We start from the raw sequence: 267,325 nt of genomic DNA, 5'->3' as shown, positions 1-267,325 counted from the left end.
TTTCACTGGAGAAATATTTCAAAATGTACTGAAAATGTTGGGTGTTGAAAGTCAGTTACACACTCCGTATCATCCACAAAGTTCTGGTAAGGTGGAACGCATGAATGGAACTTTAAAATTAAAAATACAGAAAGCCATGGCTGAAACAGGAAAGCCTTGGACAGAATGCCTTCCACTGGCCCTTTACTCAATACGCAATACCCCAAGGGGTAAGACTAAACTGTCTCCATATGAAATTTTGTTTGGCAGGACTGCCAATTTAGGATGTTATTTTCCACAACAACTTGTGTTAAATGTAGAATCATTGACTTCTTATGTGCAAAATCTTCAGAAACAATTAACTAAGGTGCATGCACAAGTTTTTGCTTCCCTTCCAGATCCTGACAACACTGTAGGAAGTCACAAGTTGGAACCAGGTGATCAAGTCTATGTAAAAAGACACACCAGAAAGGCTCTTGAACCAAGATTTGACGGACCCTTCCAAGTCCTGTTGACAACACCTACATCAGTCAAGCTTGAAGGAAAGGCATCATGGATACATGCAAGCCATTGCAAAAAAGCAGTACAAAACTCATGATATTGATGTTAATAATGTTAACACAGATGTGGGATAAATTAGTTAGAGCCACGGATTATCTAGATGATCAGATATGGGATATATTGGATATACTAAACACTAGTATAGCTGTACATAACCAGCTTATAATAGTCATCAACCAACATACTCTGGTATTGGATTACCTAACTGCCTCACAAGGGGGTATGTGTCAAATCATTGGACCCACCTGTTGTCATTATATAGACCCGAATAGTATTATGAGTATGACATTTAAATTAAAGGACGTACAACGGCTCAGAGATCAGTATGACAAAGACAATGACCAGAATAAGGATAGCTGGTGGTCAGATACCTTTTCTTTTCTCAACCCAGCCAACTGGTTCAGAGGGATCGGTGGGTGGGTTGCTGGGATCATGCAGAGCATAATACATATAGTTATAATTATTGTAATTATATATGTATTATTCAAGATTGTGCTCAAGGGTATCTCAGTATGCACAGATAAATTTTGTGTAATAGATGCAAGAGTATAAATTTTTTTTTTCTTTATTCTTATGTTATCCTCTAGTGATTCTAATTAATATTACCGTACTAATTTTTGTTTTTATATTTTAGTATACTGCTAAAGAAGAAAATAATTTGCGATAGAAGAATTAATACTAGATTTGATTCTCTTATTAATAATATAAGTGTGTGCATGTGTAATACCAAAAAATAAAGGCTTTGTCTTTGGCCCTGTGGTAATAAAAAAAGAATATGTCAAAGGGGGGAATTGTGGAGATCAGACTGAACCGGGGAATCCATTTTGTCTTCTTCCTGAGAAATCTGGTATACAACAAGAAATATTTCTGCAAACTTGACATTTTCTTTGTTTTGTTAGTAATCATGCGCACATTCCTCCTTGATATTGTAGCTTTTTATCTACATGCCAAATAATTGTAACTTTTTCACTAGAATAAGATTTGCTTTGTAAGTGATTGTGAAATATGAGCGCTTGTGCGCATGTCTGTAAAATGTCTAAACTTTTTATCTATATAAAGAAGGGGGAGCGCCCAGTGAGGAGAGGCGCGGGCTCCAGGGCTATCCATGTCTATGAACACACAACCTTTGTGCTGCGTGTTATTTATTTGGATCCCATCCAGGAAGCCAGGGACGGAGAAGGACTCAACACTACCAACCTGAGGAACTGTCGGACTTCATCGATGTTACTGGGTTTTGGCCAGACTCTGCTCACAGTGACCTTGTCAGGGTCTGGTGCCACTCCCTCAGAGCTTACCACATGGCCCAGGTACTGCACTTTGGATTTCAACAGGTGACACTTAGATGGTTTTACCTTCAGGCCAAAGTTGGACAGAGCTTCAAACACCTCGGCCAGGTGTTTCAGGTGGTCCTCATAAGTCTTGGAGAAGACAATGACATCGTCCAGGTACAACAAGATTGGTTTTGAAATTCTTGTGCCCGAGACAGCACTCCATCATCCTCCGGAATGTTCCTGGTGCATTGCACAGTCCGAACGGCATGCAATTGAATTCAGAGACGCCCATCGGTGTTGTGAAGGCAGTCTTTTCCTTATCCGCCTTTGCCACGGGAACCTGCCAGTACCCACTGGTGAGATCCAAGGTGGAAAAGTAGTTAGCAGATTTTAAAGCAGCTAATGACTCTTTGATTCTGGACAACGGTTATGCATCCTTATGTGTAATGCGGTTTATCTGCCTATAATCAACACACATTCTCATTGTGCCATCCTTTTTCCTGACGAGGACTAATGGAGCTACCCAGGGGCTACAACTATCTCAGATTACCCCAGCCTCCTTCATCTCTCGCAACATGCTTTTGGCACACTGGTAATGAGGTGGAGGTACAGGCTGGTACCACTCCTTAATGGGTGGATGACTTCCCGTAGGGATATGATGTTGAGCCCCTTTTGCCTGCCCAAAATCTAGTGTTTGCTGAATACCCGCTCATACTCATGGACCACCCGGTAGGCCCCTTGTTTTTGACATGATGAAGTAGAGTCAGTGCCCACGTGTTATTTCTGACACCAATCCTCCATTTGTCCTGCAGAGCCATTGTCCTCCGTCCGGAAGGATGGGACCAAGGGTTCTGTTGCCTGCATTGCATTATTATTAACAGTAAACAGTTTGGCAAGTGTGACATATCTGGTTAGGTGGACCTCTTTGTCTCCACATTTGAGGACACGTACTAGTACCCTCCCCTTGCGGACTTCAACCACCCCTCTGGCTGTCAGGATTGTGGGCCTACTATCTGAATACACAGGTTCTACCAAGGCCTGTTAGTCTTTACTTTTGAGGCCTATTGCTGCCCGACACCATATTAACATTTCACTCCTGGGGGTATTGCAATGGGGATTGGATCACTCACTGTGACACGTCCAATTTCTCCATCAGACAGTTCTACCTGTTGTCTCTGTACCAGTGCTCTGATTTCCTTTTGCAGGACTCTCTGCTCACTGGAATCAGCAGTTTGTGCCACTTGTTGTAACAAGACAATAACCCCGGCAAGACAATTTTCAATAACATTAGTACCAATGGTCATCATAGGGTTACATACACATCGGTCTATATCAACAATCACCATTCCTTGGGCCTTCAATTCTACCCGCCCCACCTTAATGGTGACCTCCTTGTACTCCACCTGTGGCAAAGGCTGACCATTACTGGCTACTATTGTTAAATCACTATCTGGGCCACGGGTAATGTCTGTGTCAGGCCAATAACGTTTATAGAGAATGTAAGGCATAGTTGTAACCTGAGAGCCGGTGTCCAACAAAGCGTTCATCGGGATGCTGTTGATCACAATGGGGAGGACAGGTCGTCCTCCAACGTACTTGGCTCGCCAGTTTTGTGGGCCTGGTCGTGCTACTCCTGGGGGTTGGCCGTCTGCCCCAGGGGTCGCTCGTTTAAATGACAGTACCTTGCAATGTGTCCTACCTGGTTGCAGCGGCGGCAGATGGGTTGTCCATCCGGATGATAGCGGTCTGTTATGATCTGGTGGCCTAGGAGTAGCATTGGACGTACTCTGGAGAAGGTGGTACCTGTACTGACCGCAGACCCTGAACTTTACACCGCAACTAGTAGCCGTGGAATGTACCTAGCGCTCCCTAGACATCTCGACACAGCCGGAGATCTAAATACCCCTAGAGATAGAAAAGGGAAAACTATCTCGCCTCAGAGAAAATTCCCAAAGGATAGGTAGCCCCCCACAAATATTGACTGTGAGAGGAGAGGGAAAAAACATACACAGGCTGAAAACAGGATTTAGCAAAGGAGACCAATCTAGCTAAATAGGAAAGATAGGACAGAGAACTATGCGGTCAGTATTAAAATAATAGGAAATATCCACCACAGAAAATACAAAAAACTCCACATCTAACTAAAGACATGGAGGGTATATCTGCCTCTCCAGAGATTCCAGCTTGACTGCATAAATCCTTGCACAGATTAAGCTGGACAAGAAAAAACATGAAATGCACTGAACAATGAGGCCCACAAAATGTGGGCTGCAAAACAAGCAGAACTTATCTTGGTGAAAAGACCAGGAAGCAGGAGAAACCATGAAGGGATGTGAATCCTCCAGAAACAATGGACAACTGGCACTGACTAAAGGGTGAAGCCAGACTAAATAGCCCAGTCCAGAGTGGACACACCTGATAACTGCTGTGAAGGACAGACAGCAGTGCTACCACTTATAACCACCGGAGGGAGCCCAAGAACAGAATTCACAACAGCGGTCCTTGTCTTTCCCTCTGGTCGGCGGGATCCTCTTCTGTCGTCGCCAGGGGACGTCCTCCGGTCTGGAAGCCAGCTTGATCTTCTCCTTTGGGATTTCCTGTAGGGACTGCATGGTCCTGGCGAGTGCAGCTACGCTTTTTGTCAGTTCCTGGACATGGAGGTGCAGTCCTGTGGAGGGGTCATCATCCAGGATCTGTGCGTCAGCCTCAACGGGGACCTGAGGATATGATGCCACCGCCTGGTGATACGTGAGGGCTGGACGCCTAGAGGGCACTGTGCGGCTGGGATGAGGTTCATGCAGCACCCAGATGGCCCTGTCTTTAAATTTTGCAAAGTCCAGGTCAGGGTTTTGCAGGGCCAGGATGCGTAGCTGGGTCCTGTGGGTGCTGGACAGGAGTCCCTCAATGAACTGCTCCTTTAGGAGCTTGTCTCCATCCTGCACGCTGTTAGGATCAACCTGTTTTATGGCCTGTAGTGCCTCTTACAGATTTAGGGCATAGTCCCGTATGCTATCCTGTGTTCTTTGCTTACACCCGAAGAACTTCATTTTTATTTCTGCAGCGGTGAGGTCCTCCGTCCAGCACTTTGCGGCGTCCTCACTTCTGACTCTGCTGCATGGTGACTTCATTCCTCTCACAGAGCGGCACTCGTTTCTCCTTCGCGCTCTTTTCGGCTGGCTCCGCCCACGAAGGTACGTCTCCTCCCCCTTGCGCTCCACGCGATGTGGCAATGGCGGTTTTCAAACAAACTGTCACAGTCTCTGGCACACAGTACCTGGTGATGCCAGGGCACGAAATCCTGTTCGTGACGCCATAAAGATGAGTCACCCACCAGGGCAATGGGGTACTCGGCACTGGGTCCGGTTGCTATTAAAGGGGATGTCACGGTGGCTGCGACTCGGTCCGTGGCCGTGGGACTCACTGTAAAAGGGAACGGTCTTTAAATTGTGATAAAGTCTGTCGTGATGCCACCTGTGGAGTTCGGTCAATAGGGGGACCGACGCTGCACGCCGATACCGTTACACTAGCCTAGCTTAGGGTGGGCGCCATCACAGCTCAGGGCCCAGGGTGACCGCCCCCTCTAGCCCCCAGTATCTATACTACTGTGAATGGTGTCAGTGAGAGTGCCAACTTGAACGGTGCCAGTCAGAGAGTGCCTCCATGAACTTTGTCAGTCTGAGTGGCCACATGAACAGTGCGAGACTATGATAGTGCCCCCATTAACTGTGCTACTCAGAGAGTGCCAACATGAATGGTGACAGACCGATAGTGCCCCCATGAATGGTGCCAGATTGAGTTTGCCCCCATGAACAGTGTTAGACCAAGAGTGCCTCCAATAATGGTGTCAGTCTGAGAGTGACCCCATGAACGGTGTGAATCAGAGAGTGCCTCTATGAACGATGTAAGTGAAGAAGTGCCCCCATGAACGATGCCAGACTGAGAGTTCCCCCATGAATGGTGCCAGACCAAGTGCCCCCATGAATGGCACAAGTGAGAAGTGCCCCCATGAACGGTGCCAGACCGAGAGTGCCCCAATGAATGGAGCAAGTGAGAAAGTGCCCCAATGAATGGTGGCAGGCCGAGAGTACCCCAATGAATGGTGCCAGACGGAGAGTACCCCCATGACCAAGAGTGCCACCATGAAAGGTGTCAGACCAACAGTCCCCTGTGATCGGTGTCAGACCCAATATTACTTAGCAGGGTATGAAGTGAATTGCAGTATTAGTAGAGGATAACTTAGGCTACGTTCACATTTGCGGTCAGCGCCGCAGCGTCGGGCGCCGCAGCGGCGCCGCATGCGTCATGCGCCCCTATATTTAACATGGGGGCGCATGGACATGCGTTGTGCTGCGTTTTGCGCCGCATGGCCGCAAGCGTTGGACGCAAGAAACGCTTCAAGTTGCATTTTTTTTGCGTCCAACTTTCGGCCAAAAAGGACGCATGCGGCGCAAAACGCAGCGTTTTAGCGTGCGTTTTGCCGCGTTTTCGTTTGCGTTGTGCGCTGCGGCGCCGACGCTGCGGCGCACAACGCAAATGTGAACGTAGCCTTAAGCTGTTAGAAGGGGTGTTATGTGGATAATGTAATAATATTGGGACTGTATGGTGGTATAATGGGGGCTGTAAATTGCAGCATTCTTAACTTGGCACCCACCTAATGTCAGCAGCGAAATCGTGTCCTGGACTTAACACAAGCGATACATCCACTGGCATTTGCTCATTAAGGCCACAAGATGGCAGCACTTATATAAATGACGCTAAATCTGCTCCGAGCAGGGCACAGCCTGGCACAGTTTGCAGCACAAAGCCTGGCACACTTGTCAGCCAGGTAGTGACAGATGGCAAATATAAATAAATACAAGTCTTAAGATCTGGATTTTATGTTAATTTGTTTTTTATCCATTTAGTTTATGAAATAGAGTGAAAACAACAGTGTCCAGGAAGAACACGTTGACACCGGGTCCATTCTGCGCCTGCTGTACGGTTTCAAAACCCAACTAGGGAGAATGAAAAATTATCGTTCAATGGGGTTAATTCTTGAAGAATATGGAAATAAGTAGTCATAACTCAGTTTTCGTGACTGTTTTTTTTTCTTCTCATGCTGGAATTTTCTGCGTGGTGTGAACAGGGTTGCAGAACCTCCATTGGCATGCATTAGATGTGGATTTAATGCAAAATATGCACAGTGTCCAACCTGACCCTAAAGATTAGGACAACTTTTGTGTGGATGGATAGGGGTTAGGGGGCCCCAGTTCTCCTGGAAATAGAGGTAGGACCTAGATGAGACATCTAGGTATTGTATAGATGATATACAGTGGGGGAAATAAGTATTTGATCCCTTGCCTATTTTGTAAGTTGTTTTTTTTTCCTCCACCACAAATTGTTCTTGCCCATCAATCAAAACAGGCTGCAGAGGTGGCACAACATGTCCCTGGAAGGTATTAGGAGATACAGGCTTTAGTCAACAAATTCAAGTTATGCACAAGGGTATTTAAGTAATCATAAATCATATAATGCCCCGTAAAAACTATTTTATTGTAAAAATATTTAAAATACCACCAACCTGTGGTACTCCCAAAAAAAGACACAAAAAACACACCGTGAACAAACTGGTATGGGGACCTCTTAATACTACACTGGTACCTAAGCTGGTACCTGCCTACCTGCGGGGGTTGGCACCCTAGGGGGAAACGTTGTGGCGCCCCCACTCCACGGCGGCTGGCCCTGCGGTCCCTGTTGAACCCTGCTGTCCACCCAGGGTCCCACTGCCCGATAGCACCACTAAAGGAACCCCTCACTGCTAGACATAGATAATTCCTGCACTTAAGGATTACTAAGCCCCACACCGTGCCATAAAAACAATAAGGAACATGTAGGAGAGGTATATATATAGGGACGGTTAGCAATAAGCAGCCTTGGAGCCCCAGGCTTAAATAAATAATCAAATGCTATCAACAATCCGCTGCATACATGCTGACAATGATATACAAAAATATGCTGGTGAGTATGCCTCCAGATAACATATGGCTAATTAATACTCATCCAGCCTCAGCATGCCGTCCACCTCTCCCCAGTACCGCCTCAACGCGTTTCGCCTCTTCGGCTCATCAGGAGGCCCTGATCAAACAACATGTGTCCCGATGGTATCCGATGCATATGAACCACCGATTCCATTACCTCTGATTTTAAAAGGTCCGCCCGGATTGCATCTCCGTCCCATTTCCGGTCTGCCTACGTCACCTCCGTATTTTTTAGGAGGCACACTGCGCAGAATCACAATGGCAGGCATGCCTAGGAGATGTGCTGCGCAAAATCCCCGTGACACGCAAAATCGCCGTGGCACGCATGAAAGATCGCGCGATGTCAGAAACAGTTCTCGCGCATGTCTACTGCCGGCCCTACTTACATGCAGGATCGCCCGATATCATTGGCGGCTCTCGCGCATGCCTAATATCACACATACTCCCTCATATATATCACGTGAGTAACCCGGCTCATCGCGCCTGCGTCCAGGTGGCATGCATCATGCGCTCCAGCTATCCATTACCGGCTGGATAGGCATCACTCAGCCCGTTGAGCTTACATCCTACTGGACCACATCTTACACTCCAGCTGGCCCAATGGCTAGACTATATCAACGTAAGCCATCCCTTGCAAAAAAAAAATTTATACCGGGTCACCACCTTTGCATCTATTTTTAGCCCAGGGGACACATATATCAGAGGATTTCTATTCACAGATAACCATAGCATACTAATCTATGCAGCACCCTATTCCAGGGTTGTCTTTTGAGGTGCAGACATGGCCCACAGTTTTTATTTCATGGAAAATGCAAAACCCCATTCCTTTCAAACAGAAAAGATGGGTAATTAAAAGTGACTAGAGAAAAAATCATATCCCACACACCAATTTAAAGGAAGCAGGCAAAGGAGAACTGTTCATTCAGCCCTTTAGGGGCCATAGCATCCATCCGGAATGTCCACTCACATTCTCTCTGTAGAATTTTTCTATCAAAGTTGCCCCCTCTTGGGCTGGGTTTCACCACCTCTATGACCACAAATCTAATGTTAAACCTATCTTCAGGATGTTGATCTCTCATATGCCTTGCCAGGGTAGTATCCGTGTTATTTCTCAGATCTCCCATGTGCTCACCTACCCTTATACGCAGCTCCCTCTTCGTTTTACCAATATAATCTTTTGAACAAGGACATGTGGCCATATATACCACCCCCGTCGATTTACAATTTGAGAAATCCCTCTGATAAAAAACCTTCCCTGTAGAAGAGCTAGCAAAGGTCTTGCCAGGTTTCATCCACTTACACATCTGACAATCTCCACAGTGGAAAAAACCACATGGTCTCCTATCAAGCCACGTACCCCCTACTCTAGGTCTCGTGTAGTGGCTATGAACCAAAGTATCTTTTAGTGACTTCCCCCATCTAAACGTGATATCTGGATGTACACCTAGCAGATCCCTGAGATCTGGATCCATTTTGAGGATGTCCCAATGTCTGTTTATCGCTTCTCTTACTTTTTGATGCTGATGATCATACGTCCCTATAATTCTAATGACATCTTTTGTTTTTTCTCCAGACGTGTCTTGCTTATGCAATAACTGTTGTCTATCCAAGTTGGCTGCCCCCCGATATGCCGTTTCCAAGACATGTCTGGGATAACCCTTTTCTTTAAATCTGTTCAGCATGTCAACTGATTGACTATGAAACATCCCATCATCAGAGCAGTTTCTCCTCAACCTCATAAACTGCCCTTTAGGGATCCCCCTTTTTAACGGTACTGGGTGGTGGCTGTTCCAATTCAAAAGGTTATTTGTACTTGATGGTTTCCGATAAATACTTGTTGTTAATCCCCCATTTTTTTCTTTTTTAATTTTTACATCAAGGAACGCCAGTTCTTCCCTGTGAATTTCAGACGTGAATCTCAGGCCTATCTCATTGATGTTCAGATCTTTAATGAATATTTCAAACTGATGTTTAGTCCCTGTCCATACAATAAAAACATCATCTATAAACCTGAGCCACATGGCCACAAATTCATGCCACCATTTGTCAGTATCACCAAACAAATGGATCTCCTCCCACCAGCCCAGGAACAAGTTTGCGTACGACGGGGCACAGGAACGCCCCATCGCCGTGCCCCTGAGCTGGTGGTAGTGTTTTCCATCAAATTTTAAAGTGTTATGGGTAAGTATAAATCTCAAAAGTGCCTCCAAGAACCGATTATGTTCTCCACAGGTCACTGACCTTTGTTGCAAAAAGTGGTGCACACTATCAATTCCTGCCTCATGTGGAATGCTGCTGTAGAGAGCTTCCACGTCAATGGATGCTAACCACAAATTTTCATCAAGATACAATCCTTCAAGTTTTCTTAACAAGTCCGTCGTATCTCTAAGATACAACGGAATTGATACAACAAAGGGCCGAAGGATTTCATCCAGATACAAATCACAATTTTGCGTCAGGGACCCCACCCCAGACACGATGGGCCGCCCTTTAAGGGGCGTTAGCCCCTTATGAACTTTCGGCAAAGTATAGAAAGTTGCCTGTTGGGGAAACTTAGGTAGCAGAAATTCAAACTCACTTTTGGAGGTAAGCCCATATTCCAGGGCTCCCCCCAGAAGCTCTCCCAAATGTTCTCTAAAGCTATCAGTGGGATCACCTTTCAACACTTCATAGGTGTTGCTATCTTGGAGGATTAAATAGCACATATCTCAATACTTTTGATGTTCCATTATGACCAGATTCCCCCCTTTATCTGATGACTTAATTATTAACTAGTCATTATTTTTCAATACCTCCAGTGCTTGTTTTTCTCCTTCAGTGAGATTATGATCAAAATCCTGACTCCTGCTCCCAATCTTTCTGAGATCCCTTTCGACCATATGCAAAAAAATGTCAATGTTGTTTGTATCCATCTGTGGTGGCATCCTGATGCTTTTATTTTTTAACGCTGTAAACGGGCCTTTGCCTGTAGCTATCCCTCGTTCATTTTCGGCAAGGAGCCCAACTAAATCCTGGTAGCTATCCCAGTCATCTTCCTGGAGTCCCTGTTATTTTGTAAGTTTGCCCACTAACAAAGACATGAACAGTCTATACTTTTAAGGGTAGGTTAATTTTAACATTGAGAGATAGAATATCAAAATTAAATCCAGAAAATTATATTGTACAAATTATATAAATTGAGTTGCATTTTGCAGTGAGAAATAAGTATTTGATCCCTCTGGCAAACAAGACTTAATATTTGGTGGAAAAACCCTTCTTGGCAAGCACAGCAGTCAGACTTTTTTTGTAGTTGATGATGAGGTTTGCACACATGTCAAGAGGAATTTTGGTCCACTCCTCTTTGCAGATCATCTGTAAATCATTAAGATTTTGAGGCTGACGCTTTGCAACTCGGAGCTTCAACTCCCTCCATAAGTTTTCTATGGGATTAAGGTCTGGGGACTGGCTAGGCCACTCCATGACCTTAATGTTTCTTTTTTAGCCACTCCTTTGTTGCCTTGACTCTATGTTTTGGGTCATTGTCTTGCTGGAAGACCCAGCCACAACCCATTTTTAATATCCTGGCGGAGGGAAGGAGGTTGTCACTGAGGATTTTATGGTACATGACTCCATCCTTTCTCCCACTGATGCTGTGACGTAATCCTGTGCCCTTAGCAGAGAAACACCCCCAAAATATAATGTTTCTACCTCTATGCTTGACAGTGGGAACGGTGTTCTTTGGGTTATATGTAACACTCCAGGAAGCCGGTTGTTACAGTGGTGTTGCCTTCCTTTCGGGGAGAGTGATGCCATGCCTGGAAGCAAGGAGGTTCCCTTTAACAGGTAGCACAATACATGCAACATTTTCTGATTCCAGGCCAGAAGGGGGGAGCTCTGAACCCAGTTTCAGGGGAGCTTCCCTAGATACATGTTCTGGCTTGGAGGAGGAGTTAGGGTAGTCGGTAGCAGATAGTGGAGAGAGCAGGAGAGCTGGAGCCGTGCAGGCACGTGGTGCTGCAGCTCCTGACCAGAGTGGAGGAGTCAGACAGAGTTGTGTCTGTAGGACGTCCGAGAGGAGAAGCATAGCAGTAAAGAGCTGGAGGGGAACTGCGACTGAGCTCCCTCCACGCTGAAGCGCAGGAAGCGGACATCGGGAGTATGCCCCACAGCAGAAACCGGAGGGCAGAAAATTTCAGGTTGTCTGTCCACACCAACATCCGAAGGCACAGCAACATACAGAGCCCGGAGTCATAATTAGAGACACCTGTAAAAAGGCTCGCGTTGCCTGCCATGCGGGTACTGACTTAGGACAGAGAGAGATAGAGAGGACCTTGTGTGGAGCCATAGGCAGCAAGGGACTCACCTTACAGTGCAGGAAGGAAGGCTTCCAACCTCACCTAAAAGGGGGATCCATAACCGCTTCCAGGCTGACCGGACCTCACCATCACCTGTTACTGATACCCTGGACTGTGGCTGAAAACCACCAGTAAAAGGTAAAGAGACTGCAACCTTGTGTCCTCTGATTCTTTCTGGCACCACACCATCTCTGCTTATTACACCGGGAGCCCTGGGGATTCAGCTTCACATGTGGGAAGTCATACCATCCCTGCTGCAGTACCATCATTCCCAGTGGACCCCTTTAAGCAGCGTCAGTCGTCCCTGATCGAATACCACAAGTGGCGTCATGAACATTCTTTATTCCAAATAATCCCTTTACAGACCTTCCCTTTTACTTGGACGCCTAGGGCCATGGACCGGGTCGCTGCCGCCATGACCACCCCTTTAACAACAACCTGACCGAGTACCCCAGGGTCCTAGTGGGGCGCTCCAAACTGGCAGCATTTCTCTTCCTCCAAACATGGCGAGTTGAGTTAATGCCAAAGAGCTAAATTTTTGTCTCATCTGACCACAGCATCTTCTCTCAATCACATAATCATCCAGGTGATCATTGGCAAACTTCAGTCAGACCTGCACATGTGCCTTCTTGAGCAGTGGGACATTGCGGGACTTGCAGGATTTTAAATCTGGAAGGGGCTTGACTAAGCAGCTACCTTAGTGTGCACTGGAGCCTCTGATGGTGAGGTCAAGCTTGTGCGGCAGGTAGCTGCCAGGTACCACTCCAGGGCGGTGTCTGGCTGTAGCATCTGATCCCACTGAGGGACGAAACACTAGTGACAGGTGCGAGCAAGTACGGACGACCATGACTGGTACTCTGGCGGGCACAGCTGGCACTCAGGCAGGCATTGCTGGCACTCTTGGCAGGCACGAGTAGGGAACAGATAGGAACCAGTTCAGACTGGAGGGACATGAACTGTTAGGAACCAGTTCAGACTGGAGGGACAGGAACTGCGTCAGGAGACACGGGAACACAGGAAGGAATGAGTAGGATAAGGGAGCAGGTAGGTGGAGCGCCCCCAAGGGCTAGGGGAACTCGGTACCGGGCCATTCGGTTCTCAAGGGGGATGTCACAGTGGCTGACCCGGTCCGTGGCCCTAGGGACGTCCGTGTAAAAAGGAAAGGTCTTTAAAGGGGGAAATGTTCGTGACGCCACCTGTGGTATTCGGTCAGGGTGACCAATGCTGCTTTAAGGGGTCCGCTGGGGTGATATTATGGCAGCTAGATGGTATACCTTCCCACAGGTGAAGTATATCCCCAGGGTTTCCCAGTGTGTAGATGGTGGATGGTGAGAGGCGCAGTGAAGAACGAGGACACAAGGTTGCAGTCTCTTTACCTTTTACTGAAGGCTTCAGCATCCACAGTCCAGAGCACCAGATCACAGAGTAGGCAGAGTCCGGCCAGTCTGAAGGCAAATCCAGAGTCCCCTTATCCAGGTGGAAATCAGTAGCCTTCCTCTAGCGCCTTGGTGCTGTAGTACCTTATTGCTAAGCCTCTCTCTCTGTCCCCCAGATGGATAGGACAACCCGTATGACCGGTGGCTTGAGGCTTTTTACAGGGACTCTATCATGCCCCGGCCTCTCAAGGGGGCCACCTTGCCTTCTGGGTATGGGGCGGATCAGTAACGTGAAATCAGCTGTTCTGCCGGTCTCTGGAGCAAGGCATAAAGGACTGTTGCTCCCTCAGTGTGCCGGCTACCGGGATCCTGCGCCTCAGAAGGAGGCAGCCTGTGCAGGGCAGAACTCCTTCTGGTATCCACTCCTTTGCTATGACTTCTTCACCCTCTCTACAATACAGTTCTCCTTGATGTCCGTTCTTAGGAACTGACGCACTTAGGGCAGGCGCAGCTCCGTGACCTTCTGTCTAGGCCTCTGACAGGCTCCCACCCCTGTCAGGGACCAACTACCTGAGCAGAGCTCAGCCAGCAACTGCCTAACTTCCTCTCCAGGCCACCAGTTTTACCTAAGTTTGAAGAGTACCCTAATAAATAGGAGCATAGCTCCCCCTGGTGGACTGGAGTATGAAATGTGTTATATGTTTGTGATACCTGGTAAAGACAACTCCTTCATTGCCTCCAAACGTAACATCACTCTCCCCTAGAGGAGAATTATATAATTGCAACGACCAGGACCCTGGGGCGCTGCATAGGAACCAGTACAGACTGGAGGGACCTGAACTGTAAGGAACCAGTTCAGACTAGGACAAGGACACACGGGATGTGGAGTGAGAGCAGAGCAAAGCCACAGGATTCGAAGAGCAGGGCAGAACCGCAAGAAGCGAGACTGGAGTAGAGCAGAGCCACATAATTCGGCGAGCAAAGCAGAACCGCAGGTTGCGGTGAGCAGAGCAGAAACGCAAGGTGCGCAACAGAACAGCAAGGTGTGCAGCAGAGCAGAACGCAAGGTGCGCAGCAGAGCAGAACCCCAAGGTGCGGAGCAAAGAACAAAGCCACAGGATGCAGAGCAAAGCCGCAGGTTGCGGAGCAAAGAGCAGAGCCGCAGGTTGCAGAGCAAAGAGCATAGCCGCAAGTTGCAGAGCAAAGAGTAGAAGGAGTGAACACAAGGAAACTCACAGCAGGATAGAAAAGGCTACAGACAGGGATACAAACGGACACAGGTATAGGACTTAGTTCAGACAGGGTCAGGTACGGGATAAGGTACAGAAATAAGGATTCAGACCAGGGTATGCAGCCCCCTGGGAGGCAGAAACGAGAGACACAAGATACAGGTAGCGGGCCAAGGTACGAAGCCCCCTGGGTGACAGAAACGAGAGATACAGCAAGATAGGACCTGGCAACTCAGCAGCAAGACAATGAGAAAGTACATTGCTCAGGCATCCCCATGGGGTGGAGATGCTTTATGTACCTGATGCCTCTTGGCAATTGGCTGAGGACACCTTAGGAAGGTGCACACAGTCTCTATAAGAAACATGAAGTGCTGGGGCCACCACCCTAAGCATGCTGCCAGGATGTATGCAGCAAGCAAGGACATGAGGCCCAGAGCAAGGAGCCGGCAGAAGACAGAACTCACAGCATGGCCCGGAGTGGTGAGTAAGATGGGAGATGAGAAGCCATGCAGTGATGCTGGCAGGGATATTACACGGCTTAATGTATTACCAATGGTTTTCTTGGTGACTGTGGTCCCCGCTGCCTTGAGGTCATTAATCCCCCCCCCCTCGCCTGTGAGTTTTAGGCTGATCTCTCACCTTCCTCATGTACAAGGATACCCCACGAGGTGAGATTTTGCATGGTGCCCCAGATTGATGTCAATTGACAGGCATTCTGTATTTCTTCCATTTTCTTAGTATTGCGCCAACAGTTGTCTTCTTCTCACCCAGCGTCTTACTTATGGTTTTGTAGCTCATTCCAGCTTTGTGCAGGTCTGTGATCTTGTCCCTGACATCCTTATAAAGCTCTTTGGTCTTGCCCATGTTGTAGAGGTTAGTGTCTGACTGATTAATTGAGTCTGTGGACAGGAGTCTTTTATAAAGGTGACTATGTAAGACAGCTGTCTTTAATGCAGTTGATTAGGAGCATCTAACTGGTCTGTAGGAGCCAAAACTCTTCATGGTTGGTAGGGGATCAAATACTTATTTCTCACTGCAAAATGCAAATAAATATACTGTATATAATTTACGCAATGTGATTTTCTGGAATTTATTTTTGATGTTTTATCTCTCAATGTTAAAATTAACCTACCCTTAAAATTATAGACTGTTCATTTGTTTGTCAGTCGGCAAACTTACAAAATCAGCAAGGGATCAAATACTTATTTCCCCCACTGTATCAGACTTAGAAAAACCCCTTAAAGGGAACATGACTGAGGATCCACGGGCAGAAGGAATCCGAGAGCAGGTCTATTATTGCAGCCAGGTATGTGCTTTCTTCTCCACACCTGGAATTGTACAGTGTCTTTAGAGGCACCCCACGTGAGGCTAATGGGGTCAACCTGCCCTATAAGACCCCCCACTTTTCTTTCCATAGGTTTCATGGCAGGTGTATCCCATACATGTTTCCTTAGGGAGTTTGACCATAACCACCAATGTGAGCCCCACGCCCAGAGTCGTGATGCCAGTGCCGTGGATCAGACCATGCACAGGACCCATCTTTGACATCGCTGGTTATGTGCAGTCCAAAGCCACAAAAAACAATTCTAAATTTACCAGGTAAAATACATTGATCCAAATAATAATCTGGGACACCTCTCCCCCACCCCGGCACCATTTGCCAATATACGCCGTGCGCCTTGTTTTTTTGGGTTGTAAACATTCCAGGCAGACCATTTTTAATGTGACCGCATCCTCTCCCCGTGATCCGGCGAGTTTGGGAAGGGCTTGGTTCCCTCTGCCGTTTAATCTTCCTCACAGCTGGATGGGAGCTGTGCAGACATGCAGTCTGCCCCAGCGTCAGCAGTCAGCTCATCTGGAGGACAGGAGTGCCAAGAGGCAAGCTACAGGACTTGATAATCACAGCTCTCATCTACCGGGAGCTCATTACTGGGAACCGTGAATAGTTTCACTTCATTTTTTTTTCCAACCTTGTCTACGTGTTGGATTCGGTTTTTCTCCTGTCTGTTCAATTCGGAGCCCAGCTGCGAGTATAATTATACCTACGACAGCAAAGGTGCATTTAGACAAAGCTGATAATATGGAACGAGATTCTGCATCTACTGTACAACTAACGATATATGATGACTGCCGGTCGGCAATGTAAAATTATTCAAAGTGACCAGAATGTTATATGCACTGAACAATTGTTCGGGTGTCATGTCCCACGACTTGGGAAATCATTCAATGTTTGCATTGCTTGTGTTCTATCCTTCTTTCTAGGCAGAAGTTTGCTTTTCCCTGTATTTTGTCCCAACTCTCTCACTGTAGTCCTGTGATGTATGTTTGTTCACGCCCTTATTCTCCATTTTGTCATCATTCCTCCATCTGTATGCATCCTACTACATGTCCTCTGTTGAATATTCCTTTTTACCTGCTGCTTTCATCATAATACAAGAATTTCGGTTAAAGCAATCCTCTTTTCCTGGAGTCTTCTTACATGAGAACGTGGCTGAGTTAAGCTATCTGATAAATCGGTATGAACGTGAGTACAGGTCAATACGGAAGCGCCCAAAAGAATTGGCCTATCCAGGCACCACTGCGTTATACATACCCATGAGTCAGAATAGTAAAAAGGAATAGCCTGCCTTCAGAGACAGTAACTCAAGGTCTGTGCTGAACCTCAGTGGAAAAGGACATTTCCCAGATACACAGTATCCCAGTTCCCAGCCAGACCCCAGCGTGCATAGAAGCACACACTGCAGATAAACAGTGAGAAGTATAACCCTCATCATCCACTCTTCCTGCCTGCAAGCAAATCATGTCTGAAGCAAGGAATACAATGTCCCTACCAGACTTACAAACACAGGACAGAGACCCAGATCCCCATCCACCAGCTAGTGAAAGAGGAAAACGTACAGTTAAACCTACATGGAAAGTCATGGAGAATTTAGAGACTGAAAAATGTGTTGTATATAGTGATGTGTCTTCACTGTGGGAGAAAGTGCTGAGTCACATAGACACTGTATCAAGGCCTGCTTCTCATGAGTTACCACTTGAGGGAGCCCTAGAACAATTATGCACAGCATACCAAAGGTATATGGAGAAGACTGACCAATACATTATTCTCCTGAAGAAACTGAATTTGCCAGAGACTTTAAAAGAATTGCAAAGTTTCCAGCAGCTTAATTCTGAAAGGGACTGCACCGTACGCGACATTAAGACAAAGATAGAGGCTAAAATTGCACGGACACCAGATGCATCATCTCGCTCATCCAAATCGTCTAAGCACTCAAAACGCTCATCTAGGTCAAGTTCATCAAAATATTCCACTCTCAGCCAGCAGCTTATAAGGGCACGTGCTAAGGCAGAAACGTCTAAGATACAAGCAGCCTTTGCGCAAAGGAGAGCAGATATGGATGCAGCCACAGCACAAAAGAGAGCAGAAATGGATGCGGATGCAGCACGCAAGGAAGCTCTGGAGAAGGAATGTGAGCACGCAACAGCCATGGCGGAGTTAAGGATCCTGGAGCAAGCTATCAGTGGGAGTCAAAGAGACAGCATCAGTTTGTGTGAAGTGGAGGCGGAGGACCCTATTGAACGCACAAGAGACTACGTGCTAAGCCAAAATGGCGAACCGCAGATCATCACTAACACTTCTGATGGCGTTCATGCTTCTCCAGGGCACCAGGATGCCGATCCACTTACAGAACCCTACACTCAAGGTCAGTACAATGCTCCCAAACTTGAATTTCCTTCGTATTCCGGTATGTGCCAAGACCCTGCATCTCATCAAACTCCACAGGCTATTATCTACACGCAATCTAATATACCGGCAGGTCATTATACTTTCAACAACCGCATAGTGCCAGCTCCGCATGTAGCAGAGACTATACCCACCAAACCGGTTGCTGGACTAAATGCATATGCCACTCCATACTTACCCACGTTTCAAGGCCAAGACATCTCCACCCCTATGTACAGCACTGCTCAACCTACATTCGTGCATCCTAAGTCAGAAAGAACAGACATGTCCGACTTCGCAAGGTACATGATTCGCCGCGAACTTACTAAAACCGGTCTCACAAGGTTTGACGACCAACCTGAAAATTACAGAGGTTGGAAAAATGCCTTTAGAACCGTAACTAGTGACCTCGGCATCACTGCTGCCGAAGAGCTGGACCTGCTAATCAGATGGCTAGGACCACAATCCACCGAGCGTGTCAAGAGACTCAGGTCTGTACATATCAGTAATCCAACGGTTGGTCTCATGGCTGCATGGGAAAGACTAGAGAAAAACTTTGGCAGTCCAGAAGCCATAGAGGACGCACTGTTCAAGCGATTACAGAGTTTTCCAAAGATATCAAGCAAAGACAGTTCAAAGTTCCTGGAGCTCAGTGACTTGCTGTTAGAGCTCCATCTGGCCAAGGCAGACACCCACCTACCTGGCCTCAGCTATCTGGACACTGCTCGTGGAGTAAATCCCATTATCTCCAAGCTACCGTACAACGTGCAAGAAAGGTGGACTACACTAGGGTCAAAATACAAGAAAGACCATCAAGTGTCATTTCCTCCATTCTCCTACTTCTGTGAGTTTATAAAAGACGTGGCAGAGCGCAAGAACGACCCAAGCTTTTCTTACCAAGAATCCAGTGGCCCAGCTTCACCTCCTTCTAAATACGTGAGCGCACACTCGAATGATAGAAACCGCAGGGGTCCAGTGTCAGTGAAGAAGACGGATATTCTTCCCTTACCAACATCACCTCCAGACAAGAGTAACAAAGGTGAAAAGATAGAGAACCCAAATCGTGAGTGTCCCATCCACAAGAAGCCACATCCCTTAAAAAAGTGCATCGGCTTCAGGAAGAAACCGCTCCAAGAACGCAAGGAGCTTCTAAAGAAGTTCGGGGTATGCTACAGATGCTGTGCTTCTACCGAACACCTTGCTAAAGACTGTAAAGCTACAATTAAGTGCATGGAGTGTGACAGTGAGGACCACGTACAAGCGCTCCACCCATTCCATCCTGACTCTACACTTACTCCTTCCCCCACCACGAGTCATGGCGGGGAGGACGCAGCTCAAACTGCAAGCCATACCACAATATCTTCTTCATGCACAGAAGTCTGCGGAGAAGACCTCTGGGACAAGTCCTGTGCGAAGATTTGCCTGGTGAACGTATATCCCAACGGTCACCCAGAGAAAGCCGTGAAGGTGTACGTCCTTCTGGACGATCAGAGCAACCGATCACTTGCAAGGTCAGAACTCTTTGATATGTTTAACTTAAAGGGAAATGCTTACCCTTACACCTTAGGTACCTGCAGTGGTGTTACAGAGGTTTATGGGAGAAGGGCCAGTGGTCTTACAGCGACATCTCTTGAGAACACCGTCGAGATACCGTTACCTACACTGGTCGAGTGCAACCAGATTCCATCCAATCGAGAAGAGATCCCAACGCCAGAGGCTGCTCTTCATCACCAACATCTCAAGGGGATAGCAAACAAGATACCAGCCCTCAACAACAGTGCAGATATCCTGATTCTGCTAGGCAGAGACATCCTCCGGCTGCACAAGGTGCGTCAGCAAATTAATGGACCACACGATGCACCATTTGCCCAACGCTTAGATCTAGGCTGGGTAATCATAGGCAATGTTTGCATACACAAGATGAAGAGACCTAACAACATCTCCTCTTACAAGACACACATTTTGTCAAATGGTCGCAGCACCCATTTCCAACCATGCCCACATCACTACTGGGTGAAAGAGAAAGTGAGCAACACCAAGTGGCAACAGGAATCCTTCAACAACATGAACACACTCCAGTCCTGGGAAGAAAACCTCGGGTCATCAGTGTTCGATTCCACAAGTAATGACAACAAGTTGGCACCCACAAGGGAAGATAAAGAATTTATAAAGGTTATGGATAAAGAATTTGTTCAAGACGACTCCAACAGTTGGGTAGCTCCTTTACCCTTTCGTTTCCCAAGAGTGAGGTTGCCGAACAACCTGCAGCAAGCAACTGCAAGGTTCTCATCCTTAAAGCGTACCCTAAAGAGGAAACCAGAGATGGAGAAGCATTTCATTGACTTTATGCAGAACATCTTTGACAGAAATCATGCTGAACCTGCGCCACCACTGAGGGAGGGAGAAGAATGTTGGTATCTTCCATCCTTTGGTGTCTATCACCCTCGCAAGCCTAATCAGATCAGAGTGGTGTTTGACTCCAGTGCTCAGTTTGAAGGCCTCTCTCTCAATAACCTGCTCCTAACTGGGCCCAACCTGAACAACAGCCTCCTTGGAGTATTGATCCGCTTCAGACAAGAACCTGTTGCCATAATGGCCGACATTCAGCAGATGTTTCATTGCTTCATTGTGAAAGAAGACAACAGAAACTATCTTAGGTTCCTATGGCACAAGGACAACAACGTCAACAATCAGGTCATAGACTACCGGATGAAGGTCCATGTCTTCGGCAACAGTCCCTCACCTGCTGTGGCGATCTATGGACTGAGACGGACAGCCCAGGAAGGTGAGAGAGAGTACGGTTCCGATGCTCGGCAATTTGTAGAGAAGAACTTCTACGTGGACGATGGGCTCAAGTCCTTGCCCACAAGCGAAGATGCAATTGACCTACTCTCCAGAACACAGGAAATGCTATCCACATCAAACCTCAGACTCCACAAGATTATCTCTAACAGTCAAGAGGTAATGAACGCGTTTCCATCTGAGGACCATGCCACAAACCTAAAGGACCTCAACTTGGGTTCCGATGTTCCTCCAACACAGCACAGCCTTGGTCTACTGTGGGATATCAAACGGGACACCTTCACTTTCCAAGTGTCACCCTATGACAAACCCTTTACCAAACGAGGAGTCCTATCTGTCATAAATAGCATCTATGATCCTCTCGGGTTTGTAGCACCCATCACTATTCAAGGCAAGATACTGTTAAGACAGCTTACGGCCGAGAACACGGATTGGGACACCCCGCTCCCAACTCAGAAACAGCAAAGGTGGGAGGCGTGGAAGAAGTCTCTGAAGTTCTTAGAGCAACTCCAAGTCCCACGTTGTTATTCTCCAAGATCACCTTTGACTGCAATCAGAAGAGAAGTTCATATTTTCTCTGACGCATCTACAGAAGCCATAGCCGCAGTAGCTTATCTGATGACCTTAGGAGCTAACAAGGTACACTGTGGTTTCATCCTGGGTAAAGCCAAGTTAACTCCAAAGCCTGCACACTCTGTACCCAGACTCGAGCTTTGCGCTGCGGTATTGGCAGTAGAAATTGCTGAAGTTGTACAAGAAGTAATGAACGCGTTTCCATCTGAGGACCACGCCACAAACCTAAAGGACCTCAACTTGGGTTCTGATGTTTCTCCAGCCACACTTCTCACACAGAAGATTGGAGCTGCTACAGTTCCGCCTGGGAACTTCGATAATAAGGACATTTACAGACGTCAGTGGAGGCAAGTACAACACCTGGCTAACGTGTTTTGGCATCGATGGAAGACCAAATATTTACACTTGCTTCAAAACCGTCACAAATGGCAGACGCCCAGTCCCAATCTCCAAGAAGGAGACCTTGTTCTCTTAAAGGATACAGAGGCTCATCGTAATGACTGGCCAATGGGACTTATCACCAAGGTCCTACCCAGTGAGGACGGAAAGACTCGTAAGGTAGAAGTTAAGGTGACAAAAGGGGGCTCTACCCGAACCTTCTTCCGCCCGGTCACTGAACTCGTGTTGCTTCTACGAAAGGAGGACATCACATGAACTGAACATGCTCCTGGACGTTGTTCACGGCGGGGAGCATTCCTCCTCATCCCCCAGTTTATTGAATGTTGACATTTTCCATTGGATTGAACCCTTAACATTCCCATTGGATTCTGGGTTGGTGGAAGAGTTTGCATGTTTGCGGCTTCCCCAATCTGAAGATGGGTTTTATATACTTGAACTTATCTTTCGGTGTGATCTACGGGTCAACAACAACGAGTTGGACTTAAAAATCTTTTATGTTTATTATTGCATGCATGTTTTCTTCCTCTTGTTTTTTCAGGTTCGAACGACTTCGAAGAATTACGGACATCGTGAAATCCAAGGATTTCAGACGGGGAGTGTCATGTCCCACGACTTGGGAAATCATTCAATGTTTGCATTGCTTGTGTTCTATCCTTCTTTCTAGGCAGAAGTTTGCTTTTCCCTGTATTTTGTCCCAACTCTCTCACTGTAGTCCTGTGATGTATGTTTGTTCACGCCCTTATTCTCCATTTTGTCATCATTCCTCCATCTGTATGCATCCTACTACATGTCCTCTGTTGAATATTCCTTTTTACCTGCTACTTTCATCATAATACAAGAATTTCGGTTAAAGCAATCCTCTTTTCCTGGAGTCTTCTTACATGAGAAGGTGGCTGAGTTAAGCTATCTGATAAATCGGTATGAACGTGAGTACAGGTCAATACGGAAGTGCCCAAAAGAATAGGTCTATCCAGGCACCACTGCGTTCTACATACCCATGAGTCAGAATATCGGGTATGTGTCCACGTTCAGGATTGCATCAGGATTTTGTCAGTATTTTCCATCAGTATTTGTATGCCAAAACCAGGAGTGGAACAATTAGAGGAAAAGTATAATAGAAACATATGCTCCACTTTTGCATTTATCACCCACTCCTGGTTTTGGCTTACAAATACTGATGAAAAATCCTGACCAATCCTGATGCAATCCTGAACGTGGACACATACCCTAAGGCCATGTTCACACTTTGCGGCGTCCCTCTGCGGGTTCTCCCGCAGCGGAATTGATAAATCTGCAGGGCAAAACCGCTGCGGTTATCCCTGCAGATTTATCGCGGTTTGTTCCGCGGTTTCCGCTGCGGGATTACTCCTATACTATTGATGCTGCATATGCAGCAATATGCAGCATCAATAGTAATGGTAAAAATAATAAAAATTGGCTATACTCACCCTCTGATGTCCGGATCTCCTCGGCGCTGCTCGCGGCGCTCCGGTTCCAAAAATGCTGTGCCGAGAAGGACCTTCGTGACGTCACGGTCATGTGACCGCGGCGTCATCCCGGTCATGTGACCGCGACATCACCGCAGGTCCTGCTCGCACAGCAACTCTGACCGGCCGGCCGCGTGCAGCGCTGAGAGGTGAGTATAGCATCATTTTTTATTTTAATTCTTTTTTTTTTACACTATTTATGCTTCCCAGGGCCTGGAGGAGAGTCTCCTCTCCTCCACCCCGGGTAGCAACCGCATATTATCCGCTTACTTCCCGCATCGTGGGCACAGCCCCATGCGGCAAGTTAGCGGATCAATGCATTCCTATGGGTGCAGAATCGCTGCGATTCTGCACAAAGAAGTGACATGCTGCGGGTTGTAAACCGCTGCGTTTCTGCGCCGTTTTTCCCGCAGCATGTGCACTGCGGTTTGCGGTTTCCATAGGGTTTACATGTTAATGTAAACGCTATGGAAACTGCTGCGGACTCGCAGCATCAAAATCGCCGCGGATCCGCAGTAAAAAACGCGAAGTGTAAACATGGCCTAAGTGTGATCGTTCTGTGCACAGCGAATATCATGTTCTCAAAAGCACATCTTTTGTTTACACTGGACAATGGCGCTGCAGAGAACAACGATTTCAATGCCAGCATGAATGATCCAATCATCTGACGAACTAGCGTTTTGCTCATTTGTCGGGCGATACAGGCTGTTTACGCAAAGCCGATAATCAGTCAATCGGTCATCAGTCAATGTAAATGGGCAACAAAATCATCGTTATCGGCAGCACACTGTATCTTGTAAACAGGACATGTGCTGCCAATACCATAATATTCTAGGGGAATATGTATGTATGTACCAAGACTAGAAGTTATATCCCAATCCCAAGAGGTCCGACTGAGAGGATTCCCACCGATCCCAGGAAAAGGGTTTTGAAAAGCCCTATCATTCTTATTGTAGCACAAAGCACCTCTACACCTTGGGGAAGATGAGTGGTGTACTAAACGGGCACCATGATAGGCGTAGTGCATTTATATTACTAGATCTTGGTGTACAATTAAGAATACAGTACCGTCTTGAGCAGTTACTACAGCCGCCACAGTAGGAATGGAGGAGAGGTTCACACTATAGCACGTCTTCGGCTTTGTGTGTGACAAGGGGGCTGGCTGACTAAATAGCAAAGCCAGACCCCTTCTCTGTCACAGTGATATGTCAATAGAGAAAAGGACTGTCTTAGCTATAGCAATGATGCGCAACACCTATCTGCTACCTGACGTACATATCCGTATGGAGTGGGTGCCGGTTTATGAAGTTGGGTCCACCCCACACAGGGCAGGGGCTGGCTGTGCTAGTGCTTTAAGAGGACTAAAGAATAAAGTGAAAACATTAAAAAAAAAAAAATTTAGCATAAAATACTTTAAACATGAAAAGCATAAAAGTTTTTTTTATGACTCAAAAAATGTGCATATGTATGTCTATATCTATCTAGCTATCTATATATACACTGCTCAAAAAATAAAGGGAAAAATAAAATCCAACATCCTATATATCACTGAATGAAATATTCCAGTTGTAAATCTTTATTCATTACATAGTGGAGTGCATTGAGAAGAATAAAACATAAAAATTATCAATGTAAATCAAAATTAATATCCCATGGAGGTCTGAATTTGGAGTGATGCTCAAAATCAAAGTGGAAAATCAAATTACAGGCTGATACAACTTCAGTGGAAATGCCTCAAGACAAGGACATGATGCTCAGTAGTGTGTATGACCTCCCTACAACGCCTGGGCATGCTCCTGATGAGACGGCAGATGTTCTCCTGAAGGATTTCCTCCCAGACTTGGATTAAAGCATCAGTCAACTCCTGGACAGTCTGTGATGCAACGTGGCGTTGGTGGATGAAACAAGACATGATGTCACAGATGTGCTCGATTCCCCAGATTCAGGTCTGGGGAACGGGCGGGCCAGTCCATAGCATCAATGGCTTCATCATGCAGGAACTGCTGACACACATCAGCCACAGGAGGCCTAGCATTGTCATGCATCAGAAGGAACCCAGGGCCCACTACACCTGTGTATCGCCTCACAATGAGTCTGAGGATCTCATCCCAGTACATAATGGCAGTCAGGCTACCTCTGGCGAACACATGGAGGGTTGTGCGGCCCTCCAAAGAAATGCCTCCTCACAAGATTACTGACCCACTGCCAAACCGGTCATGCTGAAGGATGTTGCAGGCCGCAGAATGCTCTCCACAACGTCTCCAGACTCTGTCACGTCTGTGACATGTGGTCAGTGTGAACCTACTCTCATCCATTAAGAGCACAGGGCGCCAATGTCGAATCTGCCAATCTTGGTGTTCTCTGGCAAATGCTAATCACCCTGCACAAGCACAACACCCACTTGTGGATGTTGGGCCCTCATACCACCCTCATGGAGTCTGTTTCTGACAGTTTGAGCAGACACATGGATGTTAGTGGCCTGCTGTGGTCATTTTGCAGTGCTCTGGCACTGCTCCTCCGGTTCCTCCTTGCACAAAGAAGGAGGTAGTGGTCTTCCTGCTGGGTTGTTGCCCTCCTACAGCCCCCTCCACATCTACTGACTTGTCTCCTGGTGTCAGCTCTATGCTCTTGACACTATGCTGACAGACTCTCTACCCTTCTTGCCACAGCACGCACTGATGTGCCATCCATGAGCTGCACTACCTAAGCAACTTCTGTGGGTTCTAGACACCGCCTCATATTACTGTACAGTACCTCTAGGGGTGAGAGCAATGACAAAATGCAAAAGTGACCAAAACAACAGCCAAAAGGATAAGAACAGATAAATGGTCTGTGGTCACCCCCTGCAGAATCACTCCTTTATAGGGGTTGTCTTGCTAATTGCCTATCATTTCTACCTATTGTCTGTTCCATTTGCACAATAGCAGAATAAATTGATTCACGATCGGTGCTGCTTCATAACTGGACAGGTTGATTTCACAGAGGTGTAATTGACTTGGAGTTACATTGTGTTGTTTAAGTGTTCCCTTTATCTTTTTGAGCAGTGTGTGTATATAACTGGCCGCATCGTTAAAGTAGGATTTCCAGATTGAAACTTTTTTTTCACATTTCCTTTTAAGTTTCATCTGAGATTAGTCACTCCCTCTTGGTCTGTTAGGGAGTTATTGGAAGTCTGAAATCCACCTCTTATCAGGTTGTGTTCTGCCCCCCTTGCTTTACACTGCAATTCAGATTGGCTGCTGTGTATGCTGTAAGCCCACCAGAAAGTGAAGGAATGGGGTACTCTTAAGTCGTAAGTAAGAAACAGATCGGAAACTTCCGTACATATACGAAGCCAAAAGAGCCTAAAGAAGTCTCTTAAAGAATTCTGAATTATCCACATTCACTGGCATCAAGCAGAGGTTAAAAAAAGGTGAGGATTGGGTTGCATAGAAATGTGTACTTTGTGGGTAATGACTAGTATCATGGCTAATAAGAAAGAAAGAAGATCGACGCTTCTATCAATGGGATTCCACACGAGTTCTGGAATTCTGATTATTTCCTGTGAAATTGTAGATTTTGTAAAAACTGATTGGCGAGAATGGTAGCAGCTTTTCCATCGGGTGAAAGAGTCAGAGGTGCGGCTGGCAGAGCCAAGGCTGTAATTTGTACCAGCGCGGCCTTTTCTGAACCAACCCTTCCGTACAGGCTCCACGCTGGGAGAAAATTATTATGTTAAGTAAAATAAATGGCAGGGAAAAGAAAGCGACAAAGAGGGGAATGAAATGTAGAAGGGGTGGAGGGTGCCGGATGGGGGATTAGAAGCCGCCACAGACATCAGCAACACATTTTGTACTAATTTATCAACCATTGGGCAATTTTCTGGACAAGTATATTCCAGGTTATGCTATTATCCAAACACACTGAATAACTCATATCCCATTTAGGACCCCTTAGGGTGAATAGTGTCATCATAGCTGCCCATAGGCCCAATTTTAATGGATTATATCCAAGAACCGGGGCAGGGTCTATGCTAATTTGTTGGAAAAAGGGTCCATTTTAAGAGCATTTCCATAGAATTCGGTCAAGTATGTGTTTCAAAGGTTTAGTTTTTGACCCCACACGCAAAAACCGCATCAAAATCTGCCACAAATTGCTGTGATTTTTCGGACACAACACGTGTACAGATGACACCCTATGTGTTTGGCTTCCAAAAATTTATATGTTCGAACTGTGATCATCCGTGGTAAAACCGTGTGCATCTTTTATACATTTTTTTAACTCTGTGTTTAAGTCAGAAAATGCACCAAAGAGTGGCTTTCTGTACAGAGGGCTCCACTTGTCCATCTAGGCAGATTACTATTTGGGAATCCGGGAAAGCTGTACAGAAAATGCCGTGGTGGCCATATTAGATCCTAGAGAAGTCATAAAGGGGTGTCCTACTCTTGAGACCCCCTACAAGTATTATAATTAAGAGGCTCTCTATGTAATTCTACATTTGTCATGGTCAGGGCTTTCCCAGCTGATCCTTAAGGGTACTGCCAGCTTCTGGTTAAAAAGAGCTTGTCTTCACAAGACCCACCGCTTCCATTTTTGCCTCCATCAATATCTGGTAGGTCCTTGATAATCTTCATTCTCAGACAGGTGGCTCATTCACCTTTTCCAGTAGCCACATACGGACGAAACCACAAAATGGGCCATTAATATGATTGCAGTAAAATCTGCAGGAATCGTCCAGCCAAGTAACAAGCGATTTATGTATTGACGAGTTTTCATCCACATGTGGCCACCAAACAGCTTTTTTGAGAGCAGATCATTTCCAAAAATCCTTGTCCAAAACTGCTTAAAAACGCTTGGAAAACTGTTCATACTTTTGGTGTTTTTCAGTGTTTTGTTTCTTCCTGAAAGGGTTCTGAAAAACACCTGGAGGAAAAAAATATGTGCATATCATTTCTTTGAAGCGGCTCCTGATTATATTCTAAACTAAGCACTGTCCAATCAAACGGGTGCAAAAAAAAAAAAAAAAAAAACACTCGATGAAAAAACTTTTCCAAAACGCTTTAAGCTTTAATCAAACGTCATTGACTGTTTTTATCATTTGTAAAAAATGACCTGAGTCTCATCAGTGTTTTTTTCTTTTTTTAATCCGACTTTCATCAGAGTTTGGGTTGTGTGTCAATTTTTGTCATCACTTTTTCTAGAATGAAAAAAAAAAGAAAAGTTTTCAATCTTCTCATATCAAACAGTCTGTTAAAAATGGACGGCACACGGATGGCATTTGAGTGCTGTCCAATTTTTTTTTCACGGATCCATCAGAGCAAAATCGGACATATCTCCATGATCTTGGATGGACCACTTGGTCCGTAAAAATATATGGACGTGTGAATAAAAAATAGGTACAAGTTCTGTCTGCAAAAAAACAATGATAGAACTCATAAGAGAAAAACTGATGTCTGCATGAGGCCTTAGGAAAAATCCCCAACAATGGAGCGTTTTCAAGCGGTTTCCAATTCAACAACGCACAGTTTTTGAAAGCCTCGTGTACATAGCCTAAAGCACTTGATGAGTATTTGATATCTTGGAGATGAAGCAAAGCTGCAATGTAAAGTATAGCGGAGGGAGCCTTGGCTCATAAAGGAACTGAATTGAACAAAATCAGCAGTGATAACTTTTGAAAGTGAAACTGAAAAGAGCAAAACACAACATGGAGACGAGACCTCGGCTAGACCTTCAGGACCGGCTAGACCTTCAGGACATGCTGGGCGTTGTAGTTTTGCAATAGTTTGGAGACCACCTACTGCAATTTTTTTTAATGTCTTGTTTTGGGCACAGATTTTAGCAACTCTGTGTCTGATGCCAGGTCTACATATTGTGCAAGCGGCAAATAAGTGTAAGCTTGTGGAATTCACAGGTCAAAACAAGCGATGTCACAACACGGAGCCATACCTCCCAACCGTCCCGATTTCAGCGGGACAGTCCCGCTTTGGCAGCGGGGTCCCGCTGTCCCGCTTCGGGCATTTAAAATCCCGAATTTGCGGCCGCCGGTGAAGCCCCGCCCACTTCCGGGACGTAGAGAGAGCCCGATTAGTAAAAGTCAGAGTCCGGGACAGCGCGTTCGTGTGTGACAGCGAAGACAGCCAATCAGGCTCTGGGAACATGACTGACCACGCCCCATCTGCCAGGCGCTCTCCAGCTTTACCTTCTGAGTGACGGATTCATCGCATCAATGACCACACGACTTGGGAAAGCCCGCCCCCTGGGCGTTACCACGGCAACAAGACTGAAGGGAGCGGCGGAGCCGGGAAGAGGTGAGAGAGGGCCTGGGGATGTAGGAATGGGTTAAATCCGGGTCACTTATTACTGGGGTGCCGTGCGGTCCTGGGCAGAGATGTCCGGCGGGTGGTGCACAGGGCCCCGCCTGGTTGCCGGGAGGATGGAGCGTGGCCAGGACGAGGCGTGTGAACGCGGCTCTGTGTGGTGTCCGGGGATCGCACCCGGCTCTGTAATTGGCGCAGTCTGTGGTGAAGGGGTCTGTGTCTGCGGAGGGGGCATGGGAAGGGTTAACGGATTAACACGTCCGCCGCCGGAGGCCACACATGGGAAGTCCGGGAAAGTCTGGGCAGAGGACCATTCCCCAATAACCCAGGGGGCAGGGCGACCCCTGGCCATCCGGGCACCTGTGTGGTAGCTGTCACCTGCCCAGTGACATGGGGGAGCTCCTGGCACTCCAGGACTTAGAGGGGCTGCCCGCCATATGGAGACCCCTTCTCAGAAGCTGTAGACCCATGTAAGATACAGACCCCCCTTGTAGCCTCATTGGCGCCGCTCCAGTATTGGGGTGTTCATGCGACATAATCGGGGGCTGCAGTGGTCACGCCGTGAGTTTCATCCCAGGGACGTGTGAGCGCTGCAGCCAATCGGGACCACATTTTTTTTTAGTAGAGATCTGAGAAACCCAGTGTAGGAACCATATGTAAATCACGCTGGCAGTGCACTGGGGTGTGTCAGTGGCCTGCTTCATCCACACCCCCAGTGCACATCCAGCCTGATTTACATACGGCTCCTACACTGGATCTCTACATGAAAGGTACCATTTCTATTGGCCACAAGACCCCAGTAAGGCCAGGAGGCCAAGGTATCTGACCTCTGGACTCAAATAGCAAAACCTCTGGATCTGAAGACCCTCTTACTTATATCTGTGCTGTACCCTTCCTCTGACTAAATCGACAACTGGGCGTTATCAGAAAGATGTGTCCCTACACAGTCAGCTCTGATTGGACGTCGGACTGTGTGGTCACGCCCCTAACTGACCACTAGCTGTACTGCTGTGTGCTCTGTTGTCCTGCAGCGCCTCCACAGGGGAAGTGAAGCATTACACAGTGCCTATTGATACCAGTGGATTACTGACTACCATTTATTAGCTCAAAATTCCGTATTAGGTTGCGGCCAATGGCCATTGTACAGTATGGAGCGTCGTGTGTGGCCATATTTTTTTGTTCATAATTATTGTTAACGAAACATTGTGATCAGAAGTGCTAAATGGGTGTGGTTGGGGCGTGGCTAGTTGTGAAATGGGTGTGGCCTAAAATTTGCCGCGACGCGCTACGCGCGCCGCTGACTTTGTCCCTCTTTCCCTTCCCCTAAAGTTGGGAGGTATGCACGGAGCGGTCACGGGGTCCGAGGACTCGTGCCTGGAAGACGAGTTTTATTTAGAGATTCCAGGGATTCTCATCTTGTTCCACTAAAAAGGGGGGAACGTGTTTCGGGAGAAAACAGGAAACGCTGATTATCCTATTTATGTCTTGTGGGAAAGCTGTAATAGGGTTATAATTCTCGGCATTTCCTAGAATTAGCAGTCTCCGTGTCTTTAATATGATAACAAGCAGCATGATGAAGATCCGTTCTGTTATAGGATGTAGCAGAGTTGAGTTTGTAATTTTCCTGTAAGCCCTTCCCCCCTACACCATCTATGAACCATAGCACCAGGGCCAGTATGGCAGACCAACCATAATAGTCCTCCATGCATTTGTCATTCAATTTGGGACTGTTGATAAAACCCTGCAAAAGTTCTAAATAAGTTGTAAAAACTTTTCTAGATGTGCCCGGTTGTCACTTGTCTTCTTGTCAATATTCAACAACTATGTAAGGGAAATTCTTCAGTGCCATTCGTGAGTGTAGAAAAGTTGGCCGGTAAGGTTTTGGCCTTTTGGCCTATGATCACGATGGGGTTCTTAGTGTTCTCTCATTCCTATAAAGACCTTCATAGTACTTACTGTAAATATGACTGAGCCGCCTTAATATCTGTCCTGGGAGGACATTGCCCAGTAATAGCTTTTACTATAGGACGTGGCCAGAGTACAATCATAGTCCCCATGATGACGCCATCCTGATGGTAATCGGCCAATGGATGATGTGACGAGGAGACAGAACAGGACGCGTTAAAGTCACACCGTGTCCGTAGTGCTGTAATAATGCAGCCTTGTTTTGACATTTCCTGATCTCAGGGAGCACAATCCCATCTCTTATGATCCACTTTTTTATATTTATGTCACCCCGCCATAAGGAAGCATCGATCGCCTGCCGCATGCAAGTGTTAAAAGACTATGAACAAAAGAATTTTGGTAATTCTGTGTGAGATGGGGGGAATTGAGGCTAAAGAAGGGGAACCCTCCTGATGGAGATTGGTGTGATCATCGCATGGCTGCTGGCACCTAATAGTTGGAAGTGGGGGGTTAGAGTTAGTGAGTAAATTGGAAAATCAGGCCTGCTGGTTTATAGGATTCGCACCCTGGTTGTCCGCACTTTGGATGGTTGTCACGCTGGATCGTGGCTCTCCTCATATACAAAGATGGTGCTTTATAGAATAGGGGCTGTGGTAACCTGCAATGCATATTCTGGTAACCAATCAAATTTGGCAAACATCACTTAGTCATCTGGATGGTGGAACTTTCCCAGGGTAATTAAAGGTACACAAGTGATGTAGTGACCCAGACAGGCCATATGGAGGCGCTGGGGCTTTAGTTTGGGCTGACAGGGCTGATCATCAACTCCCCAGTTCTACTTCACTTCCACATAATGAGGCACAGAGAGGTTAATGGGAGACCTGGAAAGGCTGGGAGCAGTACAGTTATGGGGTATGGGTATGGCACAGTTATGGGGTGCATTCCTCCATAAATCTATCTTTATAAGTGGCCTGATTGAGCCACTCCAATGTGAGATCAATGGGATAAATGACTCATCTGGCAGAGAATGGCTACACATCAGGGACTATCAGGAGCTGTCCGGCACTTTCCAGCCCATTTACCATCATCTCTGTTACAAGAGAGAAGGGTTGTGTTAACCCCATAAATGCTGCATTAGTAGTAGATAATCTGATCTTAGATTAAAGGCAGACCAGACGATCATATGATCTACAAAGCCTGATCCTATAGTTTTCCTCGGAGATATGCTGGGCCAAGCATGCACAATTGGGAGAAATGGGGAAATCGGGAGAGATAGCAGCCTTCTAAATGGGCTTTCAAATGGTCGAATGGGCGTTCTGATGGCCTGCTATCTAAGGTGTATTGACACCTAATCTGTGTTATGCACCCACCTACAGTATCTGGCCCTGGTGGAGTACATAGAAGAGAGGTTGGTCTTCAACGGGGGAACTTAAAGCTCATGGGCCACAATGTAAAATCTCTACTAAGTCTTTAATAGGGTTGGTCTCCTCATATGGGTCATAAAGAACCTCTTGGGCTACCTAGTCTTCTACCACAACCCCATCACTTACTTGCAAGGATAAAACTGTCCCCATATAAAGGTCTAGGTATTTCCACCCAGAACAAAAGGGCCTTGACCCCAGGGCCAGTAGCCATATGACTTGCTTCCTAGCAGTGGAGACCCCCCAATAGAGAGAAGTGCACAGATACTCGGCACTCAATTGCAAAGTTAGTGGAAAAGTCAGGTCTGGGCCCCTCTCTCCAAGGGACCCCCGCAGACCACCTCTAGGATATGCACTCCATTGATGCACTCCATTGATTCGGTGAAATTGTGGCAAACACACAATCACCCTGGTAAGCACCATGCAGATATTATTCAGTGCTGCTCTTAAAGGGAGAGGTATCCATAAGGGAGAGGATCTGCTGTTTGATACAACTTTTTTGTGCTATGTAATAATTTATTTGTTCTCTTATTTCCAGATCTACGTGATGAATAATGTGACTTGAAAGGTGCTCACATAGATGTGGGAGTTGGGCCATTTCCATGGTGATGCGCCTGTCAAACCCACATATTGGGCTCCGATGTTCTGCAGCTGTTATATATTTGGGTCCTGCTGGTAAGCAGTGTCTCATCTCTCTTTTAGTCACGCTTCCCACTTCTTGTCTAGAAAAACCAAACCAGAGCTGCTTCTTCATCATCATCGTCATCATCATCATCTCTGGACTGCAGGGTAGGGGTAAACTGCCAATATTGTCTTTTGATTTTTAGGGGTGCACTTCTTTATTTTTCCTACGGAGGCACTGCAGGCAAAATAAGCATTTTGAATAATTCCTTTCAATTATTGTGTGGAGACCTTTAGGGCCAAGTCCAGGGGTCTGTAGCTATCTAAAAAATACAATGCCCCACGGTGGCACCATACGACTGCACATTCAGTAGTACAGAACCGTAGGGGTGTGATCCAGTTGGGTCTCCACAGTTTGGTGATGAAATTACTGCCTGTTTTCCCCGATCTGGTCTCATTGTACCAGGTGAGCCAGGCACCATCTACCCACCTTTCAGTCTCATTGCACTAAGTGAGCCAGGCACCATTTACCCTGCATGGCTGACGACAGGTTGAACAGTTTTTGTGCCCCCTTCCCATCCCATTTAGTAAGTCCTCTGTAGTTAGGATTTCCTTTACCAAGAGCAAAAGGTTACAGCTCTCACCCTGGCCCTGGCAAAGTGGCTTATTGGGAGCCACCTGACACCTAGCACCTGGGGCAAACCTAGCCCCGGTTTCCTTCCTTGTCCAGTTACGCCCCTTGCACTGTGAATGGAGCGTCGTTCACATGTCATTCACACTACTGCTCAGGATCGGTGGGGCGCCCAGCAATCAGACCCCCACAGATCATACAGTTGTTACTTAGATAAAGATGGCAAATTGCTAGGACCAGAGGTCAGACCTCCACTGATCCTTTTCAAGCGAACACAATAGAATAGTCTGCAATGGAATTGTCTCTGGCTAAAAAAGTCAGACACTGGAAAAATATGGAAAAAAAGTCAAACTAATTCATATGTTAGACTCCAATTTGCGTTGTTAAAGTCAACAGATTTGTCTAAGTAACGTCCGAATGCATGGTGTGGGGAGAGGAGGAGAAAGTGGTGAGAACATAGCCATGCGCCGGTATCACATATTCGTGTTCCATGGATTGGTCTTGTGTCTCCAGACCCAAACTCAACACCCTCATATATGCTTATGAGTTCAAGTCAGGAGACCCGTGGCCAGTCTGTTGGATGTGTGAACGTGACCTTACTATTTGGCCAAAACAGGTGTGAATAGAGAGGGAGAACCAGCTTGGTAAAATACCCATCATAACTAAAGCCACCAAACCCTCATACACAATAGATAGCTATCGGTTGAAAAACATCTCCCCCGACTCCTCCAAGCGCTCCTGTGTTCTCCATGAGAGAGTCGTTGTCAGTCTCCTCTGGTGGCAGCTTATCTCATCGAGAATAAAAGGATTGGCGGCATGAAATAAGACATGCTGGATCCTTATCTACCCCAACATCAACTTTTTGGGGGCCCCTATGTACATTAGATTGTCGTCCGAGCCCACCAATATTGCCAAGTTAAGTCCAATGTCTATAGTGGGCTCAAAACATCTATGAATTTGGTTGAATTACTGTCTTCTACAAAGATCCATTCCCGACCATAAGCGATAGGGATTTGTAAGGATTTGTTATTTTTTTTAAACCCCCAATAAGTTTATTATTTAAATTTTGACAGGTCATCATCCCAGTTTGGCCCCAAGGTGTCACCTGCTTCAATATGGGATGTTTTAGGAATGACAGCCGGGTGCCGGTAGGTCAGTATTGTGCGCCAGTGACAGGTGGAGTGCAGCTGGCCGTAGGGAACAGAATATAAATTAACCTCATGCCCGTAAGCTGCTGTGTCCCCAATCAATACATTGTAGATCCATCAAGTGGAGCAGCGGGCAAGTGTTAACCCTTTATGTTATCACTCCGTGGATGATGTGCCCATAGGTCGAGCCTTTTTTTTTTATTTCACCCGATCTGAATTGACCTGGGGCAAGACAGGCTACCTGCGATTTCACATGCCAGGAGCATAGCCACCAACGGGTTAAGACGACAGGATGCAGCATAATTCATGAAAAAAAAAAGCAAAGGACAGTATTCCAGGGAGATGGGGGGTGGGTAACGCATGTGTGAGGGGAAAATCCAGACCAGATTTTAAATGCATCTGACGTGAAATCCAACGGCAAGGAAAGAGAGTCAGATTTCACATACACACAGAGAAGGGGAAAAAAAGGGAAGAGAAAGGAAGAAAAAACTGAAGGCAGGAAGGTTTGTGGAAGCCAAAAAGCATCACTAGCCAAGGCAGGGAGAACAAAAGAAATGACACAGCGAGGTGGATAGGTAACACAAGGCATGATTGTGTGCCCAGGGGTGCTGCCACAACCGGCGGGTACCGGAGACAGACATCATCAGGTTTTATTGCTGCTGTTTTTGGGAAGCAGTGCCGCATAGGATTTAAGGACAGCTCAGGACAAGGAATTAATGCAAACAGGATCCGACCTTCCTTAAGGAGCAAGCTGCTCCTTGCTGAAGAACAGCAGGGGAATGATGGATTAGCAATCAAACTGGGAAGCAGCAGGAGAATGGTGAACCATGGACAGAGCAAAGCCCCTCCAGGATCCTATAATATGGGATTAGTGAAGATCCCATAGACAACATAGCCATAGCCAGGCTGTTCAGTCATACTGCAGTGTCTGCTCCATCCCACAGTGGCGGCTGCTGCTGATACAGCACCTCGGATTACAAAAATACTGCAAGTGGGGGGGGGGAGAGAGGTGGAAAAATCAAACATATGGAGATTTAAATCAAGATTTCGTCACGGCTCATCCGGAATAAGGAAAGGGGTTCAAAGCCCGAGATATCATTGTGCAATAAGAGCACTGCTACTTCAAGTCCATGTTCTTCCACCAATGCCTGGAGCCTCTTTATGTCTGTGCTGCCAGACACCTCTCCTGGCTTCCCATATGGTCAGAGGGGAGAAGGTGAGCTGGTACTTAAAGGGACGCAGGCCTGTCCCCTTTACCCTGCAAACATGCAGGTGAACAGACCCAGGAGCACTGCCTACACCTATCCACCATCCAGCACCCGAGAGGAACCTGGGTCCTATGCCAAGCAGTTCCAAGCCAGACGCTTCTCATATCATATTGGGGGAGCTGCTCCTGGTCCCAGCACCCCTGTACTCCAAAATGATGGTGAGTGAACCAAATCTTAAAAATTCAATAGAATGCATCTTCTAATATTGCTTTTCGTGAATATTTTAACAGCCAGATAGCAGTACGTTCTAGCTGGGTGTATAAAATGCAGGTAAACACAGGTAATTACCAATCTAAGTGTCAAATATTTGCATTTTTTTTATTCCTGTGGATTGCACACAACACCACATAATGGTCATTGGTGGTAGTGCATGCACATTAAAATTCACAAAACTGGTACTTTTTTTTAGAATGGCATTATGATAGTTAGTGGATTGATACTGGAGCAAGGTTGTTTTTTAATGTATTGTGTTGTATTAAAAATTATAAATTATAAGTAAACCGGTTCAGATGATAAGGTTGTCAGAATCATTACTATGTGAAGGATATAATTATAGGTCCAGTATTGGTGGCATCGCCCCTCTCTCTTATAAGTGATTGCACAAATATACCAAATAGGATTGATTCATACTGGAGCTGCTGCCTGAATTCCTCTTGCAAGTCACATATTTCAAAAGAAGTGAGTCAGTCCACCTGCCTTGTTTTTACCAAATTCCCCTGACATAGGTTGTGTGCAGTTGTTGCGGTCATAGGTTCATTTCATCCATTGGGCTGGCAGATGGATGGCGAATTGGGCAAATCAATACTTTGATTACCCTAGTATAGGCATTTTTATTAGAAACCTGGAAGAATTTGGGAAGGTTTCAACCTCACTTGATACCATAGTAAGATATATACCCTTGATGCCAGTAATGTATGATTGGCACAATTTCAGGGTGGTCTTCTACTGCTATCTGTGCCTAAGGGTATTCTTACCTCAAATATGCCATTGCAAGAACTGGATACACTAGGCAAAAATTGTTGGCTGAGATTTCCGGACACAGTCACATTCCAGATTGCATCATGCTATTCGACAAATTATATCACATCCACCCCCGATACGGGATCATATACCCAAACTAAAAAGGAAATCCTAATAATAAATAATGGCGGCCACACACGATTTGCCGTACGTGGCCACTCGCAGGTTATATGACCGCATTATATATCAGGCCAGTCTTATAAGCCATTAGATCACGCAATGATTTTGGGTGAGAAAGGAACATTTCTTCCCCCCGTAATGCATGACAGAACACCTGCATTTCCCACATGGGCCAAATACCTTCTCCGTGTTCCAATGTAAATAATAGCGACCATCTGCAGAGGAAACGTTTCCAGCAAATCCCTGACATTTTCTAACACCAGAGACCCCAGATTTCCTCAGGTCGGAAAATATTGTTTTTCTAGGGGATTATCCAAATGACATGAGCTTGCCTGGAGATGCAAGATAAAAATGTGACACTTTAATATTGAGTTGTCAGAAATACATGCCCGTTTCTGGGAAGACTGGGTCATATCCAATATGACCACTGCAGCAGTTCCTCCATGGGTTGTCACCAATCTTTCCTAGACCCGTCTAGTGATGTAACCTCATCAAATAAGGTTGGTGAAAAGATTTCCCAAAGATGTGTACACATATTGGTTGTCTCTGGGGTCTCTAGGGTTTTACATGCCCACCAGAGAATACTATAGTACTCAGGTGGGCTTGTCTAAACCTAGAGATGCTTGACATAACGAATATGTATACATGTCTTTGGGTACCATAGTATTCTGTAATGGGGTCAAGGAACATCTTTTTCCCCCAAAGGTAGAGATAAAGATAGCTGCATTTGGCCACCGATCCCATCCCCTTTGTTTCTCGTTTGATTGGAGAGACTTTCACAAATGTGCACCACCACTTCATCCATTAGGTATGAGACTGATGGAGATAACAGCTACAATTATCACTCATCCTGTGGGAGGAGGATGAATTGTAATTGTCAGAGGCCCGCACACACATTAGACCAACGTCGACTGAACCCGTCGATATCGACAGGTTCAACCGACAGTCTAATGTATCTGATAGATGCAGTTCCTACTTCTGGGACCCAAAATGCACAATATTTATTCATCCCGTGGATATGCCCAGGATGAATGATGATCTACTGATGGCACATGAGTGATATGGATTTGTTCAGGGAGACGGTGACTTAGCCCATACAATCTGGGCCACTCTAAAGGCAGACTTGAAGCTCCTATTGCCTTCTATTTAATATCTTATCCGGGCCCTCAACCATTACATGACATTTATAGTATTGCTTCCTCATATATGAAAGAAGGGTCTGTGATCTCCTGCCCTTCAGTGCCAGTAGAGGAGCTAACATTGTGCCCATTGTTGTTCCCATAAAGTCCTACTCTGTGGCAGCTGTCAAAAACTGGATCTTCATGATAACCTGGCGTTTTGGAGAGGATGTTGACTTTTTCAAAGTCACTGAGACTTTGGATACATTTTGGGAAGGGGGAAGTTCACTTTGCACTACTGGAATTTCCTCCTAAATGTTTTCACATAAGAACCATCCAGCGACAATCAATACTATGCCATCAGCTGCTATTTTCATTCCATCTCATCAGCTATCATCTTTTCCGGCTACATCTGTCTCCTTCCTTCCACTATAATTCCCTTCTTCCCTGCACCCCGGGGTATTCACCTTGCCCTCATGTCAGTCTGTATGTTTGCGACTGGTGATATCTACGATGCAATCTACGGTGAGTTGCAGTATAAATACGTGACAAGTCTTCTGTGTCAGGGAGACGGTCCTCACTCAGAGTTGCATTGTTCAGTCCGCGCCGTGTTTATACAGCGTGGGCTGGAAACATCTGGACAAGGAGTCAGCAAACCCGCTGGAGTAAGGATTTCTGGTCTCTTGTGGTCTACGCCAAGCCCAGACACTGCAGGAAGATGTGGCAGCTCTCCACCGAGCAGGCCTGTGGGTGAGACGTCTCTTTCAGTAACTTTTAGGACCAGGATTTGACTTCAAGATACAAGGCCATTTCTGTATGTGTCAGTCTCGTGTAGATATTGAATACAGACGTTTACTGATTTCCGAGTCTGTTTTTTTTAACACCTAGTGATCACGGAAAGTTGCATGTGGCCAAATGAGTGGTCAACCATGTAATAACTGTTCAGAGCAGCTCTCCACTTTGGTTAATAGAACGGACTCTCAAGTGAAAGATTCCCCTCAATGATGCCCCAAAGTCTTAATAGGTCCTAATGCAAGACATATCTTTCCCGACTTCCACATACACATGAGGGCTCAACTTGGCAGAGCGTCAACATGTTTTCAACAGGTAATGGTTTATCTCCCCTTCCATCTGCCTGATCCTTCTCTCTCCCAGCATCATCTGTAAAGGAAGAGCCGGGATGCCCCATACATATCAATTGGTCAGCTGGTTCTGATGCATATGGAATTTCAGTAGACTTTCATCCCATTCCAATGCTAACCTGTTTCCCACTGGTCTCTACTGATCACTAATTGACACACCACAAATGCTGGCATATACGCTCATGGGGTATACACCGATCAATAACCACAGTTTGGATGGATGCTATGGCATCCGTCCAACATAGAGAACCATTAAAAAAAAACCTATCTTGCACAGAGCTTTACTTGGCGTATACATTCAACTAAGTACACAGCCCTAAAAAAAATATTGTCATCCTCTGGACAACTCTTTAACTGTTTTAGGGGGCTTCTCCACTTTTGACAATCCTTCTACTATTAGTAGAGTCACCCTGCTTTAGGACCCTGCTATCAGCTGTAATCTGAGGGGAAAACCTGGCAGTGGATGTTATGTTTTTCTGTTTCGCCGCCACAGGTGAAATTAATCATTGCACGGTGTCCATTCAATTCACCGGATTGTCTGCTTGAGATGATCGAACTTGACTATCGAGAGGAAGTAACAAGATTTTGCAGGTGAACATGCAGAAGGATCATTAATGAACCTCCAGGACAAGAGGTGTGCTTCAGGTTGACTAAGGCAATGGTCCAAAATACGGTTTATGAAAATGTGTTTTCCAAATTGGACAAGCCCTTTCAGATTTCAGGTGCTTCTTAGCAGTAATATATCCTTTAGCTCTGTTCAGACACTGCATCAACATCATTCTGGATACAGTTTTTAAAGGTGTTTTCCAGGGAAAAAAATGGAGCAGCCAAGGATGACGCTGATTACTGTACATATTTTTTTTACCTAGAGCAAGTCAATGGAGATTTAAAAAAAAAATCACAAAATAAGTTAATGGAAAACTCCTTTAAGTACAGTATATTTTTGGATTGTAGTAGGAATTAGGAGTACCCAGAGGAAACCAATGCAAAAACGGAGAGAGTACTCCCTGCAGTCCTGACTACGAAGAACACAACCGCCCACATAAGAGCAAGAGCACTCGTGCAGGGAAGCAGCCGCAGCCTGACCGGTCAACAGCATCCTGCTGATCCAACTACAAGCGGATACTAAGCAAAAATGCTGCAGACTAGCCCCATTGAATTTCCGTGGGGTTCATCCTGGTGTGTATCTGCTTTCACATCCACCTGTGCTCGACAGTAGACATGTCATCAGTGCTGCTTATCAGGGGTACTGGTTGACTGCTCATTTCTACAGCTAAGCCAGACCCCTTCTCCATCAAAGTGTCGGCTATGACAGAGTAGGGGGCTGGCTTAGCCATTGTAATGAGATAAACCCCTTCGCTCTGTGCCTCACTGACAAATGAACTCACACCAGAAGTGGCCAGTACCAGGGATAGGTGCTGATATCTAGAGATCAGGGCACTGTTGTAAATGCCAGTATATTGGTAAGTTGTGTGTATTTATATTTCTAATATAAATAAAGATATTTTTTATGTGGACAACCCCTTTAACTCTTTGGATATTGCTGCAATACCTATGTAGGAACAGCTTTAGCATCTTCCATTTCAGTATATCTGTAGAATACCTGACACGCGGACTTGCCATGAAGCCAGATAGTCAAAAGGTCCGGGGTCAGTACTAAGAGGGCTCATAATAGAGAAAGGGAAAAGAAAAAAATGTAGTCAGGTCAGAGTTCGAGGTCACAGTATCAGAAAGGTAGTGGATCAAGACAAAGGAGTAAGTCAGAGGATGGTAAAAGATAAATCCAAGGTCAGGCAACCAAAATCAGAATACAATGCAGAGCACAGAGCAAACACACAACATTTGAGCAAAGCTACAATTGGCAATAGTCTTACCATTATCCGAATGCTAAATAGCCCTTTCATCACCCAGAATGGATTACACCTGGCGGAGATCCTACCGACCCAGTCAGATAGGACAGCTGAGCTGCCATTCACAACACTCCCACCTCTGCCTCAGATTGGGCGGTTGAGCTGTCACTCACAATCCTGACAGTTCAGCAAGCCCTTGATCCTACAGGGTGACAGAGCTGTCATTTGCAGCGTCCATAGGACACCGTGACTGGTAGAATTGTGACAACAATGTATAAATCCCAATTTTAGGCCCCACACTACCAGAAACAAAGAGAAAAAATTACCAAAAATGACAGTTTTGTTATTGTTCCATAGGCCCTGTCCAGCAAAAGTGGGACAGTTTGGAAATACACTGTAATAATATGATTGTTTGATGATCCTATACTAAAATTCCCTGATCGATCAATGGTCTGATATTATAATCATCTGATCATTCAATGATTGGATACCATAATGTCTTGATTGATGATCTGATGTTATAATGGACTGAACGATGATCTAATGCAATAATGATGTGATCGATCAATTATCTAATATTTTACTGATCTGACTGATCGATGATCTGATTGATGAACTGATAATGCAATGACCTAGTCAGTGATCTTAAATTAGAATTATCTGATCGATTAATGATCCAATAATATAATGACCGATGATCTAATATAACAATGATCTGACCCACAAGCCGAGGTTATAATGATCTGACTGATGATCTGATAATACAGTGACCTGATCAATCATCTGATATTAGAATGATCTAATCAATTGATGATCTGATAATATAATGACTTGATGATCTCGAATTATAGTGCTCTGATTGATCAATGATGTGATATTATAATGACCTGATCTATTGATGATCCGATAACATAATTATTTGATCGATTATCTATGCTATTACAATGATCTGATTGATCAATGATCTGATATTATAACGATACGATCAATGTTTTTAAAATATTGTTTGATTTAGTGGCTGTTATTGAAAGTGGGAAAATTAAAGCTTAGTGTCAGTGAAGGGGTCAGGCAAAAGAGGCATCGCTATGGTGAACCAGAAAATGTAGCACCCTGCCCCTGAGGGGGCCTAGTGGCTCCTCAGTCTGAGTACAGTAAATGACATGTAGGTGGGGGAGGGATCACTTCTCAGATACAGTTGAAATCCCAAAGCTGAAATGCCAGCCCCCATATGAGGGACAGCAGGACTCCATATTACAGCCGGAGGTTGCACAGAGCTGCACTGCAGTTGTGCGCTGAGTCCTTGCCCCTGTTCACACCTGGTTACAGTCATGTCTCTTATTCCCGTTATGCAGTATCCATTGCCAGGCGCTGTAGTAAAGCTTCCATTCATATGAGTTCAGATGATTAAAGGAGCACGTGCTGGCACGGGCACAGCCGTGCAGGCGGCTGTGTGTAGTGTGCTCGCTGACGCTCACATCTCCACAAGCTGCCCTGTAATTTTCGCCTTCTATTTTGGGAACTTATGCTTCCCCCCATCAGGGGGACGATTTGGCTTTCATTTACTTGCTTTGATTTTAAAGTCTCAGCAGCCAAGGCTGAAATCGAGAGGACGCGAGTATATGAAGAATCGCCACGCTGTGTGCCCGTAAATAACAGCGATTTTCTGTCTGTTTGGTGGAAGGACATTCTCAGTGTCTCCTGCCATGGGGTACAGCTTTATCTGTGAAGTGATGAAACAGAAGCCCCCCGCTTTGGATAAATTCCGCCTTAAATTGAATATCATGCTGTATGGCTAACATGACTGATCGGCGCTGATACTGTGCTGAATGCCATCTTTTGTGCAGTTTTATCTCGATCCTGTTGAATTTTAGTATTTGGTATAATATCTTATAAAACCTGACATAATGGCACCCACAAGGACGTACAGGAGTATAACTGGTACAGAGGCACATGCCCCAGATGATGGGTGCCAAGAGCTGTGCCAACAAGGGTACAGTGGGTACAGAAAGTATTCAGACCCCTTTCCATTTTTCACTCTTTGTTTCATTGCAGCCATTTGGTAAATTCAAAAAAGTTCATTTTTGTTCTCATTAATGTACACTCTGCGCCCCATCTTGACTGAAAAAAAAACAGAAATGTAATTTTTGCAAATTTATTAAAAAAGAAAAACTGAAATATCACATGGTCATAAGTATTCAGACCCTTTGCTCAGTATTGAGGAGAAGCACCTTTTGAGTTGGTACAGCCATGAGTCTTCTTGGGAATGATGCAACAAGTTTGTCACACCTGGATTTGGGGATCCTCTGCCATTCTTCCTTGCAGATCCTCTCCAGTTCCCTCAGGTTGGATGGTAAACGTTGGTGGACAGCCATTTTCAGTTCTCTCCAGAGATGGTCAATTGGGTTTAGGTCAGGGCTCTGGCTGGGCCAGTCAAGAATGGTCACAGTCTTGTTGGAAGGTGAACCTTCGGCCATGTCTGAGGTCCAGAGCACTCTGGAAGAGGTTTTCATCCAGCATATCTCTGTACTGGGCCGCATTCATGTTTTCTTCAATGACAACCAGTAATCCTGTCCCTGCAGCTGAAAAACACCCCCATAGCATGATGCTGTCACCACCATGTTTCACTGTTGGGTTTGTATCGGGCAGGTGATGAGCAGTGCCTGGTTTTCTCCACACATACCGCTTAGAATTATCACCAAAAAGGTCTATCTTCATCTCATCAGACCAGAGAATCTTATTTCTCATAGTCTGGGAGTCCTTCATGTGTTTTTTAGCAAGCTCTATGTGGGCTTTCATATGTCTTGTACTGAAGAGAGGCTTCCGTCTGGCCACTCTGCCATAAAGGCCCGACTGGTGGAGGGCTGCAGTGATAGTTGACTTTCAGGAACTTTCTCCCATCTCTCCCTACTTTATCTCTGGAGCTCAGCCACAATGATCTTGGGGTTCTTCTTTACCTCTCTCACCAAGGCTCTTCTCCCACGATTGCTCAGTTTGGCTGGACAACTAGGTCTAGGAAGACTTCTGGTGGTCCCAAACTTCTTCCATTTAAGGATTATGGAAGCCACTGTGCTCTTAGGACCTTGAGTTCTGCAGGAATTCTGTTGTAACCTTGGCCAGATTTGTGCCTTGCCACAATTCTGTCTCTGAGCTTCTTGGCCAGTTCCTTTGACCTCATGATTTTCATTTGGTCTGACATGCACTGTGAGCTGTGATGTCTTATACAGACAGGTGTGTGCCTTTCCAAATCAAGTCCTATCGGTTTAATTAAACACAGCTGGTCTCCAATAAAGGAGTAGAACCATCTCAAGGATGATCACAAGGAAATGGACAGCATGTGACTTAAATGTGAGTGTCTGAGCAAAGGGTCTGAATACTTATGACCATGTGATATTTCAGTTTTTCTTTTTTATTAAATTTGCAAAAAATTCTACATTTCTGTTTTTTTCAGTCAAGATGGGGTACAGAGTGTACATTAATGAGAAAAACTTAACTTTTTTGAATTTACCAAATGGCTGCAATGAAACAAAGAGTGAAAATTTTAAAGGGGTCTGAATACTTTCCGTTCCCACTGTATTTATGAAGAGGCACGGAGACAGCAAACTGTCACTTTCCTGCAAGTTAAAAGGGTATTCATATTTTACACATTTATGCCATTTCCGTATGATTATTATTATTATTTATTGTTATAGCGCCATTTATTCCATGGCACTTTACATGTAAGGAGGGGTATACATAATAAAAACAAGTACAATAATCTTGAACAATACAAGTCATAACTGGTACAGGAGGAGAGAGGACCCTGCCCGCGAAGGCTCACAATCTCCAACGGATGGGTGAGAATCTAGTAGGCGAGGGTAGAGCTGGTCATGCAGCGGTTTGGTCGATCGGTGGTTACTGAAGGTTATAGGCTTGTCGGAAGAGGTGGGTCTTCAGGCTCTTTTTGAAGGTTTCGATGGTAGGCGAGAGTCTGATGTGTTGTGGTAGAGGGTTCCAGAGAAGGGGTGATACGCGAGAGAAATCTTGTATACGATTGTGGGAAGAGGAGATAAGAGGGGAGTAGAGAAGGAGGTCTTGTGAGGATCGGAGGTTGCGTGTAGGTAAGTACCAGGAGACGAGGTCACAGATGTATGGAGGAGACAGGTTGTGGATGGCTTTGTACGTCATGGTTAGGGTTTTGTACTGGAGTCTCTGGGCAATGGGGAGCCAGTGAAGGGATTGACAGAGGGGAGAAGCCGGGGAATAGCAGGGGGACAGGTGGATTAGTCGGGCAGCAGAGTTTAGAATAGATTGGAGGGGTGCGAGTGTGTTAGAGGGGAGGCCACAGAGCAGGAGGTTACAGTAGTCGAGGCGGGAGATGATGAGGGCATGGACTAGGGTTTTTGCAGATTCTTGGTTGAGGAATGAACGGATTTGTGAAATATTTTTGAGTTGAAGTCGGCAGGAAGTGGGAAGGGCATGGATATGTGGTTTGAAGGAGAGATCAGCGTCAAGGATTACCCCGAGACAGCGAGCTTGTGGGACTGGGGAGAGTGGGCAGCCATTTACTGTAATGGATAGGTTCGTTGGGGGGTCACGTGAGATGGGGGAAAGCTGATGAATTCTGTTTTGTCCATGTTAAGTTTCAGAAATCTAGTGGAGAAGAAGGATGAAATAGTGGACAGACATTGAGGGATTCTGGTTAGTAGGGAGGTGATATCTGGTCCAGAGATGTAGATCTGTGTGTCATCAGCATAGAGATGATACTGAAAGCCATGAGATTCTATGAGCTGTCCCAGGCCAAAGGCGTAAATGGAGAAGAGCAGGGGCCCTAGGACTGAACCCTGTGGGACACCGACAGATAGGGGGTGAGGTGAGGAGGTGGTGTGTGAGTGGGAGACGCTGAATGTCCGGTCTGTTAGGTATGATGAGATCCAGGATAGGGCCAAGTCTGTGATGCCAAGGGATGAGAGGGTCTGTAATAATAGGGAATGGTCCACTGTGTCAAAGGCAGCTGACAGGTCCAGGAGGAGGAGGACAGAGTAGTGTTGCTTGCTCTTGGCGGTTAAGAGGTCATTGGTGACCTTAGTTAGGGCAGTTTCAGTGGAGTGGTGTGACCAGAAGCCAGATTGTAAGCGGTCAAAGAGGGAGCAAGAAGAGAGATGGGAGGACAGTTCAAGGTAGACGTGTTGTTCCAGTAGTTTTGAGGCATAGGGGAGAAGTGATATAGGGCGATAGCTAGATACAGAGGATGGGTCAAGAGAGGGCTTTTTGAGAATAGGTGTGATGGAGGCATGTTTAAAGCTTGAGGGGAAAACACCAGTTGTTAGTGATATGTTGAAGAGATGGGCTAGGGTTGGGATGAAGACTGTGGTGAGGTTTGGGATGAAGTGGGATGGGATTGGGTCAAGTGCACAGGTGGTGAGATGTGATCTTGAGAGTAGTAGAGTGGAGAGTCGATCTTCTGTAATGGTGGAGAAGTTGGTTTTGGAGGTGGAGGGCTGGGAAGTCGGGAGGAAGGGCACTTGGGGTTGTTGACCAAAACTGTCTCTGATGTTATCGATCTTCTGCTTGAAAAATGAGGCAAAGACTTGAGCTGAGATGAGTGGGGAGGGAGGAGGTGCTGGGGGACGGAGGAGAGAGTTGAAGGTGTTGAATAACTGTTTAGGGTTGTGAGACAGGGAGGATATGAGATGAGAAGTAGGTTTGTTTAGCTGTGGCGAGTGTGGTCTTGAAAGTAGTGAGGGACTGTTTGAATGCGATGAAGTGCTCGTTGGAGTGAGATTTTTTCCATCTGCGCTCAGCAGCCTTGGAAGCTCGCCTCAGTTCTTTGGTCAGGCTGGTGTGCCAGGGCTGTCTGTTGATTTTGCGAGCTTTGGTATGTGTAAGTGGGGCAGCAGATTCCAAAGCTACAGATATTGTGGTCTTATATAGAGCGGCAGCGTCATCCGCATTGTGTAAGGAACTTATATCTGTGAGAGGGAGGAGGGATTCAGAGAATGAGTGTAGGTCAAGGTGTTTAAGATTTCTGCGATGGTGTGAAAGTTTGTGGGGTGGGGATTGTAGACATGGAGTGGAGAGGAACGAGAATGTGAGAAGGTTGTGGTCAGAGAGAGGAAGAGGTGAGTTAGAGAGGTTAGATAGGGAGCAGAGGCGGGTGAAGATGAGGTCCAGTGTGTGGCCATCTTTGTGGGTGGCTGTAGAAGACCATTGAGTGAGGCCGAAGGAGGAAGTGAGAGATTGAAGTTTAGTGGCAGCTGAGGGTGAAGTGTCAATGGGGATGTTGAAGTCACCCATGATGATAGTAGGGATGTCCGCAGAAAGGAAATGAAGTAGCCAGGTGGTGAAGTGGTCAAAGAAGGTGGTGGCTGGCCCTGGGGGGCGGTAGATGACAGCCAGTTGGAGGTTGGAGGGGGAGTAGATGCGCACAGAGTGCACCTCAAAGGAAGGGAGGGTAACAGAGGGTGGCAGTGGGATTGGGGTGAAGGAGCAGGTATCTGACAGGAGAAGACCAACTCCTCCGCCATGTTTGCTGCTGGGGCGGGGGTGTGTGAGAAAGGTGGAAGCCACCATACGAAAGTGCAGCAGGAGAGGCTGTGTCAGAAGGGGTGAGCCAGGTTTCAGTGATGGCGAGGAAGGAAATTTGGTAGTAACAAAAAGATCATGGATGTAGGAAAGCTTGTTGCAGACAGAGCGAGCGTTCCACAGAGCTCCTGTTAGTGGGACTGGGGAAGCGGGGGCTGGGTGAATGGGTATAAGGTTAGAGAGGTTACGGAAGGTTGTGATAGAGCGTGGATGGGAGGTAGAAATGGCTGTGGTAATGTGGTGAGGAGGACCAGGATTTGGAGAGATATCACCAGCAGTGAGAAGGAGCAGAGAAAGTGTTAGCAGGTGGGAGTAGGAGAAGGCATGAGGGGGCTGTCTGTGTTTGGAGACAGAGGATTGTAGGTTAAGGAACAGTTCTGAGGAGGAGGTGAGATGGATGGGGAGGATTGAAGAAGAGATGAACAGTTCCTTACTTGGTGTAGGGATCAGGGGAGTTAGCAGAAAGTGAAGGATTATAGGGGTGAAAGTGAAAACAAACAGAAACATTGGTTACAGTGACTGGCCAGTTACCTTCAGTTCCCTTCTGGTTCTATTCTGGTTTTAATTCTAAATTAATCCACACTTATAGGATCACACTGCAGACTGAAGTCATTGCAGACTTGAGCTATGCAATATATGTATAACTAAGTGCATTCAGGTGTGAAGCAGAGAGGAGTGGTCTCTGTTCAACTTGGTCAGAGAATTAAGAGTGAAACAGATGCATACAATCAAGCCAGAGTAAGCAAGGTCATAAATAACACGGGTGGGGGTAAAGCTGGGCTTAGTTGAAAGACATACCAAGTGGGTGATGTACTATGTGCACTTCATAGACAGACAGCAGGAGAGCAGGAGAGCTGGGTGGATGAACATACCTGTCGGAAGAATAGAGATGCTTGTTAGAGTGCGATGGTGGCAGGTAGCAGGGCACAGTCTGTATACATCTATCTGGTTTTAATTCTAAATTAATCCACACTTCTAGGACACACTTATAGGATCACACTGCAGACTGAAGTCATTGCAGACTTGAGCTATGCAATATATGTATAACTAAGTGCATTCAGGTGTGAAGCAGAGAGGAGTGATAGAGTGATAGTGTATGATAGATACATGACTGGGAAGTGGTAATTGAAAAGGTGGGCACGCATGCGCGGCTCTCTCCATTGACTACTATAGGCATTTTGAAAATAGCAGCACAACCAGAACTACTATAAAAATTAATGGAGTGAGCCGCCCATACATAGCCCCCTCTTCCAGACTGGGCCGATTCTCGAGAGCTGAATGGGGTCATCCATGTGTGGCTCTCTCCATTCGCTTCAATGGGAGTTCTGCTTGCTTTCCTTTTCTCAGAATTCCCATAGAAGTTAAAGGGGTTGCCATGTAAAAAATAAGTTATCCCAACCCTGGGACCCGCATCAATTGGCTGATCGGGAAATTTTTATCCACATTAAAAAATGGTGCAACAGGTTGAATTACCGACCACCGATCCATTAATTTTCTATGGAACTGCTGGAATCAGGCAAAGGCATGTCCAGTTGCAACATAGGGATTGAATGGAGCAGAGGTTGAACGTGCACACTACTGATCCACCCTAACAAGGAACAAAGTGCATTGTTCTGCCGATTGCTGCAGGCCCAGTGGTCGGACCCCACCAGTTATCTCCAGCCAACACCTTTAAATGGAGGCAGATACACATGCACACCCACATGTTCATTGAGATGGGAATACCCCTTTACGGAAAGCCTGGTCATGACTTTGTGGCAATGACAGGTGCGGGCCTGGAGCAGTTTTGGTCTCATTCCCTTTGGTGTTAGATGGCCATATCGATGCAGAACTGATGTGCAGGACTCGAAAATCTTCCAAACAAGATGGTGGAGAATGGGGCTCGAGGGTCATGGAAAGGGGTAAATGAAAGCCAAGCTTTTTTGGCAAAACCCTCCATCAAAATGGGGAACCAATTTAATCTTGGCTATGGGGCGCTTGGCTATGGGAACACTCTGTTCAAGTTCTAGTAAATGGGACATATGATCATCCCACCTCTACTGAATTCGGAGGACACAAAGACCATAGGGTCATATGTGGAAAGCCATTATCCAGAACCATGACTGGAATTTCATTGAGTGCTCCTATAGTTTAAAGACCCCGATACACACTAGACTAACATCATCCAAACCTACTGATATGTATGGTATCCCCCGATTCAGCCCCAACCAATGATACAGAATCCGACATGTCAGATTTCCGATTATCCATCCTTTTGTTGGTGGGGACAGAAGCTGCCGCCCGAGTGTCGAGTGTTCCCTGAATGTGGGAGCCGGGCAGACTGCTATCTGTTGTGTACGGGGAGCTCTAGGGGCCTGGTCTGCTGGTTTGGAGACCATCGTTCTTGACAACCATTTGTGCCACCTTTACTGTAGTGACGTGTTGGTCCAGACTGGCACATACTTTATCTACCACATATCTTACTAACAGATAAGCACGCAGCCTCCCTCATTAGTTTTCTAGGAGATGTGTGTAAACCCGCCAGCACTTGCACTGTCATTTACTTACCATGGTTTCCATGGGAACTGAGGAGAAAGCTCCAGGATTTCTATCGACCCAAGGCCGCGATCCCAAATATCTGCAACTCAGATATATTAGATGTCATGGAGAATGTCACAGGCGAGTGGGAATACGGTCTAAATTAGACAGACATGGCTATGTATAATAATGTCCATATACCGAGGATTGCAGACATATACAGCGCTGGCCATACTGACTGCACTACTGCAGCAAGCAGATTCCCAGTATTTGGGTGTTATAATTGCAGTATTATGTAGAAATATGACAATATTTTGTGGATGCTTCAAGGGAGTATTGTCTGGTTAATGTATATTATTCACATGCTGTGTAGGTGATATTATGTTGTCACTATATGGAAATATTATGTGGGTTGTATATGCAATAATATGTGAACACTATACGAAGATTGCTTATTATCATTGTATAGCAGTATTATTAGTATTGCTACTTTTTGTCATTGTATAGCGGTACTATTATTACTTTTTGTCATTGTATAGTAGTATTATTACTACTTTTTGTTACTGTATAGTAGTATTTCCCATCAGTATTATTATTACTTTTTGCCATTGTATAGCATTATTACTATTATTGTTACTTTTTTATTATTATTACTGTTTTGTCCCATAGCAGTGTTATTTTTTGTCATTGTACAATAGTATTATTATAACTTTTGTCATTGTATAGCACTATTGCTATTATTATTACTTTTTGTCATTGTAAAGCATTATTATTATTATTCATCATTGTATAGCGGTATTGTTATTAATTTTTATCATTGTACAACGGTATTACTATTCATATGATAGGTTGTGTATGGCGGTATTATTTGGACACTGAATGGTTGTAATGTTTAAGCAATCTAGCATCTCTTTATGGACACTATAGTAGTCATATTTGGATATTGTATGAAGGTACTAATTAGGCACATTTTGATGTACTGTGTGCAGTGGTATTATTTGGACACTGAATGTCCGCTTCATTTGGATAGCGAATGGCAGTATTGTGAGCATGATATGACAGTTCTCTATTGGCATTATAAAGTGGAAATATTTGGATACTGTATGCAGGGAATTAGGCATATTTTGAGGTGATGTCTATGGCGGTATTATTTGTACGCTGAATGCCTGTTTTATTTATATGTTGAATAGCAGTATTGTGTGAGTGATATGGCATTTCTATAAGGACACTCTATGGTATTAATTTTTGTATACTATATGGAAGTATTAATTAGAGATTATTTGACAGTATTAATTTATTTTCCATAAAGACTTATTTTCCATAAAACCAGCACTACCAGTGATACTTAGGACCCCCGTTTTATTATGTTATTGTCTAACTGGAATTCAGATTTTTAAAGGGAGCTGGCCAGTCCATGACCATGAATTACACCATTATATACTCGGTTACCTCTACGCTGCTTTTTGGCAGTGGAACACATTATATTATTAGACAACGGCACATAACCGCTGCAAATTTCACTTTCCCACAGTTTAACAAAAGAGTAAAATCTTTCTGTGTTTGTGATAATCAGATAAACTGTGCGCTGTGCTTGTAGAGCCATGTATGGTGAATATAAATCTGATCCTGCCAGATATGGCTCACTACATTATTTTACAGTTTGTTTTATCTCCAGATAAAAGACAATAGCGCAGTTGCCTCTGTCAGATTAAAGGAAGTTGGGCTCCAGGCTTGCAGAGCAGATGAACAGGGATTTAACTATTTCTGTGCAGGATAAAAGTTCTGCAACTATTGGATGGGAGCAAACAAGCTCTGCACAAAATAACAACTTTGCTAAAAGCACCAATTTATGGCAAGTCTACCCAATAATGCATAATCGGAGATATGAGGGATTCAACTAGGGATGAGCTCTTAGGCCATGTGCACACGTATTCTGGTCCACTGCGGATTTTTACGCAGCGGATTTGATAAATCTGCAGTGCAAAACCGCTGCGGATTTATTGCGGATTTACCGCGTTTTTTTCTGCAGTTTTCACTGCGGTTTTCCAACTGCGGATTTCTATTGGAGCAGCTGTAAAACTGCTGCGGAATCCGCAGAAAGAATTGACATGCTGCTTAATGTAAACCGCTGCGTTTCCGCGTGTTTTTTTCCGCAGCATGGGCACAGCGTTTTTTGTTTCCCATAGGTTTACATTGTACTGTAAACTCATGGGAAACTGCTGCGGACCTGCAGCTGCGGAAACGGTGCGGATCCGCAGCAAAATCCGCATCGTGTGCACATACCCTTACAACTTCTCCATCCACTGAGGTGACCCCTGTAGTGTCCCCATGTTGAAATTATCACTCTGTGTGATTCCTAAGTGCCTAAGGGTACCGTCTCACAGTGGCACTTTTGTCGCTACGACGGTACGATACGTGACGTTCCAGCGATATCCATACGATATCGCTGTGTCTGACACGCAGCAGCGATCAGGGACCCTGCTGAGAATCGTACGTCGTAGCAGATCGTTTGGAACTTTCTTTCGTCGCTGGATCTCCCGCTGTCATCGTTGGATCGGTGTGTGTGACACCGATCCAACGATGCGTTCGCTTGTAACCAGGGTAAACATCGGGTTACTAAGCGCAGGGCCGCGCTTAGTAACCCGATGTTTACCCTGGTTACCATCGTAAAAGTAAAAAAAAAAAAACGTACATACTCACATTCCGGTGTCCGTCAGGTCCCTTGCAGTCTGCTTCCCGCTCTGACTGACTGCCGGCCGGAATGTAAGAGCAGAGCACAGCGGTGACGTCACCGCTGTGATCTGCTTTCACTTTACGGCGGCACTCAGTCAGAGCGGGAAGCAGACTGCAAGGGACCTGACGGACACCGGAATGTGAGTATGTACGGTTTGTTTGTTTTTACTTTTACGATGGTAACCAGGGTAAACATCGGGTTACTAAGCGCGGCCCTGCCCTTAGTAACCCGATGTTTACCCTGGTTACCCGGGGCCTTCGGCATCGTTGGTCGCTGGAGAGCGGTCTGTGTGACAGCTCTCCAGCGACCACACAACGACTTTCCAACGATCACGGCCAGGTCGTATCGCTGGTCGTGATCGTTGGAAAGTTGCAGAGTGTGACAGTACCCTTAGCCACAGATAATCCATAGATCATGTGACTTAACATACAGATGAGCCCCCGTAAGTGACTCAGCCACAGGTATGACCTTAATAGTGTCTCAGATGTACCCCCATAAGAAACTTATCTACAGATGATCCACTAAAATGCCCATCCACAAGTGTGCCTCTATAAGTGCCTTATTCACAGGTGAGGCCCAAAAAACGCCCATCTGCATTTGTGCCTTAACCAAAGATGAGTGTGAGCCCACATAACCTCTTCATCCATATGGGTGACCCATTTAGTACCTCAGTCTCACCGGTCTGACCACATAAGTGCCAAAGCCACAATCGAGCCCCCTGTAACTGTCTCGTCCATGGGTCTGACCACATTAGCGCCAAAGCCAAATTTGAGCCCCACAAATGTCTCACGTATAGGTCTGGTCTGCCAACATAAGTCCTAAAGCCACATTCGAGCCCCGCAACTGTCTCATCCATAGGTCTGACCACATAAGTGCCAAAGCCACATTCGAGCCCCCATAACTGTCTCATTTATAAGTCTGACCACATAAGTGCCAAAATCACATACAAGCCCCTATAACTTTCTTATCCGTATGTCTGACCCCCATTAGTGCCAAAGCCACATAGGAGCCCTTATAACTATCTTCTCCATAGGTATGACACCTTAAGTGTCAACACTACAAATGAGCCCACTTAACTGCAACTTCCATTGGTGTGACCCAATTATTGCCTCGGTCACAGATGAGCCCCCATAAATGTCTCATCCACAGGTGTGCCCTTCTAAGTGCCTCAGATGTGCCTGCATAAGTGCCTTATCCATAGGTGAACTTCAAAAGTGCCCAAACGCAGGTGTGTCCTCTCAAGTCCTTCATCTGTAACTTTTTTGCCCCCTTCAGTGCTTCATCTATAACTGTGGATAAGTGCTTCAATCACATATGTGGCCCACTCAAGAGCCTCAGCTTGAATTGTTCTACCTTAAAGGGGTGGGGCCATAAATAACATATGTCATAGGATAGGTGATAAAGTTATGATCATTGGAAATTTGATCGCTTGATCCCTCACTGATCACAAAAACAAGGTTCACAAAGATCAGTGGGAATAAGAATGTAGTGGGCATGTGCGACCTCTGTTCTATTCTCTACATATTGATGTGCATGTCGTACATGCCCACTACCATTCCACTGACACACGGGACCTTGGCACTCTTATTCTTGGGATTGTGGGGGTCTCCGCAGCCAACCCCCAGCAATCATACATTTATCATTTATACTATGGTTTCTCTCAAAAGCATCTGTATCAGCTATATTCGCAATAGTCCCATCCGAGCCTCTTCTTTAGCTTCGTGCTCAGAGTATGTCCCAATATGCTATGTGGCTTCCAGCAATCACACATATCAGAGTATACTGGTGGAGGAGTACTAGGGCTCGCACTCATCTGTGTAAAAACATCGTTCCAATATTGTTCCTGAAAAGTACGACGAGTGTCATGTGAGTACAATGCAATTTTTCTTACCTAGCGTCCGTATGAAATCCGTGTGCAATACTTTTTTAACATCATCTGTTACATACAGTAATTCTGTGTCATATTAATCTAGTTTTCAAACTAATAAAACAATGTTATATACAGAGATCGATAGATAGATAGATAGATAGATAGATAGATAGATAGATAGATAGATAGATAGATAGATAGATAGATAATCATCCCACAGCTGTCTGCTTAGCCTTTGCTGGTTATTAAAAATAGGGAGGGCCCCATGTAATTTTTTATGGGGCATCCCTTTTTAATGACTAGAAATGCTACGCAGACAGCTGTGAGCTGTTATTAATAAGCTTCATTCATGGTTATTGGCCTCTTCCCAGAATAATAACACCAGCCCCAGCTGTCTGCTTTTCCTCAGCTGGGTATTAAAGGGTGACCCCACACCATTTTTTTATGTAATTTTATATTTATTAGCTAAATGCATGTACAGTACGCTACACACACACTGCACTAATTATATATCTCACTAATTAATTTCTATCTATCTATTCTAATGGTTGACGCTATGAATTTACTGTGCTCGTTTGATGAAATGTTGGATTTCCTGTACGGCACACACATGGCTCGTGTGCTGTGCAATTTTTTTCTCGCACCCATTAACTTGCATTGGCGAGTCTCGTTCGATATACAGCGCCACTTGCAAGCATTCTGCAATTTTTTTCTCAGTCCGATCCGAGCTGACAAAAAAATCGCAGATGAGCAGGGACTCATAGATTAAGATTGGTCGGAGTGCAGTCCACTTTTTTATCCGATTGCAATTGTCTGATTTATACGCAGATGAGTATGAGCTCTTACAGTGTATATGGTGTGCTTTACATTTAATGGTGCATTTAGCTGTTAGGTGCTATAGTATAACAATAAATAAATAATAATAATAATAATAGTAGACTAAAGCCATCTGACTTCAAAAGAGTTAAATGGGTTTCAGGTTACAGGGATTGTGTAGTTTTCCCATGATCTCTCTAAAAGACCCTCATCCAAATTTCCACATCACTGACATTGTCCTGGTGACCCACCACAGTCAGAGATAACTAGTAGGGGCATGTGTCAAGGTGCATTGACCCCTGTAAGAAGCGCTCCAGTGAGAACTGCAAGAAAGAACTTGTGCACAAAGAACTATGAAGTTCCTCAGATCCTAGGAAGGAAATCTGTCTTCATCTCTTACACCAAAACACAGCCAAAAGCTATCTGGTTGCTCCCTGGTTAGGAATGGAGACATTTTTGCATCAGCATCAAAACTACTTTTAGAGCCCAAAGTAAGCTGCCTCCTCCTGGCAAGAACCAGTAGATTAAGGCAGATGAGGACCTTTTCGGGGCACTCTTTTGGCATATTTTTGTCCCATGAATACCTACAGGTATGCCTTACTATACGTTGTCAGGTCTCAATACCATGTAATTACAGGTAGGTAAACCCAAACTTTTGACGTTGGTGTGTTGACTTCTCACCAATTTCTAGACTCTAGGGAATTGCAGCATTTATTACTCAAGTTGATACAGGAAAGAAATATATCTTGGTACCGTGTTAGCCAGTAGATAGAAAAATGTTTAGAATTGAGAGTCCTCAGTGGTTGATACCTTTAATGGCTAACTGAAAAGATGGTAACAAATTGCAAGCTTTCGAGACTACACAGGCCTCTTCATCAGGCATAGACTAATACAAATTCTGAAGAATCACATATTTATGCACAACATAGCACAGAAAGAAAAAAAAAACCATGGATAAGACAGGTGGCATGAAGCAGAATTACCATGAGTGATAAACAGTTATGTCCATAAATGTTGGGCCAGTTCTTAGATAAGGAATTTTTTATTGTCCTCTGATTGGGGTCTCTGTTGTGATGACCCCTCATAGTCTGAGGGGCAAGTTCCTTAGTTGATGTAAAAAGACATAAATCCATGCGACACATTCATTCCACCACTAAGACAGTCAGGAGACTGCGCCTGAGGGAATATTTCAATGATACAGAAGATTCAGAACCCACCTGGATTGAAGAAAAAGGGATCCTAACAACAAAGAAGAGGTCAGACTGGACACCTCCACCTGGACGCAACCCTCATTTGGATAAATATATAGACTCCTTCAGACATGTGATAAAATCCACCATCATAGATACTAACAGGAGACAAGCATCCAACATCAATGCCCAGGAGAGAAAGGCCATACAGTCTCTGAAAACCAACAAAGAAATCATCATCAAACCTGCTGACAAGGGAGGTGCAATAGTCATGATGAACACATCAGACTATATGAAGGAAGCAAATAGACAACTTATGGACACACGCTACTACAAAAAATTGGAGTCGGATCCTACACAGGACTACTACAAGGAACTAAACAAGTTGGTATATTGTCTGCCTGATGAATCCATAAGAGCCAATGACCTGATACCAGAAAGTCCAAGAACAGGGACATTCTACATGCTTCCCAAAATCCACAAATCTGGAAACTCCAGGAAGACCAATTATTTCATGTGTGGGCACCCTTACTGAACAGGTATCTGGATGGGTAGAGGGTGTTCTTAACCCCTTCATGACCCAGCCTATTTTGGCCTTAATGACCTTGCCGTTTTTTGCAATTCTGACCAGTGTCCCTTTATGAGGTAATAACTCAGGAACGCTTCAACGGATCCTAGCGATTCTGAGATTGTTTTTTCGTGACATATTGGGCTTCATGTTAGTGGTAAATTTAGGTCGATAATTTCTGAGTTTATTTGTGAAAAAAATGGAAATTTGGCGAAAATGTTGAAAATTTTGCAATTTTCACATTTTGAATTTTTATTCTGTTAAACCAGAGAGTTATGTGACACAAAATAGTTAATAAATAACGTTTCCCACATGTCTACTTTACATCAGCACAATTTTGGAAACAATTTTTTTCTTTGCTAGGAAGTTATAAGGGTTAAAATTTGACCAGTGATTTCTCACTTTTACAACAAAATTTACAAAACCATTTTTTTTAGGGACCACCTCACATTTTAAGTCATTTTGAGGGTTCTATATGGCTGAAAATACCCAAAAGTGACACCATTCTAAAAACTGCACCCCTCAAGGTGCTCAAAACCACATTCAAGAAGTTTATTAACCCTTCAGGTGTTTCACAGCAGCAGAAGCAACATGGAAGTAAAAAATGAACATTTAACTTTTTAGTCACAAAAATGATCTTTTAGCAACAATTTTTTTATTTTCCCAAGGGTAAAATGAGAAACTGGACCACGGACGTTGTTGTCCAATTTGTCCTGAGTACGCTGATACCTCATATGTGGGGGTAAACCACTGTTTGGGCGCACGGCAGGGCTTGGAAGGGAAGGAGCGCCATTTGACTTTTTGAATGAAAAATTGGCTCCAATCTTTAGCGGACACCATGTCGCGTTTGGAGAGCCCCCGTGTGCCTAAACATTGGAGCTCCCCCACAAGTGACCACATTTTGGAAACTAGACCCCCCAAGGAACTTATCTAGAAGCATAGTGAGCACTTTAAACCCCCAGGTGCTTCACAAATTGATCCGTAAAAATGAAAAAGTACTTTTTTTCACAAAAAAATTATTTTAGCCTCAATTTTTTCATTTTCACATGGGCAACAGGATAAAATGGATCCTAAATTTTGTTGGGCCATTTCTCCTGAGTACACAAATACCTCACATGTGGGGGTAAACCACTGTTTGGGCACATGGTAAGGCTCGGAAGGGAAGGAGCGCCATTTGACTTTTTGAATGAAAAATTATCTCCATCGTTAGCGGACACCATGTCGCGTTTGGAAAGCCCCTGTGTGCCTAAACATTGGAGCTCCTCCACAAGTGACCCCATTTTGGAAACTAGACCCCCCAAGGAACTCATCTAGAGGCATAGTGAGCACTTTAAACCCCCAGGTGCTTCACAAATTGATCCGCAAAAATGAAAAAGTACTTTTTTTTCACACAAAATTTCTTTTAGCCTCAATTCTTTCATTTTCACATGGGCAACAGGATAAAATGGATCCTAAAATTTGTTGGGCAATTTTTCCTGAGTATGCCGATACCTCATATGTGGGGGTAAACCACTGTTTGGGTGCACGGCAAGGCTCGGAAGGGGAGGCGTGCCATTTGACTTTTTGAATGGAAAATTAGCTCCAATCGTTAGCGGACACCATGTCGCGTTTGGAGAGCCCCTGTGTGCCTAAACATTGGAGCTCCCCTACAGGTGACCCCATTTTGGAAACTAGACCCCCCAAGGAACTTATCTAGATGCATAGTGAGCACGTATAACCCCCAGGTGCTTCACAGAAGTTTATAACGCAGAGCCGTGAAAATAAAAAAATAATTTTTCTTTCCTCAAAAATGATTTTTAGCCCAGAATTTTTTATTTTCCCAAGGGTAATAGGAGAAATTGGACCCCAAATGTTGTTGTCCAGTTTGTCCTGAGTACGATGATACCCCATATGTGGGGGTAAACCACTGTTTGGGCGCACGGCAGGGCTCAGAAGGGAAGGCACGCCATTTGGCTTTTTGAATGAAAAATTATCTCCATCGTTAGCGGACACCATGTCGCATTTGGAGAGCCCCTGTGTGCCTAAACATTGGAGCTCCCGCACAAGTGACCCCATTTTGGAAACTAGACCTCCCAAGGAACTAATCTAGATGTGTGGTGAGCACTTTGAACCCCCAAGTGCTTCACAGAAGTTTATAACGCAGAGCCATGAAAATAAAAAATAATTTTTCTTTTCTCAAAAATGATTTTTTTAGCCCACAATTTTTTATTTTCCCAAGGGTATCAGGGGAAATTGGACCCCAAAAGTTGTTGTCCAGTTTCTCCTGAGTACGCTGATACCCCATATGTGGGGGTAAACCACTGTTTGGGCACATGCCGGGGCTCGGAAGGGAAGTAGTGATGTTTTGGAATGCAGACTTTGATGGAATGGTCTGCGGGCATCATGTTACGTTTGCAGAGCCCCTGATATGCCTAAACAGTAGAAACCCCGCACAAGTGACCCCATTTTGGAAACTAGACCCCCAAGGAACTTATCTAGATGTGTGGTGAGCACGTTCAACCCCCAAGTGCTTCACAGAAGTTTACAACGCAGAGCCGTGAAAATAAAAAATCATTTTTCTTTCCTCAAAAAAGATGTTTTAGCAAGCAATTTATTTTCACAAGGGTAACAGGAGAATTTGGACCCCAGTATTTGTTGCCCAGTTTGTTGTGAGTACGCTGATACCCCATATGTGGGGGTAAACCACTGTTTGGGCACACGTCAGGGCTCGGAAGGGAAGTAGTGACATTTGAAATGCAGACTTTGATGGAATGGTCTGCGGGCGTCACATTGCATTTGCAGAGCCCCTGATGTGCCTAAACAGTAGAAACACCCCACAAGTGACCCCATTTTGGAAACTAGACCCCCGAAGGAACTTATCTAGATGTGTGGTGAGCACTTTCAACCCCCAAGTGCTTCACAGAAGTTTATAACGCAGAGCCGTGAAAATAAAAAATAATTGTTCTTTCCTCAAAAATTATGTTTTAGCAAGTAATTTTTTCTTTTTGCAAGGGTAACAGGAGAAATTGGACCCCAACAGTTGTTGCCCAGTTTGTCCTGAGTACGCTGGTACCCCAAATGTGGGGGTAAACCACTGTTTGGGCGCACGTCGGGGCTTGGAAGGGCGGGAGCACCATTTGACTTTTTGAACGCAAGATTGGCTGGAATCAATGGTGGCGCCATGTTGCGTTTGGAGACCCCTGATGTGCCTAAACAGTGGAAACCCCTCAATTCTAACTTCAACACTAACCCCAACACACCCCTAATCCTAATCCCAACTGTAGCCATAACCCTAATCACAACCCTAACCCCAACACACCCCTAACCACAACCCTAACCGCAACACACCCGTAACCCTAATTCCAACCCTAACCCTAATCCTAACCCTAATCCCAACCGTAACCCTAATCCCAACCCTAACCACAACTGTAACCCCAACACACCCCTAACCCTATCCGTAACCCTAACCACAAGCCTAATCTTAACCCTATTTCAAACCCTAGCCCTAATTCAAACCCTAACTCTAATTCCAACCCTAACCCTAAGGCTATGTGCCCACGTTGCGGATTCGTGTGAGATTTTTCCGCATGATTTTTGAAAAATCTGCAGGTAAAAGGCACTGCATTTTACCTGCGGATTTACAGCAGATTTCCAGTGTTTTTTTGTGCGGATTTCACCTGCGGATTCCTATTGAGGAACAGGTGTAAAACGCTGCGGAATCCGCACAAAGAATTGACATGCTGCGGAAAATACAACGCAGCGTTTCTGCACGGAATTTTCCGCACCATGGGCACAGTGGATTTGGTTTTCCTTAGGTGTACATGGTACTGTAAACCTGATGGAAAACTGCTTCGAATTCGCAGCGGCCAATCCGCTGCGGATCCGTGGCCGATCCGCTGCGGATCTGCGACCGATCCGCTGCGGATTCGCGGCCGATCCGCTGCGGATCCGCTGCCGATCCGCTGCGGATCCGCGGCCGATCCGCTGCGGATCCGCGACCGATCCGCTGCGGATCCGCTGCCGATCCGCTGCGGATCCGCAGCCGATCCGCTGCGGATCCGCGGCCGATCCGCTCCGGATCCGCGGCCGATCCGCTGCGGATCCGCGGCCGATCCGCTGCGGATCCGCGGCCGATCCGCTCTGTGTGCACATGCCATAACCCTACCCCTAACCCTAACCCTACCGGCTGGCAGATTGTCACGGGTTTTCATGACGCCTACGTGGCGTCAAAGGTCGGGAAGGGGTTAAACCCCTAGTAAATGATACACCCAGCTTCATTCAGGACACAACTGACCTATTGAATAAACTATCAGCAATAGCTCCTCTACCAGAAGGAACCATCCTGGCCACCATGGATGTGGAATCTTTGTACTCCAATATCCCACACCAGGATGGATTAAATACCTGCAAATTCTTCCTGGAAAACACAGGGACTGATGCAAATTCTGTGGTGAAACTTATAAAATTCATCCTCACCCACAAGTACTTTGAACTTGACAAGAAGATCTATCTACAGGAGACTGGCACAGCAATGGGAAGTAAAATGGCCCCACAGTATACAAATCTTTTCATGGCCAAGCTTGAAAGCGACTTTTTGTCCTCATGTCCCATCAGGCCTCTGGCGTACTACCGCTACATTGATGACATTTTAATCATCTGGACGGAGTCTGAACCACAGATAAAGACGTTCCATGAACAGTTTAATCAATTTCACCCTACCATCAACTTGACACTCAACTACTCCTGTACTGAAATTAACTTTTTGGACACCATCATTAAGCTGCAGAACAATAAAATAGAGACATCCCTGTATCAGAAGCCAATCGACCGTCCAACATACCTTAAATGGGACAGTTTCCATCCAAAACACATAAAAAACTCCATTGTCTACAGCCAAGCCATCAGATACAGTCGTATATGTTCCAATCCAATGGATAGAGATGAACACCTTGGTCGCCTCAGAAAGACCTTTTTGAATCAGGGCTACCATCCAAGAACAATTGAAAACCAGACCACAAGAGCCACCAAAATATCAAGGAATCACCTGCTACATTACAAAGCTAAAGAAGAAAATAACCGGGTGCCTCTAGTAGTCACCTACAATCCAAATCTGGAGGTGCTAAGGGGAGCTGCACGGAAATTACAACCTTTACTACAAAAAGATGCCCGATTACAATGCAATTTTCCAGACCCCCCCACTACTGTGTTTTAGACAGCCCCCAAATCTAAGAAGCATCATTGTCAAGAGCTCCCTGTCCTCTCCAACAGCTGCAGGTACCTATCCCTGCAATCAGAAAAAATGTAAAACCTGTCCATTTATAATGACCACGGACAAGATAAAGATCCCCAATTCACATCAGGACTACAAGATACCAGGTACTTTCAGCTGCATCACATCTAATGTGGTGTACCTAATTATTTGTACTAAATGTCTAACTGGGGGTCTGTATGTGGGGGAGACAGGGCAAAAGCTTAGCACAAGAATGAATTCTCACCGCCATACAATAAGAGAAAAAAGAATGGATCTACCTTTGGCAATACATTTTTGTCTCCCAAATCATAACATTATGGACATGAAATTACTTGTGTTAAAAGGAAACTTCAAAACTCAGAGAGACAGAAGAGTCTGGGAATATAAACTGATGACGACCTTTGACTGTCTTAGTGGTGGAATGAATGTGTCGCATGGATTTATGTCTTTTTACATCAACTAAGGAACTTGCCCCTCAGACTATGAGGGGTCATCACAACAGAGACCCCAATCAGAGGACAATAAAACATTCCTTATCTAAGAACTGGCCCAACATTTATGGACATAACTGTTTATCACTCATGGTAATTCGGCTTCATGCTACCTGTCTTATCCATGTTTTTTTTTTTTTCTCTTTCTGTGCTATGTTGTGCATAAATATGTGATTCTTCAGAATTTGTATTAGTCTATGCCTGATGAAGAGACCTGTGTAGTCTCGAAAGCTTGCAACTTGTTACCATCTTTTCAGTTAGCCATTAAAAGGTATCAACCACTGAGGACTCTCAATTCTAAACATTTTACTCAAGTTGGTCATACACATGAGATAAATATTGACCGACAATGGCTGGATCTGCCAATTATCAAATGTTTGAGGATATCCCCTGAAAGCTGATTATCAGGACATATGAGTAGGGGTTCCGGGTGATAGGGTATAGCTTGATTTAATTGGATAACCCCTTTAAGGGATAGTCCATATTGAGCAGCCCCCAAGGAAATGCAATGATATCTACAGGTCCTAATGCTCCATGATCACCTGTGATAAACATGAGATCACGTGGGGGGGGGGGGGGTACAGTCCAATGTTGACTATTTGTATTCAAGCACTACTCGATCATAATTGAACTTTTGTCCAAAGTAATTTTTCCAATTTACCATTGTGCACCCCTTACTGTGCCTTCTAGATGGTCGCAGTATTGATTACTCCTTATAATTACAGGAGTAAAATAAGGTAAAAAAATCTGTCAATTGATATGATTTCCGTTGCTTTCATGGAAGCCAAGAGATACAATAAGGTTTGGGGTTTGGTGGGCCGCCAGTTGGACAGCCCTTGAAGCAGAAGAATCTCTGCAGTGTAGTCTGCCCATTTTTTACTTTTTCACATTTATTCTTAGTACAAACTGGTATTTATCACAAGTTTGGTAACTTACATCTGCCTGGAGTTTGTTCCAACCTCGTTTACGACTAAGTCATATTTTCTGACCGTGACCTTACTTACCCCCTTGAGCATAACCTCAGTTCACACGTATGTACTGCAACAACTTCTTGAAGTAGTTGGTCTCTTTGTAAATATTAGCATAAAATCTTCCATGTAAGCTGTGAAACTGCACAATATGAGGTCTACAAGTTACAGCAATCACAAGACCCATAGGCAAATAATTGTAATAGAGCTGGAACGAGACTTTCCATGGTCGAATATACCCCATATATTATTTAGGACCATGCTTCAGCAATCTGTGGTGGTCAATCTAGGGTGATTTGGAGTTTTTTGTGATGGAGTCTTCTCCAAAGTTGAAGTCCAGCCTGAAGGTCTACTTACATGGGACGAATCCGTAAATCCGTCATTTGAGAGCTAACTGTACCATGTGAATGGTTTTATAGAGATAAAGCTGACTTTCTGTTGGGCTGTGAGATCGAGTCTTTAAACGAGAGCCGTTCAACTTGTACATTGTCGCTCCACACTGAGATCATCCTATGCATATCGGTCTTTTCAGCTTCTCTATCAGTCATTTTCTTGACATCTTGTGACATCTTGTACCTGCATAACACAAAAAAGGAGAAGAATTGTTGAAGCTCTGCTGCAGATTTGCATTGCAAAGGGTCCAAACCATGGTGACAATTTGCGGCATTTATCAACATGTTGCAAATTTTAATATCACCGTGGAGCTACATTTCTGCTGCAAATTTATTAAAGTCTCTTCCACTTTGCTACTACTTTAATGCAGCGGATTTCCCACCAGAAAATCCATACTGGAAAATGCGCTAGGAATCAGTCCTATTAATAGTTTCCATACACATTAGAGCCAAACCTGACGATAAAACTCAGATAAATCAATAAGCAAAAGTCTGAATTCGAGATGCTTGGGTCCCGATTCATGATTGCATTTGTGCCTATTTTTTGCTTTGTTATTCCTGATTTAATACCTTTTTTTACTTGTTTTGCGACAAATTCTTCTTTTACGTTGCACCTATTTCAAAGTCTATTTTCTTCTTGTTTTCTGTTTTTTTTTTTCCCTTTGCTTACTATTGCAGGCAGGTTTTTAGAATTCGGATGTTTTTAAAAAGTCAAACCACTTTTGCACAAATCTATTCCATTATGGATTTTTTTTGTAAGCCATAAATTGATGAATTAGTCTCTTAATTTAGTATTTAATAGGCTCATTTAAGTGCTTTTACATTTTCATTAACTCTCTAGATCTATTTCACTTATTCACCTTTTTTAGAAAAGTAAAATATGCTGCCACATGGAGAAATTGTTAATAAAATGGTGCATGTCTAAGGAAGGTGCCTCATTAGGAACATTGTAGTAAGGTTAAATTAAAAAAGATAAAAGGTATATGCTACTGTTATCTTTATTATGCAAATAGCAGTCATATTTGCTACCTGCTTTATTTGCAGGTACTGGGACTTTAAAATGAATGATGCACTGTGTACAGGTGGATGCTGTAGGCAGAGCAATGGTCTCTGGCCATGTGTGCGAACTCAGCAGGTAACTTGCAGAAACTATTCTATGGTTTTGGAATAAGTCAATGTCATCCGTGAGACGATTAGCGGACCAGACTGTTGCATCAGTGATCCACAATCAGTCTACATAGAGGACTTGGGTCTGCCACTGATCATTGCTGTAAGTGGTTGCACATTCTTGCACTGATGGTCTGTATAAGCCTTATCATCTCTGCCAGTCTAATGTAACCAGAGCTAGAGCATGATCTGACCTTATAGAAAGCCCAGGATAGTCCTAAGTACTGATAGCTGCTCTGTAACCACCAAGCTGTGTACCCATTTGACAATGCAACCACCAAGTTGAGCGCAATTGTTTCGTAACCAGTTGACATAACTTTTCATACGTTTCAACTGTACCGAGTTTACCTAAACAGATGCTCTGTCCTCAATTAGGGCATCGTAATAGGATTGAAACGAGTCCCTTACACATGCATTAGACAATTAGTTCTGTTGAGATATAATGCCCGGTTTCCTTTGATTATATCCTCTTTCCCCATAGGCAGTATGATACCTTGCCAGGCTCCACTACTATTAAAGACAAGAATTGAACATAGTGAAAACAAGTGATCACTGATCCAAAGGATAGGTGATAACTTGATGATCAGTGGGGCTCTGACCACTGGAACCCACATCAATTGGCAGAACGAGGACTTTTTATCCCTGTTACAAAATGGTGCAACAGATTAGAAGCCCAAACATCTCTCCTTTCATCCTTGATGGCGCTGTTAGAAAAAGCTGAACGCAGCTCTCGCCAGCCCTAGGTAGAATAAATATAGCTGTGGTCGAGCATGCGCACTGTCACTCAGTTCTAAAAGTGATAAAATTGCCAATTGGAGGAAGTCCCAGTGATGGACAATAAATTATTACCTATCCTGTTGATAGGTGCTAACTTATTTTCACAGGACAATCTCTTTAAGGTCACGAAACGAAAGCAATGCACATGAGTTGTTCTTGTCCTAATATTGTTGGTTTTAGGGTACTGTCTCACAGTGGCACTTTTGTCGCTACGACGGTACGATCCGTGACGTTCCAGCGATATCCATACGATATCGCTGTGTCTGACACGCAGCAGCGATCAGGGACCCTGCTGAGAATCGTACGTCGTAGCAGATCGTTTGGAACTTTCTTTCGTCGCTGGATCTCCCGCTGTCATCGTTGGATCGGTGTGTGTGACACCGATCCAACGATGCGTTCGCTTGTAACCAGGGTAAACATCGGGTTACTAAGCGCAGGGCCGCGCTTAGTAACCCGATGTTTACCCTGGTTACCGTCGTAAATGTAAAAAAAAAAAAACAGTACATACTCACATTCCGGTGTCCGTCAGGGTCCCTCGCAGTCTGCTTCCCGCTCTGACTGCCGGCCGGCCGGAAAGTAAGCAGAGCACAGCGGTGATCTGCTTTCACTTTACAGCAGCATTCAGTCAGAGCGGGAAGCAGGCTGCAAGGGACCCTGACGGACACCGGAATGTGAGTATGTACTGTTTGTTTTTTTTTTACATTTACGACGGTAACCAGGGTAAACATCGGGTTACTAAGCGCGGCCCTGCGCTTAGTAACCCGATGTTTACCCTGGTTACCCGGGGACTTCGGCATCATTGGTCGCTGGAGAGCTGTCTGTGTGACAGCTCCCCAGCGACCACACAACGACTTTCCAACGATCACGGCCAGGTCGTATCGCTGGTCGTGATCGTTGGTAAATCGTTTTGTGAGACGGTACCCTTAGTCGTATGAACTGGCAGGAGGTGGGTGACTCATTAGAGGCTTTTAATATGGGGACTCTTACAAATCGAGGTCAGTCTAAAGAGAGTTTTATATTGTCTGCAGGAGCGATAATTTGTATTTGTCTGACAGCTGGATTTTCACAAAGAGAACCGGTACCCCACCAAGGACTACTGGGTGACAAAACTCTACGTTAGACTAAGTTCTCCAGAGGAGTTGCCATGTACGCAGGCAAGAGTAGCATTGTTCACCATCTTGGGTGTCAGGTCCAAGCATTCCTACATGAACAGTTTCCTGGAAAGTTGATTGGTTGTCGTGGGCCTGTTGAATGGCCACCAAGGTCTCCCGATCTGACCCCCTTTGACTTTTATTTTTGGGGTCATCTGAAGGCAATTGTCTATGCTGTGAAGATGCGAGATGTGCAGCATCTGAAAGAACGGACTCTGGAAGCCTGTGCTAGCATTTCTTCTGCAGTGTTGCTATCAGTGTGTCAAGTGTGGGAGAAGAGGGTTGCATTGACAATCCAACACAATGGGCAGCGCTTTGAACACATTTTATAAGTGGTCATAAACTTGTAAATGACTCATGAAAGAATAAAGTTACATTAAAACCAAGCACACCATTGTTTTTCTTGTGAAATTCTCAATAAGCTTCATGTGTCACATGACTCTCTTCCCATTTAAATAAAGTTGGATCCAAAATGGCCACCTTCAAAATGGCTGCCATGGTCACCACCCAGTTTGAAAAGTTTTCCCCCTCCCATATACTAATGTGCCCCAAACAGGAAGTTGATATTACCAACCATTCCCATTTTATTTAGGTGTATTCATATAAATGGCCCACCCTGTACATACTGTACACCACTGATAGAAAGACACATGTGGGTGAAGAACAGAGATTGAAAATTATTCCGATTGAGTGTACGAAAAGGTAGCCTGCTCACAAGGTGCACAATGCTGAGCTACTGCGGTGACTTTACACATATGTTAGTAATCTCCTACCTTGTGCATTTAGGTGACTGCTGCATCCAACCTCTACGTAGCATGCTGGACACCAAATCATGGAAACAGTCAAAACTCCTTTGGTCATCCCAAAAGTTATCTTGCAATCGATCATTCGTATCAATGTTCATTCACACGATTGATCGTTCCCCAACATTCAACGATAATTTGCTAGGTATTTTCAATATATAGATTCCTGTATCATGGATCTTATAACTTCTGATCCCTTCCCAAACAAAAGCAACTGAATGAGGACCGTGAAGGTATTTTCCTGCCCGTAACCCCATCCCTGCTGCAGAACTGCTTCCCTCAGCTTTTTAACACAAGAATCCAAATGTGCTCACAAGTAGCTCTTCTTTCTTCTTGCGGCTGCTCCGGTAATACTTTCCATATGTCACATTGGGAAATTAAGGGAAATAAAAAATTATTGGATAAAGCAAAGCAGAGCTGGCAGCAAAGGTCGCTTTCCTTGTCCTGGTTCTGAGGCCACAGATACCTATATGAGTGTGTAATGGCATTTGCAGACACATTAAGTATTGAGGCACAGCACATTTATGTCTTACAGACTCCTATTAAATTCTTTATACTTATTACCTAGTTTTATTACTACTTTTTATGACCATTGACAAATTATAATTTCACTTAGAGATCTGCAAAGGAGGCACCAGTACTTTGGTCAGGTTGGCCAACAATTCTGCTGGATTGCAACTATTTTTTACATCATTACAAACACGTCAGGGGTTGTCACCCAGGTTTTTGAGCTTTGTGTGGTCAAACCATATCAAGGAGACAGGCCCCAAAAAGAAAACGAGGCCAATCCTCAACGCCATGATTGCCAAGACTCCCGGGAATGCCCTAGATCCTCCCAACAGAAAATTGAGAGACCTCCCAGACCTTTAGAAGAGTTGGCAAATTTCTAAGCTGGTGTAGAAGCCTCTTAGCTTCTTGGCATGGAGATGCTGTGTTATTCGGCTCCACCCCAGCATCCAGATGCACTTTCAGTGGAAAGGCATAGGGCGTGGAAACAGGCATGATCTGCTAAAAAGGGAAAAGGAGGTGTTTATCTCTAAAAAAAACAATTGTCAGCACGGAAAGAGCAATCTTCAAACCACCTCCAATCCCCAACCGTCTATACAGGCATGTACTTGTACACCAAAATCAACCCATCACCTATCAGGTACACCACATCGCTGACCCCATCCAAAGCCAGGACACATGCTACTGGTCCTGCAATTTTGGAACAGAATATGAAATTTCGGCAAAGGTTATTAGCGTAGCTAAAAGGGATGCTATGGTGGCAGTCAAACCTACTTGACCAATGTGGCCAATCAATGGTCTCATTCCATGCATCATCGATGCAGAGAAGTAGACGAAGACCAACGGAGACCACCAAAGTGTCAATGTTCGAGTTGCATCAAATTAATCCAGTGTCCTGTTTTGTTTTTTTTTTAATTGAGTTAATCCCCAAACTATTGCTTAAAGGTGGGCTGTCCTCCAGGGTCTCTAGCGGCAGTCAAAGTGTCTACAAAATGAGTGGACAGAATTTTTAACAACGTGACAATAGGGAAAATGCTCTTTAATGGGAAGAGACTGGATGCCATCTTTTTTTTTTGGCCATTGATTACTTACAACTTCTTCATTCGATGTTAAGAATTATAGATCAGAGCAATGGTGCGGAAGAAATATCTTTTTGTCGTGTCCTTCTGCTTCTCCATGACGGGAAGTCCCATCACAGCAAATCCATATTCCAGCCTTTTATCAGGGCCTATGTATACTGGGATATGGCTACTTGTTCTTCTGCCATGATCAGAGGATATCCTAGCAACAGCTGAGATAAGGCAGCGCTGTAAGCAGATAGAGGAGTGCAGCCGGGCACATAGCACCGCTGACCTGCAGCACGCCAAGGTCGCCATTAGTTTTCTTTCAGCAAGGTAACCTCCACAAGCGAGACTTGATCACGTAAGCAATTTTTTCTAGGTCACTAAAAACGCTACAGTCAGTACTGTGTATTCATCAGGGATGTCGGAGTAGATTTGCAATATACACACATGTATTATCTAGGCTTGGACTGGTCCACAGAAGAACAGGAGAATTCTCCGGTCGGCCTCAGTGCAAAAGTGGACCACCGGCCTCTTATATGAGCAGTACGTGGCGCTATATACTTGAATTTATATGTACAGACATAGGCGGCATCTTTTTCATTTAACAATCTACGCAGTTCATTGAATATACATTTTTGATTGAGGATAATGTCACATTTGCATATAGCTGAAAAGTGGAGCGCTGAGGTTGGTTACTGGTAGGCCATTGGCACCCCAATCCGAAGCTGGTACTATCATACCCATGGCCTAGCTGGAACCAGTGCAAAATCTGCAACGGTGCTCCCACCCACCGTGCGCTGGTGGCTTTTATGTGGCAGAAAGGCCTTTGACACCAGGGCTGGGTCTGACTGCTACCTCTACAGCCCCCAAATTCACACCCCTGATTATACCTTAGGTATCGCATATAAGGCCGGTTTCACACGTCAGTGGCTCCGGTACGTGAGGTGACAGTTTCCTCACGTACCGGAGCCACTGACACACGTAGACCCATAAAAATCAGTGCATCTGTGCAGATGTCATTGATTTTTTGCGGACCGTGTCTCCGTGTGCCAAACACGGAGACATGTCAGTGTTCGTGGGAGCGCACGTATTACACGGACCCATTAAAGTCAATGGGTCCGTGTAAAACACAGACCACACACGGACCTTCTCCGTGTGCAGTCCGTGTGGCGTGCAGGAGACAGCACTACAGTAAGCGCTGTCCCCCCACATGGTGCTGAAGCCGCGATTCTTATCTTCCCTGCAGCAGCGTTTGCTGCATAGAAGATATGAATAATAGTGTTTAAAATAAAGATCTATCTGTCCGCCGCCCTCCCACCCCCTGTGCGCCCCCCCGCTGTTCTGAAAATACTCATCTGCGTCCCTCGCAGTGTCCTGTGCTGGCCGCCCCTTCTACTGTATGCGGTCATGTGGGGCCGCAGATTAGAGTCATGAATATGTGGCTCCACCTCCCATAGGGGTGGAGCCGCCTATTCATGACTATAAATGAGCGGCCCCACGTGACCGCATACAGGAGAAGATGGGGCCAGACCAGGAAGCAGCGACAGCCAACGAGGGAGCGGGTGAGTATTTTCAGAACAGCGGGGGGCGCACAGGGGGTGGGAGGGCGTCGGACAGATAGATCTTTATTTTAAACACTATTATTCATATCTTCTATGCAGCAAACGCTGCTGCACAGAAGATATGAATCGCGGCTTCAGCACGATGCAGTGTACCACACGCGTGGGTACCACACGCTCCGTGTGGTACCCACTCGGCACACGGGCGGCACACGTGTGCCGCACGTATGGCCTACGTGAGCTCACGGGCACACGGACACGGATAACTCCGGTACCGATTTTTTCCGGTACCGGAATTATCTGGACGTGTGGGACAGCCCTAAGAAACCCTCCAGTAGAGCTGCTTATTGGCAAATTTGGGCAGCACATAGATTTGCCAACTCTGCCTTTTTCCGGGTGAGTTGGTGGGAATAAATTAGTAAAAATTGTGATAAATCACCAGACCACCACCAATACTTTTTTAATAATAGCAAAATCACTCTAGACCACCAGGGACATTACAGGAAAAAATGTCCCTGACTCTAAATGGACAGAAATTAAAAATATGTGACAGTTTTCATTTAAAAGGTACCAGAGTAAGTAAAATCAGGGGTAGTACAGGGAAAACAGAAAATTTGCGATCTCTCCCATAGGCACCAGTGCACTAACCCCTTAGGTCATTTTGATGGATATATAGCAACTATTTGGCTATAAACGACCTTATCACTCAGGTGTAAATCAGCATATGGAGCCAGCTGTATTCTCCAGCTGCTATTTGTACTGGAGTCAAAGACACCAGGGACTGAGTATGAAAACAAATAAGCGATAATCAAGATAATAAAGTATAAAAATGACTGTAATCCTCCTTTTAGTAAAGGACATCTACATATTTTACTAAAGCAGCGCAACTTAGATATCCATATGGTGTGCGATAGGTGCAGAAATTTTTTTGGGGGAATACCTGGTGTCTAATACAGTAGATAATCCCAAACTTCTCTCTATTCAGTATTGCTCAGATCAGCCAAAAGTATCAGAACTAGGTAACCGTTTAAGATTCTATAAAGACAACCCCTGTCTATATACCCCGTTAGGGCTTATAGGGAGGTCCACCATTCAGAACTTCCTTTTAAGAGAGTTAAATTAAAGTGGCTAGTGTTTTTCCTTCAGGGTCTCATGGACCCTTGGTGTACAGTCAAATGTTCAATGTAAGACAGAGGCTATCACTTCTGCAGAAGGGATGGAAAGTTGACCTCAGCCGCAAGACATTGAGCTAAGTCAATACATCTTGCCAGGGACATAGTACTCAACTTCACACCAACGTTCTTCGTAATAGTTTAGGAATTATTACCTTAAATCAGAAGCATTAACTAAGGCTCTAGTTGGGTCCCAATCCAAACCAGGCTTCCATGTACCGTCCACTACTTATCTCGGTGGCCTTTCATCAAGAACCAGGTCATGGGTGCAACAGCTACACCTTCCTGTACACCCTGGCCTATCTCACTAACCCTTTCACTACATAAAGGACCTGTGTATGGTTTGACATTACAATTCATGCCCTAAGATCAGGGTCATACTTGCCCCAAATCTCTGGCTGACCTTCCGATAGGACATTGATCGTGGCTCGTTTTGTGCACCACTGAAAATGTTTCCACCATAGCCATGCTGCCTATTTCAGCCTATTCCTATTCAACCCCACCTCTGTATGTGAATTTGGATATTGGGTCTCTATCATATCACTGCCATCCCAGTGTTACACACAAGAGCCCTTTGTAAAGCTGATTTTCAAGAGGTATCAGTGGTGTCCGGAAGATTTGCTTGATCTTCCAAGAGCCCTGGAGGACTAACCCTTTTCTGCTGGGTTCCAAAACATTGCAGTATCAGGAGTGGACGTAGATAATTTTTTTTTTTATTACATCGGTCTTTTTTTTTTAGCAACAATGGTTAGCACTGTGGCTTTGCAGTATAGGGGTTTTGGGTAGAAATCCCACCAGCAAAGAGTTTATATGCTCTCCCTGTGGGTTTTCTCCCACACTCCAAAGAAATACTAATAGGGACTTTAGATTGTGAGCCCCAATGGGGAATGTGACAATGATGTCTGTACATAATTATGGAATATGATGGCGCTGTACAAGTGATAATAAAAAATAAATGAATAAATAACACAAGTGTTAATTCTGTGACCCCAAAATCCGGTCCTAGGGGACTGATATAGACACTGGTGATTGTAGCAGCAGCAAGCAGAGTTAAATATAGTAAGCGGCGGCGGCCAAGGAGGTCCCAGTATAAGAATGTGAGGAGGGACCTTACAGGAAATGGGGTAGGGGGAGCAGACACATGTAGTGCATGTCTGCTCGCTCCACCTTTATTTTGCTCATGAGAAGACGTTTGCAATCCTTCGCCATGAACCAGTGTGACCCGTCAGGCCCTCTGGCAGGATTTAGCGCAGGCCTCGCTGTTGATGATGGAACTTGGCGTATCCATGTAGTCGTCCGGAGCTTTATCCATCAAGCTGACAATTTCTCATTTGTTTTCATTTACATGCAAAAAAATGTTTTCCCTGCACATTTGCAATGATAGATGTGAACGTCAGCTGCACTTTAGGCCTACAACCCCGTTCTCCCACCGAATAATGAAGCTCCCATGTGCCCATGGAGATAAGCGCCTATCAGACACTAATGGCTCCACTTATCCTGGGGAGAGGAAACCGGCCTCCTACCAGTCACCATATATGTGTGATAGAAATCATAGAATGACAATAGGGCTACTTTCCGTGCAGATTTTCTGCTCATTTTTGATAATTGCAACCATTGTCGGCCATTTTTAACCCCATGGAGAATTGTCTTTGGTCACCTGGTCGCTTTGCATACTTACGCGTATAAAAAAAACGCTCCGTGCTCTCTTTCCTTTAGGCTGGGGCTACACAGACGCAGCACTGGCAAAGATTGCTATGTGTAGTTGCTACATCACAACGCTCTACAAGTGGTTGCATTGCGCCCCCTAGGGCACCGTGACCACTGCACACAAGTTATGAAGAATGCCACCCGGTTGGTAGCCTCACCCCTTACCCTCTCTACATATTGCTGCACCCTCTAGACTGAAGTCAATATGTCCACATGGGAATCCTACCGACCTCCCCATAAACATGTACTTTCAATTTGGGCAATCATGCATGTGTTTTCAATCTGAAGACACTTATGGTGCTGACAAAGGGGTCAGGCATGTTGAAATTCAACATGCCCATTCATCCTTTTTCTCAACATTTCCAAGGGGAGTCGAGACGCCCCCATGTCTGTATTTTCCTCCAGAAATCATCCGGATTAAATGGAAGGAGAATTCAGGTAGACGCTTAGTTTTTATAGCCATCTACCTAGTTATGGATTTTTGTTCCAGAGCACTGAACGCCCTTGTTTCGCTGCCAATCTTTTGTCAGATTATATGAAGGCTTAATGGACCTTGAAGAGGACATCTCGTCTTTTTCCTGCACTTGATTTGTAACGTAATTTTGGATGATCTGATGGAAGACAAGAGGATCTTTATTATGATAAGTCATCGTCTCGCTTCCGCCAGGCTCCATGATGGGTCACTTTATCAACCGTTTCCTATGAACTGGAACGTCTGGTAATTGTGGTGTGGGAAGACAAAACTTTACATTTGGTCACTGCAAATTAGGAGCGCATGACGAGGCAGGTAGGAAAGTATGGTGGACCTTAAAAGATTGAACAGAAATGCTGAAAAATGTACTAATCCAGCACTTGAGTTCTTTGGCAATGGCTGCCCAGTTTCCACACCCACAGTGACGCAGTAAGTAAATGATACATACAAGAGCATAAAACTGGTCAGAACAATCTGCAAAAACTGAAAACGTTGTGAATGGGATTTCTCCTGATGATACATCGCTAGGATATGATTCACTTCCTGATCAGTGGTGTCCGACCTTTCAGACCCCCATTAATTTTGAGAATGAAATGGCTTAGCTTTGTGGACTCATCAGTTTTCTGTTTCACAGGAAACATCAGTGCAGTGGGCCCTTAAAGGGATTGTTTCATAAAGTCCTATGAACATCATAGACGGGGGGTCCTAAATTCAGGGTTCCCTACATGAGCGTCTCCCATTATGGAAGACTCAAGCAGTTATTTTATTAAAAAGACGTCCAGTTCCTTGTAAGACTACATTTTACCTGAAGAGCGGGGAAAACGTAGGCTCGTTATGGGGACCAGGAGCAGAGCTCAGAAGCCATTTACTAGAAGGGCTTGACAACTCCTTTAATTCTTAGAAACAGGGGTGGCCTAGAGGTTCGGACCCCAACTTATCCTAAAATAATGGATGGAAGATCTAAAACCTTTCTGCAAAATGAATGACTGACCTGAAAGCCTTTGGTCAGGAGTTTCCCTGCCAGCCTTTCCTGTACCCTCTGCTGAGAATTAAGGGTTGCCTTGGGGGTCTTGGTCTGAGTATTCATGCCCCTTAGTTTTCACAACAAGCTGGCATCTGGATCACAATGACTTACGACATTCTTCATATGGCCACTCTTCTATATAGTGCAGGTAGGCATGTGGCGGTGGCGGTCTTGGCTGTTGTTTTGGAACATCAGGACTTCAGTAAAAGTTTAACAAAAACAAAGTTACCGGTATGTTTCCTTCAACTACAAAAATAAGAAAACTGCTCCTTTGTCACCCCAATCAATACCCTGTGCGGGCCACCATCCAGGCCTTGATGATCAGGCTGATAAGGAACAATGACAGGCCTGGGGGTGGGGGGGAAGGAACAAGGCTTTGTTATTAGGGAAGGAAGTCTTATAGGGGGCAGTAGGAACACCTTTTCCCAGACTTTTATCCGCACAATCTACGGGACTGGGACTTGAACTTTTGTATAGTCCCCTAAGCAAATTAACACTAGAGTTGTGAGCCCCAGGACGGCGGCGTTTACTTTCGTGGGCTGATTCAATTAAATGTAATGGCGCATTAAACATCCGATCGTTGTATTGTTCTAACCGCAGATCCGCACCGGGAGCTGGCGGTGGAGACGATGAAACAGAATACCCGTCTGGAGGATAATGTCGGGTGTTAGTGCATTTAGTCGGATGCATTAACAAGTCCGCTCGATAAAGGAGAACGAGCCGGGAGACGTGGAAAGGAGCTGATCGCTGCACTTACTGGATTAGGCTCAATGGTGACGGAGGGCGAACACTGCCCTCGCTGCTCGTTCATACAGCGGGGATATGAAGGGTTAAGGTGGAATCACACAACACAATTATAGCGAGCGAACAATAATCGTACAGGCTGAGGATCACCCGACCTTTGAAAACTTGTTCGTCAGATGAAATGATCTTTTTGGTTTGCACATAAAATCATCGTTCTCGGCAGCACATCACACCTGTGCTGCCGAGAACAATGGCATCCTAAGCGCACATATTACAGATCGCTCAGTGCACATTTAAAGCCGCTGTCGACCTGTGTAAACAGGCTATTAATCGGCAGCCAGAAAGCAAGCATGCGGGTAGGTCACCCATAGCTAATCTGCAGGGCTCCTACATCCAGCATCCACACCGATAAGCTGTTCTCGGTACCTGCAGCGGACGGATGTCACCAATTGCAGAGCTGAACAGTGCCTTTCAATCTTGCTTTGTGTAAAGTTACATGCACTTTTTTTTTCACCAGGAGTAGTTCAAAAATGTTTTTAGGGGGAAAAAATGCTTAAAAAAATCATCAAGCAAAGTGAATTATCCATAGAAATGAATAGTAAGGGTTTGCAAGAGTTTTTTGGAGCAGATCTGTCTTAGGATATGGACACAATATCTTTGAGTAAGGTTTCTGTAGCAGAAATGCACCAAATCCACTAAAAAATGCAAGACTCCTTAAAAACTGGGAGTTTCTGCTCAGTTTTTGTACCAAAAACTCAGGAGTCACATACCCTACGCTAAGGCTATGTGCACATGGCATCCTTTAGTCACCGGTACAGCCGCTGAGCTGATAAAACTTCAGGAAATGCCGAGGATCGTTTTCCCATAGCGGTTTTCAGCGCTGTTTTTGTGACTTCGCTGATGTCTTTCTCTCTGTATTGTGAAAAGTTGCAGAAGTTAATATGTCACTTCTTTTACACTTTTTTTCACCACTTCAGCATTTCCCAAGAAGTGACAAAAGACTTGCTGAGCACTATGTTCATTTTATGGGGCGCTTTTGCGGTGCTTTTTCAGGTGGATTCCGCCTAGAAAAAGACGACGTGTGCACATAGCCTTATTCTGTGTGCACACAAGTCTTTTTAGAAGGTTTTGGAGCAGAAATACTCCTTCAAATCTCAAAACTCCTCAAAAGCTTGAAATTTCTGCTCCAAAAACTCCATAGAAAACTGTACTATTATACACAGTACTTGCTGTAAATGGTCCACAGGTAACATGTATAATAAAACCCCCCTAAATCTGGTTCTACATCAGATCCGACTGCTCAGATTTCCGCCAGCACGGTGGCATATGGCCATCTGAATGCATTAACTATAGGTGAACAGCTTGCTAATCTGAATATTGACCTCATTATTATGGTTCCCAGGGGGATCACATAGAAAATAACCAGAGACTCCTTTATTTAAAATGTATTTTATTTTACCTACTTTATATTTTGCTTCTGGATCTGTCCTTCCATTCTCTGCCTCAGTTCATGAATAGAACCACAGCTGCAGTAAAGACTGACACCTATGTATATAGAGTAGTGTTAGAAAGTGCAAAAAGAAGCATAATTGCAAAAAAAAAAGTAATGCAGCTTTATATGCCATTCAGGGTCTGTGCAAAGCTGAATGATGTTGCCCCTTATAGCCAGTGTCAGTGCTGACATTAGTCATTGCCTCCTGCACAGCTGCCAGGGAGCAGATGGCCACTGTCTCACTGTGGACCATTATCTGATCATACTAAACAGTCTGAAGTTTCCAATCTGGTCACACTGCTGTTTTGTTTTGTTTTTTACGCTCAGCGGCAAAATTGGTTCATGGCTGATAACAGAAGACAGTAGCTTACAGTCCCAAGTGGAGAAACGCTGGCTTATATAGGTGCTGGGAGAGTGCGTTATTGCTGAAATTTTAGTTTTGAAATTTGAGAGTGTAGAGAAGTTGGTGACAACTGCTGCAGCGCTGAAATGGCTGCCATATTGGTTGTCAGGAATGGCTTTAATAGTGGACGGGATTTTTTTCCCCTTTTATGGGGATCGTTTTGATCTTGGAAAGCTGCGGGGTGGAGAGCTGACGGATCAAAGTTAGAATGCCGACGTCACGTGCCGACAGATAAGACAAAGCCACGTTACAGGCGAGTATATAGTCAAACACGCGGTTGTCAGCCCCGCAGCATCATGGGACTCCAGGCGACCATAGTAATTAGTAGGAACAATGGAAATTCTGTGTGCGGATTCCTTGTAGCGTGCATCGGTCACTTTAAGGGGTTTTGCTAATTTGCAAAGTGCTACGGTATATGCTGGCGATATATGAATAAGGATTATTATTGCTAGTCCTCGGCTTGTACCTTATACAAAAATCTGATTAATAATGCAGAATGAGATAAGGAATGGCATGAGTCTTCCAGCAGAGTCATGGAGGCCGCCATGCTGCCGGGTAAACTCAGCGTCATGGTAGTTTCTTGGATCGTGAATATAATGCCAGGCCTACAGTGAAGACTGACACTTACACGCAGGTAAAGGCGATGGTGGGGTGTTTGTTCTGATTTTCAAAGCATTGGGAAATACGTCAAAATTGGAGGACCCCTTTAAGGCTGTCCGTGATTTCCTGACCATCAGTAGCTGTTGTATTGGTGTCAGGGTCAGACACAGACATGTGAATACAGACTTAAAGGGGTTCTCTACTTTTGGACTATGAAACCAGTCTCAGGGCCTGTTCACACAGAGTTTTTTGACGTCTTCCTCCCCCATCCCCAGATTTTTTTGCCGTATTTTACAGTAACAGCAAAGCTACATGCATTTTTGGTGCTTATATATAATATATATATATATATATATATATATTTATTTATTTATTGGGGTAATATACCGTTTTTGCTCTCAAAGTGGAGACATTGCTGAAAAAATACAGGCTGCATTTAAAATAAATAAAGGTTAAAAAATAAAAACAAAAAAATGGATCACATGAATGAGATTTTACTGTTACAGTAAAATGCACCATTTTTTTCCAGATGGGAAAAAGCCATCAAGAACTCAACGTGTGAACAAGTCCTTAGAATATGTTTTGTTTTTTTTTGTTTTTTTTTGGGGGGGGGTGTTTCCACATGCACAACTGGCCTCACACAGACCAATTGTAGCAGTTTCCCCATGCTCCAGACTTTCAACAATCTCTTTTTTTTTTACTTTTCTGAGTTGTCCCAACCTCTGGGCCCACCACCATTGCTAAGATAGAGGGGCCCCATGTCCTCACACATGGGGACATAAACTGAGAAGGGAAAAAAATTAGCAACAAAACCACAGCGAATTTCAGCCTGATTTTCACGTAAATTTGCATCAGATTTTACCCGATGTATTGACGCAAAAGTGAAATGCATTGTAAAAATCTGCAGGGTTTTTGTAACTATTTTTTTTTTACATATAGTCATGAAATCTCCTGCCCACTGTTGCGTTTTTATAGTGCATTTTTTTTCCTATAAGCTTCTATGGGGAGCGTGAAATAAAAAAAAATGTATGAAAACAAAATTGTGATTTTAAGTGCCGAATCCCAGAGGTTTAGCACTAAAAAAAAAGCATTAAAACGCATAAAAAAATATGCAATAATCAGAGCAGATTACTAATGCAAACCTGGCTGCAGATACCTGCAGAGAAAAACGTACTAAATAAGCAACAATTTTGTTCACTTGGGAACATAACTGTAGCGTACGTCCACACGGGGTGCAAATTAAGGAATAAAATTTACAACGAGTTACGCACAGATTAGTTGTGGATTTGGCTGCTGATTTGTCGCAAGTTGGAATTTAATGATCTGCAAAATCCAAAATATTAAAAAATGCAATTTGATGGTGGAATTTCTGCTGCGGAAAATCGGTCAGTCTCGTGATCCACGCAACAGGTCTGTCTTGGTGTTGACTTTTTACACCAGAGAGTGCGATGTGCTAAAATCTCATCCACTTTGCTGGCGGTAACATGCACAGTATCTGCACTTTGTGAAGGTACCCTTAAAGAGTTAAACTGGCCAGTGCCCGTCTCTTCTATTTTCATGTGTGTTTTCCACTCCACTCCCCTCTCTCCTCCTCCATCCCTCCTCTTTGCCTGTGTCTTTCCTCTCTCTCCCCCTCCCCATAAAGATGTGATTCCGCCTTTCAGACTGGCAGCTCCCTCATTTGTTAAACCCATCCTATAGGCCTCAATTAGTAGCCATGGAAATGCTTTTTGAATGGGGAGGGGTGGTGTCGGGGAGTGTTAAAGACAGCTAAAATTACAGTGGGTTAAAAAAAAAAAATGAGTGAAAAATCTTTCAGAGGGGCTGAGCTCCGCCAGGAGAGGAGGAGAAGGAAGCTCTCTGACTGAGTTCCTGGATTCCCAGCACTACCGAGGATTCCTGGGAAGATTTTTGGGATACAAGCCAATGTCCCCGTATTCTGTCTATGTCAGATTCCAAAAGTCCAACCGGCTAGTGGAAACGCTTACAAAGCTGTCAAGAGACCTGTAGAACGGTAAATGACTTTTTGGATTTCTCCAATGCTTGGGAAAATGACCAGGATCACATGTGTGAATCCTACTGGGATCCTTTCTGAGGACTTCTCAAACTCCTTACCAACCAAGGCTAAATTATAGAGAACTAGAAGGATTTACGCCAGAAGACGCGGAAATCTAAAGGGAGGACATCATGTTTGGAGATCTCGGAGATCTGTGATGGAACCATGGATCTGTCATGAACTTCCGAGCACTTGAGGTGATGGTTTGGGAAACCTGAAGATGATCTAAAATGCTTTCCTGGAAGATTATGGTTTGCTTTTTATCGTGCTAGTTTTGATATTTGCAGTCAATATTGGATGTTTTTGATCCCTAAGAAAGGTGCATCCTCAACAAGGAAGAACAATGTAAGCTTTTGGCTGTTCGATGGCCAAATCTATATGTGCCTTCAAGCATCGACCTGCTACCAGGATAGTTGAAAACCTCTAGAACTGCCTTGGACCAAGGAGATTTAGATCATCATACTAGTCGCCGTTGACTTGTGTGGCACATAAGTGGTCATGTATATGGACAAGAGCAACCTGAGAGGTAAGATAATTCTAGGAAAGTTGGGTTCATAGATCTTTACCAGTCATGGTCCTAGAAAAAAAAAAAAAACAGCATGCACCACATGTCCTGTATCCTTGCCAGATTTCCTGCATTATTTTTTACATGTGTTTGAAACTTAGGCCTGGATCACACATGCGAGAAACACAGCCGTGTCGCGCATGTTAATACCCAGCACTCAGGAGCGGCGCATGCGGCCGCATAGCAATACATGCAGCCGCACGCGCCGCTCCTGAGTGCCAGGTGCAGTGCCGGGTATTAACATGCAAGACTCGGCCATGTTTCTCGCATGTGTGATCCCGGCCTTAGTCTAAAAGTTTGTTGGGATGCTTAAAAGTCAAGGAAAATCCTAAGTACATATTTAGAACTGGATTTCCCCAAATGCCGCTAGTAGAGGAAATCTCTTAAATGAATTGTCCATTTTGACATGCTACAGAATCTGTGGGAATTTCTCATATGGGAATGTGTAAATATTCAGTTTTACTGGAATTGGCTCTGATAAAGTTCTGGTAAAGTATGTGGTTAAATTTTGTGTCCATAACTTTAAAGACGGTTCCAGTCGACATGTTAAAAGGTCTTATTGCCAGACCCCATTGATGTAATTTGCCACTGCAACCGGGTCTTCACTAAACAGCTGACCTCCTTAGCCCTGATCTACGTGGGACTCATAAATTTCCACCAGTTATTCAACACCACCATTCACTTCATTGGCGTAACCGGAGGTTGTAGTTGGAACCTTTGAAAGATTGTGGGGGGAGCTGTCAGTTGTAGACTTAACCTTCAGAAGATCATGGGGGGAGCTGTCGGTTGTAGTCAGAACCTTTGGAAGATCATAAGGGGAGCTGCAAGTTGAAGACTGAACCTTTGGAAAATCATGGGGGGAGCCGTAGGTTGTAGACTGAACCTTCACTGAAGATCTTTGGGGGAGCTGATCTTTGTAGTCAGAGCCTTCGCAAAATCATGGGGGAGCTGTCGGTTGTAGACTGTACCTTCCCTAAAGATCTTGAGGGGAGCTGTCGGTTGTAGACTGAATCTTCCCTGAAGATCTTGAGGGAAGCTGTCAGTTGCCGTTGGACCTTCGGAAGATCACGAGAGAACTGTTGGCGGCAGACGGAACCTTCAGAAGATCCTAGGGAAAGCTTTCGGTTTAGGCGGTAACTTTGGAAGATAATGGGGTAGCTGTCGGTTGTAGACAGAAGCTTTGAAAGATCATAGGGGCAGACGTCAATTGTAGTCGGAACATTTGGAAGATCATGGGAGGAGCTGTTGCTTGTAGATGGAACATTCGGAAGATGATGGAGGAGTTTGCCGAAACCTTTAGAAGATCATGGGGGAAGGTGTCAGTTGTGGACTAAATAATTGTCAGTTTGAGACTGGTACACTGTGCCCACCATGGTTCAGAGAGTGTACAAGTCTATCATCACTTCTATAGGAGCCTCATCTGGCATCATTGGACATTCAGTTTCTAAATATGACCAATCCTTTTGTTCTCAGCGAGAATAAACATCTGCTTTAGGTGCAACCCCCCAAAAACATGCAAACTCTTCTGAATTGAATGTGCATGTGTATAAGGGGCGGGAAAGAATAGCTGATGGCCCAATGGGTGTTCAGTCAACAGCTACTGAAGGTGTCATCTTTAGTGATCAGCTCCAATAACAGATGCATTGTTATGGCATAGTCTAGGATGACGCTATGGTGGGCCAGTGCGACCTTGACAGCTGTCATGCTACCCAGAAGCCCTCAGACCTGACATTATCACCTCTGTCATTATTATGGTCTGTTTCCACAGTAAGCTCTTTGGTTCAATTACAGACAAGTAATCCGACTAATTCTCCCCATATTACCCACAATCCCTTCCTAGACAGCAATTACCGTGCAGCACATGCCGCTGAGGTGAAGCAGTTTTAAATAAGCCGTAGACGACGCGCTTCGCTGCCTAATCTCCTAAAATTACTCATCACTTGATTAATAATTAAGATAAGAGCTAATAATTAATTCACTGCACAGCTGCTGACTTCAGAGCTGACCAACAGCCATTACTGATGCGCTACCAAAAATATTAAATTGCCACTCCTCCTCGCCTCCTGTGATTGTTCGCTGGTCCTCCCTGATCGGTCCTTGGAGTGGCTCTATTAGTTATGTCTGTAGGGTGTTGTGGATTCTGTTTGTGGGCTCCCTCTGGTGGTTGCTGCTGGTACTGGGTGACTTTGGTGGGTTGCGGCCTTTGGTTTCCACCTGTCCATCAGAGGCTGGGTGTTTCCTATTTTACCTGGCCTTTCTGTCATTCCCTTGCCGGCTATCAATGTATTCAGATGTGCTCTGTTTGGTTCCTGCCTACCTGCTCCCAGATCTTTCAGGATAAGCTAAGTGCTGATTTTCAGTTGTTTGTTTTTTTTGTCCAGCTTGCTTATTATGTCTCTATGCTAGCTGGTAGCTCTAGTGGACTGAGGTTCTCCCCATGTGCCATGAGTTGGCACATGGGTTCTTGTAATCTCAGGATGGTTTTTTTGATTAGGGTTTTTTGCTGACCGCTCAGTCCCCTTTTGTATCTTTCTGCTTTCTAGTTTACAGCGGGCCTCAATTTGCTAAAGCTATATATATCATCTCTATGTGTGTGCCTTCCTCTCATTTCACCGTCAATACATGTGAGGGGGCAACTATATCTTTTGGGGTTCATTCCTCTGGAGGCAAGTGAGGTCTTATTTTCTCTGCAGTACTAGTTAGCTCTTAGGCTGGTGCGTGGCGTCTAGAACCAACGTAGGCACGCTCCCTGGCTATCTCTAGTTGCGTTTGTCAGGCGTAGGGCAGCGGTCAGCCCAGTTTCCATCACCCTAGAGCTCGTCCGTTATTTATTTGTACTTTGCTTGTCCTGTGCTATCCCTAGCCATTGGGGATTCATGACAGTATAGCCGGCCCACAAAGTGTTAATATTTTGGGCTGAAGCAGGAGAAATAGAAGTGTTTAAGGGAAATTTTTTTTTTTTTTCCCTTCAGAGTTTTGCTGCCTAGCCCTTAATTGCTGTCTAGCTGCTTCTTACCTCCTCTTAACCCTTGAATGGCTCTGATCTTAGCTGTTTAACATGGATGTCCAGAGTTTGGCTTCCAGCCTGAGTAATCTCGCGGCAAAAGTTCAAAACATACAGGATTTTGTTGTTCACACTCCCATGTCTGAACCTAGAATTCCTATTCCAGAGTTCTTTTCTGGAGATAGATCTACCTTCCTGAATTTCAGGAACAATTGTAAATTGTTTCTTTCTTTAAAATCTCGCTCCTCTGGAGACCCTGCTCAACAGGTCAAGATTGTAATATCTTTCCTGCGGGGCGACCCTCAGAATTGGGCATTTGCATTGGCACCAGGGGATCCTGCATTGCTCAGTGTGGATGCGTTTTTTCTGGCATTGGGATTGCTCTATGAGGAACCTAACCTGGAGATTCAGGCTGAAAAGGCTTTATTAGCCCTCTCTCAGGGGCATGATGAAGCGGAAATATATTGTCAAAAATTTCGGAAATGGTCGGTGCTTACTCAGTGGAATGAGTGCGCCCTGGCTGCAAACTTCAGAAATGGTCTTTCTGAGGCCATTAAGGATATTATGGTGGGGTTCCCTACGCCTACAGGTCTGAATGAGTCTATGGCTATGGCCATTCAGATTGATCGGCGTTTACGGGAGCGCAAACCCGTGCACCAGTTGGCGGTGTCTTCTGAACAGGCACCTGAGACTATGCAATGTGATAGAATTCAGTCCAGAAGTGAACGGCAAGATTATAGGCGGAAAAATGGATTGTGTTTTTATTGTGGTGATTCAGCTCATGTTATATCAGCATGCTCTAAACGCACAAAAAGGGTTGATAAATCTTTTGCCATTGGTACTCTGCAGCCTAAGTTCATTTTGTCTGTGACTCTGATTTTTTCACTGTCTTCCATTTCCGTCGATGCCTATGTGGATTCGGGCGCTGCCCTGAGTCTTATGGATTGGTCATTTGCTAAACGCTGCGGTTTTAGTCTGGAGCCTCTGGAAGTTCCTATTCCTCTGAAGGGAATTGACTCTACACCATTGGCTATGAATAAACCGCAGTACTGGACACAAGTGACCATGCGCATGACTCCCGTTCATCAGGAGGTGATTCGCTTCCTTGTACTGTATAATTTACATGATGTACTAGTGCTTGGTCTGCCATGGTTACAAACTCATAATCCTGTCCTGGACTGGAAAACAATGTCTGTGTTAAGCTGGGGATGTCAGGGGGTTCATGGTGATGCACCTCCGATTTCAATCGCTTCATCTACTCCTTCTGAGATCCCTGCGTTTTTGTCTGACTATAGGGATGTTTTTGAGGAGCCTAAGCTCAATTCGCTCCCTCCTCATAGAGAGTGTGACTGTGCTATAGAATTGATTCCTGGCAGTAAGTTCCCTAAGGGTCGTTTATTTAATCTGTCACTGCCAGAGCATACTGCTATGCGGAATTATATTAAGGAGTCCTTGGAAAAGGGACATATTCGTCCATCTTCGTCCCCTCTGGGAGCAGGTTTTTTTTTCGTGGCAAAAAAAGATGGTTCCCTGAGGCCTTGTATAGATTATCGCCTTCTGAATAAGATTACAGTCAAATATCAGTATCCATTGCCATTATTAACTGATTTGTTTGCTCGCATTAAGGGTAGGTGGTTCACTAAGATAGATCTTCGCGGTGCGTATAATCTGGTGCGGATAAAACAGGGTGATGAGTGGAAAACCGCATTTAATACGCCTGAGGGCCATTTTGAGTATTTGGTAATGCCTTTTGGACTCTCCAATGCTCCGTCAGTCTTTCAGTCCTTTATGCACAATATTTTCCGTGAATATCTGGATAAGTTTATGATTGTGTATTTGGATGATATTTTGGTGTTTTCTGATGACTGGGAGTCTCATGTTCTACAGGTCAGGAAGGTGTTTCAGGTTCTGCGGGCCAATTCTCTGTTTGTGAAGGGCTCAAAGTGTCTCTTCGGAGTCCAGAAGATTTATTTTTTGGGGTACATTTTTTCTCCTTCTACTATTGAGATGGATCCCGTCAAGGTTCAGGCTATTTGTGACTGGACACAACCTACATCTGTTAAGAGCCTTCAGAAGTTCTTGGGGTTTGCTAATTTTTATCGTCGGTTCATTGCTAATTTTTCCAGTATTGTTAAACCTTTGACTGATTTGACTAAAAAGGGTGCTGATGTTGCTGATTGGTCTCCTGCGGCTGTGGAGGCCTTTCAGGAACTTAAGCGCCGGTTTTCTTCTGCTCCTGTGTTGTGTCAACCAGATGTTTCACTTCCTTTTCAGGTTGAGGTTGATGCTTCCGAGATTGGAGCGGGGGCGGTTTTGTCACAGAGAAGTTCTAATGGCTCGGTGATGAAGCCATGTGCATTCTTCTCTAGAAAATTCTCGCCCGCCGAGCGCAATTATGATGTGGGTAATCGGGAGCTTTTGGCCATGAAGTGGGCATTTGAGGAGTGGCGTCATTGGCTTGAGGGTGCTAAACATCGTGTGGTGGTCTTGACTGATCACAAGAATCTCATTTACCTTGAGTCTGCCAGGCGTTTGAATCCTAGACAGGCTCGTTGGTCGTTGTTTTTTTCTCGTTTCAATTTCGTGGTTTCATACCTGCCAGGTTCAAAGAATGTGAAGGCAGATGCTCTTTCCAGGAGTTTTGTGCCTGACTCTCCTGGAGACTCTGGGCCTACTGGTATCCTTAGGGATGGGGTAATATTGTCCGCCGTATCCCCAGACTTGCGACGTGCATTGCAGGAGTTTCAGGTGGATAAACCGGATCGTTGTCCACCAGAAAGACTGTTTGTCCCGGATGATTGGACCAGTAGAGTAATCTCCGAGGTCCATTCTTCTGTGTTGGCTGGTCATCCTGGAATATTTGGTACTAGAGACTTGGTGGCCAGGTCTTTTTGGTGGCCTTCCTTGTCTAGGGATGTGCGTACCTTTGTGCAGTCTTGTGAAGTGTGTGCTCGAGCTAAGCCTTGCTGTTCTCGGGCCAGTGGGTTGTTGTTATCCTTGCCCATCCCGAAGAGGCCTTGGACGCACATTTCCATGGATTTTATTTCTGATCTCCCGGTTTCACAGAAAATGTCCGTTATCTGGGTTGTGTGTGACCGCTTTTCTAAGATGGTTCATTTGGTGCCCTTGCCTAAGTTGCCCTCCTCCTCTGAGTTGGTCCCTTTATTTTTTCAGAACGTGGTTCGTTTGCATGGGATTCCGGAGAATATCGTTTCTGACAGGGGATCCCAGTTTGTGTCTAGATTTTGGCGGACGTTTTGTGCCAAGATGGGCATTGATTTGTCTTTTTCGTCTGCATTCCATCCTCAGACGAATGGCCAGACGGAGCGAACTAATCAGACCTTGGAAACTTATTTGAGGTGTTTTGTTTCTGCTGATCAAGATGACTGGGTTGCTTTTTTGCCACTGGCCGAATTTGCTCTTAATAATCGGGCTAGTTCTGCCACGTTGGTCTCTCCTTTTTTTTGTAATTCGGGGTTTCATCCTCGTTTTTCCTCTGGTCAGGTGGAGTCTTCGGATTGTCCTGGAGTGGACGTGGTGGTGGACAGGCTACATCGGATTTGGAATCAGGTGGTGGACAATTTGAAGTTATCTCAGGAGAAGACTCAGCAGTTTGCTAATCGCCGTCGCTGCGTGGGTCCCCGACTTCTTGTTGGGGATTTGGTGTGGTTGTCTTCTCGTTTTGTCCCTATGAAGGTCTCTTCTCCTAAGTTCAAGCCTCGGTTCATCGGTCCTTATAGGATCTCGGAGATTCTTAACCCTGTATCTTTTCGTTTGGATCTCCCAGCATCGTTTGCTATTCATAATGTGTTCCATCGGTCGTTGTTGCGGAGGTATGAGGTGCCCGTTGTTCCTTCGGTTGAGCCTCCTGCTCCGGTGCTGGTGGAGGGAGAATTGGAGTATGTTGTTGAGAAGATCTTGGATTCTCGTGTTTCCAGACGCAAACTCCAGTATTTGGTTAAGTGGAAGGGTTATGGTCAGGAGGATAATTCCTGGGTGGTCGCCTCCGATGTTCATGCGACTGATTTGGTCCGCGCCTTCCATAGAGCTCACCCTGATCGCCCTGGGGGTTCTCGTGAGGGTTCGGTGACCCCTCCTCAAGGGGGGGGGTACTGTTGTGGATTCTGTTTGTGGGCTCCCTCTGGTGGTTGCTGCTGGTACTGGGTGACTTTGGTGGGTTGCGGCCTTTGGTTTCCACCTGTCCATCAGAGGCTGGGTGTTTCCTATTTTACCTGGCCTTTCTGTCATTCCCTTGCCGGCTATCAATGTATTCAGATGTGCTCTGTTTGGTTCCTGCCTACCTGCTCCCAGATCTTTCAGGATAAGCTAAGTGCTGATTTTCAGTTGTTTGGTTTTTTGTCCAACTTGCTTATTATGTCTCTATGCTAGCTGGTAGCTCTAGTGGACTGAGGTTCTCCCCATGTGCCATGAGTTGGCACATGGGTTCTTGTAATCTCAGGATGGTTTTTTTGATTAGGGTTTTTTGCTGACCGCTCAGTCCCCTTTTGTATCTTTCTGCTTTCTAGTTTACAGCGGGCCTCAATTTGCTAAAGCTATATATATCATCTCTATGTGTGTGCCTTCCTCTCATTTCACCGTCAATACATGTGAGGGGGCAACTATATCTTTTGGGGTTCATTCCTCTGGAGGCAAGTGAGGTCTTATTTTCTCTGCAGTACTAGTTAGCTCTTAGGCTGGTGCGTGGCGTCTAGAACCAACGTAGGCACGCTCCCTGGCTATCTCTAGTTGCGTTTGTCAGGCGTAGGGCAGCGGTCAGCCCAGGTTCCATCACCCTAGAGCTCGTCCGTTATTTATTTGTACTTTGCTTGTCCTGTGCTATCCCTAGCCATTGGGGATTCATGACAGTAGGGTCCCATTAGTCATTCCCTTGAGGTGTTGGATGTTCAGTAGTATGGATTAGGTCATTGCAAATTTATGTGTCTACCGGACCACACAGTTCATGCACATGTCAACACGCATCTGTAACACATCACCTATTGAAGTTAGTGGGTTCCTACTGTACCCCTAACTGCTAGGTCCTGTATGGAGGTAGAGTAGGCAGCACATGGCTCTGTAATATGGCACCCCATAGACCTGCAGGTGCCACATGCCTTGAGGCTCATGCGCATAGTCGTATTATGGATCCATGTATAAGCCGCATATATAGAAGCCTATTACAGCTTTATCTGTATGGGACTGAATCCCATCCTGGGAGGTGAGGAATTCCCTATTTTCACAGACCGGAATCTGATCTCATCTGTGGAACGAAACAGGTCCCTAATACGACTGCAACGTCATGGATCTGTAATGTGACCATGTGCATGAACCATTACTGCGGAAGCTACAGTATTTAGCATCTCGCATCAATAAAGAGCACTGAGTATAGTAACGCATCACAGTGTGACCTATGTTAAATCCAATGTATATCTGCAATAGCAGAAATCCAAGTCTGGCGCTCAAAATTCTGCCATGGATGTGCCAGTGGATCTGCACAAGAATTAAATGGGTGTTCTGAGACTTTTAAATTGGTGACCCGTTTATTAGGATAGGTAATCAGTATCTGATCTGTGCAGGTGCAATACCCGGCATCCCCGCCGATCAACTGATCCGGCCGGAAGCGCTCAGTTGTAGATCTGCGAGATCTGCAGGAAAACAGCGCCATCAACTGTATAGTGGCCATGACAGGGTACTGCACATCCGCCTCCTGTCTTTATTGATAGGAACAACTTTGTAATATAACTTATCACAGACAGATCTTTCATTTTGAATTCAGGGGTAAAATCTGTAAACCCTGTATTCAGTGAAGACATTGTCATTACTGAGACAGGAGATGACAGTTGTTTTTTTTAAAACTCAATGGAGTTGGTGATGATTTATCTGTGCCGAGTAGAAGCCTGAGCTCACTGATTGAGTGCTGTCTGCTCCTTTTCATCTGCTCGGCCTATAGAGTACACATGACATGTTGCGTTTCTGCAGTTGTAGAGGAAGCAGACATAAGGGCAAAGTGCAGGTGATAAAGGACGTGGCGTGTCAGGGAACAGACACAGCAGGCTTCCTTACACGGCGGGATGGGCATGGGTGTTGGTATACCACAGGGAAACAAAGGATGACATTTAACAAAAAAAATATATTGTGGTTTCACAGCCCAAAGTGGAAATGTGTTATTTTTACTTCCTTTCACCTGCGTAGCATTTTACTTTATGTCCTTTGCTTCCTTCTCGGGTTTTCCTTTTATTGTATACCCCAGATGTACCATTTCTCAAGTGATCCATCCCATAGTCCCCGATGATGGCCTACGCTTGGTACAAGACGTTGCTTGACGCCTGTGATGTCGGCAGTCAACCACAAATGCAGCTGCCCTGTGCTGCTGTGGCTGTCCTACCCAACCAATTTGGTGTGCGACAACGTTTCCACAGGTCCCCTTCACCAGCCAGACGGCCAAAGTAGTGTCCTTTTATCCTCCATCTTGCCATTTTACTTTTTTTATGCTCCTTTTCTCCTAACGTTTGTATGGTTGTTGTATGGCACTATGAACCTATACATGGCGTACGTGAGAGGCATCTAATGGAGGAATACGTCAAGGAACCATCCGACATACACTGCAAATGCACGCTAATGATTATGGGGCAATCTGAATGAGTTTGCACATGCCCGATTCACACGTGCCTATAGTTTGGGATTTGCCAGTGCAGTTGAAAACACTCCAGGCAAATTTAGCGATGTCTTGGGTAAAAAGAACAAATGTGATTAGGGGATAAATCGTTCCAAAAATTGCCAACAGCAATTTTGCTTACGATTCCTTTTCCCACTGGGAGAGACACACTGGCATCACACATCCAATATTCACGGTCCAAGTAGGGGCCGGCCAGGGGTCTCATTGCCCCAACTTAACAGCCTCATGCATGTCTATAAGCAGTAGTGTACTTTGAAGCTCATGGGCCCCAATGCAAAAGCTCTAATGGGGCTCAAAATTATGGCAGATCTTTATTAGTAATGGCCTTTTCATATGGACCAAAAGATTAAGGATCCATGAGTTTACGCGTTTCAGATTAGCAACCTGAAATGCGTAAACTCATGGAGCCTTAATTTTTTTTTTTTTACCTTTTTTGCTTTATTTTCACCATGTTTTTAATTGCACGTGAAAAGTTATGTATTAACATTTTGTATTGGTGCTGGAGCTCAGTCCTCATGGACCCTACTTCCATTTTTGACCTGGATACCAGCCTGGTGTGTTCCTACACCTTGTTCACCACATCATGATCAATCAAGGTTTACAAGAGTGAGTAAAAGTGGTTTTCAAACTCTAATTGTCCTCCATGGAAGGTGAGCTGATTACCAGTTTTTTCTCCTTCCTGTCAAACGTGCATGCTCAGTGAATCTGAGCATGCATGTTAACGGAGTTGAAGGGAGTCTGTGGAGATAGCAGGACCATTTTGGCTAACGATCGTTGTGACACGATGTGGAATTGTGCAAATGACAAACACATGGACAAGGTGGTGACGGATTTGTGAGTGTCATAAGGCGCTCATCAGCCGCTGCTTCTAATTACTCTCTATTGAGTTACACTTATACAATCCAAGGAGGATGGAAGACACGGAGCTCATTGTGTATGTGGAAAGTGGCACTAACGGCACTGCTCAGCTGATCTACGGGGGGTCCATTCACAATATGGTGCCACCTGCAAATACCCACTTTCAAGTGATCACTTATCCCTGTCGCAGCTGCACCACCCAATCCACAGTGACCACAAAGGCCAAAAATAGAGACAGCATTGTGGCGACTGACGGGGGTTGTTGACATCAGGGGCAATAGTACAAGAAGCTTAACACGTGAGGTGCTTTACTTTTTTATGTAATGTCTGTTTTACGATTCGGACCAACAAACTCTTTCTGGAAACAGCGCCACATCTGTCTGTGGGTATTATTGTGTAGTGCAGCTTTTCTTCATTTAAGGGAATTGGACCCAGCTTCAATACCAGACGCAACCTGTGGACGGGTTTGGCACTGTTTATGAAAAGAAAATCATACCCCTTCTAACAGTGGCATACCACCAATGACGGCAGACCACTTGGCCACTATGGGGCTCCTAAGTTGGGGGGGCTCGGTTCCAGAGTGGCACCACCCCCATGCATTGTACTTTCCACTGTTTCGGCACTCTGGATGCAGATACAGTAGAAAACAATGATGGGAGAGGCATCAGCTGACGCTCCCTCTCCCATCATTCCCCTTCTGCATCTGAGTTCTGTGACATCTCAGCGAAGAGGGTGCGATGGCGTCACTACAGTACACCTTCTGTGCTGAGCAGTGCAGAGAGTCAGAAGACCGGAGACTGCATAGACTGGAGCAGCGGGGATTTTTCCTGTATGGAACATTATATGAGGCCCATCATACCGTATGAGGCAATATAGGGAGCCCATTATACTGTATCAAACAATACATGAAGGCCATTATAGTGTATGGAGCAATATATGGGGCCCATTATAATGTATGGAGCAATATTTGGGGCCCATTATACTTTATGAAGCAATATAGGGGGCCCATTATTCTGTATGAAGCAATATATGGGCCCATTATACTGAATGGAGCACTATGTGGGGTCCATTATACTGAATGGAGAAATATATGATGTCCATTATACTGTATGGAGCACTATGTGGGGCCTATAATACTGAATGGAGCAATATATGATGTCCATTATACTGCATGGAGCACTATATGGGACCCATTATACTGTATGGGCCACTATGTGGTGCCCATAATACTGTGTTGAGGACTATGTGGTGCCCAAAATACTGTATGGAGGACTAAATGGTTCTCATAATATTGTATGGAGAACTAAATGGTACCTATAATACTGTATAGAGGACTATGTGGGACCTATAATACTCTATGGAGGACTATGTGGTGCCCATAATATTGTTTGGAGAACTATGTGTTGCCCATAATATTGTATGGAAAACTATTTTGTACCTATAATACAGTATGGAGGACTATGTGGTGTCCATAATACTGTATGAAGGACTGTGTGTTACCCATAATACAGAATAGAGAACTGTGTGGTGCCCATAATACTTGGGAAAAAAACGTGGACTTATTCTGTGCTGCTGAATAACTGAACATCCGAGTATATTAAATAAAATGTGGTTTTATTCAACGCGTTTCAAAGTATAGAGACTTCTTCATCAGGAATTTGTGGTATTTCCTGATGAAGAAGTCTCAGTACTTTGAAACGCGTTGAATAAAACCACATTTTATTTAATATACTCAGATCTTCAGTTATTAAGCAGCGCAGAATAAGTCCACGTTTTTTTCCCCAATTTGTATTTATCTCGTGGCCGTTACTGGACCTGTGGATCTGCTGCTGCGAATATCTCCTATAAGCCTAATTTATAGCTCCATCTGGTGAGTGCAATTTGATTGTTTTAAACCAACTGTATTTTGGATAAGACCCTATTTGTGCTATTTTCTCAAGCAGCACCTACTTGTGCCCATAATACTGTATGAAGGACTATGTGGTCCCCATAATACTGTATGGAAGACTGTGTGGTACCCATAATACTGTATGGTGGACTATGTGGTGCCAATAATACTGTATGGAGGACTGTGTGGTACCTATAATACTGTATAGAGGACCTTGTGGTGCCCATAGTACTGTATGAAGGACTGTGTGATGCCCATAATACTGTTTGGGGGACTATGTGGTGCTCATGAAATTGTATGGAGGACTACGTGGTACCTATAATACTGTATAGATGGCTATGTGGTGCCCATAATACTGTATGAGGGACTATGTGGTGCCCATAATATTGTATGAAGCATTGTGGTGCCCATATACTGTATAGAGGACTTTGTGGTGCTCAAAATACTGTAGAGATGAATATATAGGAGGAAAATGACTTTGTAAGGGCTGCAAAGTTGTGGGATATGCTATACTGTGCCGAATATTAAGTTTTTTTTGGGGGGAGAGGGGGGGCCCAAATAGAACTTCTGCTATGGGGTCCCATGTTGTCTATGAATGCATCTGCCTTGTAAGCTGGCCATGCAATGCCTCTTAGCTCTTCCTGGGCCAGTCACTGATTGACATGTAGTGGACCCTCTACCTTTAAGACGAGGTTCTTCAGCAGCTGCAATCTACGAGGCCTGGGTTGTGCAGCAACTTGGGTCACGGAACTATATTATTAGTTCTATTTGCTGTGGAAACCAAAACAATCAAACTGCAGACAGGTCACAATTGCATGTGACTTACAATATGTGACCACAAGGTTGAAGCTCATGGGCCCCCAATGCAAAATCCCCCTCCTCAACTATCAAGCATCTTTAGTAGTACAAGTCCAAAGCGACTTTTTCGCCTCCCCTAGGCTCCAACACCTGCACCCAGTGTAGTTTTGTCATTTCAGAGACACGCTTAAGTAGGGCCAGTGTCAGCACCCTGTGAACCCAGGCAAACTGGTGGCCCACTGCTCATGGGGGCCCATTTGGAACAAAATGCCATTAGCAACATCTGCCGTGCAGGAGTTGAGCCCGCTCAATAGAGTACAAGTGTCGGCTCTATTATATAGCCGGCACCCAAGTCGAAGGGCCCATTTACACTGGTCGAACATCGGCTCTGGTACAAAAATCAAGCCTCACACACCCAAATATCTGAAAAACTGAAAATGTCATGGCTCTTGGAAATTGGCAACACAAGCAAAAATGTTTCATTTGACAAATTTCAGAATTTTTTTACACTACTTAAATAAAACAAAAATTATTCATGTTCGATATCTGCGCACATGTACTGACTTGGAGAACTGAATTACCAGGTTAGTTTTACAATAAATCCAACTCTGTAAATAAAAAATTAAAACTATTGCAAAATTACACTTTTTTTCTATTTCACAACACTTTGAATTTCTTCCCCACTTTCCAGTACATCATATGATAAAAATACAACTTGTCCTGCAAAAAAAACAAGCCCTCACATGGCTACATCGACAGAAAAATAAAAATGTTATGGCTTTTGGAATAAGGGAAAGAAAAAACAAAAAAAATTAAATTCAACCAGTATTTAAAGGGTTAAGGCATAAAGGTCAGTAAATCCAGCAAATTGCTAGAACTTTGAAGGTGTCCTCAAGTGAAGATGTGAAAACCATCAATCGTTATGATGAAACTGGCTTTCATGAGAACTGAAAATACCAAGAATTACCTATGCTGCAGAGGATAAGTTCAACAAGCTTCATACTCTGAAACCACAAATTGACAGCACCTCAGTTAACAGTCCTCTTAATTGATGCAAATACATCAAGTAGCAGACACTTCTCAACAAAATTTGTCCGAGAAGAGACTGCAAGCAGCCGGCCTTTATGGTGGAATTGCTGCAAACAAGAAGAGACTTGTTTGGTCTAAGTAACACAAGGACTTTGACATTAGATCAGTGGAAATCTGTACTATTGAGTCAAAATGTGAGAATTCTGGTGCCAATGCAAAAAAAAAAAAGTGATTGGATGGTTTCTACTTGTGTGAAGCCCATTGTGAAGCATGGAGGAGGAGGTGTGATGGGGTGGGGGTGTTTTGCTGCTGATTTATTCCAAATTCAATACAAAGTACCCAGCATAGCGACCACAGTGATCTGCGCCGGCGACCAATATTTGAGTTGCAACAGGATAATGACCTCAGACACCTCCAGGTTATGTAAGGGCAAGTGGGAGCGGCATGGAAACTGCGGCAGATGAAATGGCCTCTGCAGTCACCAATCTGAACCCAATGGAGATGATTTTGAATGAGTTGGACAGAGAGCGGAGGCAAAGCAGCTGACAAGAGCTCAGCACCTCTGGGAACTCACTCAGGACTGTTGGAAGCCATTCCAGATGACAACCTAATGAAGATGCCACAGAGAGTACCAGGGGGGTATAAATCTGTAAACATGGTAAAAGTGAGCACTGTGAGGAATCTAAGGTTTAACTCATATTCTTTGTTTTTGTTTTTGTTTTGTTTTTTTTACACATTTTTCTTCACTCCTTTCTGTTTGTGTCCTTTTGGTGTTTTGCATACTCCAATAAAAACAAGGAAAACCATTGCATGAACAGTTGTGTCCAAACTTTTGACCAGTCCTGTATATATACTGTGTATACAAGTGGTGTGAAAAAGTATTTTCCCCCTTCCTGATTTCTTGTTCTGTTGATGTTTCTCACACTTATATGTTTCAGATCACCAAATTTAAATTTTAATATTAGACAAGGATAACACGAGTAATCTCAAAATGCAGTTTATCAATGAAGGTCTTTATTATTATGGGAAAAAGAAATCCAAACCTGCAGGGCCCTGTGTGAAAAAGTGATTGCCCCTGTAAGATAGCGCTTATCGCATGTGTTGGGGGACACTCGCTTGGCACGGGATTCAAGCACACAGGAACGTTTTTTCACACAAAACAGTCCATGCGGTTTATTAAAGTGTCATAAACCGGGTCACGCACAGTTAATTGTATACATTTTGTATGGCTTCAATTCACAGTTCACTAAACATGCTGGACCTCTCACTTCGTCCAGTTACCATGGGTGACCATACGCCTAACAGTTCATATGGCAGATATACTATATGATACGGCATAGAAGTGTATGATAATCTCCTTGTCTGGGGTTACCTTTCTGGAGCGCCTGCTCCACATGCTGACATGCTCTCTCAGGGAAGCTGCCTCACGGGGTTCACCAACTTACCTAGCAGGCACACATCAGTTAGTCCAGAGCCACCGAAGGACGGTAGCTTTCCAACACAGACCGTCCAGGTCCACGGTCTCTCAGGTGCTCCAGGAAGACTCCACACACGGGGGCTTCCAACACAGACCGTCTAGGACCACAGTTTCACTGTGTGCTATTCAGTATGTCCATCCCTCCTGGGACCGTCCAACACACAGGCATGTGGCTTGTCCAGGTGCTATTCAGAACATTTGTCCAACACCCCAGGCCACCAGGTACAAAGCCCCACCATGTGTTCTTCAGGGAGACGGCACTCCCAACACATAGGCTTCCAGGACCTTACTCAGAGACCATGTGACCCACACCCTGGTCACATTATGAAGCTGTAACCACTCCCACAGGTGGGAGTGTGTGTGTGTGTGTGTGTGTGTGTGTGTGTGGCTAGTTCGACCCGCCCATCTCTCATAACTAGCCCAGTAAGTCTCGCTTCACAACTATACACACACTTGTGGGACTACAGGTCCCAGAACAACAACATTACTTCAGAGTTACCATGCAGACTCCCTCTGCGACACATATCTGCGACTTACAATTTTGCCAGTCACTGTTTCACCACCATTATAACCACAGTTACGCCTCCATGCATATCCCGAGGAGCACACACAGCACCCCCTAGCTGCCACAGGGGTCACTGCATCACATACCCCCGTCTGTTCAAACTTGTTGGGTTGAACACCTGTCATAACCTGGGGTCTCGAGACAGGTCACGCACGTTGCCTTGCCCTACCAGTCGAGAGAACCATCTCAGTCGGTTTTGAGCATCACACATTATCACACCCTTGTTAGGTTTACCCCGCCCCCAGCTGTCAACAAGTAGGCCTTGAGCTTTGGCTCTTAAGTCACAGTCTGTCTGTGTCACCAGACCTTTAGTCACCTGTTGTGAATTCCGTCTGGGTTCCCTCTGGTGGCCTTTAGCGATACTGCGGGTCTGGAGCTGGGCTCAGCTGCCTCATTTCCTGCTATGCTGGTTCCTATTTAACTCCACCTGGACCTTTACTTGTTGCCTGCTGTCGTTGTATTCAGTACTGGTTCTGACCTCTCCTGGATTTTCCTGGTGACCTGTCTATTTCTGAGAAGCTAAGTCTTGCTAGTTCTTTTTGCTCATTGTTTCCTTGAATATGTTTCTCAGTATATGATGTGTTCAGTCCAGCTTGCTTATATGTGATTTTTCGCTTGCTGGTAGCTCTGGGGAGCAGAAGTGCTCCCCTCACATCGTGAGTCGGTGTGGGGGTTCTTGTACTTTCTGCGTGGATAGTTTTTGATAGTTTTTGTACCGACCGCACAGATCCCTGCTATCTTCTGTCTATTTAGTGTTAGCGGGCCTCATTTGCTTAAACCTGTTTTTCATCCCTACGTTTGTATTTTCCCCTTAACTCACCGTTATTATTTGTGGGGGGCTGTCTAAACTTTGGGGTTATTTCTCTGAGGCAAGTGAGGCTTTGCTTTCTCTCTAGGGGTAGCTAGTTTTTCAGGCTGTGAAGAGGCGTCTAGGTTTTTAGGTATCGCTCCACGGCTGCCTTTAGTGTGTGTGGATAGGATCAGGATTGCGGTCGGTATAGTTCCACATTCCCGGAGCTTGTCCTACTATTCAGGTTTACCTATCAGGTCAGTTTGGTGATCCTACCACCGGATCATAACAGTACAGCAGGCCAATAAAGAGTTAATGCATCGCAAAAGAGGGATAAGAGAAATCCTGAGTTCATTTTTTTTTTTCCTCTGCAGTATGTCTAGCCTCTCTCCTCCCCTTAATCTCTGGGTGGTTCAGAATTCAGCTGCAGCTATGGACCTTCAGAGTCTGTCTTCTAGTGTGGATCATCTCACTGCTAGGGTACAAGGCATTCAGGATTATGTAGTCCGCAGTCCTATGTCAGAGCCTAAGATACCTATTCCTGAGATGTTCTCAGGAGACAGATCTAGGTTTTTGAACTTTAAAAATAATTGCAAATTATTCCTTTCTCTGAGACCTCGTTCCTCTGGTGATCCGGTTCAGCAAGTTAAAATTATTATTTCTTTGTTGTGTGGTGACCCTCAAGATTGGGCATTCTCTCTGGCGCCGGGAGATCCTGCATTGCAAAATGTGGATGCGTTTTTTCTGGCGCTTGGAGTGCTTTATGAGGAACCTAATCTGGTAGACCAAGCAGAAAAGGTTTTGCTGGCTCTCTCCCAGGGTCAGGATGAAGCAGAGGTTTTCTGTCAGAAGTTTAGGAAATGGTCTGTGCTCACTCAATGGAATGAGTGTGCCCTGGCAGCAATTTTCAGAAAGGGTCTTTCTGAAGCCATTAAGGATGTTATGGTGGGGTTCCCCACGCCTACGGATCTGAATGAGTCAATGTCTTTGGCCATTCAGATTGATCGGCGCTTACGGGAGCGCAAACCAGTGCACCATCTGGCGGTATTTTCTGAGCAGAAGCCTGAGTCTATGCAATGTGACAGGATTCTGACCAGAATTGAACGACAAAATCACCGACATCAGAATGGGTTGTGCTTTTACTGTGGTGATTCTGCTCATGTTATCTCAGATTGTTCTAAGCGCATAAAAAACTTCACTAAGTCTGTCACCATTGGTACTGTACAGCCTAAATTCATTTTGTCTGTTACTTTGATTTGCTCTCTGTCATCCTACTCAGTTATGGCTTTTGTGGATTCAGGTGCTGCCCTGAATTTGATGGATTTGTCTTTTGCCAGGCGCTGTGGTTTTATCTTGGAGCCTTTGCAATTCCCTATTCCACTAAAGGGAATTGATGCCACGCCATTGGCCAAGAATAAACCTCAGTACTGGGCTCAACTGACCATGTGCATGACTCCTGCACATCAGGAGGTGATTCGCTTTCTTGTGTTACATAATTTGCATGATGTTGTCGTGTTAGGTCTGCCATGGCTAAAGGCTCATAATCCAGTCCTGGATTGGAAAGCAATGTCTGTGTCAAGTTGGGGTTGCCAGGGGATTCATGGCGATGCTCCTTTGGTGTCTATTGCTTCTTCTACTCCTTCTGAAGTCCCTGAATTTTTGTCGGACTACCAGGATGTATTTGATGAGCCCAAGTCCAGTGCCCTACCTCCTCATAGGGATTGGGATTGCGCCATAAATTTGATTCCTGGTAGTAAGTTCCCTAAGGGACGACTTTTTAATTTGTCTGTACCAGAACATGCCGCTATGCGGAGTTATATCAAGGAGTCTTTGGAGAAGGGGCATATTCGCCCGTCCTCGTCCCCTTTAGGTGCGGGGTTCTTTTTTGTGGCCAAGAAGGATGGTTCTCTGAGACCCTGTATAGATTATCGCCTTCTAAATAACATCATGGTCAAATTTCAGTATCCTTTGCCACTGTTGTCTGATCTGTTTGCTCGGATTAGGGGGGCCAGTTGGTTCACCAAGATAGATCTTCGTGGAGCGTATAATCTTGTGCGTATAAAGCAGGGCGATGAATGGAAAACAGCATTCAATACGCCCGAAGGCCATTTTGAGTACTTGGTGATGCCTTTTGGGCTTTCTAATGCCCCTTCTGTGTTCCCGTCCTTCATGCACGACATCTTCCGAGAATATCTGGATAGGTTTATGATTGTGTACCTGGATGATATTTTGGTCTTTTCTGATGATTGGGAGTCTCATGTGAAGCAGGTCAGGATGGTATTTCAGGTCCTGCGAGCCAATGCCTTGTTTGTGAAGGGCTCTAAATGTCTCTTCGGAGTCCAGAAGGTTTCCTTTTTGGGCTTTATTTTTTCTCCTTCTACCATTGAGATGGATCCAGTCAAGGTCCAGGCTATTTATGACTGGACTCAACCTACATCGGTAAAGAGTCTTCAGAAGTTCTTGGGTTTTGCTAATTTTTACCGTCGCTTCATCACTAATTTTTCCAGTGTGGTTAAGCCTTTGACGGATTTGACCAAGAAGGGTTCTGATGTGACGAATTGGTCTCCTGCGGCCGTGGAGGCCTTTCAGGAGCTCAAACGTCGGTTCTCTTCGGCTCCTGTCTTGCGTCAGCCGGATGTCTCTCTGCCCTTCCAGGTCGAGGTTGATGCTTCTGAGATTGGAGCTGGGGCTGTCTTGTCACAGAGAAGCTCTGATGGCTCTGTGATGAGGCCATGTGCTTTCTTTTCAAGAAAGTTTTCGCCTGCCGAGCGGAATTATGATGTTGGTAATCGGGAGTTGTTGGCAATGAAATGGGCATTTGAGGAGTGGCGACATTGGCTAGAGGGAGCCAAACATCGTGTGGTGGTCTTGACGGATCACAAGAATTTGACTTATCTCGAGTCTGCTAAATGGCTAAATCCTAGACAGGCTCGATGGTCGCTGTTTTTCTCCCGTTTTGATTTTGTGGTTTCATACCTTCCGGGTTCGAAGAACGTGAAGGCTGATGCTCTTTCTAGGAGCTTTGTGCCTGACTCTCCGGGAGTTTCTGAACCGGCTGGTGTCCTCAGAGAGGGGGTGATTTTGTCTGCCATCTCCCCTGATTTACGACAGGTACTGCAGGAATTTCGGGCCAATAGACCTGACCGTTGTCCACCGGAGAGACTGTTTGTCCCGGATAGATGGACCAGTAGAGTCATTTCCGAGGTTCATTCTTCGGTGTTGGCGGGTCATCCTGGGATTTTTGGTACCAGGGATTTGGTGGCTAGGTCCTTTTGGTGGCCTTCCTTGTCGCGGGATGTGCATTCCTTTGTGCAGTCCTGTGGGATTTGTGCTCGGTCCAAACCTTGCTGTTCTCGTGCCAGTGGACTGCTTTTGCCTTTACCTGTCCCGAAGAGGCCCTGGACGCATATTTCCATGGATTTTATTTCGGATCTTCCAGTCTCTCAGAAGATGTCTGTTATCTGGGTGGTTTGTGATCGTTTTTCTAAAATGGTCCATTTGGTGCCCTTGCCTAAGCTGCCTTCCTCCTCCGATTTGGTTCCACTGTTTTTTTCAGAATGTGGTTCGTTTGCATGGTATTCCTGAGAATATTGTGTCTGACAGAGGATCCCAGTTTGTGTCCAGATTTTGGCGGTCCTTTTGTGCTAAGATGGGCATTGAATTATCTTTTTCATCGGCCTTCCATCCTCAGACGAATGGCCAAACCGAACGAACTAATCAGACCTTGGAGACTTATCTGAGATGTTTTGTTTCTGCGGATCAGGATGATTGGGTGACTTTTTTGCCATTGGCTGAGTTCGCCCTCAATAATCGGGCTAGTTCTGCTACTTTGGTTTCGCCTTTTTATTGCAATTCTGGTTTTCATCCTCGTTTTTCCTCAGGTCAGGTTGAGCCTTCTGACTGTCCTGGGGTGGATTCTGTGGTGGATAGGTTGCAGCAGATTTGGAACCTTGTGGTGGACAATTTGACGTTGTCACAAGAGAAGGCTCAGCGCTTTGCTAACCGCCGTCGCTGTGTGGGTCCCCGACTTCGTGTGGGGGATTTGGTATGGTTGTCTTCTCGTTATGTTCCGATGAAGGTTTCCTCTCCTAAGTTCAAGCCTCGTTTCATCGGTCCTTATAAGATTTTGGAAATCCTCAACCCTGTGTCATTTCGTTTGGACCTCCCAGCATCATTTGCCATTCACAATGTGTTCCATAGGTCATTGTTGCGGAGATATGTGGTGCCTGTGGTTCCTTCTGTTGACCCTCCTGCTCCGATCTTGGTCGGGGGAGAATTAGAGTATGTGGTGGAGAAGATCTTGGATTCTCGTGTTTCGAGACGGAAGCTTCAGTACTTAGTTAAATGGAAGGGCTATGGTCAGGAGGATAATTCCTGGGTTGTCGCCTCTGATGTCCATGCGGCCGATTTGGTTCATGCCTTTCATTCGGCTCGTCCTGATCGGCCTGGGGGCTCTGGTGAGGGTTCGGTGACCCCTCCTCAAGGGGGGGGTACTGTTGTGAATTCCGTCTGGGTTCCCTCTGGTGGCCTTTAGCGATACTGCGGGTCTGGAGCTGGGCTCAGCTGCCTCATTTCCTGCTATGCTGGTTCCTATTTAACTCCACCTGGACCTTTACTTGTTGCCTGCTGTCGTTGTATTCAGTACTGGTTCTGACCTCTCCTGGATTTTCCTGGTGACCTGTCTATTTCTGAGAAGCTAAGTCTTGCTAGTTCTTTTTGCTCATTGTTTCCTTGAATATGTTTCTCAGTATATGATGTGTTCAGCCCAGCTTGCTTATATGTGATTTTTCGCTTGCTGGTAGCTCTGGGGAGCAGAAGTGCTCCCCTCACATCGTGAGTCGGTGTGGGGGTTCTTGTACTTTCTGCGTGGATAGTTTTTGTACTGACCACACAGATCCCTGCTATCTTCTGTCTATTTAGTGTTAGCGGGCCTCATTTGCTTAAACCTGTTTTTCATCCCTACGTTTGTATTTTCCCCTTAACTCACCGTTATTATTTGTGGGGGGCTGTCTAAACTTTGGGGTTATTTCTCTGAGGCAAGTGAGGCTTTGCTTTCTCTCTAGGGGTAGCTAGTTTCTCAGGCTGTGAAGAGGCGTCTAGGTTTTTAGGTATCGCTCCACGGCTGCCTTTAGTGTGTGTGGATAGGATCAGGATTGCGGTCGGTATAGTTCCACATTCTCAGAGCTTGTCCTACTATTCAGGTTTACCTATCAGGTCAGTTTGGTGATCCTACCACCGGATCATAACAGTCACCACACTTTCTGAGTGCGCCCCTTCATGTGATCTTTCTTTCCATGGCCACCACCCACGGTTATTGCAGTCATGCGTCCACCGTCCAGTCGAGCCTAGTGACTTATCTGAGTCTGACCCTTCATTACTACGTCTACTACTATCCATGTCCCTTAGCTTTGTACTGGGGTAGAACTGCCACTTTCAGATATTCGACCTCCTTGTCTCTCTGAACATCCTTGGCGGTCAGCCATTCCATTATTTGGAGGGTCCCTTTTGTTCCATTTTCCTTGGGATGAAGGCGGACGCCACCTTATGTTCTGCAGCTTTTTATTGACCTGCCGTCGGTACAGTCTTAGCTGCTCTATTTCTTTCAGGTACGCCACACGATACCCCAGGAGCATCCGGATATTCCCTAGACTCTTCATGGATCCGACAACAAGGAATGGAACATCCCATCTTCACCAAAGACCTGGGCCTCATCATCAGCCGTAATCCTCATTCTCTTCACACGGGATATATTCACCATCTCCTGCATCACTCTTCCATGTCTCCCAATGACTTTCGCCACCAGAACTTTGGGTACTTGGACTGTGTCTTCCACCAAGCCCAGCCGACTCTGAGTTTTCCTTTCATGCTCCAAACGTCGAGCGGCCTCATTATTCCTCAACAGGATCATCTGTTTCGTGCGGAGGCACCGTAGGTGCATATCCCTCAGGATAGCCACCCACTTCACTGTGACTTCCTTAGTCGACAGTATCACCAACTGTTTTGTCTCTAGTGCCCAGTGCACACTACACGCTTCTACTGCCTTTTTAAAGGCCTCATTCACACCCTCACTGGTACATGCATCTTGCACCTCTTCGGGGACATCTATCACACAGTTGAAGAGCGGAGTCGCACTCTTCAGGGACGGATGGCTCCTGCTTTGCCATGGACCTTTCCATCAAGAAACCTGTCACGACCGGGTGACTATCTTGTTATGCTTTTAGTACCCACTCTTCTGCACGAGCCCTCGCCAAAATGGGCATTGGCAGCTCCGCCTCTTTACCACTCTGGTACTGGCACGATACGTCTGCGACCTCCACCTCTTTCTCTTGTAGAGGGCCTCTTAATGCATCTCTGAGCACTTCCATATCTTCCCTTAGGGCCTTATACACACTTTGCCACATGAACAGGTGACCTCTGAGCTCAGAGATTTCCTTCTCCAGCTCATCCACCCTGTGCTCAGCCGCTTGTCTTGGGACCCTTTCTTGTTCGACATGTTCTTTCACTGTCTCTTTAAGGGTATGTGTCCACGTTCAGGATTGCATCAGGATTTGGTCAGGATTTTATGCAGGTAAAATCCTGACCAAATCTGCACCTGAGGTCACTGGCAGGTCACCTGCGTTGTCCTTGCGTTGTTTCAGCAATGCAAGGACATGCCGCGTTCTTAAAAGACGCACTGCATGTCCGTTTCCGCGGGTCTGCCGCATGCGTCTTTTACTGCATAGTGGAGACAGGATTTCACGAAATCCCCTCCACTATGCTGTAAAATCTGGACGCAGCGTTTCCTGAACGTGGAAACATACCCTAAGGGTTGTAACAACTCTGCTGGCATCACGTCATGGCCTCGCATCTCTCACACTATCTTACCCACTGCTCCAGGTCATGATGTGGTTTCTGTTTCTTGCCAGCTCCATGTTCTGTGTCTCTGCTCTCTGCATGCTTCATGGTTCTGTGTATAGAGGGGCGGCGCCTGAACTCTCTGGTTCTTATAGCAATCAGGTGCATCTGTCCAATCTGTTCCTGACCAATTACCAAGAGGCCTCCAGTATATAGTGCAGCTTCACCCAGTGTTCTGGGCCTGTGCAATGTGTTAGCTCAGTTAGTGTCTTGCTTCTGAGTTTGCCTGGCCTTGCTCTGAGTTACTCCCTCTCTGGAGGATTCTCTGTGTTATTTCCTTTGTCTTGTTGTCCGCCCACCAGGAGGCAGTATATCCTGGTCCCAGTGTCTTTGTCCTTGTGTCTTGTTCCATTGCCTTGTCTGTACTTAGTCTTATCTCTGTCTCCTAGTCTTTGGCTTCCTTCCCTGTTGTCTTTCCTTGTATTCTCAGTCTGCTTTCACTCCGCACTCTTGCAGCTCTGCCTGCTCTGAACCTTTGTTACTTTACCACTGCTCCTCACTTCTGCGTTTCTGCTCCTTTGTACTCTGCTTATCTTCTGCTGTTGCAGTTATCCCTTGCTGCAGCTTCTCTCCACATTCTTTGTGGCTCTGCTCAGCTTTGCTGCAGAGACCCCTCCCGCAGCACCTCTCCGCTCCTTGCGGTTCTACCTAGCTCCGCTCCTTGCGGTTCTACCTGGCTCCGCTCCTTGCGGTTCTACCTGGCTCCGCTCCTTGCGGTTCTACCTGGCTCCGCTCCTTGCGGTTCTACCTGGCTCCGCTCCTTGCGGTTCTACCTGGCTCCGCTCCTTGCGGTTCTACCTGGCTCCGCTCCTTGCGGTTCTACCTGGCTCCGCCTCCAGCGCCTCCGCTCTTGGCTCCGCCTCCAGCGCCTCCGCTCTTGGCTCCGCCTCCAGCGCCTCCGCTCTTGGCTCCGCCTCCAGCGCCTCCGCTCTTGGCTCCGCCTCCAGCGCCTCCGCTCTTGGCTCCGCCTCCAGCGCCTCCGCTCTTGGCTCCGCCTCCAGCGCCTCCGCTTTTGGCTCCGCCTCCAGCGCCTCCGCTCTTGCCTCCGCTCTTGGCTCCGCTTCCAGCGCCTCCGCTCTTGGCTCCGCCTCCAGCGCCTCCGCTCTTGGCTCCGCCTCCTGCCTGTCTGCACTTGGCTCCGCCGCCAGCTCTTGGCTCCGCCTCCTGCCTGTCTGCACTTGGCTCCGCCGTCAGCTCTTGGCTCCGCCTCCTGCCTGTCTGCACTTGGCTCCGCCTCCAGCTCTTGGCTCCGCCTCCTGCCTGTCTGCACTTGGCTCCGCCTCCTGCATTTCTGTTCTTGGCTCTAGCTCCTGTGCTTTCGCTCTGCATCCGCTCTTGCGGTCTTTATCTACTTATTCCTAGGTCCTCGTGTCTGAACAGGTTCTTACCCGTTCTACATACCTGCCTGCAGACCGGTCCCTACCGGTTCTTCCAGTGTACCAGTCTTGTCCACCAGTCCTGCCAGAGAGCCAGCCGTGCCCGCCTGCCTACCAGAGAGCCAGCCGTGCCCGCCTGCCTGTGTTCCTGTTGTACCCGTCTGCCTGCCTATGTGCCATCCGTGCCCGCTTGCTTGTCTATGTTCCGTTCCCCGGTGGGATCAGCAGCCACAACCAGACTCCACCCTGGAGTGGTACCTGGTAGCTTCCTATTGCACAAGTCTGACCTCACCATCAGAGGCTCCAGCGAACACCTAGGAAGCTACTTAGTTACGCCCCTTCCAGGGAGGTTTGGTCTGTGGCACAGTGGGGCCACACATACCCCCGCGTGCTCACGCCTTCCAGTCAGGGCGCGAGCGTGACAGTTTGCACAGGCCATGGCCTCCGCTGTATCCCATGTCCTACCGCTCGCAGAGCATGATGAACTTTTTTCCTGCCCGTATGAGCAACCTGAAAAATTTGTTCCACCAAGGGTGGTTCAGATTGAAGAGACCTCTGACCCAATTATTGTCTCTAATGCTCTCTTCAAGCAACTTCAGGCCTATGAGGAGGAGCACTACCCAGCTGACCCACCTAGGTTCTATGGGAATCCTGAAGAATGCCAGGGGTTCCTGAAGAAGTGCTTACGCTACATCCTGCAGAATGCAGCTTGTTTCCCCTCTGACTGGGTCAAGGTGGGTTACATCATGTCCTACCTGGCCGAAGATGCTCTAATATGGATAACTCCCCTCTGGGAAGCAGGGGATCCTATTGTCATGAACCTAGGGGCCTTCCTAGTGGCCTTCCGTAAAGTCTTTGACAAGCCTTGTCCTGCTGCTCCTGTTAAGTCTTCCCCATCTAGATCCGAGAGGCGCTCCAGACGGGCGAAACCCGTGAAGAAACCCCCACGTCAAGCCATGACTGTCTGTGACCCTCCTGTTCCTCTACCCGTTAAAGCAGCAACCTGTGTGAAGCCTAAGAAGGTTGATGAGAGTGGGCTGGCAAAGCAGCAGCCTGAAATCAGCCATAAGAAGGGCATACAATGTCGCTGCTGTTGTGAGGAACACCTGGATGGCTTCTGTCCAGGGGATCTTAAGCTCCAAAACCTCGGGCCAGTTGGAGAGGCTGTCCCTGGCGAGAGTACTTCCCCTCCATCTAAGTTAATGACTGTTTCTCTGCCTTCTGGGAGCTTTGGTGTGTCTAAGCCGCCTGTCATACGGAGTCGGTGTATGGTCTCCGTTCTTCAGCTCCAGAACCCAGTGTGGGCGTTACCTGATAATGGCCGAACCCTGCTAAAGAGCAGTCTAGTCCTGCAAGGACAACTACAGCTCCAAGTTGGAGCCTTATACACGAAGAAGTTTGTTTTCCATATGCTGTCTGTTATGCCCATGGGTCATTCTAAGCCAAGGACTCTACCACCCGCTCTGGTCAAGAGTTGCAGTAAGGTGCTTCGTTTGAACTTACCCAGTCTTGAGAAGTGTCTGGTTCCCATGCGTCAAAGACACTCAGCAGTGACATCTTCTGCTGGTCTGCTAGTCGTCGAGTCAAGCTGTGCTGACGTCACCGAAGATGGGGAAACGGTGACTATGTCTCCACACATCTCCAGCGACTATACCAGTAAACACTTAGTCGTCGAGTCAAGATGTGCTAATGTCACCGAAGATGGGGAAGCGGTGACTATCTCTCCACACATCTCCAACGACTTTACCTGTATTCCATTCCTAGGAACATCCCCGCCGCTTGGACGATTTCTTCTGGATAACGGGCAGAAGATGGTTCCTATGTTTATACCTTCTGCGTCCTTGTGGCCGGCTGGTGAAGATTTCAAAACAGAAGTTTGTTCACCTCAATTCTTCTCTGACCCGGTGGAGCTGATGCTCTCCACATTCATCTCTAGTGACTTTTCCTGTGTTCAGTACTCTAGAACATCTCTGCTATCTGAAAGTTTGTCTCTGGATATCGGGCAGAAGGTGTATCCTGTCAGTATTCCTTCAGCTTCCATGTGGCCGGCTGGTGAAGATAACAAATCGGTATCTTCCAAGTCCCTGCTTCTTGTCTACCCTGAGGAAATGGTCCAGTCCTTTGAGAAAGCTAACCCTATTGGGTACAATGAGACTTTCCTATCCGAGATTTCTGATGAAGCTAACCCTGCAGAGCACAAAGAGACTTTGTTTTCTGAGATACCTGGTGACTCTCCTGCCGCCTTCTACCCTGAAGATGTCATGTTGGCCTGGACTATGTGTGCTCCCATCCTTCTTCTACAAGTTATTCTGGCGGGCTTGAAGAAGAGGGGCCGTAAAGGGGGGGGTACTGTAACAACTCTGCTGGCATCACGTCATGGCCTCGCATCTCTCACACTATCTTACCCACTGCTCCAGGTCATGATGTGGTTTCTGTTTCTTGCCAGCTCCATGTTCTGTGTCTCTGCTCTCTGCATGCTTCATGGTTCTGTGTATAGAGGGGCGGCGCCTGAACTCTCTGGTTCTTATAGGAATCAGGTGCATCTGTCCAATCTGTTCCTGACCAATTACCAAGAGGCCTCCAGTATATAGTGCAGCTTCACCCAGTGTTCTGGGCCTGTGCAATGTGTTAGCTCAGTTAGTGTCTTGCTTCTGAGTTTGCCTGGCCTTGCTCTGAGTTACTCCCTCTCTGGAGGATTCTCTGTGTTATTTCCTTTGTCTTGTTGTCCGCCCACCAGGAGGCAGTATATCCTGGTCCCAGTGTCTTTGTCCTTGTGTCTTGTTCCATTGCCTTGTCTGTACTTAGTCTTATCTCTGTCTCCTAGTCTTTGGCTTCCTTCCCTGTTGTCTTTCCTTGTATTCTCAGTCTGCTTTCACTCCGCACTCTTGCAGCTCTGCCTGCTCTGAACCTTTGTTACTTTACCACTGCTCCTCACTTCTGCGTTTCTGCTCCTTTGTACTCTGCTTATCTTCTGCTGTTGCAGTTATCCCTTGCTGCAGCTTCTCTCCACATTCTTTGTGGCTCTGCTCAGCTTTGCTGCAGAGACCCCTCCCGCAGCACCTCTCCGCTCCTTGCGGTTCTACCTAGCTCCGCTCCTTGCGGTTCTACCTGGCTCCGCTCCTTGCGGTTCTACCTGGCTCCGCTCCTTGCGGTTCTACCTGGCTCCGCTCCTTGCGGTTCTACCTGGCTCCGCTCCTTGCGGTTCTACCTGGCTCCGCTCCTTGCGGTTCTACCTGGCTCCGCTCCTTGCGGTTCTACCTGGCTCCGCTCCTTGCGGTTCTACCTGGCTCCGCTCCTTGCGGTTCTACCTGGCTCCGCTCCTTGCGGTTCTACCTGGCTCCGCCTCCAGCGCCTCCGCTCTTGGCTCCGCCTCCAGCGCCTCCGCTCTTGGCTCCGCCTCCAGCGCCTCCGCTCTTGGCTCCGCCTCCAGCGCCTCCGCTCTTGGCTCCGCCTCCAGCGCCTCCGCTCTTGGCTCCGCCTCCAGCGCCTCCGCTCTTGGCTCCGCCTCCAGCGCCTCCGCTCTTGGCTCCGCTCTTGGCTCCGCTTCCAGCGCCTCCGCTCTTGGCTCCGCCTCCAGCGCCTCCGCTCTTGGCTCCGCCTCCTGCCTGTCTGCACTTGGCTCCGCCGCCAGCTCTTGGCTCCGCCTCCTGCCTGTCTGCACTTGGCTCCGCCGTCAGCTCTTGGCTCCGCCTCCTGCCTGTCTGCACTTGGCTCCGCCTCCAGCTCTTGGCTCCGCCTCCTGCCTGTCTGCACTTGGCTCCGCCTCCTGCATTTCTGTTCTTGGCTCTAGCTCCTGTGCTTTCGCTCTGCATCCGCTCTTGCGGTCTTTATCTACTTATTCCTAGGTCCTCGTGTCTGAACAGGTTCTTACCCGTTCTACATACCTGCCTGCAGACCGGTCCCTACCGGTTCTTCCAGTGTACCAGTCTTGTCCACCAGTCCTGCCAGAGAGCCAGCCGTGCCCGCCTGCCTACCAGAGAGCCAGCCGTGCCCGCCTGCCTGTGTTCCTGTTGTACCCGTCTGCCTGCCTATGTGCCATCCGTGCCCGCTTGCTTGTCTATGTTCCGTTCCCCGGTGGGATCAGCAGCCACAACCAGACTCCACCCTGGAGTGGTACCTGGTAGCTTCCTATTGCACAAGTCTGACCTCACCATCAGAGGCTCCAGCGAACACCTAGGAAGCTACTTAGTTACGCCCCTTCCAGGGAGGTTTGGTCTGTGGCACAGTGGGGCCACACATACCCCCGCGTGCTCACGCCTTCCAGTCAGGGCGCGAGCGTGACAAGGGTATGTTTCCACTTTCAGGATGGCCGGCGGTTTGGACGGAGAGGCAAACCCGCTCCGCCCTAAGCCCGCCCCCTTCTGTGACGCGATGATGCCGGATGTGTTCATTGCACACATCCCGCATCATCGCACCCCACACATAGGGCCCTGTGATATACCTTGCGGCGGTGCAGCGTCGCCGCAAGGTACACGGACATGCTGCGATCTTAAAAGACGCGCATGTCCGGAATACCACGCATAGTGGAGACGGGATTTGATAAAATCCCCTCCACTATGCTGTAACATCTGCACACTGCGTGTTTGACGCTGCGGCTCTGCGCAGCGTCAAACACGCAGCGTTTCGTGCACGTGGACACATACCCTAATAGTCTGTATTTCGTGATCCTGTTTCCTTTTGGCTAGCACATGTCGCATCATAACTTCTTTAAATATACTTTCAGATGAACCAGCTCACCCACACTCTGCCGCTTCAGAGTTTTACCTATTTCTTCATCAACAGGTTCAGCTTTCTTTTGGGTATCTAAGTACCCCAGGTCTTCCGCATCAGGTACTACGGAGCCTTCACCACTCTCCGCTACTTTATCCCTCTCTGTCACCGCAGACTTGGGTTTACAACAGGTCAGTTCCTCCGTGGATTCTCACTCCACCAGCGCTCTCCAGGTTTTCTTCCCCTCCAGCGCTATCATTTGGTCGGTCATCCGACTCCAACCTAGTGGTTGCTAGGGGCAACATGAATGCATCCATCTTCCTGGTATAGTCTGGAAGATAATCCACATCCTGAACAAAAACACAAGATAATGTTTTTCCTTCATTCACTTCTTCACAAGGTGCAACTGGTACCACTTCTTTGCCCCTTTTACGTCTCTGGCGACGGGAGGACTTGCCCTTCTTGTGGGGCTCTTCTTTACTGTACTCCCTTACTTCCTCAGTCACAGTCACCCCCGGAGTCTGTGTCACACCCCACAGTATGATGACCCCGCAAGTCACTTTCTATCTGGGTGTCAGCTCCACTCTGTTTAACCACCACATCCTTATCTACCAGACCACTACCAGTCATATTGTGGCACAGTTCAGGTGATGTCAGGTCAGTAAGTTGGGAGACGCATCTTTTCCTCTTGTCATCCGTGTGTTTGACCCATCAGTTTTGGCAGGTGCTAACACTTTTAAGTATGCAATCCCATCAACCGAGAGCCCTCCATTCTTCTGCTGTAGAGAAGCTCCTCTCTTCCCGCAATATTGCAGGGAAGCAGCATACTGTACCTATAGGCCATAGATCTGCTCTGTAAAGCAGTGCCACCTGGTGGAAACTCAGCATTGTGTCTGCTTTTATGTCCTCGCTCCCTAACTATAAGAAAAGTGTTAGCCTCCCACTCACCTAGTGTAAAGTGCTGGGATACATGCTAAATTTCTGCCTTAAGGGTTTGCTTAACTAGCAAGAGTTTTTTTGCTGAGATCCTTTATATACAATTGTCCTGGAGCGATTCCCCCTTGGAGATTGTTTCTACGGAGTCATAATGAGAACCCCGTCATTAGGACACAATGTAATGACCCAGCATTGTACTGAAAGCTATAATGAGATGACGCAGGAGGCGGCTTAATTTACTCATTGTGTATTTGTTGCGGATTTTCCATCACGGATTTCTAAACTAAAATCCGCCATAGTTTCAGCATCAAAAATCCATGCATATTTTCCCGCAGTTATTAATGTATGTGTGTTTTTTGCTGCAGAAAATCATCTCCACATCAGACATTCACATGCTGTGAATTAAATAAAAATGCAAAAAAATAAAAAGTCCACACCAAAATAAAAAAAACGGGATATGTGAATGAGATTGGGTTAAAACTCATCCACTTTGCTGGTTTTATAAAATGATATGGTTTTGTAGGTTGAAAATCTGCACCAGATTAGGGGTACAGAAATGTATTAAAAAAGACCCCCACTGGTAAAGAGAGGATGCTTAAAACGTATGATTATTAAAGGGGTGTCTGGGTTTGGAAAATTTATCTCCCAACTGCAGTTTGTTTAACCCCTTCATGACCGCAGCTTTTTTCGTTTTTGCGTTTCCGTTTTTCGCTCCCCTCCTTCCCAGAGCCATAACTTTTTTTTAATTTTCCTTCAGTATGGCCATGTGAGGGCTTATTTTTTGCGGGACGAGTTTTACTTTTGAATGACACCATTGATTTTACCATGTTGTGTACTCAAAAACAAGAAAAAAATTCCAAGTGCGGTGAAATTGCAAAAATAGTGCAATCCCACACTTGTTTTTTGTTTGGCTGTTTTGCTATGTTCACTAAATGTTACAACTGACCTGATATATTATGATTCTCCAGGTCATTATGAGTTCATAGATACCAAACATGTCTAGGTTCTTTTTTATCTAAATGGTGAAAAAAATTTCCAAAGTTTGCTAAAATAAAAAATTGCGCCATTTTCCAAGACCCGTAGCGTCTCCATTTTTTGTGATCTCTGGTTGGGTGAGAGCTTATTTTTTGCGTGCCAAGCTGACGTTTTTAATGATACCATTATTGTGCAGATACGTTCTTTTGATCGCCCGTTATTGCATTTGTTATTTCTCACCGCCGGAGCCCACCTCAAAGCAGGGCTTCTGACGTTGGACGTACTATCCCGTCCGACGTCAGAAAGGGGTTAAAGAAAAACAAAACAAAAAAAAAAATAGCTTTATTCGCCCTCCCCAGGTCCAGTGCTGAGAGTCTCCTCCAATGCTCCTGGTGTCTGTTTTAGGGTATGTGTCCACGATCAGGATGGCCGGCGGTTTAGTCGGAGCAGCAAACCCGCTCGGCGCTAAGCCCCGCCCCCTTCTGGGACGCGATGATGCCGGATGTGTTCATTGCACACATCCGGGATCATCGCACCCCACGCATAGGGCCCTGTGTTATTCCTTGCAGCGGCGCAGCGTCGCCGCCAGGAACACGGACATGCTGCGATCTTAAAAGACGCGCAGGATGTCCGGAGTCGCAGGGCCGACGGATGCGTGTTACCACGCATAGTGGAGTCGGGATTTCATAAAATCCCCTCCACTATGCTGGAACATCTGGACGCTGCGTGTTTGCGCTGCGGCAAGGCATAACACAGGGCCCTATGGCGAGGGGTGCGATGATCCCGGATGTGCACAGTTAACACATCCGGCATCATCGCGTCCCAAAAGGGGGCAGGGCTTACCGCCGAGCGGCTCCGCCGCTCCGACGATACCGCCGGCCATTCTGATCGTGGACACGTACCCTAAAGGGTTTTTTCCTATGTGCACAACATCTTACCTATCAAGCCTCTGAACAAATAATTGTCCCTCACTATGTTCTCTGCACAAAATATGACCCCCACACTGTCCCTCTAAGGCTATGTGCACCACGTTGCGGATTTTGCTGCGGATCCGCAGCTGTGTGTCAGTGGTTGTCACCAGTACTGCACTATTTTGCACTTTGCATTTTGTGGATTTTTTTGCATATAATTACCGTCTTCAGGGATGTACCCTACCTTGGGCTTGGCTTGATGCTGATGATGTCCTTGTCATCTTTTTTTTAGCCCCATTGTATCTGTCTGATATAGTCTGTTCTATTTTTTATTATTGATTGTGTCTTTAATAAAGTGTTGTTGGATTTCATGACTGCTTTGTGGTGTTCTGAGGTTTTTCAACGTGTGCACATAGCCTAATGGTACATGCCCGCCACACTGCCCTCTCCTTTCTATATTGGGGTTCCTCTTCACTGTGTCAGCCTATAGGGCCCAGTGTCTATACTATGGCCCCTCACCACATTCCCCCTCCATGGCTGTGACCTTACACTTTTCCCCCATGTTACCCCGCCACACTACTCAGTCTTTATTCTGTGCCCACTCACACTCTCTCCCATACTGTCTCCTCACATTATTCCCCTCAATAGTCTCCTCATACATTTCCCCTTGCCTCCGCATGCTGTTTTCTCTCACATCCCCCTGCTAACCATACTGTCACCTCATAAATCCCTCTAACTCCCCATACTGTCTGCAACCATCACCCCTTCTGTGTCTGGACCAATCCTCCACTCCCCATACTGTGTCTGCACCTATCTCTCCCAATCACCATACTGTGAATGCACCCATCCACCCAAACTGTTTCCCCATACATGCCCCCCATCTCCCCACTTGCCCCTCATACTGTGGTTTCAAATCTTTCATGCTTTCCATATTGTGTCTGCACCTGTCTCTCCCTCCCTTGCTCCCCAAACTTGTCCTCAAAATCTCCCCCCCCCCGTTATGCTAAATCTTCCTCCCACAGAATAAATCTTCCTCCCTCAAAATAAATCCCCTCACAGAATATATCCTTCTCACAGAATCCCCCCCACAGAATATATCCTCCTCACAGAATAAATCCCCCCCCCACAGAATAAATTCTCACAGAATGAATCCCCCACCCCTACAAAATAAATCCCCCCAAAGAGTATATCTTCCCCCACAGAATCCTGCTCACGCAATAAATCTCCCCCACAGAATCCTGCTCACGCAATAAATCTCCCCCACAGAATAAATCCCCCACCCCACAGAATAAATCCCCCCAACAGAATAAATCCCCTCACAGAATAAATCCCTCACCCCCACAAAATAAATTTCCCCAAAGAGTAAATCTTCGCCCACAGAATCCTCCTCACACAATAAATCTCCCCCCACATTTAATCTTCAGTGTCTTCAGCTCCAGAGTGGAGCACTTAGCACCGATGCGCTTCTGGGCACCGGTGGGTGAAGCCAGCAGCGTGATCACATGACCTGATCACATGACCTGATCACGCTGCTGGCATCGCTCTGACCTGGCGGTCAGAGAGTACAATTGAACACTGGGAGCCGGCACAGAGAACGGCCGATTCTCAGTCCGGGGGGCGGCATAATGCAGCTGCCAGGGAACACACTTCGGACCGCCACTTTAGGCGCCCAACTGCACTCCCCCTGCCGGCTGCGCCCGGGGCACATGCCCTGGCTGCCCCCCCTCTAGCTATGCCTCTGTGTGCATGACCACCACTCCATTCCCTCTCTAGGGGTCCTAGAAAACGGGAGTGTGGTAAGGCAAGGAGCCCATGAATCCCTGCTGTACAACAGGGTTTACCTGTATGGGCCCCCTATGCACACCAATACATAGAGTGGCTATTGCTCCTTGTGGCCCCCCACCTTGTGTGTCTATGGTGACAGACCCCAGATTATCTAGCCACAATATACTAGAAGGATCATTGTGGGAAACCAGAAAACAGTTTCCTCCTCACAAGGTCCCCTAGGAATGAACAGGGCTAAGGGGAGGGAGTCGAAAGCGTATAATGGATAATGGAATCGTTCCATAAGTGTGCCCATAATCTATCAATGGCTGAATGTGTGACAAGAGAGCCTTTATGGCACCCATTTTTCCTACTGTTCTATAAATCTGGGGAATCCATTCTTCTGTATATATTGTCTGTGTCACTTTAGGCCTCAGTCAGACGACCGTGTTTTCACATTATATCCTATGAGGCTGTTCACACACCCGCGTTTTTCTGTGGACAACGGATGCCTCACTGATGGTAAAAATGTGCATACGGACCCAGATAAAAAATTATCCATTTTTTTCTTATATGCACCAAGAAATCATACATCTGAATGAAGCCTTACAGTGTGAAAATAAAAAAAAAATGGAAATAAAACGTAACAAATTGTTTTGAGTGTAAAGTTTATTGAAATGTAAATTTTTAATTTTATTTTTTTACAAATTGTCAAGCATCGGAGGGAACACAACTATAATCCAAACCCGCTAGAAAACCAGAATTCAATAGAAAAATCAGTGCAAAATCCAAAAGAAATTCAAACTAAGAAGTTTATAAAATATGACCTATAAAATCTGTAGTGAATACACAAAAAGCATAGCTGTTGCCCATAGCAACCAATCAGATCACTGCTTTCACTTTTCAACCTAATTGGTTGCCATGGGTGATGACTTTTCTGCACTATGGGTCTGTAATGAACGACTAAATCTTGTAGAAATGGGTGAGTATCCGTTTTAGAGGAAAAATGACACAACCTTTCTAGTCAGTTCTTTCATCTGCTGCACACGCTGGAGCGGCGGCCATTTTGTCTAATATAGGTGAAAAGGAAGATGCCTAGGGGAGGGCTGGAGGCTAACCTCCAACATAGTCCCATTGGGTAGCACAATTACATTATTCCTTATTGGGTAGCACAATTACATTATACCTTGATAGATCCCTGTTCTACGCTCCTTCTCAGGCTCTGTGTATCTGCAATTTACCCTCCTCACCCAAAAGTAATGGCTCAGCTCTTAAAACGGCCACTTTCTAGTCTTGTACCATTATTAAAAAATTGCTACACAGCACTTCATAGAAATGATTAATTGTCATATAATAAGGTTTTAGGACAATTGTTTCTGGCACAAACTGAATTCTCTTCTTGGACCACTCCATTTTGTTAGAAGGGCCTCCAACAATAAGCCTATTATTATAGATTATATGTAAACTGGAACCCCCAGAGATCATCTGTGATTGACGGTGGAACCCAGAAGCTGTTGTTTGGTTTCCTCACAGTTGTGTTGTTTGGACACCTCAGGCGAAATTAAGAATTACACATTTCCCAATCAATGAGCTGTCCGTGTAATGTTTGGGTCCTCCAGAGCGAGGGGCGCTCTTTGTAACTGTTGTCTGCTTTACCTACGATATGAGAGTCCCATGTGAGGGATACCTGCGTTAACACATTTCTGTATAGTATAAGCCCTCAATTTATTTACCTAAAAAGGCCCATGTATTGAGTTATCCCCCAAAAATAGTACCATAGAGGACCCATTTTACCCCAATACCTCACTTGTACCTATGAAAACTATTGTGGCCCTAAGGAAACTGGGTTTTCTCGTAATACTGTACATAGGAAGTGTAGGAACATCACTGGGAGCTGAGTTGGTGCAAATTGATTTGCAAGACCAGTTCAAGTGGCCATGTCAATAATCTGTATCTACTGCACAGCTGCAGCTCTTTTTTATTAACCAGCCTGGCATAGTGATGACATTGTGCCAGGCCGGCTACTCAAAAATGCAAGAGGTGGTTCACAGTGCTCAATCGCGTCATGGCCAACGGACAGGGTCAAGTGAATAGATTTGCAACAAATGGGAACTGTGATAATAAAGAATTCCTTCGAATACTGCTATGTTCTTCAATCATAATGACTGTATGGGGACGACCATATAAAAATCCTATTAATTAGACCATACATCTTGGGCTTGTTACCTCAGGATTCACTTCCCAAATTTTCCCAGCCTTTATAGTGTTAACTATTAATTTAGCGGCCTAAGCGAAAAATCCAAAAACAACTGCTGAAGGAGCGATTGTCTTCTGGTACTGTCTTCTGGTAAGCGGACACCCTGTCACTAGTCACTTGGGTCTCGGCTTTAAGATAATATTAGCTTAGTACCGCTTTTAGAATCGACCATTGTTAAATATCGCCTAAGGTATCTGGAAAGAATAAACTGTGCAATCTCGTAAAAAAAACAGAAGCAGAAAATACTTCTTTGTTTCTAAAGTTTACACTCCCATAAAGTGGTCACCCATGTTCTCATAAGTGGGGGTTCACAACATTTTTGTTGGCAGATGCCACCAATTTCATTGGCATATGCCACCAAATCGGTATATGGAGCCTAAAGTGCAAGAGGCACGGTCAGAGGAATCGCGGATTAGATGGGAACAAAAATTCCTGTCAGACTTTTCAGTTCAACATCACAATCAGCCATGATAGATTAGAATTTTTTCTTCATGGAAACAAAAAGTACCGTAATGTAAAAATTAGAAAAAAAACAACCATGAATTTCTGATGGAAGATACGTCTAGGTAGCATAGTCCTTTATGGTTTACCTCAGAAGGACTAAGCATTGTACAACCAAGTCAGTTTGTTTCCGACTTTTGCAAGAAAAATATGTTACTTCATGGCTGGGGCTTTGGCCGTGACACAGGTCTCTTGTCCAAAGACCACTATGTCAGGTCGCCGCTACATCAAAGCATAATACAAGTGAAGCACTACATCTTAGGGTACTGCCACGAGAAAGTCGGACCTCAATGGAAAGTCTGCAACTTGCTTGTTGCCATCATGGTACCCATCACTTGTGCTGAGCTACAATATAGCAGCAACAAATAGCAATCAGAGGCCTAAATGTAGCCCTAACGACCAGCCTAAATGGTTTCAAACAGAAAACTGGATTTAAGACGACCATGATGAACCAAACTTAGACCACCACATTTGGTGGTGACCTCAGTCTACACAGTGGGTCCTAGTATTGGTGCAACTGTATCACAGACACTAAGGAAAGGCAGGATTACTTCATTCTAAAACCTGTCCTAATGGAGCCCAAAAATCGAAGTTGCCCATAGCCACCAGACCCCTTATTTTATCTGGTTGCTACGGACAACCCCATAACTTTAGACATGAGGCCTACTCCAAGTGAAAAGGTAGCAGTCGCTTATAGCAACAGTTTAGTTTGGAGATTTAAGAGTTGCGATCCATCCACCAGATTAAAGAAATGTACCAAATAAATCACCATAAAGTCTTAAAGGGGTTGTCCAGTGAAAACAAGTTATCATTTATCTACAGGATAGGTGAAAACTTACTGATTAGTGGTGGTACGGCTGCTGGAGTGGAATTTTTATTCCCGACGGGACACTTTTATCCCATAATGCCTGAGCGCGACTCCACTCATTCCCTTTTGGTGCTGCTGGAAAAAGCTGATTAGAGCACTTAGGGAATGAATGCAGTGGCGGCTGAGCATGCGCAGCGGCAGTTGAGCATGCGCAGTGGCAGTTGAGCATGCGCACCGCTGCTCCATTGTAACGAAATAAAAGTGCCCCCTTCTGCCGATTTGTGCAGGTCCAACGGTCAGACCTCCACCAATCATTAATTATCACATCCTGTGGATACATGAAAACTTTTTTCACTAGAAAACCCCTTTAAACAGCAACTCCATCTGTAATCAAAATAGTTTTAGGTACATTTATGTAAAGTTTAATTTTCCTAAAGTATGAAATGGTATATACATGACATATTGGGAGTTTTACAGATTGTCACAGGGTTGTATAAGACTAGAAAAAGAGCGCCACCCTTGTCCCATAGGCTGTGTCTAGTAGTGCAGGCAGCTCAGCCCCACTAATGAAATCAGGCTAAGAAGCGATATCAAAGACAGGATATAGACATAAATGGTTGGGTTTAACAAAACTTAGCCATGTTGTTTTTTTTAATCTCATAAACCCCTTTACGATATTGCGTTGCATAAAAAAGAAAAAAAAGAAAACACAGACTCCCAATAAGGCAGATTTTTTTACAAGTTGTTCAGTAGCCAAACATTTTAGAAACAAAAGTAATGTGATTTAAAACAACTAACACTATAAAAAGTTCATTTTTATTTGCGGATGACTTTCCTCATTTTTGGCAGTGAGAAGTCAGTGACACAAATACTCAAGAAATCCATCAGCAATATCTCCATTAGTTAAAAAAAAAAATAAGAAAAATTTCTACAAAGTGCACTTACATGTTAATTGTTTCAAGAGGTGTTCTCCCAATACTTTTTTTTTTTTTAGTATACATCAAAAATTAGCTAAATCATCGGCAGCATTGTCAAGCAATATATAAAACCCTATAATTGGTGGGAGACTGTGAACGGTATATTTAAAGGGAAATTATATAAAAGGGGTTTCTTATACATTGACTCCATCATACTTTAAAATGTAGGTCTCCTGCATATGATAAGGGGCACAGGAAGTCCGTATGGTTTCGTACTAAAAATCAATGCTTTTAAATGCCTTTTTAGGTAGCAAAAGAAATATGTCAGCCTGGCGGTGCCACAAAGCCCTTATTATATTATAGGCATGAGCATTGTATCTACTGTGTAAATGTATGAATTAACAAGTTACTCGAAATCATCTATGTAGCTCAGCCCTGACACTTCTGTGACACCCCATGCCAGCAAGACATCTTTCTTCAGCCAGTTTCAGACGAGTGCCCATATTTCAGATGCAAGTCCTGGGCCGACCATGGGTTTGAGGACACAATCTGACCGCCTTATAAATCCCAACAGTTTGGGTCTTAGACCCTGTGTCAGGTCAAAACTAGCATCCACGTAATATGGACTTCAGAATTTAGACTTGCTGACACAGCGGGGGTCCGATACTTCCTGTTTCTATTAGAAAAAGGAAGTAGCGATGGAGCAATTTTGAGCTCTTCTGAGGAGGTAACTCAGCATACCCCCATACCTTGGCCAAATATCTAGATGCATGCAAAAAAAGGCATTTTACTATTTTTTTTTCTCCGAAAACTGATGCAGAATTAGGACATACTTTTTTGCTGTACAAGGTTTGGGTTAATACAACTACAGATCACACCCACTAACAGAAATTATTCAAAGAATTTAGAAAATGCATCCCAACGTTGCTGATGCATGGGAAACTATTACTAGCCTCCATAATGGTTCTTCTAGGGAGACATTCAACTCTGTCCGCTTGCACCCAAGTTGATGAAGGGAAGTTACCTGGTCCCCTTTCAAACATGTATATCTGCAAGGTATATAGTGTGTGTGTGTGTGTGTGTGTGTGTGTGTGTGTGTGTGTGTGTGTGTGTGTGTGTGTGTGTGTGTGTGTGTGTGTGTGTGTGTGTGTGTGTGTGTGTATGTATGTATGTATGTATATATATATATATATATATATATATATATATACATACACATACATGCTACATAACTATATTCACCAAGGTAAGGAGCTTTACAAAGTATGGGAGACAAGTTAGGTTGCCTTCAGCCAAAAGGGTGGAAGTAAATCAAAGTAATGATCCCTACAAAGAAAGTGAGACTCGAAAGGTTAATATCAGCCACGAGGGTAGAAATGGGACAAGCAAGCAACCGCTACAATATTTTAAGAACCTTAAAAATTCAGGTATCAAGGTTTATAAAAGTTTCCAAGACTTGAAAACTTTTTCTGAAGATACATCAGTTCATTTAGATATGTATGATCTCATTTAGCTAGCTAAGAAGTGATGTATTGACCTACAGAGCATCTGCTCTTGTGCCTGTGGACAACCTGTATTCAGTCAGATTTAAAAGTGGCCCTGTCCTACAAGTAGAAGTCAGCCATGATAACAGACAATATTCATTACAATGGAGCCTATTGATCCACCACCAGAACACAAGTATTCTACCACTCAATGTTCTCTTCAGTTCTCGATGATTTGCTAAGTTGGTCTATCCAACCAAATAATTTCACGTCAGCTTCATATCCATCATTCCCGGTGAAAAGGAACAATGAACTCATTTCATGCGTCAGTGGCTACCTCACCATTTTCTTGGGGCTGAAGCTGCTCCCTCTCAGTTTCCTCCTGAGGAGGACGTACACGTTTGAAGAACCCAAGCTTATACATGATAAAGACCATCAAAGCCAAAAGCAGCAAACCTGATAATACTGCAAGTACTATGACCCAGACGGGTACCGGGGCCCCGGATGACTGGTTGACCCATAAAATGTTAGTAGTGACCTCTGTAGAATTGTTTATATCTGGAAGGTTCATATTTTTATAAGGGAATTCCAAGACCCGGAATGTGGCAATGGACTTAAGAGAGTAGGAATGATTTTGGTTCTCGCTATTCATGAAGGTTGGTGTCCATAGTCTTGATCGAATATATAAAATGGCACTTTTTCCTTTTTCCACCCGTTCCACGTGACATTCGATCTTAAGACATTGAGCTGTTCCGCAACGAAGGGTCTGCAAGTCTCCATCCACTTGTGGAACATCACGACGATTACGTTCATTACGGGTGACATTTTTAATGTCGTCTGCAATTGAACTGGAGGGTGCGAGGTTGAGGGGGTTGATAACAACATCGGAAGTACAGTTCATGGGACCATCAATCTCATATTGAATAATGTATAATAAGGTTTTACTCTGGTACTTGTAAGGCCACTGGATATTAAGGATTGCTTTACTGAACGTACTGGGGCCGTTGTTACGAAGCTCAAAGACGTGTTGGACGAGTGGGCCAACATCATCTTCTGTTGTTGGGTTTTCTTTGGGTTCCCAGTTGGCAATGGGCAGGAAGACTTCGGTTGGTGTAGAGACTCCTCTTATTTCAACTGCTGCCAACACAGCCAAAGCTATCTGCAATGATCTTTTGGGGCTGGTATTGTCGTATTGGTTGGAGCTTTGTATCTGCAGGTCAAAGTTCACTGTGTCATCCATCTCGTTAAGCTGATGAACACTGAAAAGCAGAGCTGACACCACCCTGGTTCCAGCTTTCATGGGGTTCCCTAGGTCACATACAACAAGTCTTGTCTGATTTTCTGTCTTGAACGCACAGGATAACCTTGACAAGGTTTCATTGTTTCGGACCACCCCTATAAAGTCAGCTTGGGGTGGTATATGGACAAAAAGTTCAGCTTCATAAGCCCCTTCACCTTGATTCTGGGCATCAACCAGCAGCGTCAGAGGGCTGTCATCTCCAATGTACAGTTGTTTTTGCTCACTTTCTACTGACAGAACCAGGTTTGGCTTACAGATATTGTCTTCTCCGCAATCCAGCAATATGTGGGCCTGTTTGGTCAAGTTGGCAGGGGTAAACTGATTTAAAATTGGCATTAGTCCAGAGGAATCAGCGGCCGCTTTGGCATCCATTTGGTAATCCATGAAGACTGTGATAGGTGTCAGCTTGTCCCTAAACTCGCTTTCATCCCGTAAATATGCCTTTAATTCTTCACATCGCATGGCTCCACCATTATCCACGTTCATGTCTTTGGAATGAGTGGGTTGCCCCGTGTGGAGGAACAGCGCCCGCCTCACCGCACCCTTCTGCTTCAGCTTATCAAGTATGAGTTCTACCTTAAATGACAGTTTTTGGGGTACATTTCCTTTGCTGCTGGCCTTCAGGCAAAATTTCACATCAAAGCAGGAGACTTTAGCTGAATTGGGGAGGGTACATGTCTTGCTATCGGGATTTAGGAGTGACGGGTTCACTTCTAGTACCGCATTCACGGTAATAACGGGCCTAGACCTGTACAGTATAGCCTTATCAGCCCCAAAGGCTCCAACCACCAGGTCTGGATAACCATTCTCGTCAACATCAGTGGCTCCTTTGAGCGAATAGCCAAAGCTTGCAGGCATGGTTTTAGACGCCCACTGTCCTTCAAGAACCTGAGATGGTGTTGTGCTCATCCCAGAACTTCTACCATTATAGATGTACACGAGACCCTTTTTACTTTCTCCCGCGTAAGGCGCCCCAATTGCTACGTCATTAAACCCATCTTGATCCAAGTCTCCCAGAGGGGCAATTGAACTACCAAATCTTGAAAAAGGGTCAAACCCAGTCAATTTACTCAAGACCTGTAGGCCTGTTTTGCTTTGTTGAATATAAACAGTCACCTGCCCAACTTCCTGAAGCTTACCATCTGAACCTCGGTCCATAAAGAGCGGTGCACCGATAAACATGTCCATCAGATCATCACCATTTATATCGGTGGTGGCAACGGAATAACCGAAGTAGGCAGCCATCTGCTCACCGGTGAAATTGTACACAGATGTCATAGTCCGGCCGTCGTAAATGGACACCATGCCCAGTGTCTGGGCAGCTCTAGGAACCCCGGAAACAAAGTCTTCAATGGTGTCTCCGTTAAAGTCCCCGACTGCCACTGAATAACCAAGGTAGCTGTCATCGTACTGGGGGCTGGCAGCACGTGTGGCCAGTTGATTGGCATAGGTGGTGCTGTAGAGTTTGGGATCGTAGCTTTTTACAATATCTTCCACGGTGTCGGAAATAATTTGCCCCTGCCAGTAAAAGCTTCCAGGCCCTCCTAGGAGTATCCGGTTGGCACTGGTAAAGTCCGCACTGAATCCACCCTGGCAGAAGCCTTGTTCCTGGGCATCGTGTTTGGAGTTAGACCTGCAGGGCGCATATTCTACAATAGTTTCTCCAGATTTTAGGTAACAAGTCCCAACCGGTTCCCTCTCCTGCTTCCTCTGCTGAGTCCTCCAGTGGTACAGGGGGGCACACGCCAGGATTTTATCATCTTTAGCCCGCAGGGATGCCCCAAACCACTGATTGGACTTGAATTCGATAGGGTCATTGATATCATAGTATCGATTACCGGTGGAGTCGAAGACAATGGATTGGCACTTGGCATTCCTCCAGTCGCACTTCTGCACGTCTCCACCTTGAGTGATGCCAGGCTGAGAGGTGTTGGCTTTGGGGGCTCCGATCAGTAAGAATGAAGAGCTGGGATTTGGGAGGAAAAAGTCCACAGCAAAGCCGAAGTAGCTGCCCTCCGGGCCGGAGTGGACCTGGGGGTTCTCCGTGTCCAGATTGAAGCCAGAAGACACGGGCAGGAGCAGGAGGAGGAGGAAGGTGCCAGCGCCCATGTCGCACCGATTGCCCCTGCGACGTTCTCTGGCGCTGCGATCCGGGGGCGATTCTCTTCCCATCAGATTGATGCAACCGAATCCCAGTCTGGACAGAGGATAAACTTCCGCCGATCCCCGGGACTTTCCTTGTTTTCTGATCAGACGGGGCTGGGGGCAGGCATAGAGGCCGGGCCAGGAGCCGAGTCATCGGGAGGGCGTGGGCTGCGACTGCGGGCGGTCTGCGGCCGGTCCCGGCCATGTGTCACTGCTGCCTGCCTGCAGGGGTGTCAAGTGGGATTAGGACATCGGCAGGAGCAGGGTTAACTGGATGGGGGAGGGGTGCATTGAAGGGTTCTAGCAGCGCATCGGGCAGTGACAGGGTTAATAGAAGGAAGAAACCTGCGGGCGGGGATCAGGGAGAAGCGCTGCAAGGGTTAAATGAAGGCAGCGCCGAGAATGGGAGATGGGGCTGCAGGGCCAAGGATGGGAGATGGGGCAGCAGGGGTTAAATGTAGGCAGGACCAAGGATGGGAGATAGGGCAGCAGGGGTTAAATGTAGGCAGGGCCAAGGATGGGAGATGGGGCAGCAGGGGTTAAATGTAGGCAGGGCCAAGGATGGGAGATAGGGCAGCAGGGGTTAAATGTAAGCAGTGTCAGGAATATGAGCAGAGCTGCAGGGGTTACATTCTTCAATTACGGGGGGGGGGGGGGGGAAGAGGTTACCGCCAGGGTTAAATCGGGCTGTGCCAGGGACCCGAGAAGTGGCTGCAGGGGTTAAATTCTTCAATGATAGGATTAAGATTGGGGGAGAGATGGCTGTAGGGATTAAATCAGGCAGCGCAAAGGATATGGGAAGGGGTTAAATTAGTCAATGATCGGTTTATGCATGTGGAGAGTGAGCTGCAAGGGTTAAATCAGCCTATGCCAGGGGCACTAACAAGGGAAGGGGGCTGCAAAGGTTAAATCAGGTATTGTCAGGGCTGGTGAGATGGCGCTGCAGGGGTTAAATTAGTCAATGATGCTCGGTTTATGAGCAGGGAGAGGGCTGCAGGGGGTGGCATGAGGCAGGGTGATCACTGTGTGGTGCCATAGACTAATTAGTTTATTCTATTGATCCTGATCTCCTGCCTGAGCCCTCTCCCCTCCCCCACCCTGTGACATGACACATATGTATCTCATTGTGTGTGACACCAGGATTGCACATATGTATCTCATTAGAAGGCAGCAGCGCGGGGAGGGTTAATGCTGCTGCTGCTTCCTCCAGGACTGTCCCGCACTCTCTGTAGAGTAAACAGCTTCTCCTCCGGCTCCTTATAAGGCGCCTCCCTGACACTGACCGCCGGCCACTGCTGCAGAGGGGGCGCCCGGCCGCAGAGCTGACACTTCTCCATCACTGGACCACCAAAGTCCCAGCAGATTGTCATCATGTATTTAAAAAACAAAACGAAATGAGAATTTCCCATAGAAATTAATTGGAAAGTTTTCCAAGTGTTATTTACAGGTTTTTTTTTTGTTGTTTTTTTTTAGGAGGATTCTAGAACTGATCTAACAAAATCCTCAAAGAACTCTATGTTCACCTAGGGCTTGTTCACATTAAGATTATTCTAAAGGAGGTTCCATGCGAAAAACCACATAGAGAAATTGCTTTAAATCTTCTGCAATATGTTTTTCATTTGATAGAGAAAAAAGCCCCTTGGTGCATAGATCACGTCTTGTCCCATCAATTCTTCAGTTTTCCATTCATACATTGCAACAAATGGTGCGGTTTTGTGCAGTGTTTATCGCTGGGTATAATTCATTTTTTGCCATGTTTTATTGCATTGGAAATGTAACCAAAAAAAGGCGCCCTATTACATCACAACATATTAGAATGAAAAACACATCAATGAAAGCAAACATGATAAAAAAATGCATCAAAACAGCCTAAGGCTATGTGCACACGTTGCGGATTTGACTGTGGAATTTTCTGTGCAAATTCTGTAGTTCTTGGCAGAAAACGCAGGTCAGAATCTGCGCTTATTTTTTGCAGTTTTTTTTTTTGCAGATTTCTTCCTTTTTTTCCCCCTGCAGATTTCTATTATAGAACGGGTGCAGAAACGCAGCAGATCCACAAAAAGTATCGACATGGTCCTTTTTTGAATCTGCTGCGTTTTCCGTGTGGATTTTTCCTCATCATGAGCACAGCATTTTTTTTTGCTATTGATTTACATTGTACGGTAAATAAGCACTGTGGATCTGCAGGAAATCTGCAACGTGTGCACATACCCTAATAAATGTGCCTATAAAACTTGCAGGTTTTAGATGTGGCTTTTTCAGCTAGAAAAAAAACATGTCAAAAAGCACCTTGTGAACATACCCAAAAATCCATGTTAAAAAAAAGCTCAGTATGAACAGATCTTTATCAGTATGAGGTTTCGTGTTATTTTGACGCTGTTTTTACCGTCTGTTAATGTCTATGGCGGCAGAGGAACATCGCACAGACTCTGTATCTCGCCCGCGGCCGAGTATACACCGTGCAGCTGAACTCTTCGCCAGGCATGACCATGCATGTAGACTATTTGTGGCTGCTGCACTTAGAGAATTGCATGTTTGGCCTTATCGGAGGGTCCGCGTTTCCTTCTGTTTCTGAGCATTATGAAAAACAAATGGGGGCATTAAATTTACATTATGCAGTTATTAAAATTTTACATTAGAAGCAGGAAAGTTTTTGATGGTTTTAGTATTCATGAAAGAAAAAAGATCCTAGAAGACCATGACTGTGACTAGGTCCTCCTTAAAGGGGTTGTTCAGGATTAGAAAAACAAAAACAAAACATGGCTGCTCTCTTTCTGAAGCAGCACCACCCCCTGACCATGGGTTGTGTTGTGCGTTGTATTGCAAATCAGCTACATTAGCTGCGTTGCAATACCAGACACAATCCATCGTCAGGGGTGGCGCTGTTCCTGAATAAAAATCCACCATATTTTTCTTATCCTGGCCAACCTCTTTAAAGCAAACCCCTTTTAGGAAATTAGAAAAAAAGCCCATGTTCACATCTGCCTTGGATGCTGTGCTCCAGATTTTGTCATATTTGCTAGAAAAAGAAGCAGTGTAGCCATTTGGTAGGTTGATAAGCACCATGGCTGAACCTTACAGGCCCGAATATAATCAATGAGGGGCTTTCATGTGCCGTTGTTGTCCATCATAGGATGACATCGTTTTCCCCAAAAAAGTGCAAATATTTACTGCAGATGTAAATCCAGCCAAACAAGGCTTCTTTTTTGTTTCCAGAAGCAGTGCCCTCTGCTGTCCATGAGAATATTGTAGTCCTGCCTTCCATTTATTGAATTAAAATGAACCGCAATACCAGGCACTACCTGTTGACAAGAGTGGCGCTGTTTGTTAAAAAAACTAAAATGTTTTTCCTGATATCATACAAGTTGTTAAAATAAGAGACGCTGTTTATGATTGTGCCATTAGAGCGTGCTTTATATGTATGTCGGAGTGTATCTGCATAGTAATAATGCAGGTGGGTTGCTAGGTGTGAATGGGGACAGTCCTAGAGTGTTGGGTGAGGAGGCATGCGTCATGGAGCTGTCTGAATCGCAGTGACAGGTAATGGGCTAGGAATGCAAGGCCGTCCCTCCCTTTCCCGACTCTCCCTCCGCTTCCTATATCTGTAACTTTCCGTGTCTTCTTTATTCTTCATTACGTCCTATGTCTGTTTCCCAAACACTAGGTTCTTCTATGTGTTTTATTAGACTCCCCCCTCATTTTAGCTGGGACCCTCATTACAGATCACCATTCACAGATGCCCAGACACGTATTTAGTTGCCCCATTACCTTGTCAACCTATAACTAGCTGTGCACATAAAGAACACGGCTCCAGGCAGACAGACGTCTCAATAATTATATCAGCAACTAGGGTTGAGCGAAACGGATCGGTCATTTTCAAAAGTCGCCGACTTTTGGCAAAGTCGGGTTTCGTGAAACCCGACCCGACCCCAGCGTGGGATCGGCCACACGGTCGGCGATTTTCGCGCCAAAGTCGCGTTTCGTATGACGCTTTCCCCGCCATTTTTTTCAGCCAATGAAGGAGTGTGTGCGCAGCGTGATGACATGGGTTCCGGCTCGCTTTGTGCGGCGTCACAAGGGGTAAAAGCGCCATCTTAACGTTTGGGATATAGCGATTCCCACAGTGAAACAGAAATTTTGCAGGGACGGAGGAGAGAGAGAGAGAAGAGAGGAGAGAGAGAGAGAGAGAGAGAGAGAGAGAAAAAAAAAATCAATCCCCATTGACTTGCATTGGGTTTCGTGTTTCGGTCGGCCCCCCGACTTTTCACAATAATCGGCCGATTTCACACGATCCGACTTTCGAGACAGTCGGGTTTCACGAAACCCGACTCGATCCTAAAAAAGCAAAAGTCGCTCAACCCTATCAGCAACAACCAATTACATCAACTAAAATGGGAGAAAAAAAAAAGATTTTTTTAAAGCGAAATAAATCCCCTTTGCGATCATTTGGATTCCACGGAGATTGGACAGATTAAATCTCAAAGGTCTGATTCAATTTCTTATATAAAACATTTTTTTTTGCACCGTTTTAATTGAACAGTGCCCAGATCGGAGTGGATTGCAGGAGGAATCCACCTCCAAGAAATTACATACTTTTTTTTTTTCACCAGACATCCTTCAAAACCTGAAAAAGGAAAAAAAAAAAAACAATAGCAAGGTGGATTATATAGAAGTAAATGTGAAAAATATTCAAGCTTTTTTTTAAGTGATTTTAAGGCTATGCTCACACAGAATTTTTTTAAGTTTTTTTTTTTTTAAGCTGATCTTGACTTAAAATCCTCCTCAAAAATTCTTGGAAAACTCTTCCAATTAAATTCCACTTTGTTGTTCATGTGAGTATTTTTCCTGAAGAAGTTCTGAAAGATTCCCGGAGGAAAAAAAAAGTATATAATCTCTTTGAAATGTGATTCACACGTCTGTTTTTTTGTGTGTGTGGATCATGTGTCTGCAAAAAAATCACGGAGACGTTCGTTTCTTATCGAATAACCAAACTGACTGGCGCATCCAAACTAGTGTGAATAGGTGCATACTAGGAGCAGCTATCTCCATATTCAAAAAAAAGTTGCACTCTATCGTGCTGAAACATGTCAATGTGAAATCTATGAAATATGACTAGCAATATTGCTTATGAATATTAAGAAAAAAATGAGACGCTTAGCACATAAATTGGCCAATTCATGCCTGACCATCAACCAACGTCAAGGTGGTCTCAAAACTAATGGGTCCCTAACATATCTCATACCTAATAAGATATGTGCTTTTACAGTGGCATACTTGGAAATGGTTTCTTACTACTAAGGGAGGGTGAAGTGACCAATCAGATTCCTTCTTTTATATTCAAACTTGCCCTGGAGAAATGAAAGGTGGAATGTGATTGGTTGCTATCGGCAACATTACTCTTTTACTTGCGGCCTAGTGATTTTTTTTCTCATTACTCCCACTCTCCTCTCACTGCTGTATGTGACACGTTCCTGACACATACATCTCACACTTCCTCTGTGGACACAGCTGATAAAACTCACAATTGTGTTATATGCACATAAACCACAGTATTTGTGAAAAGCTGCTGGGAGTTTGCCCTGACCATGTTTATGGGGGTTGTAGGAGATTGGAAAAAGATTATTTTTTCCGTTCTTCCAAAACAGCGCCACATTTGTCCCAGGGATGCGCCTGGTATTATCACCCAACTCACACTGCAGAGTATTCTGGCGGTATACGACAGGCACACATTGCCCAGTGGCTGCAATTATAAATAAGCATCGCAGGCGGCACAACTTTTTTTCTAAAGGAGACCTCCATATTCAGTAGCTTTGGCTACATTCACACTGTCGTTCCTCTGTCCTATCCTAAAATGCTACCATTACATGTGACAGACCCCAATTTACTTAATGAAGGCCAATTTTGGCCTCCATCTGGTTGGTGTATATCGGTATACTTTTTTTTCATGCTGTATGGAATAACAAAGCAGCTTTACAGAGAGGGATCGAGTAATAAAAGACCGTACAGCAGTGGACACAACGGTAGTCTGTGGCCGCCATACCAGCCGGTATCCAATGTGCCTCTTCTGATTCGGAGGCCTAGTGTGACATCATGGACCCCAGCATACCTCCTACCTGCCATTCTCATTGGCGCCTTTTCCGATTACATGTCATGTGTGACGTACTAATCTCTAAAGGCGCCGGCAGGTGGAAGTTCATATGACTGTGACGGTCCATGTGCAAAATCCACATCGCACTGACCAATACTAATCAATGAACCTGTGCACAATGGTCCATTTTGTGGTGGAGATCGCTGGGTTCACACGAACGAGTGAATTCTGGGGGCAAACATGTCCACAAATTGCTGACATGACTGATCCATATAGCAGATGGGTGTGAGAGCGCAGTGCTGTTGGAACTAGTACTGTCTGTTTCCGGATGTAAAAAAAAAAAAACGTTAAGAAAAAATACTCAAAGTAACAGACATATACGTCTTGATTCTTTATTGTGTTTACGCCTACGGTAATTTTTTTTTGCCTAGTTTTCCGTCCTCTCCTAACTAGTTGTCTCACCCAGGATATTCACTACAACCCCCTCCTCCTGCGCTGTCACTCACAACCTCTCCAGCACTGTAGCATACCTCCTGCTCCTTCACCACTCCTCCTCCTCCTTCTGGCCAGAAACAGCTGCTGAGTCAAGAGCTTCTTGGAGACTCCAGGTGTATGGCAAGGAGACAGGTATGAGAAGCGGCGGAGCCGAGGGGATTGTGTTAAGTCTGAGATGCAGTAGTCTATGACATATTACCGCTGCAGAATAGACAAAAGGACCTGGCGCCAAACCTGTATTTACCCTACTACGATCCCTGCAGTGGTTAGGTGTACTCCTGTATAATGCCCGGGTCCTGCTTGTTCAGTGCATGCTTATACACATGTGCATGTAACCTCATATATATGTTTATGGGTTATTTTGTGCACCTCAGTTTGGAATATGGATGTCTGGTGAATGGGGTCTAATGGTCAGGTTAAGGTATGCGCACAGAGAACAGTTGCCCAATATATATTGGTTATTGGAATTGGATCATTTAACAAAAAAAAAAAAAAGTTTATGTAACTATATCTGGATACTATCGATAGCAGGCCGAATTCTGCCAATAGGACAGAAGACACAGACTGTCATAAAATGACCCGAGAATTTTGTAGGCGGCAGTAAAGGATGAAAAAAAGAAGTCTTGAAAGGAAATAATTGTCGTGCTTGGAATCGGGAACAGTTAGATTTTCCGTAAAGCTGTTATAGGAAGGCGTGAATCAGCCGCCATGTACTGATGATCATGACAATTTTCTGTCTATATGGGATTAACCTCTCTACCACCAATTTTCAGTGGACACTAACTCAATCTTATCTCCAAGTAATATACTAAATTGAGTTTAGTCTATTGTTCTCTGTTACCAGCCCTTCAGACTTTTGACAGGGAAGCTACAGTGTTATGAAGTACGTAAAAAGAAGTTTTGAAAATCCCCACCGCCCACGATAGCCATTTTATCTCTCATCTCCAGTTATGAGAAGCATGTAAATACAGATGTGGAATACGATATGTTAGCTAGCGCCTTTTTTAGAGTTCCTTTTTTTGAAAAAAAAACCCCTGCTTTTATTTGTTGGTTTGGACAACCCAGATCGTGCATGGACAGCAGGTCACCAGCCAAACCGAGCGGTTAATTTTTGCCCAATATGACATGCAGTTACATGTTATAGGTGGAGCTGGTACATAAAGGAGGAAATGCAGTAGCAAACATACCGGAGATACCAGAAAATAATTCTAAAAATATCTGTTGGATTAAGTCTGGTTGAATGGTAAAAATGTGCTTTGTCCGTGGAGGGAATTGGCGGGCTACCAAAAATTATGTGACCCTTGAAACTGATTGCAGATCTCATTAAGCCTGTCTGAGCGCTGACACATTTAATAAGAAGCCCTGGCCTGTATTTAAAGGAGAAATACACTATTATTACCAACTTTGGCTACAGTGCAGGACTTAGAAACCACCACAGATGGCGCCGGTTGGTTTGTTTACATACAGAAAACCTGTTTACAGCAGACTTGCAACTGCCCAGGGTAAGGGGAGACCTCCGAGAGCCCAGGAGGAGTTAGCAAGTCTGCCAGGTGCTGCAAAAGCCATCGGGAATGCAGCGCTCTCTGGATGTTTCCTGTGTGCCGCCGACATTTTGCATCATCATTTTCAGCCCTGGTGTAAAGATGCTTATTCAGGTGGCTGTCATGTTATTTCTACCCACCACTAAGGCGAAGTGCACATTGCCACTGCGCCTACTGTTGTCCACAGACACGCTCATACATCCAACAGTGGCCATGGGCTTGATTGAGATCGGGGAAGAATCAGCCTGTAAAAGATGGAAGAATACCGCGTGGTAATCCTTTTTTCTCTTGCAGTACACCCTGTCTACATAATTATCTAAAGACTGTGTACGTCAGGAGTAATACACCCTTTAAGTATTACATTTAGAGAAGAGCAATTCTTCTCTGGTCCAACATCTAACCCTGTCCTCCAAGGTAGTCGGTTATCAATTCTGTACCTGGCGCCTCTTGCGCTTACTAGTCCCCTCGGCCTCATGGCGTTGCGTAGCTCACACAATATAATGAAGTTCGTTACGCCACGACCTTATAGGGCCCATTAGGTACCAGATGCGCCGCTCTTGCTGTCCGCAGAAGTGAAGACCGGCTGACTAGGTGGACTGGACGGTTGACCAAGACGGGACAAATCGAATTGTTTGTTATCTCCTGTTTTGAGAATATTTTTGTCTATGTAAAGGCGGCACGGCCTGATACAAAGGGTATGGTCTATGAAAAGAGGGCATATTTGTGCAGAAAAATTTTAAAAAAAAGCAAACATGGCATTACTCATTGTGATAGCTGCAAACACGGCAACATCTTGAATATGGGAGCTAGGGGTGTATTACTTGCCAATCAGGAATCTAAGAAATCTTGTGCGACAACCCTTATGGGATATGTAATGGATGACTAATTGGTTGATATTTTAACTTTATTAGGTGGAAACTATACCTACGTAGCACTATAAGATAGGCACCTGTGTAATATCTGAGTCCTCCACATGTGCATCTTTAGTCCACCAGACATGTCAGGCTTGACTTGTATACAGCACATCAGGTCTTGAAATCCACATGGTTTCTGTCGCTGAATCACCCTGTCTTTGAATGGTTCCGATTTCTTACCACTTCCCTTTTTATCTTTCAGGGCTCCAGCCCAAGAACCCAGTTCTTGTTAAGAGCCTCTCCTTGGAACCAGCTCATATCTCGGTGCACCCAGAAAAACCCCAGCGTCTCCGATCCGATCCTGGAAACTCAACTGACTGCAATGGGATCCCCCCAGATCAACCCAATTCTAAACCAGCAGCTCCTAGACGCCCCCCACACACCAAACCTGAAGGTGAGCTCCTCATAAATATAGAATGGAAGTCAGAACAAAATAAAACCATTAACTTCCCACAATACAACCAATGTAGTGTGAGATAAAAATAACGTGTCCATGCAAAAAATGCTGCTGCATCTAAGCTGTGTATTGTGATGTTCTGCAACAGCTGGGGCATAGAACTTTAAAATACAGAGTGTATCTGCTGAAGAACCTCTTTAAACCTAAGTTCCCACAGTGACTATTGAGTAGTTTTTGAGTATTTTATAGCTCAAAAGTTTCAGAGTTTCAGAAAAGTCTATTGAATTTATAGAAATCACATGCCCATTGTTTTTTTTTTCCGTTTATTTCTACGCTGCAGAAATTGACCCGCAGTGCAGTTTTGAAATCCACAGCGTGTCAATTTTTCATGGTAAATGTGCATTTTATTTGCAAATTTGCATGTTTTCTGCACATGACTTTGTCAATAACAATTTTTGGAAGCCTAAGTTATTGAGCAAAAAGGACATTTTTCAAAACAAAGCAATTTTATGTAAAACGCAACATAACAAAAAAAAGACAAAAAGGGCGACAGGACACAGGGAAGATTTCATGTGAAGTAGGAAGGAATCTTCGGCAACAGAGTGCTATTGATCAAACAGATAAATAGCCCCGAGATGCCACCATTTTCTACATAGTCATCAGGGTCTGATGTTAAATTGTGATTATACAAATGTTATGTACAGACAAGTCCATGGGAAATGGAAACAATCTTAAATCCAGTTTTAATATAAAGGGATGTAATACATCTCCCCTTCACGGCCCCTGTGATGATCCCAGATTAGATTTCTGGTCGAGAGAATTTTTCTTAGATGTGGGAATATTTGGAAATATTAATCAGATTGACCTTGTGTGCATGTTTACTATGGGAAGAAGGGGATAAGCAGTGGTCAGACACTTCCAGTGCCGCTTATCCACAAAGGAAATAAAACACAGGCAATGGTAAAAAATCAAGAAAGTCTGACTTTGTTTTACGATAACAGTAGATGTCATGCCCCATGTACCATTAGATTGTTTGCATGATCCAACCATAGCTTTAAGGAATAAAATCAATACCTAATCGTTAATTTAAGCAGTGACTGATGAGGTCAGTGATTGGCTGCAGTGGTCATGATGTCAGCACTGCAACAAGTAAACAAAGACCATCAGGAAACATCTGGTGGTGACAACTCCACCTCTCCCATCTCACTGTCTGTCTGATTCACTCTCTATTTGGAGTGGAGACAAAGTGACTCTTCCCACACTCGAGACCCCCGTGCAGTCACACATGCAGGGTTTACCTAATCTACCTCCTTGAGTTCTGTAGATATTGTATACATATTGTCTAGTGTCACATGTATCTGTATTGAGTGGGGACACTGTTAATTTAAATCTATCTCTTAATTTCCGGTGTAGTTCCTCCGAAACCCCCACATCTCCAGAGCGTGAGAAGACCCCGGCCTCCTGGCCATATTCCCCCACCCCCTTCACGCCCGCTGCCTGCAGACCCAAGGCTTGCAAGGGTGTCCCTTCGCCTGGAAAGCAAAGATGGGACGCCATCAGCAGTTACCTCCCTGATTGAGAAGTTTGAAAGGTGAGCAATATCGGTATTACGATCATTCGGTGCTGCCGGGAGATCATGAGATCAGTGATCGACTGAATGTTAGAAGGTGACAGTAAGATTTGGGCTAGATGGCAACTTTGGCCGCGTAGCAGGGTGTATGTCATGATCGCAGTGCCTTGCTTCCACATCATGTTGAGATGTAGCAGCATTAAGCATTATTTGGCCGCGAGACCTCTGTTGTGGTCAAAGTCCCCGTGTAGCCCAAGCCTAAAGCAACAAGTGATCAAACGGTCTACCCAATGTATAGAGAGAGGGCAATTACCGGCACAAGGCAGATGTAATAGTCAGACCGGCATAGTCCAATGCAGATCTTTCCACCAAACTGATCAATCACTCTGCATATCCTCTTTTCCAGGGAGCCGATCATCCTACCTGCAGAGCGCACCAGTCCGGCCTACGACACCGATCCAGAAATCAACAGCACGCCTTTGCTGCACCCTGGTTATAGCATGGGTGATCTTGAAAGCAAACTCCTCGATCTGCTGGAGCCGGAGACGTCTCAGGCGAGCTTGGAGAGAAGACGTAGACTTGTTGTAGAAGGGGGCGATACAGAAGAAAGGGGGGAGCAGGACTCTTTGGGGAAACTGGCGAACAGGGACAGTGGCATTGACAGTATCAGCTCTCCATCCACGAGCGAAGAGATGTGCTTCCTCGGAGAGGTTGAGGAGGGCGGGAGGGAAGAGATGGAGCCTCCTCATATCACAGTACAAAACAGCTCGCCTCGGGACTCGGAAGGTGACAGTGACATGGAGGACGGGAGCGGTGGAGAAGAAGAAGTGACGCCTAGAAGACTGGATCCATGTGAGGTGAGGACATTGGGTTCAGCTCCATGCGCACAGCTGCTCAGCATGAGATCTGTCAGATCAGATTGTGACTGGCACCCATTACACTTGTCACACTTATCATTCCAAGCTACCAAACCATTTATTAAAAAATTGCATATTTTTATAGCCCAAATGAATATGCAGTCAAAGAATATAGTTTCCATGTCCAGACCGCCGTCAGAACTGTCCCTGTGCTATATAGGGATCATTATGGTTACCACCAGTGATTTTCCTTCATTAGCTGCAATAATTGTTTGTAAAGGGTTAATGATTTCAGAAGGAAATCAGCATCTAGAATAGGATCGTTACCAGGAATAGTAGCAAATGTCATCGGTTCTATATTTTCGTTGTCGGTCCTAGATATTCATTGTTGGTCCGAACACTTCCCGCTTCTAAGGTTTTCTCAAGCATTGGCACTAAATGGTATGATCGGTACAGTCTGAGCAAACAGCATGTGGGGAAGAAATGATAAAATATTTTACCCCCAGGAAAATTGTTCACATCATGGGAAATATCTTTTTTTTTTTTCTAAGAGCCCTTGTCGGACAGAAGCCCCCCGATCACACATACGCATAACACTCATCAGGCCTGATTAAAGCTGGCCGGACATCTCTCCTGACATATCTGTTTTAGTAGATATATTTATATATTGCTCAATTCTGTAACTTTTTTTCCTTCACACCATTCCTCTTGCTCCTCCTGGAAATACATGGATGAAGCTTGCCCTAAACATTAGATAGCTGTTAGCAAAACTATCTTACCTGACTCCCCCGTAAATAGAATCATCTGGCAGCGACTTATCTCGCCCCAGAACAAAAAATGATCTGGCAGTTGAATAACAATGACCCGATTCGTGTGTCCTCCAGCATAATCTGTGTGGGGACAGTCGGGAGTCCCCTGTAGACATTGTATGATCAGCCAATCCTGCATAAATCAGCTGGTTCGGACATCTTTTATATGGGGGCCTTTAGCGTTACCACTCCCAGCACTAATGTCAGCAATGTATTTACCAAAGCCCCCCATTCACAATAGATATCCCTCCCATATCTCTCCCGACTCCCCCATACAGGCACGTTCAGCTTAGTTGAGTGCTTCTGTGTTCTCTGATGGCCGCTGCCTGAATCCTCTTATCTTCAGGAGGCTCGATGGGAGAGAGTTGGGAGACCCCAAAGATATAGCTTTGGCTGACTTTAGTCTAATGGATATGGGGGCCTAAAGCAAGCATCAGGCGAGATGACCGTCCATCTGTTACTCCTCATCTGTGGCAGCGTCCAATACCGAATGGGTCATTCCATAAATAACATTATTCACCTATCCACAGAATAGAAGCTAAATGTATGATCTGGCTGATGAGACCCTCATCGATGTCTAGTACGGGGGGCCCAAAGTCCACTGTGCGAATGAAGCAGTGGTGATCATGGGCAGGCACCATTCCAATAGGAGGTGAGGGGAACACAGGGAGCAAAGGTTGCACATGCTCACTACCCTCCCATTCACACGGGCTATGATCTCATGGTCCCAGTGGTCAGACCCCCGTCATTTCTGTGGATGGGTGATATGTTGCTTATGGGACAACTAATGCAGACACAACATGCCATTGAGCACCAGGGCACGGCCCTGCTTGTAAACCACACGGGTCAGGGCCGTTCATTCCTTCTGTATTATCTCTACTTCCTGCTGAAGATTTTACAGTCCTCGTAGATGTGTGATTACTCCTCACATAACACAATAGCAGAGGTGGGGCACTAAAAGGAAGAATGAGTAACGTAATCGTGGGTGGGTGAGCTGTGCCCGAGTAAGTGCCAGGCGACACAACTATATCGGAGGAGGCACGGCAAGGGCCCTGGGTCTGACACTGCTGTGTTGGGTAGATTTGTATTCCAGATGAGGAGGCCTATAAGTAGCCCCAGGAGGATCTGTGTGAGCCCATGATGCCAGTGTGTTAGGGGGAAGCGTTGGCATCTGACTTCTATCTGATGCTTTGACGCCATCGCAGGCAGCTTGTGAATTCATCAGAATCAGCCGGCAGCGTTATCTCTGGTGGTTGTGTCTAGAGGTCATACACTGACTCATGGAGAAATACTCACGGGAAATTATCAGAAGAGCCAACCGCTCAGTCCGACACATTCAGAGATTGCTAAAAGAGAACTTGATGGGGTCTTATTTGATGGCAGGCACCAAGATCCCGATGCAACTGCTGCCTCTGCAACACCCTGTCACTTTCCCGCCTCTCACCACAGCTTTGCATTAGTTCATTTCCATTACTTGGAGCTGCTACTGTATACATAGGTGCGGCCCATGCTAGGACAATTAAAAGGGTTGTCCCAAAAACAATATATAGCAACTACCCATAACATAGGTAATTCATTTTTGATCCCTTGAGATCAGGCTGCTCAGTTCCCCACCGATTGAGAACAAGGGTCCCAAAGACTCCGTTGTGAATGGATCAGTAGTGAGCATGTGCGACCTCTGCAATGTATGACCACTGTGGTCATACGTGCTCCAGGGTAATTTTGCATCATGGAACACGGGCAGATTTTCCAGATTTGTGCCAACATCCACAATGGAAAATATGAATTTCCTAATATTAATCTCCACCTTCTTTCTTTCTTATAGTTCACTGCCCGCCAGAAGGTTTATAACATCGCAAATGAGCTTCTTCAGACGGAGAAGGCTTACGTGTCTCGTTTACACCTCTTGGACCAGGTGAGGATACTCTGTGTGTCGGGTTCTCCATCGGCACACGTAAAGGTGCTTAAAATCCATGCTACATTACTCTTCTATCAGGACGGGTGATAGCACAGCATTTCCATCATTCCCAGGAAGAGAAGGTTAGGGCAACCCTAAAGTTGGCCATACACATTAGATGTATATGGGCCCGACCCACCATTGGCCCCAGGAGTCTTTTTAATGTATACTTGTATCTCTTAACTTATCATGTAAGGAGAGCTGTTTGGTTAAAAAAGGATTAGGCTGATGGATTTTAATATGCCCACTCCCTTTGTTCTTTAGAAGAGGAGTTTAGCAGCTGCATGTTGCCTACTTTCTTCTTTTTCTACTGGGAATACATGCTGGCAGTGCATGTGTATAGGGGGTCCTCAGATATGGCCAATAAATCGTATTCACATGACCGACCATGGTGCTTGTCCAATATCTACTGTTGGAAAATAAAAGGGTGAAGCAAGCTGCATTTGGCGATAAGCAGTGCCACAAGGCTGCTTATCCCTGATCCATTATATCACATACATCAGGAAGGTAGGATATGCAGGTTTACCATTGGCTTCACTAGTGGACCTTTCTATTTCAGGTATTCTGCGCTCGGCTCATGGAAGAAGCGGCCACGAAAGGTTCATTCCCCGGTGAAGTCGTTATGGGCATTTTTTCCAATATCTGTTCCATTTATTGCTTTCATCAACAGTTCCTGCTGCCCGAACTGGAGAAACGCATGCAAGAATGGTGAGCGATCATGCTGGGCATATCTGCAGGGCTTTGTGATAGTCGTCCGCCTCCAGAGCATGCTGGTGGTTGTAGTATAGGGAGCCTTAGATTGGAGACCACTTTTTTAGGGAAATACTATAATTTTTATTTATATCTAAAAAAGCGTTTCCATGTTTTTCACCATTTAGGGACAGCAACCCTCGGATTGGGGACATCCTACAGAAATTGGCTCCATTCCTTAAAATGTATGGCGAGTATGTTAAGAACTTTGACAGAGCCATGGAACTGGTGAACACATGGACGGAGCGCTCCTCCCAGTTCAAAAGCATCATCCAAGAAGTGCAGGTCAGTCCGCAGAAGCGAGGGACCATCTGCAATAAAAATGACTTCAAGAAACCAGGCATTACCCCAACCTGGGTAGTTTTAGAGATGGAAAAGGACAATCGATTGGGTTCAGCTTCCTCAAAGGTCATTAATATGTTGTGCCCAAAAACTCCCTTAATGACTTAAAGGCCAGCTGGCGAGCGAGCATTCTGCTTGTTCAGTGGCTGATTGGGAGCATGTCTAGCTAGGCCGATGATCGGGAATGAGCGTTCTAATGAACACTTGTTTGCCGATTATCGACCTAAGTAAATGGGTCTTGGGGAACATTCACACAAACGTATTTTTGGCCTGTGTACTGTCCATAGTGAAAAGGATCATGCACGGCCCCTATGTTAGCCTATGAGCTTGTATATCCAATGTTTCTGATGTTGCTAGCCCGAATTTTAAAATGGCCATCAGAACTACAATCTCTCTCAATTGTAGATGTGAGAGTAAAGAAGGATCGGGCTTTTAGATATCAACATGTCCAACCTTTTTTTTGTTTTCAGTGGAGATAAGCTGCTGCATCTGGCAGCTGCTTACTCGCTCTCCCCCTTGAGATCACATGCCTTGGCCACGTGTCTGGTGGGGTCGGGAAACTAATCTTAAGTATTAGTCCAGATTTTCCCTTTCTTATGGATGCTGCCTCTACTAATTACTCCTCGCTCTAATTCTGCATTTTTCCATACACTTACAAAAAAGCCTCAACTAGTCGCCCGTATTACAGCCCGTATGTGCTTCTTCCTTCCAAGCCAACACGATGACGTATACAATAGCTTAATAAATCTGGCCGGAGCCTCGGGATCTTCCTTCCCATTTTATTTTATGACCAATAATTACCAGATGCAGAGATTGGAGAGGGAAGGAGGAATGTTTGGCTCCTGGGTAAAGAGGCAGAGATTGTGGACTTCCTCTTAGCCCCTGTAACTGGACGTTCGGGGGTCTGTAATTAGTCGGCCCCATAGGTTGGGACTCTTCGCTGTCACATCAAATGTCACCTGTGTGTAACGTAATTAGAGGGAGGACTGTTGTGGGTCTGCGGCGGCGCGGAGGTGGGTGAGGCCGAATTCCTCCGGCCTGCAAACCAAAGCACAGCAAGGAGTAGACTGTAATTTATTTACAGTTCCTGTCTTCCTGAAACATAAAAAGCCAATGTATTCCAGGGCGTGTTTCTGGTTTACTATGGAAAGTTCTCTACAACTACAGAAAAAGAAAAGAATTGGGGTATGTTCACATGTGGCGCTTTTGCATCTTTTTTTTTTTCTTTTTGTCTGTTGCAAAAGCACAGAGTTTTACAGTAACAGCAAAGTGAATGAGATTTAAAAAATTCATGCATGTGTGTTTTTTTCCTTGCATTTTTTTTTTTTTTTTTTTTTTTTTTTTTTTAATCTGCAGCATTTCGGATCTTTCAGCGTTTTTCACCCATACTAATGAAGGGGGGAAAATGCAAGTAAAAACACTGCAAAAAATGCAGGTATGATACACAGTATTTTTTTCTGCCAACAGGAAAAAAAAACAATAGTGCAGAAAAAAATGCTGCGTGTGAACATGCCCTTAAAGGGATTTTCTGGTCTCTGAAAACCTTTGCCTACCTTTTGCAGTTTGTTTGAAACAAAAACAAAGAAAACAACGCTTTACTCACCCTACCCAGGTCGGGCGCTGAGTCTCCACCGCTGCTCCTGGGGTCTGTTATTGTCTGCAGCAACGACGTCAAATTGACAGTGCTGCAGCCAATCAGCGAGCTCAGCAGCTGTGCCAGAATTGACGGCACGTGACGCTCTGAGATGCTGAGCTCACTGATTGTCTGCAGTGCTGTTGACAATAACAGGGACCAGAGACTCGGCACTGGACCTGGGGAAGGTGAGGAAAGAACATGCATAGAGGTGTTTCAAACCCCTTAATGGTTACTAGAAAAATAACCCACCTCTCACCCCGGCCCCAGTGGATTATGTATCCCCCCAATGAAGCGAAATTCCCCACACTTGCCCTTGGAGCCTGTCGACAAAACTTAACGCCAATCTAGAACTTGCCTATGGGCCACGACCATTATAAAACAGGCTGCAGCCTGCCAGCCGCCTCCCTGGCCCTGCCTCTTTCAGCTGCCACTATATTGTGCTGGTGAAGGGATATTGGGCTGTATACATGCAGATATCGCCCCAGGGTGTTGTATACATACACACATAGGTATATACATTGTATTCAGTCCGGGCTTTGCTTTGTGTTTCAGAAGGAGGAGGCCTGCGGTAACTTGACATTACAGCACCACATGCTGGAGCCTGTCCAGAGGATTCCTCGCTATGAGCTTCTGCTCAAGGATTATCTCCAGAAACTGGCAGAGGACTCCAGAGACCGGACGGATGCAGAAAGTATGTGTGTACATGTCCTACAAAACGAGGGTCTGGCCAGGGCCGGACTGGGACTAAAATTCAGCCCTGGCATTTGAAGTTACACAGGCCCACTTGTCACATGGTGACTGTATAATATCTTTGTACACTTGTAGGCAGGGCCCTAGGCAAAGTTTATAATGGGGCCCCAAATGCTAACATATTGCACATCACACAAAAGCATTTCGGTTGTATTTACAAGCGCTGAGTTCAGGCCGCTAAATGAGTTTGATCAACAATACTGAAGTTGTTCAACGCTTGTTTCCTGGCCTCTTTCCACCAGCTGAGGAATAATGATGAGACAGAACGATCACTAATAGATCACTAACAGATCACCATACAGTATCATGTTATCAGCAGCACATCTACAGTTTACACCTGCGATGTGCTGCTGAGAACAATGATTTTGGTTCCAGCAAAAACAAACTGAATATGCAGCATTTTACTTGTTTAGTAAAATACACCCCATAGTCTTCCATATATTATAATGTGCACCACAGTCCTCCATATAGTATAATACACTCCCTATAGTCCTCCATATATTAAAATACACTGCTCAGTCCTCCATATAGCATAATACACTCCTCATAGTGCTCCATATAGTATAATGCACCGCCATAGTCATCCATGTAGTACAATACACTTCCCATAGTATAATGCACCCCATAGTTCTTCATATAGTATAACGTATTCCCCATAGTCCTCAATACAGTATAATGCAGCCCACATATAGTATAATGCAGCCACCCCATAGAATATAATGCAGCCCCCCTCATAGTTTAATGCAGCCCCCTCATACAGTATGATGCAATCACCTCTCAAAGAATATAAATACAGCCCCCCCATAGAATATAATGTAGCTCCGAATAGAATATAATACAGCCCACCTCCCCACAGAATATAATGCAGCCCCATCAAAGAGTATGATGCAATCATCCCTCATAAAATCTAATACAGCCCCCCAAAGAATATAATACAGCCCACCTCCCCATAATATATAATGTAGCCCCCATAGAATATAATGCAGCCCCCCATAGTATATAACACAGCCTCACCCATAGAATATAATATACGGTACCCCCCATAGTATATACCACAGCCTCCCCCATAGAATAGAATATACCCCCATAGTATATAACACAGCCTCCCCCATAGAATATAATATACCCCCCACAGTATATAGCAAAGCCCGCATAGTATATAGCACAGCCCGCATAGTATATAGCACAACCCGCATAGTATATAGCAAAGCCCGCATAGTATATAGCACAACTCGCATAGTATATATCACAACCCGCATAGCAGATAACACAGCTCACGTAGTAGTATACAGCACAACCCACACAGTAGTATACAGCACAACCCACACAGTAGTATACAGCACAACCCACACAGTAGTATACAGCACAGCCCACACAGTAGTATACAGCACAGCCCACATAGTAGTATACAGCACAGCCCACGTAGCAGTATACCTCACAGCCCACGTAGCAGTATACAGCACAGCCCACATAGCAGTATACAGCACAGCCCACATAGTAGTATACAGCACAGCCCACATAGTAGTATATAGCACAGCCCACATAGTAGTATATAGCATAGCCCACACAGTAGTATATAGCACAGCCTACATAGTAGTATATAGCACAGCCCACACAGTAGTATACAGCACTGCCCACACAGTAGTACACAGCACTGCCCACACAGTAGTATACAGCGCAGCCCACACAGTAGTATACAGCACAGCCCACGTAGTAGTATACAGCACAGCCCACGTAGCAGTATACAGCACAGCCCACATAGTAGTATACAGCACAGCCCACATAGTAGTATATAGCACAGCCCACATAGTAGTATATAGCATAGCCCACACAGTAGTATATAGCACAGCCTACATAGTAGTATATAGCACAGCCCACACAGTAGTATACAGCACTGCCCACACAGTAGTACACAGCACTGCCAACACAGTAGTATACAGCACAGCCCACATAGTAGTATATAGCACAGCCCACATAGTAGTATACAGCACAGCCCACACAGTAGTATACAGCACAGCCCACACAGTAGTATATAGCGCAGCCCACATAGTAGTATACAGCGCAGCCGACATAGTAGTATACAGCGCAGCCCACACAGTAGTACACAGCACTGCCCACACAGTAGTACACAGCACTGCCCACACCGTAGTATACAGCACAGCCCACATAGTAGTATATAGCACAGCCCACATAGTAGTATACAGCACAGCCCACACAGTAGTATATAGCACAGCCCACATAGTAGTATACAGCACAGCCCACACAGTAGTATATAGCACAGCCCACACAGTAGTATATAGCACAGCCCACATAGTAGTATACAGCACAGCCCACATAGTAGTATACAGCACAGCCTACACAGTAGAATATAGCACAGCCCACATAGTAGTATATAGCACAGCCCACACAGTAGTATATAGCACAGCCCACATAGTAGTATACGGCACAGCCCACATAGAATACAGCACAGCCCACACAGTAGTATATAGCACAGCCCACATAGTATACAGCACAGCCCACACAGTAGTATATAGCACAGCCCACATAATAGTATACAGCCCACATAGTAGTATACAGCACAGCCTACACAGTAGTATATAGTACAACCCACATAGTAGTATACAGCACAGCCCACATCTCTCCCCCCCTGACAATGGCCCCACGGTCCAGTAAAAAAAAAAAAAAACACTCCTCACCTCTCCTCGTGCCCGCGTTGCTCCCTGCTCCTGTCTCGGCGGCTGCCGCTGCACTGCCTGGGACACAGTGAGTGCGCACGCACCCGCAATGTCAGAGGCAGAGCGGGGAAGGATGGGAGAGGGAGCATCAGCGGATGCTCTCTCCTCCATCATTGCATTCAACTGTACCGGCGTCATAGACGCCGGTATATTTGAATGTGGCGGCGCTGGTGGGGGGGTGAGTTGGCGCAGTGGCCCACTACTGCCACTGGCCCTTCTGGCATTTGCCAGAACTGCCCGATGGCCAGTACGGCCCTGGGTCTGGCCATCCGCCAAACTGCTAAAGAAAACCTAAAAGTCGCTTTTTTTAATTTTAGTTGTTGAGGAACTACATAACCCAGCGAAGTGAACTTAGAAAAACATGGCTGATTGCTTTCCAGAATCAGTGCCACACTTTCCTACAGGTTGTGTCTGGTATTGCGACTCAGCTTTATTGGAGTGAATAGAGCTCACTGCTATTTGAAAGAAACCAGCAATTTTTTTGCATTCTTTAAAGGGGTTTACCATTTTTTAGTCGTACGTATCATTTTATGCCCTCAGCATAAGGCCGGTTTCACACATGTGCCATTCATGGCTTGTGTACAGACCGCTTTGCCTGGACAGGCGGCGAGTCTCCTGACCTAAACTTAACACACCCAAACTTAACAGCCTGTCTGTGTACCGTGGCCTGTACGTGGACCATGAAAGTCGGACATGTGATAGTGGGGAGTAATAACATTACATTAAATAAAAGTCATCAGACTATCTAACCTATACAAGGGTCTCATAACTGCTTGATGATAGCAAATGTCAAGGTAAAGATGGACCAGGCATGTTGCATTTCAGCATGCCCAATCCTAAACTCCCGAGATAAGCAGCGACCCGACCAGGTAAGTCTGGCAGCTGCTTAGCCACGTCTCCCAATTGAAAAAAATAAATGCACCCTCTACCAAACTAAAACCTGATAGTTACTTCAGCATGCAGGGATTTGTAGTGTTTCATTATGGGGGGCACTAACTTTTGTTAAAATTCTCCTGCTCTATGAACACTGAGGGAGTGTATTGTGTTTTCTTGTGAATTCAATATGTAATACCTTTTCTCAGAGCCACACTGCCCTCCAGTGGCTGCAGTGTATATGTATTACTCTTTTTCTTTTTTTTTTGGGGGGGGGGGGGGGGTGTTATTTTAGATTAGGATCTAACACGGACCACTCTTTTCTTACAGAATCTTTGGACCTTATTGCCACTGCAGCTGAGCATTCAAATGCAGCTATAAGAAAAATGGTGAGGAATCCATAATTTCAAAATATTCTCCTTTTCTCCAAAGTTTCCTTTGAATAATTAAGTCCATAATGCTTAGGTTTTGTCAAATTTAATTCCTCACCCCCTTATGGGTGCCCTGTAGTATGGTGATGCTGAGATCTGTGGGTTCTCCAGGGCAGATCATGACTCCGGACTGTCCTCCACCATGTTCCAAAGTGGCTCCAAAATCTCAAATCTGTTGTCACATCGTCTCTCTCCTTCTTACAGGAAAGGATGCACAAGCTCTTAAAAGTGTATGAACTCTTGGGCGGAGAGGAAGATATTGTGAACCCCACTAATGAGCTGATCAAAGAGGGGCATATACTTAAACTGTCAGCAAAGAACGGGACCACCCAGGACCGATACCTCATACTGGTGAGTGTCTACACACGGCCAGTGGATGATCATCATTGCCTCTAATCTGTGGCTAAATGCCAGTTTCACACGGCCGACTTTCACAGTCAGAATACAGAGCACGATGTCTGCAGGGGTCGTGGATCTCCTGACCCGAATTCAACAGCCTCCTATATCTATATATAAAGTTGTCAAGAGCTGTAGTCATGACCGAGCTGCCGACCGGTTATGCTCTGGCATTTTACAGGAAAAGTGTCCCAGTCCCAGTGTGCTGTAGGGTGTGGGGTGCATCACACTAAGGCTGCCGTCACACTAGCAGTATTTGGTCAGTATTTTACATCAGTATTTGTAAGCCAAAACCAGAACCAGGAGTGGAACAATTAGAGGAAAAGTATAATAGAAACATATGCTCCACTTCTGCATTTATCACCCACTCCTGGTTTTGGCTTCCAAATACTGATGTAAAATACTGACCAAATACTGCTAGTGTGACGGCAGCCTAACTTGTGCGCTGTCTCCAGGCCTCCATCCTCAGGAGCCACCGCACACAACTCAGGGGAAACCAAGCTCATTGCAACAAGCAAACGTTTCCTAGTCAGTTCAAGTTTATCAGATTGTAGCATGTGGGATAGGACACAACACTTCATAGTTCTTACTTTTGTAGTACAATGTATCTTCAGCCCTACCACTCGTTCATCCTGGACTGCCCCTAAGCCTACTGACTCTGTCAGCCTCAGGAATATCCTGTCCATTTCAGCAATGCACCTGGGAGCAGCCACCTGCCCTTCGCGCGGTTCCACTTCCACCGACCTCTGTAAGTCAGAAGACCAGGTGCTCTCCCTAGTACCTGGACCGGGCTCTAGGCTCCGGACGTTACTGGAATGTCCACAGGGGACATCAGTATGGCCTCCCACTGCCTTGAACGATAGGTACATGCTGGCCCTAGCAGCCCACTGTACTTGAACTTGACTTTGTCACTGCATTTCCTTATCTGAGTCTCTACCAGAAAGTGCCCACTTTTTACTAACACTAGTCCTCACCCACTGGGCTAGTTCTATCCATTAACCATAACCTATCCTATAGACTAAACCTGTTTTCCTACACCGTTGCTAAGCCACTTAACTAAATAAACAGTACTATATTATCCCAAGTCTAACCCTGCGCTTACCCTGCACTATGCACTACTCACATTGTACATTAACACTTTACATTACTTATTACCTTCAGACAATATAAAAGACGCTCATCACTATTCACATCACACATAGAACCGCATGACACTGTACACACAGCGCGATTGTTGTCTTCAGGGGTAGGAACGCAGCAGAGCAGTCCATCACTCTTATATATACATCAGGAGACCCACGGTCAGTCTGAGCTCTAACCACGATTATCGAATGGGAGAAATCGGAGAAGTGTTAACTGACCAAACATAAAAAAATGATGGCAGAACTAAAACTCTGTCTGGGCCTGATGAGAGTTGTAGTTTAGCCACAGGATTGCAGTAGGAAGCAAATAAACCAATGGTCCTGTGCCTTTATACATAATTCTGCAAATCAGGAATCGCCAAAAGCCAGATATAACTGAGAACAGTTGGATATGTTTCCCAAATTAGCAGACACCGCTAATTCTAAGTACATCCCATTTTTCCTTTCCGCAGTTCAATGACCGCTTGCTGTACTGCGTTCCTAAGCTGCGTCTCATTGGTCAGAAATACAGCGTGCGGGCGAGGATTGATGTGGAGGGGATGGAGGTGAGTGTGTGATATGTACATGGCGGTACATTGCTCTTGGGGCATGCGTGCACTGAGTCTTTTTGATGACTTTTTGGAGTGGAAACTGAGCGTAAACTCCCAAGTTTCCACTCCAGAGATCTCAGTGTGAACATTCCCCTCCGCATTTTCAGTATTTCTTCCATGTGGTCTTCTCTCCATAGCTGAAGCACAGCAGCAGTCCCAACCTCACCAGGACGTTCTTAGTGTCTGGGAAACAGCGCTCCCTGGAGCTGCAGGCCAGGTAGGGTATTACAAGTGGTAAGAGTAGATTGTAAGCTTTGTGACCCAGATTACAGGCTCAGTATTAAAGGGGTTGTCCACTGTGGACTGTACCTGTTTCTTAGTCCAGGCTACATTGTCCTTCTGGTGGAGCACAGACTTCCAGTCCTGCCCTGCATCTACTAAGAGCCCTGAGTGCAGAAGAGTTACTCTTTGCCCCCTGCCATATTCCTACTACACACAGTGACCTTGTAGATATGTCGGATTCCTAAGACAATCAGCTGTAATCTAGCGAGAGACAAATCAGCAAGTATTGAATTCCATTGCTGTGTCCCCATTAAAGCCAGTGCTGTCTGCAGTGCAGCGCCTCAGCCCCATGCCACATATTGCAGGACCATGGACACTCCACAGGGCATCATATTCTCCAATGGACATGCAACGGCCAAAAATCCCCCATACATCATAGAATAAAATCAGGGGATATGGGGCTAAGACGTAAGCCCATACCAAGATATGGGTGCTGTGAGACAGATCTGTACGACAGGTGTCACTAATACGGCCCAGGCTGTACGTTCTGCACCATCTGGGCATTGCACTATTTTGTCGGCCACTTTTTGGCATTTAAAAAAAAAAAAAATTAAATATAACTTTTTTTTTGTAGAACTGAAGAAGAGAAAAAAGACTGGATCCAGGTGAGATTATCTTCCATATAGCCATTGAGTTATAGCTTCGTGTTTGTTGGGTCACGTATCGCCATCGGCCTGTGGGCAGCATATGGGCGCACACATAGGTTGATGCAGCGTGCCCTTCACTTCCAGGTTTGGAAATACTGAAATGTCTGTTATATCTCATAGGCGATTGAAGCTACGATGAGTCGCCATGAGCAGACAATGGAGACTTACAAACTGCTATACTCAACCCATCGGGAAGATGAAGAGACCCCTCCAAACTCACCGGTAACTATTCACATGAGAGGCGATGGGGGCATCGGGTCACTACAGGTCATATGACATTATACTAAACTACGTGATGGTATTACAGGAGTGGCCGGTAAATCATTCAATTCTGTTTGTCTTGCAGAACACAGACTTGGGCAAGCGAGCCCCAACTCCGATCCGGGAGAAAGAGGTGACGATGTGCATGAAATGCCAAGAAGCTTTCAATTCCATAACCAAAAGGAGGCACCACTGCAAAGCATGTGGACATGTAAGTTCTCTGCTGCATAAGTCCCCATACATAATACTACTAAGTCCTCCATCGTTACCATTATCCACCACAAGGTGGAACAGAACACGTCTTTATTCAGCTCTCATTGACATCAATGGCATCCTTTTGTATTAGTACACAATGAGCTCCCTCTAGTGGAGAAAGTAGTTGCAAGCAGGAAAAAAAAAGATTGGAAAGCGCTCTGAACCTCGTGGAGTCCAGCATATACCCATGCGTTCATCTTCATGGACAAATATGACACATTAGGGAAAGCAGCACCATATACTCGTCTTTCTTCATTCAGTATGGAGAGTGGGAGCTCTAATTTCCCTGCTAAACTCCCCCCTTACCAGGCAGCTTGCATTGCTAAGTAACATCCTGATCTGCAGACAATGAATTATACATTACGGCCTCTCTAATAAATAATTCCCATGGGAACCTCTCCATTTTTGGTCACTTTCCGATTTCCCTGGCCCCATTAACTCCATCTTTTCCCACTCTGTAGTTGTGTATATCTGCTTCTGAGATTACCATCTTGGTTAGCGTATGCCTGCTTTACACTGCAGTTCATTTCTTACCGTTAACGTTCCATTTGCTGCTGCTTATTTTACAGGTCGTTTGTGGGAAGTGCTCAGAGTTTCGCGCCCGACTAGTCTATGACAATAACCGAACAAATCGCGTTTGCATAGACTGTTACGGGGCCCTGCACGGTTCTACGTCCAGCCCGGGGTACAATGCCCATACGCCACAACGGAGGAAGTCTATCCTGGAGGTACGCTCCTCAGTATGGTGACCCTGCTGAGTTTTCACTGTCATCTGTGCTTTTAGCCATTTGGTCTGTTGACTTATTCTGTTGGCATTCTTGCAACTCGATCGTCCTCCCCCACACTCCCAAGATCGAGTCGCTGCTCATTTCTCCAACAACTGCATTGCCAAAGTGGTATTACATGGCCCCCCAGCATATATCTGCTAAGACAAACCCGCTCATTTCCTATGCTAATAAATATTGAACATGCCGAATTATTATATATTTCTCTACCCACAGAAACAGGCATCGGTGGTGGCGGAGCACAGCGTCATGTGTAGTTATATGTATTATATGGAGAAGGGAGCCAAGAGCTGGCACAAGGGCTGGTTTGTCATCCCGCAGAATGAGCCCCTGGTGCTCTACATCTACGGTGCCCCCCAGGTCAGTATAATGTGGACGGAGCGCAGCTGGTGCGTATATCATGGCATTTGTGCCATCTTTATGGCATAGAAAAGTCACCCCCCAGATTTGTGGCTTCTCTCACTTTTCAGAGCTGATGGAAAAAAAAGTCTAGATGTAGTTAACAACAAGTGGTATAAATCCACACCGGCTCGTAACATTTGTAGATTTAATTTTCTAACTTAAAGACAAACCGAAATGAGCCAATTTTTTTTCAGGGGTTCAATTAAATAGAAAAATAAGTACGAATTTTGCACAGCATTTTTCCCACCAACACATGAGGATTTGCAGCAGAATTTTCTATTACAAATCTTGAACGTGTGCACATAGCCTTAATTGATAGGACCGGAGAGTGGGCAGTTGGAGCTCCGCTGCTGTGACCTCAGAGCGAAGCTTAGGCAGGAGGAGCTCGGCTGCTGAGACCTATAAGTGAATCATGATCAGTAGGAGCTCTGCTGCGACCTCAGAGCGAAGCGTGGGCAGTCAGAGCTCCACTACGACCTATGAGAGGAGTGTGGGCAATAGGAGCTCCGCTGCTGTGACCTAGAAGCGGAGCTTGGGCAGTAGGAGCTTCGCTGCTGTGGCATAGAGGCGGATCTTGGGCAGTAGGAGTTTCGCTGCTGTGGCCTAGAGGCGGAGCTTGGTCAGGAGGAGCTTCGCTGCTGTGGCCTAGAGGCAGAGCTTGGTCAGGAGGATCTTCGCTGCTGTGGTCTAGAGGCGGAGCTTGGGCAGTAGGAGCTTCGCTGCTGTGGCCTAGAGGCGGAGCTTGGGCAGTAGGAGCTTCGCTGTTGTGGCCTAGAGGCGGAGCTTGGGCAGTAGGAGCTTCGCTGTTGTGGCCTAGAGGCGGAGCTTGGGCAGTAGGAGCTTCGCTGCTGTGGCCTAGAGGCGGAGCTTGGGCAGGAGGAGCTTCGCTGCTGTGGCCTAGAGGCGGAGCTTGGGCAGGAGGAGCTTCGCTGCTGTGGCCTAGAGGCGGAGCTTGGGCAGTAGGAGCTTCGCTGCTGTGGCCTAGAGGCGGAGCTTGGGCAGTAGGAGCTTCGCTGCTGTGACCTAGAAGCGGAGCTTGGGCAGTAGGAGCTTCGCTGCTGTGACCTAGAAGCGGAGCTTGGGCAGTAGGAGCTTCGCTGCTGTGACCTAGAAGCGGAGCTTGGGCAGTAGGAGCTTCGCTGCTGTGGCCTAGAGGCGGAGCTTGGGCAGTAGGAGCTTCGCTGCTGTGGCCTAGAGGCGGAGCTTGGGCAGTAGGAGCTTTGCTGTTGTGGCCTAGAGGCGGAGCTTGGGCAGTAGGAGCTTCGCTGCTGTGGCCTAGAGGCGGAGCTTGGGCAGTAGGAGCTTTGCTGTTGTGGCCTAGAGGCGGAGCTTGGGCAGTAGGAGCTTCGCTGTTGTGGCCTAGAGGCGGAGCTTGGGCAGGAGCTCCACTGCTGTGACCCAGGAGTAGAGCATGCGTAGTAGAAGCTCCGCTGCTGTGACCTAAGAGTGTAACATTTTTCTTTTTTTCCTATCCTCAAATAACCCTTTTCAAGGGATTTACCCCTATAGCATTTTAATGCTGCCTTTATTACACTAAAGTGTTGCTGCAGTGTGTACCAAAACATTGTTTAATGCTGGCGCTCATGTACCTGTACCAGTCTGGGATCGCGTCACTCATCCCTGCAGTTAGGTGGTATCATGCCCCCAGGAGAAGCCACTTTTCTTCTCACCCCTGTACACGCTTGCTTTCCTGCGCTCGTATTATAGAGGTGTCATGTTCCCATAAGAGCCGCATGCATTTTACTCTGACGGGACACACATAATCTAGTCTTAATCTCTCTGCTCTCTGTGTGTCTGGATACTTCTAGGTTATTGATTCTCTTCTGTCTAACAGGACGTGAAGGCTCAGCGAAGCATCCCATTAATTGGCTTCGAAGTGACCCCCACAGAACAATGTGAGCGCTCGGACCGCAAACACGTCTTCAAGATCAGTCAGAGCCAGCTCAGCTTCTACTTCAGCCCAGAAGCCGAGGAGCTGCAACGTCGTTGGGTGAACGCGTTGTCCCGAGCCGGCCGAGGGGAAGACTACAGCTGCAAAGACTTACTTCTCGAGGCCGAGGAAGAGAACGATGGGACTGGGGACCCTCTAGGAGACACTTGAGGATTGATCCACTACAAATCCCCCTACTACTTATAGGACCTTACGTAGGGAGGAAACATGACTTATCCGTTCATCGTCAACAGGGGAATCTTACGAGTGTGGGGCCAGATTCTTGGTTCACGTGGGGAGGGCTGGACTCACCCATAGTACTTCTATATTCTACAAAGTACCCGAAATGAAAGCTAAACCGCTAGACCCCAGAGGATCAGTGACGAACTTAACCTCTTGTGGGCTAGCCGAGAAGGATGGGGCTGGACCGACCCATCATCATACCCATAGGAAGCAGTCGGATGGCTGGATTGACCCATTTACACTTCCTTCCTAGGTCACCAGATGCTTCCGCACTCTTGAACTTCTTTCCTACTCAAACCCATCACCGGCACTTTCTCTTTTCTTTTGTTTTTTAAATATGTATTATAATTATTTTATTATTTAGCAACACTTTTTTTAAGTTGTTCTTTCGCTCATTCTGGGACCTTAGGTTCCTTTTTTTTTAAAAAAAGAAAAAGGTTTTTTATCATCATCATTCCAGCCTCCATGCTCACATTGCCTCTATGAGCGAGTCCTTATGGTAGGAGAGAGGAGGAAGAATAGTGGCAGGGTGTAAAGAAGCCAGTAGATGCTGGGATTTCTAACAAAAGTGCCATAAAATGGAGGAAACGCTTAATAGCACAGGTGTGTACAGTGCCATATAAATCGCCCCTCGTTATCCCACATCCTCCTACAGCATGCCCCTATCCCAAGTCCGTTTGTATATATCACGCCATAAGGGGGGTAGTATACGGATGAAGATCACTGGTTACTGACATTAGTAGAGAGGGAATATTTTACCCAATCCTACAAAGGCTAAACGCGTCGTACATGTAAATTTGGGCCCCCGAGATTCAAACCCTATGGGCCAGAAGGCTTCATAAATAACTATGATACTGCGGTGCCACCACATTGAGCACAGTAATACGGATGCTAAAATGTGACTATGTTATGGCCATCTGAATGAGGAACAAGGCTGTAATTTGTAGCTACAGTCTCCAGACCATAAGGCGACACAGGTCCATAGAAAGAGGCCCGAGAATGATGACCATCTGACCTTTCCTTTACCAGACGCCCATTATTGGGAGAGAAAAAATCGTGCCAACTCTACCATCCGCTATGAATGCTGATTTCACACATCTGACATTCAAGGTCTAAGTACGGACAGCGATGTTTGGTCCGGCCTTGGGTCTCCTGTTCTCGGGAGGCTTGTGGTTGGTTCGGGCATCGTGGTCCTAACTAGGGCTATGACATGTTAAGCCGGCCTAAGGGAAAACTTCTCTAATACTTCTGCAAGCCCCCCCCAGCACTTGTCATTGCCCACATGCCACTGCCTTCACATTCAGCCAATGCGATAATGACAAATCAGTCCCTACGTGGCACCGGTCGACTATCTCAGCCTAGCCGCCATTACATAAAGCTGAACAGAAATAGTCACCACCCGAAACCTAAACTGAAACGTGTGCCGACGTGAATCAGGGATGCACCTTCCACCATGCGGTCTGGCATTACCAAAACCCAAAGTATTCTGTATTATACCTAGTTTTTGGCATCCTAGCAAAGATATTTGCTTTTTTTTATGGGGGCGAGGGTAGGGGGATATTTTGCTGTGATTGGAACCAATCATACAGGTGTCAACTGTAAAATTTCCAAAAGATATGTGGCTTATAGGGGGATAAAACGAAAATCGATTTCACCAATCGTGGAGTGGGGATACGCAGCTACTGGTCAACACCGGGGACCACTTATCTCCATCGTGTTAAAGTGGATCTGTCACCAGATTTCACAGTTGAAACTGCATGCATTATTTAAAAAAAATCTTTGATCTGATGAAACCAGTGTACTTACTTTGAGAATATCATCTTTTTTTGAAAGCTTTACCCCAGTCATCTTGATATTCAAATGAACATTTCATAAGTCCAGTCCTAGCCAGAATCATATTATGCTAATTTTATTACATACATTCATTCCGAAACGGATATTTTCAAAGTACATACACCGGCTTCGTCAGCTTTTTGATAAATTTATGCAGTCTGTATTGTGAAATCCGGTGACTGATCCCCTTTAAGGCTTTGTCAGCCCAACGGAAAGGAAAAACATCAAATGTTTATGGCACCGGAAGGATAAACCCTTTCACTGGCAGAGCGGCAATGTCATCGGTGTGTTCCTATGGTCACATTTTAGGGCCTGTGCATGCTCCGCTTGAAGTTTAGATTTCCCGTTCTTACCAATGAACCCAGAGAACCAAAACCAACTACAACTGTGCTCAGTTTTTATTTACACAATGATTTGTGCCAAGAAACAACACATTTACCTATGAATTGTGCCAAATTTTACCCGAATATCACACGATCGGGAGGAATTGGACTGATTTGAGTCAATTTGTCACAGGAAAGCAGATATGTAGCAAATCTGTCTGTTTCTGGTGTTCCTACTGACAAGTCTCGACAATACAATTTTTGTTTGCGTATTTTCTATCCCCTCTCGCCGCCCTGTGAATGCCCCTCCGTGCTGTGATGCCACATGTGCTGCCAGTATGGACGTCTCTCCACGCCGCTCCGCTTCCGATCTATGTCAGCTGTTGGGTGGAGGTATGACATTGGTGGCAGGCCACTGGGGAAGTTTGTATGAAACGTACCCTCCCCCACCCCACCCCGTGCTGGAGATATGTTCTGTCCGTTCAATACAGTCTGTTTATTGCAACCAGTCTGTCTGTGTTCTTTCTGTAGAAATTATTTAATAAAAGTTGGCTGAGCATCATGCAACGTTTTCTGCGGCATCCGACAAGCACAACTCCTCCGCTAACAGAACATGCACTAACCCAATCCATCCCAGGTGCAGCACAAGAGAAGATCCCACGTCCATACTGCATTTATTTTTCTAAGTGAGCCCAGTGTAATCGTCACTTTCATCAATAGCACAAGTGAAAAGAAGCAACTTTGTAATATATCTTCTCGGAGGAATCTGCTTCTGTTCCCTCCTGCACTGATCTTTCACTCTCAATTCAGTGGTAAAATCTGTATTCAGTGAAGACAGAATTCCCCACTACAGACAGAGATGACTTTTGGTGCTTGTAAAATTCTATGGAGGAGGGAGGAGCTAGAGGAAGACACAAACATTCTGCTAAACCACAGTTACAGTTCTCCATAGAATGTTATCAGCACCGACTGTCATCTCCTATCTCAGTAATGGGAAAATCTGTATTCAGTGAAGACACATTTTGCCTGTACATTGAGAATGAATTATCAGTCTGGGAGGAGGAGGATTTCTCTGATAAAATATATTACAAAGTTGCTTATTTTCACCTGTACTATTGAGTCCTTAAAAAAAAAACAGTTACAACAAATCATTTTTGTTTAAAGGTTTTCTTTTTTTTTTTCCCTCCACAAATAATGAAACTTGTTAAAAACAATAAAAAAAAAAAAAAGTAAAACCAAACATTCGTGCCACTTTCTGGAATCCATAACATTTTTTTCTTATGCCTACGAAAGGAATAGTGAGGGCTTTTCTTTATACTATTTTGGGGTACATAGATATTTTTGATAGCATTTAATTACATTTTTTAGTGAAGGTGATGGTGCTGGTAGAGCAATGGATGCCGAAGTAAGCGCTGGTAAAATTTAATTAAACAGATGCAATCAGAGCCACTCCGGGTGCTGCTGTTAGAGGCAGACGCTGACTGTTATACACACCCAGCTGCTAATCTCATTCCATCTATCCATATGGTCATATAATAAAACTATAATTCTTTGTCCACCACCAGGGGGAGCTCACTGAAGACAAGTGTATAAAAATTAAACTTTACTTTCATAAAGCTCCCCCTAGTGGTGGCTGCATGCAATTGTAAGTTTATTATTGAACCATCTTTGTGACCATTCAGTCCTTATTAGTGCCCATCCGTATAAATAAAACATCTCATTCACACTTGTAGATTCTCAATCCATATTCTTTCTAAAAAGAAAAAACAAATCCAAAATGTCATACCAATGGGATGCTATAGGGGGACTGCAGCATCATTCTTTCTGTATGGTGCCAGATGTGGACATATTCTGTATTTTTTTCTTATATATGGGCGTTATTAAAGCAGCTGCATGCACACTTGGTGTAATGGACAGTAAAATGTCTTGATGGGGAGTACCCCTTTAAATATCAAAATAGTCAAATCAATACAAAACTGAAGATTTACTCAAGTTGGGGAGATAAAGGAGTGATGGTTTTTATTGTGCAGACTATAGTCCTCCAACGCAGAAGGGATGAATAACTCCAACACATACAGCTCATCACAATCATTATTCCTCAGTGAATCTTCAGGCGGCGGACGCATCCATTATTGATGATGCCCCAATTGTGCCGTCCTCTGGTGAGTTGTTCAATTATATACTGTCTGCTGAAGAAGCTAAGTAAGTGCATTGTAGATCCACTTACATCAATGTAACTGTCACCCAAGAGCTGCTGCAGCATCTGCGGCAGCGCCTTCTGCCTCTTACACAACCCTAGAGAGACCTCCTGTCGGGGCCAATTGTTTCCTAAATATGATGGACACAATCCTTCCCATGAACAGTACATCACTGCCGCGCTTACCCGGCATACAGGGAGCGGCACATGTACATATCATAGCGGCACAAGCGAGAGAACCTTATAGAACATCTCTAACCGGTGGGATACTTGAGCCATGGATCATCTCACAATGTCACTTATTTAGGATCCTATAAAGCGGAGAACCCTACGGGCTTCATTTAAAGCTGATGTAACCAGGTTTGGTTTTACAATACAAACTGCATATATTAAAAAAAAAAAAAAAAAACACCACGCATTAGTACTGCTGAGGCCGGTGTATTTACTTTTAAAATCTATTTCATAATAACTGCATTATCCATTATGAAAATGGAAACTCAATCTCCTCTTTGTCCCTCTTGAAAAATTTTAGCTCCTCAGTGACCCTCCTCCCTGCTGAACTCTAAGGCTATGTGCACACGTATTTTTGAGGTCTGCGGATTTTTCCGCAGCGGATTTGAGAAATCTGCAGGTAAATGGCACTGCATTTTACCTGCGGATTCCTATTATGGAGCAGGTGTAAACTGCTGCGGAATCCGCACAAAGAATTGACATGCTGCGGAATGTAAACCGCTGCGTTTCCACACGTTTTTTTCCGCAGTATGGGTACAGCGGTTTCTTTACATGGCACAGTAAACTCATGGAAAACTGCTGCGGATCCACAGCAAAATCCGCAACGTGTGCACATAGTCTTATTGTCCATTCCTTAGGCTAAGCGGGCAGAGTTCAGCAGAGAGGAGGGACACAGTTGTCAATCAGGCTAAGTGGGCAGTGTCCCTCCTCCCTGTATCTCTGCCCACCTAGACTAAGTGACAGCTCCTCAGTGCTGAAACCCCACCCACCTAGCTTAAAAGCTCAACACCCCTCTTCCCTGATGAATCTGCCCACCTAGCCTTGACAACTCCTCAGTCTCTTCCTTCCTGCTAAGCTTCTGCCTACCTACTCTGATTGAAAGGTCCTCAGTGTCCCTCCTCCCTGCTGAGATCTCACACTGCTCAATACAAGCTGCAGCCAGGCAGGATTGGCCAAGGTTAGATACATTTGGGCTCATGAGAGCTGTCATTCTGTAGCTGAAAAAACTCACGAGGATTATATATCAGGAGTATACGGACCATTTTGAATATAAAATTAAAGCACACCAGCATCATCAGGTCTATGATCTATGTAATAAAGTGTGCAGCTTGTATAGTGAAATCTGCTGACAGTTCGGCTTATAAGCCTCCTGGTATAATCCATGGTAAATCGTGGCAGAGGTGGGGAATCACCAGAAACTAAAACGTGTCAATAGACTTAACATACAGATTGTATGAAAAAGAAAAACACACAGATCACAAACGTTAGTAACAGAGATCCCAGTAACCCAAAGGAGATGTACACAGCATCTAGGGGAAATGAGGCGATCGTCCACTCTTGTCTATGGGACGTGTTTGGTAACAAAGCTTTTCTTAGAAGGTGATACATTTATCATGGCTGGGGGCTTCATCAATCACAATGGGCCAGATATGGAGGAGCTTATATAAAAAGAGATGGTCTTGCATTAGGACCACCATTGCATTCAATACCTATAGGACTGCTGGAGTAAGCCGAGCTGTTCTTGGCCATCCCTGTCAATCCAATGGTGCACCCTCCATCCAACGGAGCAGAAAGATTAAGGACCCCCGTCCTAGTGCTCGCCGAGGTCCCAGCAATCACTGAGAAATATATACTATCCACACGATCGGTGGTCATGTTTTTCGCCCTTTTAACCCCTTACTGACATTCCCATTTTCTTTTCATAGAGCCATAACGTTTCTGTCCTTCAGTCCACAAGGCTGTACGAGGGCTTGTTTTCTGAGGGACAAGTAGTTTTGGGTGACACCGACATTTTAAGGCCGGTTTCACACGTCAGTGGCTCCGGTACGTGAGGTGACAGTTTCCTCACGTACCGGAGACACTGACACACGTAGACCCATAAAAATCAATGCATCTGTTCAGATGTCATTGATTTTTTGCGGACCGTGTCTCCGTGTGCCAAACACGGAGACATGTCAGTGTTCGTGGGAGCGCACGTTTTACACGGACCCAATAGAGTCAATGGGTCCGCGTAAAACACGGACCTCACATGGACATTCTCCGTCTGGGGTCCGTGTGCGTGCAGGAGACAGCGCTACAGTAAGCGCTGTCCCCCCACATGGTGCTGAAGCCGCGATTCATATCTTCTCTCCAGCAGCGTTTGCTGTTGAGAAAATATGAAGAATAGTGTTAAAAATAAAGATCCATGTGTCCGCCGCCCCCCCGCCCCCTGTGCGCCCCCCCCCGCTGGTCAGAAAATACTCACCCGCTCCCTCGCTCCTTCCTGGTCTGGCCGCGGCTTACTGTATGCGGTCACGTGCCCTATGGGAGGTGGAGCCACATATTCATGACTGTAAATGATCGGCCCCACGTGACCGCATGCAGGAGAAGCCGCGGCCAGACCAGGAAGGAGCGACAGCCGACGGGGGACCCGGGTAAGTATTTTCTGACCAGTGGGGGGGGCGCACAGGGGGTGGGGGGGCGGCGGACACCTAAATCTTTATTTTTAACACTATTCTTCATATTTTCTCTGCAGCAAACGCTACTGCAGAGAGGATATGAATCGCAGCTTCAGCACCATGCAGAGTGGGTACCACACGCTCCGTGTGGTACCCACTCGCCATACGGGCGGCACACGTGTGCCGCACGTATGGCCTCCGTGAGTTCCCAGGCACACGGACACGGATAACTCCGGTACCGATTTATTCCGGTACCGGAATTATCTGGACGTGTGGGACAGCCCTAACACTGAGAAATGAGGGGGAAAAAAAACAAAAATACAATTCTGCCATTGCTTTTCGTTTTTGCAGCATTCATCGAGTGGTAAAAAGAACCCGACAACATGATTCTCCAGGTAAGATTACGGCAATTTATATATTCATTTATTTTAGCTGCTTATAAAAATTCAAAACTTTGTAAAAAAAAAAAAAAAAATTTCCTGAGACCTGTATTTTTTTTTTATTTTCCCATAGCTGTGTGAGGGCTTGTTTTTTGCGTGCTGAGCTGTATGTTTTATTGGTATAATTTTGGAGTACATACAAAGTTTTTTTTGCTTTGTACTGCCATTTTTGGGGGATGATGTGTTGTGTGAATAATAGAAATTCAGTTTTTTTTATTTGATGTTTTCATAGCTCTGACTGTTGCAGACATGTTGATACCAAATATGTTTTCTTTTCTGTATTGTAGAAGTGTAGGGTGGGTGTGATTCATTATTATGTTAGAGGCTGGTGTGGGCTGTATAACGCAGCTGGCACCAGCAGTTGTAAGGTGTGGGCTCTGCTCCTGAGCCTGCTCCATACTCACACTCCCCTGTAAACCTATAGTGAAAGATGGGAAGGGGATAAGGAAGTGACAGAAGTTCAGCTGCAATACCTGACTCAGCCCACTGACAAACAGTGGCGCTAGAAGGAAGCATAACATAAGCAGAACTAATAATGGAAAATCCTTTTAACACCCGGTAATGCATTAATGATTGAAAAAAAATAAAATAATGGATGTTCACACAAAATTTGTTAAAATGTCTCCTGATAAATTAAGTAGACTGGTAAAAAACAGGAACCTGCTCAGATCGGTCATACATGCATCCCGCTGCCAGATGTGGTGTACGGCTGCTATGGCCATATAACGCCCCGTTTTGGTGATCACATCGGATTATACAGAGCCGTTATGGGTGTATTTGAGAATGATTAAACCAATCTGTGACTGCAGGTGATTTATGATGGGGGCTACTGTGTCCTGATGGTTCCTCCGCCCGAGTCTTTCCATGCAAATACAGCATAGAGCAGGTCCATTGTGCATTGTAATATGGTGCCACCTTGTGGTGCAATTGTGGAAGCACTGGTGAAACAGTCCAGATCACTTCTTTTTCCTGTGCACCACCGTCCAGCCATCGGCCTCTGGCTCTCCATCCTCCGGTTGCCCACCAGATGCAGTAGAAGTAGTTGCTGTGGGGGTAGTAGTTACACTCGTCTCGCAGTCCATTGCCTGTAACAGAAGATATGATTAATCACGGCCTGTTGCCATCAGTCGCACGAGCCTCACCACTGCCTGGAGACAAAGGCATCCGTTGATTGAGAAGTGTATAACACCAGTCCTTTAGATGTGAGAGTCGCTGATACTTTAATGATGATGCTACTATGGCAAGGGATTAGTCACAGCCCATATTAATATAAAAAAAAAAAAAAAGTGGTGGTGGGGTTTACAAAATGCATAGCCCTAATTAGGGAATTAAAGAGTCAATAGACAGGGTCCTCCCTTTGGTACTCCTATTTTTCAGCAGCTTGAAAAAAGTAAAAAAAAAAAAAAAAAGGTCTCCCTGGAGGACCCAGCAAGTCCATATATATCATGGTCAGCCCACTGATTTCAATAGAAAAGAAGTAATGTCTCACTACCCCTGTGGGGGCGCTGCAGGGGAACAGACAACTCGTTACTGGGTTCTCCCATAGGGACAGTCAGCGATTACTTTTGTTTTAGACATTTCCCTGTGTGCACAGTTAGGTATAACCCCCCCCCCCCCCCCCAAGAAAAAACTGTGCTTTACCCACCATCATCGACTCCGGCCCTGGGTGTCCGCTGCTACACCGACGTCACATTGACATCTCTGCAGCCATTCGCTGAGCCCAACGGCCCTGCTTATGTAGACCAAATGATCCACAGGGCTCATTGATTGGCTGCAGTGATATCACCGCTGCAGCCACACAATGGAGGCCGGATCAATGGTGGAGACACAGTGCTGGACCTGGGGAGGGTAAGTAAGGAAAAGTTTGTTTGATTTTTTCACAATGAAATGATCATATTGGGAAATCTAAATAAAAAAAAAAAAAAAAAAAAAAATCTTTTAGACTGGCATTATGCTAGACTCCCACTTTCTGTATTTTACACAAGAATTTTCAGCATTCTAGTTATCACAGAAAGGATTTCAATGAAAGGTATATCCTCTATATACAGTGGATAACACGAGATCCACCATTCACAATAGGTGATGTCACAGCTCACCTCCTCCTCCTGTGCAATGACTGATAACACCTCTATATACAGTAGATAACACAGGATCCACCATTCACAATAGGTGATGTCACAGCTCACCTCCTCCTCCTGTGCAATGACTGATAACACCTCTATATACAGTAGATAACACTGGATCCACCATTCACAATAGGTGATGTCACAGCTCACCTCCTCCTCCTGTACAATGACTGATAACACCTCTATATACAGTAGATAACACCGGATCCCCCATTCACAATAGGTGATGTCACAGCTCACCTCCTCCTCCTGTGCAATGACTGATAACACCTCTATATACAGTAGAGAACACAGGATCCACCATTCACAATAGGTGATGCCACAGCTCACCTCCTCCTCCTTTGCAATGACTGATACCACCTCTATATACAAGAAAAACCACTAAATAAAATTAGTGCCATTGTCCAAGATATATGCAAGTCATAGAAAGTTTATTATGAATACAAAAAACAACAAAGAATGTGGGCATACAAATAGGGGGTACGCGACAGAATATAACATGGAAGCAAGGAGCCAGGTGGTAAACACTGCGTATAACCTGAGTACGTAATGCCAGGTAAAGCGCATCAAGCTAAATGTATACAAGGATCCATACCGACAGTAATGAAATAACAATAAAACCAGGTTACGAACATGCCATACGGAACCACAGTGTAAACATACCAGTATACGCAGGGAACCACGCTGACTTCAACCCACCCCGACGCGCGTTTCGGTACAATCCTTCTTCAGGGGGCGTACCATGAATGATCCCTCCAAAGTTTTATAGCTACCGGAATGCAGTAACTGACAAATGCGCAGTCTCCCCCGACCTCGCCTACCAGCGGCGGGAGACACGGGCCCATGTCACCCAGCGCGGGACCGCCAACCGGAGGTAGCAAGGGAGCTGAACTACAACCTGCGCATGACCGGAAATGCAACCGCAGCCATTTTAGAAAGGGGCACAACCGACATCCACATTATAATAGCAGCAATATATCAAAATACACCGTATACAGGGGGTGCATACAGCGATGTAAGTATAAAGCAGATTTGCATCGCAAAAAAATCGATCACAATGCAGGTATGCCAAGAAGTATCACATAATGCGATGTCAAGATAACAATAAACATTAAATAAAACAGATCACAATAATTACTATATATATACAGATGTCAAAACATCCATGAAAAAAATACCCCAATACATTGCAATCATATTAAAAAATAGGGATTTTTGTGTACTCACCGTAAAATCCTTTTCTCCGAGCCATTCATTGGGGGACAGACCGTGGGTGTATGCTGCTGCCACTAGGAGGCTGACATTAAGTAATACAAAAGAAGTTAGCTCCTCCCCTGCAGTATACACCCTCCTGCTAACCAGTTTGGTGCAAAAGCAGTATAGCATGTAGTGCATATAATATATAAAAAAAAAAAAAATATATATATATATATATATATATATATATATATATATATATATATATATATATATATACATATATATACATATATATATACATATACACACACACACATTATATATATATATATATATATTCACATACATATATATATACACATACATATATATATACACACATACATATATACACTCACTGGCCACTTTATTAGGTACACCTGTCCAACTTCTTGTTAACACTTAATTTCTAATCAGCCAATCACATGGCGGCAACTCAGTGCATTTAGGCATGTAGACATGGTCAAGACAATCTCCTGCAGTTCAAACCGAGCATCAGTATGGGGAAGAAAGGTGATTTGAGTGCCTTTGAACGTGGCATGGTTGTTAGTGCCAGAAGGGCTGGTCTGAGTATTTCCGAAACTGCTGATCTACTGGGATTTTCACGCACAACCATCTCTAGGGTTTACAGAGAATGGTCCGAAAAAGAAAAAAAATCCAGTGAGCGGCAGTTCTGTGGGCGGAAATGCCTTGTTGATGCCAGAGGTCAGAGGAGAATGGGCAGACTGGTTCGAGCTGATAGAAAGGCAACAGTGACTCAAATCGCCACCCGTTACAACCAAGGTAGGCCTAAGAGCATCTCTGAACGCACAGTGCGTCGAACTTTGAGGCAGATGGGCTACAGCAGCAGAAGACCACACCGGGTACCACTCCTTTCAGCTAAGAACAGGAAACTGAGGCTACAATTTGCACAAGCTCATCGAAATTGGACAGTAGAAGATTGGAAAAACGTTGCTTGGTCTGATGAGTCGATTTCTGCTGCGACATTCGGATGGTAGGGTCAGAATTTGGCGTAAACAACATGAAAGCATGGATCCATCCTGCCTTGTATCAACGGTTCAGGCTGGTGGTGGTGATGTGCAGCTGACAAATCTGCGGCAACTGTGTGATGCCATCATGTCAATATGGACCAAAATCTCTGAGGAATGCTTCCAGCACCTTGTTGAATCTATGCCACGAAGAATTGAGGCAGTTCTGAAGGCAAAAGGGGGTCCAACCCGTCACTAGCATGGTGTACCTAATAAAGTGGCCAGTGAGTGTATATACATACATACATACATACATACATACATACATACATACATACATACATACATACATATATATATATATATATAATGTGAAATTATATATGAGAAAACAGCATAATTATAAAAAAACAAGCACAACTAATAACAGGGCGGGAGCTGTGTCCCCCAATGAATGGCTCGGATAAAAGGATTTTACGGTGAGTACACAAAAATCCCTATTTCTCCTTCGCCTCATTGGGGGACACAGACTGTGGGACGTCCCAAAGCAGTCCCTGGGCGGGAACATCATCAGATCAGACCCTGTGTAACGCTACTTACAAGTGCACCACCGTGGCCTGCAGAGTCCGCCTGCCCAGATTCACGTCTGCGGAGGTCTGGGAAATATGGTGCTTCAAGGGTGCATGCGGGCTGGATGAACCCGCAAAGTTGACAGACGCACTTTGCTGACGCCTGGTGTCTAGAACCCAAGGAACCTCGATCAATCGAGTGGAGTGGAAATAGGCTGACGTCTAACACGGAAGGACTTCTGGATGTGTAAAGAATCCACCAGACTAACATGGCCGAAGACACGGCTAAGCCCTTCCTGAAAAAATGCCAGGAAGTCCAAATGAGGTGTCCATCCTCTCAAAGGACGCCGTCCTCGACACGTACTTACTCAGGGCTCTCACATTGTCCAGGGAATGGAGCACCCATTCCGTTTTATGGACTGGAGCTGAAAGAGAAGAAGGATGAATGATGCCCTTGTAACAGTGGAAGTACGATACCCCCTTGGAAACAAGGAACGGGGACGGGCTGAGGACAACCTTGCCTTGATGGAAATAAGGAAAAAAGATCTGAAGGAACAGAGCGGCCAGCTCCGAAGACTCGTCTGAATTGACCTGGACAACGCGGATGCCCAGGATCACTGGGGCCTTCCTGTTTCCTAAAGACCCTCGGAACTAGTGGAAAAGGCGAGAAGGAGCTGGTATCACAGAAGAACCAGAGCATGCACTACTATGGCTATTGGGTCTCGAAGCCGAATCATTAACTCAAGTATATTGGCGTTCAGGCTGGACGCCATCCGATCTACATCTGGAGTGCTCCAGGAAAGGCAGATATGTTGGGAGACTTCCGGAAGAATTTTCCACTCACTTGAGGCGAGACCCTGGCAACTGAGAAGCTGCCGCCCAGAGCTATACTCCTGGAATGACTACTGCCGAGATCACGGGATGATAGACCTCGGCCCATCAGAGAGGGTAAGGTACGTAGGTCAAGGTGTCTGACCGTGGGTACCTGCTAGATGATAGATGTATTGCACAGCCGTGATAATATCCAACTGAATTTGGATGGGGAGACCTGCCAGAGAGCATTGGGCCTACTGTAGGCGCAGAGGTACCGTTGGGATCCCCAGAAAAAAAAAAAAAAGATCGGGAGACTGGATTTCCGAAATAACCAGAGGCCTTGAGCTGGGACGCTCCGTAGTTACTAGCAACCATTGAACCAGAAGAAGGGATCTCTCCCGGATGAGAAAGACGCTCAAGGATTACCCTTTGGAAACCTGTATGACCTGTAGAAAAAAACAAGCGGAGCGAAGGGAACTGCCTCCATTGCCATTATTCTACCCAAAGATACTCATAGCAAATCGGATGGAATGAGGGCAGGTACGGACCGGGGCTGAAAAGCAGCCCTGTCTTGAGGACCCGCTTCTTTTAACGACGTAGCAGAAGAGATAGCCCACGACCAGACAGGCCGTTCTGGCATTTGCCAGAATTGCCGGATGGCCATTCCGGCCTGGAATGAGGGGATGAGTGACCAAGTGCGGTGGCTCCCTGTTTGAAGTACCACGGCCTTGTTACAAGGGAGGATTCCAACCCTCTGGAGGTGTCCAGGATCGTCCTTAAAAAGGATATCTGCTCTGCTGGAAACGAGGAAGACCTGTCTGAGACTATCCGCCAGCCCAGGTGAGGAAGGGTATCGTAAGGTATATATGTATATAGACGGGCTCAGCGTAATCCTGGAAGGACGGCTGGAAGTCGACCAGATAGGAGAGGATGGCCACGCACCCAGAGTGCCACAGGGGCATGACAGCCGCCATGATAATGGCAAACACTTTGGGAGCAGTAGCAAAGCCGAATGGCAAGGTCGTGACTTGTGAAGGTAAGCATCCCGATGTCGATGGATGCCAGGAAAAATTCCTATTGAAGTGATGGCTGAGTGGGGGAACTCCATCCGAAGGAGGATGACCTTTTTGAAGCTTGTTAGAAGTTTAGAGTTCCAGGAACGGTCTTCCCTTTCGGTCCTCTTTTTGGAACCAAGATCCTTCAGATCTAGACTGTCCTGGACAACCCTTCCACTGTTGGTTGGATCTATAGGACCCTGCTATCCGTTTTGCCCACGTGGGGAACACTGCCAACTATTCACCGAATAAGCGACCACTCTGTAAGGGAGTGGTGACAGAGGTTTTCTTATTTTTTTTTGAACGCAGAGTATGCTTCCGTTCTCTGATCCATAAAGCTGAATGAAATGGGATTCGCTGCAGACAGCGCCGGGCAACTAGCCGCATTCAAAGAAGCGTGCACCAGAAAGCCTCCCGCTTTGAAGGGCCCGCTGTACTGTCTCCGGAGGGGAGATAATTGATCTGATGCAAATATAGACCAACACTGGAACCATCAGTAACAAAAAAACTTCATAGACCAAGCACCCTATGGTGAGGTGTATAGTATATTTTACATAGGACACTCCTATGTGTTGCGGACACTACTCCAATCTTTCTGTAAATGAAAGTAGCTAAGGTGTCCGACAGGAGACCATTGGTCTGGTAACCCGTGTGGGTTAAGGAAGGGCAAAGCGCTGAACTCGATGCCGCAAGACGGAACGAGTCACTGTCTGACAGTCCATGGTATTTTTAAAAGATGATCCATCGGGCAGGAATACTGGCAGGTGCCAGGTAGCGAAGTGCGCGGTTGCATCCGCCAGGTGAGGAAAAGAACCCATCTCTTGAGTTGCTGCCGTCTTTGAACGTGCAGAGATAAAAGGATGAACTCTCAATCAACCAACCTCAACAGGGAGGTGGAGAGGATTCGTCCGCCTCCTCGCATCATCCGTTAAATAGTGGTGATGCAGAGGGGAACTGCTCAGACGCCAAAAAGAAAGGCATCTGTACATATACGGGGATCAAGTCCCTTGGAGGACTGGGTTGACATCAGGCCCGGTGGTAGCAGAGTATAAGTAGAGGGGACACACCATGTGCTCATTTGATGATGACGTGAGATCGGTGTCCTTTGAAAGACCCGTCGCCCAGAGTATACGTAGAGGCAACACTCCATGTGCTCATTTGATGATGGTGTGAGGAGATCGGAATCCTTTTAAGGACCCGTCGCCGCGAGTATACGTGGAGGCGATACTCCATGTGCTCATTTGATGCCGGTGTGAGGAGATCGGTGTCCTTTGAAGGACCCGTCGCCCAGAGTATACGTGGAAGTGACACTTCGTGTGCTCATTTGATGCTGGTGTGAGGAGATCGGTGTCCTTTGAAGGACCCGTTGCCCAGAGTATACGTGGAGAAAAACACTCCATGTGCTCATTTGATGCTGGTGTGAAGAGATCGGTGTCCTTTGAAGGACCCATCGCCCTTAAAAAAAAAAAAAAGTTAAACCAGGCATGGCATCTCATGACGCTTGAAGTAGAGTCTGTTTCTAGAGCAAGTCCATTTGCGATTATTCACGGTGTTTACCACTGCGCTACCATGGTGCTCGCCAGTGAGTCGCTTATCCGGACGCTTGCTGTCCAGGAAAATTGCAAATGCACTACTAAGGGTTTTCGTTTTGAGGGACCCTGTTCTGAGGCTCTGGCGAGTCCAGATCCGGATCCATATGCGGAGTCTTGTTCCGTTTCTAGAATACATGTTGCCCCCGCTAGCCTAAAGCTCCCATGTAGGGGAGGATCCATGTATATTGGTCTTACGAGCACTTCAAACCAGAGGGCTCAATCTCTTGTCAGAGAAGCCATGGATTACGCCAGATGCGAAGCCCCTTGGGGGGAACTAGGTACTCTGGGAAGAGCTGGTAATGGCGGTGACGGAGGGCTCCTGCGCTCATTTGAGCTAAGTACCCTGTTAAAGGTGACCGGCTTCTGGCTGGTCAAGACTTTAAGAGTAGAGAAAATTGTCATGTGTCTCTTTAAAACTAGGGAACCTTTAAGACCAGGGAATGCTGGTCATGTGTCTTTAAGGCCAGGGAAAACTGGACATGTACCTATAAGCCCAGCAGCTATTGGACATGCGCCTTTAAGACCTGGGAAGGCGCTCATGTACCCTTAAGACCAGGACATGCTGGATGAGTGCCTTATAGACTAGGGATTGCCAGTCACTTGCTGGTCATGCTCCTTTAAGACCAGAGATTGTAGGTCGTAAGCATTAAACAACAGGGAACGCTAGTCCCTTTATGCTGCCGCTGAGTGCGGGGAAGGGGTGCGGAGGGAGAGTATGCTGTCTCCTTACCCGGATTCTGAGTCCCCCGTCTGGAATAGCGCTGTCTTCAGCGCTGAATACCGCCAGAGCGTGCAGCAGCCACTTCCGGAAGAGCTTGTGTCCAGAAATGGCAGGAGGAAGAAGATGGCCGCCGACAATAGAGTTCTTGTCCTGAATGAGAGGCGCCTGAATAGGGAGGCGGAGCCTGAAGAGCGGCCTAGCAAGGGCGGAGTTCCGGGTTGCGGCCTACACAAACCCGAAGCCGGGAGCTACATTTTTTAAGCCAGCCGGCGCCGAACGAGGGAAAACGAGGGAAAAAAAAACAACAAAAAAACGCCGGTTGTGCAGAGCCTCCACTGCTCAAGCCCCAGCACTTAGAAAGGATCCTGTGCTGTTGCTGCTGTTTGGACGGTGCAGGGATAAAGAAAAGCCCTCAATCCACCGTCCCTTTGGAGGTGGAGAGGAACCGTCCGCCTTCTTGCATCATCTGCTTTTAATAGTGTTGGTGCAGTGGGGGCTGCTCAGAGGCCACGCTGGAAAGTGCCTCTGAACAGCCGAGGGTATAACCTGGTGGTCAGGGCTGAATGTCCGGCAATAGGCCTGGCTGCAGAAGAGGATACTGGAGGTGACACTCCAGTGCTCGTCTGATAAGGGAGGGGGGAGATCGGTGCCCTTGGAGGGGCCCGTCGCCCCTAGAATCAGCTCAGGCAGTGGCTTCCCACGTCGCAGGAGAGGATACGGAGAGGTAAAACTCCTGTGCTCGCCTGTTGTTGGTTCGGGGAGATCGGAACATGAAAGAATCCGTCGCCCCATTCGTCCGCTGTAAAGGTAAAAAGTTTTTGGGGTCTGAATGGCAGACCAGTCCGTGTGCCTCCTACGGACACTAAGCAAGAACTGGTTAGCTGAGAGCCAGCAGGAGGGTGTATACTGCAGAGGAGGAGCGAACTTCTTTTGTATCACTTAGGCTACTTTCACACTAGCGTCGGGCCCGGCCAGTCGCAGTGCGTCGGGCCGAGGTTACCGACGCTAGCGTTCTCTGCGCCGCACAACGGGGGCAGCGGATGCATTTTTCCAGCGCATCCGCTGCCCCTTTGTGAGGTGCGGGGAAGTGCGGGAGGTGGGGGCGGAGTTCCGGCCGCGCATGCGCGGTCGGAAAAAGCGGACCGTCGGCAGCAAAAAACGTTACATGTAGCGTTTTTTGCAGCCGACGGTCCGCCACAACACGGCGCAACCGTCGCACGACGGTTGCGACGTGTGTCAATGCGTCGCAAATGCGTCGCTAATGTTAGTCAATGGGAAAAAAACGCATCCTGCAAGCACTTTTGCAGGATGCGTTTTTTTGCCAAAACGACGCATTGCGACATATTGAAAAAAACGCTAGTGTGAAAGTAGCCTTAGTGTCAGCCTCCTAGTGGCAGCAGCATACACCCATGGTCTGTGTCCCCCAATGAGGCAAAGGAGAAATCACAATAATGCGTAAAACATACGATGAAATGTGAATATATATTAACAGGTGAATATAACCACTATACAGAACCAACCTAAAACATTGTATATCACAGCATAGGATAATTCAACAAGAAATAACTCATATGTATATAACACGTGTAGATATTTTTCAAAGAGTCAGTAGACAATGCAGCATCCCGGAACCGAGGATTTCCATTGTAGCCAATATGAAGGTATCATGGCAAAAAGCGGTAGACACTAAAACATAAGCATAGAATTAAAATCAAGTAAAAAAGCGACCATGTAAATGGTGACACGTAGTATAGTTGCAACAGCCAAAAAACTAGACGAAGGGTACAAAGGAGAGACATTCATGGAGGCCAAACGGGTGGACAGTGTTGAGTTGCCATGCCTCTCGCCATGATGCTTGGCCGATTCTCTGAAGGTGGATCCGGTTATTTCCAAATTTATCCTGGAAAATCCCTCTATGGCTTTTCGACGTGCCAAAAATTTGAGGGACCATCTCGTCTCTAGCCATTATGCCAACTATCATAAACCCACATTCCTGGCCAGGTTTGCGAAAAGGGTGGGTTGTACTTCATGTGGCGGTTGCGTTGCATGCCCCAATATTGATCGTTGTGACACATTTACCAACTCTGATGGGACCAAGAGCTATAAAATCAGACAACATATCAACTGCACTACCAGATATGTGGTTTATTATGCCACATGTCCGTGCGGTTTGATTTATGTTGGACTCACTACGAGGCAGCTCAAAGTCCGCATCAGAGAACATGTTTTGGGGATACAGGCGGCAGCTAGCCACACGGAGCCATCCACCCTAAAAACTATACCCCGACATTTTAAGGAATCACATGATTGTGACAGTACTCTATTGAGGGTACGTGGTATTGATGCCATTAGAATTAATATTCGGGGTGGCTATCTGTCCAGGCGTCTGGGGAGACTGGAGACGAGGATGGATCTGGCAACTCAACACGGTCCACCCGTTTGGCCTCAATGAATGTCTCTCCTTTGTACCCTTCCTCTAGTTTTTCGGCTGTTGCAACAATACTACGTGTCACCATTTACATGGTCGCTTTTTTACTTGATTTTAATTCTATGCTTATGTTTTAGTGTCTACTGTTTTTTGCCATGATACCTTCATATTGGCTACAATGGAAATCCTCGGTTCCGGGATGCTGCATTGTCTACTGACTCCTTGAAAAATATCTACACCTGTTATATACATATATAAGTTATTTCTTGTTCAATTATCCTATGCGGTGATATACGATGTTTTACGTTGGTTCTGTATAGTGGTTATATTCACCTGGTATTTTTTCATGGATGTTTTTACATCTGTATATATATAGTAATTATTGTGATCTGTTTTATTTAATGTTTATTGTTATCTTGACATCACATTATGTGATACTTCTTGGCATACCTGCATTGTGATCGATTTTTTGCGATGCAAATCTGCTTTATACTTACATCGTTGTATGCACCCCCTGTATACGGTGTATTTTGATATATTGCTGCTATTATAATGTGGATGTCGGTTGTGCCCCTTTCTAAAATGGCGGCAGTTGCATTTCCAGCCATGCGCAGGTTGTAGTTCAGCTCCCTTGCTACTTCCGGTCCGCGGTCCCACGCTGGGTGACATGGGCCCGTATCTCCCGCCGCTGGCAGGCGAGGTCGGGGGAGACTGCGCATTGGTCAGTTACAGCATTCTGGTAGCTATAAAACTTTGGAGGGATCATTCGTGGTACGCCCCCTGAAGAAGGATTGTACCGAAACGCGCGTCGGGGTGGGTTGAAGTCAGCGTGGTTCCCTGCGTATACTGGTATGTTTACACTGTGGTTCCGTATGGCATGTTCTTAACTTAGATTTATTGTTATTTCATTACTGTCGGTATGGATCCTTGTATACATTTAGCTTGATGCGCTTTACCTGGCATTACGTACTCAGGTTATACGCAGTGTTTAACACCTGGCTCCTTGCTTCCATGTTATATTCCATCGCGTACCCCCTATTTTTATGCCCACATTCTTTGTTGTTTTTTGTATTTATAATAAACTTTCTATGACTTGCATATATCTTGGACAATGGCACTAATTTTATTTAGTGGTTTTTCTTGTGGTAAGCAATAGTGTGTCCTGCACATTTCCATTTACAGGCTGTTACAAGATGTTTCCCTATAGTAGTATGACACTATATTTGTATTACTGCCTGTTGTGTTTGCCTTATTTTCACCTCTATATACAGTAGGTAACACGAGATCCACCATTCACAATAGGTGATGTCACAGCTCACCTCCTCCTCCTGTGCAATGACTGATAACACCTCTATATACAGTAGATAACACGAGATCCACCATTCACAATAGGTGATGTCACAGCTCACCTCCTCCTGTACACTTTCTATTTAGGTTTTTTTTTTTTTTTTTAAAATGAAGATCTCTGCTTGCTGTCAGTATAAGTGCACAATATATTCACTTTAGCCACAAATCCACAAATTCAAGCAGATCTCGGGGCTTCGTACCTCCTCGCCCTCGTCACTGCTGCTCTCCTCCCCGTCTTCCGCCGCTCCCACTTCTTGCACATTGGCCTTCACGTTATACTTCTTCTGAGACAGTTGAGCGATTTTATCTTTCACGCTGACGGTGTCTCCATGTCTGCACTGGGAGTAGAACATGCAGAGCTGCTGGGCAATCTGGGAAATGAGACAGGCCTCAGAACACAAGCAATATACAATGGCAAAGGGTCTTAATCTGGCAATACTCAATAGTCTGAAATCTACAGTATATGAAGAAGCAAAAGCAGAAGTGCTGGATTAGTGGAAGCTATTTAAAGGAACACCTCAGGCAAAACTTAATACTTTTGGTGCCTATACCATTGCAATATGTCCAAAAATTATGTGTGCTTGCAGCAACAACCTTTCCCTTACTTCCTAGTATGTACTGCTCCTGCCTGTGTCCAAAGGCTAGCCTGCCCTGACCTGGAAGCTGCCTCTGTATGGAGTGTGATAGACAGAAGAGCAGGAGCTTACCATCAGGGTCCAACTTCTTATACTAAGACAAATACCAGCCCACCAATTCCTGTAGATAGACAAAGACCCGCCCTCCACTACCTGTCAAGAAAAAGACCCACCCACACTTCCTGTACAGAGACAAAGACCTGTCCCCACTTACTGAACAGAGACTACGGCCCACCCCCACTTCATGTACAGAGACTAAGACCCATCCCCACTTCATGTAAAGCAAAAGACCCAGCACCACTTACTGAATAGAGACAATGACCCCCCCACTTCCTGTACAGCAAAAGACCCACCCCCACTTCCTTTAAAGACAAAGACGCGCCCCCACTTCCTGTAGACAAAGACCAGCCCCCACTTCCTGAACAGAGACAACGACCCGCCCCTCCTTCCTGCACAGTGCCAATGACCCACCTCTACATCCTGCAGTGACAAAGATCTGTCCCTACTTCCTGTACAGAGACAAAGACCCGCCCCTACTTCCTGCACAGTGCCAAAGACCTGCACCTACTTCCTGCACAGTACCAAAGACCCGCACCTACTTCCTGCACAGTGACAAAGATCTGTCCCTACTTCCTGTACAAAGACCCACCCCAATTCATGTACAAAGACCCGCCGCCACTTCCTGAACAGAGATTAAGACCCACCTTCACTACCGGAGACAAAAACCCACCCCCACTTCCTGTACAAAGACCCGCCCCCACTTCCTGTAGAGACAAAGACCCGCCCCCACTTTCTGTAGAGACCAGCACCCACTTCCTGTAGAGACAAAGCCCTGCCCCCACTTCCTGTAGAGACAAAGACCCACCCCCACTTCCCATAGACAGAGACCCGCCCCCACTTCCTGTAGAGACCCGCACCCACTTCCAGTAGAGACAAAGACCCGCCCCCACTTCCTGTAGAGACAAAGACCCGCCCCCACTTCCTGTAGAGACAAAGACCCGCCCCCACTTCCTGTAGAGACAAAGACCCGCACCCACTTCCTGTAGAGACAAAGACCCGCACTCACTTCCCGTGGAGACAAAGACCCGCCCCCACTTTCTGTAGAGACAAAGACCTGTCCCCACTTCCTGTAGAGACAAAGACCTGCCCCCACTTCCTGTAGAGACAAAGACCTGCCCCCACTTCCTGTAGAGACCAGCATCCACTTCCTGTAGAGACAAAGACCCGCACTCACTTCCTGTGGAGACAAAGACCCGCCCCCATTTTCTGTAGAGACAAAGACCTGCCCCCACTTTGTGCCTCTGCTGTTGGAGACTGATTACACTTGACTATAGACGTTGGACAAGCTGAACAGAAGGTCGCCATCTAGTGGCCTGAACTGTGAAGCAAATATTCCAGGCTATTTAGAACATTGGTTATCTTTGCATTCAGGGACAAAAACAATTTGGAATTACAAATCAGTATAAACGTGTCCTCAGGTTCCCAGACAACAGAACATATGGTCAGTAAGTAACAATAGGTGTCGACTCCTGTAGGGAGAGGCCCCAGATGTCAGCCGAATATAGAAACAGAGTGACGCCCACGGCAAACCTTCCCGTACCAGTCTGACGGGAGCCTTAGGTAACCCCTTCTTATATCTTCTGTATCCGAGAAGATTCTGGTAAAGTTAAGGTCAATTATTGTGCAATGGAGAGTTACACAAACCTTTAACTTCCCGTTGCGAATCCTCACAGATCACGCTTGCGGTCAGTGAATGGAAGAGACTTTGCATTAGTTTTCTCTTGCAACAAGCACTAGTTTTCCCAGAGTATAATCAGGGGTGGTCTCTCGGTCCCTGGGATATAACAAGAACATTGCCATTCACTGACTGCAAACTGCTGTAAAATTATTAACCCTTTGCGGACCTATCAAATTTTTCATTTCTGAACTTTTGTTTTTGTTTTCTTCCAAGAGACATTACTTTTTTTCCCCGTCGCCAGGCCTTGCTTTTTTTTGTGGGGGCAATTTATAGTTTTGAATGACAACATTCACTTTACCATATAATGTACTAATAAATGGGGGGGGGAATTAAAGAAGTCTATTTTCAGAGGAATAAAAGGTTTTTTTTTTTTTAAATTTATAATATTTGACCCATGTTTTAGCTCTTTTTTGAGCTCCACTTTATAAAAATAATGATCCTCGCTAAAGCACAGTTTCCATCTGGTCTTCACAGGCGTACCAAGATGGAAGATGGGGGTCTTCATAAGGCCCCAGGGTAACACATCGGCACCAAGACGTTTGGGTGCATAGCCACTCAGTAATTATTTAAATGCTATTGTCAGTGATTGCCAGGCACTAAATGGTTAAATAGCAGCAATCAGAGGAAGCTCTGCTGCAATTACAGCCAGGTGCCGGCTGTATAACACAATCGTCGTCTGCCCTGTATGAAGCAGGATCAGCTCCTGAACCCGATCCATTTACATCGTGGTGCGGGGAGGGGTTATAGGGAAAAAGTCAGCAGAATTTAGCTCTGTACACCTCTTCCAACAGCACGTGTCCTACAAAGGTCTTCCTAAAGTTATATCCAATTGTGAAGAAAAGCAGGTGAGCAGCGATGGTCCTTGTGCTCTTGCCCATGGAGCAATACACAGTATACACACCATGCCTGGAGTGTTCCTTTAAGGAAGCCTAAAAACTAATATGCACCATAAATAAGAACCTGCGATCCCTGTTCCTGAGAGTTGGTGAGCACCCCGACCCCAAATATCCATACCATAGGTAAACTTCCATCCTCCACCATGGTGTCAAACTCCTCATTCAATATGCTTTGCAGGGTGTCCTCCACCTCGTACTGCTCCAAGTCCGCTGCAGAAAGACAATTGCGATACATGGAGGATACTCCATCATAAATGTTGTATATATGACCTTTTTATAGTAAGCCGGAAACAGTCATCAAGCTGCTGCTCCGAATATTTCTTTAGGGCACATACATAAAGGAGCATGAGCGCCCTTCTTCCCCTGTACCATATGCTTCTAATTTTAAGAAATGTTAGAAAGTTGGCATTTTTGCTGCACTTTTCGCCCATTGAAAGCAATGAGTTGTGCAAAAACACTGCAAAAAAAAAAAAACCCAAAAAAAAACGCAGGTATCAGGTTTTGCTGCGTTTTTGGTGCCTGATGAAATTGAACCAGAATGTTTTTTTTATTCAATAAACTTTATCAGCATGCACAAGAGACAAATGTACCATGACAAAAATGGAGTAAAACATAAAAATGCAGCAAAAAAACACGTCAAACACTCAGCAAAACCTGTTTTTTTAACTTTGCTTCTTTACTGACAAGAGAGCAGGTTTTGCCTGCGGGAAAAAAAAAAAAAAAAAAAAAGAACGTGTGAACATAGCCTCAGGAAGCATGGCTCGTAAGGGAGAATATCTTTAAACTCAGACACTCCTACAAAGCCTATTTAGTACTTTGAGTGCACAAGGGTGCACTGCTCTGAATAAGCACATTCACAGCTGCAGCTCTGCTCATAATTTAATGGAGTTGTTCAGGATTACAAAAACATGGCTGCTTTCTATTAGAAGCAGGACCGTGCCTGTCCTTGGGTCCGCTCCATATACAGCCGGCATCTGCTTATAACAGCAGCGATTAGAGTTCGCTCCTATTGCTGCTGTGTAACCATTGCAGAAGTCAATTTCTGATAGCAAAATTTATTTGCAGCGCCCATTATACCCCCCATGCGTCACAATCATAAGGTGCTGATGGGATGCCATTGGCCCAAAAATACCCCTGTAGTTTGACTGCTGGTGCCCAAAAGGAAGGGAGCACCAGCGGCTTTTTGGAACATACCGTATATACTCGAGTATAAGCCGAGATTTTCAGCCCACTTTTTTGGGCTGAAAGTAACCCTCTCGGCTTATACTCGAGTCATACCCAGGGGTCGGCAGGGGAGGGGGAGCGGAGCAGTGTAATAATACTCACCTGCTCCTGGCGCGGTCCCTGGCTCCCCGGCAGCTTCTTCCTGTAGTGAGCGGTCACACGGTACCGCTCATTAAAGTAAAGAATATGGACCCATCTCCACTCCCATAGGGGTGGAGCCGCATATTCATTACTGTAATGAGGGGTACCATGTGACTGCTCACTACAGGAAGAAGCTGCCGGCGCCGGGGAACAAATGTGCAGGGACGCGCCAGGGGCAGGTGAGTATGGCAGGGGCAGTGCGCGATATTCACCTGCTCCCCATTCCACCGTCGGCGCTACTGCGTCTTCCACGTCCTCTGCAGTGACGCTCAGGTCAGAGGGCGCGATGACACGATTAGTGCGCGCCGCCCTCTGCCTGAACAGTCTGTGCGGAGGACGGGGAAGACACAGCGGCGGTCGGCGGTGGAACGTGGAGCAGGTGAATATAGTAAGTGCCGGGGGCCTGAGAGGTGAGTATGTAATTTTTTTATCGCAGCAATAGCATATGGGGCAAATATCTGTATGGAGCATCTTATGGGGCTATGTGCAGCATTATATGGGGCAAATATCTGTATGGGGTTATGTGCAGCATTATATGGGGCAAATATCTGTATGGGGCATCTTATGGGGCCATGTGCAGAATTATATGGGGCAAACATCTGTATGGAGCATCTTGTGGGGCCATAATCCACATTTGTGGAGCATTATACAGAGCAAATGTGTCTATGGAGCATCTTATGGGGTCATAATCAACATTTTTGCAGCATTATATGGGGGCATATTTTAATATAGAGCATCTTATGGGGCCCATCATAAACTGTATGGAGCATTATATGGGGATCTTGATTCAATATGGATATTCAAAAACACTTAAACTACTGATGTCTCAATTAATTTTACTTTTATTGGTATCTATTTTTATTTTTGAAATTTACCAGTAGCTGCTGCATTTCCCACCCTATGCTTATACTCGAGTCAATAAGTTTTCCCAGTTTTTTGTGGCAAAATTAGGGGGGGTCGGCTTATACTCTAGTATATACGGTAAATTTAGATTGAAAGATTATAGCTGGCAGAATAAAGAAGCCGCGCTAGAAAGGACTCCCGTTAACGAAAAATATAAAAGCAAAATTATCTAAGGATATAATATGATTATTATATTAAGCCAAATTTAAAGGGGTTGTTTCAGCATGATAAATGGGTAAAAACAAGCAAACTTCCAATATACTTGGTACTGAAAAAAATCCTATTCATTGTTAAGAAAACTCTAAAGTTTACTTCTCCTTGCCAAGGATAACTGACACCTTTGCAGGAAAAGTGACCGATTTCCTAAGCAAGGAGCACAACCAGGACTGTATAAAATGGACCGACTCTGAAAATATAGAATACATTGGGTTCAGCAGTACAATGCAGACTTTGCTGTAAATGTTTTCATAAGTATTTGGGAAAGTTATAAAATGTCCTATAAATGTCTGTTTTGTTCCTGATCTAAGTTTAGTTTAGATGAATCTGTGCTGCACTTTATGTACATGATCAGTGGTGATCAGGGCTATAGAGTCGGAGTCTGAGGTTTGGCTTACCGACTCCACAGCCCTGAGCGCAACGCTTGCAAGCTCTTTACTATGCTCTGAAGCTGGCCAGATAGCTGCTGTGCCCCTGCGATCCTGCGATGCTGCAGAGGCAAACCTGACTGTGCTTTTTGCATCGGAAAGTGCACAACGTGGAACTCAAGAATGACAAGAAGGAAGCTGGAAGGCAGGGGAGCAGTGTGCTCCTGAAGATGAATAGGAGACAACCATGGACCTGTGAGAAGGCTTTGTGTTGTTTTTTTTTTGCATCAAGCTGTATTAAATTTTGTTTTACATTTGATTACTGAGGGTTTCAAACTTTTATTTTACACCTTTAATTTGTCCACTAAGGCGATTCGAACCTGTGATCAAGTGGTCGCCTCTTGTAAAATTGACCAATCTTCTACGAAGTGTATCGGGAAAGGACGCGCAAGTGTCAGAACGAGAGCTGAGTGGTTGAATATCATTTTTTTCTCTTTTTTTTTTTTTTTTTTTTAAGATCAGTCTGAGCCTTTATTTCCCGGACAATCCCTTTAATATTATTGCAGCGATCCCTGATTTTACAGTACTGCACACATTTGGCAGTTTCCATAGACTATAATAAAATTTTGCCACAGTTGGCACTAGGTCTCATACCCTGTACTAGTGAGAATCTCACCTGTCAGAAATTAAGCGAATATTCCTTTAAGAAAATAGATAAATGGCAACACAATCTAGATGTACAACATATATACATGTGAGTGGACTTACAATTGGTGTGAAAATACTCGTACACCGCCCCCACCATCCATTGTGCCTTCTCCTGCACATGAGGACCTCCGAATCCATTCTCTACTGCGATCTGTCAACATAAAGGACAGTAATTGCTACACAGTACACTGCCTCTCCATGCGACACTGGCTTGCTTTGAGACCCTAAGGGTATGTGTCCACGTTCAGGATTGCATCAGGATTTGGTCAGGATTTTATGCAGGTAAAATCCTGACCAAATCTGCACCTGAGGTCACTGGCAGGTCACCTGCGTTGTTTCTGCATTGTAAGGACATGCTGCGTTCTTAAAAGACATGTCCGTTTCGGCGGGTCTGCCGCATGCGACTTTTAATGCATAGTGAAGATGGGATTTCATGAAATCCCCTCCACTATGCTGTAACATCTGGACACTGCGTTTTTTTATGCATGCTGCTCAATGCTGCGTCAAACACGCAGCGTTTCCTGAACGTGGAAACATACCCTCACGGACAATAGAAAGCATGAACATATTGCACATAAAGTCATGTTTCTCCAGGATGGACGCCACGAGAACAGACAAGGTTTCTCTCAGTTTCAGCAGTTTTCCGTGTGTCAGTGGCAGACAGTGTGAAATTATATGCCACAACTTTGTGAGAGATAATGGTGATGACTCACGCAGAACCTAGTGTACTGGTTTCCAGCACTATCGAGAACCATAAAGGGAACATGGCTAAAAATATGTCAAAATTCAAGCCTGCGAAAACTAGAGGTTAGAACAGGGTCTTCAGCTCTTGTCTGACCAAAGTCAGCCATATAAATGTCAACTTTCCCTAAGTCTTAAAGGGGTTCTCCAATACACAAGCCATATCATGTATCCACAGCACACAATCACTGAGGACTGCTGGGACCCCACTAATGCAGAGATCGGGGGGGGGGGGGGGGTCTTAAAAAGTTCCATGTGTGAATGGAGCAGTACTGAGCATGTGCGAGCACTAGTCTTACAGACTAGCAAATGGAGGAGTGGTCACACATGCTCACTACTGTTTCATTACCAACCTTTGGAAACAAGTTTTTGGGATCAGTGAGTGTTATTGAGGTCTCTACTCCCAACAATCATACATTTGTCAACTATCCTGTTGAAAGGTGATATACAGCTCTGGCAAAAATTAAGAGACCACCACATCAAAACCCTGCCATAGGCAGCCCAATCTCCAGACCTGAACCCCATTGAAAACCTCTGGAACGTAATCAATAGGATGATGGATAGTCACAAGCCATCAAACAAAGAAGAACTGCTTACATTTTTTCACCAGAAGCAGTGTGAAAGACTGGTGGAAAGCATGCCAAGCCGCATGAAAGCTGTGATTAAAAATCAGGGTTATTCCACAAAATATTGATTTCTGAACTCTTCCTGAGTTAAGAAATACGAATAAAAACTGGGAAAGAAAAAGCGCAATAGGGTCTTATCCGATGACAATGGGGTGTCAAGGAAAAGGGGCGATACCTTGCTGAGTTGCTAATTGGCAACACAAACAGCATGTAACAGCTGCTGCACAGATACTGGTCAAGAGGACAACCACAGGAATAAAAGAGAAACGAAAGGAGGTATGACTTAAGTGCTGCTGAGATGGAATATCATTATCGCTTACCATCACTGATTGCAGCCCCAATATTGTTCTTAACAGCTCCTTTGTGGGATCCTGTGACTCTCTGCCACTATTCACACTAGGTTAGAATTTCCAGCTGCGACAAGGTCTGGAGAAGAGCTTGCACAGTAATTTCCTGGGCTTAGTCATGGCCATAAGTCACAGCTTAGAGAGCTCATGGTAAAGTCGAGTGCACATGTTCTGAAGGAGCAATGTCCAGAAGTTTGGGCTTAGCGTAAGTGGCCAGAGGTTGGGTTTAAGCCCTCTGTGCTAGGAAGAAGAGCTGTAAGAACCATATTGGGACAGCAATCAGTGATGGTAAGCGATAATTATATTCCATCTCAGCAACACATAAGTGATACTTATGTTCGTTTCTCTTTTCTTCCCGAGTTAAAACATTAGTGTTGTTGTTTATAAATGATTATGAACTTGTTTTCTTTGCATTATTTGAGGTCTGAAAACACTGTTTTTTGTTTTTTTTATTTTGACCATTTTTCTTTGTCTGAAAAAAAAATACAAAATGTATTGCTTGGAAATTCGGAGACATGTTGTCAGACGTTTATAGAATAAAAGAACAATTTACATTTTACTCAAAAATATACCTATAAAGAGAAAAATCAGACAAACTGAACATTTTGCAGTGGTCTCTTTAATTTTTGCCGGAGCTGTAGGTTGTTAATAGGACAATCCTTTTAAGTATGTTGACATTATATGCATGTAAGAAATGGAGCTTATTTTTGGGGTGTTACCCCATCCATGTACCGGTGCGGAGATCCTGACTGTACTTGAGTGGAGTGCAAGAGCAATACGCTTACAATCACTAGTCATACGGAACTGAGTAAAGCAAGTCCGCAGTCTATTACTAGGAGTTTGGGAAATTAAAGGAGCTTTCCAGAATTGGGATAAGTCATTTTTTCCCAAAACATAGCGCCACACTTACCTATGGGCAGTGTCTGGCATTGCAGCTCAGTCTCATTTACCACCTGCATCTGTTTCTTCCAGTAGGATCACTGATCTTTACAATATGGGTGACAAGTGGTAGCAGCTACACCTGTTAAAGGGAACCTGTCACCTGAATTTGGCGGGACCAGTTTGGGGTCATATGGGCGGGGTTTTCGGGTGTTTGATTCACCCTTTCCTTACCCGCTGGCTGCATGCTGGCCGCAATATTGGATTGAAGTTCATGCTGTGTCCTCCATAGTACATGCCAGCGCAAGGCAATATTGCCGGGTAAGGAAAGGGTGAATCAAACACCCGAAAACCCCGCCCATATGACCCAAAACTGGTCACGCCAAATTCAGGTGACAGGTTCCCTTTAAGTGTCCCCCATCACAGCATGTAAAGTGGATTTGTCATAAGACAGGTGCAGCTTAAATTAGGGGCATCCACAAGATGCTCACAGAGGGTTAATCTATATGTGCTCGCCGTCCATGTGATTGAATTTACTATATTCCAGGCAAATGCACTTATGGTACATTATCTAGAGATGGCAAATTACCAATATTACGGTATTTCGGCATGTCATTCTCACGCTTAGCTCACCTTGATCTGAATGAATCTGGATGGTTGGAAAAAGCACAGAGATAAGGAAGGTGCCATGTGTCCATTCTGCCGCTGTTATGTGGAATTCACTCAGAATTTACTGTTGGGTCAAATGAGTTGAGGACTCGGAGCTCAATTAGAAAAAGGCAAAACTGAGCGGCTGGTTCATTGCCATCATGAGGCAGAAAACCACAGCAACAATCTGCTGCAGTGAGGATAAAATCAGTGATGAGCGCAAGTGCTCGTTACCAGTATGGCGGGTGCTCGAGTCACATGTTCGAGTCCCCACAGCCGCATGTTTCACAACTATGAGACAGTCACCAAAACATGCAGGATTGACCGTGTTTGTCAGGCATGTTTTGTCTAACAACCCACGAATCATGCAGCCGCGGGGACTCGAACATCTCACTCGAGCAGCGTGCACTTGTGCTCATCACTAGATACCATCACTTGATTTTGCATGGAGACAGTTTTTGCACCCAACAAACAGTGTGATCGGTTGTAATTGATGCATAGAGTTGCAAGCGAAACTGTTCCTCTGAAAAGTCAAGGGACTGTTTAACTAGCAATATGCAGCCAGAGCTCCCTTCATCCACAGCAGGCCAACGGCAACATCATTCTAAGCAAAATAATGCGGCAACTGCCCATGTGCTGAGTGAAGTTTCAGCCATATGTGATCTCACCCATGGCACCAATAAGGTCTCATTCACAAGTCCGATTTTCACAGATAGGCCTCGTACCTGTGATAGTCTATGGGGCCATTCACAGGTTAGTGATTTTTCATTGACTGAAAGGTCTGCGGAAAATCACAGAGACATGTCCGACTTTGATCCAAGGGTCAGATCAAAATTGGTTAAACAAATCAATGGGTCTATGAAAAACTCAGACCGCACTCAAATTACATCTGAGTGCATTCCGATTTTCACGGACTGTCAGAATAGAGAAGGTAGAAAAAAAAAAAATGTTTCTTTTTAGATTTCTCCACGTATGAAAAAAACAGATGACACTCGGTCTATACTCTGATCCAACTCTGAACCGAATAATCGGCCCATTTTTCTCATACATGGAAAAATCAGGTGTGTGAATGAGGCCTAAGGCATGTTCACATAAACTAAAATCTGACATTTTGTTGGCAGAAATCAGAGGCTGCTCTGCATATTTTTGCCATTTGCACAACTGAGGATCCATAGGAAGGCTGACCTCAAAGTGGCCGATCCTCTGCTTTCCTGTGACTATGAATGAAGTCATGGATCTCAACATGCATACAATGCAGATTTTACATGGCTTAAAAAGGAGTTGTCACCTTTCTGTAAACTTAAGACTGAAAGCAAAAAAAATAAAATTAGCTTTACTCACACTTACAAAATCCAGCGCTAAGTCTCCGCTGATGCTCCCAACAACTGAGCAGGTGGTTCTGAGTACCTTGTGCCATCGACTTGTAGATTGTAAGCTCTCACAAGCAGGGTCGTCTTATTTTGCTTTAATTATTGTATTGCTAACATTGTTACTTTTGACTGTTGTGTTTGAAACCAGTATACAGACCAAGCCGACCAATGTATGACGCTTTATGGGACATACGTTCCCCTATAGTAATAATTCACGGACGCTGGTGAGAGATGTGACCGTCCAATTTACCGCTAACAGGCAAGAAAACGTAATGCAGCGATGATAAGAGACGATCATCACAGTAGTAATCAGATCACAGTGTAACCATGTGTGTGAGGAGCCCTGGAACCACAGTAAGCAATGTGGGTCTGTAGTGTGATCCTCCCTAATACACAAGGTACACTGCACCCCACTGACAGGACTTGCTGACACCTGGCCCTATATAGGCCTGCTTTACGGGGCTAACCGTCCAGCAGTGAGTAACGTTGTCACCTGCAGCACCGGCCAGCTCCCCAGCACCGCCTGGACGGCTTCATAAAACACACCACGTGAGTCCACGCTGCGCGCCGCCATGACACCGGATCTGCAGTGACTGAGGGAGATAGCCGAGCGCAGGCTGAGGCTGCACAGGACGCTCAATGGAAAGCCGAAGCATCGATCGCTAGAGCGCGGAGCGGACAGGAAAACTGCACTGTTTCCATGGAGACACAGCCCCACTAGTCAAATCCGTTCACAATCCTAATAAACAATGCGACTTTTTTTTTTTTTTTTGTCAAATAGTCCCCCCTTTGGTTTGCAAAATAAAAAGCTGTGCCTAAAATACAGGTTCATCCCTTGTGTGTGCGTGTATACATATATATATATATATATATATATGCACACATATATATATATATATATATATATATATATATATATATATATATATATATATGTATATATACATATATATACATATATATGTGTATACAGCTAAATATGATTATATAGATGTTGCCTCGGTACAGTTACGTCTTAGGCCTTGTTCAGACGTCCGCTTTTCACTTTTTTCATTTTTTATTTTTTTTATGGCCTTAGTGCACATATCCCAACTTTCCTAGAACATAGAGAGGGAGAATGTCCTCTAATAATTCCTCTTATCCACACACATTTGTCCTTTCCTGTTACACTGTCAGTAGGAAATGTGAGAGGGGCATTCAGCAGACCACCCGGGACAGCAGCGTGAAGGCCCAAACCAGGACTGCCCCTGTATCTGGGAAGGTTGGGACCTATAGATATATATTGTTTATTTGTAGTTGCAGCATATATGACTTCTCTTTATAAAGTTATGCTTTTCTGCTAATCGAGCTGTAGCTTTTTTTGAAGTGCCATTTTGCCAAACGCGTCTCTAAGTCCATGTTCACACATAGTGTAAATGCTGCGCTTTTTCTGGTGCATTTTTTTTAACACAGTTTTAATGTCCAAGCAAAGTGGATGGGATTTCATTAAAAGTCCACCCATTTTGCATCTCAAGACGCTGTGAAACCGTGCGAGTTTTAGCGCATTTGTCCGTACAAGCTTGTATGGGAAATATGAAAAAAAAACTGTAAAATACAGTTACATCGTTAAGTACAGAAACAAAACTTTTTTGTACTATAAACATTAATCAAAAATTCTGCATCCAAAATACATTAAATAAGGGGGGAAAATGCAGCAAAAAACCCCACAATAATCAAAGAGGATTGTAAGAGTATGTGCACACGTTGCAGATTTCCTGCGGTTCTGCAGCTTTTTTTTCCACACAGAAACGCTGCAGATCTGCAAGTGATTTACAGTACAATGTAAATCAATGGCAAAAAAATGCTGTGCTAATGGAGCGGAAAAATCTGCACGGAAAACGCAGCAGATTCAAAAAAGGACCATGTCAATTCTTTGTGCAGATCTGCTGCGTTTCTGCACCCATTCCATAATAGAAATCTGCAGGGGGAAAAAAAGGAAGAAATCCGCACAAAAATCTGCAACGTATGCACATACCAAAAAAAAGCCGCAGATTCTGACCTTGCGTTTTCTGCCAAGAAATGCAGAATCTGCATTATTGTGTAGTTTGGTGCAGACACCTGCAGAAAACGTGCAGAAAAAAATATAGCATTTACACTATGTGTGAACATGTCCTCAGCATTATATTTTAAGCACTTTTTTGTGGTTTTTAGGCTATGTGCACACATTGCAGATTTCACTGTGGAATTTCTGTGCAGATTCTGCATTTCTTGCCAGAAAACGCAGGTCAGAATCTGCGCCTTTTTTTGGTATGTGCACACGTTGCAGATTTTTGTGCGGATTTCTTCCTTTTTTGACCCCTGCAGATTTCTATTATGGAATGGAGAAAAAAACATGCCATTTTTGACAACATTTACCGATCACAGTAAGTAATCGATTCACTGTATTGTACAGGTTGCGGGAATTAGAGCTGTAAAAATATATCTGGGTTATCTGCTGATTTGTAATTTTTTTTTTGTTTATAAAGGTGTATTAATAATGTAATTTGTGTAATTATTCTTCGTGATTTTTTTTATAATTTGTTTTAGGTAGAAAAAAGATCTATGCTTGGCATTGAAGCCTGCAGCTCATTGCTCCAGCTGCTAAAAAAATAAAGCATAAGGATGTTATCCGCAGTATGTCAATTTGTTACTGTTTAAGGCCGGTTTCACACGTCAGTGGCTCCGGTACGTGAGGTGACAGTTTCCTCACGTACCGGAGACACTGACACACGTAGACCCATAAAAATCAATGCATCTGTGCAGATGTCATTGATTTTTTGCGGACCGTGTCTCCGTGTGCCAAACACGGAGACATGTCAGTGTTCGTGGGAGCGCACGTTTTACACGGACCCAATAGAGTCAATGGGTCCGCGTAAAACACGGACCTCACACGGACATTCTCCGTCTGGGGTCCGTGTGCGTGCAGGAGACAGCGCTACAGTAAGCGCTGTCCCCCCACATGGTGCTGAAGCCGGTATTCATATCTTCCCTGTAGCAGCGTTTGCTATAGAGAAAATATGAAGAATAGTGTTAAAAATAAAGATCCATGTGTCCGCCGCCCCCCCGCCCCCTGTGTGCCCCCCCCGCTGGTCAGAAAATACTTACCCGCTCCCTCGCTCCTTCCTGGTCTGGCCGCGCCTCCTACTGTATGCGGTCACGTGGGGCCGATCATTTACAATCATGAATAGTCGGCTCCGCCCCTATGGGAGGTGGAGCCACATATTCATGACTGTAAATGATCGGCCCCACGTGACCGCATGCAGGAGAAGCCGCGGCCAGACCAGGAAGCAGCGAGGGAGCGGGTAAGTATTTTCTGACCAGCGGGGGGGCGCACAGGGGGTGGGGGGGCGGCGGACACATAGATCTTTATTTTAAACACTATTCTTCATATTTTCTCTACAGCAAACGTTGCTGCAGGGAAGATATGAATCACAGCTTCAGCACCATGCAGAGTGGGTACCACACGCTCCGTGTGGTACCCACTCGCCATACGGGCGGCACACGTGTGCCGCACGTATGGCCTCCGTGAGTTCCCAGGCACACGGACACGGATAACTCCGGTACCGATTTATTCCGGTACCGGAATTATCTGGACGTGTGGGACAGCCCTAAAAGGTTTGTCCCCCTTTAAAAAAAAACAACAACAAAACTGACCCCCAACTGAAATATCATTTAGAAAAAAAAAACGTTCTTGCTGTTCATTTATGGGATATTCAATCATTATGTTTCTGTGTTTGTTTTGCTGTTCAGTGGCCAGTGCGAACGTGCGCTTACACGCTGCATGCACACCAGTTCATACAGGTGCTTCTCACAAAATTAGAATATCATCAAAAAATTTATTTATTTCAGTTCTTCAATATAAAAAGTGAAACTCATATATTACATAGAGTCATTGCACACAGAGTGATCTATTTCAAGTGTTTATTTCTGTTAATGTAGATGATTATGGCTTACAGGCAATGAAAACCCAAAAGTCAATATCTCAGTAAGTTAGAATACTTTATAACACCAGCTTGAAAAATGATTTTAAAATCTGAAATGTTGGCCTATTGAAATGTATGTTCAGTAAATGCACTCAATACTTGGTCGGGGCTCCTTTTGCATCAATTACTGCATCAATCATGGAGGCGATCAGCCTGTAGCGCTGCTGAGGTGTTATGGAAGCCCAGGTTGCTTTGATAGCAGCCTTCAGTTTGTCTGCATTGTTGGGTCTGGTGTCTCATCTTTCTCTTGACAATACCCCATAGATTCTCTATGGGGTTAAGGTCAGGCGAGTTTGCTGCCAATCAAGCACAGTGATACTGTTGTTTGTAAACCAGGTATTGGTACTTTTGGCAGTGTGGACAGGTGCCACGTCCTGCTGGAGAATTAAATTTCCATCTCCAAAAAGCTTGTCGGCAGAGGGAAGCATGAAGTGCTCTAAAATTTCCTAGTAGACGGCTGAGCTGACTTTTGTCTTGATAAAACACAGTGGACCTACACCAGCAGATGACATGGCTCCCCAAACCATCACTGATTGTGGAAACTTCACACTAGACCTCCGGCAGCTTTGATTGTGGCCTCTCCACTCTTCCTCCAGACTCTGGGACCTTGATTTCCAAATTAAATGCAAAATTTACTTTCACCTGAAAACAACACCTTGGATCACTGAGCAACAGTCCAGTTCTTTTTCTCCTTGGCCCAGGAAAGACGCTTTTGGCGTTGTCTATTGGTCATGAGTGGCTTGACACAAGGAATGCGACACTTGTAGCCCATGTCCTGGATATGTCTGTGTATGGTGGCTCTTGAAGCAATGATTCCAGCAGTAGTCCACTCCTTGTGAATCTCCCCCAAATTTTTGAATGGCCTTTTCTTAACAATCCTTTCAAAGCTGCTGTTATCCCAGATGCCTGTGCACCTTTTTCTACCACACTTTTTCCTTCCACTCAACATTCCATTAATATGCTTGGATACAGCACTGTGAGCAGCCAGCTTTAGCTTCTTTTGTGGCTTACCCTCCTTGTGGAGTGTGTCAATGGCTGCCTTCTGGACATCTGTTAAAGCAGCAGTCTTCCTCATGATTGTGGAGCTATCGAAACAGACTAAGGGACCTTTTTACATGCTTAGGAATCCTTTGCAGGTATTTTTTGTTAATTATTCTAATTTACTGAGATAATGACTTTTGAGTTTTCATTGGCTGTAAGACATAATCATCAACAATAACAGAAATAAACACTTTAAATAGATCACTCTGTAATGACTCTCAAGGCCGTCATCAGGGCATTATTGCCCTGACTGGCGTATGGGGCCCGATGGGCAGAGGGGGCCCGCATCGGACCCCGTCTCTTCTGCTCATCAGGCCCGGGCCCCAGCGGCAGGCGACTTCTATCGGTAACTGAACCTGGGTCTGAGACACAGGTTCAGTTTGCCTTGCGGGCCTGTGCGGGCCCGCAAGGCAATGGTTAAAGCCACCAGCCAATCGGAGGCTGGCAGCTGATGTCTGCGCGCATTGTCATTCGCCGGCGAGTGCGTGCTGAAACGCCGGGAAGGGTCTTCGCCGCAGGAGCGCGGCCAGGTAAGAAGAACATTTTTTTTATTTATTTTATATTATTTTTATTGAAAGTGGCAAGCCGCAATGTTTCAGGATGGAGACACAAGGACGGGAGCAGGATAGGAGACACGGGGCAGAATGCAGACATGGGGGCAGAATGGAGACAAGGGGGCAGAATGGAGACACTGGGGCAGAATGGAGACACGGGGGCAGAATGCAGACACCGGAGCAGAATGGAGACACTGGGGCAGAATGGAGACACTGGGGCAGAATGGACACACTGGGGCACAATGCAGACACGGGGGCAGAATAGAGACACTGGGGCAGAATGAAGACACTGGGGCAGAATAGAGACACTGGGGCAGAATGAAGACACTTGGGCAGAATGGAGACACGGGGGCAGAAAGGAGACACTGGGGCAGAATGCAGACACGGGGACAGAATGGAGACACGGGGCAGAATGGAGACACAGGGGCAGAATACAGACACGGGGCAGAATGGAGACACTGGGGCAGAATGGAGACACGGGGGCAGAATGGAGACACTGGGGCAGAACGGAGACAGTGGGGCAGAATGCAGACACGGGGGCAGAATGGAGACACTGGGGCAGAATGCAGACACGGGGACAGAATGGAGACACGGGGCAGAATGGAGACACAGGGGCAGAATGCAGACACGGCGCAGAATGGAGACACGGGCAGAAAGGAGACACGGGGCAGAATGGAGACACTGGGGCAGAACGGAGACAGTGGGGCAGAATGCAGACACGGGGGCAGAATGGAGACAGTGGGGCAGAATGCAGACACTGGGGCAGAATGGAGACAGTGGGGCAGAATGGAGACAGTGGGGCAGAATGGCGACACGGGGCAGAATGGACACAAGGGTCAGAATGGAGACACAGGGGGCAGAATGGAAACACAGGGGGCAGAATGGAGGCACAGGGGGCAGAATGGAGACACGGGGCAGAATGGAGACAGATCAAGCAGGAATATGGGGCAGGATGGAGACAGATGGGGCAGGATCATGGGACTGATGGGGCAGGATAATGGGGCAGGATGGGGAGATCATATGGGGCAGGATGGGACATCTGTTATGATTCGGTGACCTAGGAGCCGCATGAGAGACTTTCTCAGGAGTAAGTGGTATCTGTACTGATCGCGAACCCTAAACTGACACCGCAACTAGAAGTAGCCATGGGGGGTGCCTGACCCGTCCTAGACACCTCGACACAGCCGGAGGACTAAATACCCCTATAGGTGGAAATGGGAATTCTATCTTGCCTCAGAGCAGAGCCCCCAAAGGATAGGCAGCCCCCCACAAATATTGACTGTGAGTATAAGAGGAAAGACACACGCAGGCAGAAAAGCAGAATTTAGCAAAAGAGGCACTTCTAGCTAAATAGAAACGGATAGGACAGAATTCTAAGCGGACAGTATAAAAATCCTAAAAATATCCACAGCAGAAAATACAAATATACTACATCTAACTAAAGACATAGCAAGTATATCTACAACTCCTGAGAATCCAGCATGACTGAAAAATCCAAACAAAGTCTAAGCTGGACAAAACACAAATGAATTGCACTGAATTACAAGCACACTGCATGTGTGACACCTGAGCAGGATTGCAAGCCAGGGACAGCTGCAATACCACCAACAACCACCGGAGGGAACCCAAGAACAGAATTCACAACAGTACCCCCCCCCCCTTGAGGAGGGGGCACCGAACCCTCACCAGAGCCCCCAGGCCGATCAGGACGAGCCAGATGAAAGGCACGGACCAAATCAGTAGCATGGACATCAGAGGCAAAAACCCAAGAATTATCCTCCTGTCCATAACCCTTCCATTTGACAAGGTACTGAAGCCTCCGCCTCGAAAGGCGAGAATCCAAAATCTTCTCAACCACATACTCCAACTCCCCATCAACCAACACAGGAGCAGGAGGATCAACAGAGGGAACAACGGGCACCACATATTTCCGCAATAAAGATCTATGGAAAACATTATGGATGGCAAAAGAGGCCGGAAGGGCCAAACGAAAAGACACCGGATTGATGATCTCAGAAATCCTATAAGGACCAATAAACCGAGGCTTAAACTTAGGGGAAGAAACCTTCATAGGAACATGACGGAAAGACAACCAGACCAAATCCCCAACCCGAAGCCGGGAACCAACACACCGACGAGGTTAGCAAAAAGCTGAGCCTCCTCCTGAGACAACACCAAATTGTCCACCACATGAGCCCAAATCTGTTGCAACCTGTCAACCACAGAATCCACACCAGGACAATCAGAAGGCTCAACCTGCCCCGAAGAAAAACGAGGATGAAAACCAAAATTACAAAAGAAGGGCGAAACCAAGGTAGCAGAACTAGCCCGATTATTAAGGGCGAACTCGGCCAATGGCAAGAAAGCCACCCAATCATCCTGATCAGCAGACACAAAGCATCTCAAATAAGTTTTCAAAGTCTGATTAGTTCGCTCGGTCTGGCCATTTGTCTGCGGATGAAATGCAGAAGAAAAAGACAAATCAATGCCCAGCCTAGCACAAAAGGCCCGCCAAAACCTAGAAACAAACTGGGAACCTCTGTCGGATACAATATTCTCGGGAATACCATGCAAACGAACCACATGCTGGAAAAACAACGGAACCAAATCAGAAGAGGAAGGCAATTTAGGCAAAGGCACCAAATGAACCATCTTAGAGAACCGGTCACAAACCACCCAGATAACCAACATCCTCTGGGAAACTGGAAGATCTGAAATAAAATCCATAGAAATATGCGTCCAGGGCCTCTCGGGGACCGGCAAAGGCAAAAGCAACCCGCTAGCACGGGAACAACAAGGCTTGGCCCGCGCACAAGTCCCACAGGACTGCACAAAAGAACGCACATCACGCGACAAAGAAGGCCACCAAAAGGACCTACCAACCAAATCTTTGGTACCAAAAATACCAGGATGACCAGCCAACACAGAACAATGAACCTCAGAAATCACTCTACTAGTCCATCTGTCAGGAAGAAACAGTTTGCCCACTGGACAGCGGTCAGGTTTGTCAGCCTGAAATTCCTGCAGAACCCGTCGCAAATCAGGAGAAATGGCAGAAAGGTCCACCCCTTCCTTCAGAATGCCGACCGGTTCCAGTACCTCAGGAGAATCAGGCAAAAAACTCCTAGAGAGGGCATCAGCCTTAATATTCTTAGAACCCGGAAGATACGAGACCACAAAATCAAAACGGGAGAAAAATAAGGACCATCGAGCCTGTCTAGGATTCAGCCGTTTGGCAGACTCGAGGTAAATCAGATTTTTATGATCGGTCAAGACCACAATACGGTGCTTGGCTCCCTCAAGCCAATGTCGCCATTCCTCAAACGCCCACTTCATAGCCAACAACTCCCGATTGCTGACATCATAATTGCGTTCAGTAGGCGAAAACTTACGGGAGAAGAAGGCACACGGTTTCATCAAGGAACCAACAGGATCCCTCTGGGACAAAACAGCCCCTGCGCCAATCTCAGAAGCGTCAACATCAACCTGAAACGGAAGAGAAACATCCGGCTGACGCAACACCGGGGCAGAAGTAAATCGACGTTTAAGCTCCTGAAAGGCAGAGACAGCCAGAGAGGACCAATTCGTTACATCAGCGCCTTTCTTCGTCAAATCGGTCAGGGGTTTAACCACACTGGAGAAGTTAGCAATGAAACGGCGATAAAAATTAGCAAAGCCCAAAAATTTCTGAAGGCTCTTCACGGATGTGGGCTGAATCCAATCATGAATGGCCTGAACCTTAACCGGATCCATCTCTATAGATGAGGGAGAAAAAATGAAGCCCAGAAAAGAAACCTTCTGCACTCTAAAGAGACACTTAGACCCCTTCACAAACAAAGCATTATCACGAAGGATCTGAAATACCATCCTGACCTGTTTCACATGAGACTCCCAATCATCGGAAAAAATCAAGATGTCATCCAAATATACAATCATGAATTTATCAAGATAATTCCGGAAAATATCATGCATGAAGGACTGAAAAACAGATGGAGCATTAGAGAGTCCGAATGGCATCACAAGGTATTCAAAATGGCCTTCGGGCGTATTAAACACAGTTTTCCATTCATCACCCTGCTTAATACGAACAAGATTATATGCCCCCCGAAGGTCAATCTTAGTAAACCAACTAGCCCCCTTAATCCTGGCAAACAAATCGGAAAGCAAAGGCAAAGGGTATTGAAACTTGACCATGATCTTATTCAAGAGGCGATAATCAATACAGGGTCTCAAGGAGCCATCCTTCTTAGCAACAAAAAAAAATCCCGCTCCCAACGGTGAAGAAGATGGCCGAATATGCCCCTTCTCCAAAGACTCCTTAACATAACTCCGCATGGCGGTATGTTCCGGCACAGACAGGTTGAAAAGTCGGCCCTTGGGAAACTTACAGCCTGGAATCAAGTCAATAGCACAATCACAGTCCCTATGCGGTGGAAGGGAACTGGACTTGGGCTCATCGAATACATCCTGAACATCAGACAAAAAGTCTGGAACCTCAGAAGAGGTGGAAGAGGAGATTGACATCAAAGGAACGTCACTATGAACCCCCTGACAACCCCAACTAGTCACAGACATAGACTTCCAATCCAACACAGGATTATGTATCTGCAACCATGGAAAACCCAGCACAATAGCATCATGCAAATTATGCAACACCAGAAAACGACAATCTTTCTGATGGGCTGGCGCCATGCACATGGTCACCTGTGTCCAAAACTGGGGTTTATTTTTAGCCAAAGGTGTAGCATCAATGCCCCTTAAAGGAATAGGGTTCTGCAAAGACTGCAAGGGGAAACCACAACGCCTGGCAAATTCAAAGTCCATTAGATTCAAAGCGGCGCCTGAATCCACAAAAGCCATGACAGAAAATGACGACAATGAGCAGATCAAGGTCACAGATAACAGAAATTTAGGTTGTACAGTACTGATGGTAACTGAACTAGCGATTCTCTTTGTACGCTTAGGGCAGACTGAAATGACATGAGAAGCATCGCCACAATAAAAGCACAACCTATTCTGACGTCTGAATCCTTGTTGTTCCGTTCTAGACAGAATCCTATCACACTGCATAGGCTCAGGCGTCTGCTCTGAGGACAACGCCACAGCGCGCACAGTTCTGCGCTCCCGCAAGCGCCGATCAATCTGAATGGCCAGAGACATAGAATCACTCAGACCAACAGGCGTGGGAAACCCCACCATAACATCTTTAACAGATTCAGAAAGACCCTTTCTGAAAATTGCAGCCAAAGCTTCATCATTCCATTTAGTCAGCACAGACCATTTTCTAAATTTCTGACAATACAATTCTGCCGCTTCTTGACCCTGAGACAGGGCCAACAAGGTCTTTTCCGCTTGATCCACAGAATTTGGTTCATCATATAATAATCCTAGAGCCTGAAAAAAGGTGTCTACATTAAGCAAGGCCGGATTCCCAGATTCCAGTGAAAATGCCCAATCCTGCGGGTCGCCACGCAACAGGGAAATTACAATTTTAACCTGCTGAATGGGATCACCAGAGGAACGAGATTTCAGAGCAAAAAAACAGTTTACAGTTGTGTTTAAAACTCAAAAATTTGGACCTGTCCCCAAAAAACAAATCAAGAGTAGGAATCCTAGGCTCTAAAAGCGGAGTCTGAACAATATAATCCGAAATACCCTGTACCCTAGCAGCAAGCTGGTCTACACGATAAACTAATCCCTGAACATCCATGCTAGAACAAGTCTCCTCAGTCACCCAGAGGAAAAGAGGGAAGGAAAGAAAAAACAGGCTACAGAAAAAAAATGGCTCAACACCTTTCTTCCCTTCTTCTGAGATGCATTTAACTAATTTCTGGCCAGTTGTACTGTTATGATCCGGTGACCTAGGAGCCGCATGAGAGACTTTCTCAGGAGTAAGTGGTATCTGTACTGACCGTGAACCCTAAACTGACACCGCAACTAGAAGTAGCCATGGGGTGTGCCTGACCCGTCCTAGACACCTCGACACAGCCGGAGGACTATATACCCCTATAGGTGGAAATGGGAATTCTATCTTGCCTCAGAGCAGAGCCCCCAAAGGATAGGCAGCCCCCCACAAATATTGACTGTGAGTATAAGAGGAAAGACACACGCAGGCAGAAAAACAGAATTTAGCAAAAGAGGCACTTCTAGCTAAATAGAAAAGGATAGAACAGAATTCTAAGCGGCCAGTATAAAAATCCTAAAAATATCCACAGCAGAAAATACAAATATACTACATCTAACTAAAGACATAGCAAGTATATCTGCAACTCCTGAGAATCCAGCATGACTGAAAAATCCAAACAAAGTCTAAGCTGGACAAAACACAAATGAATTGCACTGAATTACAAGCACACTGCATGTGTGCACAGAGACAAAAAAACAGACACTTATCTTAGCTGGATTGGCAGCAGAGCATGAAGAACCAGAGAGAGAAGCAATCCCTCCAAGAACAATGGACAACTGGCACTGACTAATGAATCCAGCAGCCCTAAATACCCCAGTCAGGCCTGCAATCAGCAAGGACACCTGAGCAGGATTGCAAGCCAGGGACAGCTGCAATACCACCAACAACCACCGGAGGGAACCCAAGAACAGAATTCACAACAGACATCACATGGGGGCAGGATAGGAGAACATATGGCTGGAGCCAGGAATGAGACACACTGGGGCCAGAATGGGGAATATTGTTAGCATAATTAAGGGATATTGGGGGCGTGGCCTATCTGCCGATGGAGTAGGTCGCATAGAGCGGGAGCTCCGTGCCCAGGAACCTTGAAGCGGCTCATACCTTTTCTCCGGTGGCCTCCCTATCCCCCATAGTACCAGCATCGTTCCCTGGTGCGGCGGTGAGTGTATGGGGAAGACTAGATCGGGCGCCCGCGATCCCTCCAGGCGGATTATTGATTTTTTCGCGGCCTCTCCCCGGCTGCCGCAGGATCCCAAGATGGCGCCGTCCTCACCCAGGGCTTCCCGCTCCTCACAACGCGGCGCTCAGGCGTCACTTTCAGGCGCTGCAGCGCCGGACTCTGCCGATGCCCCGGTGACTGCCGCTTTACTCAGGGGTCTGCTTGGGGATCTCAGGTCCTCCATCCAGGAGGATATGCGTTCTATGCTGGCGGAGTTGAAAGGGGAGGTAGTGGAGCTGGGGAGTCGCACAGACCGTTTGGAGCGCAAGATGGCGGAGCTGGTCTCCTCTCACAATGAGCTTTGGGATGAGCATGAGGCACTGCAGAGTCTGCTTACCAAAACCCATGCCAAGACCTTGGACCTGGAAGATAGGTCCAGAAGAAACAACGTCAAACTTAGAGGTATTGAAGAATCTAACCTGGCAGGGGACTTGAAAGCTTTTCTGCAAGACTTTATTTCAGCTGCTCTCCCTCAGTTTGCCTCAAAGGTTATTATAATAGATCGTGTGCACCGAGTCCCTAAGCCGCCTGGTCTGGGTCCCTCAATCCCAAGAGATGTGCTCGCCCGCATACACTTCTATGAAACGAAAGAGAACTTTCTCCAGGCTCTGAGGAAGAACCCTGCGCTACCTGAAAGATTTGCCCACATCACTGTTTATCCAGACCTCTCTCCGGGTACCTTGGCTCTCCGTAGAGCTTTTGGCCCATACACTGCTATTCTCAGAGAAAAGGGCATTTTATATCGTTGGGGGTTTCCCACTAAACTCCTCATCCGCAAAGATGGATCCATCACCACCTGCCTGACTCCGTCCCATGCGGCATCAGCATTGGTCAAATGGGGCCTGTCGGCTCCTGGTTCCCCGATCTCGGAGGGGCCCCCTAAGCCTGGGAACAACAGGAATCGCAAAGCCCGTGTTGCGCCGGACTGGGAGGTCGCTTGAAGAACATCACACTTTTGGATCCTGGCTTTTTCCCGCACTATTTCTTTTTTCCGGATTTTTTTTTTTTTCTCTTTTCTTTTCACTCCTCTTTTTCCTTATACAGTATTGTGCTGGTCCTCCTTTGGGAGTTTCTGCAGCATTTCAATTTTTTGGCCCCATAGGTGAACTGTTTTTTCGGATTCTCACCTTTTGGACTCAGGTTCTGCCTGAATGGATCTTGGTACTCTAGGTTATTTGTTGTTTGTCCTGTTTGTTCTCCCCCCCTTTCCCTCTTCCCTGGCTTCTCCACACCTGTGTTCTGGTCCGCCGCAGTTCTTATGTTACCTTCTCTCTCGCACACCTTATTGGTGCTCATCATATGCTAAGACTGTTTTTATTTCTTTGCTATGAGTATCTCCTTGTATTCAATTAATGTAAACGGCCTCAACTCCCCGGGCAAGAGGTCGATTGTCTGGAGGCAGTTGGGTAAATCTCGCTGTGACATTTTACGTCTTCAAGAAACACACCTATTGGAATGTGATAATGCTAGAATGTACTCAGGCTTATATCCGCACCAATTTTTTGCAAACGGCCCGTCGAAAAAGGCGGGAGTTGCGATTTTCTTTAGCAGGGCCAGTGCCTTCCAGCTGGTCCGTTCCATAACGGATCCGATGGGTAGGTTCATTGTAGTCCTCTGTCTAATCAATAATGTCCCCTACACCATTGCTTCGGTCTATGCTCCTAATGCCGGTCAGATTAAGTTTTTAGAGAGTTTTTTTCAAACTTTACACGATATTCACCATGGTCACAAACTGATTGCTGGGGATTTTAACGTGCCAGTGTCTAAAGTGCTTGACTGCTCTGCCCCCTCCCTATCCAGGAGGGAAGCAGGGTCACTAATCAAATCATATAATCTGCATGACATATGGAGGTATTTGCATTGTGGTGAGAGGGATTACACGTTCATGTCTCCCAGACACGGTTCCTATAGCAGGATTGACTACGTGTTGGTGGATGATGTGGCTCTCCTTCACTGCATTTTGGCAGATATTGGGAATATAACTTGGTCGGACCATGCTCCAGTGTCCCTTACATTGAGAGACCCCCTTGCTATCAGGCCTCCCTCACATTGGCGTCTCAATACCCACCTTCTTACTGACCAACTAAACTCCCAATTTATGGAAAGGGCCTTACAATAATTTTTTTCCTCCAATGACACCCCAGATGTGCAGGACGATACCCTCTGGTTTGCTCATAAGGCGGTTGCTAGGGGCTGCTTTATCAAAATGGCCGCAACAGCCAAGAGGAAGTACAACTCGTCTCTCCAGTCGGCCCTGGACGAATTAGCTCGTCTTGAATCTACTCATAAAGTGTCCCCCGGCCCGGCACTCTTTTCTGACCTCTCTAAAGCCCGTATGCATGTCCGCCAATTACTTTTACACAAGGCTGAGAATGCCCTGAGGAAAACCAGAGCCAGATTCTATGCAATGGGTGATCGGGCAGGTGCTGTTCTTGCTAGGCGAGTTAGGAGGAGAGAAGCTCAATCCAAGATTCCTTTCTTGCTTGGGTCTGATGGTTCCCGTGTTTATAATCCTATCCATATTGCTGAGGAGTTTGCTTCTTATTACTCCTCTCTTTATGATCTTAGTTCTGATTCGGGAGTCCCTCAGCCCTCGCGGGAGCTAATTTTGGCGTTCTTGGAGAAAGCTAATCTTCCCTCGGTCAACGCAGAGCAGCTCTCCTTTCTGAATTCTCCCATTGTTGAATCTGAGCTTTCCCAAATTGTCAGGGATTCTAATAAATGTTCTTCTCCAGGACCAGATAGCTTTCCTTTTCTGTACTATGCACAATTTTTCTCTGTTCTCTCCCCCTTTCTTCTTCGCTTATTTAACAATTGGATGTCTGTTGGTGGCATCAGGGCGGAGGGGTTGGAGGCCTCCATCGTTACCCTCCCTAAGCAGGGGAAGCCCACAACGTCTCCGGGAAATTTTCGGCCTATAGCCCTTCTGAATTGCGACGTTAAAATCTACGCTAAAATTTGGGCCAATAGATTGATATCGGTGCTCCCCAGCCTTATACACCCCGACCAAGTTGGGTTTGTCCCTGGCAGACAGACCAGAGATGGCACGAGGCGTCTGATTGATCTCCTGGATGTGGTGGAGAGGGGGGGTCTCCCCAGTGTATTCCTGTCCCTTGACGCTGAAAAAGCGTTTGACAGGGTGCACTGGGGATATATCGAACTCACGCTTGAAAAATTTGGGCTCACTGGTCTTATTTCCAAAGCCATTATGGCTTTGTACTCTAATCCCTGCGCATCGGTTTGCTCGGGTGGCTTCAAATCTCAGACGTTTCCCATTTTGAACGGGACCCGTCAAGGATGTCCCCTCTCCCCCCCTTATTTTTGCTCTGATCATGGAGCCTATGGCCGCCTTGGTTAAACAATGCCCTGATATAAAGGGGGTGCGGGTTGGGGAGGTTGAACACAAAATTGGACTCTACGCTGACGATGTAGTCTTGACATGTACCTCGCCCTTAACTTCGCTGAACGCAATCACCTCGATTTTATCCCAATTTTCCGCGGTATCGTATTATAAACTAAATCTGACTAAATCCATCATCTTTCCCCTCTTCCTCCCGGTTGCTATCCAAATTCAAATCCAATCTAAATTTGCATTTATTTGGGCCCCCATGGGTTTTTCGTACTTGGGCATCCGGATAACTAGCTTGGATAACATCGTTCGTCTTAATTGTGAAGAAACTACAGTATTTCGGAAATTAGGAAGAGCATCGATCAATTATCGAGTGCCTCGCTTTCGTGGATGGCCCGTATACAAACTGTAAAAATGCTACTTCTCCCTAAAATTATTTATTTATTTCAGTGCCTTCCCCTTTCTATACCTTCCAAATTTGTCTCGGCTCTCCAATTGATCATAGATAGATTTATTTGGAATAATAAGCCTCATAGGATCAAGCGTCGAATTATGTCCCTTCCGTACTCTATGGGTGGGTTGGGCGTTCCCTCAATCCAATTTTACTATAGAGCGGCGATTTTGGAGCCTCTTAAGCTTTGGTGGGAGGGGAACTCGTGTTTACCCTGGTTGCTTATTGAATCTCATTTCGCCCCTAAGAACTCTCTTAAATTACTCTTGGAGCTTCGTTTGCTTCAAGTTTCTCCTTGTGGCCCTACTCTCCGCTCTATCAAGACGGCCTCTAAACTTTGGGCGTCAATTTGCACTTCCCATTTTTCATTTATGTATGACTATGTCTCCCTACGGGCCTTGGAGTGTGCTATTGGACATACCTCTCTCTCCTCCTGGGAGTTGCGCGGGGTGCACCGGGTGGCTGACCTGTTTGGCTTGGACGGCTTGTTGTCGTTTGAAGTCCTTGCAAGTAGATTTTCTCTTTCTGGCAGAGATTTTTTTCAATATCTGCAACTCCGTAGCTTCCTCAGGTCGCGTCGGCTGTTCGGTGCCCCCCCCCCCGCCTCTCTCGGAGGACCCAGCTCACCGGTTTTTCAGGCCTGCCACCATAGTGCCCCATGGTGTCTCTATTATCTACAAAGCTCTCATCTCTCATGATATTCCTGATAAACTCCCCTTTATGATTTCCTGGGAATCCTCGCTGGGTTTTGTGGCGTCCCTGGAGGACTGGCAGTTTGCTATGGTGCACCCATCTAGATTTTCCTCATGCATGGGTCATTTGGAGCAATCTAAAAAGATTCAACTACCGTGGTATCTCACCCCTGCTCGCCTTGCCAAATTTGGTCCCTCTTCCTCCCCTCTCTGTTGGAGGAGGTGCGGGGCTAATGGTTCCAGCTCCCATATCTGGTGGTCCTGTCCGCGGATTCAGGTCTTCTGGCGTCAGGTTGAGGCCCTGATTGCGGAGGTTGTTCGGATTCCTTTTGTTCTGAGTGGGTGTCTAGCTGTTTTGGGCATCTCTCTCATAGAATTCCCCTCCCCTCTCCGTCCGCACTGGTCAACAGCATTTTTGGTGCCAAAGATATTTCATCGAATTTAGGGTATTTTTGGGGTGCTGATTCTGAATATGTCATCAGTTTTGCCAGATTGGCTCAAGTTTTTGAGATTTTTGGTATCTTATTTATAGCACTTGTTGGTAAATGCGACGCATCATCTCATTAATTTCTTTGGATTAGTACTTGAACTGAGCAGTTCTCAATATAGTTTTGTGTTAATTAGTGTTCTAAAAGTTTGTTCATAGCTTGATTTTTGCACTAACTTTATGTTGTTGTCTGTTTTCCAGTGAAAAGCATGAACTCATCAAGAAGAAGTTGTCTTAACGATCCAGACTCATTCTGTTACATTTGTGGTGAATACACACTGCCAAAACATAGAAGAAACATAACAGACTTCGTAAAAAAAGTGTATTTTGCCTATTTTGGGGTTATGCTTGGGGACCAAGACAAGTTTTGGGCACCACACATAGTGTGCAAAGCATGTATCGAATTATTACGAAAATGGAGCAAAGGACAAAGAAAAAGCTTCAAATTTGGTGTTCCAATGGTGTGGAGAGAGCCAAAAAATCATCATGATGACTGTTATTTATGGTAAACACAGGTACAGGCACATCTTCACAATGAGGGACAGGCCTTCTTGCAGATTCCATGTTACTCCCATTTTCGTTTCTTATGCTTATTGAATCCTTGCACTTGCACTGCACAGAAATAACAGTCATCATGATGATTTTTTGGCTCTCTCCACACCATTGGAACACCAAATTTGAAGCTTTTTCTTTGTCCTTTGCTCCATTTTCGTAATAATTCGATACATGCTTTGCACACTATGTGTGGTGCCCAAAACTTGTCTTGGTCCCCAAGCATAACCCCAAAATAGGCAAAATACACTTTTTTGACGAAGTCTGTTATGTTTCTTCTATGTTTTGGCAGTGTGTATTCACCACAAATGTAACAGAATGAGTCTGGATCGTTAAGACAACTTCTTCTTGATGAGTTCATGCTTTTCACTGGAAAACAGACAACAACATAAAGTTAGTGCAAAAATCAAGCTATGAACAAACTTTTAGAACACTAATTAACACAAAACTATATTGAGAACTGCTCAGTTCAAGTACTAATCCAAAGAAATTAATGAGATGATGCGTCGCATTTACCAACAAGTGCTATAAATAAGATACCAAAAATCTCAAAAACTTGAGCCAATCTGGCAAAACTGATAGCATATTCAGAATCAGCACCCCAAAAATACCCCAAATTCATTAAAATATTTTGGACACCAGAAAAAAAAAAATTTTTTGTTGACCTGTGTAATCTCTAATATTTTGATCGCTGCCAGACAATGTATGGCGAGCCACTGGAAATCCTTGGACATTCCCTCTAGGACTGTACTGATCTCCAAAATCAATCTTCATTTCACCTATGAAGCAATTATGGCACAGAGTCTCTCTAAGAAAAATAAGGTGCTTTCTTGGTGGGATCCTTGGGTTTCCTCGGTTTATGTACTCCCATCTGCCCTTACTATCATTTAGTAGCTTTAATGTAAGATGTGACTTGTTTTACGGTATAATTTTGTATTTCTGTATTGAACTTGCTGTGGTCCTAGAGCACTGTGTATTTTGCTGTTTCCCGCTTCCCCTGTCTTCCCCCCTTTCCTTCTCCTCTCCTCGTCTCTCCTGTTGAGGAGTTATGTATCTTTCTTTTTTGCAAATAAAAAGTTAATTGGTTAAAATTAAGGGATATTATTGCTGCAGTCATGTATTTTTTTTTTTTTTTCGGATACTGTTTTAAATGGGGGTGAGGCAGTCCTGCTACTGTGCAGACCAACACTGTCACTTTTTTTCTTCATCTGTTGTAGTTTAGAATTTGGGAAAAAAATAAGTAACGTGTTCTGCAAGCCTTGCTCTAGATAACTGTTATTTCCTGCAGAGACGAGCCCTGGCTGGATGAAATGACGGCGGTCTGTGCTGGATGAAGATTAAAAGCAAAGATGAAGGACTTCACCTAGAGACGTCACTGGCGAGTCAGTGTGTTACCTATACACTGATGCTATACACTGTAGACTATATACAGTGGTCCTGTGTACAATGTTACCAGTGATCACTGAATTTCCTTTACTTTCTACACTATATACAGAGCACCAGTGTATAATGTCACCGGTGATCACTGTATTACCTGTACACAGACACTGCATACTAAGTACAGATCTCCTGTGAATACTGGCACTTATGTTGATATTAGTATTGTGTTTTTTTTTATTACTGATCAGTATTGTAGTATTCAGTCACTATGTGGTGGTAATATGTTGTCCGGCCATGGTGTGGCGGTATTTGTTCCTTATATGTGCTATTATTTGGTCACTATGTGGTGATAATATGTGGTCTGGTCATGGTACGGTGGTATTTGTCCCCTGTATGTGGTATTGGTCATTTTCAAAATTGAAAAATGACTAAAAATATACCTAAATTGTATTGGATACTTTAACAAATGTTTAATAGGTTAGAGTAGGGTAGGGCCCGACCTTGTCATGGTGGTGGCTTTAAAATCTTTTGACTGTGGACAGTTCAAGGGGTGGAGGCAGGGCTGGGGTGGAGCCTGGGCGGAGTCTCAAGGGGGCCCTGAAAATTTTGCCAGTATGGGGCCCCAAAATTCCTAGTGGGAGCCCTGATGACTCTATATAATATGAGTCTCACTTTTTGTATTGAAGAACTGAAATAAATTAACTTTTTGATGAAATTCTAATTTTGTGAGAAGCACAACACCTTTTGTTTTTTGTTTTTTTTTTCAGTCTGTTTGCATCATGTGCATATAAAGGTGTGGCCTGCCTTTCCTTGAGCTGGGCATTATATTGATGTGGTCTCCCATGACTGTGTATCCATTAGCTGGGTTCAGTCCTTCCCAGCCCATATCCACATGCATGTCTCTTTACAAACAGTAAAATTTTTAATATTAGCGTTAGGGCTGTCCTAATTACGGTCACCGTGAAGTGGTGGGATGGCTTTTGCATTTTTTAATGAAAAAAACATGTTAACTAAGTACCGTATATTATTTTTATGCACTATTGCTATTTATTTAATTACTGCAGAGTATTTAATCATTATATTACTGTCTTTGTCTTTTTTTCTGTATTGAAGTTGGAGCGCCCCCACACCGCCGCAGGGCCGAGGGGTACCCGGAGCCGGGCCTCTGGGATCTCAGTTCTGGGGTTGTCACGGTGGCTAGACCCGGTCCGTGGCCCTGTCTGTCAGTGGGGGACGTCCGGTGCAATAAGTGGTGTTGTAACGGTGCAGTTGTGGGGTGCAGGTCGCGATAAATAATGAGGACACCAGGTTGCAGTCTCTTTACCTCTTTACTGAAGATCTCTGGGTCCTCAATCCAGAATACGGCTCACCAGGCTGCGCAAGTCCGGCCGGTCCAATGACACTTCCTGAGTTCTCTTCACAGGAGGAAATCTGTGCCTTCCCCCTAGCGCTATGTGTTGTAGTCCTTCCCTGCTGTGCTTACGGAAAGTACCCCACAACTGTTGTGTCTGTTTCTGATGTTCCCTCACAACTCGACTAGATGATGTTCTGCTAATCCTCCGTCCCTCCCTGAGGTTCGGGTAGGAACGGCACCCGTTTGACGGGTAGGCCTGGAGTTCTTCCGGGACCCTAGAGACGCCCCTCTCCCACAATTGCCTCCCAAGACTTCATAGGTGATTTGAGTTAGACAGCCCGCCTGAGACTGACTGTCCTGCCGCTGTTTGGAGTATTGCTTGAAGCTGAATGTTGTTCTACTCCCTCGGCGTTCCGGCCACCGGTATTGCGCCTCAGTAGGATGTTGCTCCGGTCTTACAGCACGACTCCTACTGGTATTTCTCCTTTGCGTGATCCCGTTTCTCACTCAGCACAATCTATATCTCTTCTAATCCTTTCTTGGGCACCGCCGCTACCCGGAGCAGGCACGGTCCCGTTACGTTCGTTCTCGTTGCCAAGCCTCTGTCAGGATCCCACCCCTGACAGAGACCCTACTGTATCTTCCCCTACAACACCCTCTGCCACAAGGTGTTGCCTGGTTCCAACCCAGTCAGCTTTCTGATCTAACTTCCTGCCTGACCCCCAGTTTACCCACTATGGTGGGGAGTGGCCTAATGAATAGCACCCTTAGCTCCCCCCGGAGGCCCAGCTGTGAAATGTATTGGTGTCTGTGATACCTGATCAGATGAACTCCTTCAGTGCCATCGGACGCACCATAGCTCCCCATAGTGGCGGAGCCACAGTACTGCAACGACCAGGACTCTGGGGCGCTGCACTCCCCCCTGGTTAAACACAGTACTCCGGGACTGGGAAGAAAACAACAATACAAGTTTAGCAAAAAGACATACAGTTTGGTTGAGTGCAATAACAATAAGTATACTTGAACAAGCTTCCCTTTATGGGAGGTGAGGACACTTGAACATTACAAAACATGGTTAAATATCATAGCAACATGCTATAATTAACTTTCCTTACCCAACCGGGTATTCTACTAAGTGCAAAAATTGTTGAACAATAATTTAACATTGCCTTTAAGGACATACACTCTGTATCCACCAAAGACCTTCCTATAATCACATTATAAGGTAAATTTACTTTTTTCATTCTCCTTCTTTGAATCTGCAGGACCGCCTGTCCTATCGGCACCAGACCTACTGCCTCTCCTTTCTGTTACAGGACCGCCCCGTTCAGCCAGGGCCTACTGCCTTTTCAACTACTATACACAGTATAGAACATAACATTACTTTCAGCTTAAGAGCACTGAGCCATCTCTACATGACTCCTATGAGGACTCAGGGTTTACCTTCTATCCTAACTATCTATCAACATTATCAAGCATTTTCTTCTGAACATTAAGCCTTCTCATTATCTTTCTTTCTATCATGCATGCTGGACTCCACGTCTATCCCTTCGGGTCCGCTGCATCCTTCTTCTATCTTTCACCTTTTACTTCTCAGAGCACATTATCAGTATTTCTTCACATTTAACTAATTAAACACATATAACTTTTCTCATATAAACATTATCATCATTTCCTTTGGTCAAGACATTATTGCTTCCGGTCTTAAAGCAATATCACGGTTTAAGCGCAACAAATGAACATCCCCTTTAAGAGGGGACCAAGTCTCTGTGAGGTAGCGTATCTTCTCGAGCTACCAGTCTATACTCAGCAAAGGTTCCAGTGCGGTATCTTCACAAAGAGTCCTTCTTTAAGTAAAACCAGTAGGGAGCGCCTTTAATAAGGTGCAACTATATACAAGGAGTTCGGATCATGCACTGTTCATGATTTCAGCAGTTCTTTTAAATGACGTAGAAAAATAGAAAACAACCAAAACAATAGGGATCCCGGGTCAACAAAGGGATCCCTTTAAGAGTTTACCCTGAGTGGGTTTAGCAGCCAAGCAGGAAACAACCAGTTAAAAACTATATACATATTAATAAAGCAATTATGCTTACTCGTTCTTTGTGGAACCGGATGGTCTCCGATCTGGCCTCACCAGGCCAACGGATCGCACTGGTGAGCCAGGACGCGGTTCCGGTCCCAGCAGCGATAAGATCCCTCGCCGGGAGGCCCTTCTCACTGGCAGGTGCACACGTCCCTCCGGGGCACGGCGAGGCCGGGCTTCTCGAGGTTCCGCAGGGCCGGGCTCTGCTGCCTCCTTCACGGGATCTTCTTCTTCCGGTGTTCCGGCAGCAGCCTGGAGGGCAACACATCGCTGTACGCCTCGGGCTATCCAGCCCGTCTCACCAGCTTCCCTCCTCCACCTCGTGTAGGTCACAGCGTCGCCCGGCTCCAGATCACGAGCGAACCTCATGCTGCAGGGCTCCACCTCCTCCCGATCGACACGGACCTGCAGCGGCTCTCCAATCTCCTGGATAACTCCTCTTCCGTGCCGGGAGTTAAAAGACACTACCACACCCCAGTGTGACGGCGGGATCTCTGGAGCTCTGACCAAGTCAATCGGCGCTGCAGGCTGGGGCCGGCTCCGCCACGCTGCCATCAGACACCGTAAATGTTCGGCGTCCGGCATGATCTTCAGGTCCGGCGTCTGTAACGTACCTCCAGCCGCGGCCAGGTGGGAGGGAACAGGGGACACTGGGGACAACCGGACCTCCGTGGGCTGGCCCAGCCGAGTAAGCACGCGGGCATCAGCCCTCAGCCGGCGGGCTAGCTGTCGGGCCTCGGCTGCAGCCACACACTCCTCAGCCAGCGGAAAAGGGGGTCGGCCCATCGGTGGTTCCGTGAGGGTCAGACCCCGCAGCGTTGGCGCTTCTGGGGCTGTGTCAGGTCGTGCAGCCTCAGGCCGGATCGGGTCAGCCCCACGCGGTGCTCCTGGTGTCGCCATCTTTGCCTTTCCTCCAATGTCTTCTTCCCGCGGTCTCTTTCGTGGGCGGCCCCGTCTCCATGGTCTCCACCCTCCAAACAGGATCAGGAGGCGGACCTCAGCTGTTGACGGACACGTCCTCAGGACCAGGAAATGTTTAGACTGGGCGGCCATTGCCCTTCGCGCTCTCTAGCTTGTCTACGCCTACTCCACGCCCCTCTTCTCTTCCTGCGCTCTCCTCAGCGCTGTAATGGCGGCGGATTTTGGCGGCAAATGGCGCAGCACAGTCCTTGCAATAAAGTACAGTCCAAGCACAGTAAAACACAGTTCCAAGGCACACATGACCTGATTCTTCAGGCTTAAGTAGATCCTGTTCGTGACGCCAAGTTGGAGCGCCCCCACACCGCCGCAGGGCCGAGGGGTACCCGGAGCCGGGCCTCTGGGATCTCAGTCCTGGGGTTGTCACGGTGGCTAGACCCGGTCCGTGGCCCTGTCTGTCAGTGGGGGACGTCCGGTGCAATAAGTGGTGTTGTAACGGTGCAGTTGTGGGGTGCAGGTCGCGATAAATAATGAGGACACCAGGTTGCAGTCTCTTTACCTCTTTACTGAAGATCTCTGGGTCCTCAATCCAGAATACGGCTCACCAGGCTGCGCAAGTCCGGCCGGTCCAATGACACTTCCAGAGTTCTCTTCACAGGAGGAAATCTGTGCCTTCCCCCTAGCGCTATGTGTTGTAGTCCTTCCCTGCTGTGCTTACGGAAAGTACCCCACAACTGTTGTGTCTGTTTCTGATGTTCCCTCACAACTCGACTAGATGATGTTCTGCTAATCCTCCGTCCCTCCCTGAGGTTCGGGTAGGAACGGCACCCGTTTGACGGGTAGGCCTGGAGTTCTTCCGGGACCCTAGAGACGCCCCTCTCCCACAATTGCCTCCCAAGACTTCATAGGTGATTTGAGTTAGACAGCCCGCCTGAGACTGACTGTCCTGCCGCTGTTTGGAGTATTGCTTGAAGCTGAATGTTGTTCTACTCCCTCGGCGTTCCGGCCACCGGTATTGCGCCTCAGTAGGATGTTGCTCCGGTCTTACAGCACGACTCCTACTGGTATTTCTCCTTTGCGTGATCCCGTTTCTCACTCAGCACAATCTATCTCTCTTCTAATCCTTTCTTGGGCACCGCCGCTACCCGGAGCAGGCACGGTCCCGTTACGTTCGTTCTCGTTGCCAAGCCTCTGTCAGGATCCCACCCCTGACAGAGACCCTACTGTATCTTCCCCTACAACACCCTCTGCCACAAGGTGTTGCCTGGTTCCAACCCAGTCAGCTTTCTGATCTAACTTCCTGCCTGACCCCCAGTTTACCCACTATGGTGGGGAGTGGCCTAATGAATAGCACCCTTAGCTCCCCCCGGAGGCCCGGCTGTGAAATGTATTGGTGTCTGTGATACCTGATCAGATGAACTCCTTCAGTGCCATCGGACGCACCATAGCTCCCCATAGTGGCGGAGCCACAGTACTGCAACGACCAGGACTCTGGGGCGCTGCACTCCCCCCTGGTTAAACACAGTACTCCGGGACTGGGAAGAAAACAACAATACAAGTTTAGCAAAAAGACATACAGTTTGGTTGAGTGCAATAACAATAAGTACACTTGAACAAGCTTCCCTTTATGGGAGGTGAGGACACTTGAACATTACAAAACATGGTTAAATATCATAGCAACATGCTATAATTAACTTTCCTTACCCAACCGGGTATTCTACTAAGTGCAAAAATTGTTGAACAATAATTTAACATTGCCTTTAAGGACATACACTCTGTATCCACCAAAGACCTTCCTATAATCACATTATAAGGTAAATTAACTTTTTTCATTCTCCTTCTTTGAATCTGCAGGACCGCCTGTCCTATCGGCACCAGACCTACTGCCTCTCCTTTCTGTTACAGGACCGCCCCGTTCAGCCAGGGCCTACTGCCTTTTCAACTACTATACACAGTATAGAACATAACATTACTTTCAGCTTAAGAGCACTGAGCCATCTCTACATGACTCCTATGAGGACTCAGGGTTTACCTTCTATCCTAACTAGCTATCAACATTATCAAGCATTTTCTTCTGAACATTAAGCCTTCTCATTATCTTTCTTTCTATCATGCATGCTGGACTCCACGTCTATCCCTTCGGGTCCGCTGCATCCTTCTTCTATCTTTCACCTTTTACTTCTCAGAGCACATTATCAGTATTTCTTCACATTTAACTAATTAAACACATATAACTTTTCTCATATAAACATTATCATCATTTCCTTTGGTCAAGACATTATTGCTTCCGGTCTTAAAGCAATATCACGGTTTAAGCGCAACAAATGAACATCCCCTTTAAGAGGGGACCAAGTCTCTGTGAGGTAGCGTATCTTCTCGAGCTACCAGTCTATACTCAGCAAAGGTTCCAGTGCGGTATCTTCACAAAGAGTCCTTCTTTAAGTAAAACCAGTAGGGAGCGCCTTTAATAAGGTGCAACTATATACAAGGAGTTCGGATCATGCACTGTTCATGATTTCAGCAGTTCTTTTAAATGACGTAGAAAAATAGAAAACAACCAAAACAATAGGGATCCCGGGTCAACAAAGGGATCCCTTTAAGAGTTTACCCTGAGCGGGTTTAGCAGCCAAGCAGGAAACAACCAGTTAAAAACTATATACATATTAATAAAGCAATTATGCTTACTCGTTCTTTGTGGAACCGGATGGTCTCCGATCTGGCCTCACCAGGCCAACGGATCGCACTGGTGAGCCAGGACGCGGTTCCGGTCCCAGCAGCGATAAGATCCCTCGCCGGGAGGCCCTTCTCACTGGCAGGTGCACACGTCCCTCCGGGGCACGGCGAGGCCGGGCTTCTCGAGGTTCCGCAGGGCCGGGCTCTGCTGCCTCCTTCACGGGATCTTCTTCTTCCGGTGTTCCGGCAGCAGCCTGGAGGGCAACACATCGCTGTACGCCTCGGGCTATCCAGCCCGTCTCACCAGCTTCCCTCCTCCACCTCGTGTAGGTCACAGCGTCGCCCGGCTCCAGATCACGAGCGAACCTCATGCTGCAGGGCTCCACCTCCTCCCGATCGACACGGACCTGCAGCGGCTCTCCAATCTCCTGGATAACTCCTCTTCCGTGCCGGGAGTTAAAAGACACTACCACACCCCAGTGTGACGGCGGGATCTCTGGAGCTCTGACCAAGTCAATCGGCGCTGCAGGCTGGGGCCGGCTCCGCCACGCTGCCATCAGACGCCGTAAATGTTCGGCGTCCGGCATGATCTTCAGGTCCGGCGTCTGTAACGTACCTCCAGCCGCGGCCAGGTGGGAGGGAACAGGGGACACTGGGGACAACCGGACCTCCGTGGGCTGGCCCAGCCGAGTAAGCACGCGGGCATCAGCCCTCAGCCGGCGGGCTAGCTGTCGGGCCTCGGCTGCAGCCACACACTCCTCAGCCAGCGGAAAAGGGGGTCGGCCCATCGGTGGTTCCGTGAGGGTCAGACCCCGCAGCGTTGGCGCTTCTGGGGCTGTGTCAGGTCGTGCAGCCTCAGGCCGGATCGGGTCAGCCCCACGCGGTGCTCCTGGTGTCGCCATCTTTGCCTTTCCTCCAATGTCTTCTTCCCGCGGTCTCTTTCGTGGGCGGCCCCGTCTCCATGGTCTCCACCCTCCAAACAGGATCAGGAGGCGGACCTCAGCTGTTGACGGACACGTCCTCAGGACCAGGAAATGTTTAGACTGGGCGGCCATTGCCCTTCGCGCTCTCTAGCTTGTCTACGCCTACTCCACGCCCCTCTTCTCTTCCTGCGCTCTCCTCAGCGCTGTAATGGCGGCGGATTTTGGCGGCAAATGGCGCAGCACAGTCCTTGCAATAAAGTACAGTCCAAGCACAGTAAAACACAGTTCCAAGGCACACATGACCTGATTCTTCAGGCTTAAGTAGATCCTGTTCGTGACGCCAAGTTGGAGCGCCCCCACACCGCCGCAGGGCCGAGGGGTACCCGGAGCCGGGCCTCTGGGATCTCAGTCCTGGGGTTGTCACGGTGGCTAGACCCGGTCCGTGGCCCTGTCTGTCAGTGGGGGACGTCCGGTGCAATAAGTGGTGTTGTAACGGTGCAGTTGTGGGGTGCAGGTCGCGATAAATAATGAGGACACCAGGTTGCAGTCTCTTTACCTCTTTACTGAAGATCTCTGGGTCCTCAATCCAGAATACGGCTCACCAGGCTGCGCAAGTCCGGCCGGTCCAATGACACTTCCAGAGTTCTCTTCACAGGAGGAAATCTGTGCCTTCCCCCTAGCGCTATGTGTTGTAGTCCTTCCCTGCTGTGCTTACGGAAAGTACCCCACAACTGTTGTGTCTGTTTCTGATGTTCCCTCACAACTCGACTAGATGATGTTCTGCTAATCCTCCGTCCCTCCCTGAGGTTCGGGTAGGAACGGCACCCGTTTGACGGGTAGGCCTGGAGTTCTTCCGGGACCCTAGAGACGCCCCTCTCCCACAATTGCCTCCCAAGACTTCATAGGTGATTTGAGTTAGACAGCCCGCCTGAGACTGACTGTCCTGCCGCTGTTTGGAGTATTGCTTGAAGCTGAATGTTGTTCTACTCCCTCGGCGTTCCGGCCACCGGTATTGCGCCTCAGTAGGATGTTGCTCCGGTCTTACAGCACGACTCCTACTGGTATTTCTCCTTTGCGTGATCCCGTTTCTCACTCAGCACAATCTATCTCTCTTCTAATCCTTTCTTGGGCACCGCCGCTACCCGGAGCAGGCACGGTCCCGTTACGTTCGTTCTCGTTGCCAAGCCTCTGTCAGGATCCCACCCCTGACAGAGACCCTACTGTATCTTCCCCTACAACACCCTCTGCCACAAGGTGTTGCCTGGTTCCAACCCAGTCAGCTTTCTGATCTAACTTCCTGCCTGACCCCCAGTTTACCCACTATGGTGGGGAGTGGCCTAATGAACAGCACCCTTAGCTCCCCCCGGAGGCCCGGCTGTGAAATGTATTGGTGTCTGTGATACCTGATCAGATGAGCTCCTTCAGTGCCATCGGATGCACCATAGCTCCCCATAGTGGCGGAGCCACAGTACTGCAACGACCAGGACTCTGGGGCGCTGCAAAGACATCTTTACATCTCAAAGCAATTATTTAATGAGGTCACGGTGCATAGGCACAATTACGTTAGAGGATATACACCAACTTTTAGAGAAAGGGAAGAGCGACGCGGTATGCAGTGTACATACTGAAATAGTGCCTCTTCCCATGTAATGGTTCCAGGGCCGGACTGGGACTAAAATTCAGCCCTGGCATTTGAAGGTACACAGGCCCACTTGTCACATGGTGACTGTATAATATCTTTGTACACTTGTAGGTTGTAGAGGGGAGTGTAAAACGACTATATAACATATAATCACAGCTGTATCCAGCATTACAGCTCGGTCGTATTGTCGGGACCACACTCAGTCGGAGAAGCCTTTGGAAGTGGGGAATCACCAGAAATAATACACAAGACACGTCTCGTATAGTATATCACTGGGAAGCCTCTGAAGCACGCCTGCCTTCAAGGTGCTATCCCCTCTTTATATAGTTGTACAGGTAGTTTCAGTGGTTATACAAGTTTTGCTTGTTTAAACAAAGAGAGAAAAGAGAAGACAAAAAAAACAGTTTCGGCTATGTGATAGTTTCACAACAAACAAAACAGTACAGTTTCGCCTAAGTGGCAGTTTCACAAACAAAAAATAGGATTTCACACTATAGCTAAAATGTCCTTGAATGGACAGGTCAATATTGATCACAAATTCTTTTTGGTTTATTGAGATAACCATTTTTGTTCCGCTCTTCACAATCCCCCCTTTGACATATTCCATTCAAAACATTGTCATATAGACGATTATTTTAGTCATTCTTTTTGTGATATTACAAAAAAAAACTTTATATTCTCGCATCCATTACACAAAATTTATTTGTGCATACCGAGATACCCTTGAGTACAACCTTGAATAATACATATATAATTACAATAACTATAACTGTATGTATTAGGCTTTGCATAATCCCGGTAACCCACCCACCGATCCCCCTGAACCAATTGGCCGGGTTAAGAAAAGAAAAGGTATCTGACCACCAGCTATCCTTATTTTGGTCATTGTCTTTGTCATACTGATCCCTGAGTCGTTGTACGTCTTCTAATTTAAATCTCATACTCATAGTACTATTCGGGTCTATATAATGACAGCAGGTGGGTCCGATGATTTGACACATACCCCCTTGTGAGGCAGTTAGGTAATCCAATACCAGGGTATGTTGGTTAGTGACTATTATAAGCTGATTCTGTACAGCTATACTAGTATTTAATATGTCCAATATATCCCAAATCTGGTCATCTAGATAATCCGTGGCTCTAACTAATTTATCCCACATCTGTGTTAACATAGGATAAATAAAAATGGTACTAGCAATTTTGTTGGGAATTCCCATTTGTACTATATGTGGCCTCCCCGAGGGACGTGGTGAGTTATCTGCAGCTCTTTTATACAGTGTGTGCTTGGGCACGGCTTGCATATTCACTTGTTTGTTCGAAATTATGAAAGTAGCCGGGGTTAGGCGTCCTAATGTACAAGTACCCTTTATACCTACGGGAAGCCATTTATATGCTCCTTCTCCGCATATCCAAAATGTACCCTCAGGCAGATCCCACAAAGCTGAGTGCTGCAATACCAATCTGTGAGCCAAATCCACAAAACTAGATACATTCTGAAGCATACACCAAGAGGGTTTTTGTCCCAAGGGGCTACAGTACCCGGCTGCGGGATTCCCACATACATGCATTCCGTTGACATACTCATCGGATTCATTACAAACCAGGTTCCCCGGCTTACTTGTACAACTGTTTGCATCACCTTGGGGGAACAATTCGGAATGTTCCCATTTTCTATTATGTATGTACCTTTCCAATACTGTAGGTTTGAAAGCATCAGAGGAAGGGGTGGTTGTACTGAAACTGAGCTGTAGATTTTCAGTGGGGACCTGTCCTAAATCAGTTAATCCAGTCTTATTCCTAGGTACCCATGCTCCTCCTCTGAGTGCTAAATATTGTAAGTTGCCTATTTTTCCTGTAAGATTGCCCTGCCACCAAGGAAATTCTACCCATCCCACAACTGGTATGGCGATTGTAGTATTCCATAGTCTAGTATTGCCAGGTTGGTTGTTGGCCAGGTTGTCTGAACAATTAGGCCAAGCGAATATTTCTTCAGCTGACACGGGAACTGCTAGAAAAGGTATACTTGTGGCTGATACTGGTGAATGGGTACAGATCCAACAATCTGCCAGGGGTTGCGTATTATTTAACAAATCATGCACTAATTTTCTATGATGTTGTACGAATCTATTGTTCAAAGGGGCTAGAGAATTCAATCTTTCCCATGCCTCCGTTGAGGTTAACATTATTAACATCAATATCATGAGTCTTATACTGCTTTTTTGCAATGGCTTGCATGTATCCATGATGCCTTTCCTTCAAGCTTGACTGCTGTTGGAGTTGTTAACAGGACTTGGAAAGGTCCGTCAAATCTCGGTTCCAGAGTCTTTCTGGTGTGTCTTTTCACGTAGATTTGATCACCAGGTTCCAACTTGTGGCCTCCTTCGAGATTTTCTGGATCTGGAAGGGAAGCAAAAACTTGCGAATGCACTTTAGTTAAACGTTTTTGTAATTCTTGTACATAAGCAGTTAAAGTCTCAGTATTCAACATCAGTTGTTGTGGAAAATAACAACCCAAATTTGCTGCTCTACCAAAAAGAATCTCATGTGGTGACAGCTTAGCCTTCCCCCTTGGGGCGTTTCGGATGGAATACAGGGCAAGTGGTAGACACTCGGTCCAAGGCTTTCCTGTTTCTGCCATGGCCTTCTGGATTTTTAATTTTATTGTTCCATTTAATCTTTCCACTTTACCTGAACTCTGTGGGTGATACGGAGTGTGAAACTGGTTTTCTACTCCCAACGTTTTCATAACATTCTGGAATATTTCTCCAGTAAAATGGGTACCCCTATCTGACTCGATCACCTCAGGCATGCCGTAACGGGGTATCAGTTCATGTGCTATTTTAATGGCAGTAGTTTTTGCTGAGGCTTTACGAACTGGCCACCCTGAGAACATGTCCACACACACAAGCACATATTCGTATCCATTGTACCTAGGAAGCTGGATGTAGTCGATCTGGAGTCTTTGAAAGGGATACAGTGGTCAGACCACATGATGCTTGGTTGGGGTTTTAATGGTCTGACCTGGATTGTGTGCCAGGCATATAGCGCATGCAGCACACATGTTCCGAGCGAAATTACCAAAGCTTGGAGCCAACCACCTTTCTTTTACCTTGAGCGTCATACCGTTTGCCGATACATGCGTAGGTAGGTGGAGGTCACTCGCCACTGCGGGGTACCAGGCTCTGGGTAAACACAACAAAGTTCCTTTTTTCCATAATCCTTGCTGATCTTCTGCCCCTTTTTTCTGCCACTGCCCTCGTTCTTCGTCGTCTACCTGTCTCTGGGCTTCCTTCAATCTCTCCTCATCATCTTCAGAGCTATCTAGTTTGTGGGCATGATGTAAGGGTTTACGTGCTGCCTGTTTTGCTGCTTTGTCGGCTTTATCGTTACCCCTGGCTTCCTCGGTGTCGAGTCTCACATGTGCAGCTACCTTTATCACCGCTATTTCTTTAGTTTCTTGTGCTGCCTCCAGAATCTGTCTAATGAGGGAGGCATGTTTAACAGGTTGGCCTGAAGCAGTCATATAACCTCTGGCTCTCCATATTACGCCAAAATCGAAAATAATGCCATGTGCATATCTAGAATCAGTGTATATGTTTGCTGTCTGATCTTTGGCTATTTTTAGAGCTTCAACTAATGCCGTAAGTTCTGCTTCTTGTGCAGACTGATTAGCAGGGAGAGGTTCTGCTTTCAGCACTTCATGCTGAGTTACTACCGCATAATCTGTATGAAATTGTCCATTCATATCTGCATATCTACTGCCATCTATGAAAAGTTCAAATGTAGCATTACAGAGTGGCTTGTCACGTACATTACGTAAGCCCTGAGTCTCTTGTTCCATTAATTGTACACAATCATGCATTGACTCTGATGGGTCAAAGGAGTTGGAGAGTGCAGTTTCCTCAGGTATGGTACCCCCCTCAGACTCTAAAGGGAGCAAAGACGCGAGATTAAGAGTCTGAACCCTGGCAAAGGAAATGTTGGGCGGCAGTAGTAGGGAACATTGGAGGCGGAGGTGTCTGGCCATTGAAATATGTTTAGGTTGGACCTGGTTAAGAATGCCATGTACATCATGAGTGGTCTGAACTAGAAGTGGGTGATCAAGAACAATCTCAGAAGCTTTATCTAATAACAGTGAAATTGCGGCTACTACTCTTACACAAGAAGGTGCGGCTCTAGCTACAGGGTCCAGATGAGCTGATATGTATGCCACAGGTCTCTGTTTGTTTCCATGTTTTTGTGTGAGCACCCCTGTAGCATGTGAGGATATCTCAGCTGCCATCAATTGAAAAGGTTTAGTGTAGTCTGGGAGTCCCAAAGCCGGAGCTGATACCAGTGCTGTTTTCAAAGAGGAAAATGACTGTTTAGCCTCTTCACTGAGTGAATATGGCGTGTTGGCAATACAGTCATATAAAGACTGCATGAGTTGACTTGCATGTATGATCCACTGTCTACAGTGTGAAACAATACCCAGGAAAGCACGCAGCTGTTTGTGATTCCTGGGTTCAAGCATGTTACGTATGGCTTCCGTACGTTGAGGTGTGAGGTGTCTGATGCCCTGTGATATGCAGTGACCTAAGAACACGACTGTTTGTTGACAAGCCTGGAGTTTCTGTCTATTTACTTTACAGCCTTCTTGCGCTAGGAAAATTAAGAAATTAACAGTTGAGGTAACTGCCGTCTACTCATCAGGGCAACAAATAAGTAAGTCATCTACATACTGTAGAATGACTACTCCTGGTTCTGGGGTGAAATTTTTCAGCACGGTCTGCATTGCTTCAGAGTACAAAGTTGGTGAGTGTACCATACCTTGTGGCAATCTTGTCCATGCTAATTGTTTACCCTTGAATGTAAAGGCAAACAAATGCCAACAGTTCTTATGTAGTGGCACAGAAAAAAATGCGTTTGATAAGTCAATTACCGTAAAATATGCAGCAGTGCTGGGAATTTGAGACAGTAAAGGTACCGTCACACTAAGCGACGCTGCAGCGATAGCGACAACGATGCCGATCGCTGCAGCGTCGCTGTTTGATCGCTGGAGAGCTGTCACACAGACCGCTCTCCAGCGACCAACGATGCCGAGGTCCCTGGGTAACCAGGGTAAACATCGGGTTGCTAAGCGCAGGGCCGCGCTTAGTAACCCGATGTTTACCCTGGTTACCAGAGTAAAATGTAAAAAAACAAACAGTACATACTTACATGCGTCCCCCGGCGTCCGCTTCCTGCAATGACTGAGCGCCGGCAGTAGCAGGGCACAGCGGTGACGTCACCGCTGTGCTGTGGTTTCACTTTCACTTTGCGGCGCTCAGTCAGTGTGGGAAGCGGACGCCGGGGGACGCATGTGAGTATGTACTGTTTGTTTTTTTTACATTTTACGCTGGTAACCAGGGTAAACATCGGGTTACTAAGCGCGGCCCTGCGCTTAGTAACCCGATGTTTACCCTGGTTACCAGTGTAAAATATCGCTGGTATCGTTGCTTTTGCTGTCAAACACAACGATACACGGCGATCGGACGACCAAATAAAGTTCTGAACTTTATTCAGCGACCAGCGACATCACAGCAGGATCCTGATCGCTGCTGCGTGTCAAACTAAACGATATCGGTAGCCAGGATGCTGCAACGTCACGGATCGCTAGCGATATCGTTTAGTGTGACGGTACCTTAAGGTATGAGGATTCGGTACCACAGGGGTGACCGGTGCCAAAACCTTATTGATTTCCCGTAGGTCGTGCACCATGCGATATTTCACCATAGTTTCTTTGGAGGAAACTTTCTTTTTGACAGGATATAAGGGTGTATTGGCGGGTGACCTGATTTCTACCAAAACACCTTGTAACACATAATCCTGAATTTGTTGAGAAATCGCCAGTTCTTGCTGGGCGCTTATGGGGTATTGCCTAAGCTGAGGTAAAATGGTTCCCGGGGCAGTTTCTAAAGGTACCGTCACACTAAACGATATCGTTAGCGATCCGTGACGTTGCAGCGTCCTGGCTAGCGATATCGTTTAGTTTGACACCACGCAGCGATCAGGATCCTGCTGTGATGTCGCTGGTCGCTGAATAAAGTTCAGAACTTTATTTGGTCGTCCGATCGCCGTGTATCGTTGTGTTTGACAGCAAAAGCAACGATACCAGCGATATTTTACACTGGTAACCAGGGTAAACATCGGGTTACTAAGCGCAGGGCCGCGCTTAGTAACCCGATGTTTACCCTGGTTACCAGCGTAAAATGTAAAAAAAACAAACAGTACATACTCACATGCGTCCCCCGGCGTCCGCTTCCCACACTGACTGAGCGCCGCAAAGTGAAAGTGAAACCACAGCACAGCGGTGACGTCACCGCTGTGCCCTGCTACTGCCGGCGCTCAGTCATTGCAGGAAGCGGACGCCGGGGGACGCATGTAAGTATGTACTGTTTGTTTTTTTACATTTTACTGCTGTATTATTACAACAACCGCTGTGTTTATTTCATTAAAATCCTTTTTAATCATGTGTGTGTGTGTTTTTTTAACCCTTTCCTACAATTGGATTAATAATGGATAGGTGTCATTGACGCCTCTCCATTATTAATCTGGCTTAATGTCACCTTCCAATAGCAAGGTGACATTAACCCTTCATTACCCCATATCCCACCGCTACAGGGAGTGGGAAGAAAGTGGCCAAGTGCCAGAATAGGCGCATCTTCCAGATGTGCCTTTTCTGGGGTGGCTGGGGGCAGATGTTTTTAGCCACGGGGGGGCCAATAACCATGGACCCTCTCCTGGCTATTAATATCTGCCCTCAGTCACTGGCTTTACCACTCTGGCGGAGAAAATTGCGCGGGAGCCCACGCCAATTTTTTCCGCCATTTAACCCTTTATTTTAGCAGCTACAGTGCCCAAATTTTGCACATACACACTATTAACATTAGTAGTGTGGAATATGCAAAAAAAATGGGGATATGAGATGGTTTACTGTATGTAAACCATGTCTCATATCCTGTCGGGTTTGTGAAGGAGAAGGAAAAAGCCGGCAATTGAATTACCGACTTTTCACTAACACCGCTGCGTATTTCTCGCAAGTCACACTGCAGGTCCGTGTGGAATCCGTATTTTTCTCGCCCCCATAGACTTTCATTGGCGTATTATTAGCGCAATACGCTGACAAACGCAGCATGCTGCGATTTTGTACGGCCGTAGAAAGCCGCATAATACTGAACCGTAATATACGGCTAATAGGAGCAGCCCCATTGAGAATAATTGTGCCGTATGTAATGCGAGTTTTACGGACGTAGTTTCTGCGCTCTTACGTCCGTAAAAAACTCGCCAGTGTGACGCCGGCCTTACAGTAATGACAAGTAAACTTTTGATTAGCAGAGCCAGTATTAGCCTGTGCAATTCTTACTGGCTTAGAATTTTCTCTTAAGTCCATTTCTATCCCTACAGCTTTCTGTCTAGCCAGGTGTGGGTCTTCCAAGGTTCTCCAATCAGGGGTTGCGGCCTTAAGCTTTTCCTTCACTTTTGGAGACAATCCATCTATAAAGGTTTTTGTAACTAACCTCATCATTCCTGAAGCGGTTAGATCCATGCCTTCATCTCTGAAATTATTTTCTACACTTAGATAATATTCGTCTACTGATTGTCCAGATTTCTGAGCCACCACTCCCGTTGTTCCTCTCTGCCTCTGTTTTTCCCTCATGAAAACCATTAAGTGATCTACAAATTGCGTACCTGATTCTATCGTTTGTAAGGCACCATCTCCTGCCTGGGGCCTATGTACCTGTAGATTTGCTAATAGCTCCTGGAAGAGTCCAGGAGTCATTTTCATTCTACATAATTCTTCTCCATCTGCCCAAACTCCAGCGTGAGTCTGCATAATTTGCTGTATATATTGTGCAAATCTAACTGGACACTGGGTGGGATCTGGTGCGTTATGCAAGAGAGACATGCCTTCAGCGGGGGACCAAGGGAAATATTGTCGAGTTTGGTGATATCTAGTTCCCATTACTCCGTCAGCACCAGGTTCCCTAAAGGGTCTTGGTACTACCCTAACAGGGGCAAGTATAGCGCCATGTCTAGGTGTACCACAGGCTAGGCAATCATTTCTCCAGTCTGGATTTTGTTGTCCACAGTGCGGACATACCCATCCTCCTGGTCCGGCTAAACTTTGAGGTGGTGTTTGGAGAAAAGATGGGGCATGTGGGTTAAGGTATGGGGGTGGGGTGTTCTTATATTCCACATTTTGTTTTTCTCCATAGCCTGCGGGTCTAATACACCACTTTTTATTCTGTTGATTATATGTCCATCCCTCTTTTTCTGCTACCCTAGAGACATCAATCAACGCTTGGATCTGATCTATCCATTTCTTGTCTCTGATTATGCCTTTTTTTTTTTCCTGAATTCCTTCCCATTTTTTTCTACTAAAGGCTTCTGCCTTAGTAACTCCAAACTTACTAAAAATCTTTCTCAGCCCCTTAGTGGCATCTTCACCACTTCTCTCCTTTATGATAGTATAGATATCTAATTCTTCTGGTTCCGACTTTGTTTGCTTATTCCCCATTTTCTTATCCTGAGCTTTTTTCTTTTCTTGCCCTAGGTGGCGTTTGGGTATGAGAATACCTCGTTACCTTCTTCCTAAGGAGCTAGGATGTTTAACGGCTTCTGCGTACCGTGTTGATGTAAGAAAATCCTGATTCCTACACCTATAGCAAACAACACAAATGCAACCAGACAGAGGATCAAAATACAACGTATCTTGTCCCAGGCTAATTTATCTGTCCTGGGCTCATACTATCATACACTTATCCGTCACCAGGTTTTCGTCAAAGACAGGATCAGAGATTGAACATAGGCGTGGAGGTCTCCCCGAAAGGACGCAACCACGTTGCCCAGTGGGACAGTCACTTCTTCTGTTTCAACACCCTGGGCGGCTTATAGGGCTATTCTCAACTTCCACACACCTTCTATTCACATTCACTCTCATTCAATGCCGTACTCCGTGAGGTGGTCAATTCCTAAGTAGTTCAAGAACCCGAGCTATAGGTATCCTCCTCTACTAGAACTACCCGCTAAAGGACACGACACAGAAAATCTTACGGACAGTGCAGGGCAGATATAAGAGATCTAACAGTGTCTCTTACCTGACCAGGTTTTTATTCATCTGCCGTCCATTATCCCAGATTCTCTTTTCGTTCGTATTCTGCCGGTGTTCTTGAAGGAGTACACAGACCTCGGGTCCCTGTTCAGGCGCCAGGAAATGTCGGGACCACACTCAGTCGGAGCAGCCTTTGGAAGTGGGGAATCACCAGAAATAATACACAAGACACGTCTCGTATAGTATATCACTGGGAAGCCTCTGAAGCACGCCTGCCTTCAAGGTGCTATCCCCTCTTTATATAGTTGTACAGGTAGTTTCAGTGGTTATACAAGTTTTGCTTGTTTAAACAAAGAGAGAAAAGAGAAGACAAAAAAAACAGTTTCGGCTATGTGATAGTTTCACAACAAACAAAACAGTACAGTTTCGCCTAAGTGGCAGTTTCACAAACAAAAAATAGGATTTCACACTATAGCTAAAATGTCCTTGAATGGACAGGTCAATATTGATCACAAATTCTTTTTGGTTTATTGAGATAACCATTTTTGTTCCGCTCTTCACAGTATTTATTGCTTTTAATTGCAGTACCAAGAAAAGCCGCTACTTTACCTACATAACTGGATCTCGTAGATAATTTATTATTATTATTATTATTATACATTTTTATAGCACCATTTATTCCATGGCGCTTTACATGTGAAATACGGGGCAAATATAGACAAATACATTAAACATGAGCAAAAAACAAGGCACACGGGTACATAAGGAGGGAGGACCCTGCCCACGAGGGCTCACAGTCTGCAGGGGATGGGTGATGATACACTAGGAAAGGGTAGAGCTGGTTGTGCGGCGGTTCAGCAGGTTCAGGATCACTGCAGGCTGTAGGCTTGTCGGAAGAGGTGAGTGTTCAGGTTCTTTTTGAAGGTTTCTATGGTAGGCGAGAGTCTGATTTGTTGGGGTAGAGCGTTCCAGAGTATGGGGGAAGCACAGGAGAAGTCTTGGATGCGGTTGTGGGACGAAGAGATGAGAGGGGAGTAGAGAAGGAGGTCTTGAGAGGATCAGAGGTTGCGTGTTGGTAGGTACCGGGAGATCATGTCACAGATGTATGGAGGAGATAGGTTGTGGATGGCTTTGTAGGTCATTGTGAGGATTTTGAACTGGAGTCTCTGGGCGATAGGAAGCCAGTGAAGGGCTTGGCATAGGGGAGAGGCTGGAGAATAGCATGGAGACAGGTAGATTAGTCGGGCAGCAGAGTGTAGGATGGATTGGAGTGGTGCCAGAGTGCTAGAGGGGAGTCCAGAGAGTAGGAGGTTGCAGTAGTCGAGGCGGGAGATGATAAGGGCATGCTAGTGTTTTTGCGGTGTCGCGGTCAAGGAATGCGCGGATCCGGGAAATGTTTTTGAGTTTGAGGCGGCAGGAGGAGGCAAGGGCTTGGATATGTGGCTTGAAAGAGAGGGCAGAGTCGTGGATCACCCCGAGGCACCGGGCATGTGGGACTGGGGAAAGTGAGCCGCCATTGACATTGATGGATAGGTCTGGTGGAGGGGTAGAGTGAGATGGGGGAAAGATGATGAATTCTGTTTTGTCCATGTTCAGTTGTAGAAAGCGAGCAGAAAAGAAGGCTGAAATAGCAGACAAACAGTGCGGGATTTTGGTAAGTAAGGAGGTGAGGTCAGGTCCGGATAGGTAGATCTGCGTGTCGTCGGCATAGAGATGGTACTGCATACCGTGGGATTCTATGAGCTGTCCCAGACCGAAGGTGTAGATGGAGAAGAGTAGGGGTCCTAAAACAGAGCCTTGAGGAACACCGACTGACAAGGGGCGAGGTGAGGAGGTGGTGTGAGGGAGGGAGACACTGAATGTCCAGTGTGTCAGATATGACGAGATCCAGGAAAGGGCCAAGTCTGTGATGCCAAGAGATGAGAGGATTTGTAGCAGAAGGGAGTGGTCCACAGTGTGAAAGGCAGAAGACAGGTCCAGGAGAAGGAGGACAGAGTAGTGTCGCTTGCTCCTGGCAGTTAGTAAGTCATTGGTGACTTTAGTTAGGGCAGTTTCAGTTGAGTGATGGGAACGGAAGCCAGATTGTAACCGATCAAAGAGGGAGCAGGAGGAGAGGTGGGAGGACAGTTCAAGATGGACGTGTTGGTCCAGCAATTTGGAGGCATAAGGGAGAAGAGATATCGGGCAATAGCTAGACACAGAGGTTGGGTCGAGGGAGGGCTTTCTGAGGATGGGTGTTATCTTGGCATGCTTGAAGGATGAGGGAAAGACACCTGTTGTGAGTGAGAGGTTGAAGAGGTGCGTTAGGGTTGGGATGAAGACCGTGGAAAGGTTAGGGATGAGGTGGGACGGGAGCGGGTCGAGCGTGCAGGTGGTGAGGTGTGATCTTGACAGGAGGGTGGAGAGCTGATCTTCTGTCATGGTGGAGAAGCTGGTTTTGGAGGCGCAGGGGTGAGCAGCTAAGAGGGGCAGTGGGCGCTGTGGGCCAAAGCTTTCTCTGATCGTATCGATCTTCTGTTTAAAGAAAGAGGCGAAGTCTTCAGCAGAAATGAGAGGGGAGGGAGGGGGGTGCAGGGGGACGGAGTAGAGAATTGAAAGTGTTGAAAAGCTGTTTAGGGTTGTGAGACAGAGAGGATATGAGAGATGAGAAGTAAGTTTGTTTTGCGGCAGTGAGTGCGGACTTGAAGCTGGCGAGGGACTGCTTGTATGCGGTGAAGTGGTCAGCAGAGCGGGATCGCTTCCATCTCCGCTCAGCGATCCTAGAAGCCCGTCTCAATTCTTTGGTCAGGCCTGTTGATTGTACGAGTTTTGCTATGCATGAGCGGGGCGGCCGAATTGAGTGTTGCTGTGGTGTTATAAAAAGCAGCAGCAGCAGCATCTGTGTCATGAAGGGAGGCTATGTCGGTAAGAGGGAGAAGGGACTCAGAGAGTGATTGTTAGGGTACTGTCACACTCTGCAACTTTCCAACGATCACGACCAGCTATACGACCTGGCCGTGATCGTTGGAAAGTCGTTGTGTGGTCGCTGGGGAGCTGTCACACAGACAGCTCTCCAGCGACCAACGATGCCGAGGGCCCCGGGTAACCAGGGTAAACATCGGGTTACTAAGCGCAGGGCCACGCTTAGTAACCCGATGTTTACCCTGGTTACCATCGTAAAAGTTAAAAAAAAAAAACAGTACATACTCACATTCCTGTGTCCGTCAGGGTCCCTCGCAGTCTGCTTCCCGCTCTGACTGAGTGCCGCCATAAAGTGAAAGCAGATCACAGCGGTGACGTCACTGCTGTGCTCTGCTTACTTTCCGGCCGGCAGTCAGTCAGAGCGGGAAGCAGACTGCGAGGGACCCTGACGGACACCGGAATGTGAGTATGTACGGTTTGTTTTTTTTAACTTTTACGATGGTAACCAGGGTAAACATCGGGTTACTAAGCGCGGCCCTGCGCTTAGTAACCCGATGTTTACCCTGGTTACAAGCAAACGCATCGTTGGATCGGTGTCACACACACCGATCCAACGATGACAGCGGGAGATCCAGCGACGAAAGAAAGTTCCAAACGATCTGCTACGACGTACGATTCTCAGCAGGGTCCCTGATCGCTGCTGCGTGTCAGACACAGCGATATCGTATGGATATCGCTGGAACGTCACGGATCGTACCGTCGTAGCGACAAAAGTGCCACTGTGAGACAGTACCCTAAGTTGAGATGTTTGAGATTTCTGCAAGGGAGTTTGTGGAGTGGGGGTTGCACACTAGGAGAGGAGAGGGAAGAGAATGTCAGTAGGTTGTGGTCAGACAGGGGGAGGGGTGTGTTAGTGAGATTAGTAAGGGAGCAGAGGCGGGTGAAGATGAGGTCCAGCGTGTGGCCATCTTTGTGAGTGGCCTCAGAGGACCATTGAGTGAGGCCAAAGGAGGCAGTCAGTGATAAAAGTTTAGAGGCAGCTGAGGTGGAATAATGAAGGGATTGAGACGTCCAAAGGCTATGGAACCTCATTTTGATGCTCCATAAACTTTGCCTACAGCGACTTTTGGTTCCGCTGCGCAGCACGAGACCCGATGACTCTGAAGAGCGGTGACATCAGTAACGTCACCGCTCTTCAGATTTTCCAGGTCTTGCGCTGAGCTCGGCAACTGTGAAGAGCGGTATTGTTACTACCGTTACCGCTCTTCAGAGTCTCTGGGTTTCGCCAGGTCTGGGCTAGTAGTGGGGATATCTGATAGACACCTCTCCATTACTTACACCAGGGATTGATAGCAGCTGACATTACGCAGCTGACATCAACCCTAAAAATCATTACACATACCAGAATTAAATGCTCTGGCGGCTCGGAAAAGCAGTAGAGTTAGCGCTATTCCCAGGCGCCAGGTGCTAACTACAACTGTCATCATCCTTGCCTGGTCTCCCTGCGAAGCATTTCTGCTGTATTTACATGCGCTGATCTAAGGCCACTAAACGAGTGTGATCGACAATAGTGAAGTCGTTCGCTTGTTTCCCGGCCTCTTTACACCAACTGAGAAAGAATGAAGGGAACAGAACAATCACAATTAGTTCAATCTGTCCCCATACAGTATCATGTTATCAGCAGCACAACTACAATTTACACCGGCGATGTGCTGCTGAGAACAAGGATTTCTGTTCCCACATAAACAATCCAATCACTCGATGAATAGGCAGCATTTTGCTTGTTTAGTATAATACACCCCATAGTCCTCCATATATTATAATGTGCACCTAAGTCCTCCATATAGTATAATATACTCATCAGTCCTCCATATAATATAATACACTCCTCAGTCCTCCATATAGTATAATACACTCCTCAGTCCTCCATATAGTATAACACACTCCTCCGTCCTCCATATAGTACTAGACACTCCACATAGTCCTCCATATAGTATAATACACTCCTCATAGACCTCCATATATTGAAATACACTGCAATTCCTCCATATAATATAATACACTCCTCAGTCCTCCATATCGTATAGTACACTCCTCAGTCCTCCATATAGTATAATACACTCCTCAGTCCTCCATATAGTATAACACACTCCTCAGTCCTCCATATAGTATTATACACTCCACATAGTCTTCCATATAGTATAATACACTCCTCATAGACCTCCATATATTAAAATACACTGCAATTCCTCCAAATAGTATAATACATTCCTCAGTCCTCCAAATAGAATAATACATTCCTCATAGTGCTCCATATAGTATAATGCCCCGCCATTGTCATCCATGTAGTACAATTCACTTCCCATAGTATAATGCACCCCATAGTTCTTCACATAGTATACTGTAATGTATTCCCCATAGTCCTCGATACAGTATAATGCAGCCCACATATAGTATAACTAGATGGTGGCCCGATTCTAACGCATTGGGTATTCTAGAATATGCATGTCCACTGTTGTGAATTCTGCTTTTGGGTTCCCTCCGGTGGTAGTAGGTGGTAATGCAGTTGTCCCTGGGTTGCAGTCCTGGTCAGGTGTGTCTGCTGATTGCAGTTCTGACTGGGGTATTTAGGTGTGCAGGATTCATTAGTCCTTGCCAGTTGTCAATTGTTGTTGGGAGGTGTTGGACCTCTGCCTGGTTCCTCTTGCCTTTCTTCCAAATCAGCAAAGATAAGTGTCTGGTTTTTTTTTCTGTGGCTCACATGCTGTGTGCTTCATAATTCAGTGCTATTCTTTGTGTTTTCTTGTCCAGCTTAGATTGTGTCAGTATTTTCTCAGTCTTGTTGGATTCTCTGGGGTTGCAGATATTCATTCCACGTCTTTAGTTAGATTGTGGAAATTTTTGTATTATCTGCGGTGGATATTTTTGGAAGGGTTTTATTACTGACCGCCTAGTAATCTGTCCTATCCTTTCCTATTTAGCTAGAGTGGCCTCTTTTGCTAAATCCTGTTTTCTACCTGCGTGTGTCTTTTCTTCTCCTACTCACAGTCATTATTCGTGGGGGGCTGCCTATCCTTTGGGGGTCTGCTCTGAGGCACGGTAGTATTCCTATTTCCATCTATAGGGGTATTTAGTCCTCCGGCTGTGTCGAGGCGTCTAGGTTTTGTTAGGCACACCCCACGGCTACTTCTAGTTGCGGTGTTAGTTCAGGATTTGCGGTCAGTACAGGTTCCACCGACTCCAGAGAAAGTTTCATGCGGCTCCAAGTTCACCGGATCATAACAGTCCACGTAGTATAATGCCCAGTGACGTAGTATATTGCCCAGTGACGTAGTATATTGCCCAGTGACGTAGTATATTGCCCAGTGACGTAGTATATTGCACAGCCACGTAGTATATTGCCCAGTTATATAGTATATTGCACAGCCACGTAGTATATTGCCCAGTTACGTAGTATATTGCCCAGTGGCGTAGTATATTGCCCAGTTTCGTAGTATACAGCACAGAGCCATGTAGTATATTGCCCAGTTACGTAGTATACAGCACAGAGCCACGTAGTATATTGCACAGCGATGTAGTATACAGCACAGAGCCACGTAGTATATTGCCCAGTTATGTAGTATACAGCACAGAGCCACATAGTATATTGCACAGCGACGTAGTATACAGCACAGAGCCACGTAGTATATTGCCCAGTTACGTAGTATATTGCCCAGTGACGTAGTATATTGGCCAGTGATGTAGTATATTGCCCAGCCACGTAGTATATTGCCCAGTGACGTAGTATATTGCCCAGTGACGTAGTATACAGCACAGAGCCACGTAGTATATTGCACAGCGACGTAGTATACAGCACAGAGCCACGTAGTATATTGCCCAGCCACGTAGTATATTGCCCAGCCACGTATGTCACAGGTTAAAGAATAAAAAATAAACATATACTCACCTTCCGAGGGGCCCCTTGTAGTTCTGTCGCCTGTGTTCGGTTCAGGCGGCAGCTTCCGGTCCGAGGGTGTTATGACGTCGCGGTCACATGACCGTGACGTCACGGCAGGTCCTTCTCGCGCAGGCTCGCAGGGCCTGCGATGACGTCACGGTCACATGACCGTGATGTCATGGCGGGTCCTTATCGCACACCAACCTTAGCACCGGAACTTGCCGCTTGCATGGACCGGTCACCGGAGCGTCGGAAAGGCAGCGGAAGGTGAGTATTTAATGATTTGTGTTTTTTTTTAAATTATTTTTAACATTAGATGTTTTTACTATTGAGGCTGCATAGGCAGCCTCAATAGTAAAAACTTGGTCACACAGGGTTAATAGCGGCGGTAACGGAGTGAGTTACCCACGGCATAACGCGGTCCGTTACCGCTGGCATTAACCCTGTGTAAGCCGTGACTGCAGGGAGTATGAAGCGGGCGCCGAGCACTGACTGCAGGGGAGTAGGGAAGTACTAATCGGACTGTGCCCGTCACTGATTGGTCGTGGCAGCCATGACAGGCAGCTGGTGAGACAAATCAGCGAATGAATATCCGTGACGGAAGTTGCTGACAGAAAGACGGAAGTACCCCTTAGACAATTATATATATAGATGATGCCACTCCAGAGTATAATGCAGCCACCCCACAGAATATATTGTAGCCCCCTGAGTATAATGTAACCCCCCCAGAGAATATAATGCAGTTCCCTCATATAGCATAATGCAGCCCCTGCATATATAATATATGGTAGCCCCCTCATAGAGCATAATGCAGCCCCCCATAGAATATAATGTAGGCCCTCCATAGAATATAATACAGCCCCCCATAGAATGTAATACAGCCCTCCCCCAAAGAATGTAATGCAGCCAGCCTCCCATAGAATGTAATGCAGCCAGCCTCCCATAGAATGTAATGCAGCCAGCCACCCATAGAATGTAATGCAGCCAGCCCCCATAGAATGTAATGCAGCCAGCCATCCATAGAATGTAGTGCAGCCAGACGCCAAAGAATGTAATGCAGCCAGCCCCATAGAATGTAATGCAGCCAGCCCCCATAGAATGTAATGCAGCCAGCCCCATAGAATGTAATGCAGCCAGCCCCCATAGAATGTAATGCAGCCAGCCCCCATAGAATGTAATACAGCACAGCCCCCATAGAATGTAATGTGTTGTGGATTCTGTTTTTGGGCTCCCTCTGGTGGTTACAACTGGTACTGGGTGACTTTGGTGGGTTGCGGTCTCTGGTTTCCACCTGTCCATCAGAGGCTGGGTGTTTCCTATTTAACCTGGCTTTCCTGTCATTCCCTTGCCGGCTATCAATGTATCAGTGTGTCTCTGTTACCTTTGTTACCTGCTCCTAAAGCCTTCAAGACAAGCTAAGTCTGGATTTCCCTGTTTCATGTTTGCTTTCATGTTTTTAGTCCAGCTTGCAGATATGTAATTCTCTGCTGCTGGTTGCTCTAGTGGGCTGAAATTACCACTCATGTACCATGAGTTGGCACATGAGTTCAAGTAATTTCAGGATGGTATTTTGAAGGGTTTTTAAGCTGACCGCGCAGTTCACCTTTTGTATCCTCTGCTATCTAGCTTAAGCGGGCCTCATTTTGCTGAATCTGTTTTCATAACTACGTTTGTGCCTTCCTCTCATTTCACCGTCATTATATGTGGGGGGCTGCTATTTCTGTGGGAATATTTCTCTGGAGGCAAGATAGGTCTGTGATTCTTCTGATAGGGGAAGCTAGATCTCCGGCTGGCGCGAGACGTCTAGAGTCCCCCCAGGAACGTTCCCCGGCTACTGTTAGTTGAGTGTTGAGGTTCAGGGTCGCGGTCAGCTCAGGTTCCATCACCCTAGAGCTTGTCCTGGTTTTGCCCGTGTTATGTTGACAAATTCCCTGCCATTGGGAACATGACAGTATAGCCGGCCCACAAAGTGTTAATTGTTTGGGCTGAAGCAGGAGAAAAAGAAGTGTTGAAGGGAAATTTTTTATTTTTTTTTCCCTCAGAGTTTTGCTGCCTAGCCCTTAATTGCTGTCTAGCTGCTTCTTACCTCCTCTTAACCCTTGAATGGCTCTGACCTTAGCTGTTTAACATGGATGTCCAGAGTTTGGCTTCCAGCCTGAATAATCTTGCTGCAAAAGTTCAAAACATACAGGATTTTGTTGTTCACACTCCTATGTCTGAACCTAGAATTCCTATTCCAGAGTTTTTTTCTGGAGATAGATCTACCTTCCTGAATTTCAGGAACAATTGCAAATTGTTTCTTTCTTTGAAATCTCGCTCCTCTGGAGACCCTGCTCAGCAGGTCAAGATTGTAATATCTTTCCTGCGGGGTGACCCTCAGAATTGGGCATTTGCATTGGCACCAGGGGATCCTGCATTGCTCAGTGTGGATGCGTTTTTTCTGGCACTGGGATTGCTCTATGAGGAACCTAACCTGGAGATTCAGGCTGAAAAGGCTTTATTAGCCCTCTCTCAGGGGCATGATGAAGCGGAAGTATATTGTCAAAAATTTCGGAAATGGTCGGTGCTTACTCAGTGGAATGAGTGCGCCCTGGCTGCAAACTTCAGAGATGGTCTTTCTGAGGCCATTAAGGATATTATGGTGGGGTTCCCTGCGCCTACAGGTCTGAATGAGTCTATGACTATGGCCATTCAGATTGATCGGCGTTTACGGGAGCGCAAACCTGTGCACCAGTTGGCGGTGTCTTCTGAACAGGCACCAGAGACTATGCAATGTGATAGAATTCAGTCCAGAAGTGAACGGCAAAATTATAGGCGGAAAAATGGATTGTGTTTTTATTGTGGTGATTCAGCTCATGTTATATCAGCATGCTCTAAACGCACAAAAAAGGTTGATAAATCTTTTGCCATTAGTACTCTGCAGTCTAAGTTCATTTTGTCTGTAACTCTGATTTGTTCACTGTCATCCATTTCCGTCGATGCCTATGTGGATTCGGGCGCTGCCCTGAGTCTTATGGATTGGTCATTTGCCAAACGCTGCGGTTTTAGTCTAGAGCCTCTGGAAGTTCCTATTCCTTTGAAGGGAATTGACTCTACACCATTGGCTATGAATAAACCGCAGTACTGGACACAAGTGACCATGCGCATGACTCCCGTTCATCAGGAGGTGATTCGCTTCCTTGTACTGTATAATTTACATGATGTACTAGTGCTTGGTCTGCCATGGTTACAAACTCATAATCCAGTCCTGGATTGGAAAACAATGTCTGTGTTAAGCTGGGGATGTCAGGGGGTTCATGATGATGCACCTCTGATTTCAATCGCTTCATCTACTCCTTCTGAGGTCCCTGCGTTTTTGTCTGACTATCGGGATGTTTTTGAGGAGCCTAAGCTCAATTCGCTCCCTCCTCATAGCGATTGTGACTGTGCTATAGAATTAATTCCTGCAGTAAGTTCCCTAAGGGTCGTTTATTTAATCTGTCAGTGCCAGAGCATACTGCTATGCGGAATTATATTAAGGAGTCCTTGGAAAAGGGACATATTCGTCCATCTTCGTCCCCTCTGGGAGCAGGTTTTTTTTTCGTGGCTAAAAAGGATGGTTCCCTGAGGCCTTGTATAGATTATCGCCTTCTGAATAAGATTACAGTCAAATATCAGTATCCATTGCCATTATTGACTGATTTGTTTGCTCGCATTAAGGGGGCTAGGTGGTTCACTAAGATAAGATCTTCGCGGTGCGTATAATCTTGTGCGGATAAAGCAGGGTGATGAGTGGAAAACCGCATTTAATACGCCTGAGGGCCATTTTGAGTATTTGGTAATGCCTTTTGGACTTTCTAATGCTCCTTCAGTCTTTCAGTCCTTTATGCACAATATTTTCCGTGAATATCTGGATAAGTTTATGATTGTGTATTTGGATGATATTTTGGTGTTTTCTGATGACTGGGAGTCTCATGTTCTACAGGTCAGGAAGGTGTTTCAAGTCCTGCGGGCCAATTCTCTGTTTGTGAAGGGCTCAAAATGTCTCTTCGGAGTCCAGAAGATTTCTTTTTTGGGGTACATTTTTTCTCCTTCTACTATTGAGATGGATCCCGTCAAGGTTCAGGCGATTTGTGACTGGACAAAACCTACATCTGTTAAGAGTCTTCAGAAGTTCTTGGGTTTTGCTAATTTTTATCGTCGGTTCATTACTAATTTTTCCAGTGTTGTTAAACCTTTGACTGATTTGACTAAAAAGGGTGCTGATGTTGCTGATTGGTCTCCTGCGGCTCTGGAGGCCTTTCGGGAACTTAAGCGCCGGTTTTCTTCTGCTCCTGTGTTATGTCAACCAGATGTTTCACTTCCTTTTCAGGTTGAGGTTGATGCTTCCGAGATTGGAGCGGGGGCGGTTTTGTCACAGAGAAGTTCCGATGGCTCGGTGATGAAGCCATGTGCGTTCTTTTCTAGAAAATTCTCGCCCGCCGAGCGCAATTATGATGTGGGTAATCGGGAGCTTTTGGCCATGAAGTGGGCATTTGAGGAGTGGCGTCATTGGCTTGAGGGTGCTAGACATCGTGTGGTGGTCTTGACTGATCACAAAAATCTGATTTACCTTGAGTCTGCCAGGCGTCTGAATCCTAGACAGGCTCGTTGGTCGTTGTTTTTTTCTCGTTTCAATTTTGTGGTTTCATACCTCCCAGGTTCAAAGAATGTGAAGGCAGATGCTCTTTCCAGGAGTTTTGTGCCTGACTCTCCTGGAGACTCTGGGCCTACTGGTATCCTTAGGGATGGGGTAATATTGTCCGCCATCTCCCCAGACTTGCGACGTGCATTGCAGGAGTTTCAGGCGGATAAACCTGATCGTTGTCCACCAGAAAGACTGTTTGTTCCGGATGATTGGACCAGTAGAGTCATCTCCGAGGTCCATTCTTCTGTGTTGGCTGGTCATCCTGGAATATTTGGTACTAGAGACTTGGTAGCCAGGTCTTTTTGGTGGCCTTCCTTGTCAAGGGATGTGCGCACCTTTGTGCAGTCTTGTGAAGTGTGTGCTCGGGCTAAGCCTTGCTGTTCTCGGGCCAGTGGGTTGTTGTTATCCTTGCCTATCCCGAAGAGGCCTTGGACGCACATTTCCATGGATTTTATTTCAGATCTCCCTGTCTCACAGAAAATGTCCGTTATCTGGGTTGTGTGTGACCGCTTTTCTAAGATGGTTCATTTGGTACCCTTGCCTAAGTTGCCTTCCTCCTCTGAGTTGGTCCCTTTATTTTTTCAGAACGTGGTTCGTTTGCATGGGATTCCGGAGAATATCGTTTCTGACAGGGGATCCCAGTTTGTGTCTAGATTTTGGCGGACGTTTTGTGCTAAGATGGGCATTAATTTGTCTTTCTCGTCTGCATTCCATCCTCAGACGAATGGCCAGACGGAGCGAACTAATCAGACCTTGGAAACTTATTTAAGGTGTTTTGTTTCTGCTGATCAAGATGACTGGGTTGCCTTTTTGCCACTGGCCGAATTTGCCCTTAATAATCGGGCTAGTTCTGCTACTTTGGTTTCTCCTTTCTTTTGTAATTTGGGGTTTCATCCTCGTTTTTCCTCTGGTCAGGTGGAGCCTTCGGATTGTCCTGGAGTGGACGTAGTGGTGGACAGGCTACATCAGATTTGGAATCAGGTGGTGGACAATTTGAAGTTGTCTCAGGAGAAGGCTCAGCAGTTTGCTAATCGCCGTCGCCGCGTGGGTCCCCAACTTCGTGTTGGGGACTTGGTGTGGTTGTCTTCTCGTTTTGTCCCTATGAAGGTCTCTTCTCCCAAGTTCAAGCCACGGTTCATCGGTCCTTATAAGATCTTGGAGATTCTTAACCCTGTATCTTTTCATTTGGATCTCCCAGCATCGTTTGCTATTCATAATGTGTTCCATCGGTCGGTATTGCGGAGGTATGAGGTGCCCGTTGTTCCTTCGGTTGAGCCTCCTGCTCCGGTGCTGGTGGAGGGAGAATTGGAGTATGTTGTTGAGAAGATCTTGGATTCTCGTGTTTCCAGACGTAAACTCCAGTATTTGGTTAAATGGAAGGGTTATGGTCAGGAGGATAATTCCTGGGTGGTTGCCTCTGATGTTAATGCTACTGATTTGGTCCGCGCCTTCCATAGAGCTCATCCTGATCGCCCTGGGGGTTCTCGTGAGGGTTCGGTGACCCCTCCTCAAGGGGGGGGGTACTGTTGTGGATTCTGTTTTTGGGCTCCCTCTGGTGGTTACAACTGGTACTGGGTGACTTTGGTGGGTTGCGGTCTCTGGTTTCCACCTGTCCATCAGAGGCTGGGTGTTTCCTATTTAACCTGGCTTTCCTGTCATTCCCTTGCCGGCTATCAATGTATCAGTGTGTCTCTGTTACCTTTGTTACCTGCTCCTAAAGCCTTCAAGACAAGCTAAGTCTGGATTTCCCTGTTTCATGTTTGCTTTCATGTTTTTAGTCCAGCTTGCAGATATGTAATTCTCTGCTGCTGGTTGCTCTAGTGGGCTGAAATTACCACTCATGTACCATGAGTTGGCACATGGGTTCAAGTAATTTCAGGATGGTATTTTGAAGGGTTTTTAAGCTGACCGCGCAGTTCACCTTTTGTATCCTCTGCTATCTAGCTTAAGCGGGCCTCATTTTGCTGAATCTGTTTTCATAACTACGTTTGTGCCTTCCTCTCATTTCACCGTCATTATATGTGGGGGGCTGCTATTTCTGTGGGAATATTTCTCTGGAGGCAAGATAGGTCTGTGATTCTTCTGATAGGGGAAGCTAGATCTCCGGCTGGCGCGAGACGTCTAGAGTCCCCCCAGGAACGTTCCCCGGCTACTGTTAGTTGAGTGTTGAGGTTCAGGGTCGCGGTCAGCTCAGGTTCCATCACCCTAGAGCTTGTCCTGGTTTTGCCCGTGTTATGTTGACAAATTCCCTGCCATTGGGAACATGACAGTAATGCAGCGAGCCACCCATAGAATGTAATGCAGCCAGCCCCCATAGAATGTAATACAGCACAGCCCCCATAGAATGTAATGCAGCCAGCCCCCATAGAATGTAATGCAGCCAGCCCCCATAGAATGTAATGCAGCCAGCCCCCATAGAATGTAATACAGCACAGCCCCCATAGAATGTAATGCAGCCAGCCCCCATACACTGTGTTTCAAATTATTATGCAAATTGGATTTAAGCGTCATAAAGATTTAATTGTTTTGTTTTTCAAATAAACTCATGGATGGTATTGTGTCTCAGGGCTCAATGTATCACTGAAATCAATCTTAAACACATGTGATAATTGGTTTTCCAGGTGATTATAATTAAAGGAAAACTACTTAAAAATGATGTTCCACACATTATTAAGCAGGTCACAGTTTTCAAGTAACATGGGAAAGAAAAAGGATCTCTCTGCTGCCGAAAAGCATCAAACAGTGCAATGCCTTGGTGAAGGGATGAAAACATTAGAAATTTCCCGAAAACTTAAGCGTGATCATCGTAGTGTTAAGAGATTTGTGGCTGTATCTGAGCACAGATGTGTTTGTGCTGATAAAGGCATAATGAGGAAGATTTCTGCCAGGCAAGTTAATCGGATTAAGAGAGCAGCTGCTAAAATGCCATTACAAAGCAGCAAACAGATATTTGAAGCTGCTGGTGCCTCTGGAGTCCCTCGAACCTCAAGGTGTAGGCTCCTTCAAAGGCTTGCTGTGGTGCAGAAACCTACTATTGGGCCACCCTTTAACAGTGTTCACAAGGAGAAATGGTTGCATTGGGCCCACACATACATGAAGACTAATTTCCAAACAGTCTTGTTTACTGATAAGCGTTGAGCAACCCTGGATGGTCCAAATGGATGGAATAGTGGATGGTTGGTGGATGGCCACCATGTCCCAACAAGGCTGCAACGTCAGCAAGGAGGTGGAGGAGTCATGTTTTGGGCCGGAATCATGGAGAAACAGCTGGTAGGGCCCTTTAAGGTTCCTGAAGGTGTGAAAATGACCTCTGCAAAGTATACTGTATAGAGTTTCTGACTGACAACTTTCCTCGATGGTATAAAAAGCAGAAATGTGCCTTCAGGAGCAAAATCATCTTCATGTGCAGCGCCCCAGAGTCCTGGTCGTTGCAGTACTGTGGCTCCGCCGCTAAGGGGGGCTATGGTACGTTTGATGGCACTGAAGGAGTTCATCTGACCAGGTATCACATACACCAATACATTTCACAGTCGGGCCTCCAGGGGGAGCTAAGGGTACTATTCATTAGGCCACTCCTCACATACTGGTAAAACTGGGGGTCAGGCAGGAAGTTAGAGAGAACGCTGACTGGGTTGGAACCCGGCAACACCTTGTGGCAGAGGGTGTTGCAGGGGAAGATTCGGTAGGGTCCCTGTCAGGGGTGGGATCCTGACAGAGGCCTGGCAAACAGAGAGAAAGCTACGGGACCGCGCTTGCACTTCATAGTGGCGGTGCCCTAAGAAAGGACAAGAAGCGAGATTTATTGTGCTGAGTGAGAAACGAGATCAAAGCAAGAAGGAGAATACCAGTAGGAGTCGTGCTGTAAGATCGAGGCAACATCCTACTGAGGCGTAAACAACCGGCGGCCGGAACGCCGAGGAGGTACAGAGCTCTAAGCCATACTTCAAACCAACGGCAGGACAGTCAGTCACAGGGGGGCTGTCTCACTTAAATCACCTACGCAGACATAGGGGGCAACCTGTGGAGAGGGGCGACTCTAGGGTCCCGGAAGAGCTCCGAGCCTACCCGTCATACGGGTGCGTCCCAACCATAACACCTGGGAGGGACGGAAGATTAGCAGAAGATCATCTAATCGAGTTGTGAGGGAACACGAGAAACAGACACAACAGTTGTGGGGACTATCCCGTAAGCTCAGCAGGGGAGGACCACAACACATAGCGCTAGAAGGAAGGCACAGATTTCCACCTGCAAAGGGAACTCTGGAGGTGCCATCGGACCGGCCGGACTTGCGCAGCCTGGTTAACCGTATTCCGGATTGAGGACTTTGAGACCTTCAGTAAAGAGGTAAAGAGACTGCAACCTGGTGTCCTCGTTATTGACTGCGACCGGCACTACACTACCCCCATCATCCACATCTATTACTGTACGCCCCTCAGCAGGGTCACGGACCGGGTCTAGCCACCGTGACAACCCCAGAGCAGAGACTCAGAGGCCCGGTACCGGGTACCCCTCGGCCCTGCGGCAGTGGGGGCGCTACACATGCATGACAGTGCACCATCTCATGCTGCAAAGAATACCTCATTGGCTGCTATGGGCATAAAAGGAGATAAACTCATGGTGTGGCCGCCATCTTCCCCTGACCACAACCCTATAGAGAACCTTTGGACTATCATCAAGTAAAAGATCCAGCAGCTCTGGGATGGAAGAAATACAAGCAGAAACTCTCCAAAAACTCACAAGTTCAATGGATGCAAGAATTGTGAAGGTGATATCAAAGAAGGGTCCTATGTTAACATGTAACTTGGCCCGTTAGGATGTTTTGGAGTTAAATAGATTTTTTATTCAGTTAATGTGACCTCCTAATGCTGCTGCTGCTAATTCCACAAATGAGCATTTTCAGTTCTTTAAAACATATCAAATGTTTAGAAATTCTACTGTGCGTAATAATTTGGAACAGTGCATTTTAAGTTTTTATAAATTTTGGAGATTTTACTGTTATCATTGGGAGGTTTCTTCAATAAAATGTGATGTATACTCTAACGGGTGATGACTTTTACTAGACTGACTGTCATTTGCACCAACAATTTAGGAAAATCCTATAAAAATGTCAGTTGCATAATAATTTGGAACATAGTGTAGAATGTAATGCAGCACAGCCCCCATAGAATGTAATACAACACAGCCCCCATAGAATGTAATGCAGCCAGCCCCCATGGAATGTAATGCAGCCAGCCACCCATAGAATGTAATACAGCCAGCCCCCATAGAATGTAATTCAGCCCAGCCCCCATAGAATGTAATGCAGCACAGCCCCCATAGAATGTAATGCAGCACAGCCCCCATAGAATGTAATACAGAACAGCCCCCATAGAATGTAATACAGCACAGACCCCATATAAAGTAATGCAGCACAGCCCCCATAGAATGTAATGCAGCACAGCCCCATAGAATGTAATGCAGCCAGCCCCCATAGAATGTAATGCAGCACAGACCCCATAGAATGGAATGCAGCACAGCCCCCATAGAATGTAATACAGCACAGCCCCCATAGAATTTAATGCAGCACAGCCCCCATAGAATATAATGGAGCCAGCCCCATAGAATGTAATACCGCACTGCCCCCATAGAATGTAAAACAGCCAGCCCCCATAGAATGGAATGCAGCACAGCCCCCATAGAATGTAATACAGCACAGCCCCCATAGAATGTAATGCAGCACAGCCCCATAGAATGTAATGCAGCCAGCCCCCATAGAATGTAATACAGCCAGCCCCCATAGAATGTAATTCAGCCCAGCCCCCATAGAATGGAATACAGCACAGCCCCCATAGAATGTAATGCAGCCAGCCCCCATAGAATGTAATACAGCACAGCCCCCATAGAATTTAATGCAGCACAGCCCCCATAGAATATAATGCAGCCAGCCCCATAGAATGTAATACCGCACTGCCCCCATAGAATGTAATACAGCCAGCCCCCATAGAATGGAATGCAGCACAGCCCCCATAGAATGTAATACAGCACAGCCCCCATAGAATGTAATGCAGCACAGCCCCATAGAATGTAATGCAGCCAGCCCCCATAGAATGTAATACAGCACAGCCCCCATAGAATGTAATACAGCACAGCCCCCATAGAATGTAATGCAGCCAGCCCCCTTAGAATGTAATACAGCACAGACCCCATAGAATGTAATGCAGCACAGCCCCCATAGAATGTAATGCAGCCAGCCCCCAAAGAATGTAATACAGCACAGCCCCCATAGAATGTAATACAGCACAGCCCCCATAGAATGTAATACAGCCAGCCCCCATAGAATGTAATACAGCACAGCCCCCATAGAATGTAACACAATCAGCCCCCATAGAATGTAATACAGCCAGCCCCCATAGAATGTAATACAGCCAGCTAGACGCCGGTATAGTTGAATGCGGCGGTGCTGGCGGGGGGGAGGGGGGGTGTCATCTTTGGCGGGGGGGGGGGGGTGAGTCGGGGGGGGGGGGAGAGTCGGTGCTGGCGAGCAGCCCACGACTGCCACCGGCCATTCTGGCATTTGCCAGAACTGCCCGATGCCCAGTCCGGCCCTTAATGGTTCCATTGGTATGATGGCTTCAAATTCAGCATGACATTCCCTCAGTGAATCTCCTCCTCTCACAGTATGATGCTCCAACACAGTATGATGCCCCTAACACACTATTATTCCACACAACGCCCCTAGATATCATGATGCCCTCACAGTCCCATCCAATAAACCTGACATGGTATGATACCTTCACAGTGCACCTCACTCATTTGGGTTCCCCCCAAACACATTATTATACACACTCCACAGTATGTATAATGCTATAGGATGCCCTTCATCTCCTGGGAGAAAAGACAGAAAAATATATACAGCGGGTACGGAAAGTATTCAGACCCCTTTAAATTTTTAACTCTTTGTTTAATTGCAGTCATTTGGCAAATTCAAAAAAGTTATTTTTTTCTCATTAATGTACACTCTGCACCCCATCTTGACGGAAAAAAAAAACTGAGATGTAGAATGTTTTGCACATTTAATAGAAAAGAAAAACTGAAATATCACATGTTCATAAGTATTCAGACCCTTTGCTGAGACACTCATATTTAAGTCACATGCTGTCCATTTCCTTCTGATCACCCTTGAGATGGTCCTACTCCTTCATTGGAGTCCAGCTGTGTTTAACTAAACTGATAGGACTTGAGTTGGAAAGGGGCACACCTGTCTATATAAGACCTCACAGCTCACAGTGCCTGTCAGACCAAATGAGAATCATGAGGTCAAAGGAACTGGCTAAGGAGCTCAGAGACAGAATTGAGGCACCGCACAGATCTGGCCAAGGTTACAGCAGCATTTCTGCAGTACTCAAGGTTCCTAAGAGCACAGTGGCCTCCATAATCCTTAAATGGAAGAAGTTTGGGACAACCAGAAGTCTTCCTAGACCTGGCCTCCAGACAAACTGAGCAATTGTGGGAGAAGAGCCTTGGTGAGGGCAGGGTTGTGGAGTTGGTAAGCCAAACCTCCGACTCCAACTCCGACTCCTCAATTCCCATGACACCGACTCCGTCTCTGACTCAACGATTCCGACTCCCTCATACATGGCTCATGTTTAAGTGATACATTTACTGTAGTAAAATGGTAACATCAGGCTTGTAATCTTTATTATGATACACTAATCAAGCCATTTAGATAGAACATAAAATATATTTATTGGGATACAACTTTAGAGCAAAAAAAACTTTGCATATTTACAATTTATTATACACTGCAGTAAGTGGGAAAAAAAAGTTTTCAACAAAAATGTACTGAATAGTATTTGTGCAGTCTATGAATTTGTTCTGAGAAATAGTATCCCCTTCATCAGATCCTCCTTTATAGATTACCTCAAATCTGACCTAATGATTTTATGGCTAGAGAACAACCTCTCTACACTAACTTGAGTTGGTGGCAAAGCAGTAACCACATGGGACATCTCTAGCAATTTCAGGGTATAAAGGAATTGCCTTGTGCACAGTCAGTTTTGATGAACAATTGAACTCTTCTACTTCTTTGAGAGCAAGTGAAAAAATTTGCTGAAATATGGTCATCCTGTTTTCTATGGGAGTGGAATCTTTTTCCCTGCAGCAACGCTTTGCCTGCTCCATGTCATCCAAATACTTGTCGAAATCAAACTCCTCATCTGATGAGGATAAAGAAACGGCAGCAGCACTGGCAGGACCTGAGTCCTCTTGCTCTTGGCCGTCCTGTAGCTCATCCTAACTGCTACCTCAATCAAAGCTTCTTTTCCTTTAATAAGCTGTTGATCATCCAGCAATATACGATGACTCTGGTCCACAGAAACAGCTGCCAGAAGAATTTTAATTTCTAATAGCAGTGTCTCTCTCCATTTCATTGAAGCAGCAATACCATCTGCGATTAAACCTCCTCTTTGGGACAGGCAAAACAACAAGTTCTTTCACTCCTTTATGAAAATGCCAGGAGTTAAATCCTCAGCTTGTAACTTTTTTTTGTCACTGTAAATGGGTGATGAAGCAATTCCTTCAATCCAACCACCTGTGTCCATTGACCTTTATAAAGTGTTACCTGAGGGTTGGCCATATCTACAAGGAAGGGTTTCAGCTCAAGCAATCGCTCAATTATTAAATAGGTGCTGCCCAACTGAGTGGCTTGATCCACAATTGCCCCTTTTCCAGCACATCTCTTCATGATGGAATCAATTTTAGGGGTTCTGGCAGCAATAGCCAATTTCCTCACTTTGCTAATCAGAGTTCCAGCATGTCCCTCTTGCAGACTATCTGTTATTGCCAGCTGCAGCGTGTGCACAACACAGCGCATGTGATGAATAGGAAAGAGGTGTGAAGCAGCTTCAACAAGATAATCTAATTGTAAAGAATCATTTTGCTGTTCTTCTCTAGTAATATCTGTTTGTTCCTCCGTTATTGGAACAGGAGTGTGGCCTTCCATCTCCAACATACTGAATGTGAAATGTTCTTCTAGCTGCTGTTCACCTTCATTATTCTCATTCATCAGTTTAAATGAAGCATTATCAGTTACAATAGCAAGAACCTGTTATTTTTTTAGTTCATAATCTTGCAGAACTTTTTCCACTAAGGTCTGGAGAAACTGACTGCTGTGATGAGTTTTAGTATCTTTTACTGCCAGTGTCTTAGTAACATTTTTTTTGTTGTCACAAAACATATTGAACGTTGATAGCAAAATAGTTCACTCTGTGACGTGTGCAGGCATCCATTTTAAGAAATACAAAGTGTCTCTTCAGAGTCTTTTTAAGATCTTCCTTTTGGTTAAGGGCTTCTTCAATCACTAATTTTCTAATACTTTATCTTTCCAGAGAAACAGCAAGCTTGCGAGCCATTTCTCCATTAAGAGCTGTAAAAGCTGGTCGTGCAAATAATGATAATGGTACACAGTCCTTCACAACAAGCTCGATGATCTGTCTTTTAAACACATCTGCTGTCATTGCTACAGTAACTTTGTCACTTACAAAATATCTTGTAACTGACATTTGAGATGCTCTTTCCTCCTCCTTTGCCTGGCGGGATGTGCTGGTCTCTGGTTTCTTGGTACTGCTGTGATCTTTTTCAGTCGCTTCTGGGTGACAGCATTGTAAATGTATTTTTAGATTGGAAGCTCTTGAAGGAGCATTTTTAGCACTGCCTGAGCATGCACTGATTTTGGCATCACAGCATTTGTTTTCATCTGGGTCACTTATACACTGACACACAAAATGTTTATTATCTTGAGTCACTGTGAAATGCTCAAATACAGGGGACTTCATAAGATGCTTGTTTACCGTTCCTAAAAAATAAAAAGCAATTAAGAGTATATTAGAAAAGCATGTTTTAATAATGAAATTCGTAAGATATTGTGTCTTTTTGCTGTTTTTTTTACTATGAACTTTGACATGTCATGTGACAACGTTGGCCCCGAATCTTGGATGTATTTAAGAACTGCCAAACATGTATTTATCTACATTCCGTGTGGTATCCTGATGAAGGAGCCTTGTTGCTCCGAAACGTGTTGAATAAAGCCACTCTGTCATTGAATTACCTATTTTTGGACTTTCTATCTGTTAAGCGGCACAGAGAAGAATATATCCTTTCATCCCATTTTTTTTCACTTTTGTTTTTTTTTCAATGGCATTGCATCCGCTGACATTTGCAGTGTTGGACTAGTTTTAGATTGAAACAATCACTTTTTGTGTGGACAGAGAAGAGAAACTACCATAGTTGTATCTGACATAAGGGGAAATCTTACACATATAAAGGTACCTTCACACTAAGCGACTTAACAACGATAACGATAGCGATCCGTGACGTTGCAGCGTCCTGGATAGCGATATCGTTGTGTTTGACACGCAGCAGCGATCTGGATCCCGCTGTGATATCGCTGGTCGTTGCTGAAAGTCCAGAACTTTATTTGGTCGTCAGATCGGCGTGTATCGTTGTGTTTGACAGCAAAAGCAACGTTGCCAGCAATGGTTTACAATGGTAACCAGGGTAAATATCGGGTTACTAAGCGCAGGGCCGCGCTTAGTAACCCGATATTTACCCTGGTTACCATTGTAAAAGTAAAAAAAAAAACAGTACATACTCACCCTCTGATGTCTGTCTTGTCCCCCGGCGTCCGCGCTGCTGCTCAGAGCTTCCCGCACTGACTGAGTGCCGGCCGTAAAGTAAAAGCAGAGCACAGTGGTGACGTCACCGCTGCGCTCTGCTTTTACTTTACGGCCGGCACTCACAGTCAGTGTGGGAAGCAGACGGCGAGGGACGTGACACCGGAATGTGAGTATGTACTGTTTATTTTTTTTTACATTTACGATGGTAACCAGGGTAAACATCGGGTTACTAAGCGCGGCCCTGCGCTTAGTAACCCGATGTTTACCCTGGTTACCCGGGGACTTCGGCATCGTTGGTCGCTGGAGAGCTGTCTGTGTGACAGCTCCCCAGCGACCACACATCGACTTACCAACGATCACGGCCAGGTCGTATCGTGATCGTTGGTAAATCGTTTAGTGTGAAGGTACCTTAAGGCAGAGGTCCCCAACCGCCGGTCCGCGGACCAGGACCGGGCAGTTGGGGTTTTTCAGCCGGTCCGCGGCGCCGCTGACAGCTAGCTTCATTTCTCTAATCAGCGGTGCCGGTGACCGCTGACAGAGGAAGAGGCTGCGGCACCGAAGACCAGCTGTCCGGGGGAAGGAGCGGGACTCCGGGAGCAGGTAAGTATTACATATTCACCTGTCCTCGTTCCACCCGCCGGGCGTCGCGCCATCTTCCCGGCGTCTCTCCGCACTGACTGTGCAGGTCAGAGGGCGCGATGACGCATATAGTGTGCGCGCCGCCCTCTGCCTGATCAGTCAGTGCGGAGAGACGCCGGGACGGGACGCTGAGGAGCTGCAAGCAAGACAGGTGAGTATGTGTTGTTTTTTTTTTTATTGCAGCAGCAGCAATGGCACAGCTTTATGTGGAGTATCTATGGGGCAACGGTGCAGAGCACTATATATAAGGCACAGCTTTATGTGGAGCATCTATGGGGCAACGGTGCAGAGCACTATATATAAGGCACAGCTTTATGTGGAGTATCTATGGGGCAACGGTGCAGAGCACTATATATAAGGCACAGCTTTATGTGGAGCATCTATGGGGCAACGGTGCAGAGCACTATATATAAGGCACAGCTTTATATGGCACATCTATGGGGCAACGGTGCAGAGCACTATATATAAGGCACAGCTTTATGTGGAGTATCTATGGGGCAACGGTGCAGAGCACTATATATAAGGCACAGCTTTATAGGTTTGAATCACATTGAATCAGTTTGAATCACATTCTCATTATAAATGTCATAATTATATGATAAGTATGCACTAAGCTCCATCCCTCCATAACCCCACCCCCATATGACCAAAGCCCCGCCTCTGCCCCACCCCCACCGGGCCATGGAAAACTGGTCTTGCTTAAAGCCGGTCCCTGGTGCAAAAAAGGTTGGGGACCTCTGCCTTAGGGTACCGTCACACAGTACCATTTACATCGCTACGACGGCACGATCCGTGACGTCGCAGCGATCGTATGATTATCGCTCCAGCGTCGTAGACTGCGGTCACACTGTGCAATCACGGCGCTGGAGCGATGCCGAAGTCCCCGGGTAACCAGGGTAAACATCGGGTAACTAAGCGCAGGGCCGCGCTTAGTAACCCGATGTTTACCGTGGTTACCAGCGTAAAAGTTAAAAAAAACAAACCGTACATACCCACTATCTGATGCCCGTCAGGTCCCTTGCCGTCTGCTTTCCTCTCTGACTGTCTGCCGGCCGGAAAGTGAGAGCAGATCACAGCGGGGACGTCGCCGCTGTGATCTGCTCTCACTGTACGGCCAGATTCAGTCAGAGCAGGAAGCAGACGGCAAGGGACCTGACGGGCATCAGATGGTGAGTATGTACGGTTTTTTTTTTTTTACTTTTACGCTGGTAACCACGGTAAACATTGGGTTACTAAGCGCGGCCCTGCGCTTAGTTACCCGATGTTTACCCTGGTTACCAGCGAACACCGCTGGATCGCTGTCACACACAACGATCCAGCGATGTCAGCGGGTGATCAAGCGACGAAAGAAAGTTTGAAACGATGTGCTACGACGTACGATTCTCAGCAGGGTGCCTGATCGCAGTAGCGTGTCAGACACTGCGAGATCGTAACGATATCGCTACAACGTCACGAATCGTGCCGTCGTAGCGATATAAATGCCACTGTGTGACGGTACCCTTAAGGAACATCTCACATACAGAAAGTATTTAGGTACTGACCTTCTCTGGTTGCAGTTCCTCACAATCTTTTCTTGCAGATCTCTGAAGGTCTTTGAATGGTCCTTATCACAATGGACAGTATACATCAAGCAAACACTCACATTCCTTATTATTTACCAGATCTCATTCCAGGGGATAAATAACTTGCAAAGGGCCCCTGAGGTCACATGCACTGTAGGATATACAGATATAAAAGCTATGAAATATTTGGATTTACTAATTTGTATTTATGTCAATGAATGAAAAACCACATTGAGTTTTCTCCAGTTTCTCTAATCGGTATTTAGGCCAGGGTCAATTGCTAACCGAGGATGCAAATTGTGAGGGAGACAATGGTTCCTGAGAGCAAAACTGTAGGACAAATATTGGGGGTGATACCAAATGGTCAATGCGTCTCCTCCAATCTGTGTACTAATCAAGAATAATCAGGATGTCCTACAAAATTCTAACCACAGGGAAGATATAACATTATCTTTGTATGCATATTGGAGGAAAAGAGCATAAGGTGAGACATCGAGTCTCCAGGTCGTAGGGGGAGTGCAAAGCTGGAGTCCCCCCCAAAAAATGGGTATAAAAGACTAGAACATGGCTCAGAAAAGGGTTGAAATTCAGGGAGTAGTGCCTGTAGGAAGAAAGGCATTCAGATAAGGGGTCCTGGGAGAAAAAAAATGGCTGGGGAAGGACATTCCGGGGCCAAGGAGGAGATCCCTTTAGGAAAGACATGCTAAGGGGGCATTCCAAGGGTACCATACCGTGAGGATACACCTGGGGGTGTGATGAGGGGCTTGGAGGAACTAGTTGACTCTCTGGATATAGAGACCTGATTGTGTGAGAGGTTTCATTTCCTAACTATGACATTATTGAATTAATTGTAAGCTTGATGAGTGATTATTTCCCCAAACACTATTACCCTGCAGATATAGGGTTAATCTACAGGTTAATAATGCTGTCCGGCCTCCTTACTAAAAGCGCAGCTACAGGGAGAAATTAATGTTATTCCTCCAGTGAGCCGCCAGCTTTCAGTCATAGGGGTGTGCACGGAGTGGCTACAGTCACCTCTTACAGCACTGTGAGCTGCAGCTGTAAGGACACTCCGGCACTTTAACAGTTCGCAGCAGAACTGGCTATCAAAGTGCCAGGGCATGGTCACAACCGCCGCTCACTGTGCTGAGAGGTGACTGTCGATGCTCTGGACGCTCCTCTATGACTGAAAGCCGACGGCTCCTTGATTTTCTCCCATGACCGGTCACTGTTGTCATGCTATTTACCTTCAGTTTAACCCTATATATGCAGGTTAATAGCATTTGGGGACATGAGAGGTTCCCTTTAATCCCTCTTTGTTATAATTGATTTATCAATTTTATACTATTTATTTGATTTTGGCTATACAATTCTTTCTTTTTATTCACTTTTCCTAGTATGCTTTGCTGACCGTCCCCTAGAGTCTACATAGGGATATTGCTGTGGTGCGGTATTCTTTATCATTATTGTGAATAATAATATTTCTTGCTGTTATTGTAGGGTATTCATGTCATTCCACATTCATATTGTCCATGGTGATAGCATTTCTTACAGCATAGCACAGAATGGTATAAGAACATCACAAGAAATGATAACAGAAGAATACAAATGCAGAGACTTCACAATGCAAGAAAAAGCCATTTATTTATGGGATCATTCTTCATAGATATTCTTAGGAAAAAAAAAAACATTTTATGGGGACTCGCCTTTTGCCATAAATATTTTTGTTTTAACCTGTTGTAAATGCCACTGTTCTCCTGAATCATATTCCTGCCCTCTTCGTTCCTGAGATAATGGCCCCCCATTTCCTGTATATTATCCTGATGACAGGTGAGCGTGGTCCCAAACTATTTTCTATTGAATTATTTTGAGGGCCACACCCAGTTGTCTATACAGAGAAGAGGAGCCCATATCTCCGGAATTAAAAATAAGCAATGACAGGTTCACGTGAAAAAATTACACATTTATGGCAAGTGACAGGTTATCTTAAAAGTAAAGGAAAATAGCTTATAGTAAAATAAAGTGTTAAAACCAAAAGTGTACATTACACTATATAAAAAGGGGTCATCCCTGCCCTGTTATAAAGGAGGGTCCTATTCTACATAGTTACCTCTAGCTCCATCCAGGAGGCAGTCATTAAAGAGCAGAGAGGAGCAATGGGACAGCCAGTGTTCATTGCAGAGTGCCCAGATTACTTTGAGGGAACACCCACTGGACACTCTGCATGCAGCAAGAAGAATGAAAACTTTAGTGGAAATGCAACTAAGGGCTCTTTTCCATTTGCGAGAAACACGTCCGTGTCTCGCATGTGAAAACCAAGCTGTGGCTTTAACATCATAAATGGGTAAAAAGTTAAAGGATTTGTAAAAACAAGCAACTTTGCAATGTATCGCTTAGTAAAATACTTTCCTTCCTATTCTCAAAAACGGAGGGATTTTTAATTCAGTACTTATTGGTCACTGAGGAGTCTGACAGAGGTGGCTGGTCTCCAAGGCAATGAGCATGCGCTCTGGGACTGAACTGCTTATTTGCCTGTACTGAGATGAAACCGAAAAAGCCCACAGTTTGGGCCAGTGGTGCGACAATGCAGCCAGTCCGAACTCTTGATAATTTAGGAGCGCCTGCCCTCCTGCAAGCAGGGGTGTGGTGCGTTCTTGGGGATCAATCAGAACAACCCTTCAAATAATAATAGTAAGAAATGTTCACCAGAGGAGGAAGACAAGTCATACACTTTCTACTGAGTTGTATGCATCCAGGTCCCCTCTATTTGTTTGGGGGGTCCGGGTCTTCTTTTATTTAGTGGGTCTGTAGTTATATTTCAGGACTTGAGGCTAATGATCTATGTACTTAGTTTTGAGTATTATCTAGGTCTGGGGTCCACATTTATTCTGCGATTTGTTTTATTCTGGGGTCTGTATTCTAGGGTTTGTTCTGAGATATGTGTTTATTCTAAGGTCAAATAAATGTAGGGTAGCGGTCTAGGACCTGAATGTAAGCATCTGGTATAATGATTAAAGGGGTCCTCTACTACTAAAGAAAGTCATCATAATAGACCCAGGGCTGTATAATAAAACCAAAAAACATTACTTCCCTCCCGCACCGGGGCCGCTTGTCCAACATTCTATATTGCGTCCTCCTCCATCAATATCTTTTAGAAGAAGGTGAGTCTGAAAGGAATGTGAAGGCTGCGGCTGCTGATTGGCTGCAGCGTTCACGTGACGCCCTCGGCAGAATGTTGTTGCCAGGAGGGCAGCGGAGCGGAGGACCCAGTACGTAGTACGGAGGACCGATGACGGTCTGGGAGATGAGTTTTTTTTTTTAACTTTATTACACTGTCCTGGGCCTATTGTGATCAACTTGTTAAGTAGTGGAGAAGGCCTTTAAGGGGTCAGGTCAATTAAGAAGTGGTCTGATAGCTTAGGGGTCTAATTATTTAGACGTCCATAGTCTAATAAAGAACTTAGGGGTCTGGTCTGGGGTCTGAGTGAATTTAGGAGTCTGGTCTGGAGACTGATAATGTAGGAGTCTGGTTTGAGGTTTGGTTTGATAATGAAGAAATCTAGTCAATGGTCTGACAGCTTAGGGGGTCAAATAATTTTAGAGGTCTACAGTCTAATAATGAATTTAGCTGTCTGGTCTGGGGTCTGAATGCATTTAGGGGTCTGTATGAATTTAGGGGTTTGGTCTGCAAATAAATGTAGGGGTCTGGTCTTGGGTCTGAATGAATGTAGGGGTCTGATCTGGGGTCTGTATAAATTTAGGGGTGAGGTCTGGGGTAATCGGAGGTTTATGTTGTGCGCAACCTATGAGAATGAGGGAACCCATGGCGTCCTAGATGATTTTTAGTTGTATGCCCTTTTTAATGTCTTTGTGTTAAAGGGGCTGTCCAGCGCTGCTCACTTCCTCATCCTCATCAGGAGGTAAGTGGCTCTGATGACATACAGTGTGCACTTTCCTGCCAAGTTGAGCAGTGCTTTTATATACCTGCCGATTGTGGCAGGTATGTGCACTCATGGCGTCATCAGAATCATCCTCTTTATAGAGGATGTCCACCTTTGGGGAGGTTTTTTTCTAATTAAATGCATGTAGATTGTGTGAAAAATCAGTTTTGTAATTCAGTTTAATTAAAAATGTTGTACTGTAAAGTAAATTCTCGAGGCTATCAAAATAGATTTAGTCCATCTAAAATTTTAACCAATGTAGGCTAAAAAAAAACAAACTTGCATCAAATCTGCAGTATGTGAACAAGGCCATTTATTTAATAGAGCTGATCTAAAACTACATCTCCCGACAGCACTTGCGGCAGCGTAATTAACGTCACGTACGTGCGCGATAACTGGTCCTAACCCTCTCTGCAGCTAGGAGCGCGAAGGAGGCGAGTCGGGAGCGCGCCTGAAGCTGAGAGCCATCTCTCGGGTACGCGCCTCACAGCCGCTCGGCTACTGAGCTCTTCTCATTGTCTGTCCAATGGCGGGGGGGCCTCGGCGGGCGGAGGAAAAAAGAAAGAAAAACCCAAACAAACCACCCAGTGAGGCAGCCCCGTGTGAGGTGCGGTGAGGAGCCGGGGCTGAGCGCTGCTCGTGTGCTCCATTGTGCTCTGTCCGCTCATTGTGCCGTGCTCTCCTCGCACACTGCCTTCCATCACGTAGTATTGTCGTTACTCCCCCTCTGAATTTTTTTTTTTCCTTGAGGTAAATGACGGGGGCGCGCAGGTGAGGGGGGCGCGCTCCAGCTCTGTCTGTGCTCGGTGTGTGATGAGCGGCGGCGGCGGGGACTCCCTCATGTAACCGGCGCCCCCCTCTCCACACCCCGCTCTGTATAACGCGGCCCCGTCAGGATTCTCCTCCCTCCCTCACAGAACAGCAGCCGGTGCCCAGGAGAGGGGGGCGGCCGGGAACCGTTATCAGCAGCCGGTGAGACGGGGGGCGGGGGTCTTAGAGAGATGTGATAGATATGTACCTGTGATAGGGCTGTACTGTGTGTATGTATATATGTGTACCTGTGATAGGGCTGTACTGTGTGTATGTGTATATATATATATATATATATATATATATATATATATATATACACATACACACAGTACAGCCCTATCACAGGTACACATATATACATACACACAGTACAGCCCTATCACAGGTACATACACATATATATATATATATATATATATATATATATATATATATATATATATATGTACCTGTGATAGGGCTGTACTGTGTGTATGTATATATATGTGTAGATGTGATAGAACTGTATTGTATGTATATGTGTGTGTGTGTACCTGTGATAGGGCTGTACTGTGTGTATGTATGCGTGTAACGTATATCTGTATATCAGGTCTGTACTGTATGCATGAGTGTAAATACCTGTGTTATAGGTATGTGCTGTGTGTGTATATACAGTGCGTGTGTGTGTGTGTATATATATATATATATATATATATATATATATATATATATATATATATATATATATATATATTTCTATACCCGTTATAAGTCTGTACTGTGTGTGTTTGTGTGTAATGTGTATGTATACCTGTGTTTGTGTTGCTGTATATACTGTGTGTAATATCTACTTGTGATATGTATATATCAGGTGTGTTATATATTTGTGGTAATGTGTATTTCAAATTTGTATTGTATTATACTTGTGTAATGTATTAACGGTATATGTGTAAAATAGTTGTGTGGAATGTATTACCTAAGTGTGACAGGTATTATGGATGCACGTGTGTATTTTCTAAACTTGATTTGATGTATTTTATAAATGTGTGTTCTGAATACAGGTACTATGGAGGTATGTGTGCACATAATGGCCTCTATTTGTTTTATATAAGTGGTTGACAGGTGAGCATGTCTGTAATGTATATGGATGCGTGCCGAATGCAGTTATAGATGTAATATAAAATAATAGTAAAAAAAGATGTGGGTCGCACAAAACTTGTACAAATTTGCTATCTATCTCATTTCTATCTAATTATACACACCTCAGTCTGTCATATATGTCACTGTGCTTATTATATAGGTGTGTATTGTATACATGCGGTGTGACAGGTACGTACACCGATAATACAGATGTATTACTTCTCTGGAGGAGTTGGGGCAGACATGTTGCTGGGATTCCTCAGTGATGGATGTAGTGATGATGGTACATGTCCTGCTGTTGGACACCAGTGGATTTACTGATTGTATGATTATTTTGGTTGTGTCTAGTAAGGAGCTTGTAATAATGCATCTAGATGTATACACTACTGCCCATTATGCGTTTATCAACCTATATTTTCCATCCATGTGTGTACATGTTCAATACAGTGCAAGTAATATCTCCACTCCTCTAGATTTGTATATACATATATAGATCTGTCTGTATTTAGTCTGATACATGTAAAAACCCTTACCCATGTATACATTTTTATCTTATTTATTGGCACAAGATGTCTACAGATAAGCAACACACAGCCAAGGTAGCATGTGTTGAAGTCCACGCACACGTACGTACGTTTGTTGGGGGGACTGACCAACATCCTGGGAATTGATTCTGCAGAGCTCTTGCTCTCAGTGATGTGGAGGTACACATGCTCGGCCCTCGCTCTGTTCATTGTCAGTTATACTTTTTCTTTCCCCTGATGTCCCTGTCGTCAGGTTCTACACCAATAAAGGATAACTTAAAAATCTTGGTAAAACCCCTTTTAAATTAATTTTTTAAATTCTGGCAGGCAATGTTATTAAAATAACTAGTGCTTTGGGGTTTTAGGATTTAACTGTTAAGTTCCTTGGCAGTTTCTCTGTTTACTTGCCTTGCAGTACTGTACATCCATGTGACGGCTGCAGCCATTCACTGGCCTCACATGTTTTGCGTTAAGACTTCTGAGGCCATTGATTGGCTTCCGAGGTCACATGGATGTACAGCGTCATGTCTGCAAGACTAGTAAACATAGATTGGACTGGACCAACATTTAGGGATCACATTCTTTATAATTTTGCAAGTTCCTTACAATCCCTTTTAGTGTATAAGTGAAAAGACGCTGACCGTGGTGGTCTATACATGTATGAACACGGAATGCCAGATAAGTCTCTATAGTAATCCATACAGGCACGCAGCCAGCTGTGAAAATCTATGCATTGATCCTCGCACACTCGTCTGTAAACACAGACATATAATATGATTCCCAGGGGTCGGTTATAATGGTGTTATGCTCCGTTGTGCTGGGATCACATCCAGTACAGACGGTGACGTAGGAAAACTTTTCATCCCTCGTTCTTTTGATATAGTGCTTATTACTGACTCTTTATTTTTGCACGTGCAATGCTGATATCGCAGGTGTTAAGATCCCCCTGTCGGTGCTGCCTGCTGGCGAGTACCCTGTCAGTCTCACGCCCCGGTCTTTAGACAGCATTGCATTGCAGGGCAGGCTGACCAGTTGGTTGGAGCAGCTCTGTTTTTTTTTTTTGCTCCTCCGGCCGTGTTTTTTTTAATGCGTCCACCTTTTTAGTGGTGTATCTCATCCTTGTAATGAATAAGTTATGTCATTTGCATTGATTGAGGTTGCCGGGTATACGGAGTGATTAAATGTCATTGGAGTTTAGATGATAACTGGTTTCCGCCGTCTGCCTCTCTAATTCGCTCTCTGAACTGTTCTCCGGGTGCAGATAAGTGTTTTGCTTGTGTGCCAGCTGACAAGCCCTGCCGCCACTGCTCTGAGCTGGAACAAGATTTTATTTATTCTTTATTGATCATATATAGGAAAAATAAATATTCCTTTTTTTTGTTTCGGTCTGTGTCTGGCTTGTGTACAGGAGTCGCTGATTACTGTGCTCATGTGATGTGCCAGCTGCTGTGTCTCCCCCACCTGGCAAACTTTTATTCTGGTTGGTAATTTCCTCGTGGCATTCTCTTGGGAAACATCCTGCTTTAGTTTTAATGAACACGTGTGCATTGCATCTGTAACTCACAGGCATTTTTTCTTTTTTACCCCTAAGAGATTCACTAAGTTCTAAGGACTGGGGTCTAAGGGGTACTAGCCAAATCAGTTCTCATGCTTCGCACTGACGAGGGCCAACAGCCCGAAACACCGTGTCTGCGAATTGAGATACTGATTTGGCTTTTATCCTAAGTCATATTGCACGACTCGTTAAAGGGTTGATTGTGACTTGTAGGATCACTACTTCCAACAGGTGGCGCTATAGAGTTAAGTCCTCTTTTTCTCCGAAGAGGCAATTTGAAGTTCTAAGGAAACACTCTAACCATAAAAGATATCATAAACTGATCAATATACCCCCTATTCGCTGGGCACAGGCCACTTTGTCTTTCGGTGGTATGTTAAAAGGGTTGTCTGGGATCCATCAAAATTGGGGCAAAGGCAGGTAATTGTTTACTGCTCTCCATTTTTTTTCTGTGTATGTGTGCAGGACTACAGCAGCGACATTACAGCTGGCAATGCATGACTGCTGAAGTCAGTCACTAGCCTCGGCGGTTCAGTGATATCTATTCTTAACTCCGCATAAAGCCATATTCACACATTGGTGTGTTGCTGTCAGAATAAGGACCAGCCTCGGAAGTCCTGACCCAAACTCGATATGCTTTTGAGACCCTCTTCTGGTCCGTGCGTCACGTGGATGTGTGAATGCGTCCTTAATGCTGATGGCGATCGGTGACCTCACTGCTGCAGTCCTGTAGTGGATCAGTCCAGAGGCTTTAGCAAATAAGTAATACTTATGTTGTCATTTATATACCATTGCTTGCTTTTGCCACAATTTTGTCTCATCTTGGACAACTCCTTTAGCTACTTTTTATACCTACTGCTACACCAGGCATTTATTGTGCGGAGCATGTTTAGGAGGCTGCTCTCAGCAGTATCATGAGCTGCTGGTTGTTTAGTGGCTGAAATCCTAAAGGTACCGTCACACTCAGCGACGCTGCGGCGATATAGACAACGAGCCGACCTAAACTAGATCGCTGGAGCGTCCCTGTTTAGGTCGCTGTAGAGACGTCAAACACAGCAACTCCAGAACGATGCAGGAGCGATCCAGTGACGTAACGGCGACTCACTTCTCGTTCTCGCTGGTTGTTAGCTCCATGTCAAACAGCCGGAGTGTACCGACTGGCTAGAAGGAGACACTGCGACGCCCCCTATGCTCGTTGCTGGCGTCGTTGCTTTTGATGTCAAACATGACGATACACGCCGACCTGGCGACGAAATAAAGTTCTGGACTTCTAGCTCCGACCAGCGATGGCACAGCGGGATCCAGATCGCTGCTGCTTGTCAAACACAACGAGATCGCTATCCAGGACGCTGCAACGTCACGGATTGTTGTCGTTCTCTTTGCAAAGTTGCTGAGTGTGACGGTACCTTATGGGAACCTGTTATCTGATTCATACTGCCCAAACTGCAGACAGCATGAATCGGAGCCTGTCTGCACAATTGCAGCCAGGTATATTGTTCTCTGAATCACCCTGGGGTTTGAGAGAAAATATACTTTGAAGATTTGGCTTAGGACCGTAGCTTGACTGAAGACTAGTCTAGTGCCGTTCTTGACTACTCTTCCCAGCACCGCTGCAGGTGATTGACTGATTTCTCCCTTGTGTGTATAAGGAGAAACCTGTCAATCACGTAGACCTCTCCTCTTCCCTCTCTTCTCTGTTAAGTCTAATTTATATGCCTGTTTTCACGGATTGATCTCGTACCCACCATAGTCTGTCAGGGTGTTCTCTGTCCATGTTTTTCCTTTTTTTTTTTTTATTTTGCGGGCTGTCTGGGTGATTGGGCTGCACCAATACTTGAGATATGACCGATTTTTTTTTTTTTTTTTTTTTTTTTTTTTTTTTATACTGAGTTACAGATCAAGTTCGCCAATGTCAATTTGTGGGTCCTAGTTGCATCCAAGTGCTCTCTGATTTTCATGTTTACTTTATAGGAGACGCTTAAGGCCGGAGTCACACTACAGCGACGTATGGCCGAGTCTCGCAAGTTAAAACCAAGCTTTGGCACCGGCACTCCGGATTGGAGCGTGCAGCTCCATGTATTGCTGTGCGGCCGCACGCTCCGCTCCACAGTGCCGGTGCCAGAGCTTGGTTTTAACCTGCGAGACTCGGCCGTAGCTTTCTGTGTGTGATCCCAGCCTAAAGGTACCGTCATATTAAGCGACGCTGCAGCGATATAGACAACGATGTCGATCGCTGCAGCGTCGTTGTGTGGTCGCTGGAGAGCTGTCACACAGACAGCTCTCCAGCGACCAACGATGCCGAAGTCCCCGGGTAACCAGGGTAAACATCGGGTTACTAAGCGCAGGGCCGCGCTTAGTAACCCGATGTTTACCCTGGTTACCAGTGTAAATGTAAAAAAACCCAAACACTACATACTTACATTCCGGTGTCTGTCGCGTCCCCCGGCGTCCGCTTCCCTGCACTGTGTCAGCGCCGGCCCTAAAGCAGAGCAGTGACGTCACCGCTGTGCTCTGCTTTACGGCCGGCCGGCGCTGACACAGTGCAAGGAAGCGGACGCCGGGGAACGTGACAGACACCGGAATGTAAGTATGTACTGTTTTTTTTTTTTTACATTTACAATGGTAACCAGGGTAAATATCGGGTTACTAAGCGCGGCCCTGCGCTTAGTAACCCGATGTTTACCCTGGTTACCAGTGAAGACATCGCTGAATCCGCATCACACACACCGATTCAGCAATGTCAGCTGGTGATCCAGCGACGAAATAAGGTGCTGGCCTTCTAGCTCCGACCAACGATGTCACAGCAGGATCCTGATCGCTGCTGCGTGTCAAACACAACGATATCGCTATCCAGGACGCTGCAACGTCACGGATCGCTATCGTTGTTAAGTTGTTCAGTGTGAAGGTACCTTTAGAAACATTCTCGCATGCAAAAGAAAAAAAAAAAAGGTTACCCACTGATGGAAATTTGATCCAAAACACTGATATAAACCGGCTTGTTTCTTTTTTTTTTTTTTTTTTAATTGTTGCATTGTAGATTACCTCATACAAATGTCAGTGATTTTAGTCAGGTTACAGATAAAAAGGAAAGTACATGCAGAGGAAATAACTGCTGGTAAATGAGTTAGTGAAAACAGCAGCACTTTGGATACACACAAATCTCATATCCAGCCTGTATTACTGGTAGAGAAACTCAAACAATAGAAACATTTAAAACTGTGATCAGGCTGCAAACTGAATATCAGGGGGTCTGAAAATGAATGAAGGACTGAAGATTGCAGGCCGAGGTTTGGTTCAATGTTTAGGATGTTTCACTACTTAAAGGAATGTTCCCATCTCTGACATTTGTCGTATCCTGATGACACGGGATCTGGCTTTATCTAGAAAGCATTCCACATATTCAAGTCTGTTTTAAATTTTTTTCATTGAGGATGTTAAAAATTGCCTAGTGTGCACTCGGACTTTTATGGTATCTGTATGACAAATGGATCACAAAGTGTCTCTGTGCCGTACCCTTGTGATTACTATCTGTGGGGAAACCAGGTTGTGCGTGTTTAGTTTTTGTGCAGCGCCACCACAGGGGGTTTTAAGTACTACAGTGCTCTTTACTTCAGTGTGTTGTCTGTATATTGGAGGTCAAAACTTTAGCAAAGAGATGATGAAGGGGAAACCACCCCTATATTCAGAATTTTCATAAAGAGTTTATTGAATTGGGATTTTTACACCAAACAAACCCATTTAAAAGGGAATTCCCTGTCGTTGTGGCTTAGCAGGAGGTGGTTGGTGTTGATCCATGAGCTTGCCATCACTATGTTTGGATCCTCTACTGTAGACTGCCTAGCTGTGATCTTGTCTATACGAGACACTTCCATAGGTCTCTGTGAATGTCTCGTCCTTAGTGAACCATATGAATACACAATCCTCTCTCTGAGATGAGCTGTCCAGGGTGCAAAGTTTAGCACATTGCATGGTGTGATCAGCCATGTGCTCTTTTATGCAAGCCCTATTTTTATCTGTACTGGTTGTATTGTCACCTTCTCTATATAATATCAGTGGCACAGCCCTTAGAAATGCCATCCCGACTAAAAATGGGACGGCATGGAGTGGCTCTTACTGATTATGAGACCTTGTGAATGGCACGTCTGCTGCTACATTGTGCGAGTGTGCAGGGGAAATGCGGCTTCTGGTTTTCTATATTGTTTCTCTCACAAATGGTAATCGTTTCCTGACAGAATATGCTTCTTTTCACAATTGTTTTATCTCTTCCTATTTGCATGAGCCATAACCTGTAGCTGAACCACATTCCCCCCCCCCCCCCTTTTTGGGTCTGGAGGGCATCAGATGAGCTCATGCAGAATGAGAGAGAACTGGTCTAACTAGTATGTGAACCTCATTGCCTCCTGCGGGCTAGCTGCCTGAATAATTGTGCTTTGCCTTCCGTGCTGAAGTCCTCACTTGTTGTAAAGACCCATGCTTTTATGTATGATCTGCCTAGGAGACGGCTCAAAAGACTGTAGACAACCCCTTGAAGGTTAAACGCATCTTGGTATTTTTTCCATGTCTGCAACCTGCTTCCTCTGTAGTTTGGGGCTTCCACTTGAGGCTAAGTATTGGCGTTTTTCTTCTTATATTTTTAGTGTTTGACGTGGTTATAGAATCCATCTCTTTGGTTGTGTCCGATTTACTATGTGATCTTGTGCCTTAACGACAGTGGTCTGCCGCTTTAAAACTGCAATTCCCAGCAAGCCCTGACAGCTGTAGTGTCAGCAAGCCGCATTTTCCCAGCAATGCTATAACAGCTGCACACTTGCAGGGAGTTGGGGCTCGCTGGCAGAGGGCACATGTTACAGACCACTGTCCGGTATTGTATGTTCTCTTCTATAAGATGGGAAGAGCCATTAGCCCCTGACTTAGAGAAGACGTTCAGCGATTCATAAAAACAGATTTGCGGTTGAATGAGCGGCGGTATCTTTAGTATCTCATGTTGTATTATTCTTATCACTGTTAGTTTTGGAACAGGATCACAGTTTCTTTGGGAACCTGCCCGCTAAGTCCAGTGTTAACTAATTCGCTTTAGCCCTATGCTTTATGCGTGTACGAGCCAATTTGCTGTTGATGTGGTTCTGGTTTCTGTGGATCATGCTCAGGGAAAACTTACATTTTACGTAAATGTATCCGTGCATTTATGAGCAAAAATCTACCATACCTTTTTTTGTTTTAACTGGGTTTCATTAAACATTTTTGGATGATTTAAGTTCTACAGCCTCTATAGATCACCGTACATAGCAGACTGTGTCTGGGATTTAAAGGGGTCATCTTATTAAAGCAGAATCCAAATGCTTTGTTCTGCTATATGGACCTCAATGGAGGGGGTGTCCCTTGCTTTGGGAATAGAGCCCCCTCTCCCATTCTGGTGTCTTAAGCCATACTTTTACTACTGTGAAGGCCATTCATTGCCGTTTGTGCCTTACCTTGCCAATATGGGCCGTTTGCCAGGAGACAGTGGTTATCACATCCTCATTTAAATTGTGGTCTCACTAATATGTGAGTGCTCCTGAAACCATCACCTTCCCTGGCAAATAGTATTGCCTGTTGAAGTTGACTGCTCATTTCTTCTGCAGCACCCCTACAGGGGAAATGTAGTATTACACGTGTCCAACATGGGAGATGCTACTGTTCTGGAGAGGGAGAGTGCTTTGAGCATTTTACTTGACCCATGTGCTAAATTAGCAAATATTCAATTGCTGTGTCTTGAAATACAGATACAATATCCATTAAGTATGATGTGTTTTAAGAATATATTTACCGCCAGGTTTTAATTGTTTTTAATCTTTTCCTCTTACAGGTCTTAATTCTGGAAGGATTATTTACTGTATATTCTGTGAAAACTTGAACTGCAAATCTGAGGAAAATGGCGACCGACTCTGGAGAACCGGCAAGCACGGATGAATCTGACAAACCAGCTGGGTTTTCTGCAGAAAAGAACCTGGTCCCACAGGGCTCTTCTCTGGTCCGACACGTCAGCACGGAGGAGAGCGACAAACCTCTGTCTGCTTCAGGGACCAGCGAAAGAAAGCGATTCTTCAGAAAGAGCGTAGACATCACTGAAGATGACAGGATACTGGAGCAACCCCTCAAAGAGGAGAAGGCTACCGAGCACGAGGGCAAGCAGCAACTGGACAGCCATATGGCACACGGCACTGGTGTAGGCCAGGATGACAAAAATGAACCTAAAATGGTATCCGTTGCTGGTAAGGACTCCCCGAGGGAGAAAACTGAGAAGGAAATGGAGGAGGAGGCAGAAATGAAAGCCGTAGGAACGTCCCCCAGTGGCCGATTTTTGAAGTTTGACATTGAGTTGGGCCGTGGGGCTTTTAAGACTGTCTTTAAAGGACTGGATACTGAGACGTGGGTAGAAGTCGCGTGGTGTGAGCTGCAGGTTAGTACATTTTTGCTAAATATCCCCTCTGATTGCTGGACTGGCGCTGCGAAATCCTGTGTTTGCTCTCAAGCTTCCTGGAATGTTATAGACTGTGAATGTGTCTTTCATTTGCTCTCCACGGTGTTGCTGAGGCACCTATTAACAATTTCTCACAAACTTACAGATCCTCACTGTATGGAAACTGAATTTTTAAACACCTACTTGATAGCTCGGTACATATTTGTTTAACCCAAGTGTTTGCCTTGATGGGGGCTGTCTTGGATCGTCTGTTGTAGTAGTTTATGATGCTACTTGAGTTTTTGCAGGACAGCATCTCATTTGGGCAGAATATTGTAGCACAGGAGTATCCATGACAAGCTTGGAAACTGTTGCCATCCTGAAACTTTCACTGACTCAAAAAAAGAGAATAAAGTGTTCTGAAAAGTACCCAAACCCAATAAATGCTGCACTGCTGGTTCTGGAAAAAAAGAGGCATAAGCTACATATTTTTAATAGATCAATTTAAAATACAACATGTATACAACAGGGAATTGCTCATAGTACATACGGCTGGGAACAAAATCCAAACCAAGTGGAGTCACAGTATTAATAATAGTCCTATCTAACAGCAGCAAGCAATCAGCAATATGATGTTCAGTGAAATATCACTCTGACTAGTAAAAAATGTATTGCACGTATTCAATTACCATGGAACAAAATTCCTAAGGTGCTAAGCATCATTAGAACTAAATAGTCTGCTCTACATTATAAAGTGCATTGTGCATATCTGTACGCTGATATCTACACTGTGTTCCAAATTATTATACAAATTGGTTTTAAGTGTCATAAAGATTTAATTGTTTTGTTTTTCAAATAAACTCGTCGATGGTATTGTCTCAGGGCTCAATGGATCACTGAAATCAATCTTAAACACATGTGATAATTAGTTTTCCAGGTGATTCTAATTAAAGGAAAACTACTTAAAAATGATGTTCCACATTATTAAGCAGGCCACAGGTTTCAAGCAATATGGGAAATAAAAAGGATCTCTCTGCTGCTGAAAAGCATTAAATAGTGCAAGGCCTTGGTCGAGGGATGAAAACATTAGATATTTCACGAAAACTTAAGAGTGATCATCATACTGTGAAGAGATTTGTGACTGAAACAGACAACAGACAGAGTTCATGCAGATAAAGGCATAATGAGGAATATTTCTGCCAGACAATTTCATTAGATTATGAGAGCAGCTGCCAAAATACCATTACAAAGAAGCAAACAGTTATTTGAAGCTGCTGGATCCTCTGGAGTCCCTGGAACCTCAAGGTGTAGGATCCTTCAAAGGCTTGCTGTGGTGCATAAGCCTACTATTCGGCCACCCCTAAACAGTGTTCACAAGCAGAAACGGTTACAGTGGGCCCAGACATACATGAAAACTAATTTTCAAACAATCTTGCTTACTGATGAGTGTCGAGCAACCCTGGATGGTCCAGATGGATGGAGTAGTGGATGGTTGGGGGATGGCCACAATGTCCAAACAAGGCTGTGACGTCAGCAAAAAGTTGGAGGAGTCATGTTTTGGGCCGGAATCATGGGGAAACAGCTGGTAGGGCCCTTTAAGGTTCCTGAAGGTGTGAGAATGACCACTGCAAAGTATATAGAGTTTCAGACTGATAACTTTCTTCCATGGTATAAAAAGCAGAAATGTGCCTTCAGGAGCAAAATCATCTTCATGCATGACAATACACCATCTCATGCTGCAAAGAATACCTCTGAGTCATTGGCTGCTATGGGCATAAAAGGAGAAACTCATGGTTTAGCCACCATCTTCCCCTGGCCCCAACCCTATAGAGAACCTTTGGAGTATCATCAACCAAAAGATTTATTAGGGTGGGAGGCAATTCACATCAAAACTGCAGCTCTGGGAGGCTATTCTGACTTCCTGCAAAGAAATACAAGCAGAAACTCTCCAAAAACTCACAAGTTCAATGGATGCAAGAATTGTGAAGGTGATATCAAAGAAGGGTTCCTATGTTAACATGTAAGTTGGCCTCTTAGGGTGTTTTGGAGTTGAATAGCTTTTTTGTTCAGTGAATGTGACCTCCTAATGCTGCAAATTCCACAAATGAGCATTTTCAGTTCTTTAAAACATATCAAATGTTTAGAAATACTACTGTGCCTAATAATTTGGAACAGTGCATTTTACGTTTTTATTCATTTTGGAGATTATACTGTTATCATTGGGAGGTTTCTTCAATAAAATTCGATGTATACTCTAACGAATGATGACTTTTATTAGACTGACTGTCATTTGCACCAACCATTTAGAAAAATCCGAGAAAAATTTCATTTGCATAATTATGTGGTACATAGTGTATAGTGCAAATGAAGATTGTAAACTTACATGACTACCTTTCCTGGTAAGGTAATACTGTGACTCCACTTGGTTTGGATTTTTTGGATCCCAGCCGTATGAACTATGAGCATTTCCCTGTTGTATACATGTTGTATTTTAAATTGATCTATTAAAAAATGTTTTTTAATGAATTTGAATTTATAGCTTATGCCTCTTTTTTTTTTTCTCTGAATATATGTTGGGGATTTTTTGCTTAAAATGACTATTTGGGGGGGGGGTGTAGAGTACTGTATTGTGACTTTTGATAGAATTACTGCTGGTTCTGGGCAATATCTGAGAAGTGTAGATTGAGATTGATCACATGGTCA

The 267,325-nt window shown here is 45.6% G+C and overlaps 4 protein-coding genes across 8 annotated transcripts in view; 2 read left to right on the top strand and 2 right to left on the bottom strand.

Annotated features, from left to right (window-relative positions):
* The first annotated feature begins 36,127 nt into the window (after positions 1 to 36,127).
* FGD1 (FYVE, RhoGEF and PH domain containing 1) lies at positions 36,128 to 158,748 on the top strand. 2 transcript variants are annotated; one of them, XM_077283916.1, is made up of 18 exons: positions 36,128 to 37,200; positions 136,193 to 136,384; positions 137,801 to 137,978; positions 138,364 to 138,814; positions 141,449 to 141,538; positions 142,140 to 142,288; positions 142,459 to 142,615; positions 144,861 to 144,999; positions 148,997 to 149,055; positions 149,302 to 149,448; positions 151,088 to 151,180; positions 151,363 to 151,442; positions 152,082 to 152,112; positions 152,275 to 152,376; positions 152,501 to 152,626; positions 153,240 to 153,398; positions 153,672 to 153,815; positions 155,692 to 158,748. In XM_077283916.1, exons 1-18 carry the CDS (start codon positions 36,936 to 36,938, stop codon positions 155,956 to 155,958), a joined length of 2,829 nt encoding a protein of 942 aa, XP_077140031.1. In that variant the 5' UTR covers positions 36,128 to 36,935; the 3' UTR covers positions 155,959 to 158,748. The 2 variants fall into 2 exon arrangements, with proteins under 2 accessions (XP_077140031.1, XP_077140032.1); XM_077283917.1 differs by lacking the exon at positions 36,128 to 37,200 and adding an exon at positions 82,108 to 82,853.
* Positions 118,192 to 127,072, bottom strand: ITGAV (integrin subunit alpha V). Its single transcript, XM_077283914.1, has one exon. The coding sequence runs from the start codon at positions 126,977 to 126,979 to the stop codon at positions 123,827 to 123,829; it is 3,153 nt and encodes a 1,050-aa protein (XP_077140029.1). The 5' UTR covers positions 126,980 to 127,072; the 3' UTR covers positions 118,192 to 123,826.
* A 4,700-nt stretch (positions 158,749 to 163,448) lies between the features above and the next one.
* On the bottom strand, positions 163,449 to 188,500 carry TSR2 (TSR2 ribosome maturation factor). Its single transcript, XM_077283913.1, has 5 exons — positions 188,284 to 188,500; positions 183,240 to 183,330; positions 179,738 to 179,829; positions 176,551 to 176,721; positions 163,449 to 164,577 (listed from the first exon to the last, which is right to left on the bottom strand). Exons 1-5 carry the CDS (start codon positions 188,362 to 188,364, stop codon positions 164,449 to 164,451), a joined length of 564 nt encoding a protein of 187 aa, XP_077140028.1. The 5' UTR covers positions 188,365 to 188,500; the 3' UTR covers positions 163,449 to 164,448.
* Positions 188,501 to 254,477: 65,977 nt separating this feature from the next.
* The window catches only part of WNK3 (WNK lysine deficient protein kinase 3), a 168,277-nt gene continuing 155,429 nt past the window's right edge, over positions 254,478 to 267,325 (top strand). For 2 of the 4 annotated variants that reach the window (XM_077283921.1, XM_077283918.1), the window contains exons 1-2: positions 254,657 to 255,144; positions 264,029 to 264,622. In XM_077283921.1, the coding sequence (XP_077140036.1) occupies positions 264,095 to 264,622 (528 nt within the window). In that variant the 5' untranslated portion in view covers positions 254,657 to 255,144; positions 264,029 to 264,094. The other 2 variants (XM_077283920.1, XM_077283919.1) reach the window with 2 other exon arrangements.

This window comes from Ranitomeya variabilis, chromosome 2 (assembly GCF_051348905.1).
Source record: "Ranitomeya variabilis isolate aRanVar5 chromosome 2, aRanVar5.hap1, whole genome shotgun sequence".
Classification (NCBI taxonomy): Eukaryota; Metazoa; Chordata; class Amphibia; order Anura; family Dendrobatidae; genus Ranitomeya; species Ranitomeya variabilis.
Note: the sequence above shows the minus strand (reverse complement) of the source record. Positions and strands in the feature narration are given on the sequence as shown.

Excerpts from the sequence above, each read along its gene's own strand:
- FGD1 (XM_077283916.1), top strand. The coding sequence starts at position 36,936 with ATGTCTGTGCTGCCAGACACCTCTCCTGGCTTCCCATATGGTCAGAGG. Across the intron at positions 145,000-148,996 it reads AGACCGGACGGATGCAGAAA|AATCTTTGGACCTTATTGCC; the intron begins GTATGTGTGTAC and ends CTTTTCTTACAG. Across the intron at positions 152,377-152,500 it reads AGACCCCTCCAAACTCACCG|AACACAGACTTGGGCAAGCG; the intron begins GTAACTATTCAC and ends TTTGTCTTGCAG.
- ITGAV (XM_077283914.1), bottom strand. The coding sequence starts at position 126,979 with ATGGGAAGAGAATCGCCCCCGGATCGCAGCGCCAGAGAACGTCGCAGG.
- TSR2 (XM_077283913.1), bottom strand. The coding sequence starts at position 188,364 with ATGGCGGCGCGCAGCGTGGACTCACGTGGTGTGTTTTATGAAGCCGTC. Across the intron at positions 179,830-183,239 it reads CGAGTATTTTCACACCAATT|CGGACTTGGAGCAGTACGAG; the intron begins GTAAGTCCACTC and ends GTCTTTCTGCAG. Across the intron at positions 176,722-179,737 it reads AGGATGGAAGTTTACCTATG|ATTGCCCAGCAGCTCTGCAT; the intron begins GTATGGATATTT and ends CTCATTTCCCAG.